This window comes from Columba livia, chromosome 4, assembly GCF_036013475.1.
Source record: "Columba livia isolate bColLiv1 breed racing homer chromosome 4, bColLiv1.pat.W.v2, whole genome shotgun sequence".
NCBI classification, from domain to species: Eukaryota; Metazoa; Chordata; class Aves; order Columbiformes; family Columbidae; genus Columba; species Columba livia.
This window is the reverse complement of record NC_088605.1, coordinates 62,959,586-63,224,685: the sequence shown is the minus strand read 5'-3', so window position 1 is coordinate 63,224,685 and position 265,100 is coordinate 62,959,586. Positions and strand designations below refer to the sequence as shown.

Below are 265,100 nucleotides of genomic sequence, written 5' to 3'. Positions count from 1 at the left end.
CAATACAAATATAAGTCATGCTTAGCAAAATACAGCCATGTCAATACACAGTTCAATGGCAATACCAAAGTGATCCCCATTACTGGTCTCTAATATGCTCACTGTCACCATTCTGGGTGTCTCCAGTTGCTGGGCTGAAGCAACTGAAACCTGTTGCTTTCTGTGAAGTTCTTGTGCTAAACTGTTCAGTTTTATACTCTGTGTGGGACTAAACCACATATGCTGGTCTGGCCAGCTCAGGGAGAGACATTCACATCCTTTTGATAAACTCAGGGAGAATAATTGACACCACCAGTTGATCCACTCAGCTCTTGATAGCTGTTTACCTAAAACAAAGGCCACCCTCTGGTCTCCTTCATACAGAGACGAAGTCAGCTTTCCTTGCAACAGCTGCTATAACTCACACTCTAAATTAGTTCCTGATCTTCACGGGCACAATGTCCTTGCCTTTCTCCTTTGAACTTTCTTCTGTTGTAGGGGCTTATTGATCAGACACAAAGTAAAATATGCTTGGAAGATCTTTTGGCCATTTCTTGCTCCAAGTCCAGACATACAGCAACTTCCAAAGGTGAAGATGTAAGACAGTGTCAAGTAGGATTTGCTTAATTTTTGCTTTCTTTTGACTGTAGGAGCAACTGCTTGTTTTACACTGATTATGTTTATCCTTAGACATCTGTGTGCTAAAAATTTCTGATTTCTGCCACTGTAAGTCATGTACACTCTGCATGTAGGATACGGGAGAAAGGAGGGATAGTCAGAGTTTTAGCTTTAGTCTTGCAATATTTGTTTATGGTCTGCCATTTTATGCTGTAGATTGAATGTACCCTTTGCTAGAACTAAGAGGCATGCAAACATATCTACCACAGCTGAACAGATTCATGCCTATACGAAGCATGGCATTTTGGCATAGTTATTCAATATTATATATGAGAAGGATTCTATAGCAAGTAAACACTTGGGAAAAAATGAATCTTGAATAAGTGGAAGAAATAATGAAAAGTGGTCTTTATAACCCTTTTGGTTAAAAGAGGACATTGACAAATGGCTTTCTCCATAATATGTTTCAAAAACAAGGTTACAATATGAATAACACTGATGACTGTTATTGACAGGTAATAAAAGTGACTCAATTTCTGTGATGTCAAATAAGAGGATGCCCTTTCTGCCCAGGCTGTTATTAAAATATGAAATTGATAAAAGTGAAACCTAAATAAAATGTTCACTGATTTTGATGTACTTATGCATAACAATTGTAGGAAAAGGTGCAAGTAGGTTAAAAGTTTTGCTTTTTTTTTTTTTTTTCTTAAAAAAAAAAAAAGAAGACAGGAAAATGTAGTCAGATTGTACAAGTCACACAATTTCATTAAATGAGTCCTGCAACAGAATAATAGCTCCGCATAGACTATGTGCTATTTCTTGGTTTAAACTCTTATAAATTAAGAATGTGCATGCTCTTTAGAAAATAACTCCAAGGGCTTCTTGCCTCCTTTGGTAAAAAAACCCAAGCTTTTGAATTTTAAACATCCAGTCCTTACATTTTGTTATGTTATGGAGTCTACTACTATTAAAACTTTTATCCCTATTTAGGTCCCTGCAGATCAGTAGCAATTAGTCTAGTATCCTTCTCTTTGTTAACCAAAATAATCACTCAGTTTAAAATGGATGTTCCAGATCTTGGATAATAGCTGTGACTCTTTTTCTGAACTCTTTCTAGTATGTGAACATTCTTTTTAAACAGGGGAAAAAGACTTCAAATTTGAGCAATGTAATGGTTCTCCAAAGGCAACACACTAAGGAATTAGTGCTAGTCCATTAATGAGGAAATGTTTATTTTAGGAATATCAAGCAGGTGACTTTCAGAGAGGAGGTTGCAATTAGGTACTGTCAGAGGAAAAAAAAAGAGAAATCCAGTGTAATCTGTGTTCTGGTGTCTCCAGAGAGAGTTTGGTATGTAACCCACAGCACCAAATGGGACTCTGAACTGACTTTGAACAGCTTTGGATCAGGTCTTAAATCGTTCAGGAGGTTTTATGTAAAGCTAGGGAAACAACTGAGGACTTCACTGGTCTCTGGTGAAACCAGCATTTTGCATGCTGTTTTTTGCTGCTCATGAAAGCTCTGAAAATGATGAAAGGATTAAAAGATAAAAGCTACACAGGGAACCTGAAAGATCTAGATGCATACAGTTTAAAAAGGAGAAGGCTTATGAGAGACAAGACTACTCTGTAAATTCCTTCAAGGGACTAATATATCTTCCTACAGTTTCTCTGGGAGTAACCTCTCCTCAACTTATTAAAATACAAGATATGCAGAAAGGAAGTACTGTGATGTGTGCTCTAATGCACAGCCACTGTCCTTTTTATGAGAAAATTCTTCCCCTTCTTATAATCTATTTCTCAGTTCAGTCTCAGCTCAGAGCTTTGCAGTCATGTTCAGTAGGAGAGAAGTATTTACATGTTATAAGGATTAGTTTCTTTAAACTTTGTGTACAACTATTCATATAGTACAGAAGAAAAAGAAAAATTTGTGTGAATTGGAGAATAACAAACCATTTTTACTGTTTCTGGTCTCTGTCCATGATAAAGAGTAGAGCTGAAATCTTTTGTCCCAATAAAGACTATGACAGAATTCCCATTGAATTCAGTAGTATCTATTATTGAATTTTTCATTAACATTTATCATTTTCTCCCCTCAGCAGTTCAACAATGGCAAAATTTTGCAATTCATTACACATACAAATATGCATATAGAGCTCTTGGCAGAACAAGCTCTTGCATAACATAAAAGCCACATAATTCATTTATATAATGCAGTAAGAGAGGGGCAGCATATGTGCATATATACATACTCACAAACACTCCTTGTGGGTATCCAAGTTTACAGGATGCTCTGTGGAGGAAAGAGCCTAAAGCTAGAAATTTAACAGCATGTGTTGATGCATTATTACTTATTCCATGACATATGTATATATCCTCAAAAGTTCAGTATTCAAATATGCCTTCTTATTTCCTCTATTGTTTTTTTGATCTTCCCAATAAGAGATCAGGTTGTGTAAATAACTATAAGTTCTATTAATCTAATATATAAAATTTATCCTCAGCTGTTCTCGGGGACAAGGTACATGTATATCTACCTATACATACAGAAACATAGACAGATATTAATGTAAAAGATATACCCCTCTTGAAGAATTACAAATATTTAACAATCTAGATATGCTGTGACTGCTCTGAATTCTCTGTATAAATACACAAGAAAAAGGCCCATGGATTGTAGGTTTTCTAAGTCTTAAATCTGGCACTTCAAACCTGGCGCTTCAATCTATTTGCAAAAACATTGTACATACCCATTTTTTTCAGGGAGGATAATTAGCCATAGCTCTTTGGGAATCTAGTGGATAACACATTCGAAATAATATTCTGTGGCGTTTTTCCCTACTTCGTTTTCTCTCAAGTGAATATGTAACAGTGTATGCATTCAAATCTCCTGCTAACCTTTCCTAGCCTTTTGTCTGTTATGCCTCTATAAGAATACAAATATTCACTTAATTGCAAAGATTAATATATTTATTTTTTGCTTTACTTCTCAGGATAGGAGTCATTAAATTCCTGATGATAACAGCCAAATCTCTGATGATAACATAGTTATGTTTCATAACTAAAATAAAAAAGACAGAGTCTCTAAATAATATTGAAAAAAAAAAAAAGTCCTTTCCTTATCTCTTATTACATTCATGATCTATAGCCAAACTGGTGTTTTACCATTCATTAATTATAATTCAATCATCTGTAGGAAAGACATTTTACATACTTAAGAACAAAGCTTAAAATAGGCAATTCAGCTGTTTGTTACTAGGCTTAAATTTGACATGAGTTCCTGAGAAGTTTTTAGGGCCTTTTATAAGTATTGTGAGTCACTCTGAGTATTCCTTAAAGTTTCAAAGATGCAACTTGTTGGTTAATTTCTATTTGCAATAATTTTCCTTAGGAGAAGTCATGTTAGTGCAGTGGGAGCTGCTATTCCATTTGTGCTTGCCCAAATTATTTTATGACTTTTGAACAAAATGCTGAGTTCTTAATAAATTTTCTCTTCTGCGAAGAAGGAGCAGCTCACACATGTCTTATCTTGGAAATAAACAGTGGCAAGTAGCCTTAAGGTCTGACTCTGGGAGTGTTCTGGAGCTTCCACGATTCAGGAAATCAGACTCCATCTAGGAAAGCACCACCGAGCAGTGTGTCTGAGACACCAAAGGTAAGCAGTGAGAATTACAAGGCTTTGATAGTAGGTTGACAACAAGACTTTTTCTGATGCTTGGATTAATCAGCATTAATGTTGACTTGGAGATCTTTACATCAATGGTGTGCCACGAAAAATAGATACTATTGTCTCCCCTGATCTTGCCTACTCTGCCTGAGGTATATAGTTTTCAGAAGGTGTTCCCAATGTCATGGCATTTCAGCATCTTTCATTTGAGTTCATGTATCCCAGGCCCAGTCACAGTCTGGACAGTACTACTCAGTACTGCAGAGAAAGATGAAAAGACCTCAGCAAAGAGTTATAGAAGATAATTGAATGAAATGAAGGATGGACATATTAATAATGCATAAAAGCATTGTTCCTCGAATGAAATTGCCAATAGCATCAGTTGATTCACATTTTAGTCTGTATTTCTTAGCTCTGCTCTGATTCTTCCTCTATATGACAGATCATCTCCTCCCAGAAGCTCTAAATAAAGGAAAAGGCATTACTGCAAGGTCAGCTGACACTGACAAACACAGCTTTGTTTTTCTTTATTGTCAGGAGCAAAAGTTATTCCCAGCCCCTCGTAGTTCTCTTTTTTCATCATCTTCACCTCTCTCCTACAAGAAATCAAAGCCTGTTGTCTTAATCCTCCATGGTACTGAGTAGAGTTACATTAGAAGAGTTTTACAGAAGAGAATAATGTGGCTACTTTTAAGGTAAAACGCTTCTGCTTCCAAAAAGTAGCACCAAATTTTTATAATTTTAAGTACTCCCAATATTAACTCCATCAGCAAGTATTTAGTTCAGTTCTCATTGCATATCCTCTCATTCACAGACCTTCACTTTTCAACAGTTCTTGATTGTCATTTCCATTCACCACAAATGTTTTAGAACTTCGTCTGGAAGGATACATTTTTTTAAAGAGTGCAAGAACAACTGAGTTTCTGTGGCCAAAACAGAATGCAGTTGAATTCTATAGATTTTGATTTGTACATGCTAGTTCTTTGACTGAAGAGCCTGAAGGTGAGATACAGTCCCTCTTAAAAAGATATATTTTGCAGGATTTTCTATAATAAACACCTCAAGATGTACTTGAGGAAGGCTGCTATTTTCTAACTAATTATTTTGTTTAGTCTGAAAATAGATAAGTGATATAATTTATAAAGCTTTAAAATAAGCTGGATACTTTAAACATATCCATATCTTGTGCTCAAGAATATATAATGATAAGCATTATAGAAAGCTAAGCAAAAGCTAAAACAATTCAGATAGTAGACACCTGATCATTAGGTAAATTCTGCAACAGCTAAACAAAATACAACAAAGCTGCAGACAGGCAAGGAGAAGGCCAGACAAATCATGGGGCTGGTGCCCTCAGCTTCACACAGAGCTGAGGGCCATGTCATATTAACTGGCTGCAGGTGGTGCTGCCGCTGGCTTAGCGTGGTGGCTCTTCACACCCCAGCTTATCCAAGTGCCCGGTCAACAGCTCCTTGCAGCCTTAAAGCAGGGTATCAGCGTTGGAGAAGACCTTGCATTGACCTTTAATTTCATCTTAAAGTTGCTGATAGATTGCTGATCTTTGCCATGTATTCATACATTTCTCTTTAGAATGTATTTAATGTTGTATTTCACAGGCACTGATCTTGAAGTACAAAATACACTGTATAAAAATCTGAGCTGGTATCTGTGTAGAAAAATGTATACACAGCAGGTATTACTCAACTACCTTCCATCTACCTGGAGTTATGAATGCAAAGAATACTTCAGACTACAGAATTTCTTGATGCTGTGTATTGGCCACATTCAACCAAGGAAGTCTGAAAGTAGTACAGAGGTGTCTGCAGATTGTTTCCCCTTTCATCTTTTCCCAGTACCATACACTGGTAACCATTACATATTTACTACTTCCCAAATAAACTGCTGGTTAAGACTGACATTCTTCATTCGTAGTGACTATTACTGAACTCTTCAAGTGACATCACTGAAGTCAATGAAGGCACTATGCAAAATGATAAAATTTTGAAGAACAGACTTGTATGCATATTTACTGAAGTAGCTGATCTATTGAAAGATGAACACTTACTCTGGAAAATAGAATGCCTAGATGAGCGTTAGACTCTTGAAATGCATTGCATTGAAATGCACCAGAGACATGTTTATGATCTTTCTAACAGGAAATTTACTAACAACAGGTGACAGTGGCATTTGAAGTTCTTGCTAATAAACATTATTTCCTGTCTTGAAATGTATCTTTAGAGCCACTTAGAACTGTTAAATCTCTATTAAAACTACTTCTAGAGTGAACTTCAGTATGATACCATCTTAAATTCAACAGTGTTTTATGTGACCTCTCCACCCCCAAAAAAGCAAGAAGCACACAAAATCAGTCATGTCAGGTACTACAATGCCTGATATATCTTAGAAGCTTGCCAAGAGCCATAAGCAGAATTCACTTATGATAATCAAGAATTACTTGGGAAGGTATATAGTACCACATCTTATGGTTTGTTGATCTCTAACAGCACTTTTAAAAAAATAACACAGCTTACATTGTAATTCTGTGTTTACATTTCTCTTCACAGAAAAAGTCTGCAGATGTTTTAAGCTTTCAGCTTGCCAGAGGGTGAACCAAGTCTGGCAGATAAGGTAATGGAATGATTGTGTCTCTGCCAACTACTTCTGCTGACAGTGTCTTGTGGGTTACCGTCCTCACTCACTGCCTTTCTGATCATACTACTTCACAGTTCAAGTGGCAGTGACTGTTAACAACTCAACCTATCTAAAGGTATGTTTGTGCTTCAGCAGAAAATTATATACCAGAGAGTATATCGCCAGTTGCTTTTATTTTCATAGTTTAAGGGACAGGTTTCACACAGTAAATGATAATGTCATTTTTGCATAGATTCTGCAAGGGATTTTGTATAGATCTGTTCTGGATAAGCAGAAAACTCACTTTCTGGACTCATAACAAGCAGGGTTGAATATTTTTCTTTCTGGTGAAAAAGAGAAAAAAGGTGGCATTAAGGAAGAGAAGGGACATAGAAATCACAAAGAAAAAGATATACAGGATATTTTACTGAACATGTTAAATTAGATATTGAGTATCCATAATGTGCCACAGTAGCTTCACAAGAAAGGAAATTCAGTTGGATGTATGAAACTCCACATCAGCACAAAACTTCCTCTAATGTGACTGTGATCTTCGTCTGATTGCAGTACTTTGCTGAAGTGATAATGTTACTTAAAACGTGAACAGACACAACTCTCAAGGTAACTTCAGAGGCAGTTTTATGCAACAGAACTTGTCTGTATTTTTTTGTGATTCTCTGGTACCTCTAAAATGCTATTACATTTTATTGAAAAACAAAATTCATGTCAAAATGTTAATTTCATTGTAAAACCAAGACAGTAAGAATTAGGAATTGCTGTCTGTATAATCATATGATAACACCATCACATTTCTTTGGAAATGGGGGGATACCTATTTGATTCAACTAGTCACATCAGCCCAAGATTCAGATGCTGTGTTAGTCCAAGTGAGCCAAGTTTTGAATGGAAGGACAGTTGAAATGGTTAATTGGAAGAAGAAATATGCACATACACAGAATGCAATGGAGAGGTACACCAGTGGCTGTCACAGTTCATGCAGCTCCTCAGGAGGGAACCTCATGTTTGCCGAGTCCTCCTGACAAAGTCATTGCTTATCTGTCACAGGTGTCGAAGAATACACAGGCATTCAACTGCATAATTCTACAGCATGGGTAGGTTGACTCAAAGTTACATTAACTTGTCTGAATTAAGATATCCTACTAAGTGCCCTCTAGTAGGAAACATTCCCAGTTCCAGCAGCTCCAAAGTGCAGGACAGGCTGCCCCCATGCCCTGCCCACACTGGCATAACCCAGTGAGGCTGCCCATATTGCCTGCCCACCAGCAGCATTGCCTTGGGAAAGAAGTGATTAAGTAGGTGAAGTTGCTGGATGAAATGAACAACAAAGCACTTTCACAGAGACCTACACCACAGCACATGTACCCTGCCCAGCCCTGTCCCAGCTGCAAGCTCATGTTCTCAGGAAAATATAATGGTTTAGGTGAGCAGCACATGTGGATTGGAATGAGCTCCATTGCACACAGAGCCAAGCAAGCAGAGAGCTCCTTGGGCAGCGCTGTGTCATCAGCTCTGGTGGCAAATGGAGCAAAAGCTGATTCGTGCAGAGGCAGGAGTTAGTGTTTTCACCATACTCCAGCCTCTGCAGCTCTTGTTCATGAAGGCAGCATTGTGTGCAAGGTGAGAACACTTCATATCAAGCACACGCATTGCTTCGGGCCTCTTAGCTTGTATGTATTACATTGCCTACGCATTTTATTTTCTTAAAAATTAATGCTCAGGTGAAACTAATCTTTTTACAGCTAGTAATAAAAATATGGACAGAAGTGCTATAAATATTCTTTTCATATGGCATGTAATTTTTGCTTTGCTTCTTATTTCTTTCCCTTCAGTTATCCTCCATAAAACTATCATAATAATAGTAATAATAAATAATATAAAGAAAAAATAATAAAAGAGTAAAATAAAATAATTTTAAAACAAGCAACCAAAACAACCCAAAACCTTTCTAGTGATGGAAATACTCTCAGACATGGGAAAATATGCAAATTTAATTTGCTTCATAGAAGGGGATGTTACTGGATGAATGCTTCAATAGCTGACCCACAGTGTATCTTGACTAAATAGCTGTTTGAAGACATGAGTAGGTAGATGGAAGCAGTTGTCCTCAAGATGGTCTAAATACCTCATACTGTGTTCATTAAGGACATCACTCAGAGTACTGTGTTAGGTTTCATGGGGTTTTCTGCTCAATTTGATCATCTTTAGAAGCTCACAAGATCACAGGCCAGATTCATCAAAGGAAGGAATAAAAGAGATTTTCCTTTGTACAGCTTGGTTGTGGAGCTATTTTAAATTAAACAATATTTTAGTCAAATTAGTTTTCATTTCATTAATAGTTTTGCAATTTCTAGTGGATGGGTGGATGACTGCTAAAGAAAATATGATAGGGAAAGCTAAATACATGTTTATATATAATTTTCAATTTTATACTGGAACTTTTGTGCAATTATCTGGTAGAAAATGCTGTTCATCTGTGACTATCTTAATAACAGCCTGTTAATACTGAATTTTTTCTATACATACTATAATTTGCAAAAGATGATAGATGGCTGTTTGGGCTTTTAAATAAGTAAATGGACAAGATTACTCTAATTAGAGCTGGATTTAGGATCCTGTCATCTCAGTTTATCTGGACCTATGATTGTGTAGACTGAGGGAACTAAAAATGTGAAGGAAAATAACAACTGTCAAAGTTTTAATGGTGATATGGTACAAATAATGAGATTTGGAGTTGGAGCATATTTGAAAATGTCAGGACCCAATGAAACCTGGGAGTGTCTGCTCTGAAGAACAATCACTCCCTTTTTTGAACTCATTATCTGGGTGACATCTAGAGTTTATTAGAAAAGATTATTTACTTGCATGAGAGACAGCTTTTCTGTGAAAGTAAATTACAGTGGTTGAAAATTTTTTATTCAGCATCAATAGGCTATTTTTATATATGGAATCACTGCAACAGTTTCTTTTGGGATTTGTAGTTCATGTGTGTCCTTATGGGTTTTTCTCCAGACACTGATTAGCCAGCTAAGTTGTTTTTCTCTGTACTTATTCTTCCTTGGACTACAGCATGTTTTGGGATCCCCTGGTAACAGAACATTATTAGAAACATTGACTTGGACAACACAGCCCATGAAGGAGATTTGGGACATAACAACAGATACATGCTTTATATTTAGGAAATCTGCTGATTTTTCCAATAGGAATAGGAAAACACTGAGTATTAGGCACAGAAAGAGGTATTATTACTCACCCTCCAAAAGTGAAGCTTTTTTTTAAAAAAAAAACTTATCAGAAAGGGCAAATACAGAGTCTTACATCCTGGCAGGAACAACCTCAGGTTCCAATATAGGTTGTGGAATGACCTGTTAGAGAGCAGAGTAGGGGAAAGCGACCTGAGAGTCCTGGTGGACAGTAGGATGACTATGAGCCAGCACTGTGCCCTTGTGGCCAGGAAGGACAATGGCATCCTGGGGTGTATTAGAAGGGAGGTGGTTAGTAGGTCAAAAGAGGTTCTTCTTCCCCTCTACTCTGCCCTGGTGACATCACACCTGGAATACTGTGTCCAGTTCTGGGCCCCTCAGTTCAAGAAGGACAGGGAACTGCAGAAGAGAATCCGGCGCAGGGCCATGAAGATGATTAGGGTAGTGGAGCATCTCCCTTTTGAGGAAAGGCTGAGGGAGCAGGGTCTCTTTAGCTTGGAGAAGAGGAGACTGAATGGTGACTTTATTAATGTTTACAAATATGTAAAGGGTGAGTGTCACGAGGATGGAGCCAGGCTCTTCTCGGTGACAACCAATGGTAAGACAAGGGGTAATGGGTACAAACTGGAACACAAGAGGTTCCACTTAAACTTGAGAAGAAACTTCCTCTCAGTAAGGGTAACAGAACAATGGAATAGGCTGCCCAGGGAGGTTGTGGAGTCTCCTGCTCTGGAGACATTCAAAACCTGCCTGGACACATTCCTGTGTAGCCTTATCTAGGTGTTCCTACTCTGGCAAGGGGATTGGACTAGATCATCTTTTGAGATCCCTTCCAATCTCTTACATTCTGTGATTCTGTGAAACAAGATAATTTTAAGATAATTTTGTGATTTTTTTTTTTTTTTTTTTTTCCTGACAGCCTAGAAGAGTGACATCAGGACTAATTTGTCTAAACTTGAGATCCAGAATCAAGTTAGAGTATTCCTGTTAGAGGTACATAAGATTAAAAAAGAAGAATAAGGGAGTAATTAAAAATTTCCTTCATACTGCTTCTTACCATTGTGTAATTAGACATATATTTACTAATGGTTGACTATTCCCAAGTTTACTGGTGCTTAAATTACTGTCCGGTATATCAGTAATGTTGATGCCACATTAAAATCCTGTCTGAATGCTCAGTTAGCAGACAACTAATCTAGAAACTTTCCAGGCAAGTGCAACAAGTATCAAGAAGAAGCAATTAATTGTAAATGCTCTCAGACAAATGGTTACTATTGAAGATACTTGTGTTATCAGTTGATGTGACCTTTGAGATGAATGCTCACCCACATGCATCACTACTTCTGAACACATGTAAATTATACTATTACAACCACCATTTAAGTACATTTGTACACAGAAGTGTCTCTAAGAATAAATGTCTTTCAGCATTTTAAAGAGAAAATGGCAAGTTTCCTGTCCATCAGATGAAAATGTTCCTGATTGTTTATCCAATTGAGTTAGAGTGGAAGTTATTGTGGAAGAAAGATGGGAGAGCAAGATACGCCTTTGCTTAAGACATCTCCGTACTGTCTGTGTCTACTTCTTTCCAGAAGTAAGACTTAATCCATCATGAGAGCTAGGCATGTAAATGACATTAGCACCTTTGTTCAATGCTTACACACTCATGAGAACCTGTGAAAGGTCATACTGGGGAAAAAGCAGTGAGCCACCTACTCTGAGAGCCTTCCTCTGACAGAGATCAGAGGTGGGTGCCTATGGAAGAGTATGTGAAACAATATATTTAAGTATCCAGGCACAAGTAATGAGTAGGGGAAAAAAATCACAAGAAAGAAAATGCACAATAAGTTCTGTGATCTCCATTGTCTTCTGATAAACTAAAAGCAGGTGGACGTTTTTATTCTCTGGCAAACATGACGGTTATAGTATATATCCTCTTTTCAACCTGCTTAGGCAACTGATGATCTCAAATCAAAACCTTGCTGTTCTCCTGCTACTTTAAAGCTTAAAAAGAGTGAAGTCATTAAAAAAAATACCGATTTTATAATGAGTGTCTTTATGTCTTTACTTGAGAGTCTCTTTCCCCAGTCAAGCTATTTTCCCCAGAGTCCCTAGCTGATGCTATTGGTACTGAACAGGTCTAGAAACAATAGGTCATGTCATAAAAACTGTGTTTTAGTACTCAAAAATCATTAATTCTGGCCTATCCTGAGAATTTTCTTGCTTTGTGTCTCTGAATCACACCTTAAGCATCAGTTTAACCAAAAAGTGTTTTGCTTAATATGTGTATACAAGGCATAGAGTTCACCACACTCTTAAAGTTCATCAGTCTTCTTCCAAATACATCTTATATCAATATTCAGCTTGCTGAACTTAGTATTTAGCTTCTTGAATTAAGCACTGGTTTTACGGCTGCAACCTTTTAAAGGGGTAAATGTGTACTCCTATTTGCTGCCTCACAATTTCTGTCATTTTTCTTACTTGCATTAAGCAGAATTGCCTTCTATAAAGAGTTTTGCTCACATAACTAACTTAGCATCTTCAGTATTGCATAAGGCCTCATTTACATAGATGAAGTAAATTTCCCTTCTTTATTTGCTTTCAAAGCCAGTGGGAGCTATGTCCATATACCTGATGACATTATTTAGTTATGAGACATTAAAACAAAGAGTTGTGGGAAAAGCAACAAACACGCTGTGAAATTATGAGGCTTCTCAGAGAATTCATAACAGACATTTTCACCAACTGAGAAATATTGGAGTGATTATTCTTCAGGGCCCATGGATGATTTAAAGCTGGAGAATAAAGGGAATGTGTGAAAACACTTCTGTTCATCTCAGCCTCTGTCTAGGTAGGATTTCTCATGTTTTCTTTGAATACCTATGTAGTTCATCCATACCCTTTTGCTGTTCACTCCATGCCAAAGCTAAGCAGAAGGAGGCAGTTTAATGGCAGGACTAATCAGCAAGAACTTGGAGCCTCAGTCTGTTTTTCTGTCAAGTCTAGGCAAAACACCAGGAGCTGAAAAGGAGTAAGAAAACAGATTCTTGGATATCAGTTTCAGAAGAGGATATGCAGAGCTGAATATGGAAGGAGTAAGGTGGGGTTATACCCATGTGTTGAGATCTGTGTAGTCTGTGTCTCAGTCACTATCAGTCTGCTGGCTGCAGCATCTTTTTCTCTAGAATCCATCATGTTTTCTGCTGACCCCTTTTCCCCCATCTGTTAAACACACATATGAAGAACACCTGAGTTCAAACAAATAAAACAAAGGTGTCTTGTGTGATTAGAAGGCATATGTTTTACTGCCATTTGCTAGTATTTTTGGCTGTTGTGTGGTTATTGTGTGGTACTACCTAATGTCTTCCCATGTGGTAGTCAAAAATGACACAGTGAAAACCAGGCATATATTATATTTCAGGATAAGTTCTGTTCTTGCTCTTCAGCTTAAAATGAATTTCAAGTCATAGGGGAGGCAAATTTATGCTTTAATTGTATATGAATTGTTTCCTACTTAGATGTGGAATACAGTAGCTGTCTTTGCCATGTGCTGTATTAAGCTGTATCAGTGGTTGAAACATTGGGTTGAAGCAAAACGAAATACAATATTCTTCTGAGAAAAGCAGTGTGTGAGTTCCAGTTTCTCACTACAGCTGAAATGTAATTCAGTTTTCTGCTACTCATACAGTACCATCAATTTAGATAGGGCATCATGGACACCATCTAATGTTTCAGCCAAGTTTTGAGTTTCTCCATTCCCAACTCACTCTTTGAGCTGTGCTGTTTCTCTAATCTCTCTCATAAAGATGGTAGTACAAAATGTTGACACAAAGAATGTCTTTCAAAGAAATTAATCAGGCAGGAAAAGGAATGAAGCAACAGTTATAGATGGATCCTTCTGTAGCTATTGCTGTTACATTAATTTTAATATATCTTCAGTGCCTTCAAAGATCCAAGCATTAGAAAGTCTAGATCTTAATTTATTTTTTTTTTTTTTACTGTTTTCCAAGTAAGCTATGAAAGAAGCCTGCGAGTTGTCAGTGTATAATGGAGGCTGCTAGTTGTTCCTCTGGGCAAGAAAGATCTTGTAACTTGAATGACAGGCAGCAAAGCATAAAAGCTAAAAAATGAATCACAGCATTCAAAGACAGGACAGAAGAGGAACCGTACACAGTGCACTACTTCAGCACTACAGGTAGAGTCTGTCTGGGGTGCAGAGAACTGAACAAAGTGATGACAGGCAAGTAAAGCCCCAGGGAGTATATTCTGCACATTGCTACCTGCAGAAAATGATGCTTCAGGAGTATAATTTCTACCATTATCTATGGTTCATCTTTCTAAGATACTGAAAGATGGGTTTTAAAGACTATATACAAAGGCAAAGGCCATAGGTGAAGTAGACTAAACATACAGTTCTGTGAGTAAGAACTATGTGTTTTCACCTTGTTGTTGACTGGGTTTGGTGTCTCAAGCCTGGTGATCTCCAGTTGAAATTTGTCTGTATTTGGGTCACTTTTATGTGTGCATCCTTGTATGGATCTCACGTAGTTAGTAAGGTGTAAGTAGAAGCTCAAACATGAGTTGGGGATCTTACCAAACTTTTCTTTTGCAGGCTAGCTATTTTCCTGGGCTTTGTAGGAGCTTATTTATCTTTATGACTTTAACCTTTATGTTAAATTGTGAGATGACAAACATACTGATGTGCATGTGAACAAAAATATATTGACAGCGCAACAGAAGATAAACTAACTTTCTGGAGGAAACAAAGATAGAATCAGTCTCATATGCTATGAATATGCTAAATATGCTGCAAATCCACTGACACCCGAACACCCATTTAATGGTCAATTAATTACCATATTTAATAACTTTTTTCCTATTCTTATTATGGAATCTTATGAATTAATATTCTAAAGGTCTCTTATTTATATTATTTATATATAACAACTCATTCTTTCTCACAGTTTGAATTATTTTGTTCTTTCTTTTGTTTTGCTTTCTGACCTACTTTCTGGTCTTCCTCCACAGTGGAAAACTTGAGGTTATTGGGCCATACTTAGTAGCTCTGGAAATTGCAATTGCTTTCACTCATGTCATGATGCTGCTTAAACAGTCCTGTCACTATGAGACGCTGTTTTTAGTGCCTAACAGGTCAAGTATTTAGAATGTTGTGGTTGTGAAATCACATTGTATAATGACTCAATGAGTAGCTTATATTTGCTCTGACTGGACTGTGACATGTGGAATGCCAAAGTACATTGTCCTCATCAAGAGCCTATTTATTTTGCTTCATAAAATATTGAAGAGCACAAAGGATGCTGCCAAAAGTAACTCTTCTGATCTCCTACTTGGATTTCTTACTAAGACTGTGGACAGACTTTGATTGAACTCAGTGGGTCCATCCCCAATGCACACCAGTTTGGCAGAGAAGTGAACACTTCTTTTTTCCGAAAACATCTTGAAAGAGGTATTTTTCAAGAGCAAAACACACAAGTTAAACACACAGTATTTAGTGTCTTGATTACCAAAGGCTTGTGATCAGAGGAAATATGGTTGCGCAAGCACAAATTGACAAAGCCACCTGAGAAAAAGCCCACACTAAAAAAGATCTATTGAAACAGCACTTAATGGACATTTGCTGTGTGCACTTATGGCACAATATAAATAAAATAATAACTTAAAAGGAGCTGTCTCCCATTTGCAAGAAATGTAGAGATGGTGTTCTAAAGAGACTCGTGTGTATAAAAAAAGATAATGTGTGATAGCACAAAATATGTTGAACAGAAAGGCTGAAAATAAATCCTGAGACCCTTATTTTACTTTTCAGCATTCATTTGCACATTTTTGAATATTATTAAATGGGGTATCATATTGTATTTATTTATCTGCAATCCAGTTGGACTAGTAACGAAATTATTTTCCCAATTGTTACTGCAAATGTAATGAGAAGCAGATGTGGTGATGTCTGATGTACTTTTCATAGAAGTATACTGAGCTTCAGCAGTCTCACTGGACTTCCTGGGTCTCTGGGAGGACATACATCATATAAACAGAAAAGTCCAGGAGATGCCCAGGAGTAGAGTTTCTTCTCTTTTGTCTTCCGTCAGCTTCAATGATGTGGCCTGCCAGTAAGGTACTGCTGATGGGGCTAGGACTCTTCTCTACAGCTAAATTTTCAGGGCAGAATTTGTGGATGAGGTTATGCATGCAGCTAAGTTTTCACTTGGTTTTATTATCTTGAGGTTAAAATTAACATCTGCCATTTCCATGTTGAGTAGGAACTACTGAAAACTCCTAGTCTGTGTCATGCATCAAGAGGGGCAGGCTTCCACTGCAGGGAAATCTGGAAGGCAGAATCATCTCATCCCAGGACCCTTCTAAGTTCTCAGTGAAACTGGTATTTTTACATTGCACACATTGTCAGGATCTCAGAGACATAATTATTTTCTGAAGTGTGAGGCCTTTTTATCATCTAAATATTTGTTTGGATATAGCAGTTGAGTGATCTAGAATAACATTGGCTTTACTGAAGTGAATATAGGCTTATAAAAATGAGCCTGGACTCTACCCTACCTTCCCATTCTAAAAAGCTTCCAGGCATCTATCCTGCACTTTTCAAGGGACATTTTTCTGACCCCTCCATGTGGCAGCTGCCCTTAAAAAAAAAAAAAAACAACAACCAAACAAACAAAAAAACCACACAAACAAGTAGAAACCGGGTTATGAAGAGGTACTGTGATTTAAAAAAAGGACATCCTGCAGATCAGGGACAGCGAGTACCCACAGCCATCTATGCTATCCAGTGAGCAGTTTTGCATTTCTTTGACTTGACTTTGCACAGTTTATAGCTTCTGACATAGTGAATTCACTGCTTCACTTGCAAAAATCATCTTTTGGTGTGGATTTCTGGCATGCTAGACAGAGGAGGCCAAGTAGTATATCAAATTCAGAAGTAAAAAACAAACAAAATGGAAATCATCCTGCTGCATATTGAATTAATGTGTTGTCAAGAACTGTATGTGTTGTTACATCAGAAACAGGAAATAGAAAAGCAGTTTTAAAAAATCAGTCTGTAGTATTTTCCTTTTTCTTACTTTACTGCAGAGTCTTCAGTCATGGAGAGCTGATCACTCTGCTTTTCCATATTTCCATTTCTGCTGCAAGATCAGTATGTGTAAACCTTCTTCCAGTGCAGGAAACCTGAAATGGACTTCAGCAAAGCATGATATTGTTCTTGCTTGACTGTGCAGGGTGTTGCTGATGGAAAAAAGAAAGCTACCCAGCCCTCTGAAGTGTTGCCACCATTTGTTACAACAGATTGGTCTGTGAACAAATTAAAAGCATGATACAGCTACAGAAAAACTCCACCAGTTTCTGGACGTGCAAGTCAAGTGCCCAGATATGCAGATACCATGATAGATCTAATTTTGAAATCTGAACTATACTGTGTCTCCGTCTGCTTGAATTTAATGGGAATGGCACAAGAAAGAGAGAAGCAAATTCCTCCTGTGAGGCATCCAGCTGTTTATAAGAAGGAGTCAAGAGCCCCTTCTCAAAGGGGACCAGGGGTGGAAATATCCCATAGTGCTGGGATGATGTCTGCTTGGTAAATCTCAAAAAACCTAAAAATATGCTAGCCCAAACTACATGTGTTTCTGGAAACATTATGCTGATCTGGTTCACCGGCTGTTTCTCATTCCTAAATTCTACAAATAAGGTTATGTTCAGCCCAGTTCTAAGGTCTCAGATTTCAGCCATTTTTTTGAAACTTGATTTGAAAATGGGATTGATATTTTCTTTTCAAGGACAGAGGTTACCTTTTTTTGCACACTTAACCTCAGAAAAGACTTTCCCTCCCCCAAAACAAACAAACAAACAAACAACCCAACACTAATAACAATAATTAACAACACATCTCTTCAGGCAGAAAAATCTTTATGATAAAGATTTAGAAGGTTATTAGCATGGTAAAACTATTGAGTACATCCTGCTACTGCATCTGCCTTTGTATTTGTTCATATCCTAAGGCTAATAAGACTGAACAGTTCTTTCGTCATGTAACTATGTATATACAACATATATATTTTGCACATATTTAATTTTAGATGTTACAAGCTCTTCAATGAGTTAATATACCTCACTGCATACCAAAATAACCCTCTTTTTATCATACTTTTTCACAAGTGCACAATTTTAAAGGTGAAGTATGTGGAAATATTAATGTTAAACAACCTTTCAAGAAATCTTTACCTGGTTTTACCATCAGCAAAGCACAGGATTTAAGCTTTACCCCACACTGGCACATAAACAAAATTATTTACAATAACACAAAAGAGAAGTAGCAGAGAAACCTCTACAATGCCTTTCAGTGATATGGTGTGTAGTTTAACAACAGAATAATAATCTGAAACTGGGAAGTTTATTAGTAGACATAAAACTGGTGATTCCCTAAGGCTGCTGTTAATGTATGTAAAGCATAACAAAAAGAGCACTTCTGAAAAAAATAAAAACAGATTCTTCAGCAAGCACCAAGGAATTACTTACAGTTACCTATGTCAGCAGATGTTGCCATTTCAAAATGAATTAGATTTTCTTCTACCTCTAGTAAATAATTATTGAATTTTACACTCACAAAATTTGTCTTTCAGTCTGTACCTTTTTTTTTTTTTTTTAATGTTGAAACTTAAAATAGTTTTGAATAATAGAAGTGAGAAAGAATCAAGCCTATGCCTTTCTTTTCTAATGCAGAGCTGCAGTGCTATACTTATCAGCAGTGACAATGAAATCAACAGGAAATTTGTGGAACAAGGAGATCAAGATCATTCCCTATCAGAAAACTAGTCTTAGCAAAGAAATTGTTTGGCAGAGAAGGAATACCTGTTTGACTGCAACTTTTTCAATTATCTTTATTCTTTCCTAACATATTTTTCTTTACCATCATCCACTTAACCTCCAGAGTGTTGCCTTCTGATTCTACTGTCACTTTTGACTTCAACTTATGCAGTTCAAATACTTTACTTTCCCTTACTGGAGATGTTGGTTCAGAATACTCATCATTTCCTCGAACCCCAGTGAAATGCCACACTAGATGCTGATGTACTTAACTACTGCCCTCATCAGGAATCAGAAATTAATCAGACACAGGTGTAGGAGCTAAACTGCTAGGTTTCAGTCTTTCCAATCTGCAAAACAGATATTCCTACATAAAATTCAGACCACCATATACCTTCCTGTTTAGTGAGAGGTGCAACTGTTCAGTCATTACTGAGATTTGTACATGCAGTACCTTGGTTGCAAGTTTAGAAATTACTTTTGAAAGTTAATCTTATGTAGCACAAAGAAATGCTGCATTTTACCACACATATTGCAGAGAGACAAACAGCTGATTTTGGAGGCATCCTTTTGAAAGTACAGTATTGGCAGTTATAAAAATTCTGTTTTGACTTGTAAAGTGAGAAACTTGCTATGGATGTTATTGAGAGAGAATAAATATCATTCATATATCATCCCTTCTCTGACTCTAGCCACACATTAAAAATGAGACTTCAGGATAAAGAACATCCAAAATATTACATGAAGTGAAACATCTACAAAAGATTACAAGGAAAAATTGACTCTGTTAGAAAGATATGTGCTTTGATCACTGTTAATGAGCTGTACATGAAAGGTATGGATTTCAAAGAAATGATGGAAACCACAATGCTGGAGGACTGTAATAATGTGTCAGGCTTTTGCCACACACACTCCTCGCTTAGTAGAAAATTAATGACTTGTATGGCTAGAAACTGTTACTTTAAGATTATTATTTTTGAAGTGCTATTAATTATTTCCAATAAAGTTATTTTATTGGGGACACAAGCAAACAGGCTGCTTCATTCTCTTCTTTGGTGTGTAGATTGCTCCCTGAGCTCCAAAACCTGCAATACAGCTAAAGAACAGTACCCACAGAGTGCCATGTTAAATGAGTCTTCCCATAAACTTGTATCAATAGATTAATCAGTGTTCTTAATAATCTTTTGCTTTAATTATGAGCACCACCTTAGAAAACAAGCAGTCTCTATATTTTACTCTCTAAGGGCACTAAAGTGATACTTTATATTGCTGAGAAAGCATTTGCTCTGCAGAAAACATGGAAACAGATATTGCTTCCTTATATGTTTTCTAGGAATAGGCAAACTTTAAATATATCTATAGCTCCCTGTCAAGACGACACATAAAAGAATATTAATGCACCTCAAAAAAAGCTACCTCCATTTTCAGTTCATGCATTGTGCACACCAACTAATATTTACCCCAATTTTATTCAAAACCCTTGACCCATTTCCTTCAAATTTCTTGGCCTCTTCTCCAGTACTTCTCAAATACACCTTTCCTCAAACTAACTGCAAGGCTATCTATAACGTTTGTACCATCACTGACTCATTCTGAAGGGTTCATGTGAGTCTCAGGTCTTCTCATCGTTGTCCTGTTGGCCACCAAGTAATTTACCTGTGTAAATTAAACACAGTCTCTGTTTTCAGATGGTACACAGTGTTACCGACCTCAAGACGTGCCTCCTTAGCTCTGCAGAACAGCAGCAGGAACATTCCCTTATTCCAGAGTTCAGCATATCTGGTGGGAGCAAAGTAAAAGCTGTTGGTGAATTCATTGCTAAGATGTTTCTTAACTCCTGGTAAACCATATGGCAAAAAGGGGTTTTAACACTGAAAATTTAAGAAAGCAGCTATTGTCTCTGATGATAAAGGCTGACAAATTATTCAGTAAAACAAATTATAGTTATCTTCCATTTGGTTTCAGGGTGAGTTCTTCATGCCTTTAAGTTAATAAATTTTCTCAATTTTAATCTGACAAGAAAGCTGATCTGATGTAACAGAGCACTTCCAGTAACTGGGAAAATTCTATTGTCACCCTTCCTGTACTTCACTTTTCTTGCTTTCATGCTTTTTGGCTCTGTCACTTAGTCTTTTTCCCTCAAATTGGCTAGACCTCTGAGTAAGCTCACCAAACTCTCAGAAAACTGAGTGGTAGCAGTGAATCGTTTCCATGTGAAACTGGTAAGGAAAACAAGGCACTTTGCTATTATCAGTGCAGGAGATTTACTTTAATTCTTCACACTTTTGTATATTTTCATATATCTATGTATATATAATATTAAAGCAGTTTCTCTCATATTTACTTGTCACTGATTGGCCATCTCAGGTCATGATTTCTCCATTGCTTCCAGGAATAATCACAACTGCTTCATATCTGACAAACCTTTTGGCTCCTCTACAGAAAGGTAACAGCTGCAGGATTCAGTCGAAATAGGCAACTAGAGGCTCAGGCTTTCTGAGAAGATTTGAAGGTGGATAGCTTAATCACTGAAGAAGAGCTTATTGCAACAACGAAGTTATCTTCCTTTTGTTCTTCTCTTTTGCCTTATGGAGATCTCTGTAGCTATCAGATAATCCAGCTGAATTTCAGTCTCCCTGCTATGAAGTATATAATATAAAAGGCCTTTAATTCATCCTACCATTTTCAGTGGTACAGTGACTGAAACAAAGCTGTTTAGCTGCCCCAGTAGCCTGGTTTTGCAGGAAAAGGGCACTTCATCACACAGCTTTTGAATGGTGGTTCGTGATAACAAAAATGAATACTGACAGACAGATGAAGTAGAGGAACAGCCTTTTATATGAATAAACGCAGAAGGATGAGTTCCTGCTGATCATGTTTACTGCTTGTGTGCTACTTATTTGCATAAGTGATTTTCATGGCAGGCATCAGAATACTGGAAATTCAGGCTCAAATTGCCAAACTTTTAATTTTTTTTTTTTTTCCTGTAACGTGCAGTATACATATACATATGGCTGTCACTTTTAATTGCTTGGTGCTGGCCACTCAGACACATGGTAAGCAATAAGAAAAAAACCCTATCGACACAATTTGCCAGGAATGTTACTTTGGTAGAAAAGCGCATATTTCTTATGTTTCCCTCCAATTTACTTATATGTTTGTTTGCTTGTTTAACTATTGCTTTTATCAGTTAATTATTATGAGAAATCTTTAGACATAAAGGAGAAGGAAAACCTACAGGCTCATTTAATGGCTGATTACTGTTACTGTACAGAAAACTCTTAAAAAAACTACTTCATCTCTACTTTTTTCCTCATAAACCCTTATATATCAGAGAGAGGAGAAAATGAACCAAAACACTTCATAGGGCTCAGCTAGCAGGAAGAAGTTTAAAATGCCGTTAATCACCTTTGAAAGAGCATGCTGCAATATAGCCACAGTTATTCAAGGCTACTTAAAGAAAACCTTTTTATTATTGTTCTGTGGCCATCAAGTCCATACCACATTTTTTTTTTTTTTTTCCCCAGGACTCTCAGTGGGGGACACTTGACCATTTACTCTCCAATCCCTGTACAGAAAAAGAATACAGGAAGTGCTCAGAGCAGAGACCTGGAACTTGTGGGACAACAGGGCATGAGCCAGACCATGGATGGTGCTTCCAGGCAAGAATACCTACAGCTACTAGGTGAACTGAAGAGCTGCAAAAGAATTAAAAAAAAAAAAGGTCACATCTCATCCACAAACATTTTACTTATTTGTTGCTGAAAAAACAAGAGGTGTACCATGGTCTCAAAGTAATTGACAACAAGTAAGAACAAAGTTAGAAAGTGATTATTAATGATGTGCTTTTTTTTTCCCCTTGGCTGACAAGTTTGTTGAAAAATAGTATTTTCAAGTAGGAGGCAAGTAGGCTGTAAGTCACTGTTTCAGCTCACTTCAGTGTTTAAGGAATAAATCTGCACATCAAAATTGTTGAAAACACTGGTTCAGAGTCCTGTAATTTAGCAGCAATGATTGGATCTTTATTATTTTTTACAGGGACATTTTACACAGTGAGATACTCCTCTTCCCTCCTCTCTGTTAAACCATGTCACCAGGCATCAGTGACGTAGCCTCTGTGTCCTCCTCTGTCATTACAATATAACAAGTGGGTAAACTACTAGGGCTGTAGCAGAATGGGGAAAGTGGGGAAAACACCAAATCCTGAGAAAAATCAAAACCAGAGGAACACTGAAGATTTGCACTGGGATAAAATGCCCTAAAAATACTATTCACAGGAGGAAATTCAAACTGATTGTTGAACAATTTCAAAAAATTCCTATGCCAAAATAATAAGGGAAGTTACATGTTATGCATTCTGCATAGGAAGAAGTTCCTCCTTTGTCCCTCCACCCCTAGACAGATAGTAATGGGAACTGGTGGTTGTTCACATCATGTTACTTTGCTGTTCACAGTTTAGGCATCTAATGAGAGCAAATCATCTAGGTTCCCTCTGCAGTCAGAGAAAGGGGAGCAGGATCTTTCCTGCACAATTTATCCCATCTTGAAATGTAAATCTAGAATGGTTAGAGGAATAACAGAGGCAAAAAATACTCACTGCCCTATGGCTACAGCTCAGAAAGAGATCCCCCTATGTGGTTGTCTTCCTACCTGGCTGACCCAATACAGGTTTCGAGCTTAAACTTGACAGCATCTTATACAGGTTTTTGGCTTTAATGTTTCTGCATCCCTCAGAATTATTATTTATTTACTTAACAGGAAGTGCAACAGAAGGATAAGCAGTTCAGTCTGGTATTTTTACTTTTGGAATGGGATGTGACTGGTGGTGGATGGACTGCTGTAGCAGAAACAAAGAGCATATTACATAAAATGGGTGTAAAGTTCAGAACACTATCACATGTGCTCCCTTTACATCTCAGGCAAATCACTGGAGACTGGTTTTCCTGCTAGGAATTAGCTGTAAACCATTCAGACATGAACAGTAATTTGAATGTAACTGTCCCTTGATTGCTGGTGTTCCAACCATTTTTTTGTTATTGTTTTCCAGTGGTTCAAAATGAGGATATTTGCATTTTCTATTTTATCTGTTTTTAAATAAAATCAATTTGTTAAGTATAACTGCATTTAGAAAACTCAAAATTTACAAGAAGCCAGATTTAAGATTGCCTTTGCCCAATTTGAATGATCTACGTGCAGATTTTCATAGGCTATTGCTTTATTTTTTTCACAGCTCAACTCATATTAGTCTCACTTGAAGCTGTGAATGTGCAACATTTTTGTTAATGAAAACTTTGCTGTGACAAGATAAGCACTTAGAAAATGAGGAACATCTTTCCTCTCAAAAGTCTGGTTTAAGTGACTTGCTTTGAATCATAAGATAAGCTTGTGACAGATGATGGTATAAGATACATTTTTTAAGTTGCCATTATATCGCCTTAACTGTAGGAATAAAGCCCATTGAAACAGATTGCCATTTCAATCTTGGTATGAAACTGAAATTATAAACTTTCATGATGAATTGCTGAGCAGCTCAGAACAAAAAATTTCAACCACATCAGAAGGAAGTATTCTCTGAATTTATTATCCAAGTCCTCCATAAAGTTAACGACCTTACAGGAAACACATTTTGTCAAGTAAACAATTTTTGTGCAAAGCAATTCTACCCAATCATTTTAACTTGTTTGGCCTTTTAGCTCTCTCAGATTCCAGATTTATTAATTTTATAGCTTTCACTGTCTGAAAATGTAAGATGAAGGTCTTGAAGATAATATGACTAAGTCAACATTGACAGCTATTTTCTGAGCATCAGCCATCTTGTTCACAGTCTGAAATTAAAATCTATTGACACAACAATGGATGTTAGAATCCTATAATTAAAGACTTTATTATGATGTCTACAGAAAAAAAAGTCTGAGTTAAGATTAAACAGTTTAATTTATGGACTTTCTCAATTTTATGTTGTGTTTTTTCAATGTTAGTGGCATCATGTTGTTTTTGTTTACTATGAACAAGTAAAATAAATGACCATCTGTTTGAAGCTTCGACTTCTACTTAAATGTAGTCATTAACACCTTGAAAATAAGGACTTGCTTTCTCCCTTATCTATGAAAGTAAAAACCTTACGCATTAATGAGGAATTATTGGTAATACGCATAACTCTGTAATACAAAGAAATTATAGGCTTTTATAATGATGCTTTTAATTTTGTACTATTGATCATAATTAATAATAAACATTTGTTCAACAAGATAAACTTAATAAGCTCACTGACATACACTAATCTCTTTAAAATATATTAGAATTAACATATGGCTACTGCATTGTTTGTTATTGATATATTAATGTATCATCACAAATGTTCCCCGCAGTTTTCATTTGAATTAGATAATGAGCAATGTGGCAGACAGCAAGAAATTTTAATTAGATAGACTGTGTAGAGAGCAATTGACTGCCTTGGATTGAGTGGCTAACATTTACCTTCAGTCACTGCTATACTTGTACAAACTGGAAAGTAAGGATTACGTAGAAGACTGGAAATACTTCTGGTGCTAGCAATATATATAAGAGCAGCTCAAGGTAAAATTTAAGTTTGAAGTTGAAATGAAAGTCATTACTTGAGCAGTACTCTTACTGATTTAAATAGATTTGCCTGAGTAATTTATTTCTTGTTAATGTAGATAGGTCAACTCCAGTTTTATCTGCAGATCTCTATGGATCACAAACAGTAAAGGACAATGGGTATAATCTGGACCACTCATATTATCAGTCTTGTTTATGGCAGCTACATACTGTCATAAAAAATGCAGATATAGAAACAGGATAATTATTCAGGGTACGAGGAGACATGGCTAAAGCTAAAATATTGCACAAATTAATTGTGAAGGAATAATTAATAGGAAAATACAGGAACATGAGTGTTGCTGCTTGTTTCTCAAGACTTTGGGATAACCCTAAAAAGTTCAATAGTGTTAACCATGTGCAAAGGCCAGCATGCTTATTTCTTTATTTGTAACTTGTGTCAAATTAAGTTCTTCAAAAAGAGTTCTAAAAGGAAACGCCTAACAGAGCTTCTTTGGCCTCCTGACCTACAGGAAGCCTTTTCAAAGTCTTATTATTTTTAATTCTGTAATTTGCTCACGTATCGTACCAATTTTGGGGAAAGACGTACACAGGGCAAAGCACTTTCTTTGCTGCTTTAGGTACAGAGCTGCTTCAGCTGTGTATTTCCTACCCATATGGTTCCTAAATCTTACAGTTAAGATTTTGATTTAAACTTCAGAACATTACAGCTTCCAAAAGAAAGGGACTATGGCTACCAACTGACTTTAATGGGGCTTAAGCCTGTTTGAAAGCCTATCTTGAGTAAGCTCAAGGACTTAGACTTCTTGCTACTTGAAAGCTCAGCAGGGCTTAATTCTCCTAGCCTTTCATTGTCACCTTATTTCTGTTAGAAATCCTAGCACTTCAGTGTAATTAATTGTGGAAATGAATGCTATCAATGTAAAGATAGCAGTATTGGGCCAAAAGCAATGACTGTATTTAATGCGCTCCCCAGAAGTGACTATCCACTACCACCACAAGAACAAAGAGAATGAGGTCAGTGAAAATCCCTCATTTCCACTTCAAATGAGAGCTAGCTATAAAGAACAATTTTAGCCTGCAGTTTCATTCCTACTTTTAAAATTGATCAAGGAGAGCTCTGTTCAACACTGTACAATGATATTAGCAATATTAATGGGAAATAATTAAGAAGAGAAATAATACCTCTTTTTAAAACAGGTCCTGATATAAGGTACCTATACTGCTAATGTAAAAGCTTAGCCCTTTTGGTATTCAATGCTACATTAAAAGAATTTTTATTAACTAATTCAAGAAAGAAATATGATGAATGTCTCCTTCCAAATTCTATCCCCATTCTTCATTACAGTAGTATCAAGTAATAGAAAGTCCTTCTGGCAATACCTATCTGCATATAATGCATAAAACTTTAAAGATATAAAATGGTCTGTATAGAGGACAGCTACTTGATCCATACTAAGAATATAATAACATTTGCTGCTTCAATTTAAAACTAAACCTAATAGTACTTCTACTTCTTTTGATCATATAATCAGGAACTTTTAATATATGTGACAAATTCTCAGCAGAGTGAATTGTCATAGGTCCATTGACTTCAAGAACAATTTATGTCATCTGCCAATCTGACCCTGCATCTTTAATCCATTGTTACAGTCTCAGAAATTTGCCTCTCAGAATTATTTTTATCACCTTTGACTTTTTTTTTTTTACAATTAAATTTAAAGTAAACAATTTTTTTTTTTTACTTTATTTATGTAACCGAAATCCCCAAGCTTGTCGAGTTCCCAAGTGTTCTTATTATTTCTTGATGAAAAGGTTGTTGACACACATATCATAATAGCACGCTAGTAGTTCATATGTCTTTTTTTTCCTATTACTATTTACTTTTCAGTCTGTAGGAGTTTCCTCCAGCCCCAATCAGGATCAAAGCTCTCTTGGCTTAGGTAACAATCGTGTATTCCTGATATTCCTGATCTAGAGAGCATACAGTTCAAGAAATGCAATGGGTGGAATGTTGCTTGTATGAATTACAAATTGAAGCATTAGCCATCTGCAGCCTGGTAACAAATAACTCCAGAAAACAAGTCTTGGCACAGACTTAAATCTCCTATGTTAAACAGAAAATTTGGGAACTAGACAGGGCTGAGGCAGCATCAAAGAACAGATGCTCTCTGATAGATGGCTATGGCTCTGATTCAGGAACATATTTAAACACAGAGATATGCTTAAAGGCTTTGCTGCATGGGGATGCATGTAAAGCTGTGCTTAGAGCTAAACATTGGCTAAATCATCCTGCTAAATTGTGTGTCTAAGAGCAGGACCTCTGCCATAGTCAAGTTCTGTAGGACTGTTCTGGTGAATGGCGTTGGAGTATATTCTGATTATCTGTCCATTGTCTGTCGGGATGGGAAGCTCCATCAGATACAAAATTAAATTATTTTGATTTTGTAAGACTGTAATTGTGTTAGTATGCTTAAGGCAGACCAATTCTGATTCTGTCAGTAAACTAAGATAGAATTCACCTGAGACATTAGACTAGGTAGGTGATTTGTTTCTCCTTTCAAACTACCCTTTACCTGGTATGCAACTGTGCCATTGTACAGGCATACCAGCTTCAGCAAATTCAAAATTGAGCTGCACATTGGCATGTCTGAAAACCAGACTTTATTAAAGTATTTTATATTCTTCATCATGTGCCAAGAGCAGTCAGGTTGGAATTACAATTATTAGTCAATATTAAGAAAAATTTTAAATGATTTAGTGTGTAATCATTCTCTTGAACACTGACCTGTAGTGCAGCCTGTAGCAATCACAGGTACCTTTGCTAACCCTTTCAGACTTCTGGTCTGAGGGTACGTGAAGGTAAATATCTGCTACTACAGCAGTTTTAACTGAAATTCATCCAAGTTTCATGAATTCAAACTGCACATGTAGGTCATTTTTTTCTGCTTTTTTTTCTCTTTTTTTTTTTTCTTTCTCATCAGTACCAGGTTGCTGTTATACATTTCAGTGAAGTTATATTTCATTATTTCATTATTTGAGGTTCTTTGCTTATATTCTTTTGGAGTAATAATCTAATATCACCCAGAGCCAGCAAAATAGTAGAATACATGCAAAACCACAGGAACGTTAAAAACCAGAAAACGTTGAGGAGCATATACTCTTTTGAGAATTTTTTGGTATCTGCTTAAGTGATGTTGTCATGAATTCTCTGTCATTCAAAGTGTATTTTTAAATGGATGAGAGAAAGATTCTTAGAGAAGCATTTGAGAACATATACTTGAAGAGATGAGATTTTTATATATGCCTGAAAATCCTAGGCATCTGCATTTCAGCCTCTTCCTCTAATCATGACTTGGCTGATAAATGTGATTTCATGTAACCTTTGCAAACAGCTCACCTCCATGCCTGAGAATTTCTATTATCATGAGCTCTAGCAACTGACTAAAAAGTCTAAGTTCTCCTTTGTGATGGGAAGCAAAACTTTTCTTTCTAAAACGTTTGAACATAGGACTAGGGCAGCCTAAAGACACTAAATTTAAAATGCCCTCCACTTCTAGGGGTCATGGCAAATTTAAGATGCCTGGTAGATGAAAGTTGTTAAAGCCATAATGATAACTGAAACTCATCAAGCAGTCAGATCCAGATGCTTCCTGTACAAGGAAGAAAAAGGAGTTAGTGAGTAGTGGAGGGAAGAAGCTGTCTTTATCTCAGGGGACGCAGCTGTCATGTAAACACCAAGTGTGCAGAGCCATCTGCTAAATGCCTGAAGTTGCTTTGTATCACAGAATGGAAGAAGCTTAATTTGAGGACTGTGTTTGCTCTCTAAAGAAAATGCAAAGGAGGAGCAGTCCTTATTCTTGTAGTCTGCACACTATGTTGCACCATTTTTAAGCTCCAAAGGAAGGGAAATAACTAAGAAAGATATATGGATTCTGCGTAAAAGATGGAGACTCAGAAGAACAGCGTAGTAAAGATGAAAATCAACCTGGCGGAGGAAGAGTAGTGGTAGTTCCCTGTGCCCAGGAGTGCTTTCCAAAGCTGCATAGAAAACTTCCAGAAAGACTCAGTCTGACTGTCCAAGATGAGCAGAGGTTCAAGTGTGAAAGGGAAAGGCAGTGTTGTGGGCTCTTCTTACTGCAGGAGCTGTATTTGAATACAAACTACCTTTGCTTCCTTGCCAAAAGTCAGTTCCAGCCACGTTCTAACCCCCACACTGGAATATGACCAGCTGCACGCCTTATTCCACACGCTATGGAAGCTTTCTCCCTCTGTGGGAAGAGCTAATGTGTCATTTCTTGGGTTAGTGCAGTCAGCTGTGGTACAAATTCAAAATTCACCACCTGTTCTAAACTAGCCTGGTGTGTTTTTACTTTGCCTTAAGAATGTCCATGCAGACAGTTAAAAAAAGCAGTGGGCGCCCTGTAAAGCCCCACTCCAGCAGCACACATACCAGCTTTCTGGAATAGAAAAGCCTGGAGAAGTGATTGTTCTTATCAAATGCTGGAGAATTCAATATTTTTTAGGGCCATACTAGGGAGAATGATAAATCAGCCTTGAAAAAAATATAGAAGCAAATATGTTTACTGCTATATATTAAAGAATAGTAACATTTTAATGTTGTGTTGGAACACAATGCAAAAAAATGCGGTCTCCTCATTTTGCCTCTGATACCTGAGAAAGCTTCAGTGTATTTATTATCTATAAAGATCTATTTGAAAGCAAGTTTAATAAAGATTGCAAATGCTGCATTAAATCTTTATTGATAAAAATTGTATGGTATTGTCTCTGAAACTCGCTGGGAAATGTTACTAATCCCTGTGTTCAACATATTGCATATGACAGCCCTGAAATTTAAAGCTGGACAGTAATTTTTGAAAAGATAATACTTGATCTTGTGCCCTAGTGAAGAATTGAGAGGAGGTGAAGCGGAAGGTTATAATAGAGTTATACAGTTATAACATTCCAAATGGGAACTGCCAGTAGCTAAAATGTGACGTTAAAATGCTTTTCATTGGAAGAAGTAGTTTAGGGAGCCTTTGTTGAGAGCCATTAGGCATTTCTGTAGTATGAAAGTGGTTTTTTTTCTAGAAGTGGCACAATAGAAGTAGGTATGTACTAAAAATGCAAGTTTAAAGTAAACATGCTGCAAACATGCATAATAAAAGTAAAAGGTATTCAAGAACCACTTTGCTGTTAAGACTGGTTCTTCAAAACTTATAGCATTTTAGAAAACTTGTGTTAAATGGATGTAGTTTGATCTAAAAGCAAATGCTTTGGCATAGTTCTGGACTACATTCTATGATATTCTCACACTCATCTTATTGAAGGTCTCTTTCTCTAATTCTTATTTATAATTTTTTTGTGGATCAACGCTAGCATGCTTACCTCAGTTAAGGTGGAAGTGTGAAGACTGCTATTAATTGTGTGTCCTGTAGCTAATCTAAAACATCACTCTAATTTGCTTTGCTATACTCTAGTCCCAAGCATCCCCCTCAGAATCTAAGGATTAAAAAGGAGAATGGCAACACCTCATCTTCCTCCTTCCTTTCTGCTTCCTTCTCAAAATATGTGTAAGTACCTCAGTAAAAGTTCTTCACACTCTAATGCAACACTCATTGTGATTTCTGAGTTCAGGAATGTTTATGACAGTTCCTGACACGGCTGTGATTGGACTAACCATATTCTTTACCCTCATTTGGTAAGCCTTACCCAAAGCTAATAATTATGGTTCTTTTAACACACATACACACCCACACAGCCTTAAATTAGCTGGTGTAGATGCTCACTGAATTTTATTGTTACAGTTGAAAAGTCCCTTATATTCATCTGAAAGAGAAGAAATATTTCATGCAGAATGTTATAAAATTAGGGTCATGGGGCTCTATGTTAGTCTTTTTCTGTTGTAGGCAATGATGCTACATCCCTCCACAAAGCAAATGAACCAGCTCCATCTTAAAGCCAGGAATGTTTTCTGCTCCTGCTATTTGTGATAGAATGGCTTGCACAGAAACTCAGTGCCCTCATATTTGAAAAGTATCTAATTTTCAGCCTAAATGTATTAACGTCTATTATATAACTGTTCATTCATCTGCTAACGTTGTCTTTCATGCCTTTCAATACAATGTGCTGTCATCCCTCTCTTGTGGAACCTTACTCAGTTAACAGTTGTTTCACTTCTTTCATCTCTCCAGTTAGACTTATGAATAGTTAATCATCTCCCATGTGTCATATCACAAGATTTAGTGAAGCACAGATGTATCTAATGCACTGATATTGTTCTTAAGCCTAACAAAGTACATATTTTAGTACAAAAATCTCTCTGTTGACAGAAAATTGAGACCAGAGAGATAAATAGGTCTGCAGTTACAAGATACATGTAAGGATGACTTTAATAACCAGATAAAATAATCTGGTGCTTTCTTGGTTTTGTTGTGGTTTGTTGGTTGTTCCCTCCTCTCCTAATTGACTAAAATTATCTACTTTCACAGGCAGAAACACCTGCTAGAAACTTTACTCTGCAATTAGTTTTTCTGAGTGGGGCCTAATTAAGAAGTAGTCTGATCTGCCAGTCTGTATCCAGTCTCCTAGCAAACACAGAGAGCGGCCAAAGTCAAGTAACTTTAAACAACAAAATGAAAGATGGTTGTTAAAGAGAGAAGGAAGTACAATAGTGAGAATGAATAACATACAGACTGCTGTGTCATGTCTATTTTGTAGCTTCTTATTTCTTGTTTGCTATATGTGCAGGTAAATCTACTTGCAAGATGTTTAGCTTTTTAAAGTATGTAACTCCAGAGTAATTTGCAATTTTTCTATAGTTATACTCCAGTTTCAACTGCTATTCCATAACTTATATGTGAAAGCAACTCTTGTTGTAAAGAAACTTGTGATTTTTCTCAGTTATGGTTGGAATTTTGGTATCACTGACCCTAAGTGTTTGATTTTTTATAAGGCAGCCTAATGATTTTCCTTTGAAGGCTTGTGATCCCTTATTTTAAAGTAACTAGATTTATATTTTATTACAGAACTTGGTTTGTTGGCAGATTTAGTCAAATGTTCTGAGCATACCTTTGATGGGTTGAACAGGATAAAAGAGTTTCACAGCTGTCTTTGTAGAGGATAAAGGGCAGAGGCTCAGATTCATTTTTATTCATAAGGTTTCAGTGATGAGAAATGAGGTTCTAATCCTGCAACAGGAGTGAGCAGAGGGAACCATTTTGCTTGTGGAGTTTCTCACTGAAATCTGTGACCAGCTCAGAGCAATGACAAAAAATGAGCTGCCTTTTTTTTTTTCTCCTGGCTTCCCACTTTTCATTCTTTTGATGTTATAGGCAAACACTTAATGTTTCTCATAATATAGTATCTGCTGACTTTAACTTATGAATGAAGTATTATTAAAATATAAAATGTATATGGCTGAATACTAAAACCTGAAAAATCTACAGAATGTGCAGAGATCTCAATAAAAGATCTGTCTGACTTAGGCCTGTGTATTTAGAATCTGTATCTCAAAGTTTTTGTCCAACGAAGGTTAAGCAAAGACACGTAATTCAGTTGCACAGCACACAACCTATCACTGGAGTAAGGACTACTCTGAGCTTGAAATCTGTTAAATGTCAACATGTTAGGAAAAGCTTTCACCTTGTATCCTTGAATCAGGATTTCCCACCAGAAGTAGGGAATTGGGTTGATTACCTGTGGGTTTTCTAGGCAGAGTATGAATGTTGTGTATTGGGTCTGAGCTGAAAAAATATCTCTGGTAGCTTTCATCATTTAGGAGTTAGTCTCTGCATTATTTTACACTCTGTGGCCCAGGGGAAATATTCTCACACGTGGTGAGTATTTTCCAAGGATTTTCGATTCTAAAGTCCTGCGGATTTCCTTAACTCCACATTTCCTAAACTTACACTAGTTGGCACTATTTGCATCAAACTTTCATCTTTTTTCTAGAAAAATCCTGCTAAAATAGTAGCTTTATTAAGGAACAGTAGTATCTGAATTGGGTTTATGTGGCAAGGCTTTGGTGGGGGAGGTGGGGCAAAAAGACTTCAGGGTTGGCCTTGGTGAGAAGTCAGGGCTGCCCATACTGAACACAGCTGGTTCCAGCCAACTCTAAAGCGCCTCCACCTGAGGACAGAGCTGAGCTCATTAGAGAAACTGGTGGTGCCTCTGAAAACACATTTAAGAAAGGTCAGAAAACACCAGACAGGGAGAAATTGAAGTCATGGTTGGGTGATGTGTGCTGGATGCTTCAATCTGGAGGGGTGGCAGGTGGTGGATAAGCTCATTCCAGAGTAGGTATTTCCTTAAAGGGGCTGCAGCTTCTGGATGAGCCCACACTGGAACAGGTACTCTCCTGGGATGAAGCTGAGTTTGGTAAAGGGTGGGGAAAGGTGTTTTCCTGAATCATATGAAAGTTTCTTTTTTTGTTGTTGTTTCTAACTGCTCAAACCAGTAATTAAACATATATTGTAATTTGCAATGAATTGGTTTCCCCGAGTCAGTTTGTTTAGCCCCCGACAGTAACTGGTAAGTGATTTCTCTGTGTTTACGTCAACCCACGAGTTTTCTTGCTGCTGTTCCTGTTTTATTCTCCTGTCCCACCAAAGAAAGAAGTGGAGCAACCCAATATAAAATTGATGTTTGCTCTAGTTGTTATTGAGGCCAGTTTGATTCTAGGTCCTGCTGGGCAAAAGTGGAGGCATGCTTCTCATCATCTATTTCTGTTAGTGTAACAACTGAGTAGCAGTCTCTTACTAGCTCAGAATGCTTTCTTTAAGTTAGTTTACAAAGATAATTTGAGTTTCTCTGAAGTCATTAAAAATATATGTATCCTAGAAAGGAAAACCTATTTCCTATCAGTAAGAGAATCAATATACACAAGGGAAACCACTGAGAAGACTGTTTTCAGTAGCTCTGAATGATTGCTTACTTCCAATTAACTTGGAAATTATTTCAAAATGAAGCCACAAGCCATTACAACTCTGATAATAATAAAGTTGCTGTTGTGACTGGGTGGCATACAACCTATGTATTAACTACTTAATCAAGGTTTCCCTTTGCAACAAAGATGATGACTTGCTTTGGAACATGCAGCTTTTTCTTTGGCTTCTGATGTAGTCCTGTTGTTCTGTTGTACTTCGCTGAGATGAGTTTGTGGTCTGTATTTTATTACTTGAGAAAACATTTAATTAGAAGGAGTTAATAAACTGAAGATTAATTCAGTAGTCAGTTCATTAAATAGCATGAACGCTTCAACTTGCTGGGGACTTCAGTATTGCTGGAGATACTCATGCAGCATTTGTACAACGACTATTTCTCTGAGCTTGAGTAAACTTTTATCAAAAGAAAGCCTGAACAAGAAAAATGTCAGTGTGCTGCTATTAGCTTGAGGTGGGCTTAGTATGTTGCCTCTCTATGCAGTCATGAAGTATCGACACGAGGTAGAGAGGTGAGTCACAGAATAGAAAGAAGCATGGCCTATCCTGATCCTTTCTTGCGTTATGATATCTTCTGGTCAAAAATATGCTATTTTTGATGTGCTTTTAAGAACTAGAAGATGCTTAGATGCTGAATGTTCATGGTTTTCTAGCTGTAGTTTGTGGTTTGTTTTTTTTTTTGTTTTTTTTTTTTTTTTTTTTTTTTTTTTTTTTGTTGTTGTTGTTGTTTTTTTTTTTTCCTGTGGTGATCAGAGAATTTTATCTACCATCCAGAATGCTGGCGATGAGCTAGTGAAACTCTAGTTGCTTAGCAATTGCAATTGCTTTGTCAGTGTTAACTGTCTTACTGTGACAAGTTTTGTCTCAGATGCCCTATTCAGTCTGATCTTACCTGAGAATATACTCTTTTCTTCTTATCCCCCATCTCCCCCAAAATGCAACTGGTTCAGTATTCATTTATCTATTTCTATGCTCCTTTTTAACTTAGCATTTGGGAATATATTCATGTGTTTCATTTTGCACAGAGTACTGTATTCTATTTTCTGTAGTAATTTCATAATTATCTTCTTCTGCCTGAGCTATTAAACATCTCAAGTGTTGCAGATCTAGAAACTGTCCAAAATAATTCTTCTGGCTTTCATGAAAAAATAATCAAGGAAAGCCTTTAGCTCTTTCTGTTTTCCAAAGAGTTCATGATTTGAATGCATTTTCTACTTAAGGCTTTTTTGTTTATTATATTCTTGGCACCATATGCTGTTCAGATTGGTCAGTGGCATGTGCCTAATAGAGAATGTTTCATTCATTGCCTCGTCCTGACAGATAAAAGAGATGTTACCTGATACCTTTGTGGAGCCAACCACTTCCAACCTGGTTTGGATTTTGTAGGAACACTGCATAATTGTTAAGCACCTCTTTAAGACAAAATACTTTTAACACTCCAAAGTGTAAGAACTCTTCTCCAAACCTGAATGCTTTTGCTACTTTACTGAGTTTCCTCAAAGTGACTATAGCAGGATGGATAAGATATTATTATAGATAGGAAAATATTTGTCTGACTCTCTTTAGTTTGAGAGGGAAATTGACCAAAACATTAACTCAGCTTTTGGGAGGCCCAGGTTCAAAGACCTTACTTCTGTCCCCCTGTCTTTAGAGAACCTGGAAGACAGACTGAAGGGTTTTGTTTTGGTTTTGAGATGAAGAGGGGAAGTGTGTGAGTACAAGTAAATTAGTTTGAGCACAGAATTGAAAAAGCTTTCTTCGACTGCCTGTTGTCCCACCCCCTGCTTTTATCTTTCAGCTAGCATCATTCCCTAATTGACCATTTGCCCTTACTGCTTGTATGGGACCAGTTGGGAGGAAGAAATATTTAAGAAATCACAGTATCAGTGGTCTGAGATAAGAAAAAAAAAAAAAATTGGGAATCTGACACTTGTGTTGTAGAGAGTCTAAGCACTTAATATAGGGTTGCTGAGACTGAAAGTCAGGGATTATAATATTACTTCTGCTCTTAAAATTCTTCAGGTTCTTTCTGAAATACAGGGGACAGCAAGAAATAGGATTTTTTTTCCTCATGGTGATTAATCCCTTAGCTACTAGACACTGGATTTGATTTTTTTTTATATATTTTTTTTTTTCCCAGCTCATTATTTGTACTCGATTTCTTCTCATCCCAAAAGCCAGAATTTCCTTTTTGTCCTGTAAAGTACTAAGAGCAGCTGGAAGAATGTGGTAAGTACTTCACATAGTAAAGGGTGATGAGAGCATGATGATGCTGTTAAACACTTATTTGAGCACATAGGTATTAAGAATCTCACAGGAGAAGGTTAGTCCAACTCCAAACCAGTCTCATAAATCAGGAGTAGCATCTTGTATATTCTTACTGCTATAGTCATATGACAGTTGCATCTGAACTGGATACCCAAGGGAAAGAGCTTAGCTTTGTGAAACCTGAAGGATCCTCAAACTGAGTTCCCCTTTCTGAAAATTTCTGAAATTCTTCTGAATTATTGTTTCTGCGGGTGGGGCATACTGCCATGGGTCTCCTGTTGGGTAAGCAAAGCTAAGAATTCTTCAATCACAGGACATAGTGTGGCATTACTATTTGGCCAGAAGCAGAGGATTCTTTCAAAATACTTTTTTTTGTTTGTTTGTTTGTTTCTTTTTTTTTTTTTTTTTAAAGAAAAAGGTAAAATACTCTGAGTTGGAGAAAAACTAATTGCCTGTACAAAATTACATTTGGAAATCAGATTTGTTGGGAACTTCTTAGTTCTTAAGAAGGACGTGCCAATTAATTTTCTTTTAAGAAGAAAATACTTGCTCTTTCTTGGAATTAAGCAAATCCTTCCTGCAGCTTTTTGTCAAGTAAAACCTCTTTGATTTGACCTCCTATCTCACCATAAATAAGACAAGAGGGTTCAGTGAGTCAGAGAACAACTTTATGAATGCGAGTTTCTGTTTGATCGTCCTGTTTTATCAGACTGCCATTAAAAACAAAACAATAAAAAAGCCTGTCAGCCTGGCTGTCTCCACAGCTGTCTATATGCCTTTCCCAGCAGTGCTGGCTGTCAAGCTCATTATTCTTCCTCGGAGTTGGTTTGACCCATTCTCGTGCACTTTTTTGCTAGATTGATGAAGTTTTTGGATCTTGTCTCTTGGGAAATATATTTAGAAGGATAAGTTAATTTTGCTTCTCTCCAGTAAGCAGTTCTGCCTGACTTCTCCAGGGCCAGTATGTCTGAGTAGTCTAAATTGCTTATCCTGTAAGCAATAGGGTTTGTAAAACCACAACCGAAATCCTCCCCTTCCCTTACTTATCCTACTCTGTACTGCAGCGGTGTCACCGTTTTTTGCTGTGAGTGGTGAGTACTTAGGAATCACTGAGAACAGCTAAATCAAGAAAAGAAGGCTCTAAGACTTACTATTGTCCTTAGTTTAAAATTAATAATAATAATAAAAAAAAGCTCCATAGCTATTCATACAGTATGTAGGTTTGAGGAGAAGGATTTGCTGTCTCAGCTTGCTTGCTAACACAAGTTGGTGTGGAAGTGACATTTAATATGTATATAATTACAACACGTGAGAATAGCAATTGGAGAAGGTTAGCACTACCTCACACGCTGTGTGATTAGGCATCAGTGCTAAACACCTACGATGAAGTAATGAAGGTCAGATTCTTGGAGCTGCTTGAGTCAAACGCTGTTCATTGTAGCCAAACTTACATGAGTTACTGGGCTGCAGTTTTAATTTCTGATTTGTTGGCTGAATTAAACTGAGAAAATAAATGCTTTCTTCTAGTCACTGGTAGAGGAATGCACTTACAGAACACACATCTCTAGGTCAGGAGAAAGAAATGAGGGTTTGTACTTCCATGTTTTTAAGAAAAGCCATAAAATAAAGACTGGCATGCTGGAAGCTCTCTTCTGAAAGTGTGCCCAGGAAAAATTTCAGTAAGCAGCATGCAATTAACACATTAATAGCAGGCGGCTTTTCCAAGGCTAGCTTATCAAGGAACAATGTGGGTACAAGGCATCTCATGCATATCATTTCCATCGCATGTGATTTGACCATGAGCTAACCACTTTAATTCCATAAATGCGACAGCGCAAGTGAGCAGCCTTTGAGCTTTCCCTGCTGAGCAGCATGGCTGCAGGGCAATGATTTCCCTTCTCAAGGTTGCTTCTTGAGGCAGAGAGGCCTTTTACCAAGGGCAGATCTTTGAGTTACTGATGGTGTGCTGAATTAGTACTAATTAAACATTACTAATCTATGTAGCTACTCAATACTAATTTTTGTGAACTTAGTATAGATAATTCCATTAAGCATAAACCTTTGTCCATGTCTGAGTCTAAGGTTGGACCTGTCTGCACCTAGGTTCCATAAGGAGTTGAGAAAGCAAGGGAATCCACTCTGAACCTTGTGACTCAACAGGAGGAGGGTCATCCTTACTGTTGGCATCTCTGGTCTCTGTGAGAGTCATTCTAACTTGATTCTAACTTAATTTTTTTTTGTATGTGCCTTCCATGCAATAATTAATAAGGTGAACCTTGCCATCAAACTTATTGAACCTTGGTAAACCACTGTTAAACTCTGTTAAGTAGCATCCAATTCATTGAATTCTGGCAAATTATTATTTACCTCAATAAAACCTATTGCTGCTTCTCTCTCTTTGGAATGAGGTGCATTCCACTCATCCGTGACAATGTGAAGTTAAAATAAATTGTAAAGTGGAGGTTAAAAAATACTTAACTTTGGATTGAAGAAAGTCTTTACTCATTAGCTATAAAGTTATTACTGGTCAAAGTGGGATCTTTTTTACCTGTTTTAGAGTTTGAGGTGTCCATTGACTTCAACTTTGGACCCGAGGATCCTTGTGGGTTCCTTCCAACTCAGGACATTCTCTAATTCAACTGTCAGATAAATTCCTGTTTATTAATCATTATAGCTTCTGTTTTTTAACTATTTCTAGGAGTTTATCACTGCTCGGGGATATGGTTTAGCTGTTTGAGAGAACTTCTTTATTATAAAACCTGGATGTCTTGATTTGTCGTTTATTCTTAAAGTGTGTGGTCTGTGTTTGACTAGGTAAGGGAAATCCTTGTCTGGCAAGCAGAACTGAAAATTAATTGCCATATCAATAAATGGTTCTTCCTTGTATATTAAAACAAAAAAATTGCAATCATTCAGCCCCTGAAATTAACAAAAATAAAAGGCCAATTCATTGAGCTTCAATGTTTAAATAGTTTTTCCATAAACTTTTAAAAGATGTAATATCCATCTGGAAAAAAAAAAATATATGTTATGTTTTCACGAGGAGTGACATGTTAATTGCCTGCAGACATCTTGTTGGACTAATGAGTAAAATTACCTAATAACTAATTGAGACTCCACTGGAATAAAGTCATTAGGAAAGTAGTGTAATATCTAAGTAAATTAACTCCAATTTCTATCCTGAATTATCTAGCTGTTGTGCTTTGATCACAGCTGAATGAAATCATTAACTAATTAAAAGGGAAGGCAATTAATAATTGCAAACTCTTGTTTAAAGATACTATTTTCTGTTTTTACAAGGCATTTCAATAAGGAGTGTTGGCTCTTTGAAAATTTTCTTTAAATATTTAGGAGTATGAGAATGATGTCACTAATGTCACTTTGGTCAGGAACAGATCCTTTAGAGTGTAACTAGGTAATGAATTTCCCAGCAAAACAAGATTTTTTTTTGTTGTGAAATACCTTTTAAAATTTCTTTTAGTGCAAGTGCCTTGCAAAACCATACCCCCCCTTTCTTCTTTTTTTCTGACGAAAAGAATCCTAATGGCTTTCTAACCATTGTCATATTTGTTCTGCTGGAAAATATAGGCTTTCAAAGCTTTAAGGCAGTCTTTGCAGGAGGTTGGGATCATTTGGCTGCAGTGTGTGCTCTATGGCTCAAGTTCCCCATCACAGTAACGCTTTTGAGTCAAAAGCTGGGGATTGCTGCGCATCCCATGTCCCTGTAACGGGACTGTGATCTTGGGTATCTAGTATGGGTCAGGTTTCTTAGCTATTCTTTAGGCATCTTGAAGTCTCCGTATTTCTGGATCCCCTGACACAGAACTGGTAGCTCACATCTTGGAGCTTTAATTTTTGTCTTTTAAGCCTCCTGAGGAGCAGCTGAAGCCCTACAAATCTTGTGAGGGGAAAAAAGGAAGTATTATAGGTGAGTGAGAGATAATGTGAATTTCAAATCTGTTATGCTGGAAGATTTTCTATGAAAGAGGCATTGTATTTCTTTGTCCCACAAGGGGAAGGGAAGCATTGGAATATAAGTTTCCTGCAGGAAAATTCCCTCCTGACCAGTTTTCATACATGTTGGTGTCACTGTCCTGTAGCTAGAGCTTGTTCTGATGATGTGTGTGGTTAAAGGACAGCAGAAGGTTGTCTTGTCATGATGGTGGAAGCACTAGTTCCCTTCCTGAGCTCCTATGGGAGATCTCTCTAGCTCTGTTTCACGTTCCTGTGTCAAGTTTCTGAATTCATAAGAAAAAGGATCAGCATATTTGGTTGTTAAATGGAAAAGTTAAACAGAAGAACCAGAAATTTGTACATTTCCTGGCATAGAAGATCATCTTTGTATAAACTCTAGTGACAGATTTGCCCAATTCAGTATGTCAAACTGGATTATATTGTCCCATTGCCTTTTTCTCTTTCAGATTATTGGGTGAAAGGCAGCCATTAAAGGCTACATTATTTGGACCAAAAAAAAAAAAAAAAAAAAAAAAAAAAAATTAAGACTTTGACCAGTAAAGATTTTTAAATATCTAAGCAATCTCTAATTTGGTAAATCCAAAATTTAAAAATATTAAACATTTAAAAATTCACTCTGCCTTATAAAAATTTTGGCTCTTCATGGAATGCACTGTTTTTTAGGGAGTTTCAGGTGGTTATAATTGTTTGGAGTTGGCTGCTGAAGACTGAACTGCACAAAAGTCTGCATGCTGAGGTAGGACCTACCTAGGCTCCATAAAAGAAAATTCTGTGAGAAAAGATATGTTAGACTCTGACTCTGTACTTGTAGGCTACAAGGAGATCTGTCCTTCCACTGAAGACTCACAGTTGAGATTCCTGTCTGAAAGCTGCATGCCTAAGCCAGCTATTACTCGTGATAGACAGAATCCTTTCAGCACTCTTAGGATGTAGGATTCAGGGCAATAGAAACTTGACTGTCATCTAACCCAATGTTGTCATTTTCCACAGGAAAAAGCTAATGATTTGATATAGAGTACTGGAGTCTTTCTGTAGTGTGTTAAAGCAGCTGCATTTAACATGGGCTAAATACCATTTGGTCAGAGAACATGATTCTGTGCTTGAGGTTACAGAATTTTCCTTTTTAATAAACACTGTAGTGAAGACCTTACATAAATATTTCAGTAACTGAAAGACCAGTTCAAGATACAAGATTACTAGCTCTGTCCCCTATCTTTGTCAAATGATAAACTAGAAAGTTCAGATTTTACAAGTATTTTATCTAAATGAAGATGGAGTAGTCTTTAGAAGACCAAAAAAACCAAAACCAAAACAAACAAACAAAAACAACAACCAAAAAACCAAAACCAAACCTATCAGTTAAAAGTCTCGATGTTTATCTTTCTTCGGTTTATCAACATTTCTCTTCTCTTACAACCAAAGCCCAACATTTTTAGTCAACTGATCCATTCATACCCTCCTAAGGTACAGGAAAGGAAACACTTAAGGAAATGAAGGAAATTAACCCCTAATGGAAGCCTTCTGATAGCACTGTGTCTCAGTCTTTCTCTTCATTGAATAAATATCTTCAGGGCGCCTAAAATTGAAGCTACCCTAGCAAAGATATAAACATGTCTGAGATGTGGACTGTGGAAACTTTTAATTAAAAAGCTTATTTTGCTCGAAAGTTTTTTGCTTTAAAAGTTTCAAACGTTTCAGCTTTTCTTCCATGGTAGTACAACTTCAGTAGTAAACCAAAGAATAATTCATCTTCTGCCTCTGTAAAACTTGCTTGCTGTTTGCTCCCAATCCAACCCTCAAGTAAGCACCTGTCCTATTTACAGTGAGTTGGTATCATACACAGTGGTAGATCTCTTGCCATGGTTAGTGATGGAGATCAGCCAGATTTGGAAAAAAAAAAAAAAAAAACACGTTCTGACCCTAAACTTAGTGCCAAAATAGAGAACTACATGAAACAAGATGTTATGAAAAGCATGTTGCTGAAGGATAAAACATTGATCTTCTTGTGAAACGAAAACATTCATTAAGGTTTATTTTGTGCAGTGTCAGACATACCTTTCACTTAGCTGCCACCTAGTCTCCAAACGGGTCATAAATGGCACTTAAGTGGTACCTGAGATTTGTGCTGGCCCCCTGCCCAGAGGTAGATTTTCATTTAATTGACAACATTGCCTAATTGGTAAGTCAACAAACATGAGTCTGATTCTATTATATTTACTGTTAAAATGCTAGAAGCAGATGACTTGATGGTGAGGTATGGGGAAAATTAAATAAATTACTCAAAACAAACACTTGTCCTATGAAATTCCTTCCTACTGAAAATTTTTCTCTGCAAGTTTTTCTATTATTTTCAATTTCTTTGAAGTGTTCCTTTAAAATAAATAGATCTGACATTATCACCTCTGTGAAAAATGCTGGTTTTAAATAGAGCTGTTATGTAGTAAGTAAGCAGTTAGAATTTAACATATGTAAGAGTAACCCTCACTTGGCAGAAAAAAAAAAAAGTAAATTAATAAGAAAACACTCTTGTATGCCCAGTAAAACTTCTTAAATATAAAATGCTTTACAAGAACAAACTACGACTTAAGCTGGCACATATTTCTTCCATAACTCCAAAATAATTTCCCAAGGCAGTAATTTATGTTGCTTGTTTAAAATGCAGCATGAATGATTATGAGGTGACAAAGACTAACGAGACTTCATTGTTACTCAATTGGGACTTATAAGATTGCACATTATGTGAAAGACTATTTAAAGGAAGTACTATTCAAGAAAATTGGAAAAAATTCAACACAGTAAAGCTCATTAATTTTAAATGTGAATTAGCTATTAATTCACATGGTTCTGCTTTCAAAATTGTAAGAACAAAATACAGTTATCTTGTTAATAAAACTGTTGGAATGATAAAATGTAAAGTTGAATTTATTTTGGCAAGAAATAATTATTTTTATTTCCACTTACTGCTGAGTAGCACTGTTTCCACAACAGAACTTAACACAATTGCATATATTTGTTTTGTGCCTGTCACTTCTTTCTTTAAAATACTCCATGATTCTGAAAGGCCAGAAAATATTTTTTCCATCCACAAATACTCTATAGAGTATATATATTTCTGTGGTTTTGTTCTCAATTTATGAAGTATAATTTTACTAATGTTATGCAACAACTCAAATTGTTAGCATTTTAAGAGACTTTTGGGGATGTTTCCTGTGAGGTGTTTTTTTAATTGTTATTATTTTAAGCTTCATTATTTCTCACAACTTTCTTGGAAATCTGATGCTGCATTTTTTTTTCCAACAGATTTATTTTGTCTTAACCATAGAATGGTGATACATTAATGTTAGGCTACTCAAAAGTGTGAGCGTGCTGACACAAATTAAAAAGCTGAACTTAGCGTGTCTCCAGATAATTATTGCCAATTACTTCTTTTACTTCATCTAATATTCTAAAGTATAGGTACATTTTCCTCACTCTGTCATCTAATTCTATTAAATAATTTTAATTTACAGTTGGAACCAGATCTAAGTTTAAATTCTTCTGCTACCTGATGTTTCATCAGAAAACTTTTTGTTTGGTTGGTTTTGTTTGGTTATTTTAGGTTTTTGTTTGTTTTTGTTGGGGTTTGGTTGGTTGCTTTTTCCCAACAAGTAACCCTACTGGTGATTGTGGTACAGAATGCTAGTCCTAATCAAAACTAGAAAATCCAAGAGAATATTATCCCTTAATAGCTAGTAACCTGGGTTTCTTGAAACATAAACCTTACTTGAAGTATAAATAAACACTGGGCAAGAGAAAATGGGGATGGAGGGGAAAGGCACTGTTACACTGAAAATATTGCTGGTAAAAGGCAAGCACACCTTATTTCTCTGGTGTTTTCCTGCCTCACCCATTGTAATGTCCTTTCCTAAGGGTGATAGGGCTAATCTTTCAAGGAGGACTATTGGCTGTTGGGGTGCTGGGTGGTCACTTCCTCATCACTCTGGGTTTGCTTGGGCTTATTGAAGTGTATCCTTCTCCCTGGTGCCTGGGAGGCTCAACAAGTTGCCCCAGCACCTCCCTGGGCACTCATGGAGCTGCTGGTGGTTCCTCAGGGATGGTCTGGATGGCAATGTTCAAGTCTTTCCCACCCCTGGTTCTGTCAGAGCCAGTGCCTGCAGAGGTGGTGTGATGCCTTGCCTATTTAGCAGTGATTATCTCAGCTAAACCCAGCTGGGGCCATGGCAAGACCATCCCGGCTCTGAGATCTGGTATTGTTGGTTCTGTGCAATGTCTATGGTCTTATATTAGCAATGCCAAAAAACTTCCTTTATTGGACTACAGCTGATTCTGAAGTCCAACTTGGATGGTGGTTCCATGAGATGTGAGAGATCTTTGTTCAGACTACAGCTTTGAATTAAAGGCTCTGAGCCATAAGTGTTTTGCAATCTGTTTTCTCTGTGTGTGCTTTATTCCATTGCAGGCTGAGGGGTAGTTTTAGGGGGTTTGTTTTAAATATCAATGGTATTTTAAGAATGGTAAAAGTATATGCTGGTGCTAGTGGCTTCTCATATGAATTATCTCAGTAACAGGGTTATGATCAAAACTCCATCAAAATCACAGCTCCAAAAATGTTGATATTGACTGTGACACTACTGGGATGGGAAAAAAGAAGTGTTGTATTTAATGAAACATTATCTCCAAATATAATTTTGAACAAAAACCCTAGAGAGGAGAGAGGAAAAGGGGAAGTTCAATACCACAGAATGTTCAATTTTTCACATTAGGTTTTCAGAACAAGACATTTTGACTTTATTCTAACTGCTATTCATTTTAAATGATTCATTTTTCCTGCTTGTGTTCCAAAATTACTACATTGAAGAGACAAGTTCAAATTGTCTCCAATGGACTCTTTTTAAAGGAAATTTTGAATCATGAAAATCCTTTTCAATTTGGAAAGACCATTTTTATTTATCCCTTTGCAAAACAATTTTTGTCCTTATACAGTGCTAATTATGTCTTTAACTGGAAAATACATAGTGTAAATTTCTCAGAGAAGAAACAATCCTAGAATATAATTTTTAAAAAATTGTGTATAAGTACAGATCTAAGAAAAACAGTTTTCAAAGATTGTTATGTCTGAACAGCCCTTGAAGTGTAGTTGGAATCTTGTCTTCTGGCAATTTGCAATCACTTCCAGTGTACTACACTTGTCACATAAGGCAATTTTAACCTTGAAGAGCCCCGAGTGAGGAAACAAACGTTATGTGTGTTGTGCATTTAGAAGTAGCTTGTATTGGTCAGATCTGAATGTTGTCTGGAAACAGAATTCTTTAGCTCTAACACAGATAGATTGGCATTGCCAGTTGTGCTCTGGCATGCTGTGTTCTAGTTAGCTCAGTTTTACAGTTATTCTGTATTCTGTTGCTACAAAAAGGAACGTATAAAACCTAATCAAAGAACACAAAATCCAGGCCTGTAGACAAGCACATTGGTATACTATCTCCTACACTTTCTTACTCCTATTGGCTGGATGATGTTTTGCTATTTTCTGCAATTAAGATGAAAAAAGTTATAGGAAGCATTGGCTGCTGTAGCCAAGTGTGCCAATAATTACTTATGAGAAGCTACCTTCCACTCTACAGGAATCAACCTTTCTGAAGAGCCTCTTTTATGGATCTTGTTGTTGTTGTTCTTTTAATCCTTTATTAAAAAGTGAACTGTTGGAAATATTGCTCCTAGAAGTTATCTGCTTTGCACTGGATGTCTGAAATTTTTGTAAGCCCATAGTGCTCACAAATATCCTCTTTGCCGTTCTTATGACCTGTCTCCGACATCCCTCATAAATCATGAACAAAGGCAAGGAAACCTCCTTGTTTGACAGATATTTTATTTTATCGTTCTGCCTCTGTGGGTAGATTTGGAGTAGGCTCTCTCCTCCTTTCCTGGGACAAAAAAAAGCTTGGTGAGAGAAAAGGCCCAGTGTCCTGACTTGACTTGGAGTTCCCACTGTCAATTAATTTCATCCACCCCTGTGGCAGGATGCAAACCTCCCTCTCTCCCCCTCCCTTCTTCAGTATGGAAGGAGCAGGCACATCTCCATCTCTCTTTGCCACTTGAGGCTAACAGCTTCTTTTGTTTGGCCCCAGAGCACCCTGGCCAGGGCCATAAGGAGAAGGGAGTGCTGAGGCACCAGTGAGCCGCTGGATGCCTGTGGCCAGTGTGTGGGATGTTTGGAGGCTTCAGAGGTACCCCACAGCCAGGGTGGAGGTGCAGAGAAACTTCTAGAATGCCTACAGTCGGATCTGATCAGCCAATATAAAAAACGGACTTTTGTCGAGACTTTGCCAGTTGTCGCGGGTCTCTCGGAGCACGAGCAAGATGCTGCAGCCGAGAGTCCCCCTCCCCGGGATGGAGACTCCGCTTGCGTTGCCACCATGGGTGTGAGTAAAACTTCTCACAGGATTGGGAGTATATTTATACTTTCCATGCACATATGCATGTGTAACTTTCTGTGCTCAATATGAGCACGTGTAAAATTAACCCTCGCATAATTGCGGGTGTATTTTCCTCCCGTGCTTCCACATAAGCACGTGTAACTTTCTGTGCTTAATACAAGCTCATGTACTTTCCATGCACATTTGCACGCGTAACTTTCCATGCTCAATACGAGCATGTGTATAAATTATTTCCTCGCACAATCGCGAGTGTATTTTCCTCCCGTGCTTCCATGTAAGCACGTGTAATATTCCATGCACATTTGCACGTGTAAGTAAATTAACCCTCACAGGATTGCGAGTGTACATCTTCCGTACTCATTACGAGTACGTGTATCTCTTTAAAACAATCCCACACCGTGTTTAGGCAAGTGTGTACTTCTCCGGGACTCAAGGATGGCTCCAGCATTCTTTTGGGTGAAGCCATGTGCATGTACTCTGTGGATCGCCTGTTGTATTAGTTGCTGCTCCTTAATAATTTTCCTCAACTGATATCCGAACCTGTATTTAAGTCACTTTTGGAGTGCTAAAACCCTGTTTCTCACTGGTTTAATAAAAGTTGGTTTGGACCCTGTTGTCCCTTAAACTAACCTCGGGGTGCCTCCGTGACACTCCCCGTCTTGGAAGTTTTTCACAGGGAAGGAGAAAGCAATGGTGAGATTACTGAATTTTGTAGATGCTGAAGGAGGTAGAAAGTAGTGACTCAATTAACTTCTCAGTTTGATGAAGCAAGATTTGTATCTCTTTTTTTCAGTAGAGTATATTAGCTGGCAACTGTAGATGGGCTTGAGTGGGGGAAATGTCTCTTCTGTTTGATCTGCCTATGTACAGCAAGTAATTAATCTATGATACATCCTCATGTCATTTTCATGTGGGATGCTTGTCATGTTTTAAGTGAACACTTGATCTCTTCATGGAGTGGGAAGTGAATTTTGCTGAAAGAAGAGTATTTGTCTAAAGTTACTTTTGGTTTTATGACTTTAGCAGACTTATACAAGACACCGGTCCTTTCAGAGAACTTGTCTAAAAATGCTACAGGTTTGCTGTTTGTCACTTTTAAATCTGAGTTTCAGAGACTTCAGAACTACCTTCCACTCAGCAAAGGAGAAAAGGGTCCATGCTTGCTTGTGTGGTATTTTTTTAAAAGGCTGTTTTTAAAGAAAAACGACAGAACAAAAAATTATTTACATGAAGAAGAAAATAAGGTACAGTATTTGTTAAAATAATTATGGAAGTAAAAGCAGCAAGAAAGTAATCTTGTAAACAACAGTTTAGTTATCAGAGCAGAGAACAAGAAAACTTTGTTCTAAAATGATTGTCATCAGGTGGCCGTTGAGGAGCGGAAATTTATATATTTCTTTATCAGAGCACTTGGAATATTTATACTGACTAGAGCTGCAACCAAGAAACAAAAGACACTAAATAGCTAATATTAGTAGTAGTCAGCTGCAGCATTGTCACTGATTTTAGGAAAAAAATATTATTTCTAAGATACCCACATAGATATTGAATTGTAACTGTTGTACAGACATATTTATTTATATTATGTGTATATCCTAAATATGCACTGTTAACTTTGCAGTCAGACAGCAATTATGATACTTATATTTACACAGTTCAAAATCAGATAGGAAACTAAATGTTTAATACTAGTGAGTTCCTTGAGAAACACAGATCTTTAAAAATACAGTATGAGTTGGGCTATCTTCTCTGTCTGTATCATTCTCACGATCCTGCTTCAGCTGTTAACTATAGATGTGCTATGTTTAAAATTTGTGAATAAGTTGTGTGTGTGTGTGTGTGTTTAAGTAAAACCTTTTGCATTAGGAAAAGACTTTGAAATATTCAGACGGAACAGATTCATGTAACTTCATGTTTCTCCCCAAGATGAACCTCTGTTTATTGATAGCGTATATTCATATAAATACTTCATTATGCTTTTGATCTGTCATTTAGGGATCTAAAATGGTGATGGAATTCAGTATTTTGAGTACAATAATAACCACTGTCCTGGTGGACAACAGGTTGACCATGAGCCAGCAATGTGCCCTTATGGCCAAGAAGGCAAACAGTATCCTGGGGTGCATTAGGAAGAGTGTAACCAGGAGGTTGAGGGAGGTTTTCCTCCCCCTCTACTCTGCCCTGGTGAGGCTGCATCTAGAGTACTGTGTCCAGTTCTGGGCTCCTCAGTTTAAGAAGGACAAGGAATTAATGGAGAAAGTCCAGTGGAGGGCTACAAAGATGATTAGTGGACAGGAGCATATTTGTTATGAAGAAAGGTTAAGAGGGCTGGGTCAGTTCAGCCTGGAGAAGGGAAGGCTGAGAGGGGATCTCATCAATGTTTATAAATATATCAAGGGTGAATGTCATGAGGATGGGACCAGACTCCTTTCAGTGGTGCTTAATGATAAGAGCAGGGGTAATGGGCACAAGCTGAAACACAGGAGGTTCCATCTGAACATGAGGAGAAACTAATTTGAGGGTGACAGAGTATTGGGACATGCTGCCTGGAGAGGTTGTAGAGTTTCCTTTGTTGGAGACATTGAAAACCCAACTGGACACATTCATGTGCGATCTGCTCTGGTGGATCTGCTTTAGCAGGTGGGCTGGACTAGGTAATCTCCAAAGGTCCCTTCAAACCCCAGACATTCTGTGATTCTGTGAAAATTTTCTAAGCAAAAATATTATGTTCATAATAAGTCTGGATTTTTTTTTTTTTGTGGGGAAAAAAACAAAACAAACCTATCACACACACAAGCAATCAAATGATTTTATGCAATTATTTTTATTTTCCTGTTGTGCTGATACAAACCAGCTACTAAAGGTAGTTTCATGCTACTTAAGTAACCTTTAGGTATTCTAATATGTTTTACACACTGTACTATGTTAATTCATTTTAAAAGGGTAATTAACATTATCATCAATGTCATAATTTTGCTTTAGACACATTGTTATGTTTAGTTGTTACAGAAAAAATCTTTTATCTCTGATGGATATTAAACACTAGTTTCATAAAACTGCAATCGCAGTTGTTTGGCATATTAGTAACACTTTATTTTAATCATTTTAATAGCACTGATTGTAATAAACTCATTTGGGATTCATGTAGAACTAACATTTATTTCCATAAAGTGTATCACAGTAATTGAACATTAGTTCAGTTATGAATGCTGGATTGCTGCCAGAATATTTCTTTCTTTTTTCTTCTGTATCCTCATAGTTGATTTCGTAAGCCCATCTTTCTGCTTCATTGCCAATGAGATTATTAAATCTAAGTCCAGATTCTTAGCTAGTATAAATTGGACATCAATGGAACTATCCTGATTACCACTGATTGAAGATCTGGAGATTAGTTTTTGCTGTATTTTAGTAAATCATGATCTTTTCAATACCAGTCTTTTGTGACTAAGTCATTTTTTTAATTATTATTTTTTGTGGGCATGCAAATAGAGTATCTTTCAACATACAAATCAGAAAAAGGAAATAAAAAAATGTGTTTATGTACTGTCTGTAGGATCTGTTTCAGGTTATATTTGATTTTACTGAAAATATCTCCAAGTAAAATAATCTATAGTCATTTGTTAGACTGCTTTCACACACAAATTGCCTTTCATGATGGGAATTATTTCAGTAATAGTGTTACTGTTCTACAGTAATTAATTAAACAGTTCTTGAGACCTCCTTTGTCCTTTTGATCAGAAGAAAAATGGGTTATTCACAAAGTATCAGTACATTCTTACTTCAATTTAATAGTAATATGAAAATTTAAATAGTCAGAGTTTGAAGTGGAGGAAGGAACTGGTTGTACATTGTCTGACAGACAAAATATTCACATTCTGCACAAGATGTTTATGAAACTGGGTAATATCTTTTGCAAATAGCTTTCAGGGGACCTCAGACATTTTCAGTAACGTCTTATGCAATTGTGATATATGTAGACTGGCAAGAGCACATGAATTGAAAAATCGGTCCCGCTTTAACAATGCTAGTTATTGCACATGCAAATAATCTGCATTTGTTATATACAGTGAGTGTATCCGTGATTGTTATACAGAGTCCATTAAAAAAGGATGATTTTGTTTTATCAAAGCAGTTATTCACAGGTATGTGAGCTTTTTTTTTCCTCAGAAAGACTCCTCTTATACCTGAGGTATAAAATGAAATGCAGTTTTTTTTGAACAGATTTTACAATAACAATTTCTATAACAATTAAGTTTCTATTCCACATTTCTAAAAAAGATTAAAATGAGAGAGGGAAATGAAAGCAGTGGTTATCTGCATAAACCATGTAATAAACCACATGCATTTTGAGAATTGCTATGAAAATACCCCAGCAATGAAATTAGAAGACAAGAGAAGAGTGTGGCAGTTTCTGACATGAGCAGAGAGTTGGAGTTTACAATGTGTTGTGGTAAATCATAAATAATGATCATAATCATAAAAGGACCAGCAAGAAAGGGCATTTTCCAGTTCTGAAAACATCTTTGACTGACTGAACTAGAAGAAAAATCATATGTGGAGATTAGAAAATAAGGGTTGTTGCCTCAAGTTAACCTTCCAAACCAGAAATTCACATTGAAATCCTGATTTGTTAGTAGTAGTGCATCTATCTATTTGTTATGGTTGTGGTATTTATAATCTGGAAGGTTTTTGTTCGTGTTTTTTGTTTGTTTGTGGTTTCTTTTTTCAGTTGTGTATGGTGGATGTGTGTTTGTGTGTTGTTTTTTTTTTTTTTTTGGGGGGGGTGGGGGTTGGTTGGTTGGTGTGGTGTTTTGTTTTTGTGGTGTGGTTTTTTTTGTTGGTTTTTGTTGGTTTTTGAGTATTTGCCTGTACTTTTGTTAGTACTTCAGTTTGGAGAAGCAGTGTGTTTTGAAGAATCATTCCCTGGCAGGCTTTGATTTTTACAGTGCAAACACACCAAATCTTTTTCAGTGAATGTCAGACTGGCAGCCCACCTAATGCTCTCTGATCCACAATGGAAATGTGAGGGTCCAAACCCATTGCTCCTTCAGAGAGCCTTGAACTAATTTTGTCTTTGGGATGCTTGGTCCAGAAGATGTGTAGTCTACTGATCTCCTGTTCTGCTGAATTGCTGATGTCAGCCCAGCCTTTGTTAGTAAAAAGGTAGAAAGTAAATTGGCACAAGTGCTTTGTGCTGCTGGAGTAAAAGGCCTCGTGGAGCCTTTATTAAGACTGAATAATAGGACCTCACTGAGTACTAATGGAGGGGAGAGCCCACAAATAAATGAGGTAAACACTGCAAAGGGAAGAAAAAAAATATTGTCAAGTATATGCACAGGCAACTTATAAAAAGTCATTTAATATGGACATGAAGAAAACAGTCTGCTTGACAATTAGTTTTGCTAGTATGTGTAATAAATCCCTAGAGCTGTCCCAGCTGACTAATGTTACAGCTAGTCTGGTCTAAATAGTAATAATGTATAGAACAAATACTTACTGTAAAAGGGAAAAATATGAGTTGTCATGTTTCTGTGTACTCTAATAGTCATGGAAAGGGTTAAAAATATCTGACTGACTGAACTGATGCATTGGGAAGACCTTATGTGTCTTCAAATGAGTTAGACTCATTTAATCTGACCACAGTTCTTAGCCCTTTACTAACAAGTTCTAGAAAAAATTAAAATGTTTTAGAGGTTTAAGATCATAAAACTCCTTTGCCATAAAGATGACAACAGAAAAAGCAATTAGAAAACTGTCAAGTGAATATATGTCTTCTAAAGCTTTGATGCACTTAAAAGAACTAATTACAAAGAAAACTCCACTGCTAAATGTAATGATTAGCAATATGCAAATCACTAAGAAGTTCAGGCAGACAAAGGTCTGCAGAGACCAGAAGTTTGCCAAATGACTTGTAAATGTAGACTCTGATGGTTTAATATGGTATGTGACTGTGTTTTCCTGGAGCTAATCTAGATAGTGGTCATTATGAAAAGGGCAATGGGAAACACTAATGTTCACTGCATCAGAATGAAGGCTACCCTCTTGCTCCAGCCATTCTATACTCAGCAGTGTGTAACAGCTGCTTGCTAGTAAGACGGCATTTCTACCAACAGCTAAGCAACTGGGGTTTACAAAAATATTACAACTTCTTTTTAATTTATTATATGCCTGTGCCTTTAATAAATCATCATAATAATAAAAACTGCAAAGAAAAGCTACATAGAAATTGTGGCAGAAGTTTTGAAACCTTCTGCTGCAACTGGGCACCATTAAATGTACCTTTAGATAGTGTTACACTGTACTCAAACATTTCGGAGTTCAGGCAGAACCCAATAGTTTCATTTCTTTTGGTGAAAAGGTAAATGCAGAATAGAATGTGTTTTGGGCATAAAGGTTAGTGGGAAGTTATTTTGATGTGAAGAGTTCTGCTGAGAAGCACTAGCTTAATTTATCTAGATAGGAGGCAGCGATTATTCTTAGTAAACTAATGTCTACTAACTATGTTATACAGAGAAACAAAACTTTATTTTTGAGCCAGTATATGCTGGTCTGCTCTCAAAATGGCCTGTGTGCCTTCCAGCTCAGCAAGCTCTACAACCAGCAAGCTTGATTAAATTCAAGAAACTTCACAATTCAGAAACTTTACTATACAGCTAAGACCAAAATATAAACTCTGGAAAAATACTTGGTGTTTTGGTTCAGTGAGTAAAGTGTACCTGATACATTGTTGTTTTGAAGTAGACATTTTGTAAAAATAAGGATACCTCTTAGTGATATAAGTCTTGCTTTTAATGCTTTAAGGTAAGTGCAAAGCTAAATTACTGTGAATGCAGGAGGGGTAGTTTATTCCCCTTTCTTGTTATTTGAGACAAATAAGCTCATGTCAATGGCAAAGGAATAAAGTCCACGTGCAGAAATAGCTGGCACATCCTTTTTAGGTGACAAGTAGTCATTTTTCTGTTTTTAATATTTGCATTAGAAGAGAGGCAGGTCTCTGCTTTCTAATTGCAGCTTTAACCAGGCAAATGCAGACACTCTATTTAGTTCAGATGTTCTTAGGCATACTGGTTTCTACATGCAGTGCAGAGCTTTCCTGTGTTTGGTAAGAACAGTCTTTCCCACAACCTGTAATCAGCTGACGGTTCCTCTGTAAAATTGATATATTGTCATTTGCTTTCCAGCATGTGAACATAGGCTTGATTTTTGCCTATGGTTTTGAGGTGTGTGTTGAAATGAGAGGACCAGAGAGGACAGAAGAGTATTCCCCTGAAGTTTTGCTTTATGAAGAAGAGAAAACGAAGTGGAGGACTTTTATCTCAAAAATGATACTTAATTTTTTACTATTTAAATTAGATGTGTATTATTCTCTTTCTGTATCTTTAACTCTGCATCAGTGAAGAAGTGATACTAAAGTTCATAAATTCTCATCAGTCATTAAAGCAAAAGATGAAAAGTATGGGTCACTTGTTATCTTAATTAACACCTACCTGGTGTTTTCTAAATGAAGTGTCAAGAAGTAAAGGGCAAATTTGTGTCAATTAATGCATTCACAATATTTCTCCCATAACACCTTCTAATCCCCTTTAGAAATTCTGTGTTCATCTAGGGAAGAAATAATTTTCCCTGATAAATATGCGATGAGATTTTTGCATACCGTACTGATTTAGGATCCTTTTCGGTATCCCTTGTGAAGTCTAAACATTCTCAATTTAGCATGAAAAAGGTCACCCTACATAGGAGAGAGGGAAACATGTTTTTACTTCCTGAATAATATTTATGCAGGTCAAATATATTCTGCAAAATGTATTGTATTATTTTTCTGAATCAAAATCATCACTGTTAACCAAACTGTAGAACATATCTTTCTAGAGAATGTTTTATGCAATTAATAGAACAAGATCCATAATGAACAAACCATAGTTCAGCATAACTATTACACAGGGCTTTTGTTTGCAAAATAAAAACACAGTGCTGACATGATTATTTTTAAATATGCTTTAATGATTAAATTGGATCTTAGTGATTGGGTGGCTTTTCTTTGTAAATTACTTGCTTTGTTGGCTGCATACTCATACAAATCTAGCATATCAAACTTCTCTGCTTAAAATCTTTGGTGGACTACAATCAGCAATACAATAAAACAGTTTTTGAGGGGTAATCTGAAGGATTTTTATAATTTAGATGGATATAAGCAAAAACTTAGCAGATGGTCTCAGTTTTTGCACGTCTCTCAGAAGAACTGTAGCAGCCTGCAACTGGCTGTTTGGACAGTAAATTACTATGGGTAAATTTTCATTGAAAAGGGTGATTAGATGGTTTTGCTGTGGATTCAGCAAGACACAAATAGTATTTTTTTTTATTACTGATTCAAGATTATTGTTCTAACCAAATAAAACTGTTGCATTCACAACCTTTCTCACTTGGCAAGATTAAGACACATGACTGTAAAGATCCTATTGTGTAAAAATGGTTTCAGAAACAGCTTGTGAAAACAGTTTTGCAGCTTTCTGATAAAACTAGCAGACATCTACTTTATTTATGGAGTTGTAAACTGCACCAGTTGGTTACTAGGTATGTAAGGAGCCATTGAAGAAGGAATGTTGGTTTTGCAATTGGAATTGAAGGAAGAATACTGTTTTGCAATTGGGATTCTGAGACTTGACCACAGTGGGTGGGGACTGAGGGCAATCTAGCTGTCAGATCTACATGGTGAAACATTGAGACATGAAGTCTCTTTGCACTAATCTTGTAATGCAAACTGATTCCTGTGGTTAAAATTTAAGATAGTGGGAAGGAAATGGAAATAAATAAATAAGGGGAGGGGGTTTTTAAGATGAGATTAGTGAGATAGGTAAATCGAGGCAGGGCATCCGGGAACTGTTGGTTAGCCTGTAAACCCAGCAGCACCCAGCCAATGGGGATCAGGGGAGGGGATCTGCAGCTGGGATTAGGGTAATATAAGCAGGGGCTTTTTTCCCTGTTCTGTGTGTTTAGCATTAGGTAGGACACCTGGTTTTGCCAATAGTTAATAAACTATGCTTTGCTGAAGAATCCTGCCTGAGCCTATTATATTGGCAAGATGATAATTTCTTACATGTATGCCATGTAATGAGATATTTACATTAGCTATTTGTTAATGCGCTGCTTGTGGTTGTTCTACTGCAATATCAGCCAGGGTTGTAGTATTGCCATACACTAGCTTATAAAGTGTCTTAAAATGGTATTGTATCAATACAACCTGATTTCTCTCATGTCTTAGTTCATGCTCAAACATCCCTTCAAACTGTGAAACTAATTTACTACAAATTCAATCATTTCTTTCAATTAGCGAAGACTCTGTTATCTCGTAGAACACTATCTGCCTAAAATTCAGCTGTTATTTGTATTGCAACAAATGCTCCTACACACTAAAATAACTTCCAGCTAGATCTTTAACAGACTTGTATTTGTATGTATCTATAGTCACTGTTAAAAGGCATGAACAACATACTTGAAAAGAGAAAAAACAAAACAAGCAAAACCCAAACAAACCTACATATGATTTTTCTAAAGCCTACAGGAAACCTGCATTTCCCAAAAGGAAATCTACTTCCAATCAGAAAAGATTACTTGTGTTAGTAACAAACCGTAAGTATATATACACCATTTTCAGTTTTAAAACCCCAGTCTAATATTGCAGAGCTAGGCATGGACATGACTGCTACTCTGTTTAGAGGATAACATGTCTCATGTGCAAGTGTTTGGCTCGTAGTTAAATCAGGTGCGAACACCCCTGGCAGCTGCTGTCGGGGGCGGAGACGGCTGCGGGAATCCCGGGCGGTGCCGTGACCCCCAGAGGCTGGAGGGAGCTGCTGGCGGGTTCCTCTTCAATCGCTCTGTGCCTCTCGGTTGTGTCCGAGCTGTGCACGAGTTGAGAAAGGGGTTTGCAAAGAAAAGATGTATGCAAGTACTGCGCCATGAGCAAGTAAAGGGGCTGTGGTACGCGGCCTGAGGAGGGTGGCGCACAAAAGCTTTGACGGAGAGCTTGCGGTGCAAAGGTGAGGTATCTCTTAGGCGCGGCGGAGTCGACACGGGGGGGTGATGTCCCCTGTGGCGGCCGGTGACCCACAGCCCTGGGGGGACCGAGGCTCCATTGCAACAGCCGCTCGCCTCGCACTGCCGGCGTTCCGGGCGCGAGCGCCACCCGTCCCCCCCCTTGCGCGCCTGCCGGTGCTGCGGGTGCGGTGAGCTCGAGGGTGAAGGCCCGGGGATGTACAGTCAGCAAAAGCCACCGAGCCGGAAAAATAGAGCGGTAGGTGGATTAGAACAACCCACTAGGGGAGAGGGAGGGCTGGTAGAAGTAACTGCTGTTGGCAGGGCTCTCACAGGGGCATTTTTACCTCAGCAAGGTTTAGCAAAAAAGTAGCCCGTCAGCGCTTGCATCTCCTTCTGATAAAGGGGACTTGCGTGGTTGCAAACCCAGGCCCTCGGCTGCCTTGTGTCTTCTCCATGTCACACCAGTGCTGTGGAATGACAGCAATGGGATGCTGCAGTACCTGGTCTGAGGTGGCACAAAATACCCTCCCAAAACAGGCAGTGACGGAGGTAGGTGCTGAGAGTGGAGAAGAGTTATACAGTTGGAGTGAGGCAGATATGATTTCTAGGGATTTATTACAAGGGTTTCGTTACCAAGTTCCAAAAAACACCTAGAAATTCAGTTTTCAGTGTTGGGAGAGAATAAAACACTATTCTGTGTGTAGTAAATAAACCAGAATGGATTTGCCCTTTCCCCTGCCCCCAATAAAGTGTTCAAAGTTTTTGGGACCAATGTTTTTGTTACTTGGAGATGTTACTGTTTAGAAGAGAAGAAAGTTTCTTTCTCATGTTTTCCAACTACAGTGAGAAGCAAATCCCTCCTCATAAGAAGTGGAGAGTATGTTTGTGTAGTATGAATCTTGTATCCTTATTTAATGCTGTAAAAAGCATCCTTTTTGTGGTCCTTATGCATTTAAATTTCATGAAATATAAACAAATGAGAGTCTGAGAATGTTCTGATCCTTCTTATTATTTTACATTTAATGAAAATAATGAACTGTTTATAGTAATGAGCTAAAAAAATAAATTAGGTTTTTATTATTTAAATGTCCTGGAATAAGTGATTGAAAAGTAATTGAACAGACCTAAATTGAAGCTTCTTAGTGACAACAGTTCTTCTTGAAAGATGGTAGCAAGAACATGCCACTTTGGGTTTTGTCAGGTTTTACCCAAGATGATAATTTCAAGTAGTTTGTAAAGTGCTGGCTATTAAAATTGACCTGAGCATTACTGTTTTACAGGAGATCACTTTTGTTAGGAGTAATGCAGATAGATGGTCCTAGAAAACTAAATGACTGGACTATGGTAGATTAAGGAACTGATCAGTCTTGTTCTAAACAGTTTATTGGTCTTTAACATGCTGAAATATGACATTCTCCAAAAAAAATACATCTGCAACAACTGCTGTGAGAAAATGAGTAGTACTTTTGCTTTTGATACACTTTTAATTCAGTAATATAATTTACCCTTTATTTTGAGTAATGTGTGCTCAAATGTTCATTTTTACTAAGTGCTTATGTAACATAGGCTAACTAAGTAACTTAAACCTTAGCTTTTCCTGGGACATGTGTAAGAACCAGCTGTTGTCTTACTAAGCTCTTGGTAAATCTGGGTCATACCTACATCAGAGGAAAAAAGCATAAATAGGAAGGACATGGCTACACCTAGTTGTATGCCTCCATTATAGTCACCTAAGAAAATGGATGTGATTTTTTTTTTTCTAAGATTCTAGCCTGTACATCAGTAGTCAATGGAAAAGACTGTTTTTATCGAGCTGTTTATGTAACTGACTTGCAGTTGATGAAGTAGAAAGCATAGAGCAGCACTGCTTTGTTTCTAGTTCATGCTGATCCTTTTCCTCTCTGCAGTTTGAATGTGAGCGAGACAAGCTAAAGACTGGGTTTATGGGTGCAGTTTATACTTATGCTTTTAACAAGTTGCTTCTAATATCTACATGCAAGGCTGAGGTGCTGTTGCTACAGGAATTATGGTGCTGAAGACAGGAGGTCTGAGATACTAAATCTTGACCTGTGGTATGGTCAAAATGGCTGGTGGTGTGTAGGTAGCAAGGATTTGTACTTGGTTATCTTGTGGTGGTTGAAATGGTTTTGGTAAATGTGACTATTGTTCTCTGTTGTGAAGGCTGTCATGAGAATTCAGGAGGACAATGTGCAATACTCCAGTATTGTTTAAGGTAGCTTGGCTAGTTGGTACATTTTTGTATTTAAAAATGATTGCTTCTGTTTTGAGAGAAGTCTTAAAGAAAGGTGTTCTCCCCCCATTCCAGTGTATAGTTAGTTGTCCCTGACTATATGACCTGTTGAGAGGCTTTCTTGCATAGTGCAGGTCTCCCATTATCCGAATTAAATCAAACTGATGAGCTTCAGCATCATTCTTTTCTTAGGCTTGAATCTGAGTGCATTTAAGTAACTCATTACTGTCACTCCCTTGTTTTGTTTTGATTTGCATCTGATACATTTTTGAATGCATAAAAGGAGAATGAACTCCATGGTGTCATAGCAGTTTAACATTCACATACAATCCCCTCTCCAATTAAATTGACCCTTTAATTGGGATTTAACTAACGTGTCTGCTCATAACAAGCAAGTTAGGAAAGTTGGGTTGTTTTTGTTTGTTTGGTTGGCTTTTTTGTGTTTTTTTTTGTTTTGTTTTGTTTTGTTTTGTTTTTGGTTGGTTTGTTTTCTATCCCTCCTTTGCCTGCATAGCTATGTATTGGAGTTTGTAAATAAAATTAAGCAGATTTTGTGTAAGTCTGGATGTAGGAGATATTTTTCAATTATCACTTATCCAAGTAGGGTACTGAAAAGCATAGAAGAGCTTTGGGAGAAAAAGCTGAAATGCAAAAGTAAGGGAAACTGCCAACATAATAGTTTAAAGCTTTAAGTCACTATAGGCAAATGATTAGAAGCAATCAGTATTGACTTTTCATTTTTTTTAATAGCTAGTAATGCTTATAATTTCCAAGGTAGGCTTACAGTGTAAGGGCTAGAAATTAGGACTTTCCTGCACTGATCACTGTATTTTACATGAGAATTACTTCTGGTTTATATAGTAAAAATTTCCACAGTGCACACCATTTGTTGGCCTGGAAGATGATGTTTTAATGTCACCTTTACAGTGATTTTGGAAATACGTTACAAGAAGTGGGAATTATCATGTTAGTATTAATAGACTGCTTTTTTATTGTAATTGTTTGCTTACCTGGAATGCAGCTAAGAAATACTGGAGATACACACTGTGAAAAGATTCTATTGCAAATTTGAAGTTTCTGTCCTTGAATCAAGGAGCCCAGAAAATTAATGAAGGCACAGCTGCTTTTTAGCACCATATTAATAGGACCTAGAATATTAATCTTAATTTTTTTCCATTTATATGTCAAGAAAATACCAGTAAATGAAACAAAATAGTCAGAGAGTGATAAATAAAGGCATCTTCACTTGTATGCATAGGAGGTATGAAAGATACTTTAGTCCAGTAAGTAAAGAATATGCAGGAAAGTGACAAAGTAATGACAGGTCTAACTTGTTTAATTTGATTTTAAATAAAACAGTTTTTAAAAAGTTCTTCTGCTCTTTATTTCACCTTTTGTTTCTTACCAAGGTATGTATCTTTTTAGGCCAAGTGTCAGTGAGGTTTCTTTAGTAATTGCTTCTTTTTTTCTTTTTGTCATTGAATAATAGCTTAATTACCATAGTAACTCTCCATCCTAAGTGCTCTGTAAACAAATTAGATCTCTCCCTGGGTAGTTTTTTCTCTTCTAGTTTCATCTCTTTTGTCCAGATTCCTTAATTTTTGAATAATATAATTCTTTGCTATGAACAGGTCAGTCCCCTTTTAATTTGACATTACCCCTTTGTGTTCTGCCTCATTTCTCCTGTGCATAATCGAGTGTTTGTCACTTATGCACAGGGGAGAGGGCTTTAATGAATTGCACAGGGTGTGCTCTAATTGACAGTAATGCATTCTGTACATTTTTTAATTAAGTCTGTAGAACTCCCTCATCTAAGGTGGATAATTGTTTGCTGAATTATGTCCTTCTATTTTTATCAGTTTGCCCAATCTTTAAATTTAAAGTCATTGATACTTGTTTGACAATGTGTATTTTTAATCAGCGTATAATATTCAATATCATCTACTGCTTCAGAAATAACTGACTGATGGAAAAAAAATAAAAATAAAAAAAGACTATATAGGGAATAATATAGAACTGGAAAAGATTTCAGAGAAATGTAAAAATGATCAAAACACATATGCCATTTTTCATTGGATTTCAAATTCAAAAAAGCCATTAAAAATATATCCGTGGCCTATTTAATATATAATTTCAAGGCAGGTTAAATTCTTCACTGTGCGGTGGGTCAGTAAAAGTCTGGGAATAAATTAAACCACATTTAAGCCCTTTGGGCCTGATTCAAAACTCTTTGAAGTCACTGAGATATTTTTATTTTTAGTCCAGCACAAATAATAGTAAATAATAATCTCGCTCTGGGTACTTCCTGAGTGAAACAAATAATGAGATATGATTTTAAAACTTCAAGCTGGCTTGAATATTTGAATGATAGAACAGTACTAGCAAAAAGCTGAGGTCAGTAATTTCTATTTTGTTGTGGTGTAGAACAGGACAGGTTTGGTGCAGCAGTTTTTTGAAGAGCTGATTGTCTGTTGTGCACACAGAAACAACAGCACAGGCTCGCTAACATGGTTCCTGGTAGAAGACGAATCATCAGCTCTGATTTTGGCTGTTTGAAATGCTTCTGTCACCTGTAAAAACTGTCATAAGCATAGAAGGCTAGAGGAACATTCTAAGAACCTTCTTTTTTCTGTGTGTGTTTGTAACAATTGTAGTAATTTGTTGTTAAAGTAGAGCTAGCTAAGATGTCACTGAATGCAATTCCTATGTGAACCAGCTATATAGTATCTTAGAGAAGCTAATTAGTTGTGAATTTTTATAGTTCTGAAAGACAAGGAATAATTTACAAACAGATGAGAATTCCTTCATATGTATGTGTATATGTATTGTTTATACATATCAACAAATGTAATGTATTTGTACAAAATTAGAAAAGCAAATCTAATATATTAACTGTGAAGGAACTAGTGAAAAATCAATCACAGCCTGTTCTTGCTTTAATTTATGTAAAGCACTGAAAGAAAGATGTAGACATCTTAATGTTGGTAACTTAAGACCAAATGCATTCCTTTTTATCAACACAAAACAATTTCTTTTAGTAAATTGATCCGGTAGTTTTAAATTAATACAAATTACTGTATTGATGAATCACCCAGAGTTTTGCAGTGAAATTAATCTTTACATTTACATCTTCTCATTTGAAGAGAAGTTCAATAAAATACACAATTCAGTGATACTATTAGGTGGGATTATACGCATTTAAAACATTTCACTATTTGTGCCTCATATTGATTCTAGCCAAGGCAGGAATTTTAGACAACACGTGAATTCTTAGATTTCAGTATTCCACTAGTTATGCATTTCAAACTATTCAGTCAAATGGTGTTTTTTAAATTCTGTGTTAGTGGATTCAACTCAGGTTTGCATATACAACTGTTCCTATAGTAACATGCCTTCAAAGGAGGAAACAACAGTTTAAATTAAAAAGAACAAAATAGGTGGCATAACAAAATATGGACTAGTGTGAGAAGTTATAAAATGTTACCAACAATAATTTCAGAATGCGTGGCATTTGTAAAGAATGCGTGGATGACACAAATGCCTTCAGAGAATACTTGTATTATGTAGAACAGTGACCAGTTTGGAGGGAAAACAGAGACAAAGTGTAAATACAGTAGTTTGAGTTTCTCAACTTTCCTTTTGTCAGTGAGGAAGAACAAAATAGAATACTTTCAGTTGGAAGGGATCTACAATGATCATCTAGTCCAATCGCCTGACCGCTTCAGGGCTGAAAAAAAGTTAAATCATGTTACTAAGGGCATTGTCCAAGCACCTCTTAAACACTGACAGGCTCCAGACATTGACCACCTCTCTAGGAAGCCTGTTCCAGCATTTAATCACCTTCTTGGTAAAGAAATACTTCCTAACACCTAGTCTGAACCTTCCCTGGTGCAGCTTTGAACTGTTCCCATGTGTCTTGTTGCTGGTGGAAGTGATGAAGGCTGACCTTTGGCAGTGAAGTTGCTGCTTGTTACATCAGATAACAAAATGTACTCAAATAGGTTAAAAAAAAATAACTAAGGCTTCTAGATTGCAGGTTGGTTTTGATAATGAATTTTAAATATGAATCATGCTGACAGTACTGAAGAAATGCTATTTATGCTACATGTTAATGGCATGACGCCCTGCTCTACGTATATCTTTATGGACAACATATAGTGATCTGAACAGAATTTAATGAATATAGCCTATGAGAAGCAGAAAGAAGGCTAGATAAATAATACTCTTGACTTAATATTTACTGCTACAAAGCAGAACATTCTTCAAATATATTAGAAAACGTATATATCTGTGCGAATTTTGTTTTAATTTTGTCAGTGTTTAAAGGGTTAATTGATGCATCCACATCAGGAAAAGACATTTTATTTACCAAACAGAGCAGGTAGATACTCCATTGGTGTACCTGTTAAAAGCACTGAAAAGATACAGAGTGCCTCTTGCTTTAGGATCAGACCTTGTAACATAACCATAGTCATAAACCTTAAAAAAACCCAGTCACATGAATGAGTCTCGTGTAACGATTCAAGTATCTTTTTAGATTGAAATGCCCATATAAACCAGCAATCCCTCCTCTTTATATTTCTGGTAATGTTTGCATCTCCAAGAAAAAAGTAAAAAGTACATACTGATTTTGAAAAATCTTGGTCTATGTGTTGTTTTTAAAATAAACTTAGTTAATTTTAACAAGATATATTTGATTTTTCTACTTGCATTTTATTCTAACTTGGTACACTGTAACTTCTTCCAATTGCCTTAGTCTATCCTAGGCCAGTCTTTTTGGCTTTTCCCCAGGGGTGAAGCCCTTCATGAAGTACTTTTTCCTAGAAGAACTAAAGAAAACTTGAAATATTACTTTCCCACAGGAATTATGTTTGTTTTTCAATTAGAAACCTGTTTGGGGATTTTAAAATCAAAACTGACAGGAATACCCCTTGGTGAGGATTTGGGAGTTGCAACCCTTGCTGTACATACAGGCTGGGTGATGAGATGCTGCCAAGCAACTCCATGGAGTGGGATCTGGGGGTTCTGGTTGATGGTAAGTTGAACATGAGCCAACAGTGTGTCCTGGCAGCCAAGACGGCTAACCGTGTCCTGGGGTTCATCAAGCACAGCATTGCCAGCAGGGCGAGGGAGGTGATTGTCCTGTTCTGCTCTGCATTGCACTGGTGCAGCCTCACCTGGAGCACTGTGTGCAGTTCTGGGTGCCACAGGATTAAAAAGATATAAAGCTGCTAGAGAGTGTCCTGAAGAGGACTACAAAGTTGGTGAAGGGTTTGGAGAGGAAGCTGTATGAGAAGCAGGTGAAGTCACTTGGTTTGTTCAGCCTGGAGAAGAGGAGACTAAGGGGAGACCTCATCACAGTCTACAGCTTCCTCACAAGGGGAGGAGAAGGGGCAGGTGCTGATCTCTTCTCTTTGGCAACCAAAAACAAAACCTGAGGGAATGAATGGCAGGAAGATGTGCCAGGGGAGGTTTAGTTGGACATTAGGAAAAGGTTCTTCACCCAGAGGGTGGTGGAGCCCTGGGACAGGCTCTCCAGGAAGGTAGACAAGGCTCCAAGCTTGACAATATTCAAGAACAGATTGGACAACCCTCTCAGATACATGGTGTGGGGTTGCCATATTCAAGGGTAGCGGTTGGACTCAATCATCCTGTGGGTCCCTTCCAGCTCAGGACATTCTACGAAATGGGATTTATTTTCTGACCTTTTTCCAGGGATACTATTGCACTCTTCTACTTTGAAGTAACCATGGCTATAATTGCTGGAATGGGTGAGTGAAGCTTTAGTAGTGATATTCTTCCTTCTGCTCATAAGGTCTTGTCAAGATAATTTTGAAAAATTACATTGAGGTTTTTGTTTTCATGTTGTTGTTGTTGTTGTTGTTTTTGTTTTTGTTGTTGTTGTATTCTTTCTATTCCGATCTTAAAACAGAACACTTATGTGATACTCTGTAATACATTGGTGAACATTTATCAGGATCTAAGAGAATGAAAAAAGGCACTGAGTACCACCTGCCATGAATGTTTAATATCTCTTAACCTGTTGTGTTTACCTCATGAACACATCGTCCAAAATCTGTAAGATGTGACTTGTTTGTCTCTTATGAAACCTCAAGAATCCTTTATTTCTTTGGATACTCTATTGAATGCCCGCAGATTCTTTTGTATTCATGGGGCAATCTCCTCATATTGAACCGGTCCTATGTAGAAAAAGAAAGCTTTCCAGTAATTCGCACATCATTTATCATACTTGTCTTTGTAAGTCATTATTTTCACAAGTGTATCATTACCCCAGTATTTATTTTCTCGACTTTTTATTTCAGCAAACTGAAAAATAATTTGTAATAAATATCTTTCACTTAAAGCTATTTCAAACTTTACCCAATCTGTTTCCATTTCTGCCTCATTAATTTTTTGTGTACATTTTAAAATCCATTGTCAAAAATATATTAGACCCTAGGGGGCTATTACCAGTTTTCTTCCACTTCCCTAATGGTAGCAGGCTCTCATAAAAATTTCATTTTTGAGTAGCTGATTGAACAATGATATTTAAAACCAATAGATAAATAATAGACAAATTGTCCATTAATAGCATACAACTTGCTGTATTACTTTTCTTTTTTTTTTATGTTGAATGCAGAGCTTGCCATTTTAAATTTAATATTCATAACTTGCATCATTCAGGTATCTTGGTTATTTCATAGTAATTGACTATAAGATTGTCTTTAGCGAAGACATGTTTATTAGTAACTGTTGTATGCTTTCTACTCAGACCTCATTGAAATTATATAGGGTTGTTATTTGAATCAATGAAAAAGTATGATGATAAAGAGATAATTCTGACTTAAACAGTGATGATTTCTGCATACGTACACAGACTTTGAGCTTCTTTGTAATGCTGCTTTGGATTTTTCAACATTTGAAAATGCAACAAATTAACTTCATCATGCTTTAAAATGCTACAAAATCATTTAACATTGCCTAAAGTAAAAAATATCTTTAGAACAGCACTTCCTCTGTTTGTACACACTCTCAGTTAAGTTAGGTCTTTCTGTTTTGCTTTAAATATTGGATGAAAAATTATAGGTCAAATATTCTTGAGTGCCAGAAAAAAAAGAAAAATTATGTTCTGCTGCTTAAGTATCTAGAACTGCAGGGAGGCAATTTGGGAGGTTTGTACAACCTAGACTAACTTGCCATAATGATGCAAAGGCTATTACAACACTGATTCCTGTTGGGTTGTTTGTGCCTACCATTTCTGCTTCTTTTCCCACTGCACCCTACTTTCTTCTTTATCCAACAAATTAAAGATGTTATAGATAAGATTGACTGCAGCTGGCTATGGTGTGCCACAGGAGGAATTGTAAGAGGATCATTCAAAACAGCTTTATGGTTTTACCATACTAACCAGTGCATATTCAGAATATACAGAGAATCTCTGTTTACACTGTAGTCTTCTGAGGTGGTTGTCTGGTAACCCTGATGTTTGCGTTGTGCTGGAATCCTGTGGGTTCTCACTGGTCATCAAAATGCTGGACTTCTGCTGCTGGATTTCTGCTGGACATTACCGACAGATTCAAACCTTTTGTTTTTATAATTAATCTTGAACAAGCATTAGTTTAGCTGTCTAATTGTATACCTTTAATTCTACAACAACAGTCCAGCATTGTGTGCTCAAAACAGTTTTGAAAGTCTTTGGTGGTTTTGGAGAGGGAAAGAATGTGAACTAGATGAATTTAGAAAAATAAATTTGTTGAAAGGAATTATACTTTGCTCTGCGAATAGTTGAACACTTAAAATTAATGCTTCAGGAAATCTAACTTGATGACTAACTTAATATAAGGGATTTTAGGGAGTTGTACTGAAATGTTTTTGTGGTGCAGGGAAGAAATTCTGTCAGAATGAACTATAATTTGTGTATAGGTGTGTGCATGTGTACACAGAGCTTTAATAGTGAACAGTTAATTTGTTCCAGTGTATTTCAGTGTGAGGGTCCTGCTTTTGCCTCTTTCAGATGAGAGGTATGTACTTAGTTGTTTCAAAACCCAGATGGACTGTGGTGACCACCTGCAATGGGAGGCCTCTTTTTCCGCTTCTCTTGCTAGAGATTCATCGCAAATAGATTGTAGCCTTATAGCAAGCCTCATGTCCTTCAGATGGAGCAGAATAATTAAGCAAGAATTTTAGTGATATGTGTATGCTGTATAGTGGCAGCTGGTTGTTGGTGTTACTGTTATTATACGGTATTAATTATTTCTCTTAGACAACAGTTTGGGAAAGCCTTCCACCAATCTCAGATTTTAGAGTTTTGCAGTGTTATTTCTTACTTATATATGGCACAAAGTATAGTAACCTTTTCTTCAAAACAAATTACCATGTCACTTCTGGCAAATGAGGAAGACTAGTTGTTACATTCTGCTTGCAGCTATTTCTGGGTTTAGTACTAGCTTGCTAGATTTACAAGAACTTTTCCTAATGTGATATGAAACGAGGGCACTAAGTCTGTTTTTTTCAGTGTACAAGAATGCTGTGATCTTTGAAAGAAATGGATCACTCTGGACATCTTCTTGCACTCATCGGAATAGTACTTCTATCTTTAAATGGTGTGACCCATGACCCTAGTTACAGAGTCTCACTCTTTCTTCTAAGAACTTTTTATTTTGGTCACTTTTAGCTCTTCATTTCTTGTATTTCAGTAGATGGGCATAGCTGATTGATTTGGTGTAATACATGACCTCCTGCCCTCTGGGAAGTAAGTGAATTCTTCGCTGTTGAAGCTTTTCTAAAAGATAGTTCCAGGGCTCATTTTAAATCTAAGTTTGAATCTGTTAGCAGTCATCTCTGTGTGACAGTTTCATTTACTTCACATGCTAATCTGTCAGATAACATGGCATCTCTGCCCCCAAATTCACAGCATTCATTTATTAGCTTTACATTGCAACAAATGCAAAAATAGATTGACCTTAATGCTGAACTTTGTCATTACATTTCAACATCAGTGCAAATACTGACAGTCCTCTTTTAGGAGGTCTGTAATGTCTGGTAGTAATTATCATTTAGTGATTCAGGAACAATTTGGTTAAATGTTCTCAAACATTTAAAATTATCTTTTTGCCATGCATAATATGATTTGCATGAAAACAATGCCTGCACGTCTTTCTGAACACTTTTTCAGAGTTTACATATCATTCTTCACATGCTGCATTGAAAACAACAATCAGTGATTTCGCAGCAGTCATGAGAATAGCAGATTTGATGTCTGCTATTCCTCAAGCTCCTCATTGAAGCACTAATTATGATTCTCATCAATAGATAGGAAAGTATTTTATAAAGGAATCAAATACCAAAATTGATCAGACCTTTCGTATTGACCTATTATCTGCTGATGGGTGAGGGGATGTTGATGTGTGTGGGTTTATTTTCTTTTTAGTGAGAATGAACAATATGCTTCTTTTTCTTTTAGGCTCATGTAATTTTTTTTTTTTTTTTTTTCTTTCTGAGTCATACAAACAGGTTCTGCTTCTGCAACACAGAATTGCTTTAAGTGGGCTGTGCAGATTGGTTACCTGGTTGTTGTACATGACTGCAATGTTTTGCAAATTGAAATGGACGGTATTTGGTGGAAGATGTGCTACATCTCGAGAGATCAGCCTCTCTACTAGGTTGGATGGGAATGTGAGGTGATTTAAACTCTGCTTCAGTGAGCAGTTTAATGGATCGTGTAAATATTTTTCCTTTCCAAAGACAGGAGACCAAATCACAGGAGAGGCAAATTTCCTGCTGTCACGCATTAAACCATTAGTTGACCTAGGACAAAATTCAAACCTCTTTAATCCCAACTGAGTGTCCTACTGACTATTCCACTGTCATTTTGTAGCATCAGGCAGAAGAATAATACTGTAGATTCCCAATAGGAACACAAGTTGGCTAAATAAACAGTCATAAATTTTAGAAAACTATGTCCTTCATTTCTCTCAGAACTTGACTAGGGGGATCTACAAGTCATTGGAAAACAGTGATAGAGAAATAATTAATATTGATAACTATCTGGCTGCTGATGCCTCTTAGAAATGCAGATTTTGGAAACTGTTTTGAAATTAATATTGCTATAATTTAATTACATTTGTTTATTCCTTGCCAACATTGTGTGTGGTTCCAAACAAAATATAATTTAATGATGCATCTGTAGCATTTTTGCTTTTACAAACTCTTAAAATAACATAGTTGCACACAGTAATGAAATGCAACTGCTTCTGTCATTATCTTCATTCTGCCAAACCTGCTGAATATTTGACACTGTTGTTCTTGACTTGTTGCTATTTGTTTAGAGTTAGGAGGGGTTTTGGAATTACTTCTGGCATTTGAAAGGATGACAAAAGTCATTTTGAGAAAGATACTCACAACTGTGTCTTCACCAGGGGCACGTCATCTTCTGTGGTCACTATGATAAGTTAATAATTAAGACTTTTTGTTTGCTTTTTGTGCATGTTTGTGTGCATGGCTTAATGCTGGTAGTTGGTCCAGAATGAATTTCTCTGCTAACTCATGCTGTGCGAAAGCATTTCTGGTACATATTTTAGACACACCTATGTTGATGATGAACGTGTTACATGTAAGTCAATGCAGAGTCAGGTCCCTGTCATGGTCTTTAGCCTATCTGTCTAGTACTAGTTCTTAATTCACAGAGCTAAAGAGTAGAGGTGTAGGGGAGAATGTGAACACCTAGCTAATGTACTATAGAGCTGACTGCCAGTATATACATTCTCCATGTTATGTACTCTGTTCCTCAGCTGCTATGTTAGCATTGTATGAGAGGTAAAACATCAGCAAGTGCTATAACCATCACACTGTGCAGTAAGAGACGCTTACTGTATATTGTTGTTTTGCATGGACCATGTTTCTCTTGAAATGTATAAATTGTAAAACAACGAAGGAGAAAGCTAAGGCAGGGAACAGGACGTCAGTCATTGACCTCAGTAGGGCAAAATCTGATAGCAGGAGGCTTTATGAAAAACAAAGTCACATAGTAACTTTCAAAATATGAGAGAACACTTTATGACCTGTGATATTGGACAGATACAACCAAATAAATAGCACAGACCTACAGCTTTTGCAATCATCAGGATTTCACAAAGAAATGAAAATTTCCTCAGATCTGGTAGCTACAAATTACTAGATAATAGTGATGTGCATGACCTTGTGACCCAATGAAAATTATGACCCTCTTCACAAGCAGTAGTTCTCAGTAGCAGGTGGACAAGGAGTACTACTGGAACCTGTCCAAAATATTTCTAAGAGTTAGCTTACAGAGTATGAAGGCAACATGCTTTAAAAGTGTTTTGGGCAAATATTTGGATAGTCTACATGAGAAGACTACATTTGAGACTGGATCCATCTTACACATTGCACCTATTTTTCATGCAAAGTAAAATTAGACCCTGTTGCATAGTCTGATCCTAAAAACACTAATTTAAAAATGTAATAATATTTAAAAATGTGTAGTAGAGTTCTAGAAGTGTAGAAAGTTCAAATAGTAAAATGTCTTTCATGTATGCTGTATCTTACATAGGCATACTGCTTTCTTCTTTATATGCAGACTACTTTCTAATGAGTTGCAAGTAGAAGTCTTGATTTAGAATTTAGACCTGAGAATGTGACCAACTCCATGCCATTTCTATCTTTAATTTCTGAGTAAGTACTATTTCTGTAACAGCAATAGCTGTCTTCTTTATATGAAAAGTAGTTTCAATGTTGGAGGCTCAAGTATTTGAGTCACCTTCATGTAGGCTGATTTGGAGACCTGAGTTGCTTAAAAATTACCTACCTTTTCTTTCGTCTGTTTTTAAGCTGGATCTCTTAATAGATACATAGGCATATAAAAGGGCTTGTATGGAGTATGAGAGAATAGGAAGACAAGGATTGTATTGCTTTGACTGCCAGTGCCTAACTGCACTTACGGAGGATATAATGTGCAATCAGTTGTCTGCAGTGCTTTTAAGACACAACCGAATGCTGGTAGATGTATTTTTCTATGGTGACAAACCATTGAGAGGTTTTACTTTCCATAGAGCTTTGCTTCTCCCCCACTTTATTTTTATTAAATCTAAAGCTAAAATCTAAGTTCTCCTATTACTAGCATGATTATTATGGCATTTAAGAGCTTAGAAATGTGAACATTCCCCTTGTGCTTACAGCCATTTTTGGAAAATGGAAATACTAAATGCTAATATAATCTGAAAATTTTGCTCTGTTGGCAAAAAGTCTCATGCTGTACTATTTTCATACTTCATACATTAATGTGATAAAAACCTAATTTAATATCATAAAAATGTTGTAATTTCAAGGTATTATTCTTGTGTTGCTTTAGGCTACATTCATGAATATAGTGGTATAAGTGGAAAATGTAGTATGAGCTGTTTGCTCTCTATGAGGAAGTCATTAAAGCCACATAGATAGGAAAAACATGTATTTCTAGTTTCCTACTGTTTTTACATTTGTGTGACTTAAGTGTCTTATTTCCCTATATTAGGAGGAATTGTGAGTAAGATGCAAATTAGGCCTGTTTTGTATGTGTGTTAGTTGAATCTGGAATGCTTGTCACATGTTAGTCATGTTAGTTATGAAATAGAACTGTTAGCTGATCCTGATAATATGCTTTTAAGTATTTTGTGATGTCTGTAAGTATCCTGTTAGAAAGGAAGGTTTAGAAGATTTCCGAAGTTACCAAATGCTTCAGCTGCTAAAGTAGAAATACTGTTTAGCTCGCCAGCTGTCCCCTCTAGCTTATGTCTCTAACAAGAACAATAGATTTGTATGCGTTGTTGAACTCTAGTAGAATGGGAAAGTGATTAAAGTGATGAAGCATGGCACAGTGTCTCTCTTGTAACATATATTAAATATGAAATGGAAATATAAATTGAAATATGATGGATCTTTGTGCTGTTTACCTTAGAGAAAGCTAATTTGTATCTCCATGGAAATTAATTTGAATATTAAAAACATATATAAACATTGAACTTGCTCTCAGCAACTAGTCCAAGTCCAGCTGCCCTGTGCCAGGTTTCCTAGTACTTTGGGTTACATACATTCTCCTGTTCATCCTGCTGGGTTTCCATTAGTGTCTTTGAAGAATTCAATGGCAAATTCTATGGACAGTAGGAATGTATTTTTAGTATCTTCCTGTGAGAGTCAGTCTGAAGATGGAGCAGTATTTGCCTGAACATCACCGTCAGGAACTGAGAGAACTGAGGCCCTGACAGAAAGAATGCATGGACAATGACTTGGAGAGAGGCCCGAGGAGAAGCATTGTGTTGCAATGGTTTCTCCGACAAGGGGGGTCTGCTGCTTACAATGGCTGCTGTATGGACTTCACCTGCTGCTTCAGCCAAACCAGCCCCCACCTCGTGAAAGTGATTGTTAGGAGGGTCTCTTTAACCTAGGGACAATAGCTGCCATCCAGAAGATGTGTTCTCACCTGCAGCCTCAGTCACACTTGTCCCCCACCTACTCCCCCAAACAATGGCCAGTGAAAAGAAGCATGCCCAGAAACTCGCCAAGGGTCCTGAGGTCGCCCAATGGACCAGAGAAAGACCCCTGAAAGCTGGCCACATAAGCGTTGGCAAAAGAAAGCGTGAATCTTTCGAGCCTGCGCAGTACAAGCCTGGGTTGCAAAATCAAGGCAGAGACTGGCCTCAAACAATGGGAGCGAGGGGGGATGTTAGAAGCATAAGAGATGACATCCGAATGGATGCTGTGGAGATCTTTCCACCAGAGGATCCCGAACCATGACGGAGGACCGGCAGGACTCTATGGGACCGAAGACCAGATGGACGCCTCTGAAGCTCTACTGGTGGTAACGCATCCTTATTTCCCATCTTTAATTTATTTTCCCTATTTCATTTCCCTTTTCCTTTTTTCTTACTCTCTCTCTCGCTACTGTATGCTGCTTTACAGGCAAATTAATAAAGTAACAGTGTTTGATTGAATCATAACCGCTTGGCTTTTAGGTTGCCTTAATTTTGCACTCTGAAATCAAGGTGAGCGAACCATCACGAGTCCATCACCGAGTGGAACATGACACTTCCAAAATGTCTGGTAGCCAGTACACAATATTCTGGTCTGACAAAAGACTGTCTGATTTCCTGCTGTTTCAGTGGATCCTAGTTTTGTTTGCCATTAGGACTATGCAGTACAATTATTTTGCTAGCCACTTGTTTTACTTTGCATTGTAAGGAAAATTTGCAATGAAGGAAAGTAAAGGAAGTCCCAAGTGTTTTTGTTTTTCCTTTTCAAATAACAAAAGCACTTGTATTCATTTAAATGGAGTTTACATTATAGTAGTAGTTACTTGTATTTGACTTGTTTATATCCTCTTGGGAGGATTGATAACGCTAGTGAAAACTACGTAGTTTTGTAATGCACAAATCAGCTGACAGGAGGAGGGTGGTGCTAATTGAACATAAAGATGTATCCAAACTAAAAATTGATTTGAATAAAGTATAAAAATTGGAATCTGCCTATCTCTAGAAGTGAGATAAGCCTGTCTATTTACTGTAAGTAGCTGAGCGTTGTTTAACAACATCTGTTTGCAGCTTTATTAAGTGTCAGATCTGATCTGATTAAGTCTTACCATTTAGGAAACACCTACTACTTTTTCAGCTTCAGTTTGCTTTTAGAGTTGTGCATTGTTTTTACACTACATATTTCAGTGGGTTTTTGTTTTGTAGTAAAAATCACTCCTAAAATCATGCCCTGTTATGTGAAAGAGCACTCTAAGAAAAGCAGTTTACATAGGGCATGAAGCAGAAGGTAATGCCCTTAAACTGCACCAAACAAGACGTTCTTTTTTTTCAAACAGACAAGCAGTAGGATAAATGGGCAATGAAGTTTCTGTAATTTCTGGCATTAGTGCTAGGTTGGTACTTGCTGCTGCCAGGTAAGCAGAAGGGCACAAAGCAAGGGGAGCCCCAAGGGTATCCTGAGGAAGCTCTGGGAGCTTCTAACGAGCTCAGTCAGCTGCCCTTGACCCAAGAGTGGCAGCAACCTTTGTTCCAGTTGCCCTTCAATTATGGAGTGTCAAGCACTCTTTCAGATGGTGCTAGGGAGAAGACTGTATAAAAGTCAGGTAAAGAGCAGAGCTCCCAGAGTGCAACCAACAGATGGAACTGTTTGTGCAGCAGTTCATGCAGAATGGTGCAGAGAAGGGACCCTCATCTGAGTTCAGACCAACCTAAACATTCTCGGTTATGATGGTGACACACTGCAGGCCATGTTGCCCAGAAGGTGTTTGAGCAGCTATCCCTGTCAGGGCAGAGGCTTTGACTCATACACAGCTTCAGATGATGGATGCATTTCCCCCCATGTCACAGGCTGCAGGCAGTGCCTGAGGCCTCCCCCTGGGGCCAGGAGAGATGGTTCTCTGTCATGCAGGTGGTGTGCTGGCTTTGGAAATCTGTGTTGCCAGGTTGTGGAGTTAAAGGAGGAAGTCAGCAGGCTTTGTAGCATCAGAGAGAATTGGAGAGAGAGACATGATCTTCTCAGAGATGCAACAACTTCAGGACCCCTAGAAAAGCTCAACTGCAGTGAAGTCTGCTGAGTCTTCCCTTAGAATAGTAAGTGCAAACTCTGGGAAAAGTGAAGGGTGGAAGCTGGTGACTCCAGCTCCACATGAAGGCTTGCAATTATGTGACAGGTTTACTGTCCTCAAAGTTGAGGAGAAGCTGGGTATGCTCTCAAGCAAAGCATCTGGACCTGCTGACCCTGAGCCACGCAACACCATCGGGAGGCAGCAGTGAGTGATAGTAGTGGAGAATGGGCATACTCATCTGCCGACATAACTGCAAATCTAGAGAAGGCATCCTGGTGGACAGCAAATCGAACATGAGCCAACAGTGTGCCCCTGCTGCAAAGCACACTCACGGTATCCTGGGCTGCATCAGGAGAATTGTTTCCAACAGGGTGAGTGAGGTGATCTAGTACAAGAGAGCGATGGAGTTACTTGGGAGAGAGCAGCAAAGAGCCACTACAATGATTAGCAGATTGGAACATCTCTTCTGTGAGGAAAGGCTGGAAGAGCTGGAATTCTTTAGTTTGGAGAAGACTTGGAGGGGGATGGATCTCATTAATGTGAACAAACACCTTAAAGGAGGCTGTAAAGACAATGGGTGTAAAGAATTTGTCTTCTTGCACATGTGAAGAATGAAGTGTAATAAGATGATACAAACTTGTTTGTAAGAATACATTGACATATGAAACTTAAATCTTAATTATATCTTGTTATTTACTTGCTTCAACAGCAATAATCAGAGAAAATAAAAAGCTAGCTTCAGCTTTAGACCTCTTCTATATTTCTTCATACCTGGTAAAATAGAATACTGTCCCTTGCAAGACTTTCTTTACAACTTATTCCTCAAACGCAAAACAGTGTTTTGTGGTTATTTATACACAGTCTCCTGCCTCAAGCTATGCAGAATTTCTGTAAACATTTTTATCTGGATATCTGTTAATATAATATTTAGGAACTGAGTTTTAAAGTATAGCAGAAAAACATACCAAATCATTTCTAGGCAGATGTTGTGAAGTGTGTAAAGAAAAGAATTCATCAGAGTTTTGTAACCTGAGAATTAGTTCTCAGGGCAAGTATAAATGGTGACAAACTTCTAGTTAATACGCAGTCCTCTAGTAATGGTATTTTTTTTCTCCCAGTAATCTATAGTGATAAAATAATAGAATCCCTCAGGCATGGTATTGTCTAACTGGTTTATATTGAATGCATGCAGGTATGTCTTACTCAAATGCTGCTCCTGGAATGGTGTGTGAGTTCTGAGTTTTGGTTTGTGGTGTTGGATTTTTTGTTTGTTTGTGTTGTGTGTGTTTTTTGTTTTGTTTTGTTGAGGTCTTGTAATTCAGTGGAGATGTATATACATGACAGGATTGAGCAGAGTTATTGACTACTGCTGACTGAATGAAGAGGAATATAGTGACAGAATTATGACTGAAAATGTTGAAAAAAGCATTATTTATTGGTTGGTGTAACTTGGAGAAGTCCACCTGTACAATCCACAGCTGGCCTGTTCTCTGTACTCTTTGAAAACCTCTGAATTTTTAAAATAGATCAAATTGAATTAATATAACTAGTAAGACAATGTGTTTGAATGCTAGACGTCCTCAGCTGTGGGTTGAGAAATCACTGCCTTGAAAGCTTTAACTCTCTTCCATAGTGTTTTTTGTGTTGTTTTGTTTGTTTTTTGTGTTTTTTTTTTCCTTGTGTTTTTTGGTTGGTTGTTTGGTTGGTTGTTTAAGTTGTCTCTGCGTTTGTTCAGAACACCACCATGGATCATAAAAGATAGTTGGTTTAGCATGAGGACCATAGGATTTTTAAAATTTCGAAGATTTGACAATGCTGTAGCATTAGGAGTTCCAAAAATGCAGCTCAGAATTTCTTCTTTGACATCAGAGTGAGAGAATGGCTTTTGTGAATGTCTGTCTCCCTTTATTTCCTCCATCTGCTACTAATAAAAGATGACTTCCTTTGAAGTTTTGAGTATGTGATATTATTTGTAATTACGTATTATCTCATCCTAAGCTTACGAGGATGCCAAGCTCTCTTAAAACATTGGCCTGCCTGTTGTCATTCAGGCACCAGAATTACTTGTTGATTATTCACAAGTGTGAGGAAGCTCATATAAAGGGAATTTTTAATATTTTTCTATTAAAAATTGGATCAAAGTCCTGATGTTCTGAGTTGTATGAAGGGCAAGTAGTTTGAAGAATGAGTGTCAGGCAGTTTGGTGAAGAAATACTTCATCTATTCAACTTTCAGTTGCAAACTTTACACATGGGATTTGGAGATAGATAAGCAACTGGGAGCAGATGTGTTGGGTCACAGCTGCCAGAGATTTTGACAAACCTTTTAAAAATTTTTCTAACCTATTACATAGATATAATGAATATTGATAATAGGAACCGAGGTTGAAAATGCTACAGAGCAATGTAAAGAGCAGCATATGAAAAGTGTGCTTCAGGATTTTACGTTGCATTTAAAGTTTTCAGTGCTGTGTAAGAGTTTTACCACTTCCTAAAATAATTGTTTAATCCTGAGAGGCATTAGGCTAATAGCAAGAGAAATTCTTGCCCTATCTGCATAAGTAAAAAACAGCCTGACATATAAATAGGCTTATTCTCTGCTCTGTGGTTTTAGTCACAGGGCTGTGTTCTCATTCTTCTGGAAGCTACAGAAATCACTGCATGGGTGTGTGGCACAAGCTGTTGAAAAGTCATAGCGGATTACTGGAAGTCTAGAGAAATCTTCACAAATTCAACATTAGTATAAGTAACCTCTTGCTCAGCAGAAGAAAGCTACCTGTTGGTCACCGAAGACATCTAGAAATATCTGCCAGTATTTCTGAACATTTGATACTCAAACAAAAGTAGGAAAATGGGAACTACTCTCTTAAGTGAAAGCTTCTGAGGCAGGAGGAAAGTGGTGGTGATGAATGTTTGCCATATGAGGTAGTATCATAACTCTGATTTGCCCACAGTAAAAAAAGACAGCAATATTAAAGTTTATTTTTTGCCACCAAAGGCACTCAAAATAGAACTCCTAGAGATTCCCATAGTTCACTGTATTCACTAACTTGATGCCATACAGTAGTGTTGCCAGAAAGTCAAGAAAGGCTACGCTAACATTACACAGCTCTTAAAATCTGGATTTACTTGGTGTGTCTAAACTTTGAAAGCAAAATTTATTTTCCTCTGGAATTTTTCTTTTTGGAAACTAATTTTTAAAGACCTTATTTTGATTCCTATATAACCTCTTAGGCTTCAGTTTTTCTGAAAAATTGTGTATCTCCCACACCTGTGTGAAGAAAGGTTTTGAATTGATGGTATGTTCGATCATTGGTTATTCAGGTATCTTTTATATTTTCTTTAATTATAATTGTTTTTTGTTTTGTTTTGTTTGGTTTGGTTTTGTTTTTTTTTTTTTTGAAAAAAGGCAACTGCAATAACATCTTGTTTTTAATCTCAGCAGTTGTCACAGGTGTGGGATAACAATAAAAATATTGCAACTTACATCACTATGCACTCTCCTAGTGCTCTACTGAGACTTAATCTGCATGCAACACCTCTGCAGCATGTAAAGACTTTAATAAGAGAAAGTCAATGAGCCTCATGTACCTTTGATAAAACATGACATAAGGCAATATAATTAAAACTAAACTTATTTCCTGTGGTGAAATTAACTTACAGAAATGAAGGTGTTTATTTATTAAATAGGATCTCTGGAGCTCTCGCCTTATTCTTACCCCTCCTGGGAAGGTTTTGATTGTTTGCTTCCTTTCTCTTGCCTGCTTGCTGTGTAATTTAAAACTGATATCTTCCTTTGGGAAACAAAATTTGATCGGAGAACAGCCTGCATCACTAGCTAAACAAATTACCAATGTTTTACTTGCTTTTCTTTCCTTGTTCTTCCCCCCGCAGCTGTAAGGGGAAGGAAAAAAAAGAGTGTGCAGAGGTTTTAGAAACATAATAGTTCAGAACAAATTGTTTTTTTCAGTAAGAAGAAGGGCCTTGTCTTTCAGGGTAGATAAACAATTCTTAGTAGCAAAAGAAGATAGCAGGTGGTTGCTTTTTGTTTGTTTGTTTCCCATTATCAAGTCTTTTGGTGTTCATTTTTGGTCTCCTAGAAAGTGAACTGAGTGCAGTTGCCTTATGTTATATAACATAATATACGGAAGGATTAAATAGATATATGAACAACTTAGTGTTGATAGCTACTTCACACAAAATTGCCAGCAGTGCCTTTACAGTGCTGTGCTAACATACAAGGCAATGCAGCAGAGTTTTTTTTGCTTTAGTAAGGAAAACACATTTCAGTGAGTGGTTGAAAGGATGAGTATGGCCAAAATCAAGAAAGGCCAATTGTTTCTTTATGTGCTATAGTATAGTTCTATTGCAACTAGAAGTTCTGTTTTAATGTGAAAAATATCTTAAGATATGAGCACAATCAAATCTTCACACTTATCAGTTGAATGAGTTTGAACCTGGATCCTATACAGGTCTGGATTTCTACAGTAATATGGAGAGAAGAATAGTTATTATTATCATAGTGATTTAGTGAAGCATATTTTCATGATCCTTTCTGCACAGACAAAACTTTGAATGATTTATATAATGTAATCCTTACATAGTAGTAGCAACTTTTGATTGACTTGGAAGGTTTTTTTTATATTTTGGACTCCTATACACAGTCTACATGGAAATATTAATGGTTATATTATTTTCTCACCCCCCCCCCCTTTTTTTTTGGCAAAATCGTCATGCTTTTTCTTTATATTTTGAAACTGAGGATGGTTTAAAGTATTCATTGGAAACAGTGAGCCGCTGAACTTTCATGTTCTAACAAGATACATATATATATATTTTTTTTTTTTCCCAGCAATGATTATTGAAATTGTGCTAGAGAATTCACAAAATAAAAATTAGCAACCAGCACTTCATCATGCAGTGGGAGAGGGTTTTTATAACTCAACTATTTAGAAATAGACTGACACAGGACTGTGTCTTTTGTTTTGAGTGAAGAAGTTCTTTATCATAGTGACATGTCATAGCATTTTGACAGTTGCAGTGATTTTTGGGAGGCAGGATTGTGTTTGTTACCTTCTTATCTGCATTAGTGTTACCTGTGATTTAGGTTCAGTTCTAGTATTGTGTGAAACATTTGCTAACATGTCCTTTTTGATTAGATAGGAAAATAAAAACACAATCCAAGTTTTGATTTTTTTAGACTTCTGGATCTCTAACTCTGATTTTTCAGACTTGCCAAATTTTTGTATAGTATTGGTATAGACTGAATAACTCTCTGAAGAACTGGAGTTAGAGAAATATGAAAACACTGACTTGCTCTGCAGATTTTGGTGGGTTAGAGAGGTGATCTGGAAGACTTCTTTAATGCGCTATCTCAGACTTACTGAAGAAATTGAGAGTTCAGATGTGAGAGGGAGATACAGGTTTGGTTTACTACCCAGGAAGAAAGTTAGGAGGAAGATGGATTTTCACCTTACAGAAATGGGCAGGGCAACTTCTTTGTTATTCATTGCCCTATGTGCTCCTTGTACATAAGGAACAGATAACTCTTGGTGAGCATAGTAAAGTGGAACTCTTTGGCCATTCTTTGTAATACAACTGCCTAATGTCTTGAGCTGCTGGTATTTTCTGCCTCTTAACAAGTATAAATTGGTGGCTTCAAATTAGGAGTAGGTATTTGATTTCTTCAGATTATGAGTATGAAAATTAGGTTTAATTTTATATTATTCCTACTCTTGCATTGCATATTGTAGGAACAAAATGGAAACTAAGAATACAAAAAAGTTGCCTCTTTTTTGATCAAATAAGTTAAACCAGTATATGACAAATGATCTGAAAGGTTTGGGTTTACTAACATTCCTGAAATTAAACAATGTATGATTCTGAAATACTGACATAAATACATACTTTCTTCCATAAAGTAGTACATCAGAGGAATCACTAAGTGGGAGCCTATGTAACTGCTACCCAGAATAAATAAGTCTTTTATACAAAGATGATTTGGTTTTGTTGTGGTTGTGAGTTGATCAAGAAGCACTTTGGCTTGACCTTTATAGGAACCATCAAGAGGAACGAAAGTGACACTAAAAGTTATCCCAGTGGAAGTCAAAAAGCTTTCTTAACCTTTAAAAAGCATACAAAATACTGCATTTTTGCACATGGCCCCTGCACTTTTTTATGTTACTGCTTGTTAAGTTTTGGTGGTGTGGTGTTTTTTTTTGTTGTTGTTTGTTTGTTTTTTGCCCTAACTTTGCAGAGTGGCAAGGGAAATAAGCTTTAAAAGGATTTTTAAACTGAGTGAAAGGCCTTCTGGAAAAGTATTACTTGTATGTCAGAGTGCAGAAGAATAAACGTATTTTTTTCATAAGAACTCTTTTTTGTTCCAGTATGCTTCTAAAGCTACTCATCTTATACCCTCTAATATCTTCATTTTGGAATTATTACTCACATCCTGGAGTACTGCTACTTTTCCATGGGCTTACAACTGCCTTACTGTGCACTTTTTGAACTTCTGTGAATATTTAATTGCTAGAGAAGATAATTTTTCTCCTTATGGAATGTGCCATTGATGATTTTATAAAGTGTGTCCTCTCATTTTAAAACAATTAGTCCTAAGAAATGTAATTAAATGAAATTAAATTCATGAGGGATGTAAACTCCAGGGATGGAGAAGAGCTATTTCAACTAAAGAACAATATCAGCACAAGAACTGATGGGTGTAAGCTGGCTGTGAATAAATCCAAGCTGAGAATTGAAAGAAGGTTGCTAATTGTCAGAGCACTGAGGTTCTGCAATAGTTTTTCAATCAAAGCAAAATCATAAGCACTTTTAAGAAGGAGTTTGATTGCCTCCTGAAAAGCATTAAATTATGCAGTGCTTGTCATGGCTGGGGACTGGATTGAAATTTGGTGGTCCTATGCTGCCTTCATACCCATTCATTTTGTTCATGTTGATTTTAATCACAAGATCAGACCTTGGCACATTCAGTTTGATGTGCTAATTCTCAGGGGTCAACATGGAGTCTCAGTTCAAGTTGCAGAGTTTCTCAGTTACCTATATAACAGGAAGTTACTGAGATGGATAGTTAGAAGCTGAAGGTTTCTTGCATTTCACTTCTTTGAATTTATATAAGGAAAAGTTTATAATCTTTTTACCTGCCAGTGTATGTGGAATTAAAAGAACTGTTTTTTTCATATCACCACTCATTTTTAATACAAATCAAAATAGCTCTATAAAAAGTCCACCAGAACAGTCTAGTTGAGTAATTTAAATGTTCCTTACTGTAACCCAACATAAAATTGAATGTGGTCTGCTTCTCTGTTTAGCCTGTTTGTGTGGTCGTGTTTGTTTTTTTTTTTGTTTGTTCGTTTTTTTCTCCCCTCTTATACCTACCTGAAGTGTTTAAGTAAAGGGAGATACTCTTCATTGCCTTAGTACGGTATGTAGTATATTTCCTGTTAGAAGTGTGTGTAGCTTTACAGGTAGTGTTACCCATTGCAATGACTTGTACTGCCACTAGTGCTGACTGTGGTAAACAGGATTGCCCTCAGAGTGTATTTATAAACTATCATGCACTAGAACTTCATTTCTGTTTCTGCTTTTTTGTTTTCCTTGCTGAAAACAAACCAGCTCCTGAGTTGCTGTCAAGTAGTAGACTTCAAGGAAGTTATGCTGGCTCACAGATGCTTGAGAAATGCCTATCTTTTTACAGTCTTTTCTGTCTCCTCATGAAATCCTGACATCTTATTCCATTGTTTATTTTCTTTTTTACCTTTCATGGTAACACCAAAATGTCAAGTTATTTCATTAATTAGACAAAAAGACACTACTTGTAGGGGTTTTTTTCAGTTCTTCTTCTGATTTTCTGTATCGTCCTTGCACTTTTTCATTTTGATGCTTAGTGCTGCACAGATTGATCCAATCGTTTCTGAAAGTCATACCGGAAACTAACTTGGTATCTATTTAATTTAAAAGTTTATCTCATCACTACTAATTGTAAAGAACAATCCATCTGATAATTTAGTAATAGACCTTGGAAGTTTAGTTGTACCTGTTTATACTGATTGTGTGTACTCACCTGTGTCAGCTGAGCATTTGATGTAATGAATTTAACCAGTAAGTTTTTCTTGTGGCTTATCCATAATATTGAGCATCTTCTTGCAGATGTTGCTGTCAGGGAATGACAGAAGGCCTGTTATTATGTTAAAAAGAGCACCCTCCTTAGAGAAAATGTATTTTTATTTTGTTAGTATATGTTAAGATGTGCCTGTGTATTAAGGGTGCACTCCATTAACCTTTCACTTGCGAAGTTGGATTAGAATATGGAATGGAGCATCAGAGGGCCTTTCAAGGCAAGGTTGAAAGAATCCCTTGTGTAGCGTATGAAAGGCTGGCCTTATGCCATCTGACAATTGCTTTGATCATATTACTCTTCTGGGAAGGTGGTTTTTAGAATACTAGACTCTTACAGGTATTTTTGATAAGCTTTTATGAGCGAAGCAGATAAGCACAGTAACAGTCTTTGATGTTGATTTCATTTGCCAATGATTATAATAGGGTTTCATTCTGAAGTAATTTTGTTTACCAAAACCAGTGTCTAATTAAATTAACTAACTAAATATAATCTAACAAAAAATCCCCCAAAATACCAAAAAAATAACAAACAACAACCCACAAACAAACAAAACCAAAAAAAACCCCAAAAAATCCCACCACAACAACAAACCAACCAACAACAACAAAAAGGCTTATTTACTTTCTGGAAAACCTGGGTTTAGGAATAGGTTCCATATTCATGTTTTATTTACAATTGTAAATGCACATTTTTCATCGATATTTCCTGACAGCTTTGTATTGGATTTAGGCCCAGAAGGTTTTCTGCAGGTGCAATGTTTCCAAAAGCTATTGTTTTAGTGATTTTTCAGAGCATATTATAAGCAGCTTGTTTTCTTTGCTGATTTCTCTTCGTTCTTATCTGAAGACACACTCTGCAGATTAATGTATTCATGCTGAATCCAGGCCCTGTTAGTTTAGCCCTTTGTGAGCTCTTCTTGTTTTTGATGTGGTTGGGAACTATGGCTTTGAGCACTTCATATTTGGAACTACAGATTTATAACCTGTGCAGCCATCATTCGCCAGTCTGACCTGAACACACGGCATGCTTTCTCCTCTCCTGGTGATAAATAACCTTCAGAATATAGCATTCACTTTCAAGCAAGTCTTAGTTTATAGTCTTTAATAGATACACTTGAAGATGGGGTTTTGTAACTTTTGAGACATATTTGATTTCATTTTTGAACAGTGAGTGATAATGATTCACATAATTACACAGTAGAATGATTTAAAAAAATCTCAAGTAAAAAAGGAATAGAGGAAAACTTTGTTTTTGTGGTGTGCTCTTTTTTTTAGTGTTTTTTTTTCTTACCCAGGTGAAATGTATTAATGCCACAGACATATCACAAATGTTATAAACCAGAATTGAAATTAAATAAATGGAAAATTAGAACAAAGGGGTGGAAGCAAAGAAAGAAGGGACTTTTGGAAATGTACATGACTTAGCTTTGTTGCTGCTGCTGCTGGTAAAACTCCTTATGGGAATAATAGGAATGTTATGGTGAGTGAGTGAAAAAGATTAACCTAAAGTTTTACCTCAGCTTAAATGCTATGATGCATCCCATGTTTTGTGAATATCAGTCAGGTTTGGAGTCACCCTGCAGACAAGCTAGCTTCAGGAAGATAGAACATACGCTCTTTATCAGTGTCTAGCCTTCTGAGACACAATAGGTAACAGTTTTAATATCTGTGCTTCTACAGGTTGTTTGGGTTTTTTTTCATCAGAGATACACAATATTTTAATATTCATCTTAGAATACATGTCATTTTCAATTCTACCATTTGTCTGCTCTGTAAGCTCCTTGTGGTTCTTTTATTTAAATCTTCTAGTGGGATCCTGATCTCATTTGAGAATCAGCTGGCTAACGTTAGATAAATATGAGTTAGTGAGAAATTACTTAGCCTGATGTTATAAATCCTACGTAGTTTCTGTGCTGCTGTTCACTGGAGTGCATTATTTCTTATACAAATTTACTTTCAACTGTTAAATGGAGGGCCAAACATTTTTGATACAGAAAGTTTGTGAAGACTCTTTGTACTGTCTTCTGTCTTCCCAGAGACCATACATATCAGGATAAGTGTTATATCCATTGTACATATGGGGGTGGGGAGGGAGTAGTTTACAAGGTATTTATAAACAACAGGAGAATAAGTGCTAAGAGCAGGAAGTCATTCCTAACTGATATTGGAGGAAATAATTTGTTCCTTAGATGGTGTGTAGAGAAAATTTTTTTTGTACCTGTTTTCCTTTGAAATGCGTCTAGTGCTGGTGGTAGCTTTGATTACTAGTAATATAACTGTTTACTCGTAACAGGCAGGCATATAAGGGCTGTCTGAGGTACTATTTAGGATTAAACTTTTGTAGGAAACTTTTTTCTGCAAAGGAGCCCCAAAACCCAAGGAATCATCTTGCTCCATTTAGTAATTTGTAATCAGACCTCTATGTGTTGTTATGTTAACCGCTAAGTTTTCTGTTTTCTTACAAAAGTTATTTCATAACTAGGATTGATTGCTGTTGGACTGTTTATCAATGGAGCTAAAGATGATTTGATGATGAGCATTGAAAACATTGACTTTGGGAAAAAAGAGGTTATGGAAGAGAAGAGAAGAGAAATGTTGTGCATAATGGTTTAGTATTTAAAATTCATCAAGCACATTAACATATTTTTTAAAAGTTTTGTTAGAAAAGTGTTCAGACAGAGTATTTTAACTGCAGTCTAAGTGGTTCTGGCCCTGATTTTCTGAAATTAGATATTTTAAATATGTATGTGTGGTAATACATTATTGTGCAATATGAGGGCAAATTGGATGTGGAAGGATGGATGCAGTGCTTCTGAGTGTTTCTTTTCTCTCTGGGAATAAAATGGTATGTTTAGTAGACTCAGATTGAATGAAAGGTAGAGTTGAACTCTTTGTTTGCGAAGCAGAGCGAAATCAAATAATATTTCATTGACATTGTCTTTATTTAAAAGAACCTGCTGTTGTTTTAATGTAAACTGTCAAGGTGACCTGTTAAGATTGAATTTTTATTGTGAAGAATTTCAAGTTGTTGCAGCCCTTTGTCATTAACAGAACAGTTTCTTTTAACAAAACAGAAGTGACAAGGATGATAACCAAAGTTTTCTCTTTTCACTGTAAGTAATGCTTATTACATATTATTGACTTTAAATACATGGATTGAAGATATTTGCATATATTTTACTAAATGTCCGAATAGGTCAAATTCTAAGAATAAAATGCATCCATACAACAGACTGTTTTGCATGGATAATTCTTGTTCCAAGCACAAAGGAGTGGCACAGATCTTCTGGGTCATTAAATGCATTCCTATCCTATCACAAACAAAAACATTTATATAATACTTTTGCACATTGATCAAGCTTTAAATTGTGTTTTCAGTTTTGTACATGGGTCTCAGAGCCTACCTTAGTGACAATCTGTACTGTATAGTCCAGTCATGCATATTTTCATGTGTAAGTACTGGGAAAACAAGTGAAAAATGAGCATTGATGCTATATTTTAAAAAGAAGTGGTCTCTCTTGCGCTTTTTCTTCTTTTGGCTGTATCCTTAATCTCATTCTTCTCCCTGAGCAAAGCTTTTACTGGCAAAATATGTTTGCTGAATAATAAAGATCCTATGTAAACTTAAGAGTTCTTTTAAGAACTCGAAGGTCAAAGGCCTACTTCTCCATGGACTCATTCAAATAATGTGTCATGTGCCGCTCTTTTTTCTTAGGGAGACACCGTGTAGTTCATTTCAGACATTTGCTCTGTTCCATTTTGCTCAGCAGTTGTTGGATGCTTTGCCTGTGACAAACATTGCCATTTATCTACTTTTGACTGAGAGAAAGGTTTTCTCTAGACAAGAAAAGTTCATGTAAATAATAAATTTTGATGAAGCAACACTGTTAAAATTACTTCTCTGATACTGTTAAGAGCAGATTTGTTTTAATTTCTAATAAGAAATGTGGCACTGCAATAAACATGGACTGTTTCAGAAAACTCTCTAAACTGCTATATTCACATTGACAGTAACGTGGCAGGGCTTTTTTGGGGATGTGGTGATTAGCTAGTTGTTGTTAAAATTCAACCTTCCCATATTAGTCTGCTGAATTTCTGCTGTTAAAGAAAAGTGGAAATGTATGCTTTTCTCACTACCAAGCATTTTAACTGTCTCTTGGATACATGAAACCACAACCAACTCCGATGTGTCTCTCCCAGGTGCTAAAATCCTCAGCTGTCCCTTTCTCAGCTGTCACAACTTCCAGCTTTCTTTTGACAACTTATACAATGATGTATCATATTCAGTGTGAGAGGGGAAAAAAAAAGGTCTGAAAACTGATCTTTAGCATCGCATAGATGCCATAAAGAGTACAGGATAAGAAAAAAGGGGTTGGAGGATGGTGGTGCTGCCTAATTTTGTCTCTGCCAAAGGAGGGTGAAGGTGCAGGAGAGAGGGGGGTAGCTTTTTTAATGTGTCATTATTTACTTATTTTAGGTTTTCTCTTGACCATTTAAGAAGACAGTAGAATATAGCTTTGTGCAAACTGAAATTAACAGTTCTGATAGTGGCTGGTTTCTGTGAAAACATTCTTGTGGTTCTCCTGTGGCGTAGTTTCAGTAGCCTGCCTTCCTAACTGTTCTTAACAGCATGAAACCTGATTTTACCATGTGGAAGCAGACTTTGTCACAGCAAGAACGAGGAAATGTGCATGTGTAGTTGCAAAAAAAGCTGAAGGAATCCCAAATCACTGCAGTCTCTGCAGGGTCCACCTTTATGCTTCATTAATTTTTCTATCAGTTAAGATAATTGCATCATCGTAATGGAGTTCTTATGTACTGCTTTGTAAAGGGAAGTCTAAGATTAGGAGGGAAAAATGAACAGTGTGATGAAGAAGTGAAAAGGAAGGAGTTAGGATGCATAAAATTGAGTTCATATCTACATGAATGGCGTGATGTGTATGTTGTAATTACACACTGTTACTCAAAATATGATACATAGGTTGTGTTATTACAGGTGACTGCAGAAAAGCAAGGCTCCACAGGTTTTGCTCAGCTGCATTTTGGGCTTAGGTTAATTTACGTCAATACCAGATAATAAAAACAGTGTGTGAAGTCTGAAAATGTTGTGAAAAGGATTTTATTCCTCTGTAGTTCTAATTAGGATTTTTCTGGAAAAGCCTTAGTTGATAGCAACATTATACTATTTTTGTTTTAAAATATGTAATCAGGTTTTATTAATAGCTCATAATTTCTTTGAGAGACACTACTAATAGAGCTGTTCAATGGACAAATACTTGCATTTAACTAAATGCAAAAACTAAAGGGAAGCAGCACAAGCTACTGTACTTTCTGCCACTATCATAATAAAATACTTTACTGGAAGTAATAGGAGACAACAGCAAGCAGGAATGTGGTGTGGGTTTTTGTTGGTTGGTTGTTGGTGGTGTTGTTGTGGTGGTTTTTTTGTTTGTGGGTTGGTTGGTTGGTTTGTTTTCCTTCTTCCTCCATTTACTACTTTATTAGTCTCCACGAATAGAACAGTATGTTTGGCAGAACAAGTGGAGTTGTAGGGGTGAATGTTTTGTATAGTAGTGGAAAAGTCCATGTGTTGAAATAATTTAAACATATTATCTCAAAGAACGAGTCTGAACTATTAATAGGCTAGTTTGATGCATGAATGTGTTTTCTACCCCCACCCCTCCCTTTAAATTTGTTGCCAAGGTAAAACCTTTCATTAGGTTTCCTACCAAATTTTCTAGGTTTTGACTATTATGAGTCTGTTGAATATATTTTTTCAGGTTTTGATTAATATCTAGACATTTGGTGCTCATCTGTAGTACAAAGGGATCTTTTTGAAGTAGCTAAGTAAATTCAGTTAATATTTTTTTCTTCTATATGTCTACACTAAATTTATAAAATACTGGCACAATGTTATACTTCTGAATGCATTTCTCTTGAGTGCTTTAAGCTGAAGAAAGCATAAGGCAGCTGTTTGTTTTCCAAGTGTAATAACATCCCAAGAAATGGTCATACAAAGCTTTCTACTTGGTTCTGTGTTGAAAGGGGCAATACAGCAAAACACTGGAAGTGTCACTATTTGCAGTACTCCAGTGGCATCACAGCAATTTTCATGTGTTTGCAGTTTTTTTAAGAGAAATTCACAATGCAGCAAGCAACTTCTAATATGTTTGAAAATACAATAGTGTGAGTGGAAATGAAACTGTTGAAGTAAAACCATGACTTGAAATGGGAAATGCTATTTAAAGGTAGTAGAATGTTTACTTGCAACAAAAGCTGCTGCCATAATGGGAGGAAAAGGTTTTTCAAGGTCAATGTGTTTGTAGGGAGTGGGAGGAAGCTTTTAAATAGAGTAGACAGCCTTAGACATCAGTATTTACTGTTGTTGCTTTTGAAACGTTACATCAGTTCTTTAATCTAAAACAGATGAGCTTTTTACCTGCTACTGTGTGGCAACTATGGATTTTTGAACGCTTCACTTGAACTTGTAGAGCTGCACTATGCAGTGAACTTGGTAGGAGTGATGAGCAACAGGAAATAAGGCTAGAATTGGGTAGATGTATGGCAGGGAAAAGTTATGTTCTGAATGGTTGTATTATAATATTTCAAGGAATTTATGTAATTTAAGTGTGTGAATTTGTTAGAGTTATGTTAGAGGCTAATTGTAGCTATTAACCATTGTATGGTGTAGATGCTTTTAGAGATGTTCTGTGTTCTACTAGAATAGATTATGTTGGTTTTATTTATTTATCTTTAACATTTCTTTAGGGGGCACATCCTTTCTGTGTTTGTAATTGGCACCATTTTGTCATTGTACAGTTACGACTGGATCTTGGTATACTGCTTTCTCTTGTCCTCTCTCTGTTTGCATTCTTTTTTTTTACCTTTGGGGAACACAGGATCTCAAGATGTGCCTCCTTCCCCATCAGAAACATAGCCCACATTTAAGGACAAGTCAGTAGTGGAGAGAGGGAAAAAGTGCTTAGGAAAGTTGTTGACTGAAAAAACAGAACCAAAGCCTAAAATTCCCAGGGGTCACAGCAATGTGGGAATATCCAGCTGTGGTCTTTGTACACTATCACATTCCTACCAGTATTACAGTAGAACATAGTGCTGTTGTTAACAGTGATTAGATGGACATAGGATAGAAACTAGTGAATCTGAGTGAGTAGATGTAACTGCAGTAAAAGGTGAGGATCAGGTGGTTTTAATTAAATACAAAGCCTCAAAATCAATCCTTGACTGAAAAAAAAAAAACATAGTGTTTATGTCAACTGATCAAAATGACTGTTTTAGAACAGAACGTGCAGTTTAAAACTCCACTGTAAGTCTGGGTAATTTCTTACTGCAAGTCTTGCTTATTCAAAGTTCTTTAGTGAAACATTGTCCTGAATAGAGTCTGCAGAATGGTACCTTCTGTACACGTGGTAGAAAGGTTCAGGGAGTTTGATGAATAAAAAGTTCAGTTTGTGCATGAGTTGCTTGTCAAAATAGAATGCATAGTGAATTATTTCCTCAACACAGAAGCCTGGAAGTTTGTTTCCTGTTTCTGTTAGTGGAGAAACACCTTAATGGGATGTTCTGATCTGTTTATTTCATCAGCTAGCCCTTTGGTTGACCTTGTTTACTTACTTTTTTTTTTTTTTTTTTTCTCTAAAAAAAAGGAAACAAAATAATAATTAAAAACAACCACCACAACAACAATTTTATTTCTCATTGCATGCCAGGGAACATAAGGAGAATTGCATAGAGCACATGTTATGCCACTGCACCAGGAAGCATTGTACCCAAGAGGTAGCAGTTCAGTATTATTCATTTGCTTAAATGAAGGCAATGAACATTAAGAAAACCAAGAAACACCAAGGTGAAACAAATAGCATTTTGTAATGCCTAAGACAGGTTTCTGAAGTATAAAAGCACATGATAAAATAAGTCTAAATTGAATCTGAACACGTCACATTTCAGAGTCTTAAGAAATAGAGACAGTTGTCATACTTGCTAAAACAAATGTTCTACTGAAGTGTTAATCACTTTAAGTGGTCAGTTTGATTAATGAGTTACCTTAGGGTTCTTACTAATTTTTCCTAGATAGACAAGTAGTAGTGACCAAGATGGCCTTAACAGTGTTTTGTTTTAACAGGCCATGTAGAGGCCTGATTCTACACTCACTGCCCATTTCAAACTCGTCTATAATTTGCAATCACACATGCTTTGTGGATTCACCTTAATAAGATACAGTTTCTGTATTTAAAATAGAACTACTGAGGCTCTGCAAGGGTAACTCATGTTCTCATGGTTTGTGGATGATTGGTTTCTGAACATTACATGCACATTATGCACGTTTACTTAAGTTATATGTACTTCACACACATTATCCTGTACTGTTTTTGATGTCATCTATCTGGCTAAATATTATCACACTTTTTAAAGTCCATGAAAAAATGCAAGCCTTTCTTATCTCTGTCCTTTCTCGTATTCCTAGCTGAGAATCTTCTGTCTGTTAACCACAAGTAAAACTGGAACTGGTATTTTATTCTGCCTTCTATTTCATTGGCTAATAACTCATGACTGTTGGTACAGGGGATTTGACAAGATTAATGATACAACTAACCTCTTTCTGCTATTCTCGTTACCAATATTTATCTTAAAATCCACTTCCATGAAGGTAGTATGGGCTCCTGAATGTGAAAGTTACTAAATATCTTCTTAACCACTAAGCTGAAAGCCGCACTTAAGTATGGGAAGAATGCAGCCTTAATTAAATACACCGCTCTGGGTCAATCTAGTAAATATTGCATATTGTGACATTCAGGAAGGCTGTAAAAACAGTACATAATGTCTGAGTAATCTTTCTCTCTGTACTTAAGCTAATAATTCATTGACCTATGATTTTTTTATAAATGTTCTTTTTTCAGTGAGGAGAATGTTCTTCACTGGAATAACACTATTTATGTGTTATAGAAAATGTAGTCAGCATAATTACTGTTTATACTGTTCGTTATTTAATAGTTTGTGGGTTTGGATGTGTTTTCTTTTCTCTGTTTTTCCTCAGAACTATAATGTTATCGTAAGTATGGCTGAATGCAGAGGGGAGAGAGTTTTTACTGTTTATTGTGGAAACACAAATCTAATGATGCTGTCCAGGCTGATGGATGTCTTGTATAAACCTTTAAACAGTTAGATGGGATTTTACAGTGTTTTATGGTGGAGCCACACCTTCTAGGTACTTGCCCTGTCCTAGGAGCTGACACTCTGCATAGATACTCACCCACAGAGATATGGGAAAAGGAGTTCAAGTCAAAAAGAAAAGAGCAGTAAATGCCCTTTGTCAGTTTATTCCTTTCATTTTGAGGAGCGTTATTTTCTACCAGTTTCAAATAGCCTGCTATTTTCCATTGCATAATCAACAAATTTTTGTAGGTTAGTGCATTGTTTTCTAAGTTGTGGGGGTTTATTTGTTTGTTTGTGGTTTTGGTGCTTGTTGTTTTGTTTAGCCCAGAAATCTTAGTTCTAGCACTGGCCGTGACAGGAAGAGTTCTATTTAATAGCTTATAGATCTTCGATTTCTGATGCTTCAGAAGTCATGGCAACTGTGCAACTTAAATAACTTCCGATTAATTCTTTTCCTCACTTATGGAGAGACCTCAGTTGCACAGAAACTTAGACAAGTGAGGGAGACAGATAAATCCCTTTTCTTCAAGACACGTAATCCAGAAGTATCTTAAAGTCTTTACTGAGGTTGATGTGTTCTATGCTGAGGAACATACATAACCAGTGGATAGAGCAATTTGTCTTAAAAACCTAAAGGTTCAAGACTACCTTTTTCTTATATGAGTTACGAGAGATCTCAGTTCCTACAGAACTCAGGATTTAGCAGGAGCAGAGCACTGAGGGACTCACTTGCTGTTCAGCGGCATCTTCCTTCTTCAGAGGTGGTGGCTTCCTTTCAAGGAGTTCTGCCAGCCTCTCTGAATATAACTATTCATAACACACATGTATGCCCATACATGTGCACACAAAGGTTTTCATATGCTACTGAGTGAAGTGGAAAATGGTGATACTTGCCCATCTAATTTGAGTGCTGGATGCCAGATCACAATAATCTGAGGTGAGGAAACTGTCTTTAGCCATGAATAAGGCATTCTAGTAAGGAAGCTGGAGGCATCTGTTTTCCCAATGTGCTATTTTTAGCTAGGGAGTTTAGCTCTTATTCTGAACAGAGCACTCAGACTGGACTACAGTGATACTTGATGTTGTTACTTTGTTTCCTATCCCTTTAGTCCTTAAACTCAGGAATTAAGATAGCATGAGAATACTGTAGAAGAGCATCAGCCCTTAGGCAAAGCAAGAGTAGCTTTTCATAATGGAGCTACAGTAGTTAGCGGTGAAGAACAGTTAAATAAAACTCTTGAAAGAGTTTTGAGTTGTTAGGTGACTGCTAGCCTTCTTTCTAATCTAACTTCAAATTTCAGGCCTTTTGAACTGATCTTACAGTCTGTGAGTTAACTGATGTAAATATTATGTAAGCTGTTCATTATCTCTAATAAAAACATTTTGTCTAATATCTGATCAGCAGTGAGTGAATTTGATGCTTTTATAAAAGATTTACCGCACATGCATGCTATAAACTGGAGATAGCATATTGACCCAAGTCTTGTGGCACTCACCAAAGTATTCATGTTTTTAAATAATCTGGAAACACAAGTGCAAATTATGAGAGGCAGATGATTTTGTTTCCTGTTGGGGAATATCAGGCATGGGCATTGTTCCCTGGGATAAGAAAAACTACTTCATATGATGAAGAAATGTATTTGTGCAGACATGAATAAAAATCAATCAACAAACAAGTTTTTTCCTCAATAGAGACATGAAAGACTAGAAATTTACTTAAGGGTGACAATAAAGCATTTTAAGCTATAATAAATAAAACCCATTAATCTTGAAAATTTAATTTTTTTTAGAGTCAGTAGCCTAATGTGATTACTTGGTGAAATGCTCTGTGCAAAATAGATGTCTGGAATATTGAAGTTTCAAGAAAATGTAAAAATATGCTTTAGTAAAAAGTAGGATATTAAAGCATAGAGGAAAGTGTATTGAATGAACAGATCACATTTCTGTCACAGCCAGTAAACAACATTAAAATTAAACACTAGGGAAAAGCAAACAGACTATTTTAATCATATATAGAATTAACAGTATACTTTAATATTATATATATTATATATACACAAATACAAGAATGTGTTAAAAATATAGCAAAGCTAAATTGCTACAAATATTTCTTACACTAGCAGTCATTTGTGTGGAAGCTAGAGGGTTGCACTTAATTTGATTTCTGGTGTGTGTTTTGTTGAGCATTCTTGTTAAAGGCAGATTACAAAAAAAAAAGAAAAGAAAGGGGTTGGTGTTCTACCTGTTGGATAGATCCTTTTTATTAAGTAATCTCTCTGATTCCTTCACTTCATTCTTAGGAATAGATTTTAAGCTTTACTGTATTCTCCCTGGTCTGTGCTCTTTGTAGCCACCCTATCCTATGTCATTCATAGTGTGGTGGAAACTCAAATATCTCCTTTGTACATGTAAATTTATACAAGTAGTGTGGAAGCTCAGTGCCTAACTTCTTACTTTCATTTCCATACTGGCTGATAATAAATTTGAACCTCAGAACCCTGCCTTTTCCTTAGCTACTAGCAAAAGGGGGCAACATGCGGTTTCGGTCATAAGCTACCATGGCTATAGAGACATTTATTTGTTTCTGAAGTAACTTTAGTTCAAAAATTTGATTTAGGGAAAGAATGTGAAGGTTTATTTATGTAGTTTGTCCTCTATCTATTTCTTTAAACAGTGATTATAGTGAACATTATTAGTGATTTAATTAGTGCAAAAGCTAAAACTTTAACCTGAATTAACTGTAGTTGTATGCATCAAATTATTATCAAACTCTTGTGTCAAACTCCTGTATTTATACAGTCCTAAAACTACATTTGGCCCTTAGAAGGCAACAATGGGGCTGATGTGGCAACCAGTGAAAATGGGTTTGACACCCCTGCTGTAGTTTTATATGCTTGTTATATTTTGTGAAGTTTACTTGTGTTTTACTAGTTTTGGTGCCCAAATGTAAGGGAAATACATTGTTGTGTGGTTGTGGTGGTGTTTTTTTGTTGTTGAGTTTTCGTTGTTGTTTTTTGTTGTTGTTTGTTTGTTTTCTTCCCAGAAAGACAGGCAGAAAATGTTGAAATTTGCATAAAATTAATCTTCAGTATAATATAAATCTATTAATGGTGGAATCTGTATTTTTAAGGGTTTTGTGGCCTGTTTGTTCGTTTTAATTAAGTAGTGCACATGTGATACTTAGCATGTTGGGTATTGCTGCCAGGGAGAAGGGGAGCAGAATTCTGTGATTACAACTGGCTGTTAGAACTAAACCCTATATCTTCCTTTTAGAAGGAGGTTGTCTTTAATCACAAGCATGTTACAAAGTTCACCTTACAGTGAGCACCAAAATACTACTGTAGGTATTTAGAAAGCATTAAAGGTTTCCACTGTAGGAGCTTTGGGCAGCTTTCAGTAACATTCAGAATATCTTGCAAAACATATGCATGCAAATGTGGAATAATATATTAAAAAATGTGTTTAACTGTGCTTCTTCATAATTTCTGAAGATAAGCTGGCCCATTTATCCTGAAACTCTAGTTTAGACCTTTTGTTTATGAGTGCTAACAAATTGTGAATACATTAAAATGCAATTTACAAGTGAGTGGATACATCAGTTTTCAGACTATATTAATCTAACACAATATGGACAAATACCCAGAAATAATTAAACTTATCAACATGTTCGTATTGTATGCAACCTCCTGCAATGTTATTTTGCATAAAAAGGGCAAGTAAGGGGAAAATGTCCATACATTATGGATTTAATTGGCAGTTTCTGGTTATTAGAATAGAGAGTTATTTTCATTTCTAATGCACTTAATGTGAATTTAGTATTTGAGAAAGGCTAATAGGTGAAAGATTAGGTTAAGGGTTGATTTGTGAAAGGTTTAGTTCTTCTGGATTGACAGCTGTAGGAATCTGACAATAGTTGTACAAAGATCCAAAACAGCAGAGGCAGAGCTGCTGACATCTTACTGCTCCATACCTTGCCAGTGATGCATCACCCTTTATCCACAGTTCTTGTATAGCTCTGAGATGTATTCCTTCAAATGCTGATTTTTTTTTTTTTTCCTAAATTTACTTGCAAGAGGACTAAACACAAGAATACAATTATAGCAATGGCTCTCTTCAAGATCCCAGCCTACTAAAAATTGGGTTATGAGATCATGTGTGTCATTATATTGCACCCAGTTGATGATTACTTTTTCAGAGAAACCTTCTGAGACATGTCTGAAAGAACTAAACCTTCAGCAAACTGATAATTTTTCTCTGAAGTGGTAAAAGCTTGTTATAAATGTCAAGGTGAGCATTCAAATTCAGACTCCAATAAAGTTATTTCCTTAAAACTGGTAAGAAAAAACAGGCTGCTCTTGAAATTTTTTGCTATCCAGTACCCCATTTGTTTCTTCCTCTCTTATTTTAAGCATGGGTTGATTGAAAATTTCTGAAGAAGCTAACAAACAGGAGCTGCAAGGTAACTGATCAGGACTGTACCTCTTATTCATACAGGTTTCCTTTCTAGTGATGCTCTTAAAAAAAAAAAAAAAAAATAATCTTTGAACCTATTTATGATAATTTTGCTCTTAATAACATGACATTTAAATAGTGTTTCCTGAAGCTCATATTCATGCTATGTGCAAGTATAATGTAGTAGCTAAAGCCTGCAGTATTTATTTCTCAAGACAGTTAGATCTCCATAAATAAGAAGTTTCTCCGTGAACTTTAATGAAAAGAAAAAAGTAGTTGTTTTTTTTTTTTTTTTCAACTTGAAATGGAATACTCCAATATTATAAACATTTATGGAGTTATGTAATTTTATAATTAAGTTAGTCTTTGCTTTCCATTTTAAGATCCCACTTTGTCTCTAGCAGATGATAATATTTCAAATGAAGATGTGAGTGCACTTTAAAAAAGTGATAGAATGAACTTTATGAGATTTTTTTTTTTTTTAAATATTCAAGGCTTTTAATTTCAAGTGGTATTTACTAACTTGTTGTGACATGGTAATGCTAGATTTTTCTCTCTATTGAATTCATCATCCACTATACCACTGTGGATATTTGGATATTTAATATGGATATAGTTGGATATTTAATGATAAGAAACTTTAACATATTCAACTATTCCTATAATTTTGCCCATTAAAATGCAGCTTTGCCCAGATCTGAGTGAAGCTGCAAATATTTTTGCTATTTAAGGTAATTTTCCTCCTAAAATTTCATGATTCTCTTGGCTTTACTACCTCATGTGAATGACAAAGAGTGGTAAACTTTAATGATATGAAAGTATTGTGGTTATATGGGAAAGGAGGTTTATTTGGAAAGTCCTGTAGCATAGGCTTCCAGAAAAATTCTGAGTATTTTAGTGTTCCTTTAGAAACTTTAGAAGATACCAATATAAGAAATGGATAACAACTTGGGAAAAATAGGTTAAATTAGCAAGACATAACAATGTGAGTTTATAATCAACATGATCTTTGAAGTAAAGCATGTTTCAAGGAGAAACTAGCCTTGGAAACCAGTTTGGATCAGGGCATAGGTTAAAGCCCTTACATATAAACATTTGGGAAGTGGGCTGTACAAAAAAGGGATTTGGGTGCAGTACCAGTATGCTGAAGATGTAAGGCGAGATCGTTATTGGGGTGTTCCATGTTGTGTTCTGGTAATTCTGCTAAGACTGCAAGTTTAAACAAACAGTCTGTAAGGTCTTTCTTGGTGTCACTATATTTGATCTACTGAATTTGACTCACTTGTTTAGTAATTCCCAAATGTTATTCAAGTAATGTACATTAACAGGATATTGACTTCTCTTGAGGCAAACGTCAATGTTTATTGGAAGGAGAAATAAATATTGATTGAAGTAAAGTTGAAGTAATTTTTTTTGGCAGAACTATAAACCTTAACATTCACTGAAACACCAAGTAAATACACAATGTTCACCATTTAAATATTGATAATTCCGATGAGGTGTATGTAGCACTGCTCTTGCTGCTTACATGTAAAATATGACTGTTGTAATAAATATGTTAAAAGAATTTGCAAAGATTTAGGTTTCTCACTAATAGAAGAACAGCTATGAAAATATAATTTGATAATTTTGGCAATTATGGTCAATTATTAATACCATATTAATACAATATTAATATTAATACAATATTAAATATTAATCATGGTCTTTGGCATAGAATGTTTTATTTGCATTCTAAGTTAGTGGTTTTCTTTCTGTGATAGATGTTATTATTATGATTATTATTCCCAAGAGAGTAACATCTGTAATGTGCTTACTACAAATATGAACTTATATTAATTAAAAGAAATGTCATTGATTTGTAAACTAACTAAGCATTTGTGCATGATAAACATAATTTGCTTTTAGAGTATCATGCCTGAAAAAAATATTAAATATATTAATATATTTAATAAATAACTATTTTAATTATTTATTAAAATATTTATATATGCAAAAATATGATCAATAAGCTTGTTCTGAGTAATTATTTATTAGAAAAGCATTGCAGGGAAGTTTTTTGCTGTATTGTGATTGCTCAAGAAAGTGGTTCTAAGGGTGCACTCACATCCAGGTTGAGTACTTGACTAGACAGAGATACCTGTTTGGAAATAAAAATAGTGAATGGTGTAAATGGAGATGCAGTTCTTCCAGCTCAGTTTGGTGAAGACAATAACAAGCTGGACTCATTAAAAAGTCTGATTTCAAACTCCCAGAGTTTATATATTACTGGAAGATCCAGACTTGTCAAGTCATTTGGGCAGGAATGACTCTTGTCGTGAATAAATGCACATTGGGCAATTAGGGTCGAAGTACAAATTACCTATGAGGGTGTCAGGTGGTGACGTATGTTCCATCCAGCTCTCTCGTGAGTATATTAATTGATTTTATGAACCACCATATCTGAGTAAAACTATTACTATTATCAGTGCTGTTGGCAAAAAACTTCAGTAGACTGACAAAGTAGAAGCAGATATTGCACTCCTAATCTGGTTTTCATTATATGTCTGCTTTCCAAGCCAAGTGGAATAAGATCTACATGGTCTTCATCCTTGTAGTGGTAGATCTAAAGTTTTTCATAATCTTGTTAGTTTTACAAGTCATCTTCATTATTTGTTTTTATGCAATACCTCCCATTTAAAGGAAGCATAATTTTAGCTGTGGTTAAGGGTTTTTCATGCTCTCATGCTCACTATGGTGATTCATGCACAGAAAAGTCACTCTGAATAATATCTTCCACTTTGATTGAAGTGACAATGACTTATTGTCTTTGTGATATTAGCCATGATGTCCACAGAGGGGACACTTGCCTCACCACTTGTGTTCTCAGTGTCCACAGTGCTGAATGCAACATATGCAGTCTGTATGCAGAATTTTAAACTGTCTTTTTGGACCACAAATCATAGTCAGACATTGGAATTGTCTTCTCAGTTTACAGATCAGACCACATGTTCTGATGCAGCAGGTGAACTTCACATTTTTAAATACTAGTGTGTGCTATTTTTATGGGGGTAACCTGCAAGTAGCACTACCTGTTTCAGAAAACCACTACTTGGGAATGAAATTGAGGTGTTTTAGGCAAAACACAAGAGGATATGAAGATGATGGAACTTCCAAAGCAAAGGAGATGCTAGAATGAAATTATGGAACTATCTGATTATCACCAACACTTCTGTGGAATAAGGTTATTTTCAGGTTAGTTGCAGGTTGGATATATGGAAGTACTGCAGTGTTTAAGTTTCAATTCTAGTTTAAAAACTGCTGGAACAGAAAATATGATGTTTCCCTCCCCCATTCTCAAATCAGTTATATTACTTCTTCATAGAGGATGTTGTCATTGAACAACAGTCTTCTGCCAGGAAAATGCTGAAGCAAGATGTCTTTTTTCCAAAGCAGGCACTGCTGCCTTTGAAATAATCTTGTAGATGTTACATGATGGAATACTAAATAGAAGACCAATTGCAGATCTTTTGACAATGTTCTGTTGTAATGACTTTACTCCTGTTATATCAAATGATTGATGTAGATGTAATCATTGTGGTTGATGGATGTTAGTGTGGCAGGCTGACATTTGATTTCTGTTCTGTTTGAATTCTGATTAGCTTAAAGAATGAATCTGTGCAGCGTGGTTAAAAAAAGTTTACTGTACCTGTGTGACTAAACTGGTGTCTGACTGACATTTATTTATTTTTATCAGTGTAGAAGGGTCAGGAATCCTGATTATTCAGACTTTAAAGTGAATTTTAATGCTTGCGAAAGGAACCAGATTGACAGCCAGAGGAAGTGAAGTCCTTTCCTCATCTGCCAAACAGACAGCATAGGGAAGAAGGATGCTCCTGTTCTGCCTAGGGACACTTTATTCTTATTTATGGTAGAGTAATGTACATGGTCCCAGATGTGATGAACAGTGGTACCCTGTATTTTGGCCATGTAGGTTGATATCATAACCTGCCATATGAGGCCACACAGAAGTCTGAGAGAAAGTAAAATTTCACGGTCTGTTTCATGTGGGAGAAAGCCAGGGGTTGCTGATAGAGTGGCTGTGTGTAGAGATGACAGTGATGAAAAATGTCTGGAATTTCAGTTACTTTCATCTTCTCTTCTGCACCTTCTTTCATCTCAAAGCTGTTGCAGAGCAAAAGCAGTGACTGATTTGTTACTGGGAAGGTCAAGAAAAATATTTTCTTCTGGAGATGTAACTAATTCCTGTCATTATTTTACTTTATAACTGTTCTGGCCTATTTCTTGTTTTCAGCTAAATTCAGCTGAGTCTCTTGGTGAGACCTTAAGAGCTGTAGTGGTGATTTCCAGCTCGTCTGCTAAAGCCTAAATACACCTGTGTACTGAGATGGGTTTAATTTTCTTCATAGCAGCCCACATGGTGCTATGTTAGTGTTTTGGCTGTTGCTGAGCAGTACTTGCATGGCACTGAGGCTTTGTCCTTTTCTCATTCTGCCCACCCTCTTCAGCAAGTAGTCTGGGATGGGCAAGAAGTTGGGCAAGAACACAAGCTGGGCAGCCAACTCAGATTGACCAGAAGATATTTCATGCCATATAACATCACAATAAAAGTGAGGGGAGTTTTTTCAAGGGGACATAGCCCTTGCTTGGATAATGGCAACGCATGGGTCTGATGGTAGGAGGTAATCAATTGGGGTGATTACATACTGTCTGGGGTCAACCCACAACCTGCCTTTTTTAGAAAGCTGAATCTGAAATGGTAGGCTCAGAAGCAATTTGAAGAAGTGAGTTAGACTTCAAGCTGCTGCCTGATTTCAATATTAGGATAAGACCTCATCCTGTATACTTAAGCCTTTATGAGAAGAAAACTTAGTTGTATGAAATGTACAGGCCAGGAGGGAGCTGAAATACTTTCCGGGAAGATATCTTATCTGGGCAGTCAGGGTTCCATGACATAAAACAACAGTGGCATGAACCCACTGCTCAATGTGGAAACAGCCATGAGGTAACAAACAGTCAGCACAGCTGAAAATAAATGACAGTTCTGAGGTTTAAAAACCTTCCTGTCATATCTTATCTCAAGGTATTAGCAGGAAATGGTATGTACACAGATTTGTCATAAATGGTGAATGATCATATTCATTTGGTTACAGGATAGGCATGAAAATTAGTCTGGATTAGTTTCAGGCATACCTGTGATGCTTGTTTTGCTAATAATGTAGGGTTCATTATGACAGCTTTATGTATACAGATGTGTCTTAGTCTTGTAGGATGCCAGGAAATACAAACAGAGGTTGGTTTGTAGCCTGAGTCCTCAATCTTTTGTCTGACAGAGAAAGCAGTCAATTAGGAATGGGAGGTTCCTACATCATCATCTTTTCATTTAGAAAAGAAACTGCAATCCTGGGAGTTGGCATTTTACTGAATCCTTAAAAAACTGATCGTCATAGGGTATTGGCAACTAAGTGGTTCATTTGTTTACCTTTGGATTGTTAAATCTAATGACGGCTGAAAACCTCATAGAACCCCTATTTTAATGGGTCTTGGCAGTAACATATTGCTACTCTATTTTTCCAGCCTTTATTGACATTCTTATACATATTTTAAAAGAGGTTCTGCTGCCTTATGCAACAATGGTGACCATGCAGATATGTACATACCCGCACGTGACTCTCTTTGCTGCTACTGTGGTGGTTTGACAAGTCATGTGGAGTAGAAATAAGTAATCACGTGTGAATCTACTTTGCTCAAATCAGTTCCTTTTAATATTATAAAAAGGACTTACAGTACAGTAAAAGTTTCTTACAAGTCATGCTCTAGTTCTTGGTGTTGTTGACATTTGTTGGAAAATGTGTTTTAGAACAGTGTTGTTAATTCCAGAATGTGGAAATGTGCATTTCAAGAAGTTTTTTAACTGCCAAGGGGGCACATTTGCATTTCCCTCAGCACCTTTGTTGCCTAACCCTATGTACATTCAAAGGAATTTCATGAAGGTGAGTTGACCCTCATGCTGGCATGAACTGTTGAGTTGCCTTGTTGTGTAAGTAATGTCTCTTTTACGTTTTGTTTGAATGAATGTGTTTAGGTGCCCATATGTGCTGTTCCAGCTAGTGCACAGAGGGTTTCATAGAGTCCTCTGGCAGAAGCAGGAAATTACACTGTATTTTTGAGAGAAATTAATATGTTCCACTGGAAGAGAACTTCTTCCTACTTCATTTCTGCGTTCACAGGAGTAGCTGTTGAGAAAGCAGTATTAACACCTATAGGGAGCTCTTAGGATGAAGGCCAATATGTTTTATAGATTTTAAGGCAAGAAGGTTCAGTTTGAGCCCTCTTATTCCATAGCCTGTAAGATTTCACCCAGATACGCTCACTTGGAGACAAGGGACTTGTCTGACAAAAGTATATTTTTAAAACAGCACCCAGGTTTAATTTGAAACTACTGAGAGAAGGGCAATGGCTTCAGTAATACCAGTGGTTAATCACCATCACTGTTAAATATTTATGACTTATTCTTAATTTGAATTTGTCTGGATTTAATGTCAAGCTCTTTCTTAATGCTAGACCTTTCTCTGCTACATTTGAAGAGCACTTTAGTACCCGATGCTTTCTCTCTGTGAATGTTCTTACATACTCTAATCAAGTTACTGCTCAGCCTTCTTTTTGATAAGCTAAACAGATTGAGCTATTTCACTCTCTCACTTCAGGATGTTTTGTCCAATCCTTGAATAATATTTGAGGCTCCTTATTTCTTCTTTTTCTTAATGCTGCCTCCAATTTTTCAATATTATTTTCAAAGTGTGAGAAGGATATATCATATTTCAGCATTTAACCCAGTGATACCATATTTAGAGATAAAATGACCTTTCTGTTCCTTTGATTGTATTATACTTGACTATCTTTGCTATAGTATAGCCTGCATTTTTTTTACCCTAGATGTATGACTTTGACTATATTAAAATGTGTTTGATTTAGAGGACCTGCTTCCATAAAATACAATATTTAGAAGGAAATACGAGTTACTTATGGTTTGTTACAATATACCTTCCACATGGTGAGAGGATTCTGTAACTGTATTTTTGAAAATATTCATGGTAATGAAATGAGCTTCAGAACTTATTTATAAATATTTGTATTATATTTAACATAATGTTTTAGATGCAACTATATAAACAGATGACAGTAGTTTGCATGTTAACCAAATATTGTTTGTCATTTGTGAAGATGTATTGAATGTACTCTTAATATTTGATTCGTAGTCAAGTATTTGTCTATAATCCTCCTCTATTAATATGAATTAAACTGATGCTGTAGAAATAGCTTCTGATCTCATGCAGTGTTTGGGTGATTTTTGTTGGTGTGCCTTTTTGTTTGTTTGTTTGTTTTAATTCTTCGTATCCCATGGCATGTCAGCTCCCAAGTCTGGTCTATGTATTTGTGAACTGACAATGATTTGTAAACTTTCCCAATGGGAAGTAAGTAATGTATTTTTTACATGAGTAATTCACTCAAAAACATTGAGTGAAACAAGCATTTACTTTTCAGGTTCATATGCAAAGTAACTTTTTGTTCCTCTCTCCTGAAAGTTTAAATATTCTGAGCTATTTCAGATGATACATGACATTATTTTTAGGCTGAAGGAAGTTTTCTTTGAAAAGTTTACAACTTCAAAAATATTTAAGTCAGCTTAATGTTGAAATTACTTTTCTGTTGTTCAGTTCCCTAAGAAGATCAAATGAAGTTTTTGACTTGATCAAGCACCAATTTTAAGAATGAATTATTTACACAACTTTAATCTAGATGTCAGCTAACCTGTTTGCTTGTCTCTCTGTATCTGTCTGATGCATTATGATTGGGAAAATATGCATTGTTCTAAATATGTAGAAATTTTTAAGTATGTGGAAATTAAAATGTGATTTGCAAGTGAATTCAACCTGTAATAAAATTGAAGCTACTATTTTATGGAACCTGCTTCCTTGCCAGCCTTGTTTTAAAGTAGTTTAAATTACCAGAGCATTACTTACATGTCATCACTCTGGTGATACAGCATAACACCATCTTAAGGACCTCAAGAAAGGGAGAACTAAGTAAAAAAATCAATTGTTCTAAAAAAAGACAGGAGGCCTAGAGTCAGCTAAACAAGGGGATTTATGCTGTGTTTGTGCTATCTACAGATGGATAAAACCTATCAGTTCAGGTCTTTGGCATTATACCAAAAGGAATTGTTGCTGAATCTTAATTGGAAGAGATTGGTGGTTATAGCAGAAATTGCTCTGTGTTCTCGGTCCAGTGCCATACCAATTGTAGGACATTTCAAAAGTGTTTTTGCATCAAACTACTATATAAAACTGCCTATTTGTGGATAGCAAACATACTGCAATATTTGAATGGGATGTTCACCAAAGGTTTATGCAGTCCCAATTTTTCACTGGAACTAATTTGATTAAAAGGCTTTTGCATTATGGATTGGTGCTTGATTTAAATCCTCACTCCTCCTCTTTGCTTGTCTTTTCACTTGGCTTTCTGCTGGGAGGAAATGTAATTTTTTGAAGAGCAGAGAGAGTAATCATCTCTCCCAAAATGTACAGGAAAAGAAGCAGCTTCCTGAACTGAGGTACCACGGTCTAGGACTTTCATTGTGTTTGCTCATTAAGACTGATAGTAAACCCTAGACAAGGGAAAAAAAAAAAAAGGTAGCTTAGATCAACATTTTACATGAGATGTATGGATAAAAAGGGAAACTAAAATGAACAGCATGAGGCAGCCAACTAAGCTGAAAGATTACTAGTGTTGGTAATTTACACTGCTTGCTTTATAGAGTTGCCAAAATATCATTGAGATGTATTATTTTTACCACAGTTGGAAACAATACTGTTGTATTCCATTGTTGTAGTGGTGTTCAGAGTCCACACTAGCAACTTGCACTGTGACAGCCAGCTGAAGACACCGTGCAGAGTTTATGGAACTCACTAGAGAGAAACTAGTTTTGAAATATTTGACTTTCTTAGGGCAATTTCCTTTTGGCTCCAGCTGCTGGACCCTCCTGTTTTAAACATTAATCTGGAAGTACTTTTAAATGCTGAATAACACAGATGATTTGGGAAGTACAGCATAGCTGCCAATAGGGTAGATTAAACACAGATAAAAGAGTCAACAGGGAGATGAGTAACTCCAAATCACTGGAAGGGAGAAATGTAAAGGAAGAGAATCAAGATAAAGAAGGGGCTGGGACGACAGGGAGAAGAAAGACTCAGACCTGGGAAAGAAGAAAATGAAATACAATGTATCAGGAATAGAATCTGTGAGTTAGGAACATTTTCAAAGCTCCATGGCCTCCCTTAATCCTCCACATATATTGCTTTGAAAATATGTCCATCTGATCTGCTCTCTTAAAAGTTTTTTTTTTTGGAAATAAAACATTGCTTGACCTCCTTGAAAAAGAAGCATGCAGACATCAGTAACAGTGACCAGCATTTCATCTTCCATGGGTTGGAACCTGTGTCTTGGCCCTCTGACCTCTTCTTATTTTGGTGATTGGTGTGTTACATCTATCTTTCTTGTTTCTGTTGCCAACATTTGCCTTTATGTTTTAATTGCAGGCAAATCTTTGTCTTAAAATTAAATAGTATCGACGGAGGATTAATAGTGCTTTCTAGAATGAGATGCAATATAGAAAATACTTGTTTATATTTCTCAGACACTACTACACAGTTCAGTTCTACTCTGCAGTAACTTACATCAGTTGTCTTTCAAGATGAGCTTTCTTGAAAAAATTATGTAATGCCGTGGCAAATACTGTTGTGGTATCAATTATTGTTTTGTAAAATAAAAGTATAAGAATAGAAAGCTCATTGAAGAAAGTACTTAAATGGGATTAGAAAGTCAGTATGAAAACAAAGAGACCAGTTTGATTTAAGCAAAGATCACCCTTTTGTTAATAACAAAGGATTTAATATCATAAATGTGTTTAAAAATATCAAGATTTTTACCATGTATATTAAAAAAGTATCCATGCTTCTTGGGCTTAGTTTTGGCAAAGGTCTTAAATCATTGTACAGTTTTGCATATTATGCGTGCAGTAATTTCTAGACATTGGAGTCAAGGGTGGTTTTGCATGAGTAAAAACTGGTGGTTTGGTCCCCTGTGATTCAGTGATAAGGGTATTGCTTCTGACATTTGATTCAGCTAAGGGTAACAGACAATAACATGGCTGATTACTAAAGTAGAAGATGTAAATTCTTTCACATTTCTATGCATTAAAAAGACTTAGAATTCCTGAATTTTAATATAAAATACAATGAAGTGTATCAAATAAGATTCCCCTATCTTGCTTTGTAATAATAAATTGCAGTGTGCACATTCAGAGGGTGAAAAATGGCTTTAAAGAACCTTTGCCTCCTAAGGTTGAGAAAATACATTGCCAAAATCTCATTAAACACTCTTACATTTTGTGTGTGGCATTTCATGTTCCTTTTTCTGCTTTAAGGGAGTATATCCAGACTTGCATGGTTTTACTAAAACCAGTTGGGCACACAGCAGCTTATTGGATCTACATCAGTGAGATAACTGTTATGTGTATGGTTACTAGCTATAATGACAGCAGAAGCAAATCTAGGTTATCTGCTTACTTGGGGATCCTGGCATGCAATTTCTACTAGATTTCTTATTTTGGTGTAGACTTTATCACCTTTTTGCCCTCCAGGATTTCCCAGCACCCCTTTCTGGGCTGCACTGACAACTCAGCATTTCAGATCCTGGAATACTTTTGGTTGGAATTTGAGTTTGAGGAATTTCTCCTTTATACACAGGCTTCAAATAATTTGCAATCAACACGTGAGTAAAAGAGATGCTGTTTTGTTTTTTTTTTTTTTTTTTCAAAATCTCACTACACTGTTTAGAATCCATGTATGGGAGGGAAAAGAGACTACATATTAGTGAAGGTTAAGGGAAGAAGAGCAGATGTAGCCAGGGTTGGTTCTCATTGTGGGAATAGTGAAGTCCATCCTCACCAGAACTTCACAACCCCAAATAAAATCTTCTGAGTTATTTTTCCTCATAGGCTGACCATGGCAGTGACAGATGTGTTAGTGCCAGAATACCCTGCAACACAAAGTACAATGTGCTTGGGCAGTGGTGGGTCTTAGCAAAGGAGGATCACCATCAGCTAAAAAGCATTACAACCTCCACTCTATCCAGTGTAAACTTCTAACAGTGTATGTCACATGGGAGACAAGAAAATAAAGACTCAATTTTTGTTCCAATTGGAAAAGTTACTAAAATAGAATAACACAGATTTTTGAAGTCGAGTTTGAAATTCGAAGTCTAATTATCCTGAAAGGTGTGTAGTGTTTTTGGTCAGGTCCCAACAAATGACATTACTAAAACCAAAGCAAAACCTTTCACATTGGAGGTATTTTCTAAATGTCTTCTTTAGCAAAGGTGACTGCAAGTAATTAGGCTTTTCAGTTGCTCAGAAATAATGCATGATGTTTATTTTATCTCCCAAAATAAGATTTTAAGAACCTGTTGGTGTTAGAAAAGAATTGGTACTTTGAGCATGTAGCTTCCATAATTTGTAAGTGTTCTGGGATCTCTGCTGCCAGCTGCTGTTCTTGTTCCCCGAAAGTGCATGTGGTCTGGTAATATTTAATTATTTATTTAAAAATACAACAGCAAGCCAAACCAAAAAGACACAACAAACAGCAGTTGTTATACAAATAATAAAAGAAATAACACTTTTATTTTATTTTTGAAGCTGTTATTGATTTAGAATAATTTACTCCATTTTTATCCATCAGATAATCTCTTAGCATGAAGAATATGGCAGCCAGTATCAGGAATTCACAAAAGTTCACAGAATTTGTAGGTGGTGATTGATGCTCAAACACTGTAGGGTTATCATGCAAGGGTAAATTAGGAGCTCCCTAACTACATAATTTTCTTGGTAAGCAGATAACAGCCCATTGAAGTAATTGATGTTGATGCCTCCTTTCTATTAAATGTTTACTCTTATATGCATATATTTGTTTGGCTGATTGGTGCAATTATTCACTTGTTCCACAATGACCTTTTTGTTGTACCTTCAGTGCTGAATCTATGTGGACATGATCACATCTATAATAAAAAATACAGCTTGATTGTATGTATGTAAATGCACATGAGTGATCTTCACTCAGGTGTTAAATCCTCTGAAACTTTCACTGCTGATATATTGTACAAATGATTTCATCTAGATTCCTTAATCCGTTGTGTATTTAGCAGTAAAGGGGAAGGAGAGGAGAGTTATTGTCTTAAGTGATCTATAAACGCAGGGAAGTTGTTTTTAATAGAATATTAGCTTTCCTAAGCTCTCAAATACAGTCTGAAGTATATTTTCGTTACCAATAGATGGCAGCATAGCTCTTCAGCAGACGGAGACTCGGTGTTAAAGTAAATTTCTTTAGCAGAAAATTATTATTTGAGTAAGTGTTGTCCTGCTGTATTTTTCCCATTTTTGCTTTAAAATAGAAAGAAAGAATCTAGGGATGAGGTAGAAGTTAACACTATATTTTGTGACTAAATATATACTAGAACAAAAGATGTTTTTAAAATAAAATGTGTTTCGTATTCATATGCATATTTCTCAATCTCAGTATATTAATTTAATCTAAAAATCGTATATACGTCATTTTTTGACAGAACCTACGTTCTGTTTATAGAACATCAAGAACAAATATCAAACACTTTGATTGTGAGAGTAGCAGAACTTGGGTCATGCAAATCTGAAAATAAAGCTGTTTGAGTATTTTCTGTTGTAAACCCTAAAAGTTATTGTGGACATGTTACAGTATTTAGAACAGCAGGTTTTTCTATAACTTACTCTAAGAAAACTGCATACATACAAACTGTATAATTTGCCTCTTAATTTTAATCTAAGAAGTAAGGATCTGATAGTGTAGTATCCTATGTAGTCTTGTTGAAGGATAAATTACTTTGAAATTCTGGTGCTCAGGTACCCACCAATAAACTGTTAAATGTATGCCTGCTCAACCCTGTGATTAATTTTAGCAAATGGGGAAGTGGGGAGAGCAGGGTGATGGGGACAGGAACAAAAAACAGAAAGCTGTTTATAGTGCTATTCCTGGGCTTAAAGTTTTCGGATTCACCTCTCACAGTGAGGAAGCACATGTGAGAGAGAAATCTTGCAGGAGAGGGAAAGAAGGATGCAAGAAGGGCACTTGAGGTTGGCAGTAGCTGGAAGCTCTCTGCTGAGGTGCAGACTGTGTTAGACAAGAAGGCAATCAGATCAGGGGAAGCACAGCTCCCAGTGAGCAAAACAAGTTCTTCCACTCTTGATTTTCAGTGCTTTGGGGTATAGAGTAGCACATTCTTAGTTTGGAAAGAAGATCTGCTTCTCAAAATACTGTTCTGCCTTGTGGCTTAGTTCACAATTTCTACCATACATACAATTCTAATTTTGTCTGAGGCTTGTTTTGGTTTTATTAATGCTTTTTAGTTTGAGGAGGGGCAAGTTGTCAAACTCCTATTATTTGAATTATCTGGATAGGCAAAGTAGAGCAAATCTCTCTACTACACATCTCACCACTTCTCTGCTCTCCTTTTTTTGTTTGCCATACAAGGAATCTGTTTGCAACACCAATGCATTTTCTTTATTACTTTTAATTGAGGTATTTGAATATTATTGTATGACTGGCTATTTCAAGCAAAAAACTATTGCCTAGCTGTAAACTCACTGCAAAGGCTAATATATGGCATAGTAAATTGGACAGAAAATCTTCTCACTCAACCTTACAGCATCTGGATTTCTCAGTCTTTCCATTCAGTAAGGAGGTGCATGTACTTTGCCCTTCTCCTGTTGCCTTTGATGAGAAATTCATCTTGACTACAAATTAAATTTTTCTTGGTGAATGTTTTGTTGAAATCAGCGTATACATGAGAGGCTTGTCTGGACTGACAGCAACATTTTTCAATGAGGTTTTTCTACATCAGTAAAAGATCAGACTCAGAATGTATAATCCTTTAATTTTTTTGAAAGGAAAACATCGATTACCTTTTTTCCTTTATTGTAGTTTATCAGATTACATGGCTTTTTCTTTATATTAAAGTTATTTATTCAAAAGATTATTATTTTTTTTTAATATTGAAATGTTTTCTGCAGTAACTGTGGGAAGCTGTGTAGTCTGTGCCATGTTTTGTCCTTTTACCGTAGCAGTCTCATAAAAGGTGGTTCATCCATTAATACAATTGGTATTTCTGAGGAGGAAGATTGATATTTCTGAGAGCTACTGGAAGAGAGGGATTAAAATAGCAGGAAGATTAATTTTTTGTATTGCATTTATCCCTGTATTATTGAAGTATTTCTCATTTGTGCATCAGTTTATGAAATCATCTGTTGCATCTTTTCTTCCATACCAAAGGACCAAGTGTTTGCAACATATTATTTTAGCAAGTAGGGGTTTGCTTCTTGTTTTGCTTGCATGGTTGTTTTAGTTTATTAGTATGTTTGAGGTAACTATCAGTGAGAAGTGCGTTAAGTTTGAAACAGTGATTTGTGGTACTTACAATATTTCTGACCAGCCCACTTGGCATTTGCCTGAGGATGTTGAAAATCACCAGGACAGACTGTTCCTCATAGTCCTTCGGAAATGAGAAAGCTAGTGATGAAGAGTTTCCCATCAATATTTGCTTGTTAGGGGGGGCCACCAATAAAAAGCTTACCCTTTTCTGATGAATACCTCAAGTATCACCACTCCTCAGATAAAACACATCTTCTGTCTTATAGAAAGTAGTATCAGATTCTATCAGCAGGTATTGAAAGATGAAGCTGGGTTTACTCAGTATTAGCTGACATTGGGCCAAGAGTTTGTACCAGTTGCTTATAATTATCCACTGCAAGCAAAACGAAGATTTGAAAGTCTTGCAACCACTTTGGAAACACTTTTAGTGTTTGACTTATCCTCTGCTAAGCTTCTAATTGAAAGCAAGGAAGAATGCCATGTTGTCTACAGGAGGCCTCCTTCTTTTTGTTAGTTATGAGAACAAAATTTTAGTTGATGTTGCACCCTTTTCCCAGGTGGCTTAAGTTGAGATGGACCTTTATGTTCTTACACAGGTAGTATGCACTCACTTTAAAAAAAAAAATAGTTTCAGATTTCTGTTGCTTCACGTTGATAAACATGATCCAGTGAAAGCCAAAATTGTGACTAATCTCTTAATTTTTGGTATGTTACAATTGCTTTTGTTTTCTAGCATGTGCATCTGAATATTTCCTCCTTTCCAGCTAATGCAGGGTGTCGAGGGTTAAGATTGCGGGGTGACAATAAAACCCTGGCAGATGTATTGTTAACCCCCTCTCCCCCCCCCACTTCCCCCTCCTTCTCCCCCCTTTCCACTAAGGAGAGGCGATCAGGAGGAAAAGAAGGACAGAGTGAAGAGAGTTCGAAAAAATTAAAGATGTTTTACTAATGCTAATAATAAGAATAGAGAAAATAATACAAAATATACAAAACCAATCTTGAAAGTCTCAGCAACTGCAGAGCCAGCAACCAAAGTCCTGGATTAGACTCTGCAGCCAATCGGAGCTGGATTCAGTCTCTCACTAGGCCTCAGTTCGCAGGGACGACTAGCAAGGTCCTCTCCTAATGTCGGCCGTAAGCAGAAGGGAAAAGGGCAAAAAGATGAGATCCTCGTGATCTCCCACTTTTTATATGAAGTATTCACGTGAATGGGATGTTATACACAGTTGGTCAGTTTCTTGCTCACTTGTTTCTCGTCACCCCTCTCACGAGATGTCCATCCATGCTTATCAATAAGTTTGCATTCCATTGCTAGGTTTACCAAAACATGTGTCTGGTGCTCCAGGAAAATGCAGTTAATATGAAGGCTTTAGCTGACAGGCAAAATTCACTAAAAGAGAAACTTGTTTTTAACAAAACCAGGACACAGGGTCTTGGAGATTTGGGTAACCAATGGCAGCAGTTACAGCATTGTATGTTGATGATTCAGTAGAACTTTATATGTGGTTTGTTGAGATGCTGTTCTTTAGGCATGGGATTTTTTTTGTTTTCTTTTTGTTTCAAATCTATAAATCTTTAAGGATCACATCAGAATCATTGCTCTTGTTTCATGTACTTTAGGGAAAGATGCGTGTTTACCAGCATGAGAAGGTGGATTGTTTTGTAATGTTCTTGACAGATAGGTGAAATGTTGCAATTCAATGTGCTTAGCTTTGGTGGTCCAGACTTCACAAAAAAACATAGGGAAACAAATACGAAAACGAGTTACAAAACTGAGGTATTTCACCCTTCTCCTCAATAAGTTATCAGTGAAGCCGTTCTTGTTGTGGTGATCTATAAATTGCTATCAAACTGTTATTGAAGACTGAAAGAATTTTCTTTCATTCTGATATCTGTTGTGTTTTTCATGGTGAGCCAAAAAGGCCACTGTGTGTTTCTCTGTGAGTTTGGGATGTACTCAATCTCCTGAGAAGTAACATGGGGCTGTGTCTTGGTGATGAGGGTGAGTGGTTTGTTGCTAAGGAGGCTGTATACTGTTTGTCAGAAAAATCCTGAACTGAGAAGCATTAACTGCAGTTTATGCTGACTTCTGACACTTTCTGTAACTTCTATTTGGTTGGAAGCTTTGTACAGTATTTGCGGGTTGAATCGATTTAGGCTTTTAATAGTTAACTATGTTGAATGGGTAGCAGTGGATGAATGGTTGTTTTATGTTACCATATGTCCTGAGGAATGTTGTCCTTTTTAGAATGTAACCCTACCTTTCTTAGCAAAACCCATTCAGAGAATGAGCTTTTCAAAAAAAGTGCTCATATAGACAATTTTTTTAGGATTATGCATTTAATGAGTGTCTTCCCAAAAGTGTTAGTAAGAACTATTGTTCCAAACAACAACAAAAAAAACCCCACAAGAACACCTCTCGTGTCAGTTTAAATTGAGTTTATGACTGGAATTTAAAGTGCCACTGTATTTATCCCACACATGTAGTTACTGTTATATTATTTTGAATCTGGAAGTCCCTGAAGAGTCATAGTCATATCTGTGAAACACAATAGATGGCCTTCTAGGCTAATTAATCTGAATTTTCTACCTTCTAAATATAAGTTTAAATGTAGATTCAAGAATGTGAAAAATTCTCAATCTTTTCCCACCCATAGCTTCATAAAGTGATTCCTGATGGATAATAATCACAGGGAGTAAGGAGAGTCATGGAACTGAAAGAATATAATCAGAATATGTATCAGAACATATACTGAGATAACTTAGAGCTGTCTTACAATGTGAAGAAAACCTTTGTGATGGTGTCTTATGTTAGTCTGAATGATCCCTATAGAGGAAGTTCTTGGAAACTGAACAGTTGATACCTAGGATCTAAGCTAGACAACATACTGATAAATGATACACTGCACAGACACTTTAATGGACACTGGATTAATTAATAGGTCCTTTATGTAGGTCTTTTTCTTTTGCAAAGTATTTCCATTTTGAATGCATCCAGTTAGACAAGCAGGAATCATAAATCATTATTCTAGTTTGCTATTAAACTGATTTTATTAGGGTGTGCAAGAACTGTATGCACTTAAAACTCAATTTATGTACTATTTAATATCCTGTTAATCTCAGCTGTCTTAAACTGTGTTATCCAAAATACTTCAGGCAGACTGAAAACATAGCTAAATGTCAAACTGAAAAATGAATGCTCTGAATTATGTCTTCCAAAGCACATTCTTCTCCTGCCCAGCCCTGCCTTCCATAAACAGCTTCAGCACACCCCAGACCTAACCTACAGTAGATCTTACATGGATTTTAATCTCACAAGTAAGTATCTTGAACAAAATTCACCATAAACAGTAAAATCCTATGCTCTGTGGCAATTTTTCTAGTGTGTTCTGTTTTCCTTTGTGCTGGCATGCATGTTCTAGAGAGTAATGATCTACCTTTTCTTTCTTAATATAAAAACTAAACTATTTTAGTGAAGTGCCTAAAAATAGACCCATGCTTTTAAGCCACTTAGGTTTTAGTATTAGGTATCCAATTTGGAAACTGTTGACTCTGTAACAACCAGAGTAAAATAAAATACATTTTGACAGCAGATGATTAACTGATATTGAAGCCATTTTGTTCTATCAGTTGTAACAAAATCCAACCTAGACTGCTAGCTGCAACTGTTAGAAAAGCCAGCAGAATTTAATACCTACTAGAGGGGAACAAGCTATAATGATTCTTGAGTGAACATGAACTGGCAGTTCTACCACAGTTTGGGTTCCTGGATTGATGATACTACTGTCTAGATCATCTTATCATCCTCATGCTGAAAAATACCTTGGCTAGACCAGGACAGAACCATATCCAAAGCTAAGTAAAGGTAACAAAGGCCTGAACAACAGTTAAATTTGAGAATTCTGTTTTTGTTACTGCTTTTCTTATCTCCATCAGCCTGATGCACTTTAAGGGGAAAATATCTCTTTCTTATTTAGAGTTCTGTGAAAGAAAACCAAAACCTAAATGCAATCTGGTTCTAGACTGGAAATCCAGATGCTGTAGTAATGTAAGCAATCAACAGTAAATACAGTTTTTAACAGATAACTTTGTAGGTCTGCAGAGCATGATTCCTAGTTGTTCTTCCATATTTATGTAACTAATGGATCATCCTCTTTTGTTTTCACCTTTTGGAAGTGTGAATATGTTTGCTCACAGCTGTTCTTAGACAGCTCAAGTACACTAGAAAGATGCTGCAGAAGTCTTGAAATGGTTACTTAGTGTTTTTATCTTGGTTGCCTAAATCAATTGTACGTGTGTGTGTGTGTGTGTTTTTTAAAAAGATTGTTGCCTTGCAAAATCCATGAACTGTGGATTTAGTGATATCAGATAGCAGAGTGCTTCCAAATTTGAACAAGAAATCACACTCCAGGTTTGGTGCCTTTTAAGACTATTGGCTCTCATACTGGTTAAGACTTTTCCTCTATCTGAGATATTTATGGAGCAGAGATAATAAGCTTTTTAAATGTGCTTTCGCATGCTGTGCCACTTGGCAGATGTTCTTTCAAGCATTTAATAGTAACCACTTACCAAAAGTAAGAGAGTAAGTAATTAGTTATCAAAAGTAAGGAAGGACTTTCTTCTACTCAAAGATAAGCATAGGGAGAAAATTGGTGGTAATTCCTTGCCACTCGTCTGTCATATGTTGTTGGAGTAGGGAAGGCAAAATCCTTGTTATCTTCCTCCCATATGCTTCTATGAAACCTTAATGGACCATTGACTTAATGATATTAATAGGTTTTAAAAACAGATAGGGATGCTTTATTCTGGTCTCATGCCTATCAGAGATCAGGAATCTCTGCATCAGAATTCATTGAGATATCTTACCAGTTCATGTCTCCATTGGCATTTTTTCTTTTATTCCATGTTCAGTTCATGCCTTTTTCCTCTTACTGCAAAATGTGCTCTCAGTAGTAAAATAACTTAATTATTTTATTTTATTTTATTTTATCTTATTTTATTTTATTTATTATTTTAATGGTGCCTTTACCATTGCTTCAACAGATGAACAGGAAAAACTGTGTTTTTCCTGTTCGTGTGGAAATAATAGTATTGTGTCCAAAAAAGTATCTCTCAGACAGTGCCCAACACCATATGCTTTTGAAAGATTAAAGATTCTTTGTACATATGAAAGAAACACGAATTAAGTTGCTGTTGTAATTCTGGGTTCCTTTATTATATATATGCATTTGCGTTAGTATTTTTAATCCTTTTAAGCTCTTGGCCTCAGTTATACCTTGTGAAAAAGATTTCCAAATGCCACTTGTATTCTTGTTGATAAGCACTATCTTTTTATATTATTCTCTTTCAGTTTCACTGGATGTACCCTGCTGGTGTTCTGAGGTTTTGAATTGGTTTATTTAGAGCAGTTTGCTATTTTTTTTCTCTTTCGCTTGTCTTCTCCTGTACATGAACAGCCACACATATCCTATCTCTTACAGTGTAGTTATTTTCCTGATTGGCTCTTTCTAAAGTTCTCAGTATTCATTAGGAATCTTCTCTACTTTTGTTATGTCCAGATCTGGTTAGTTTATCCATCCTAAATATTCTCAGGCAGTCATACCCACGACATTTCTTGGAACTGTTTTTTCAAAATTGTGTTCTGCTCCGTTCTTCATTCTGAAATACAGTTTTCAAGTATTATGGGCTATTGCAGAAAAGTCACCATTAATTCCCCTGAAGTGATGAGCAGATACTATATTATTTAAATTGAGTAAAATAATGACATGGTTAAAAAAGTCTTTTTGGTGCATATGTTATTCTTCAATAACATCTTTTAAATACATAATTTTCATTCTTTTTCAGTATTACCAAATACCATTCTATGAGAATTAAAATATTTTTCCTCTCTGGTAACTTGTCATGGCAAAAACGAACATAGTGCACTTTGCTGTGTGCTCTGAAATCATGTATGTATCTCATCATGAAGACTCATCATGTATCTCATCATTTGTGATTTGTTACAGTACTAGAAGTCACATGTTACATATATATATATATATACAAATTTTACTTTCTTTTTTTTTTTCTAAATTGATAACATTATTTATATTCAGTGTCACAAATGTGTTTGCTGCTATTCATTTCTCACAGATGAAATTCTAGCATGTAAGATACTAACTGAAAAAAAAAAAGAAATCTTTGAAACCTGCAGTCAGACTTGAACTACATATGATGAGTTAAACAGACAGTAAAGCTCTGTGTTTGCTAGGCTGCTTCTGTCACCTTTGTTTTGTATATGCTTGTCTTTAAGCTAGTATAATTCCTAGATGATGTTTATTCACTATCAAACTTGTGATCATTTCTAATATTATTCAGAAATTCTTGGCATATTGAAGTGTGCAATTAACTAACCAGTCTAATTTGGAAAATTAGTCTGCTATTCTAGGCTTTGAGAGCTACCATTATATTTTAATATGTAAAGTCTAGTAATTTTCATTCCTTTACAATTTTCTTTCCTCTTGATCATTTTCTACTTTTAGCAGGGTTATTGCTTTTCTGAATACACTGACAATTAATGTTATTCACTGGTCATGGCAAACTTTCAATTAACAGACTTTGCTGTACCATGTGTCATTATCCCATTATCAAGTCACAGAACGATTTGGGTTGGAAGGAACCTTGAAGATCATCTAGTTCCAATCCACATTGTTGTGGGCAGGAACACCTTCCAATAGATCAGGTTGCTAAAAGCCCCATCCAACGCGGCTCTGAACATTTTGAGGGATGGGGCATTCACAGCTTTTCTGGGCAACCCTAAATCTACCTTCTTTCAGTTTAAAACCATTACCCCTTGTCCTGTCACTTCATGCCCCTGTAAAAAGCTCCTCTCCAGCTTTATTGTAGGCCCCCTTTTAGGTCCTGGAAGGCTGCTATGAGGTCTCCCTGGAGCCTTCTCTTTTCCGGGCTGAATAGTGCTTAGTCTCTCAGCCTGTCTTCACAGGAGAAGTGCTCTAGCCCTCTGATTATCTTTGTGGCCCTCCTCTGGACTTGCTCCAACAGGTCCATGTCCTCCTTATGTTGGGGGACCCAGAGCTTCTCCTCAACCAACACCTCCAAGTCTTTATCCCCAGGGCTGCTCTCAATCTGTTCTCTGCTCAGCTTGTATTTGTTCTTGGGATGGCCCCAACCTATGTGCAGAACCACTTGGCCTTGTTGAGCTTCATGAGGTTTGCATGAGCTCACCTTTCTGGCCTGTCAAGGTCCCTCTGGATGGTATCCCTTCCCTCCAGTGTGTCCGCCTCACCACACAACTTGGTGTCATCAGGAGACTTGTTGAGGGTATACTTGGTCCCACTGTCCATGTTGCCAACAAAGATGTTAAACAATGCTGGTTCCAATACTAACCCCTGAGGAACACCACTCATCACTGGTCTCCACTTGGGCATCAAGCTGTTGATTGTAACTCTTTGTGACCATCCAGCTAGTTTCTTATCCACCAAGTGATTCATCCATCAAATTAATGTCTCTTCAATTTAGAGATAAGGATGTTGTGCGGAACAATGTCAAATGCTTTGCATGAGTTCAGGTAGATGATGCCAGTTGCTCTTCCCTTACCCACCAACACTGTAGCCCTGTTATAGAAGACCACAAAATTAATCAGGCATGATTTATCCATAGTGAAGCCATGCTGGATGTCACCAGTCACATCCTTTTTTCGCAATGTGCCTTCCCACAGTTTCCACGAGGATCTGCTCCATGATCTTGCTGGGCACAGAGGTGAGACTTACTGGCCTGTAGTTCCCCAGGTCTGCCTTTTATCCCTTTTTAAAAAGGGGGATTATGTTTCCACTTCTCCAGTCACTGAGACCTTCACTGGACTGCCACAACTTCTCAAATACAATGGATAGTGGCTTAGCAACTTCATCTACCAGTTCCCTCAGGATCCTTTTCTTCATTGTTTTTTTCTAGTTAGTTAGTTATTGTTGAGAAATGTTATTTTCTCAATTAGTACTCCTTACGGTGTCCTTTCAGTGTCTCCAGTTACACAATACTATCCTGCACAGTGACTGTCATATTTCAGAAGTATACAAGGTTCTGTCAAATAAAACCCTAAACATATTTAAACTGAGAAAACAGCTCAAGCCAGCCTAAAAGAACTACTCTAAAAACTTGTCTCCTTTCTAATCTCTTAATAAAATTTTCATACAATGAGCACTTCAAAAGATACAAAATCAACCATGACAACGCTAGGTGCTGAACAGTGTTGCAGAGATGTTATAAAAAATACTTTTTCTTGTTTACAAGAATTAAGCTCTTGTATTTAATAGGAAAATAGTTTTATTTAGAAATGACATAGCATTTTACAGTCTGCTTTGCCACTCTTCCAAATAGGCAGCCCATCTTTCTTTGTAGACAAACTTAATCTTTAAAAATAATGATGTTTTCCTCATAACTGTCCCAGGGAGCTTGCAGTCACCTTTGAAGGTGAATTACAGTGAATGCATTACAGGCTGATGGATCAAAGGAAGAGTAACAGACAGGTTTTATGAGTGGGTATTTGCCCACCCTGTAAAGTGATGATTATGAAGGTAACCTGTCACAGCTTAATCTATCTGTTTTCAGCATTGCTAATTAAACAATCATGACATTTATCAGTTGTCAGAAATTAGCTTAGTACAATTGCAGTTTTTGGATCTCAAATGTCTTCCTCAAGAATTTCTTTTCATTTCTGTTCACATATCCTTGTGACACAACTGTTTGCTAAAATGGCTCTTATATATAGCCCCCCCCTTTTTTTTTTTTTTTTTTTTTTTCTCCCCCAACATTATAATCATGGTGTTACTCAGAAAGTCCAAACAATCCAGGATAGAAAAATTAATTTTGAAAGAAGAAGATGTTGGCAAAGACTATGGTAGTATTAATCTTTGTGCCCTAGAGATTTAGTAGTGTGTTTCTGTTTGGTCCTAATAAACTTGTATGCTAGTTAATTCTTCTTTTCTCAAAAGGATGTTATGCTTTTCCTCCCTTTGTTTCCTGTAGGATGCATTCTTTTCCACTTGAGGAGTTGTTGGCAGAGGAAATACCATTGAAGTTAAAAGGGAAGGAAGTATGTGGGATGAGTCCATAAATACATTGAAAGTAACCCTGCATTGTAATACTTTTTATTTATAAATAATGTAATTATAGCTGTTAAAATTGAGAGCCAATTTTCAGGCAAAATTTTGCCTCCCAAGAAAAACCAAGTGGGAAAGCAAAATACTTGACAATATTTTTCAAGTGCTTGGTCACGTGATAGTGCCTTCTTTCTCAATCTGATAGTTTGATTTTTCTTAATAACCTGCTCTGTAAGTTACCAGAGGTTAAAAGAAATAGCAATGATAAACCTAGCAAAATGTCCCACTTAAAAATATCAACAATAGTTTATTTTGAATTTTGCATCTACTTACAAAGACACAACTTGATATAAATTGCAGAGCCCTGAAAGTTCCTCAAGTTTTATGGTATAATTGATGAAAACTTTTTCAGTTTTAAAAAAGCAAGTTAAAACCAGCAGCAATATCCCTATGTGGAAATTTCAATAAAAACCAGCAGGAACATATTTATGAAAGTAAGTACTTATATGTATTATTTTTATTGTGGCCTAATAGGCACTTTCTTCCTCACTAAATGGTCTCAGTTTAAACAATTACAGAATCAAATAGATAAATATTAATATAGCATTTAAATTGATATCTTATTATACACAAGTCAAGAAATTCACATTTATTTTTTCTCACTGCAACCTTATCTTCATCCCCCCAGTTGTATGCACTACAGTGAAGGATTTCATTTTACAATTACACCACATGAATACATAAATATTTATTAAAAAGAAAATGTTCAATTTAAACAATTACAGAGCTACTCTGCTGGTTTCCTCAACTGAAAAACAGGAGTCACAGTGGTACAAATAAGCAAAAAAATTAACTGTTAAACACCTAATAGAGTATGAACGTTTCTGTGTCAATAGGACGCTGAGTTTCTGTTGCCTGTTGTGGTCACTGTAATATGGGAGAGAATAATCGGTTCTTGCTTGTGCTGAAAAATATGCATGGTAACAAGTATTCATGTTCAGGAGTCCATGAGCCAGTGGAATTCTTGCAAACTACAGAGGAGTTACATTGTGGTGATGTTTAAAAACCATGGCTATGACCACATACGCATAATTAGAAGCTATTAATTTTATCCTTGTATGGCAAGTAAGTAGATGACATTGCCATTTTAACTTACAAGTAAGTTAAATGGGTTAGCTGAAGTCACAAAGTGAAGCTACATAAAATTGTTGTGGTTGGAAGCTGAGAATTCATTACTTTCAGTGATTGATTTGCATTGATGTATAATTTCTAAAACTGGATTTGAAATAAATTGCGATCATGAATTATTATAAACCTTTGTACCTAGTACAATGCTTTCTAAAATTTGGGAGAGATTCCCAGATGATCTTCAATTTTTATCGCATTTACCTCATCAGGTTTATCAGTTGTGTGGTGTTATGGTGATTTGCTAAAACTATTTCCCATTTCATCTACTTACCTACCTGAGTGTAGGTTGCTGCAGGCTTCATAGTGTTTATGCAATAGTCAATGGCAGAGCTTTCATTGATTTCACTAGTACATAACTCTCCTACGAGAGGAATCAGTACTTGTGTGCTGCATCATATACATCTAAGACAGCTCTGACCTTATCTAGATGCTTGGTATCAGGCCAGCTGAGAATCCTTTGAGACACGTGATGTGTTTGTATCCTGCATATTCAGTTCAGGAGCGCAGATCTCTCTCTGGAATGCTATGACTCTGTTCATCTGCTTGCTCTGGACAGCTCTATACTGAATGTGAATTTAGGATTTGGGAAAGTCTCACAAGGCTGATAAGCCAGATGAGAGCAGACTAAGGAACCAGCACAATGTCACGTTATATACTACTTAACAGCAGAAGACAATTTCCAATTTTGAGATTAAAAGTCTAAATTCTGCTCAGTGGAGCACAGTAGGGTTAAGAATGATGGCAGAATGTGGCCCACAATGAATTTTCCGTTATCTAGGCTTAAAAAGTCTGGGAATATGAGTTTTAAGAATAAGAGCTGTATGTGCAACTTACTGTTTTCTTTTTCCTTTTCATCCTCCTGCTCCTTCAAATGCTCTCTTTTCCTTCAAACACATGACCAGAAATGTACAAATGCAAACATCTCCAGTGAGATCAAGCGTAAGAAGTTTCAGCCTAAAGTGTTGTTTTCTGACAAAGGGGCAACAAAAATGGAAGCACTATCTCAGCCCTAACCTGAGTGTTTGCATAGTTGCAACACTGTAATTACCAGCTTTTAAGCTTACTTTTGTCTTGCGAAACAGTTTCAAAACTGCAACATGGTAGGCTTAAAGCTTTTCTAAATGAGGCAGAGGGTTTCTTCCTGTCTAGCTTACTGATGACCACTTGCAGTTTTGGTAACTCAGTGGCTATGGAAGTCCAGAGGAAAAAAGTCAGCTTTAGATCAAAAAGTGTGTGTCTGTACTTTGTGTGTGTGTGTACTACTCACATATATGTGTGTACGTATGTTAGATAAGTGTATGTATATCCGACCATTTGAAATCATTAGCTTCTTTTATTTGGTGGGGCGCTGTTAAAACTTTCCATACCTTACAACTGAATACGCTTACGGTGACCGAAGTATAACCCTGACTTTATATATATACACACATTTTTGTCCATCAAATGCCTTGATAGGTGTTCAATTACATTATAATACTTATCTCAAGATAGGTCTATTTTATGCACTTCAAAAAAAAATTCTATTCTTCTGAGTCCTGCTTTAAATATTTCCCTTTAATTGTGTGTGGTATCAGGTTAGAGCTAAGCTGAATTCTGCCTTTCCATTTAGAGATGTACTACAGTGAAAATAGAACATTGTGGCAGTATAAAATGTTACCCCTGAGACCAAGGCTTCTATACTTTGGTGTGTCCATGCATCTCTAAATTTAAAACGAGTTAATTTAATGCATGCTTAGGGCTGTAGTCCTTGCCCTCCAGTCCCTACTGTAATGTGTGTCTGTGTGCAAAGGGGAATGAGATTAGAAAGGGTAGAAAAAGAGCCTGCAGGAAGGCTCTTCTGAATGCGAGAGCTGAGGGATGAAGGGTGCTGGCTGATATAACTTTACTTAGTCAAACTGCTGGGTTATAAAATGGGAAGCATGTCCACTCTCCATTCCTGCAAAATAATATCACATGAATGCTTTCAGGAAGGTACAGTACTGTCTTTACAAGCAACGGAAAGGGAGGTGTAACTTATGTGAACTAAATAGGTATTTGACAATCTCTCATTTTTTCCCTTCATTGTCACCACTTACTTTTGAAATGTGGGATAAGAAACTCTGTCCAGGGTATTGAATGAGGACATAAATGTACTCAGTCAAGAAGTGGTGTGTTTTTAGAGTGAAAGAATACAAATAAGTTGTTGGGTTTTTTTTATGTGTGTGGTGGTTTGGTATTGTTATTTATTTATTTATTTATTTATTTATTTTATTTTCTTTATATAAAGAGAAATGTCAAAGTAGAGTGAATGTCTTTATGTAATTGTCCCCCTGGACTACTTTACGCAGAAAGGCTGCTGAATTATAAGGAAGTTTTTGTTTTTAATGCGAATGATTTGTCAATATTAAGGAATCAGTGCTTTCTTCAAGGCTGCTATACGAAGGCGTTAGAGAGAGTGAATGTCACCAACCCAATCTTTTGGGTTTAGTCACTTAACAGTTGAGCTACTCACTCTTTTCTTCATTTGTTTTTTCTTTGGGGGGGTGGGGGTGTTTCTTTGTTTTTCACTGTGTTCCTGGTGGCTGCAGGCTTGAAAAACTCATGTTATTGGAGCAGCTCTACAAAAAAAAAAAAAAAAAAAACAGTAAAGCATGTTATATGTTAAGTTAGCAAATTCCCATATATCTGCAGTGGATATTTTAGAGTTCTGCATTTAAAAAATTTGCATGGCTTCAAACATGAAATTTTGCGATTAAAGAAGGATTTTTGAGGAAGCAAGAAATATGTAATGTATTGTGGCAGGCAGACCCCAGTCCCTTTATACAACTTTGACAGCACAGAAGTGTTCTGAGTAAGCAACTGATGATGATGTCATCGTGCCTGGATAGATGAAGCTCAGGAACTGTGATCGGTGGTCTCTAGTAAATATTAAGATACACCTACTCCCTGGCCTAGGGTAATGACTTGGGAGTATGAAGTAGAAAATTTCCCCCCTGGCTGTCAAAATGGCCCGCTTAAGAGGCAAACATGAAGTAGGCACTGTGCTAACCTCTTTTTCTTTGTGAAGGAATTAAATGTGAAACATAGTTGGAGAGATGATACAATTTCATATATGTGAATACAGAGGTAAAGAGTGCCAAAAACATGCTAAGCCTTGTTATAGGAACATATTGTAAGTATATGAGTGTGTTATTTATGGAATATTTTTCTCTTTTATGTTAACGGCAATAACAGCAATACCAGTGGCTGTGTAGTTGCATCCAGCCTTTGTCTTACTACCTTGTTAGTCAGGATGATTCCATGAAAGAATTTTAATTGTTTTTTATTCCTGTTACAGAGTCCATTTTCTATTTATTTATTTATTTATTTATTTAAATTAGGTGATATTCAAGCTCATCTGGGTGCTCCTGCTCTGGCAGGGGGATTGGGCTAGATGATCTTTTGAGGTCCCTTCCAATCACTAACATTCTGTGATTCTGTGTGTGTTGATACAGCTAAGTCGTGCTTGCATTGTCCATTCTATAATAAGGTAGAAGTAGTAGGCAGCTTAAAAGTATCCCTTTCAGCTTTCAACTCTGCTAAATTCACCTTTGCTTTTTACTTTTCTTTGCTGTGTTGATTCCTTATATTTTTTTCCCAAATCCACTGCTCCTTCCCGCCCTGCCAAGAGGCTGTATGAGATACAGAGTTGTCTATAGATGATCTCTCTCAGCAATACAGGCATCGGCACTAGGTGGATTAGATGACTGTAAATGAGATTCCACTGACTGCATATGCAGTATGCTGTTACATTATATAGCCAAAGTCCCGATTTCAAAGACAACAGACCTGAATCAATTAATGCTGTTTGATTATGTCATCTAACATTTAAACCTGTTTTTTTTTTTTTTTTAACTGGAAGCAATGCTATATATTGTTCCTTCTCTTTCCTTTCTCAAAGCTGAATTCTGCTTTTGCCTTACAAGCTGAACAACTTGCTGTTCTTTATTACTCCGTACTTGTGTCTTATGGCTCTAAATAGTTATTGTGCTCTTAAAGAACTAAGTGATTTCCACACCCCCCCCCTCCATTAGTTAGTCTCTCCTGGGACTTGCATGTACTAATGAAATGATATATTGAGTTGTTTAGGATGCATAAAAAACTGATGGTAAATTATTAAGTTTGGATATGTCATTAATAATGCATTTCCATTTCTAATGCAATATTTTCATAGTCATAGAAATTAGAATTGGAAAATTCTAAATATGTGTTATGCCGTTCAGTTCAATCTCATCCACTGCGAGATTGTCTTGGTATATTTAGAATGTATATTTCCCAGTGCTTTGTTTTAACTAACCAAGCGATGAAGCTTTCAGCATTTTTCTAGGGAAACTAATCTGGAGCACAGTGGGCCCCAATATTAAGATGTTTTTATTTTCTGCCAAAATTTCTCTCCATTCTCTCTATTTAATTTTTTTTTTTTTTAAATTTAAAGTCTCCTGTAAACAGCCTTTACAGCATGCTCTCAAAATCCATAAACTGCATAATGTTACAGCCCTTATTTTATTTTATTATTTTATGTTATTTTATTTTATTCGGTCTTGAATTTTTTAATAATAAGATAATGGAAAAATATCATCACACCTGGGGGATGGATGCATAAAGATTGCTCAGGAGTTTGCAATGCAGCCTACTCATGTAGTAGGTAACTTAGATGTACACGCCTTGCTATCTTGACCTAAAGTTTGATTTGGGCTTATATTGTTCCTGTTTGTTTGTATTTTGTGGGGCTGGTTTTTGTTTGTTGGTTTGGTTGTGTTTTGTTTGTTTTTTGGGGTTTATTTAACATAGCCTTTTTAACATGGCTTAATTATTACATTTGCTGTAGAAATAAGCCCTTAATGAAGACTATTGATATGTTTCTGATTCCTACTTTGGAATACTTTCTATCCTTTACGTGTCTGATGTTTTTCACACCTATAGTGTTAAATACATGTATAAATAGACTATTGTTATTTTTATATATTACCTAAATACTCAGTTCTGTATTCAGATATAATTATCTCTACTTATTCTAAAAAAGGCTGTGTGATGTAGTAGAAATATTTCACGTATTTTGGAGGTGTTATCAGATTGTTGGGAAAAATAAACCATTTAATTGTGTCCCATAAATAGCACTTACTGGAGATGTGTTGTGCATAGACATAAAATGTAAAATGTAAATATGATATACTCATTCAATAATCAGCTGATTTTTGTGAAAATATTTTGGGTGATTGTAGGTAAGTCTTTACAAGACATATTTCCAAATGTTTTTCTGACTATTTAACAATACATTTAATTATAACAATCAATGTGTTCCTTCTGCAGCAGGGCTCTTTCTAGGAGCAGATGCACCTGTTTTCATTCATTTTATTTTATTTACTGGGCTCTGGTAAAGGTAATACTTCTAAAAGGATTTTGCTGCCAAGAAAGCAAAGGTGCCATCTGTTCTGGATTAATATAACTTCATATGTTTTCCTTTCCTCAAAACATTCAGGGTATGAATTTACTGAAAGATGGGCAGTGTCAAAATTAGGCTGCATTTTCTTCTGTAGGTTGGTCTCAGATTTCCTGTAGAGTCAGTTGTCTTTCTTGAATGTTGTAAAGCAAGCATGTATAATTCAAAATGATGAAGTTATTACTCTGTTGTTGAAAAGTTATTTGCTAAAGTCCACCAGCAGTAAAGTGGTTATGCAGCCAAAAAGGAGTCAGGTATTGGATGAAGCAGAATAGATAAAGAACTGCTCCTGGGATCTCTTGACAGCCAGCTCTGTACCTGGGCTGAGGTTTGGCACTGGGCTTGCCCTTTATTGGAACGATTCTAAACTGTATAAAGCTGTTCCTGTGGTGCACAGGCAGTGACTCTCTGTATGCTTTGCAGCACTAGTTAATCTCAAAAATGTATGCTGAAATCCTAGACACATTTTGAAACTCCTGAAAGAAGTTTTGATTTGAGGATGAAAGTCTACATTGTTAGTGTTACAATTGTGCTTATGAGACGAAATAAACTACTTAATAATAAATTATCACATATAACTGTTTTATTGAAAAAAAAATGATAAAAATAGACATAGAGTGATCATGAAGAAATGTTTGAGTTTCTTTTGTTCCTCTCTTTTTCTTGTCTTATCTGTCTTCTGCTTAAAATTCTTTATGCAACAATATAGACTTGATTACAGCAGTGTAGATTATGATTTTCTGTTTGAAAGAATATTTATGTTCATTATGCAGAGATCTTTGAGAGCTTCTGATTGTCTCCAGTGGTTAGGCATTTGAACCTCCTGGATAGCTGCTAGTATAATCCAGCTCTAATAAAAATGTGGTTTATGCATATCTCAGGAAGGTTTAAGGCAGCTATGAGCTATTCATACTGTCTCCTCAGGAGAGGTGTAAAATTTTCTTTTTTAAATAAAGTGCCTTCTTCTAGTCAACTTTAACTGGAGAGAGAGGGCAAAAAACAAAAACCAAAAAAAGCCCCAAACAAACAAAACCAACCAACCAACAACAAAAAAAGGAGAACCAGCCAAACAAAAACAAACACACAAACATCACAGCAAACCACCACACACAGACAATGAAAACAAAACAAACCAAAACACAAACAACAAAACTCCAACATCTCTGCCTTCTCTCCTTCCCTCAGACGTTGAATTGACTCTGGCCCACTGACTGGACTATCCCTTTTTTAGTGCGGTATTCCAGTTCTCCTTTTGTTGGGCAGATACTCAGAATGGAGGGGATTTTCTTTGGAAAAGTCTGTGGGATATAACCAGTGCCTTAATTTGCTTTTGTTCCAAAGGTTCCAGCTATGCTGGATTTCTTTTTTTCCCCCCACTGGTTACTGTTCTTTGTATACATTTTAATACAGGTACTGACATAGTCGTTTGTGCCTTTTTGTATTGTTAAATTTTAAAAAGAGAGATGTTACAGATACATATAGGTAGAGTTCATGGGAGACACTATGCCTGAGTTAGTAAATCCAGCTTGATGTATTTATAGCGGTGTACCACTTCTAGGACCAAGCTGGTAACTTTGCATGGCACTGGACTGCACTGCATCATGTGAGCCTGATAACATGAGTGTTCACTGCTTCGGGGGTCTCTGCACCTGGAAAATATTCCCATACTTTCCATTTTTGCACTGATTTCACTACCCCCTCTCTCTCCCTGCTCCCCCCCCCCAAGACAGACAACAGAAGTGATTCTGTGACTGTCTTCTACTGTAAAAACTGATGTTGTGCTCAACAACATGTATTATGTATCCTCATGATACTGCCATCAGATAAAACTAACTCAGGGCCATTGTGGCCATGATTAGGTATTGAAACCACAGCCTGTAAATAAAAGGCCCTTTAGGCATTATCAATCCCTTGCACTATTCTGTGTCTTTAAAACTAAGCAAGGTAATTTGGCATGTTGGGGGATTTGTTATGCTTAGATGTCACAATACATGAAAATGCAAACTAGAGAGCTGTGAGGGAGCAAAATAAACCAGGGATGGAAGTGGGTTATACATCTTGTTGTGTGAATTGTTTGTGTGCATGTGGGGGGAAGGGGAGATGAGAGAGAGAATAGGAGACCAGAGGGCCATCAGCTCTTTAAGGAAATACTGCTGCTGTCTCAGTCAGAGAGCAAGGGGGAAAAGGGCATTGAAACAGTGATCACAGCAACTAGGGAAGCAGGAAAGATACGAGCAGCAAAAGCTGTGATATTTTTGATAAGCAGCTTAATGTTGAGCTTATCATCTGAAGTTAAGTTCTGAAGGTTCTCTGATCACTGTTATAAATCCTGCAAGTCTTAAAAGGGTGCAAATACACTGTGGAGAAGCTTCAGTAGTGCTTCTATAGCTATGCACAAAAGGAGACAAATCATTTTGCCAATATATATTTTTTCAACCAAGAATCTGCAGCTTCCCACCTCATATGTGAATCAGTATCTTGTGCAGAGATCTGTCTGTCACCCTTTTGCTTTTTTTAGCCCACCTTTTCAAAGAGAATTGTGAAATCTTTCAGAGCTTGCTACCTTTTTTTTTTTTTTTTTCCAGGTAGAAAGAAGCAGAAAACCACTGTTGCTTGCAGTTATACAGAGAATGCTGGAAAGATCAGATTGGTAGCCTTTCTGCATAATCCAGGATCTAAGTAGAACAAGGGTCAAAATTTTGCATATGAAGTACAAATCAGGGCTCATATACTAATTAACTTAGGCGTTACGTTTCTGCAATCTAAGTCTTCGACTCTTTGATAAACTAACTGGCTTATTCTGATGGCTTTTGTTTTTCTAGAGAAATGTGTTTATAAGCTATATATCTTGAAAAGTAGGAAATAATCTCACAGGTATTTGAATCTATGCTTTCTTCTAGACTAGACAGAAATTCTCTATGTGCATGTGAGAAGTTTCTGTGCATCTGCATATAACCCAGATAATTATTTAGTGGCTGCATGACACTAGTACATCAGAGACCAGCTTGTAAGAGAAACCCCGCTATGTTAAGAACCATGTATATATAGACACATTTCCTAAATATTTACAAAACAGTGTTTTAATGCCATTTTGCAGTCAAGGAATGGAAAGGAAGGTTATGCGATCTGCTTACTCTAAAGCTTTGTATCAAAAATGGAAATTGCAGACCTCCAGTTTTTGCAGACTTTACTTGGAAATCAGTGAAGAGAAAGCAGACTTTGTTAAGAAAGTGTATTTGGATAAACTCAGGCAGATCCTAAGACATTAAGCAGGAGGTTTTTGTCTTTGTGTCCCATAATTCCTCCCACAATGTTTCTATGATATCCTCCCCCTGCCTTCTGAAGAAGTTTGACAGCACCAGCCTTAGGACCCAGGAGAACATCATGGGGTGAAACAGATAAACCCTATAGAAAACTAGGTGGGTCCCAGTAAGTGTTTCTCTACAAAGCTTTTATTTCTGAATTACTCTTAAAACTTTTATGTGTTCAGTAGTTAAGGTAGATTCTGAGTGTGTGCATTATGGTAACTGAACAAGTATAGCTATTTGTCACTGTATTTTGATTAGATTATTAAAACTTTATTTAGAGCAATAAATTATTTGCTCAATATATAACGTATGTTCCCTTTTGACATTTATGAGTATTTTGGTGAGAAAAAGTATTTAATTACTAGGAAGTGCAAGAAACATTGAATTTAAATCACAGCTAAATCATAAGTGATCTTCTGTGGGTAGAGAGTGCCAAGTATTTTGTCTTGTCTTAGAAATGAATATGATACAAAAGGAAGAAAAAGCCAAGCCAAAGCTGCTGATATTTTCATACTAGTAATTAACACTGGTTTAATCTGAGGTTTGTGTGAGCACAGAAGGAACACTGTAACTGAATTCATGGTTTGGAATTCTATGAACAGCCAGAAGTAGTATCCTAGTCGTTAAGTCACATGGCAAGTAAAGGCGTATGCACTTTTCTGAGAAGAATGGTTATACTGGCTGAGATAGGTCTTCCTGACTCAACTTTGTGTTTCTAGCAGTGGTCAAAGGGATGATTGGGAAAATAATTGAGAAAGAAGGCAAATATAGAGTGATCTGTCCTCTAAAAGAGCCTCATCTTTCTATAAGCAGCAGTGTAGAGATTTAAGTCACCTCTTTTATGTAAGACATTGTAGTTAATAAATGTTTTTCACAGATCTTTAGTCCATTTATTTATGTAATTACTATTTGAACTTTCTAAAGAGTTTCCAGTAAAAATATCTTGCCAGTGCTTCCACAAACAATAGTGGAGTATGGGGAAAATATACTGTCTTTTTCCTAACTTGGGCTGATTTCATTGAGTGCCAGCTAATTACAATAAGAGATTTGCTCTCTCCTTTCTATACATTTTAAACATTTTCAAACATCTTCTGCAGTAATTCTTTTGCTGGATCTGAAGCCTTCTTGGCTGTACACTCTTTGCAGTTTACAACCTGTTTCTCATACCTCACTTTCTGAAGTGTGTGCACAAGGAGAGAAGGCTCCCTGAGATAATGGAGATAGCAATGGCAAGAAGTCACTGAATAGCTACTCTAATTAGTTTATGACATTAATTAGACTACAAAGGGATTTCTCTGTAGGTCAGAGAAAGAACAACAAAGTGAAGTAAAATATTTCCAAGGGGAAAAGAGAGATGACAGCAATAAAATGTCTTCATTTTTTCTTGTTTTGAGTGTTTTTTTGCTGAACTTTCTAATCAGTTACACATTTTTAAGTTTTGTTAATGCTGTTCTATTCTATAATACTGTGATTTGCAGTGAAACTTTATAGTAAGAGCCGATTTTCATAGAATCATAGAATAGTTTGGGTTGGAAGGGACCTTCCAGGTCATCTAGTCCCAATCCCCCTGCCATAAGCAGGGACATCTTCAACTAGATCAGGTTGCTCAGAGCCCCGTCCCACCTGGCCTCAAATGTTTCTAGGGATGGGACATCTACCTGCTTAGAAAATGTCTGAAAAAGGGCACTCAAGTTTACTGAATTAATTATGCATTAATTATGGGTCAGTCCTGATTTTTCTGATTGATACCAGTCCAGGAAAGACAAGGTGTTTTTCAACTTTGAGTTTTGATAACAGTAGGGATTCCTAAATTAAAATTTACATGACATCCCCATGTCACAGGATGGAAAACCCAACTAAACATTCCTCCTGCATTGGTATTGGTTTTTAAATTGTGTATTAAGCTGATGGAATTTACAAGATTTGCAGGTGCTACTTCAAATCATGATGAAATAGATGAGGATGTTTCTTTTGTGTTTCTGTGGTTTCTATAGTCTATGTAGAATATAGAATTATAGCACAAAAAAAAAGCATTTTTACAGTCATGTCTGCTTATAACCACGTTTTAAGATGTGGTTCTTGAGTGGAAACCAAAATCCTCACATACTGTATTCATTCTTTTGACTAAAACTCCTGAGGCACAACATAGTGTAAGTGGTGCAGCAGCGGCTTTTAGAAGTGTGAAAAAATATTTCATACTGTTGATGGGAATTTCCTGAGCAATATGTCTAGAAGCAATATTAGATTTTTAGGTATAGTGACACTGCTTGAATAATGTCCTTTTGCTATCATTATTACTTTGATTGTATAGCATTTTAATGGTATAAAGCTTATCCGGCTTCTCTTTTAGCATTTTACGCATGTATGTGTGGGAATCTAGTCTGTGATTTATTTGTAACTGTCACAGAGAGACTAGGGGAGAAGAATTTGCTAACAAAGGCAGCTCTGGAGTGTTGGAGAGGTCAGGAGCTTTTCAGTTCCTTCTGTCACAATCAGGTGAATATGCTTACATAAAATTTGCTGTAATGCTGGTGAATTAATTCCATACAGGGTTAAAGTTTTGTTGTTTAACTTAAGATTCAGGTTATGGATGATTCCTAGAAGCCTAGTCATTGAATCATTATATGAAAAGTAATTCCAACTTTTTTTTTTTTTTTTAAACCAGGAAATGATTTTGATGTGTAAGACAGCTCACAGAAAAATATGCAGCTAAAACACTGAAAGAGCAAGGGTGGTAAGTGACAAAATATGTTTTCCCCATCCTTTAAGTGCGATATAATTATCTTTTATTGTCTTAAATGGATTCTAGTTTTCTTCACCATCCTTTCTTTAGACCATTTCCTTCTGGACAAGTTTAGAATTACTCATTTCATGGTAAACAGGCTTCAGACTTTGTATGGGTGAACACGGTTTCCATTTTGTAAAGGGACACAATACTTAACCTGAATAAGGTTTTTAAAGTTCATCTTTGATTCTTACCAGGGAAGGAATTTTGTTTGTTGTTGGTTTCAGTTAGAGTGGGCATGGAGAGTCATGGGCAACGCTGTGAAGCTTTTTGCACCTCTTCTCTAAGAATTCAAATTCTGGCTTACATAGGAAAGAGTGATGGAAAAGACCCATGGGCTTTTACTATCCTGGTGGTCAAAATGATTGCAAAATTCACAACTATCTTTTCTGTATTAACGTTGTGCAAAAGTTTTATTGTTAAAAGTCATATAATCTTCTGTTCCAAAGGGATTTTGCTTGGGTCGAGTGTGTTTTTGTGCTTTCCTATGTCTAGCATAAGCATAAATTGAATCTTTTACTTGGGTGGTGTTTTAGCATTTATAGCAATAACAATCCATTGAAATGATGAAGCTGAGATAAAATTAAAATCCTCCATAACTATTCTAAACTGAATAAAATTTTGGGCAGAAGTTGTGGAAGCAAAGCAAATATTTGTGGCTGATCTCTTATTCTTGCAATTAAAGCTGGACAGTAAATTGACCATGTGGAGAACATACTGTCTGTATGTTGGGATGCAGTATTTCAATATTGAGTAGTAAGGATCTGCCACTGGTGAAAGTATTTATATGTAACTATCTTTTACATTCCGTGATGGTAGAAAATCAAGGGTCTTTAGTGTGTGTGTGTAGTTTTGTTTGGTACGTTGGTTTCTTACTCTCAAAAATATGATTGGGTAGAGGCAGAAGCAAAATTGGGCTCCATATTTATATTTTTTTGTGACATACTCATATAAATGTTTAAAACCCCACATTCTTTTGGGATGCTATTCTTCGTTAGTAGCCCTTGCTCTGACATGTCACTGAGTTTGGTAGAGTTCTGCATACACAGCAACTACCAAATTTCTACCCAGTAAAAGTGACAAGCTGCTAACCAAGGGCTCCCTAGGAAGCTTCAGAAAAACAGATATATGAGGGCTGGTTTTGCTAGGAAGAGCAAAATGACAAAAGAGGAGATGGATGCCTCTCAAGAAACCAGATTTCAACTTATTTTAAAAGAGCATAAGGAAACAAAATAAGCTAACAGACTTTGTAGTCTGATGGAAATGTGAGCAGCTTTACTGTTTAAAAAAAAATAAATCTATCACAAAGCTTTCCACTTTGAGACAGATGATGGAATTGAGCACATAGAACTTGATGTGTTTGTTTCTATTATGCATATTATCAACAGATCTATCTGTAGATAATATTGATGATATGAACAGTTTTGCAAGAGTGTGGGCACAACAGCAGTTCAAAAATAGGGAAAATGAAATGCCCAGGGGAGATGAAAATGTCACTGAAATTGGAGGTCCAGTTTTTCCATAAGTGTTTGCAATTAAGTCTGGTATGTGTGTACACCTGTATTGAAAGAAAAACAGATTCTGATGAAATTACATATTTTATTAAATGTATAAAATAAACAAATTATTTTCATTGACAAAACTTAAAAAATTCAGTTTGATTGTAGAGCTTCCCTTCCAGTGTAGGGGTTTGGCTGCTGAACCAACAAGCAGACTCTCAAAATCTTGCCTATGCCTTCCTAAGTGATAATATGTCTGTGTTCTTCTCAGAATCAATCAATTTTGTATTGCTTTTAAGCTCTTTGGACCACTTGTGGCTTTTAAAGCACTCAAAATGTCTTTTTGAGGCAGAAGCTCAAAAATATCCATTTAGACATCTAGAAGTGGGTATCAGTATCTCAAAGTACCTAAGCTCAGGAGCTCTTAATGAAAGTGATGTGAGAGCTTGGAGAATCCCTCCAGCCTTTGAACATGCAAAAGGAATAATTGGAAAATATACTACTTGTGTATGTATATGTGTATATATATATATATATATCTTAGTTTTTTGTTTTTTTGTTTTTTTTTTTTTTATAATGGTGATATGTATCCTTAACCACATACTTATAAAGAGAAATAAAAATATTCCTATCCTTTACTGAAGGATAGGAATGTAATTCTTCCAGAGGTAACGTACAAACAAACTAGGTTTTTTTACTAGGTATACTTGAAAAGGTTGGAAGAGAGATTGGGAGAACAGAGAGCATATGTTATTGTTCAGTAAGCCATGCAGCAGATAGCAGAAATTAATGAGGCCAAGAAAGCAAAGGTGGCAAGCAATGCAGTCAGAAGCTACAAAATTTGGGAAGAACTTGAATGTTCTGGTAGACAGGAATGCAAGCATTCTCTCACATTGCTATATGGCAAACCTGAAAATGTGGAGACTTGAATAAAAGTGTTGATGTAATTCTGCACGGAGGTAGCCATTGAACTTCAAAACAAAGCTGTAAGTTGCAAGTGCTATATACCAAGACTAAAATGAGCAAGGGAAGAAATACAAGACAAGTGGATCTGTAAATAATATAGCTTCATAAAACAAATTTTCTCAATGGGATAAATAACATGGTGTTTCCCAGAGAAGCATTAGAATGCCCATTGCTGTCTTCATTCTGAAACTGTAAGCAGTTTTAAAAGGTGTCATCTTTGCTGTTCTACAGAAATGTTTGTGTCTTCCACCAAATGGAAGCACATCTTAATTATTTTTATGGGGTCATGGGATATAATTAATTTATTGATACTTGGTCACAGAGAACAGAAAGATACTTTCAGGCCTGTTTCATGGGAGGAGTAAGAGACGACCTCTAACGGCTGAGTGGTACCCTGGGTGTCAATGCTGAAAAGTATGATAGTAATGAATGTTAATATTCTGAGATACATAGTGTGCACGGGTAGAGTTATTCAAAGTAAATGGTCGTAGATGTTCTATTATTTATTTTTTTTTTCACTGAATTTTGAGGAAAAAAGTACAAACCTTTGACTGCCTGTGTTACACAAAAAAACACATTATATTTGCAAAATAATAATAGATTTTCTGAAGTGGTTTGAGGTTTGTCTCTTCAAATACAAGGTAAAATAAATGAGGTATATGGTTTTATTGGTGTTTAAGTGGGCTTTTTTTTTTTTTTGCACAGGAATAATGTGAAGTTCCTCAATTGCAGTATGGAAACCATTCTACTACTTTGTGCTTTTCATATTTATAATTTCAAAGTGAACCAATTTTAGGTACAGCTCTACATAGCTTGAAAAATTTTCAACTTACATATAATAATTTTGGGCACCTGCATTTCTTTGCAGAATCATTTGATTAATTTAAGAAAATGTCTACCAAACTCTCCTTGCCTTGAACTGCTTGGTAGATCCCAGAGTTACGCAGTAGTTGACAAAATTCTAACTAAGCTCCATTACTGCGTAATAAAACAGCTCAACTTCAAAATTGGTCAGTTTATTGATTTTTAGTGGCAAGGGATTTGAATGCATTCACTTTGTAGACTGTTATTTTCTCACTTTCAGAAACCAAGCTGCTGTTGTGAATAGTGAATTAAGCATGCACATATTTTGATAATAGGAGAAAATGAAATGTTCACATTAGGGATGTATCTCTGAAATATTGTGTGGAATATCTTTTCTGAAAGCTTGGTTGCTGACAAAAGATTTTGGCCTGGATTGTACTGCAGCTTTGCTCATCTTTTTCCTGTTCAACTTTTGGAATAATTATGAGGAAAATGTAAATGTTTTAATTAGTGTTTCTTTATTTTTCATATGTATGGCATTTATATTTAAGTGGTCATTCCATGGCCATTCCACCCTCTCCTCTATTTTTTCCTGATTAAATATCTTTTAATATATTCTGCTTATAATAATGCAGAGAGAAGGAAACATTCCCACAACACATATGTTAATTTTGTGCTGTCACTGAGTCAGGCTATGGTACTGGCTATATCTTGCCTGAGAACTAAAAGGGATAGGACATCTCCTCCTTGTTGTGTCTGTGCCATCTGAATCCTATATAGTATCCCAGTCATAGTTAAAAGAGTGTCTCTGTGAGTTTGTTTATAGAGAGTTGACTGCCTTTCTCATGGAGGAATTTTGTTTTAATTGGTTGAAGGTAAAGGAATAGGAATAGGCAAACAAGAACCAAACTTGCTGTGAGTCTGAGCTCAGCCCTTGCTGTGCTCTGGCCCCCGTGCTGCTCTGCACTGCCCAGGAAATGCACAAGTGGAATGGAACTATTTAGATAATTGCTTTTCTCAGAACAGTTTTGTTCTGATTATCTTGAACTTTTTCATGTTTAATTTTGTTGTGGGTGCTGGTTTTGGAGATAATTTTCCATAAAATTAAATTACAGAAGTTGAAGAAATAAAATCGTATTAGACTATCTAGCCTAAACAAACACTACTTTGAAATTATTGTGCAACATTAAGGGATGCATTCATTAAAGGCTGCACCTGATTTTTTGTGTTTAGATGTCTTTTATATTTGCATACTGTTTCAAGCTTTCAGAATTGTGCTGTAAATGTGACTAAATAATTTTCTTTGATATTATCTACTTAGAATCCATAACACCATGCTATGAATATTGATTTTTAAAGATACAAGTTTTGAAGTCATGTTGGTAATTTGAATTGGCATGGGTCCAACTGGATGCAGTCTTGATATTTGATGTCTACCTGTGCTGTAAGAGATAAGTGTGAAGGAATAGCATAAGCATATAGGGTAAAATCCAGACCTATCAATGTATGAGAAGGAAGTTTCTGATTAAATACAGAAAACCTAAATTCCGTCTGGGTATTCCAGGTGAGATTTCCTATTCTGTAGTATTAGGTTTTGGGGTTTTCTCTTCTGAAACCTCCAATGAATCCTCCTGTAGGAGCTGCTCCAAGGCCTCCCTTTCCAGGTAGAAATTTCTCTTAGCCAGCTTAGATTAAAGAATAAAAATAATTATTCTTTTCTATTTCCATTAGCAAATTGTCTTCTCTCCCCCAACAAATCAACCAGCAAACAAACAAAAACGGCTGATGATCACTTGTTTCTAACAATGTTATTGCAGAGCTGGTATCCCAACACCCCCCTTCAGATTTTATCTAGTTGTTGTGGTTCAACCTGAGAATGCCCCACAGAGAGAGACACACTGGAAGATCCCAACTCTCCTTAAATATGAATCATGATGCTAATGGGATGGAATAGTCTTATTGATCAGTCGGGGTGTCAGTCAAGGTCTGCCCCATCCATACCCCTGTTCCTCAATGCCTCACAACTGTGGGCAGAGCACTCAGAATGTCCTTGGCTCTCAGACCAGGGCAATTAAAAACATTAGCTCTGTGCCAGAGTGTTGTCCCTTGTTCTCAAACTAAGTCCAAATAACAAGCATGCTAGCTATGAAAAAGAAAGATTTCTTACTGCATGAAGAAAATTAACTCATTTTCAGCCAAACCAGCACACTAGTGAAAATTCTTCCAGCATTTTTTATTCCTTTTCAGAACCATCATTTTTACAGGTATCTCTGAGCTCTTCAATTTCTACAGCTGAGGCCTGACCAACACCAAATAGAGAGAAATAATAACCATAATTCCTATACAGTAATCATGCTAATACATTCCAGAATGGCCTCTGGCTCTTCTAGAACAGCAACATATTGCTGACTTAGATTGTGGTGCACTGTTATCCTTTTTAGCAGTGCTGCTGCATAGCTAATTATTCCCCATTTTCTTACTTTAACCAAGGGGGCTCAAATAAACAAAACAAGAGTCAACCCGTAATGATTGTCCTTCCTCGCAATGAAAAACTAAGACATTTTCATCTCAATGTCTTCTGCATTTAGCTCTGAGCAATTTGTTTCTGACATACATAAAGATCAGTGTCAGGAACCTCTCTTGAAGTCAAGATGTATCAGAGCTATTGCTTCCCACTTACCCAACAGTCCATGAAAAAAATTTATCAATTTGATGTGGTTTGTTCTTGAAAATCCATGTTGGTTGTTTCTTAAATCCTTGTTAATCCCCATGTTAAATGGGTACCAGAATTACTAAACATTTGTAAAAGCATTTATGTCAATTACACAGCTATAGTCCACTTCTTATTGTGACAAATGAAACAAAGATTTTTGTCAGCAAATATTTGGTCTCCTTTCCCATTTTGCAGCTTGCCTGTACCTTCTTTGACCCTTCTTTTCTAAGAGAAATTTAAGAAACTTAATAGGATATACTTGCAACATGAGAGTTTTAAAGTATGTTGTCTAATCATCAAACGGCATTAATCACAGCAAAGTGCAGATTTATTGTCTTTTATATGCAGTGGTTCACCTTGCAAGGACTTGTCAAATTGCCTCAGGAGAATAAGAAAAAATAATCTCTTTCTTTGGCTTCTTATCTACATTCACCCTAAATAATACTTAAAACAAAATTTTGGAACGGGTGTCTGAAATCTAAAGAAAACAGTAGTTATTATGACGAAACTGGCTGTGGCCTTTAAGAGTTTTTTCTTTAAAAAAAATAAAAATCTTTTCTGACTGCTCTGTTCCCTGCAGTGTATCTGTGAAGTGCAGAAAAAGTTCACAGCAGATGATTATACTAAGGTACCAAAGCTAGTGAAGTGTGAGATAATCTTTTGAGACGAGAATTAGTGTCTCAAGCAACCAAGCGAGAAACCAAGGGGGAGTTATTTCTTTAGTAAAGTTTAACATCTAAGACACACCTGAAGCTGTGGCTCTTTATTATTGTTCAAATCAATACTTTTGGCTATCTATGTACATGTTAATAAAGTTTTTTTGAAGGGAGGAGGTTGATTTGATAGGATACAGGGTCTTTTCTCCAAAATCCTATTTTGGTTTTGAAATCCAAATTTCTAAATTTCAAACAGGATAGGAATTACTAACACAGCTAATATAACCTTTGCATACTTGTTTTTATACACTATCTAAAAATGTGTATGCAACGTAAACATTCCCTTATTTTTATTGTAGAAATCAAAAAAAAAATCAGAAAAGGGGAAGAGGGAAGTGTGGGGATTTCAATGAATTCTGGATTTTGTTCCTAAATTACGTTTCTACTTCCCTGCACTTCCCACACTTCCCCACTTCCTGCCCGCCTTCCCCTCCACCCCCGCCCCGAATCACTTAACCTTCTTATCAAATCAGTTTATCACCAAGACTGGACACGACACCTTTAGTACTGTATAGTGGAACCGTGTGAAATCATAAGTTATATATTATCATAAGACTGTGATGATATAAACAAACCTTGGTTCAGTAGAAAGTATGAAAATGTATTATGGAACACTTAAGGTAATACTGATATCTAGCTTATGTTCATTTACTGTTTTTATGAGCCAGGATGTGGTCTCTTCTAGGATAAGTTTCATGTTTCTCTTTCAAATCAGTGATATGAGACTAACAAGTTGAGAGTTGAGAAGGAAGATATATCCACCGCACATAGGAAGGACTTGAAAAACTTCAAAAAAGCTGGAGGGAGGGGGCGATGACACATAGAACTGATGTCTCTGCACGAAGTAGAAAATACTCAGGTATGATGATGAGTTCAAATGCAAGATGTGCAGTTTCTAACACCAACGTAGTTTCAGAACATTATTGCTTTGGCTCATGATGTTCCGGTCACCTGTATTTGCCAAAACATAAAAAGTTGGTAATAAAAGTTCTCTCTACCTACTTTTTATGTTTCCCCAGGCTTTCATCTTAAAACATTCAGAAATTATTCTGTGTGTTTTTTAAATACTCTTTCAACCTGCTTCCTTGACATTTTAATAACAAGACTAGACATTAAATGTTCTCTCAAATTTTAACACATCAGGCCAAGGATGGTTAGAGTTGTTAGGTGCTAATAAAACATCTGCCATTGCAAATAGTCTTTAAATAAAACATATAAACATACTTTGTATGTTTAACTGACCTACTAATTATGCATTAGTGTGTTTGTGTATGATGCTATGTGAATAAAGTACTCGCCACTCACTGACTTTTGAAAGACTATAAACAGGGTAATAAGCAGTGATTTAAGAAACTCTTTGAAATTAAGATCCAGCTGTACATAGTGTTTGATTAACTGTTTAAAATGTGTGATTGATGCATGCTGTCAGCAAATGCTCTACCTAATCTTCCAAGTCAGATGAAGCAGTTGGATTTTATTAGTGATTAAAAATGTGTATGTTTGTATATTGTCAGTGCTATTTCAGAAAAAAGCTTTTCTTCAGTATTGCCTTACAGTCATATGTTTTCACCCATAAGCCAATTTCTCTGATATTGTGAGATGTATGTGTGAATTGCATGATTGACATCGAATCACAGAATCATACAATGATTGAAGTTGGAAGAGACCTTTAGAAGTCATCTAGTCCAACTCCCCCAGTCAAGCAGGGTTATCCAAAGCAGGTTGTCCAAGTCCATGTCTAGATGGCTTTTGAGTATATCCAGAGATAGAGGCTACATGATGTCTCCAGGAAACTTGTGCAAATGCTTGGTGACCTTCACAGTCAAAAAGTGCTTCCTGATGTTGGGAGGTAATCCTCTTGTTTGTGCCCATCGCCTCATTCTGCCACTGGGCACCACTGGAACATGCTTGGCTCTGTCTTCCATGCTCTCTCCCTTCAGGTGTTTCTATACATTAAGGAGATCCCTCCATATGCGAGATACCATATGTATTATCTGTTTTTCATGTTTTTTACTTGCATGTCTGGCAAGAAAGACTTGCTTATGACAATGTCGCCTCCTGCCCTTGTTTCCTTTTTTTTTTTTTTTTTTGGACTGGATTGATTGTGTAGAAAAAATTTAGTGGTCAAGTGAGTGAGTTGTATAATTCCATTTTTTCTTTCAGAGGATTTCAAACATTTTGAAATTTATAGCTAACGACAAAAATGCAGAAAGTATTTTGGAACAATGATGACAACTCTGACTCTTCATAATCACAAGGAAGTTTTTCTGGTCATGAGGCCTATTCATGAGAATCTGGCCCCATGATTTCTGCATTCATGTGAGTACTAAAACTTCAGTATGATAGAATGAGAAAATACATGCCTCGATGTTGGAAGAACTTGACAGAAAAGAAAAAATCTGTTCACCATGAAACAATCTTTTACGTAAGGAGACATCTCCATAGTAGTTAACAGTGGCTGGAAACATTTTCTGTGAAAGAATCCTCGTTCAGGTTTATCTCTGAAAAATCTGCATAGACAGAGTGAGAAGGAGAGAAGGAAATATAACTGTGTATGTGTGTGTATGCATCTATGCGAGTGTGTCTAAAATCCACATAGACTTAAGGGGGAAACTTGCATTTCCTCCTAATGAATACTGTAATTCAGTCACCTTAACTGTGTTAACAGAATGGAAACCAGTATCTTTAATTGCCTTCTGCAGTTTACTGCTTTTTCCATTCCTTTTGTGCACTTTAATCTATCTTTGCTGAGGCATTAAGTTTTTCCTTGGGTGTGCTAATTTTTGGAAATCAGAAGATTCCTTCCTTATAGCTTCATGTGAAATTTTTGGTTGGCTGCTCAATATACGTATAAGGCTCTTGTGCCAGCTGTTCTTCTGCATGACTGTGTACCGGTGCGGAGTGCTGACAGTGTTGGCTGAGGAGGGCTGAGCATCCCATGTCAGTCATCCACAGAGGACTTGTGAAAGTCATGAATGAGGGAGCTGGAAAACGCACTTTGATCTTGATTTGATTGCAGCAGGCTCTCTTTGTTCTGACTCAGTTTGTTGCTCTTCTAAGTCTTAGTTTCACTGCTTCTTTTGACATGTCCGGTCTCCCATTTGCAAGAAGATTTTGTTTGCTATGGTCTTACCACTTCCTTACTGTAGTGAGGAGTGGTATAACATCTTGCCAGACATTACAGCCAGGCAAATGTCTTCTGACATTTACACAGTTTCATTGCTCAGAAGAATTCATGTTATCTTACATTTCATTAAAGAGCTCCATGCATTCCTCAGGTTAGTGGCATTGAGTGCTTTTAACACTTCTGCTGGGATTCCTGGAGAAAATTATTCCTTTGTAGTAAGAAGAAGCAGGTTTTCTGAAAGCAGGAAAATTCTCAGCCTGAGGCTTAAACTTATGGCTAAGTGACAATGCCAGAGTCAACGGTGTGGCCAGTCTATGTGAGCACCAGACCTATTTAAGTGAAAGAACCAGGACTTCGTCTAAGAAGTGGCAAAAGAAGGATTATGCTGTTGATGGAAAGGCACATTAACTTCAGGGAGGCTGAAGGGAAAGAATCAGATGGGGAATATGCTTATACAAAAGAATATCTGCTCTTACCAGCTTGTAAAAAGTTCATTTACTCTCCAATGTGACTTAGAATAAAGTTAGTGTACTTTTAGGATGCAACTGTTAAAAGTATGAATGAAATGTAAATATACATGGAAAATTTTGTTGTTAAGTTCCTTTTTTTTCGTAATGTCTTTGCTCCCACAGATTAATAAAACATTTTAAGGTAATCAGGTGCATGATAAGGAGGATAAATCAGGTGTCCGAACTGATATAGCCTCACTGTGACATGCCAGTCATTATAATGTATACTGTGGATACAATTGTCTATGATTACATCTTGTAAAATGATGACAACTGACAAATGAATTCAGAAAAAAGGTTCCACTCTTTTGATTTGGATTTTAGGGACAAAATCTTGTCATGTTTAGTGTTTTAAATGTGGTGTGGGTGTTTGTGGTGTGGGTTTTTTGGTTTGCTTATGTTTTGGGTTTTTTTATTTGTTTGTTTGTTTTGTTTTTTCATTCATGATTCTTAAGAAAATATGTTTAATGTTCAGCTTTTTCCCCTGCCCTGTCCCTAGTTCTTCAGAAAATGGAGTATTTGCCATTCAACTGATTTGGCTGCTCTATTTATTTGCTCTATTTATTTGTTGATCCCTTTGGATCAACAGCTGCTTAGCAGCTCTTAGTGTGGCTGCTTGCCATGTGGTGGAGAATGAGCAGTTCTCTTTCCTCCAAAACATCTCTTGAAGTTACATTTGTTTGCCTCACTGGGGGAAATCCCAAGGAGAAAAGATGGGAGCCTTGTTTCTTCTCCCTTAATTCTTTTTTTTAAAGTGGAGCTTTGCAAAGGTTGTTCCATTATTGCCCGCTCTCCCATCACAGAGAAGCAGCAGCAGCCACTGTGTGTGCTCTCTGATCCCATGGCTATGGTGGGGGACGCAGACAGCCTGGGTGACAGGGACCCCGTGGTGCCCCCATGTGCTGCTGCGATAGCGCCCTATGCCAGTGCTGAGCCTGCGGGGTTGGTACCTTTGTGTTTGATGGCAGTCAGAAGAGATGTTTTTCAGATTGCTGAATCCAAGTGGTCACAGAGTTGTGTAATATTTTGCACTAGGTGTTTCTCACTACCTTTTTTGCACAGGAGCCTTATTCTGGCCTGTGAACAACTTGCTTTCTATTTCTTAGGTATACTGTTGACTGGCAGGCAAACAGAAATTTGTTTTTCTGTGACGCAGTAAATACAGTGTATTTATTTTCCATGTAGGGCTGATCAGATACTTTTACATGAGAAGTTTTCCTGCAGTCTGGGTGAATTAAAGAAGTTAGAAACAGTTGAAATAATGATTTGACAGAACAGCTGTTTAACTGGGCAGCCTTTGAGGCTGGTGTTTGAGGGTGCTGAGTGTTTTCAGCAAACATTTCAATGGGCTCTGAAGGGACTCATGAAGATTGATCTGTTATTGAGCGCCCCAGAAAACTGTTATGCATTTCTCTTGTGTGTGAATTTATAAAAAAATGTGTATATGCTTTTGTTGATTTGTGTAAATAGTGTAAATTTAAAGAAATACATGCAGTGAGAAGAAACAAGAAAATTTTTACAGTGAATACAAGGATTTTTTAATCAAGTTTATCAAGAGCAACTGATTCCACAGTGTTTTACCTAAATTGCAGAGAAGGAAATATCACAGGGCTCAGTTGCCTCATCTGAAATGATGAAATACTTCTCATAGTAAAAAGCTTTTGTAAGCTTATTTTTTTGAAAGATACTGTTCTTTCAGGATCTCAGGTTTATTATATTAAACAATATTAGCATCTGAAAATAAAACTACTAAACTGTTCCTGCTCATCACCCAGGCCTCTATGTAAGTCATTCTTTAGTGCATTACTTTTCTGTTTACCTTTGTGTAAGGCGTGCCTCTTCTGCTCTAAGCCTATAGTAGTTACAAAGCAGAATGAAACTTTAAAAATTAAACAAAAGCTCCCACTTGTTTAAATTAATACTCATTGAAGTATACAGTGTTAGTTTACACAGCATAAAGTTTTACTTTATATTCAAGACCACTACTGCAAAATAAAACCAAACAAATACAAATAGTGAAACACTTGAAAACTTAAACTTGCAGAGTATGTGAAACACTTATGGCCATTACGCAGATTATGAAAGGGATAGGTTTTTTTTACTTTAAGTGGATTACTTTCTGGCCTGTGCTTCACCTCTGGTTAGTTATTGGACACATCGCTAGGCTTATTGGCTGTAGAATGGCTCCATGATGGCTTCTGAAATCCAAAGATGGAGCCTTTCTCACCACTACTATAGCTTGTTTATGACAGCACAAAAACAGGTTGGCTAAAGGAAAGCCTCAGAGCTGTGACTTATTTATGTAACACTGAGTGTTTTCTGAGACAACAGAACAAAGATTTCTGTTGACCGAGGCACAGAATGGATGTAAAAATTACCCCATACACCTTCCTTACTTGTATTTTCAGTCTGGTACTGAAATGGAATAAACTAAGTTGCTGGACATGCCTACTAAGTGCTTGACACAGAATTAATTGATTTCTATGGAATAACTGAGATTCTGCTAGAAATAAGTATTCCTTTAAATTGCTAAATAATTTATTTTGTTCTAATTGAATTAATTGTGTGACTGTTATTTTCTTAATTAAAGATTTCTTCTAGCGATTTAGTTTTAGTCATTTGAAGCCATCATTACCTTTGATTATCTTATTGGAAATTACAGACCACAATTTGAGACAAACTGGACTAGTGACTACACTAGTGGTTTTGGATCTTTGAAATATGCTTTAATAAAAATTTAACTTATTCATACTGGCAAATATAATTTTGTTTTTAAAGCCTTCATCAATTTGATTTAAGTACTTATAAACTTCCATATAACGGAAATTATTTGTCTTGGTGAAATAAAGGTAAATAAAATGAAAAGTTAATATTAGGAAACTGAGTTTTACATAGGTGGGAAGGATTGAGGTGAGTTTCCTATGCAGTCGAAAGATTTCAAGTGAGGTGGTGAAGGAAGCAGGGAATTTGCTTGGCTTTTAATCCTGGATTTTGTGCGGGGAACCAGGTGTTGGGTTAATTATAAGTGAAGCTGTGTTGGAAGATATGAGACTAAGTTGAATGCTTATGAGGGGAATGTACACTGACCGCCTAAAGGTTTGTCAGAGAAAAATAATGTGTGATGTTGCAGCCGAAACAACATGTTTAATGAGGCTTCATATATTGCTGTTGAGTTTATATTCTTTGATAATATAGTAAGTAAAACTTCTATGTATATGGTTCATCTGCTGTGTGCTAAGTGTAAAAAATGTAGAAATCTGACATGTTGTGTTTGTTCTCTGTAGTTTTAACTGATGTTTCTGTGATATAATCACAGTATCACAGGCACATCATCCAGACAATAAAGTCATACGTATCTAGACGAGCTCATTTACACTGTCTAGTTCCATAGACATTTGGCTGTCCATTAAGCTCTGCTAATTACTTATAAGACTAGAAGATAGGCAAAAGAAGTTGATTAATTTGATCCAAAATGTCTTTGTTGATTATTAATCTGCTAAGGTAGGCTCAGAACCCTATTTCACTGCGTACAACTAAGATCAGAAGAATGCAGATAATCTGCTCAGGATCCCATCAAGATCCCATTTGCAGCCTTGTAAAGCTGTGTTGTGGCCTCTTTAACCACACCAGAAAATAATACTATGAAATATTATAAAATGGGTCTGGACAAGAGTATCAGGTCCAGGAAACTGAGCTTGTAGATGTTATGTGGACTGTGACTGGAATTCTAAAAGCTCTACTGTGTTTTTATTCTAGCTTATGTCAATAAAAATATTGGTAAATTTATGTAAAGTTGCGTGCTCCTAGTGTTTCTAAATCAATTCTTGTTCATTTTCCTCAGATTTTTTTTTTAATTTATTTTATGTTGTTGTTTGGGGTTTTTTTGTTTGTTTGTTTATACAGAAAAGTTTATAAAAATAGATTATGCAGAAAATAAGTTTGAGGAAGGATTTCCTGTTGTTGCTGTGGTTTAAATTTTCAGAAATGTTATAAATAGGTTTTTGAGAAAATAGTGTATTGTATTTCATAATGGTTTGGGTTTTAATTTTGGGTAGTGCCCAAAAGAACACTTACATAATGGACAAGTATCAAAATTGATTTTTATAACATTGCATGTGTGAGGGAGAAACATCAAATAATATTTTAATAGTTAACAGACATTAACTAACAAGACTTTAAAGACAAGTGGAATTGTTCAAATCAGGCTTTGAAATTTCCTTTAAATTTTCCTATTTCAATTTTTATCACTATCATGGGCTGCTTATATTAGAGAATTTTCTCTAATATGGTCAGATACTTTTCCTTAGGAGTTGCATATGAATGTTTTAATATTGTTTGCTAAACCCACAAAGCATCATTGGAACACAAACTAGAAAAGAGGAAAAAACAAACAAACAAACAAACCAAAACCATCAAACCCCAAAAGACACCACCAGAAAACCAAACCAAAACAAAACCAAAACCAACACCACCAAAAAACCCCACCACCTCGAACCAAAAAAACCACCAAACTGAAAACAACATCAAAAACAGTAACCTGAGAGTTGGGAAACACTGAGGTTTGGAAATACATCAGGGTTTTTTCTTTTTTTTTCCTAACCTGTATTTGTGGTATCCAGAATTGTCAATCTCCAGTTGATGAGGATAATGTCTTCAGGGTAGCTAGTTCATTTTTAGTATGCTGTATTTGGATCATTACTCTGCTAGCTGATGTAGAAGAAAATGTTTTTCTCAAAAACTTGAGTTTAAAAGTTCATATGTTATTATATAAAGAGAAAGCAATGTTGTTTTTTTTCTTTTTATCTTTTAAGGTGAGGGTTATGATGAATCACATGTTTCATCTGGAAATCTTGCCATGCATTGGCCTTTTGGGTATTCAGCTCTAACTCAGATATATCTGTGAAGAATGTGCCTTTTCTTTTGGAAGGAGAAATTGCTAAGTATAGCATATATAGCACATTAGTGTACTATATGCAAAATTCTAAATGTTTTCATAAGACATCTGCTCTTCTTTATCCTACCTTTTATTTTATTTATAAATATGATAACACTTTGTTGTGGTTTAACCCAAGCTAGCAATACAAACATGATAGCTGCTTGCTCACCTCCATCTCCACCCTTGCCCCCCACTCCTCCCCCAACAGGGGAGAAATTCGAAAGGGAAGGGAGAGGCTTGGATTGAGATAAACACAGTTTAATAAAATAACAAAATACTGATATACTACTAGTAAATATATATATAATAAAAATAAAAGATACTCAAGGCAATTCCTCATGAACTCTGTCCACAACTGAGCAGCCAGTTCCAGCAAGCCACGTCTGTTCCCCAACAGTGGAGAAAAAGGCAGAAAAATCCCAGAGGCCTCTGCAAACTGGCAAAAGGCCAGACTAAACTTCTGACCAAAAACTCCCCCAGCTGCACCCTAGAGCAAGAGCAGAGGAGAAGACAGTGAGAAACCAGAAGGCCCCACTCTTAAATCTGGAGCATGATACTAATGGGATGGAATATTCTCATTGATCAGTCTGGATGTCAGTCAAGTTCTGCCCCATCTGTGTCCCCCTTCCTTGATGCCTCACACCTGTGGGCAGGGTGCTCAGAATGTCCTTGGCTCTCAGACCTGAGCAATTGAAAACATGAGCTCTGTGCTGGGGTGTTATCTGCTTGTTGTCAAATTAAGTCCAAATAATGAGCATGCTAGTTAAGAAAAAGAAAGGTCTCTAAGTGCATGAAGAAAATTAAGCCATTTTCAGTCAAACCAGCATACATTTTAATAATTTCTAATTTGTCATTAATTGTCATATGTATCTTAACAACACATTTGAGCTCTCTCATTTCTCCTTTGCCCTCTGCAGCTGAAGAGGGGGGAAAAGGCATTCTTTGTTATCTTAAACACATTAGAGCAGAAGAGCAAATTCTAAAAGTTGTTTCACTGAATATAAAAGAAAGAAACTTTGGAAATAAGCTGTATACAACTAGCAACAAGAAACTTGTTGAAAAAAGTATAGAGGGAGAAAATCCTGGATATTTGGCATAATAAAAGGTTGGACTATGAATGTGTGTGTATGTTTTTCTCACTTTGAAACTAATGGGAATTTGGTTAACTAAATGCCTTTTGAAGGCTGACCCAAAAATACTAGGTGAAAATTTGTCAAAACCTCAAGAAACAGAACTTGTTTTCCCCCTGCACTGCTGTGACTTGAGAGTAGCTTCACTGAGGTCAAGAGTTAAAGTGCTTTAAGTTGCATGTGAAGGGGCAAGTTTGTCTTGAATAATCAAAATATTTGCATTGTAAAGGCAAATATTGCTCTCTCTTTATTTTCATAGTTCCCATCATCAAAGAATCTCAATGATTCACAAACTCTAAGAGGCTTATTGCTCAGAATTGCCGCTGTTATGGACAGAAGTATTTGCATTTCAAAATCTTAAGCAGGGAGTATTTTAAGTTACATATATGCATCCTATTCACAGTCCTTAAAGTTGCAACAAAGTTCATGATACTGCCTTCTGTATGCAAATTTATTCCTTTCTGCTGTTGAACACAGTAAGTCGCAAGTGGAGGAAATATCTGCAAAATGAATTCTGCAGTTTCTCATGAGAATACTACAGTATTCTGGAGTACTATGTTATGGTTAAAAGTAATGTTTTTTTTTTTTCCTCTGATTATACACGATAAAACTACTTGAAGGTGGCATTTGTCTCAAAGAATATCCCTTCTTTGTGTAAGTAATGATTTTTGCCCATGCAGGAAGAACCTAAATAATATTATCCAAACCCTTCTTAGAAGAGACTTATTCAGTATTTCAAAGTATATTTCTCAGCCAGTAAAAACCAATACCCCAACACTTTTTTATTTATATATATATATAGATATGCTTTCCTGTTTATCCCTTTATGATAGGAAATCTTTGGACCTCGGAGAAAAACTGCTTTTCAGTACTGAATAAAGAAGTAATTTTATAAAGAAGTGAACTGGTGTTTCAGTTTCATACTGTGTCTAAAATTCACATCCACTACATTTTCTTGCACTGACTGCATGACTAATTGGTGGATTTGGTTATTACTTTCATTACTTCACAATTTTTGTCTTTTTGTTAGATTCTTCATCAGCTTTGGCAGTTGTTAGATGTGCCCTGAACCACGTAGGTGAGCTGAACTCTATGTCAGTATAGGCTGTTCTGTTATTTGAATAGCCATCTTACTTTTATGAAATCTTCATTCTTTCCTTTTCATGTTCTGAATTATCTTGTCCATGTGACCACTTATGGCCATTACTTCAGGTTGCATACCACTTGGATTAGATGGAGGGACTTCATTGTATCATTTTCTGTCTGCTAACTATAAATTTCTGAGTGCCTTGGCTTGTCATTTGTTTCACATGCCAGAATCACCTGGTCTATTTAAACAAACTTCCTCTGGAATTACTTCTTCACATTTGACATAACGTCACTGGAGATTGTCAGATTCTATGTTAAAGCCAACACCTGAGGTGTCAAGTGCCTCTTAGAAGCTCTGCATGTCTATTTTATGTTGCCTTTTTTTTGCGCCTGTGATAGCAGCAGTTCCAATATGTTTCTCAAATGGCTCTCATCCATATGAACATCCGTGTGATTGTATTCAACCCCCTTTGAATGAGAACTGTTGGTATAGCACACAAGAAAATAAGGACCACAAGGTGATTGACCAAGCTGATGAAACAAGGAGATTAAGAAAATCACAATATTTATATATATTAAAAAAAAAAAAAAAAAATCCCCAGCCCACCCTCACCTATGGTGTTATTGATGTTGCTTAGCAAAATCATATACTACAGGTTCCCATCTATACTACTGCACTATATACTTGATCTTTTGGAGACAACAACTCAGTTTGCTTTTAGGGGATGACAGAAGCAAAATGGGAAGTTTTAGCATCACTACATGTTTCTTTCAAATAGTGAATGTTCCCACAAGTTCTTTCCTACACCTGTTGTTTGCATTTGTGTCTTACATTGTTAGTATTGTTGCTGAAGTTGTCAGCCTTTTATTAATATTTCCTGTAATACTGTCCTGGATTGTTTTGTCTGTCTCCAGGGCCTTACATGAAGGGAGAGGCTAACAAACTGCATAGCAGACTTGTTTGTGGTTGATGGTATTGGAAGGTTTAAAAAGCATTTGTCCAAATTTTGATTGATTTTGGCTGTTGTTATACCATATTTTATGTGGTATATGGACTCCTCAGCATCCACAAGTGTCTCTATTCTGTCTGAAAGCCCAACATGCACAAGTTATGTAAAAATATGAAAGTCACGCACATTTCACCTTCTATTGGTTGAAATAATCTGGTCTAATTAAATCAACTGTAAGCTCAATAAGAGATACATCTGTATATAATAAAAAATGGTTTTAGAGAGGGAGAAAAACATTTTGCATAGTTCCAAAGCACAAGAAACTTTCAAAAGCACAAGCTTCACAATCTTCTGCTTGACTGTTAGGAGCTAGAAGTGAATAGCAAGTCATAACATAGTCACACATTTTAATCCACAGTAAAAATCTGAACTTCAAACTCCTCAAAGCCATCATCCTCCTCATGAAATCCTGACTGAAACAGGCAACCCTATATAATTTGTTTGTAGTTAACTTTTCTCTTGAATTTCTCTGGTAGACTTTTTCTCAGATGTAGAGATAAGTTTCTTTCCAGCAGTAAGTGAGCTGACGCACTTAAGCCTGTTAAAATATAGATGTGAGCAATCTCACTCCATTAACATTTAAGTAGTGTGTTGGAAGTACAGTTGTACCTTACAGAATAGTATACCTCCCGCTATCAGAGAATAGATGAATTATAAAATAAGCTTGGTGGCAAATGGTCCCTGAAAGGTATTTATTGGATCACATCTTCTTTACATGATTCCTACACTGCTTAGCAAAGCCAGTGAAGTTATTTTTTGTGTAGCCATCAGAGAACAGCAAAGAGAGAAGTCCACTAATGGGCTTCTGTTATGCAACATGCCAGTTAACAAACTAGCTGTTCAGGAGGGAAGCAGATCTTCTCCACTTCATTATAAGACAAATAAGTGCGTGGAGATGATGGAGGTGGGAAAAGCTGGTGAGAGTCTTTAAAATTTGGGAACAGAAAAGAGGAAACAAGGCATTCTGCTGTATCCGAGCTGTACATCAGCATTTATCACTAATAAAAAAATGTTTCAATTAAGCCATAAGATTTTTGGTTGGGAAACTCGGTACTGCGTTGTGGATGCTTTTAAAAAAATAAGAAATAATTTAAAAGTGTTTCCGTAGAAAGAGAATTGTCTTTGAGAAGGATGGCCAGAGCCACAACTCATTTAATCTAGCTTTTTATAATCAAGAAAAGGAAAGGAGGACCAAAGGCTATGTAAAATCCCAGAAAATCTTATCTGAAAGGAGCTTAAGGTACTATACTGATGAGTACTATAGAAAATTATTGAGTTTAAATTTGCTTTTTTTTTTTTTTTTTGTCACTATCTTCATAAAGCCAAATGAAGTGAGAACAGTTTACCATCCATCAGAGTTTCCTTTTCCTTCTCTAGTGCAAGTCAGTGTTGAAAGAGTCAATATCAAACTGAAAATACCACCTTTCTTTTCTCTAAGTGGATTTATTCATTATTTGCAAAAACTGTACTTATTTGAAAAATCAGTGTGTATTCCTGACAAAATGCTGTTTACATCTAAACATTAATAAGAGAATAGAAGAGCAGCCATCAAGAGTGCATGAGCCAGAAAGGCGTGAAATAATGAATAACTTAGATTTTCTTTTTCTCTGATAAGAAATTGAGATTACTTTCTCCCAGTAGGGAATGTAGAACACACAAGATCTGGCCCTTTTTCAGGAGAACAGCTTATTAAATCTTAATGTATCGAAGTATTTTTTTGCCTCTCTTCATATCATGCTTCTAAAGAGTTTGAATGGCGTATTTTTATATCTGTGAAATTGTGAACTAGATGGTAAAGTAATCAAAGGTTGAAGTGTACTCTTGAATATACACATATCAGCCCTGCAGGGGTAGGTAGAAGTTTCATATATAAATACAGCAACTGAATTTAGTTCACAGTGTGTAAATGGACTGTTGAGAAGATTTTTGTGTTGTACTCTGATGCCCTATAATGTATGCATGCTCTGATGCTCATGTGTTGTGCTACAGTCCTGTTGTATCCCAGAGGATTTTTCAGTGGCCTTCATCTTCAGATGAAGAAAAGCAGGATATGCAAAATAAATGGAGTGGGAGGTTTTCAAAATAACCAAGAAATAAATTAAGTAATCAGCATTTCACCTGCTGTACTAAATGGAAGCTGTTAGTAAACACTAGAGGGTAGGTTTTCAGCATATAAAGACTGACAAGTTAGCAGCAATCTTTGATAATTATGGGAATTGAATGTTTAATTCCCTGCATACCTTTATGAGAATTAGCTAGCAGCTATATGGGACTTAAGATCAGCTAAAGCTGTCTGCAACTCCAAGTTTCATCTCCCAAAGTTGTGAATGCTTTTTCCTTCAGCTTATAAATCTGTAGACGCCCTGCTCTGATATTATACATGCAAATTGACTCTAACTGGATCACTTTGCGTCAGTCTGAGCTGATGAGAAAAGCCCCACGCTAACCATATGTTATACTATCTCTGTACAGGGAGCAATGGGATATTCTGTACTTTTTGTAGCTGTCACTGGAACTGTAGCTTTTCCCCTAAACTGTATATTTAGACACACAAGGAGAACTGGATTTACAGTCCTCTGTTTCCTGAGATACAATGATCGTGATCTGAGAACAGAAGAGAAGAATTTGAAAAGGAAAACAAAATAATCTATACAACTGTAAAGGGACAAAAAAGTCCCAATAGCTTGAAATTCATAATAAAATTAGTTATTCCAGATTTTATGAAACTGAAACATTTTAATTTGTTTTCTTTATAATTTTCCTTGCCCTGCTTAAATGAAGGATAAGATTATGTACAGGGATTTTCTTCTTTTATCAACATTAATGCTAAAGATCAATGTAGGTAGCTTCAAATAGCTTCAATAGTCTTTACTTGCTACTCCTGTTTATGAGAAAACATTCCCTATAGTTTTCTCTCATGAAACTGTATCATTCCCTTGCAGTTTTGCTGTGTATGTTTGTATGTTTTTCTACCACATGTTGTTTTTCTTGGCTTTCTGATAGTTATTTTGAAACACACTATGACTATTATCAGGTAAATAGAGATCTGCTCCTTTTATTTTTCCAAAACTTTTGCATGTCGTTCACTTTTTTTTTTTTTTTTTTTTTTTTTTATTACCAAGACAGCTGTTTGGGCTTGAAAATTAGGAAAAAGTTGCCAGTCAGGCTTTATCAAGCTGTAAGATTATGCAGATTGTACATAAGGATAGTACCTTTTTGTCTTTTATGTCTTGCTTTGCAGATCATGCTTTATGTTGTTGTAACAGATCTAAGACTTCTTAAAGATTTTAACATACGTTTATTTCTGAAAAGGTTGAACATACTACCTAAGGTTTTCATAGAGATTTAAAAAACTGTTTAAGAACTGAATGGAATTGTATTTGCCTTTTTTTCACTATGGACTGCACCTCAAATCCTGGGTTCAATTTTAAGCCCTTCACTACAAGACAGACATTGAGGTGCAGGACCAAAGAAGGGCAACAAAGCTGGTGAAGGGTCTGGAGTACAAGTCTTATAAGGAGTGGCTGAGGGAATTGGTGCTGTTTAGCCTGGAGAAAAGGAGGCTGAGGGGAGACCTTGCTTTCTACAACTACCTGAAAGGAGGTTGCAACGAGGTGAGTGTCGATCTCTCTTCACAGGTAGCAAGTGATAGGATGAGAGGAAATGGCCTCAGGTTGCACCAGTGGAGGTTTGGATTGGATATTAGGAAAACTTTCCTTAAGGAAAGTGTTGTTCTGTTTTGGAACAGGTAGTTGAGGGAAAGTGTTGGAGTCACTGTCCCTGGAGGTGTTTAAAAGCTGCATAGATAAGGTTCTTAGGGGACATGATTTAGAGGTGGACCTGGTAGTGTTAGATTAATGGTTGGGCTCAATTATTTTAAAGGTCTTTTTAAAACTAAATGATTCTATGAGTCTATGAGTTCAATATCATAGCTAAAATATTATACATTGAAAAGGAATGTTAAAAAGAATGTCCATAATTCATAAAAATGTTAAAAATGATAGCAATTGAACAAGAATCAGCATCTTTTGCACAAATTTAAACTAGGGTCTGTGGTGTAGTTGAAAAGCCTCATTATATGAATTTTTAGAGTTAATATTATGTGAAATATTTAATGGAGTAAATGTGGAGAAAAGTTGTGAGAACCAGAAAGAACCCAAGATGACCTTGCTGCTGAAGATACACTTAATCCATTTTATATGTAGAAATAATGTTAATCTGGCAATTGTAATCTTTTTCCCAGAGAAACAAGATTTTTGGAGTCACATAGTATTTGTGTCGAATAACTTTTACATGTATTTTCGCCACATGAATCTATTTTGACCACGTTTGACAGTGTGATAAAGGTTTCAAAGATGAATCGACATTAAAATAAGCAGATGGACATTGCATTTACTACTTTGTGTACAACAGAGATTTATTCTCCTAAAATATGGCCTATTTCCCTGATTTCCGGGGGAAGAGGAAGGTGAGGGGCTGGGTGTTATGTTTCAGTCTTTTTTGGATGGCTTGTGTGTGTGTGAGTGTGTTCTCATTTGCTTGTCCAAGAAGAAATAGTTTGTTCGCAACCATCAGGAAAAGTCAAGCTCTTGGGAACAGGTTTGGAGCTGGGATGGGGGGAGGTGAAAGGGGAGGGTTTACTCTTCAGAATTTCAGTGCTGATGCTCTTGAGGATGATAGTCCCTAAACTCCTTAAATGTTAATGTGAGGACTTCAGTAAAATGCACTTGAGGAATGACTGGATTCAGTGTTAATGCCAATAATTTGGCCTCTGCTAACAAGTGAAGTGTTTGCTGATCAATACTGGAAGGGAAAGAATACTAAATTGTTCAAGAAATGTGAAGCAGACTCCATTTTTAAGAGGATGCTTGTGAGGTTTCCACCCTCAGTTTGAAAGCAAAATTTTGCCCAAATGGGAATATTTTGTAAAATCTGTGTAAGAGTGAGCTATATAAACAACAAAAGCGGTTGATGATAGGAAGAGTAATAAGGTTATAATCTGTGTATGTGATCAGGAGTTTACTTGATGAGGGATCTCAGAGTCAAATCATCACACGAACTAGATCATCATCAGAACCTGAAGATCGGTCTGTCCATATTACAGATAAATTTGCTAACTGCCAGGACAGTCTTCTTGTTCATAATTGATGTTGTTGAAGCAATTTTTCTTTATGTAAATTAATATTCACTAGTTTACTAATATTCACTCACAGGTGAATATTATGTTTAGGGGGCTGGTCTGGTATAAAATAAAAGTAATCATTTTATAGATAAACTGGTCAAAACTTATAAATTCATTTATGTTTAATAATACTAATAAAATTCGGACTCCCAGAGTCCCACCAAACAAAGACTTTTATGAATATGACATTTTTTCTGATTAAATAATTTTACAAGAAATTTTCTTACCAGCCGTAATGATGAGTGATAGGCTTCTTCACTGTTCTTTTAATTTCTGATTTTCTAATAACAAAATTAGAGGAAAAAATATGAAGATGGTTTAAAATAATGAAAAACATATTTGCAGAAAAGGTTTGGGTTTTTTTTTTTTCTATCTACAGTGGTGTGGCTAACTGTATTAAAACCCAAGGGAGATGAAACTGAACAAAGAAAGAAAATGTCATCTGGGAAGCATCATTTGCATTTTCAAGATTGCTTAATAAGCATTTTGCTTTAATGAGCACACTTTAGTCATTCCATAGGAGTTTGAGAGTTATTAATAGTGGTGTCATTCCCAGAGCAGTCAGAAGTATTTAGATTTCTGTACTGAGTTTAATCAGTTAAAATATACATTCTTCCAAGTTTGCTGCCCCCCAAACACATTTTTCAGCTCTCAGGCAAACTCTTCTTCAGTGTGGTTCAGCTCAGAATAGTTAACTCCTAATTATTTAATTAACTTTTTTATTATAGAATATGGCATTAATTTAAGTCCTAATCTAAGTTAGTTAAATAACCTTTTAGACCTAATTAGGTGAATTACACTGAATATCTGCTGTTCAAATAAATAACACAAGCCTCTGCCTAAATGGCATCTAATTCCTGTAATTATGTTTTGTTAGGATTCCCTATGAAATATTAAATATGGATTTTTTTAATGTTCACATGACATTTACTTAAATACTCTCCAGTGGAACGCCTTCTAGAAAAAAGCTGACACTTTGACACTGACTGTTAAGTGTGGATGTTCTTGGTGCCTTGAGCCTGATACTCACCCATGAATAGTTTGAGATCAGTGCTGGGCTCTAGAAAACACTGGATTAATGCTTTAAGAACTGATTTAGCAAAATATTTGAAAATGTTTGTAAGTTTGAAACATGAGTATACCTATATACTTGAGTTGTGAATGCTTTATGTACTTTTACATGTATGATACCTGTATGACAGTACCTTTGAGAGTGCAAGGTGTATACAATCAATGTCTTTATGATAAAAAGTAAACATATTTTAAGATAAAAAAAAGTCAGAGCTTTCAGTGCCTACATTTCTTTTTGCTGAATTACCAAATTCATTAAAAGAAAAAGCCCTAAGGATTAAACCAAAGCTCTTCATTCCCAGTGATGGCAATATGAGGCATTGACAAGTCGCAGTGCATTGGCTACTTTCAATTTCTACTCAGTTTTGTCATTGTAATAATGCTAGCCGAGTTTGAAAAGTTACCTTCCTTAATGTCCAATATTTTCCTTCCCACTATATGTAAACAGAAATCGTAACTATTCTGTTTTTTGGAAACGTAGTATGTCCCTGTTTCATAAACAAAAAGAGGATGTTACTGGGGCTATAGAACACCCATTCCCATAGTTGTTGTTTTAACCTACTGAACACCATATTTTGTCCTTTCCCTTCCTGTAACGCTAAAGATGTTTTTCAGTTGGTTTGCGGGCAGTGTTTTGTGTTAGGGAAAGAAAAATGGAGCTTGGGAGTTGTCTGTGGGGTACAGAGGGGATCACTTAACATGGCAGAACGTGAAAAGAAATGGGAGGAATGCCAAACCTGGCATTGGGCAATTTGTGTCATCACAGGTATGTCAACTGCTTGGTCCCCTCCTAGTCTTTTAAAATCTTTGACTATTTGAGCTTCTGTTTCAAGGTAGACTTCATAGACTGTTGCAGTAGCTGTTTGCTATTCCAGATTACCTTTGAAGCAAGCACATCTTGACCTTGGACTGACAAAGATATTCTTATTAGTAAGAGCAGCATGTTCCTTGCTCTGTTTCTGCATAGTGATTGTGTGAATTGTGAAAACCCTTGGGAAGCTGAGTGGACAAGTCTGTGTACTTCTGCAGTTTACCTTTCTAATCATGAAGTTGATCAGTGAGCTGTAACAGAGAGAGAGAAAAAGGACGGGAGCATAAGAGGGAGAAAATCCACTTACACAGATTAGCCTCGATACGCATTGATTTAACACAACAATAAGAGCTTTTAAGAGAGGCTGTACAGCAAAACAATAGATTTTCCATTTTATTACAATATGAAGAGAAAAAGAACTCATAAATATAGTTATGTAAATTAAATTAGATAGCCAGGAGAGAAAATTATATATAATAATAAGAAAAAAATATTGCTTTGTTTGTTTTTGAGAGAAGCAGAAGTAAATTTATGGAAATTGCTTCTATTTTCCAGTTCCACTAGCTTTCACAGAAAATTCCATTAAAGAAAGATGAAAACTAAATACATGTTTTGTATAAATGCGTGACTTTTCCAAAGATGAAGAAATTATTGGATGAACCTGAAGTTAGATATTGTGTTTTGTGTTTGGTGGTGTTTGGGGTTTGTTTTTTTGTTTGTTTGTTTTGCTTTGTTAGTTTTTGGTTTGGTTTTGGTTGGTTGGTTTGAGGGGTGTGTGGGTTTTCTTTGTTTCTTTTTTTTTTTCCGCCCCCGTCTCTCCTTGAGGAAGCTGGAAATTATTTAATTTGAATGTCTGCAACTATGGTGGATGAAATATTAGTTTCATTTACCCATTTTTATTTAGAATAGTCTCTTAAGTAGTATACACTGCTTCTTTTTTTGGTTACAGTATTTTGGTAAATACCTTTTTCATTCCTTTGAGCCTTTTTTTCACAGCACCTTGGGCAAAGACCTTGTTCCACCTTTTGTTTCCTCTCTAGTTTCACTTAATCAGCTACCTACATAAAGCTCCAGAAGATGGGTTTACATGAATACATGCAGAATCAAGTAAAAAAGCAAACTGTGCAATTAATCTGCCTGGATTCCTATACTGACTGATTGCCCTCTGGCTTGTACATGGCATTGCTGCCTATTAACCAGATCTTTGTGGCTGGAAAGTACTGACGGTCTAACGCTCTGTAGATGAGTGAAGAAACGAGCCAGCCAGTGCTGTGCACTCTGTGGGTCTCACAGAATGAAGTCCACAAATCCTTCCTGCATCATGAGGTTTGCAATATTCGTTGTGCTGCAACACTGACCTGTTATTCACAAAATGCTTATGCAGTAGTTGCAGTTGGGTGGGGAATGCAAACACAGTGTTGATGCCATAAGACATGATAACACTACTGCTATGGTAATACTTGCAAGTCTGCAGAATTAATCCAGGCATCAGTTGCATTATATTTGTAATATAAGGTCTGTCAGGGTAGCACAAGGGCTACAAGCCATGGGATGCTTTGGATTGGGGCCTTCATGTGTAAGGTACATTGACATTAAAGGGTTCAGGTTTAAAAATAATAAGATTAGAGCTCTGTGAAAGTACATGGCTGTCAAAGATCTAGAGAGCTTTTAATAACATGTCAACTAGCTTCCAAGATTTTATCCTAAACACATTTGTTCTCTATGTAGATTTGTGTTTATCTTGGTTTTGCATGCTCTACATAAGCAGGAGTTGAAAATACATGTTAGGGCTTGACTGTCCACAGTTTCATATTTTTAATGCTATTTCTGGAAGCCACAAAGCTAATGGATTAGCACACAGGTAATGTAATGTGTGGATTAACTTGCTGTAGAGAATGTTATCTGGTACTTTTGGATATGCGGTAAATTGTTTTATTAATATTTAGAATATTCTAAGCCCAAAAGAACCTTTGCAATTTTTAGTCAAAGTTTCTTGGAGTGCTAACTGGAAAGAATGGGTTTACTTGTATTAAGCTAATGATACAGTGTAGATTTTAGTATCAGTAAAAATCTGATGAACATGGAACAGACCTAATTACATGAACTTACATTTAGTAATTACATTATTAATACAAGAGAAAAGGCAAAGTAGGCATCACCTTTGTGTCAACTGCTTTGCCATTCTTGTATGAAGTACATTTAATTAATGTGTCAGTATCACTTAGCCCTTTAAAAGAATCTCCATGTCTTCACTTTAGTTAATGACTGTCAAAAAGATAATTGAAATGGACTCAGTTTCTTTATACCAGTGTGCTTTGTTATGCTTCAATTATTTTATTTCTCCTTTCCCTGAGATTACTTGTATATACTTAAGCAATTTGAGTATAAAGGAAACAACAGAAATAGGCCAATACATATTCAATTTTGACCTATAGCCTCCTTCATGGAATTTAAATCTCTTATGCTTTCAAATTAATGGTAATTTATCTGAATAAAGAATCATGTTAGATATGCCAGCAATGCAGCTATGACTAATCAAAGGAAAGCAGTAATTTTACAAAACCGAGATTCCTGATTTTGCACCTTTGTTTATATGAGGGTGAAGATGTTTGTGCTCAGACACTTACACAGGCTTCTCCTTACATAATGTAGATCTAAATGGATATGCATTGAAAGCAGTAGGGTGACCAGTGTTTCTCATCCCAATTTTAACTCATCGTTGCTTTTTTTTCTTTTAAAGGAGAGAGACTCCACAAATAATTTATTCTGAAACAGACCCAATGATAAGTTTCACAGATTTAAAGCTTTGATGATAAATCAAGCTTTAAAGACACATTCATTAAAACAGAATGGCAGGTTTACAATAATAAAAAGCAAGTGTCTCAAGTGTCGAGACTGGAAATATCTGTGGAACCTCTATTCATTTTTAGAGCACCCTTGATTGTTTTACCAACCTTCTTTTCTAAGGTTGCTACATAGGTTGAACGATAAGGGCTGCAATGTTTTGTTTCATTATAGTTTGCTAGTTTATAGTGCCTTGGCCTGAACTGAGGTTTGAAGTCTCTGAGGCAAGGGCTATCTTTTTGTTCCAGGAATGCCCATGAGCAGAGTTCCTGATGATGATTAAATATTAGTAACAAAGCATTGACATGCTGTCCTGCTGCAATTTAGAGTAGTTTTGTGATTTAACTCACTTATTTTAAGATTTTGATTACAAACTAATGGCATATTCCTCTTGCCTAATCAGCTAGTCAATAATAAATTCTGAAAGGTAGTTTATTTTCTAATAGAGAAAATTTTTCTTGGAAGTAAGATTTTTCTTCAGCAGATGGGCAGTCTACTGATGGCTGCAAAGTTTAGCCTGAAATTTGAGATGTGTGGAAGTTTTGCTGAAGTGGAGAGGTAGGTACTATGATGGCTTCACATCAATTGAGAATTGTATCTTAATCTGAAACTCTAACAGTACTCTAGAAAACACAGCACTGTCACTACAAGACTGCAAATGTAAAATAATCATAGCATTTTTTTTCCTCTGCGTAGTGCATTAAGCACCCTTTTCAGTTGGTATTTTATTCTTTTTCTAGTGCAAAATGATAGATTAATATGATTTCTTGTGTATTGTTTATGCAGCTGATTCTTGTAAACACTATGGTGTAAAATCATTATTTCATTCAGTTAAAGAACTACAGAGTTAAGTGTCTAGCAGCAATACAAATGATTTAATTTGATTTGGAATGCTATTCTGTTCTGATTAAAATACTGCAACTTTATTAATGATCTGAATTTAGAATAAGGAGTTCGAAGTTGCTTATTCTATTAAGTAGACAAAGTGCTTCCGATAGGCAAGACACTAGTACTTCTTACTGGTAATGTAACATTATGGCAGCTTTTGAGGGTATTATTATAAGATGAATTTGCCTCAACCGTCCTTCAGATGTCACTTGATTCAAACTATTATCTAGAGACATGCTATTTTTCTGTGAAGTTAAGAAAATGTATTTCATTTTGGTTTGCTTAGAGGTATATAGCCATGTAGTTTTGAGCTTTAAAAATCATATTTTCTTCAAAAAACGACAGGTAAAACACCCATCTTTTACCAACATTAAGGAATAAGGATGAATTCATGTGCTTCAGTGAGTTTCTTATCAGGCCTGCATAAGCTTCCTCCGCAGAAACAAATGCACATCCAGAGAGGCCAGGTCACCCGTATGATTGTGTGTTGGCTGGAACTGTGGGAGATGGATTGGAAATGAAATTACACAAAGGGAAAATGAATTATTAGGAAGAAAGAACGAGTACTTTGGAGACAGCTTTAGGAGGATTCATGTTTGCAGGGACAGTAATCTGGTGTGTTCTTTAGTTCTGGTGGGTATAGTCTTAGTAAGAACATACTGATATGAAATCAGGATGTGTTTTTTTTTAATTGTTTTTATTTGTTTGGGGTTTTTTGTTGTTTGTTTGCTTTTTGAGGACTTATGTCTCTCGATTTTTTTTCCTTTTTTTATCCTACTTTGTTGACCTTTACAGTATGACTTTTAGATTATCCAATGACTTGAACTAATAAGGGTACCAGGCAATATATTTGTGTAAATATATGAAACTTCTTTATATTTCCTTGCTGTTTATCAACAAAATGTTGTATATTTATATTGAAGAAATTATGCATTGTTGTTGCCCAGAGTTAGAAAATTGATTCATATGGAAATTGCTGATAGGAATTTGAAAAATAAATGGTCTGACAGCATCCATATTCTCCCCAGCATTGTCAAGAATTTGGCTGGCATTTTGGTGCCAGAGAAATACAACATTTTTTATTGATGTGATGTTTTCAGTTCAGTGTTGAAATAAGAGATTCTTTTCTGCAAGTGACAAAATTTCACTTTGTGTTCCATAGAAATAGCCTGCGTAATCCTTCTTAAAACTAACGCAATCCATGCAAAAGAAGATTTTTTTCTTCTTTACAGCCTATATAAGTGTTGCAAAAACTTTCATGTAACTAGTTCTTAAATTTTAGGTCATTAATTTATTTTGACTGTCATGAAACCTCTTGCACTCCTGTTTATTTTCCAGTGACTGAGCATTACTGAAACTGACAGGTAGCATAAAGTGAACTCTAGGGGTAAATAATCAAATTTTGAATTAGCAGTAAATTACCTAAACATTTAATATTGGTGTTTATATTTAAGTAGTATTAACTTGCACATTGAGTAAATTAAGGCCAGAATACTGGAACAAGAGGAGCACAGTTCTGGTGACGAATAACAATTTAGCTTTACAATTGGTTTGTCACTTATTTTCCTGATGTTCATTGGAAGAGAGGAAAAAAAGATTGCATCACTTTAACTACCTCAGTTTCCCCTTTCTTTCAACGGGGATGATGGAATTAGAAGGGAAATACACAGTCCTTCAATATTTTACTGGCTGGAATAACAGGATATTTTTGCTAGCAATGTCAGACAATTTCTGGTTTTGAGGAGAACACTGAAAAAAAACAAAAGGTGGGAAATTGATGAGAGAGAGTATCTAAAAAGTTCTGAGAGAAAACTTTCTTCTTTCTCTAGTGAAAGAGAAGGTGTTTGGCTTCTTTTAACCTTTTGACATCATGAAGACAGGGAATGAAGTTCATCTGTCTTTCAATTCTGGTTGAATTGAATCGATTTATGTTAGTGGTTATTGAAGAAATCTTCTAACCGGGTCTTGCTGTATCTTTAGTCATTCTTATCAGTATGCAGAGGATGATCAAAAACTGCTTGTGCTTTCCAAAACTACCTTTTCACTAGGGCTTGATGGAAATATAAGTAAGTCAGTGCTCAAGTTGGGTAGAATCTAGGCAGCCCCTAGAATACGAGTCCAGAAGCAGCATAATGTAATGACCAGGACTGGTAACTCTGGGTTGGTTTGTCTGTTTGATTTTTTTTTTTTTTTAATCTAGATTTGTATTAAAAAAAAAAAAAAAAAAAGTGCCAGAAATGGTGACTCTGTATCCCTATTAAGCAAATCTGTATTATATTCTTGTGAAACAAGGACAGCCTGATTCTCAGAGGAAATAAGGACATGCAGATCCTTCTCTAAGGTCATTTAATTTCTGGGTTCAACTTCCATGCAGCAAAGGGATTCACAAATTAACAGGCCTATGGCTTCAACACATTAATACTTTGTATCTTAAAAACTCTAGACTGTGTTTGTGAGTTTGATATTGCATTGTCTCAGCAAGATAATGGTTTCATTTTCCTGGAGGATAAATTCCAGCAAACAGAAGTAGCTTAGAAAAAGTATTGGAAGGGCCAGTGACAAATTCTGGATCTCCTGGTTCTTAGCACTAATACCTGATTTGAGTGTGCACATATAAAAATGAGAAAAAATTCTTGCAAATAGGTCTTGTGTATTTAACCATAGCTTTTATGCTTATGCAGAATGATCTTTTACATGTACACTTTCATGAAATCACCAAGTTGCAAATAATATCATAAGAGCTTAGGGTTTTACTTTACCTTGCATATGGATATCTGAAAGTATTTTATAAATGTTAGTGAATTGCTCTTCTGTATTCTGTGGACACCAGCATTATGCAGGTGGACAAATCAAGGCACACACAGTGTTGATGAAATGCTGTAATTCTCAAAGGAGAAGTAGAGCAAAGGCGAGGAGGAAAAGACATCTGACGCTGTGCTGAGCCATAATCACAGAACTTTTCTTCCTTTCTGCAGAAGATGAGAAGCAAAAAAAGTCTGTAGTGTTTTGAGACTTGGTAGATGTGTTGAAAGTAATGAATGAGGAAATCCCTAGCTGGCAACCTAAGCCCAATCATTAGTCTGAAGATATTACACAGACACATTTGATAAGTCTGTTGTGCTAGAAGAAGTTAGAGTATAAAATGACAGTCATTTGTATCCCTTGTGAGAATGCAACCCCTTCTGCAGCTTTCAGATGATAGTTCATTTTTTAATTAATTTTTCTTACCGCTCTGTTTTTTGTTTTTGTTTTAAAATTTCCTATTAACTTTAATTAACTTTGCCAGCCTTGCAAAGGTATTTGTAAATCAGCAACAGGCATGCTGGTTCAGAGAGCAGACTGCCTTCAGCTTGGATATGTACAGATCAGTAGTTCTGACACATATTATTACTAAGAGCTGTCTCTATAAAATATGAATATCCTAGACCTGCACTAGGGGAAAAAATCCCCAAATAAACCAGTGTTTTTTCCAGCCAGCACAAGAAGAAAGCCTGTAGATATCTACATAGCTCCATGGTTAGTGTTAGTGGTGGTCCTGTGCCACTGCTTTAACGCTTGTTTAGATCAAAGCATTGCACTTTGGGGAGTGGAAGAAGTACATGGAGACAGGAGGAAGTCATACCCTAAGAAGTCAATCTGCCTATTTAGTTTCACACAAGAGTAGGGGGAGTATTTTTTTTTACCGGGTGGTAAAAATCCATGGACATCTCAAGCATGCTGTGTTTGTGAATAAGAACAGGACATCAGTATCACTGAGATACTCCTGCAGAGAAGACCACTCACTAGCAATTGCAATGAGAGTTGAGATGGGCTACATGTTGGAGCCTCATTGCTATTCTGGGAGCCATGGGCAGGGCTCTCCACAAGTGCTGAGTAATTCTATATTGGGTTTACCAAGACTGGATTCACAGCACACGCAGTGCAGAAGTTCAGATAAGTTGTCTGTGAGAAATCCTTCTTCTTTCCTGGGTATTATGGCCTGGAATCCTGCCCCAGTCATTTCTGTGGCAAAAGGTATCCTCTGGCTGTTGTCCATGTGCTCTATAGGCATACATTTTGTATTTCTACCAGCTGAAGCGGCTTGGAGTTGGGGGATGTTCACTTTATGCAGAGCCAGCAGTACCCAGGCTTCCTCCCAGCATGCACAGAAATGTAAATTGGGCAAACGTGACTGAAGTGTGAGATCTTTGGAGCAAGACTGTGATGTGCAGATTCTGGCACAATTAGGACTTTGCCTGGTTGGAGCCTAGACACAAACATAACTAAAACCGTGTACTAAAAACTGAAGTTTTCAAGAGTTGGTCACTGTCACTGGAGCTTCATGTTGATGAGGCAAAGACCTGTGTGCACATTGATTTCCAGTAGTAAAACCAAAGTGCTTTATTGAAACTTTTGCTGGTCATTTCTGTTTTCCTGAGACGAATCATGAAGAACTGCTGAAATTATCACTTTGTTACATGTGCGGTGAATACTTCCCCACCAAACCAAGCAGCATGATGCAGCATTCCCTTGACAAACTTATGACTGCATAGTTTGGCTGAACTCTGTTGACATTAATGTAATTTTCCATAAGTTTACTATCTTCGGGCTGATGGTGTCAGGGCAGATCACACTCCAGAAAAAAATCCCTAGTGAGGGCAATTTAAGCAGCCATTTAAAAATCTAAACAGCAGTAAATAAAGTAGAAACTGCACTAACTTTTCAGGAACAAGTTTGTTTGTTTGTTTGTTTTTGTTGCTTTTTGTTTCTTGGGGTTTTTTTGTGTTTGTTTTTTTTTTTTTTTCTTTTTAAGTCTTTGCCTGCTTTGAGATAAAGGTTGAGTCTTGCAGACGAATAGCAAGATGTTAATATGGATCTGTAGGAGAAAACTGAATAATTCGTACAGTGTTAAAATATATGACTTGCAAAACCAGTTACTCTATAGGTTGTGTGTTTCATAAAAAGCTGTGTAGCTGTGTACGGCACATGAAAGGGTAATAATATGCCTTACAATACTTAGTGGCAGAAAAGAAAACTAAAATATGTATTTCTTCTGTAATCCTAATGGAGCACTTCTTTTTACAAAGCATCAGGGAGCACATATTCACAATGTGTATTACAGAAGCTACATTTCCCATTAATTATTTTGTAACTGAGGTTTCTTTCAACATCAGACATAAAAGTGAAGGGCTTTTTGTTTTTGCATTAATTGGTGTCTTTGTGATAAAGCACGTTTTGCTCCTGTGGCTCATAAAATAATCAGCATTAGGGTACGTATGCGAATATTCCCTCAGGGTTCACTTCAAAGACTATAAAGGAGGCAGATTTTCATACGCATGAAGAATTGTTTAGAACTGTATGACATATTGTTTGATAAACACTTCTGAGGCATACCTTATAGTTTCAGTGTACAAATAAAGCATTATGTCCTTTTAAATTATTTAAACTATTTTTTTTTTTTTAATCAGAAACACATTTTTTTTCATCAGCACATCACAATACAGTATTATTACAGCATAGACATTTTAGAGCTTCTGCAGGTTGGTATATTCTCTTTATTTTCAGAATGCAAAGATGTGATTTTTTTTTTTTTCCTGAGCTCACAGAGGTTTGGATTGGAAATGACATTTTTATACTCTGGCTTTACACACAGGGGACCTTCATAGTGGATTGAGATCAGAAAGAAGCCGAATCTGACACCCTCAGTGAAAGCTCCCTATGATATATAGTCTCAGATATACTTATCTGGCAGCATTGATTTGAAAATGAGTATTCATTCGCTTATAAAATGTGCTTCTGTGTTTAAGATTTTGGTAATCAGCCTGAATTTTGCATACAGAAGACCATTAATAAAAATATGCGGGCCTTCAATATGTAGCCAAATGTGACTTGTGGTATTTGGATATAGATAAAAACCTTCACTGATGCTCTTAATCACATAATACAAAGTAAACATTGATAGATGTTGCAGGTACACTAGCATGTAGCAATTGTAGTTACATTGAAACAAAAATCACATGGGATTATGTTAATCAGAAAAAGGATTAACTATCAGCCATCCTTTGCCCTGATAGCATTTGCAGAACTCCTGGTAAGATCATTAGGGAATTTGTAGAAAAAACCCAACTGAACTTATCTACTGCATCTAAATCCTTACACTTTGCCCCTTAAAAACCTATTTTATTATGAAACTAATGCAGAGCTCGTGAAGTGGAAAGGAGTGTAAAAAGTCACTAAGAAAAGCTGTGCGCTTGCAAGTGTTGCTGCTTTATCTGCTAAATAGTGACAAGAATTTGCTGGGTTTGAGATACACTTTTGTGTATATATATATATACATACAAACACACATGTATGTATATACACATATGTATAAGGAAAGAAAACAACATGAAATGATGAAGCTATTCCTGAGAACACCTGTGGAACATACAACTACTTCTAGGTTAGCATAGCACTTTTATTTATGTACAACTTTGCATATACAAGCTCCTCCTCGCTCTCTATAGCAAAGGGATTTTTGATGGTAGGATTACTGCCTTCTGACTATCTGTGTAATTCAATCTTGTTGAATTCCTGTGTATAATATGTGTTGATTCCTGGTCTCAATTTGAGAATGGCAAGAAGGAAGAAAACAATTCCTGAGTATGTCACCAAAACTTGGGTTCTCATTTGTGCTCTTCTGCATTCTTTCTTTATAATCTTGATCAAATAATTTATTTACTTTGCATCTCACTTTAAATTGGGAGTGTGCACTGGAGTGAAAGTTCAGCTTGGGATTTTTGTTTCTGCACTAGCTAGAGAGATGGTAGATCAGTTAGTGTACTTCATTATGGTGTCTGTAGGATCAGTTGTTGTGCTTCTGTCTTCCTCACAAGAATGCTCTGATTTCTGCAGATCTTGGTATAGTGTTTGTAACTGATATATATATATATATTTTTTTTTCAGTTGAACTTGATGTCTCCTCTTTTGAAGATATGACCCAAATAACTTGTTTGGTATATCCTGATTGACATTTTGCATGAGAATTTGTAGACTGTATTTTTGTTTCATTAGGCTTTTGTAATTTTCATCTCTGCTCCTGCCATGTACTGTAATGTCATTGAGGATGAGTTTGAGTCCTGTCGCTTCTATTAATACTACATGTACTGATTTCTGAAACAGTTATCTAACAGTATCTAACCTTGAAAGAATGGTTTTGTTTTGTTTTGATTTTTTTTTTTTTTTTTCAAATAATGCTAGAGTAATTAGTGTTTTGTTGGTATTTATAATGAATTGCAAGTATGCAAGTGCACTGGTGACAGAGAGCCTACTGATGACAGAATTCAGGGCTAAATTTTCATGTTCCAGTACTGTTTCTTTGTTTGAAACTAGGGTTCTGTGAGTATGTGAAGTATCTAGATATTTTCTTTTACAGTCTAATTGCTGAGTTAATCCATCCTGATAATCCTTCCATCTTTTTAACACTACTGAACTGTGCCATACTATGGAGTTCTTTATCTGCCTTAGACCTTCTTGTTAATCTTGAGAGTATGATCCCCAGTACATCTCAATTATATGGTATTTGCACTCTATATAATATTGCAGAAGACATGCTATGCATTCAAACATGTCAGAGCAGACTATTCTAGTCTTTCCCTCTCTAGTTTTCTCTACTGTGGCATATCCAGTAATAAACTCCACCAATATTATGACTTTATCAATTTAGCAAGCTTTTAATTCCTGATTTTTTTTAAGTATTTTACTACTTAGAAAAAGATAAATATATATATAAGTTTTTTAGCTTTGTGCCATAATTTTGCATTTAATTCCTCTCCTTTTATAAAGAACATAGGAGGAAGACACCCAGTGAGCCTTCTGATGTGTTTTTTTTTCCTCACAGTTCTTTCTACAAGGTTGCGTGGCTGTACCTTATCAGCACCCATCTTGAGAACAGACAGCTAAACTCTTAGTAGGACACCTGACAGTGAGGGTGCAATTTACCTCATCTCCAGCTCACTGATAAAGCCATCACACAGAATAGATCCCAAGATGGACCCCTGAGGAACCTGACTCATAGGTACAGTATGATGCATTAATCATAACTCTTTGTTGATTTCTGTGGGAATCCTTTGTGAATGACTTCACATTTAGCAAGGAGAAAACTTCGAAGTCTGGACAAAATAAATTTCCCTTACATTTGAAGAAATTTTTGTGGCAAAATGTATTGTATAAAAAGGAAGAGGTTTTTTATCATCTTTGCCTGGAATTACTTTCACTCTGCTTTTTACATTATATTGCAGTCCTTTCAGTAAATACTCTTCAATTACACTCTTAACATTTCCACCCAGTGTTCTGCATGCATCTTATAGAAAAAGGGATCATCTAAATGAAAAGGCAATTTAAGGCAGAATTAGGGTACTGTGGAGTATTTCGGGCTTAGCTGACATGTCTTAAGCTACCTTGGGCAGCCTCTAGCTATCGCAGCACATGTAAGAAAAAAATATGCTATCCCAGTGCTTTATGATGAACAATTTAGCCTACAAGACTATGACTGTCCATCTATGAAGGTGTTTTTTTTTCTGTTTCAAATGGTTGACATGATAATTTACATAAATTTGTATTTTTATGTGTTGATGTATTCAGAATTTCATTCTCAAGTACTGTGTTTATTATTTCTTCTTTGTTACATTCGACTTAGGTGTCTGATGCTAGTGATGGAGTAGTTGGTCTGGAGAAACAGTAGTATATGGCATGAGTGGGCAGTAATCTTTGTTTGTAAGAATGGGGACTGGTGAACACACCTGCAAACAGTGCTTTACTAGCATTAGTGAATGGAACAGAGCCAGTGTACCTGGTTTCCCTAACTGGAGCATGTTATCTTGCAGCTTCTAAGTTCCTTTCATGCAATAGGGCTGATTACATTATTGCATTGGAGGGGCAGAAAACAGACAAAATTTCTTGATCTCTCTGGTTTTGAGTCTCAAATGTAGATGGAAATTGACACTATTTCAGAAATGGTTACTATTGCTGATGCAGTTTAAGAAAATCAAACAGTGTTGGAGTCAGTGAGAAGATAACGTGAATTATGCTGATGTTCTTGGACTATGTTCATTTTTACACTACACTGTTGTTTGTCCACAAGATCCAACCCAAACATTACTCCTGCAGGACTGCCTGATAGCCCTAGACCTCGTACAGTTCTGGAACTGGAACAAGCACACAGGTCATCTCAGCACTTTCCACTTTATGTTCACCACTACTACTGTCATCCCCTGCCTTTTCTTAACCTGGGCACTTCTGTTTTCTTCTCTAGTCTCTTTTTTATAGATGAGAGCTCCACCAAAAAAATGTGCCTCTCATTCCATCTTTCCTGTTCCAGATAAACAAAACTAAACCTTTGAGAGAGGTCCATCACATTCAGTCTATTACAGTGAAAGGTACTCATTCTGGTTGAGGTCATTGGATGCCTGAAAAAAGATGTGTAAACAATAGGGATGTTAAGAGAGGCAATATTCCTTGTGGTGTAGAAAAATGGCAAAGCATCTGTCCTGGAGCACTGGGAAAGAAATTATGCCAGTTTTCTCTTTAAGGACTGCATAATACAACTCTCCACAGGGAAAGGTTTTACCTAAAAAGAACTCTCAAATGCTTCCTTGTATAATCTATTCTGTAGTTAAGGTGCTGTTGTTAATTTTATTTGCTGGCAGTCCTTTTTGTAGCCATTACTATTACTATAGCAGACTTCTGTATATCACTTTTATCTATTCTTGATAATGCAGCTTTGAGAATGAGTGCCAGTAACGTTACATACAAAATCTTACATGAGCTTCCTCTTTCTCAGAGCTCCAGTCTCGTTCTTGGTAACTACAGGTACCAAAGTTTTTTGTATATTCTCCTTCATTCCATCACTTTCCTTCAGTAATCTAAATTTCACTCATGCTCCTTGTGATAATTTTTCCCTTTAATTTTGCTCTCTTTGGCTCTTTTTTACTGTAAAAGTCTCCTTTGCTCACTGTAAAAGTGTTTGTTTACTGTAAAAGTCTCCATGTTTCACACACAAAGAAGCAAACAGCAGCCTTTAAAAACAATAGCACTTACCTTTATTCCAGTTAACACTCCAGCATCCCACATTTCTCACTTTTGTAGTTAAGCTTGCTCTTTTCACAGATGTATTCAGACTTTAACCTTGGTCCTCTCCATTCAATGGTTTCATTTCTTGAAGTATTGTTAAAATCATCTTTAACTCCTTCCTGGCCATAAGGTCTGGTCCTCCGTAACCTGTCAGTCATTTTCAGCACAACTGACTGTTCTTTCTTTCTTTTCAAAAATCTTTTTCTCCTGGTTCTCTACTTCACCTATACCCAGTTTTGACAGATCCTTTGGAGATCAATGAAATTTCCTTTAATGTCCTTTCCAGCTTTCTGTCACACTCTCATTCATGCATCCATGTTTTCCCTCTTCATCTCTCCACTATTTTTTCCTGTTGGGGTAATCTTATTCACAAACACTGTTTTGTGTTTTTTTGTTTGTTTGTTTGTGTTTGTTTGCTTGCCTTTTTTTGTTTGTTTTTTGTTTTTACTATCCAAATGCTGACAGCATGTCCCTGACATCTCTGGCTAGAGATCTCTTGTCCTTGAGCTTACTGTGTTTCAGGGAGGGATTGTACTTGTATTTGCCTCATGACTCTTCTTTGCTGTTTCTGATACTAATTATGTGGACATCAGCAACACTTCTGTGAATCTAATTTCCTTGTTGACTGAGACATGTCTCAGGAGTTTTGGATTTCCCAGATTACAATGAAGTTTTGCAGGCAGTTCCCACAAAATGTGTGCAAAGTAGAGCAATGCTTACTCCTTGACACTAAAGTCCAGTCTTTTCTAACAACTTCATTATTATCATATTCACTTACTTGAATTTGACAATTTGACTTCACTGTGATCTCCCTAGGATGTTGCTTCAAAGAGCATTGATTGTTTTGATCATCTGCTTATATATACATATATATATATATATAAAAATATATCTCTGCTGATTATCTTCTTCCATCTTTGATTAGCAGTTTGATACACTTTCAGCGCCCTTCAGGGACCATGCCCAGCCCACTGTATCTCAATGATCACTCTCTCTCTCTCCTCCTTTCATCCATAAAAACACTTTTCATACCTCTTATTATTTTCAGTTGTGAATATTCATGTTCCTCCTTTAATTTAGGAAGACCCCTTCACGAATTTTCAGAACAAACCTGGTTTAGTCCTTCAAATCCTACCCAAAAAATCCTATTTTTATTGATAAAATACGTTGTCTGTCTTCTATGAATGTGGATGAGTGTTCTTCATAATTTGTTTAGAGATATCAGAACTACCAGAATTCTTGTGTGTAGGAGATGGCTTTTTGTTGTAGTGTTCTTAGAGCGCCTGGAAGTCTGAGGTAATGGTTTCTACTCGAGGTTTGTTGCTATGAGATGTAGAAGTCGGAAGACCAGCATGGCAGGGTGTGTGAAGGGACAGAAATAGCTGCATATCATAGACTTTCCTCCCTCTCCCCATACAATTTGCCAATTTGCCTCTCGACTTGTGAACTGGCTCATTGTTCTTCAACAATTGTAATGAAGAGAATAATTGTGTTTTCCTTGGGTGGTTTATAGAATCGTAGAATCATTTAGGATGGAAAAGGCTCTTAAGATCATTGAGCCCAACTGTATACTTAACACTGCCAAGTCCACCACTAAATCATGTCCCTAAGCACCATATCTACACATCTTTCAAATAGGTATTGGGATGGTGACTCAATCACTTCCCTGGGCAGCCTGATCCAATGCCTGACAACCTTTTCAGTGAAGAAATTATTCCTAATATCCAATCCAGACCTCTCCACGTGTGCAACTTGACGTTGTTTCCTCTTCTCCTATTGCTTGGTACCTTGGAGAAGAGACCAACACCCTCCTCATTACAAACACCTCTTCAGGTAGTTGTAGAGATTGAGAAGGTCTCCCCTCAGCCTCCTTTTCTCCAGGCCAAACAGCCCCAGGTCCTTCAGCTGGTCTTCTTAATACTTATGCTCTAGACCCTTTACAAGATTCATTGCTCTTCTTAAGAGGCACTCAAGCACCTCAGTGTCTTTTTTGATCCATACAATCTTGTGCAGAGAACAACACATTTCAAAACTCATTGTAGTCCTGTCAGCAAAACCACTCTGTTCTCAGCCTTTAGTATTCCTATGGCTTATACTTTTCAGTTTTGTTATACGCAGTATGAGTTCTTGTATTCTTTTTCAAGGTAACACCACACTTTTTGGCATAATTTTGAAGTGCTTCATACAATGGTTACTATTAAAACTTGTACAATCCACTTATAAACTGAAGAACGTGGTTATGTTTTTTCACAACATATCAAGCACATCACATAATTAATTTATAAAGGCAATTTCTGTTAAACATTTATTATTATTATTGATAATAATAATAAGCTCTTTAAAATTGCTACTTTATTTTAAAATATTATTCATTACTCTCTGTCGTGTTAGTCTGCTGTACTATTTCAGATAAGAAAAGCTGTTACAAAAAATTCAGCAGCTCTTCTTACTAAAGCCATATATTTCGCCTTCAGTTTTCAACAAACACAATTTTAAAACATTCAACACCATTTTAACACCTGCTCACTTTACGCGAGAATTGTAACTCAACATATGGAAACAAGTAAAACATGTTCAAACACCCTCAGTTTATTTATTTGTGTTTATACCTTTGCATGTACTTCCTCAATGTCGCATTCTTAACTCTACAAAATTCAGTAGAAGGACCACTTGATGTGACTACATAACACATACCCATTGGTAAAAGGTTAAGGTTATCTTGCTTTGCTTAGCTTTGATAGTATGCACATATTCAGTAACAGTAGGGACTTTTTAGTACAAAGTTTGCAAATACACCTTTGATGTTCTGAAGTTTTATGTGTTCTTGTTTGTATCACAGTTAATCCTCCTTGTTCTCTTGCTCTTCAAGTTGTCTGTTAGTGACTTCTGAAGTTTTATTGCATAGTACTTGATAAAAAGGGGAGAGAAGAAGAAAAAGATGTTATTTCTTACTTCTTGAGTTGATTTATTTAGTACTTTTGAATCTTTATTTTACAGTTACTAACAAGTGGATTTTTTTGTTACCTCTGAGAGAGACAAGTATCCATTCCTCGTAGTTTGTTGCTTGATCAGAATCTTCCCAAAGCCAGCACATTTATGCTGAACCTATATACGCAAAAGTGTATCAACTGATCTGTTTGAATACTGCAAGTATAGTGTCAGCAATCTGCTTTTGGCTATGAAGTCTGCTATCACGGTAACTGAAAATAAGATTCACAGAGTAAATCTGTTGTTTTTTGGAGGGGAATGGTGTATGGCTTGGAAAGGGATTTGGATGATGGAAATAATTCATTTGAGGCATAAAGGGCTAAAAAGGATCAGAGAATGACATGTTGTATTAACCTCTGAATAATTCCACTTTTTGTTTAACAGTGTCTTATCTAGCTATTACAATATGTCAGTCCACAGAATGTTTTCTAGCGTTGGTTTAGGAAAGAACATTAGTGATGGTCAGAGGGCATTCTCCAATCTTATTCAAACCCTAGCACTGTCTGTGGAAGCTGTTGTTTTCTCATAGATGCACTCACATATACCTGCCTCTGTGGGAAGGATTGATGATTCAGTCTTATTTCATATGTCATAGATCATCAGCATCCACTAAATGTTGGCTGCAGAAGGAGCAGAATTCAAGTATTTGAGTGTTGAATGTTCACAGTCACCTGGTTCTCAAGGTCATAGCTGCATGCGGTAGCCTTCAAATAATTCATAGTGGCTACTTGCTCATTCGCTGTATATGGATTATTTTTTTTTCACCAAAGCAAGCTCTTTTGAGAGAATTTTTATCAGCAAACTAGGAAATTATCTGGTGAATATTAATAAGCATGCCTAGTGCCTGATGCTTGAAAGTAAAGCTTTAAATGTTTGATCCTTAGCTGCACTGCAGTCAACTTGAGCCATTCAAGCAGACATCATGTGTAAAACAGAGAAAGAGAAGGACAAACAAGAAAGAGGTTATTAGGGACCATTATTTGAAACAAGTGGCTTGATATGCTGGAAGTGAAATATATAGTTTTCTCTTCTTGAAAAGTGACAATCCAACCTGTTTATTCCTTAGGGCACAACATGTCTGCTACAAGATGCGATGCTACCCAGATATGAGGGCCTTGACTCCTGTCTTTTCATGCCAAACTGGCTATATGGCTGAGAGTTATCCTGAGAGGAGGAGGGAAAGGCCTCCATTTCCATGATTATGAAGATCCTGTGTTTCTGACCACATAGAGGGAAGGAAAAAAAAATCAGCTTTTTCTACTAGCTTATGAATAGAATCAGAATGAGAGAGACTTTGCAGTAACTCTTTGTCATGTGCACAACTGGGGCAGGTGGCTCCCGTTCCCACAATGCCTACTCAGGGCTCTGCAGTCAATCCTCAGCATGGTGCAGGGATGGGTGAATTTCACCTTGAAAGCTTTAAGGTTAGTGTCTGGTGTCTGTGATTACATTTGCAATTCAAGTTAGTCTATTTTCTGCTTTTTAGCTTTTATTCAACTGAATTTAGTGCTTGTGAAAGATGTTGGATTGTTATTTCTGGAGACTGAAATCTTTAATTTATCAATCTAACAGAGACACTTTTAAGTAACGGCAATATAATCCTCCCCCTGTCCAACACTACCCCTTCCCGTGTTCCTGATGCTGGAAAAATATCTCTTTGGAGTGAGAATAATATTCAGTTTTCATCTAGCTGTAGCAGTATTAATGAGCAGCTTCTAACTTAAGAGAAATCTGGACCTATCTGTATTATGGAGTACTAGGGAGTAAACGATGGTGAGCACCACATGTTGGAATGAATATTGATTTAAAATATTGTAAATTAAGATTGCGATAATACAAATTGGTGGGGTACAGAGTATCTGTGTCTAAACTTGATTTTATGAATGTCTCAGAAAAAAAGTAGCATTTCTCAAAGTACTGGAAAAAACATATCAGCAGGGGCACTTCTTTTGGGTTTTCACAGACACATATTCCATCTTGTGCTGTCATCAATGAACTGGAAGAATTTAGTAAATCCAAATTAAAAACAAAAAACAAAAACAAAACCACACCAAACCAACCAACCAAAGAAACATCACCATCACCAAAAACCAAAACAAAAAAAAGTCCCACAACTGGAACAATAAATAATCACTTGAAGATCGTTATTTTATTATAATGAAGTCGTATGTTCAGAAATGGAAAGTCTGTTTGTAATAGGAGGATAACAGAATATGATGACATTGTCTAAGAAAGGGGATTTACTTGCAGAGCTGAAGTATGGGAGGGTCAGTGTTGTGATAACTCAGTTAAGCATCAGCCAACTTGAAACTGAATTTCATAATTCCCTTTAGAAGTTATGCTAAAAACAGGAAGACAGTTGAATGCAAACTATACACAACTCTAGTGCAAAAATTCTCCTTAGACCCCAATCTGAGGTACAAAGTGCTGTGGATATTTTAAGTCATTCCAGCTGCTTGGGGTTTAGATGAATTGTTCAGTGATATCAGGAGAATATTCTCTTTTCTCAAGTTTTTAGGATGGAACATGGTATAATGGCAGATTAATTGGGCTAGAGAGAAAGTCAACACAGCCATGCAGCTCTAAATTAGGAAACACAGCTGAAAGCTGAGTCTTGGGTATCTCTTTCTAATTCAAGAAATCATGAACAAGGTAGTCTATAAAGTATCCCAGAGTCCTTGGGGTAGGAATAAGGTAAAAATAATGTTCAGCCTCTGATCCTGAAGAAATAAAAACATCAGATAAAAAATGGAACATTTCCTAGAGTATTCCTTCGTCTCTCATTATAGTTTATATACATATATACATATACATATATACACACACACTGAAGGTTAACCTATGCACTAAAAGCAAGTACACTTTCCTGGGTGGTTCTACAGGTGTATTAGAATTGTTTCTTCAAAGAGAGAGGATTGAGTCTAAGTGTCTCACATCTTTCATGGATTAATTGATCGATTAACTAAAAAGGGGATACCATATCCTCCAGATGTATTTGTAAGGAAACATAATTCTGCTGTATTTTAGCTATACTGGTTGTGCTGGATGCGCAGAGGACTTAGTTTTTTGACCTTGTGGGGAGATAAGCATGAAATTAATGTCCAGTTTCTCCACTGTGTCAAGACTCAAGGCACTTTAAGTCTTCTCCAGCAGAATTTAGGGAAATATAAGGAACCTGAGTTTTGAAAGTTGATAGACCTATGAAGTTAAGATCTTTCCAGGCTAAAGTAACAGTATGAAGATCATAATTTTAAAGTCGTGAGCCATCTGTAAATGTCACTTTCAAGCTTAATGTATGGATTTGGACTTTAAAGTGCCTGCCTTAGTCAAATGAATGTGAACTTAACCAAAACCTGGAAGATGAAAGTGTGAAATATGATATAAGCTAGGAATAGGAAGGCTGAGTTAATTTGCTATTTGATATTACTGAGCATAGTGCTAGACTTCTGTCTTCAGATTCTCTTTTGAGCCCAGAATTCTGAAAGACTTGTAAAAAACTTGAGTAAGATTTCAGGAAAAAAGCTACAAGAATGAATCTTTCTAGAAAGAAAAAGTTTCATGTAGTAAGAAAAATTTAAAGCTAAGTTACTAAAATTAAGGTATAGAGATGATTTGAGTCCTGTTTACAAGCTGGTTTATGGGAACAGCAACAAGTAATTCTTCAGGGCACAGGCAAAATAACACAAGATCCAGTTGTTTGAAACTAGGTAAATTAAAATTAGAATTAAATGCATGTTTTTAACTTAAATTGTTTAAGCTTATAACTTAAATTGCTTAAGCTATAGGAAGGCTCTTTTTAGCATGTGGTGAAATCTCTAATATTAAATTATTATTTAAAGTCTGTAAATTTAAGACTGGATTTCTTTCTAAATATAAGTTGTAGATCAAGCAGAATTTTATGGACTGGATTTAAAGGTTGCCATAGGCTTTTTGGTTTGTCATGCAGGAAATAATTCTAAATGCAGCTAACTACTAGCTATTGTAGGCAAAACTATCGGTAAACTACTATTTGAAACTTTACATATAGTGAGCTACAAAAGATGATGCTGGAAAGTGCTAATTCCCTTTCTTCCAACATCACAACTCTCCTGAGGTGCATGTGAGACACTAATTGCTCTCTCATGGGAACCTACTTCCCTCTTATTTTTAATTCCCTAGCATGGCGTTTTACTCATGGAAGCGATAAGCTCTCAAACTCTGGTGAGATGAGAAGTGAGCCCTTACTAACCCAATAATTATACACAGCAGGAAAGAGAAAAAGAAAAAAATAAAAGGTCACTTAGTCATCTCTGGCTTTTGCATTGTATACACTTCCCGGATGTCTCTGAACACTGAAATTATTTCAGCTAAACTATTCAGGCAGCTATGAGAGTTGAAAGAGTCTTTTCCACATTCCACAAATACAGCATAGGGGCTTCCACTTAAAAGCTGTTGGTTGGCATTGTTTTGGTAGAACTGTAGTTTATTAGTTATGTGTTTATTTTTACATAAATATTTTCTCCTCTAGCTATTAATACTGTATTACCAGTTTAACGTTTTATAATGTTTTTTGTTTTGTAGCAGAACAAAGCAATTCCATGAGATTTAAGCAATCCAGAAATAGTCATGAGCAGTAACTGCTCATTTCAACACACAGACAGAAAATTGCTGAGTTGTGTTATGAGAGTAATAGATACATTCAACTGAAATCAAGATTACTCTGTGAACAAATACCAGAAAGAATAAATTTGCATTGATTACAATTAGTGTCAAACTGATATCCTAGAAAATGTTATCTTAATTACAGTGCCAATTTAGGATCTACTTAAGCACATGCTTAAGTATAATTAAGCATATGCTTAGTCCTTCATTGATTTGGAGCCTCTTCACTGAAATATATATATATATAGGGCTGGCAGCTTTATTGGTAAGTTCTGCACAGTACATAAAGTGCTGGGCTCAGATTCTGATTTGTTTCGATGTTAGAAGAGAAACTGTAGGTCATTATGCAGTTACTTACTCAAGGGTTGCAGTTCCTACTACGTGTGACTATATCTAAAACACATTAGGTATTACCTTAAGTTTAAAAAAAAAAAAAATCTGGCTATTTAATTAGGTCAACACTAATATTCTTCTGTAGACGGCAAGGTCCTAATTCAAGAGAGGGAAAAATATCCAGGAGGACTTCTCTTTGCAATTGTCATGATTTATGCAGTGCTGTGTTGTTCAGTGTTAGGATTTCTGTGTGAATGATCATAGTGGTAGGCACATGGAGTGTTCCTGTAGTGTTGGAATCTGAACTTGGTTTACAGATGGTGGGCAGTTATTTTTAAATCCAGATACAATACTTTTTTACTGTTTTTTTAAAAATCTTGCACATTTCCCTCTTTTATATCCTTCTTTCATATTTCTAATGTGCATGATAAGAATACTGAATTAATGTATATTTATTTTAAAGGCATTCTTCATAAAGTCTGGGATAGTATGGATACATATGTTACAAGAAAGAAAATAATCATCTTCTGTTTAAAAAAATATAAATAAAAAACCAAAACAAACATTGAGAACATTGAGATCTTATTTCAAATGGTCACTTTATATTGCAACTTTTACTGAGTTTCTTCATTGGACTTCTTAAAGCAAAATGTTAATTTAAATGCATACTTTCATTTATTTACATCTCTGAAATTGGATTTTCAAGGCAATTTTTTTTTCAACATATAACTGAAAAGTCTCTGAATTAAGTTGAGATTAGAGGCCATCTGTCAGAGACTGAAAGGATAATATCTCAAATGTTTTGGCAAAAGAAGTTCTACAACATCCATTCACAGGACATGGGACAATTTGTGGTAAGGTGAATTGTGATTTACATATCAATGACAAGCTAACAGACACAGACAAAGGCTGGCTGGCTGATACAGGAGGTGGGAGACTGTTGAAGGGCATGTAGCTCCATGTCCTGATGGGCCCAGCATGACACCAAAGGAGAAGGACCGAGATTGCCCAGAGACCTCTTTTCCAATCAAGGGGACTGACGAACTTGAGTCACCTCTCTCCGCACCCATACCTATGGGTAGGATGTGACACCATCTCAATATATTTCATTTTCTATTGGTGCCCTGTAGTTTTTGTTACTGTATGTCTTGGAGTTTCTTTAACATTCTCTGTCATGATACATTTCCTTATAAGAATCTTTCATCCTCAACAAATGACTTCTGTTGATGACCTTGGCCTCTTGTTAATATGGAATTAATGAGTGCATTTACTTTCGTTCATACCTCTGCTGTCAGCACGTTATTTTTGCCATCTCTCTAAATCTGATCTGTTTTCTTCACAATGTTTTTAATGCACTAGGGGAGAAATCTTATCTCGACTTCTTGTACAGTTGTGTCCATTTTCTATATTTGAATTATCTCTCCTTTCGTCATTTCAGCTTCTACCTGGTTTATATTATATCTGATATATAATACCTTCTTATTCTTGATTACATTATGCAGGTCTGATTTCATTCAGGCTGAGATCCCGTTTCCCAGATATTCAGCTAAATCAAATGCAGAAAGACCGAGCATATTATGCAGAAATGCTCTATGAACAAACATTTTTTCTTTGATTTCACTAACTCTTCCACCTTTTTCAAACTTGTTATTTTAAACTATTTTGTCCTTTGGTTTGTTGTTTTTTGGTTTGATGTGTGTTTGTTTGTGGTGTTTTTGTTGTTGTTTATTTTTGTTTGGTTTGGATTTTTTCTAAATTTATTTTCTGTTTTACAAGTTTGAGTTTAACAAAACTCAGCTCCTTTTGATGCTTAATCTCTTTTAAGTCAGTAATTTGATTCCCACCCCATTTTATTAGGAAATTGCTTTCTATCTTCTCTTCAGTCTAGGAAAAGTGTGATTTCTAATATTCCTTTATTGTGCATTGATTTATATCATGGTAACTGAAAACCAGCTAATGACATAAAGGACGTTTCTCCTTTCATAAATCTGAATGACTGACTGAGCAGGCTGTATGTGGCATGTAAGTGCTTGTTTTGTTATTTAATGTATAACAGATGTTAATCAGTATTTGGGGAAAATTGCTTCAATTGATATGATCAACTTTTATCTGTTTTACTTTTGTGCTGCTGTAACACCACTTACTTCTAAAGTATAATTCGATGCATACATTGATCTAAGTCTGATGGAAGTGTCCAGGCAAGACCCAGAGGTTTACAGGTATCTGGGAAAATACACTGGGGAGTCACATGAGATTGAAAAGCAGCATTTTGGCTGGGTGAAGGGAATGAAAGAATCTCATAATTAAGAGCAGAGTTTTGCTTAGCTTGTCTATGAGTATCCTTTTGTATACTCTAGGATTTGATTATGCTTCAGATGAGCAATGTGATAGTCTGTTGCTGATGAGAACACACGTGGAGTTGGTTCAGTGTAGCTACATGTGTAGTCAGTAATGTTTTGTCTGCAACTGGATCTTCGACTCCAAAACCAGCAATACATAACACTCATTGGAATTCATGCAGATTTTGCTTTTGTTCAGTGTCTGCATTTTGGCTACATATCTGATAGCACCTGAATTTCTCTGGGAATCTGAAAGGAGGTGCTCTTATCTGTAGAGAATAAACTGATCCTGCTTTGTATATCAGTAATGTGTTCAGACTGCACAGAAGAAAAAGACAGATTGAAAAAAACACTCCCATGCCTGAATCAGTACTCTGTATCTAGACAGTAGCTTTCTGGCTTTAACATTGCAATCTAATCAAGAAAGTCCAAGTTTTAAAATCTCATCAGCATCAGCTGAGTCAGCATCATTAAAGATCAACCTCATGCGTAAACTGTACATGATTATAATGGCTGATATTTATATTTATAAGCTCCGAGTGAGGAGAAAAAACAGAACAGTGGAATTTGTTAATCTGCTAAATCTAAACCATAAATCATTCATTTTTCCTCTTGAGTACGCTGCATTTTATCATTTACAAATTAGCATCTTTCTAGCTCTTTTTCAAAATCTCAGTGCAAGCAAATTAGGCCTCTAATATAACTGTTAGGAATGCATAACCAAAGAAAGTATTGCTGATGCAGGCACGTAGATGTGTTTCCTGATAATTTGGGGTTGGGGCAAAACAAGACAGTGTTTTGGCTTTCTCCAAATCCGTAGTTCAATTTTATTTAGAGTTTAACTTGAAATGACTGAGAAACTTCTAAAGCATTTCTATTTAGTTGTGCCCAGTGAGTGTGTATTTGAAGTTGTAAATCTCCTGTGATGCTGTGTTTCCTCAGTTGCATTGTAGCATGAGAGAAAAATTGCAAATTAACATTTGGCTGATACCTGAAAACTCTTGAAGAGGTGGAAAATTGGCTTTAAAGTACAGTTATCAGTTATGCTAATTTCAGGAGAGTGTGATTTGATACATTTCACTTGCAGATTAGTGAATTAATGGTGTCCTGTCTTCTGTTCATTTTAATATATTTTGCAAGTGACTTGTTTCTAACTGAAATGATGGATGACAATTTTCTCCTTGTATGTTTGTATCTAGCTAAACAGGTGGCTTTTACTTTTGTGAAGTCAACTAGTAAATATGTCCATTTTGCTGTCCTCCAACTCTTCTTTTTAAAACTAGAAGTCAAGATGTTCACTCTAAGTTTTGGAGAATTTTCTCATTTCTCTTATTGGAGTGTACATGGTGGTATATCTGAGCTTAAACAAAGCTAGTCAAACATTAGGGAGAAAGATGGCAAATATGTGCGTGGATTATGTCCCAGCATTTGGTCTGCCAGGACTCAGAGGATCAAGTATGTAATTTATCTTATGTTTATTAATTTTCACGTTTAGTTATGTATATGTGTTCATATGTGAATGCTTGTTAAAATTTGTATGATTTCTTTTAAATGAAAAAAGAATATTTATGTACATTTTGAAAGAAGTGTATATTTTAGGGTAAGTCTTCTGTTCTTCGAGTAGTAGTTATAAGTTATCTAGAGAAATACAGAAATAAATCTCACCTGCATGAGTACAAAAAAAGAACAACAAATGACCAATGATCCATCCATAAACTTACAGCAAGTCTCACTGACCTCTCTGGCAAGTCCGGTGGCTGTTTGCCTGTGTGCCCCTTTAGAGGTGAAGCATCTAAGTTTGTCATGAACAGTATTTCATGATAGTCCAGATACTTTTGTTACTATGAAGGAAGATAGATTTAACCTTTGCAGATATTTAGAGGATTAAGCAATCTGTAGCTATTGAAAAGCATGAAAACATGCAATGAAACTATGGCCCTACTAGAGATGTTTCTGAGCTTTCGTATCAGCTTCACAGGAGCTAATATGTTTGATTAATAGATTTGATAAAAATCACTGAACAGCAGGAGAGAATTGGCACTAAAGTGTACTTTTTTCCTCCTTTACTTTCTAGTATATCTGTTTAAAAAAATACAACAGGTATCTAGTTAGATATTTTCTTCATAATTTCTATTAAACTAGTAAATAATTCATCTTGTTTACCTTTATTGTCTGGCATTTAACTACAATAAACTACAAAGAGAAGAAAGGAATATATAACATTGATGAAGTCTAGCAACATTTTTTCATAAAAAGGAGGTAGTTGAGAAAGAAGTTGAACAAGAAAGCATTTCTGGTGTAAGGAATGATTTAACACTGTTATTTAGCTTTCTGAATTTCATGTAAATGAAGTTCTTTTGTGTAGCTCTTACTTGTGATTAAAATCACGGCTGTTTTGTCTTTGGATGGCAAATTCCAATAAAGTATCATCTTGCGTGTATAAATTTCACACCCAAGTTGAAAAAAATTATTTCATAGCTATTAGCTGTTGCAGAAGAGGTTGTTTTTTTTGAGTAGTGGGGTGTGTATGTTTTGGTTTTGTGGGGTTTTTTGTGTTTTTTGTTTGTTTGTTTTGTTTTTAATATTTTTGTTTTGTTGGTTTCTTGTTTTGTTTTGGTGTTTTGTTTGTTTGTTTTTTTGTTTTTTTAACCACGGTGTATAATTGCTAGTGAAGCTATAATTTGGGGGATAAAATAATATTTTGTTACAATGTTTATAAAATAACACCTTCTACCTTGATGAACATCTTATTTTCATGAGAAAGTGTGGGCTATTATGTCATTACGTGGCCATACTTACAGTGCAGCCTTCTCTGGTCTTCACTGCCTGAAGAGAGTCTAAGTTCCTCTCTTGTGTATTTTTACTTTCTTGCATGGCATATTTCTCCATCTGGTTCTTCATTCCTGATTTTGATCCTCACCTTCATTTCTGTGAGTTCTCTTTGTGTCTGAAAACAAGATTTAAACCCTTTTGAATCAGTTTATATGGCAAAGGTAATCAACCTAGACAGTGTATCCAGGTTCTTTAAAGAACAAGTATCTTCAAAATCAGAAAAGTTATGTTCCAAACATTTTATGACATTGAAGACACATGAAAATTTAAGATGTGGCACTTTTGCTTTTGGTTTGAAAGAGTTAAGAAACCATCTGACAAAGGCTAGGCAAAAATGATGCTATATAAAGTGTCAGTTTGCTCTCATACACTACTTTGAATCTGAGTATAATATTTAATGTTAACCTACTGATCTGTCTTTGGTCTTGTTTTAAGCATTTGAGAAGAACCAGTAACTGTTAATCTGCCTTAAGCTGTCTATATTTCTCATCTCCACTAGTGCAAAAAGTGGTTCCCACTCTTATAAATACATAGTTTTTGACACATCATAATTATTATGAGACATGTTGCAAAAACATGCACTGACAAAAAATACCATCCTTTAGTACATGTGTAAAAAGGCTTCTCAAAAGTGCATGTTACTTTAGGTTTTTTTTAAAACAGAGTATATGGACTCAACTGTAAGTCTTCCTTCCAAGAGCACACTTCGGGAAGGATCTTCACTTGTGAAAGATGATATTTAGGAATATTTTTATAATTCTGTTACCCCTGATGCCATAGTCTTGACCACAGAAAATAACAAACCAACTGTATTAGATCTTGCTTAATAATGTGTTTGTTAGGGGTTGTTGCAAACACTTGCAAAATTCTCAAGGCAGGCATCTAAAATATCACAAACTGGAATCTATACTGTAAAATAATGGTTCAAAATTTTAAAGTAACAAAAAAGAATCTGAATATTTGTAAGAAGTTTTGCTGGCTGCAATTGAAAAGTGAGAATACTCCTCTAAAAATTACTATTTGATACAGCTGCATTTTTCCTGTTTTCAAAGGGACTTGGGTAAGATTATCTGCTACAATCAAAACCAAGATTATGTGTTAAAAACTGAAATGAAATATCAGGTAAAGAAAAAATATGCCTTGACACACAAAAATAAAATGCAAATGATTAAACTCCTGCTGAAAAAGCCTACAATGTAAAATGTTTGCTTGCTTCAGTTTCATTTCACATCAGTTGAAGCTGCAAGGTTCACAGTTTTTAAGATCATTTTATGCTGATGTTTTGTAAAGTGCTGTATTCCAGTGGGTAGAGGAAATATTGTGCTCAGTCAAAGCTAATAATTGTTCATTCTGCATCCTTACATGACATTAATGAAACAGATTCTGTTCCAATTACAAATCTATTTGAAAAATAGTGTGGCACTAAAGGTCTCAAAATGAAAAAGGTGGGGTGAATTTTGCATAGTGGTTGACGTTTTACAACACAGGTTTATTTTGCTTATTGGATTGACCAACTTTATTGTCTGTAAACTAAATACACTTCAGTCAATTCATTACTGAAGTGATAGCTGTTAAATAGGTTACATGATCTTTGAGTAGTGCTTTTAGGTGATAGCAATATATGCTAGCTCTGATCACTTTTCTTTTGTTTTGTTTTGCTTTTTTTTTTGTTTGTTTGTTTGTTTTTCTTTTTTTTTTTTTCTGACTGATTTGCTATTGAGGAAAATAGGAAAAGAGCACAATTTGATTGAGAAATTAGTTTTTCTTGTCTTTGTTGCTCTTCCAATTTCTTATAATAAGCATGTCCCATAGGTTTTGCTGCACATGGAGTTGATTCTTAGGAACATTGTATGAGCTGATCTGAAGTCTGGGACAATAAGGCCAGTCCTTTCCATCACAAGCACTGAACACGGGTACAGTTCCACAAGGGTCTGTGTGGCTAACAAGTCTTCAAGCTACGGGGCACAAATTTCCTCCCTTCCTTTGCCCTTTCTACTATGCTGATTTGCAGTCTATAACTAATCTAGATCTTACAACTGTAGGTCAAATTTGTAGCAAAAACTGTAGCTGCCAAAGAAAGTGAGCTTGATCCCTGTGAATATTAATACTCATATAAGCATGAGAATGTTTGTAACACCATCCAAGTGGCATGAACAACGTCTCATGAGGCCAGTGCCTTAAGGATAAAAATACAAGGATTACTTAGCATTACTGGTATGTAATTAAACTTTGTTTCAGTGGTGGCCAACAAAAGATATAAAATCTTGGATAGAATGTTCAACTGATATCTCCTATCTTCTCCTTTATGCTTCAGGGCTGACCGGATTTCCCATTTAATGAGGGGATATGACAGGCAGGATCAGTCGCAGAGCTGATGTCTTTGCAAAGGAAGGTATCTCTCTAGCCTTGGCTCATCTTTAGTATATACTTACTTCTGATAGCGGCTTCTGCTTCATGTCCTTTTTGATGCTAATATTCCTAATTTGGTCAAGTCTGCAGCCCACAGATTTCAGACTGAGAGTGGACAAACAAGGATGACACAGTTCTTTTGAAGCAGCTCTAATTCATTAGGCTAGTCTACCCCAATTGCAGCCACTTTTCTCCAGTTTCTCCAGTTCCTTGCTTCCTGTGTCTGTGCCAGCTGAAACTTTGTAGAACTGCTGAAGTGGCAGCCCAGGTCATCTCTTCTTCCTTCAAGCTGATTGCAGCCTTAGAATTTCCCTTGAATGAAAAAAATAAAATTCCTTTGCATCTTTCAGAAAGTTAGTCATTCAGATACTGCATGTTTCTTCATCATTTCGGCGATGTGCAGGATATTACTCGATATTAATGTTCTTCTCAAAAGATTATAGAAGCAATAAGTCTATTCAATTAGTAAAGCCAAAGAAAATCAGCAGGCAAGATTTCTCTCTAGTTTAATCTCCCTTCTAAAATGTGGAAGGTGACAATTTGTAATCCACCTACTAAAATAAAAATCAGCTTAGCAATATTTAAGATAAAGTCCTGTTACTGGGTCATAAATATACTTGGATTTGGACTTTCCAAACTGAATATTCTGTCTGCCTGTGACTGAAAGAGAATTTTGCTTCGGAGCAAGAAATGCTTGAAGACAGTAAAAGATCACTGAAATGAATGGGAATCATTTTAATCAAGGTCAGAGTGCAGAATGGCTGGTGGAGCTGTGCTCTGTAGGTTTGATAGCTGTAGATTGTTTTAGCTGAAAGAGGTTGCCAAGGCATGTACCAGCTAGTAGCGGCAGAGGAGAACAGAGGGTGTAACTACTGGATTACAGATTGCCACAATGCCTCATATAAGCAAAACTGAACCAGTCTCCTCTGTGGGTCCAGAAAAAAACAAAAACAAACAAACAAACAAACAAAACAGCCACATGACAAAAATCAGGGCAGTCACACATAGGCACCATTTGTCAGATGTTGTATACAGTATAACAAAACACAACATTGTTGGGGAAAAGAGAAAGATACTTGACCTTGTAGAACTATAAAGGGATGTGTATAATGACAGTTTATACTTTTTAGTGCCTAGTTTATCACCATAAGAAACATTTTTTTCCAAGTAAAGAAATGTCAGGTTTATGATGAATTTAATTTCAACAATTTTCAGGGCTCTGATCACATGATAACGACTTATAAAAGCTTAAGAGTGCAATTTCAATTAAAAATATGCAGGTGGTAAGAAATCTGCATATTAAAATAGCAACAGATTCTTAATATATTATTTTGAACTTTTTTATACAGTATTTTCTGTTTTTCTCATTATGATGAAATGTTTGTCCTTTTTACTTCTTTCCTGAATGGTTTTGTAGCTTTATATGCAAAGTGTTTTATTGTACATTATTTTATATAAGGGAAATTGATGTGCAGAACCTGTTTCTAAACAGGTGAATAAGAATACTTAGGTTAAATTCATCTGACTTGTTTTCTATTCTGCTTGCTAATAGCCTCTGTGGTATTGCAGAGATAAAGCAGCATAAGTGCTTTGTTTTGAAGCAATACAATAACTGGCCAGCAAATTACATAAGAAAAATAATACAGAAAATTTTCTAGTTGTGAAGAAAGTCTTAAAATTTCTTTAGACATCAAGCTGTCCTTTTCTGGGAGGAATGGTATTATCAGAGGATTTGTCATAGCTGAAGGGAACCTGTTTGTTCTATTTGTTGAGCAGAAAGCTCATTTTCCACAAGGAAAAAAGATTGCATGATACAACAATGGGTTTTTTCCAAAAAGAAGAGACGCAGGCAGAGCTGGTAACATATTCCTCTAGTGACTGGAAATTTTCTCACAATGCAAAAGCCACTGGGGCAGTGTAATTAACTATGGAGGTCCCAGTTGTCAAGTCAAAAATAGCATGTAGATATAAACTTTTCTTTCTCTGTCTGACTGGGATTCAGATAGGCACCTGCAATGAAGCTGGCTGTAGTCACTTCCAAATGTGGGCACTGGGACTGTTGCCAGACAGAAAAGCTGAAGACTGAATCTAGAATGGAAGACAAGATCTTAAAAGTTATCTTAGTTAAAAGTTAACTTAACTTAGTTAACTTAAAAAAAAGTTAACTTAAAAAGTTAACTTAAAGTTAACTTAAGTTAACTTAAAAAGTTAACTTAACTTAGTTAAAAGTTATCTTAAAAGTTATTTTATTTTCTCTCTTCTAATGTTTTAAAAGGATTAATGAGCATATACCCAAACCTCCTAGTAAGAGAAATGCTTGTGAAATCAGCATCAAAATAGAAGAAAGTGTAGCGTTATAACTAAAATAAACAGTAAAGTTGAATTCAGAATTTATTATTTAATTTCAAAATAAACCCTTTACTCTTCTGTAGCCACCTTTGTATGGATTGTGTGTGATAGACATTTGCTTCTACTGTCAAAGCTTTAATAGGTTCCAGAAAAGCATGCATGTTTATGTTGCATTTTAAACCCAAAATAGGGTGTGAAGACTACATGGTTTTGGACATTAAACCACTTCAATTACAGGTATAGGTGTTTTTTTGAATTACTTGTTTCCATATCTGCAGAAAAGACTGTATTCTCCAGAAGAGAGATCAGGTGGGTTAGTACAGCCTTTTGAACTGTGCCATACCCCTGCCTTTGGTTGTGAGCATCCTCTTCCTCTCAGGCATCTCCAGAAGTGGAAGAAATGGTCTGATGTCCTGGTACATGGTTATGCAGTCCCCCATTTTTTCTCTCCAATTGACCTGGACACATGGTTGAGAAGAACTAATTCTTGATTGACTTGTTCAAAGTCGGGTGGTGCCTAGCAACGGATTGGTTCTGGCACTCGTAGTCTACTTGTCTCAAAGGTTCTCCGGAGTTTTGCAACTTTAACAGTAATTAAGAGGTGGTTTAGGCTTAAGTTACTTCTCTGTTCTTATAACTAGGTTATAAGAGTTAATCCTTATCCTGCAGGGTTAATTCAAGTTCATCTACATATGTTAATACTAATCATCAACTAAGTTGAATTCTATCGTTGAAAATCTATGGTACCTGAATTGCAAACACAGCTCAGGTTGGAAGGAATCTCTGGAGGTGTTTTGGTCGGCCTTCCTACTCAAACACTGTAGAACTTGCTTTTTGATAGGCTGAGCAGGACTTGAGAGAGAATCCTGATCTTATTTCTAGTTCAGTCATGTTCTGTTTACAGAATTATAAGTGTTTCCATCTGGACAGTGTGGGCTTTCCATTTTTTGTTGGCTTTCATATTTTGATTTTTTTTATCTTTGTTTTTAAAGTAGGAAAAACATCTTCTTTAGAGGAAAATGATCACAGCACTGAAGGTAAGTCCTGATTAAATAGGTCTTTAGATTTTCCTATAGACTTAACTTTTACACAACTTAGGTGATACAAGAGGACAGGTGATTCTCAATATTTGGGAAGTAACATGTTTGTTCTTCCTATTTATAAACTAATTTTAAATCAGGTTGTTCTAGACATTACTCATTTTCACATATTTCTGTATGCAAATTGTAGAGCCACTGTGCAATATTTGCTATGCAGTGGAACTCAACAGATGACATTCTCTAAGGTCAAAAAGGAGAAGACTGACCTGATCTGATTTACCTTGCCAAGTCCAAGCTTTGCATGACAGAGGTGAATAAAATACTTCAGAATTAATTAGCTCTGTTAATGCTGTATTAGAAGAAACTATGAAAAGACCAGGGCAAGACCAGAAAGAAAACTTCTCAAGCTCCACAAAGGAAAACAAGTATTCAGCAGGCAAGCAGAGCAAAGACCAGCAGTACTCAATCCTGGAGAAGTTTTGTGATAAATAGAAGGGAGTACAGACAGAAATTCTAAAATATCAGTTTCCAGACCCTGCATGGTCTGGAGCAGGTTCAGGATCAAAAGCTGAACTGAACAATATGTAGATGCAATGGGCAGTTCTGTAATGTGATGTAGCATGTGCTAGGGATAGATGAAGTGACAAAGATGTCTCTTAAACAACCTTTCTAACTTTGCTGAGGAATTCTTCATTCCTTCTTGGGGATCAGAACTCTACCAACTTTTAAACTTAACTTTTTCATTCTGTGCCTTTTCTCTACTTCAGTAGTAAAAGTTTAGAGCGTTCTCCTAGAAAGATACTAGCATACATGAAAGGTTGCAAATGAATAAGAGTAATTGTCCTTTCATCTTTCACACACTTATGCTAACAGAAATCCATTGGAATTTTAGCAAGTCTTGTTTTGCAAAGATATTGTCAGGCTCTTAGAGAAAATCAGGATCTTAAAATTGCTAGATTGCACATCTAATCACAGCTGTCTTTCTCTTTCTGAAAATTTTAACATACTGAATTCAAAATGTTATGTATACCTTAGTATACTTTCTATATAAAATAAAGTTTAACATAGTCAGGGATGTAGTGTAGGCATTAATTCAAGTTGCATGTTATCCAATATACTTTGGTTTTCATGGATATGGTCACCAAAACCTAAGTGTATAGGGAACAAATCAGGTGGTTAAGTTTACCCAGCATGTAGTGGTGTTCCTGTAGACTATGGGTTGCATGGAGGAAAAAACACACAACAACAAGATCAAAAGCCATCTCAAAACCAAACTACAACATTGAACCAAGTAGTTAAATAGTAATGCAGGGCATTTATTTCTTACAGCTATACAAAAAATAGAAAGAAAACTATAGATTAAGCACGTGAAAAATATTTCAAGAGCTAGAAAGATCAGTCTAGCTTTAGATCAGACTTGTTTCAGGTAACCAGTTATGAGATTTCTCCTGGATAGATCTGAGGAAATGTGACTAGGCTTGCTTTGCCCAGTACCTTCTCTCTCTCTTTCCTTACGCTTGATTGTTTGCTAGATAAATGGGAATTAATATTCAGGTACAGGGTTTCAGTTTACACCATCCCCATCAGAGAAAAATAGGCAGCAAGCAACTAGAAGTGTCCAAAGGTATTTCTGTAAAAAAATTCCAATGGCAGACAGAAAGAAACTCTGAAAGACAGTTGTAGAATTGGTTTTATATGTAAAATCTGATAAGTAGGATAGAAAACAATTTCCTTTAGTTATGGAAATACTTCTGCAAAATATTCAGTAAGGAGGAATCTGCCTTCTCTCTCTAGCACTGTGTGAACTAACCTACTCCACTATGTAGTACACTTCAAACTATGTCATGCTCTGCTAACATTTCCTTTAGGTTATGCCAGCTTTTGATAAATACATGACACTGTAGAATTTGTATGAAAATCTCCTTTTACAAGGATTGTTTTTGTATCCTGCTGATAACTTTTCTGAAAGCTGTTTTTTAGTTAACTGCAAAAATTAGTCTGAAGAGAAAGTGCTGCCATTCATAACTGGTGGCAAATGAGATATTTACAAGGAGTAGATAATTTAGCCCAGTGCATATGTACAGCAAGAAAATTAGTTCCTTACGACATTTTGTATCTATTTTTTCTTTGAAGTCCAGGCTATATGCTGGTAATACCCCGATACCTAGGATGGCTTCATTTTGCCATTGCCCACTTTAATTCTTACCTTGAACTTAAGCTATTGTGGCATTAGGTTATTTTGATTGAAATAAAGCTGACATGATTGTGATCTATGTATAAAATACTATCATATGATATCTCTGCAATATTTTTTTTTTAGCCTGCAGTTTATGAGCACTGATTTCAACTACCATCGCTAAAAGACAGCCTGTTAGGAAAGATTTGAAACTACATTTTGTCTTAAATCTGTTCATAATGGTCATGAAGTCCTGACTTGAATGTTTGGGCTCCCTGAAGGTTGTTGGAGGTGGTACCCTGTTGGACAGCCATATCCTTTTTCTGGTTCCCCTAATATAACAGGCTATTCATAGGCTTTTCATTTCTTTTTAGGCAGCAGAAACATAATTCACAAAACTATAATGTAAACATGCTGTTTAGTTAGTATGGAAATCCTAGTTTTTAGCTTAATGCAATCTGAGTATAAAATGTGACCCACACATCGTTGCAATTTACAGTCCAATTTCTTCAGATTACTACAGCAAAGAAAATATATATAGTGTTTAAATGGAAGGTACATAGACCTACTGGGGCAGGTTAAGATGATAAAGTGAAATCTACAGAAGGGGTTTCTACTGAGATTGAGAAACAGGTTATATTTGCAAATCTCTATTATTCCAGTGTTTACATATTAAACAAAATATTTATGTTCTCAATTCTCTTATTCTTGTGTCTTAAAGGCATAGTAGCTCTTGCTACAATGAAAGCGTGTTTCTGAGGCAAATGCAACACAGTTCTTCTCTGGTGAGGACAATATGACCTCTTGACAAGGTAAGTCCACTCATTAATTTGCATCTACCATCATTGTCAGAAGCGAGGTGCTTGGAAATTTTGTTCCCTCTTCCTTGTTTTGTCTTAGCTCTGATACTTAGCATGATGAAACTGCAGGTGCATTGCTCCTGTTTCACCAACACCTGGGAGTGGGAATGATTCAGGTGTTCAGGGCTTTCCTTCCCTGAATGCAAATTGACATGACACACTTCCACACCCAGTCTAACCACTGTCTTTAGACTGGCTCACGTAATAATTTTCATTATATTGCAAATAATAATTTTTCTGTTTCAGTCTTAACTGCTCCATGCTTCATCCCTGTAATATCACTGTGGAAAAGCAGTTGCAAGATTTCTCGTATTTAGCTCTGTTGTGAAGGGCTACAGTATCCACAAGAGGAAATATTGTTTTGATTGAAAACAATTGCACACACCAGGAAAGCTGTAATAAACACTAAGGAAACTGTAAACATTTTACAGTATAATCACATGATGCTTCAAAAGACTCTGTCCTTAGGCACAACTGCTGTTGGTATCATGAGAACAGAGCAGCTGCTGACTACCAAGCTCAGTAAGGACTTCAGAATTAACCTGAATAACAGTAATGCATCTGACTTGCTCTCTTGAAAATAGCTGGTGCCTGTATTTTGCAAACATGCACATGAATGCTTGAATACATTAACAAGTTCAGGTTTATGCCCATCTTATAAAATACATCTAATTTTCATTCCAGTAAAAGGTAATACAGTTCTTTCTGGCATATCTATTCTGACCTGGCTTCAACAAAGAATGTGCTTATTTTTACAATCATATTACATTTTATTTAAATATATTTGCATTAAAGTTTCTGTCAAAAGTATGAGCTTAGATATTGTCACTTTGGCTCATCTTAATGTTGAAGAGTCGTAGAATGCCTTTCTCCTTCCTTCTATGTGGAATTTCTGGAAAAGAAGTATAAAGTTGTGCTATTGACTTGTTGCCCAGGAATTTTTTAAGGAAGTATATTCCATAGTTTTAGAACTTTCTTGAGATGATTTTGTGCTGTTCATTTTTGAAGTTGTAAGCAGAGTAAGTATGGTGGTAACTGCAGCTTATACTGGCTTGGGAACTGAAATGTAGACACTTTGCACACTTCAGTGATCTTTCCCTTCCCATCTTAAAAAAAAGAGTGTTAGCTGTCATTACGCTGTTCATTAAAATGTGCATAAACAGGAGTTAAGATGTGAAGCAGTGAATTGTTTGCCCAGTGGAACAGCATTGAGTGTGAGAGAACATGCATTTTATTTTTTTTTTTTTTTCCCACCATGATTAAAGGATGTAGCTTTCTTAAATATGTTTTGTTAGCACAGTCTGATTAGTATATTGCTTTTTTCATCATCTGCAAATGAACTTTGCAGGGCCCATCTTAATCCCTAATTGGATATTTTTTAACATTAAACAGATACAGTCTGGTACTATTCAATATGATGATTATTAATACATAAATTTATAAGATGTTATCATTGTAATATTTAAGTGCTGCATAGATAATGAAAATGTTTATTTTGGAGTAGGAAAGTGGTTTATATTTCAGATCACATTGTTACATTGAGCCACTAGGAAAAAAATAATGCTAGTGTTCACAGAATATTTGGACTACAAGCAATGTCTCTGAATAGTATATCTGCACAAAATACTCTGTTAAATCTCCACACTATCTTCTGTCCAGAGACTGCAAAGTTTCTGCATCAAACAGCTTCAGCTCCTCCAGGTTTTTGAAAGCTGGAGAAAATGATCATAGAAAAACAGAGCTGGAGATCTGAAGAAGTTGCCTGGTCTATATGTCGTCCCAGCATAAATTCAATCACATGCAAATTTCTTTTAAGAAATTTTATTCTTGGAGACCTCTACAGATTTTGTTCTAGTTTTTAACTAGTAGCTTTCAATAATTAAGTTCTAATGACTAAACAAAATTTTCCTCCTTTCAATTTGTTTGTTCCTTTCTTCCCCATTAGATAGGTTAGATGGATTTATTGGGTCAGTATTCATTCTCTTTCCTGCAAATCTATATGTTTGAAGACCGTTACCCATACCATTTTACAGGATATTTTTAGATGCCTGATGCATCCTTTCTAGATATATATCTGGAAGATGTGATAAGTATTTTTTTTTTTTTAAGTTAATACTGTAAACACATACCACCTTTTTAGATACGCTAAGTGTATAATTTCGTATTAATTTTAAACATATATAACCCTTGATTCCCACTTCTTTTTTTTCAATTTCCTTTGTGAAATCAATAAAGATGTTATTATAATCAGACTTATTGAAAGAGAATCCAATATAAAATGAATGTTACAATGTTTATAGTATGCAGGCTGATCTTTCTTTTAGACTAGCTACACTAGATGTGACAGAGTCATGGTTGTGTCTTATCCCTCTCAAGACCTCCTTTTTGTGGATGTTTGTGATCCTCCCTTTGTATTTACCAGCCATACCTGTTGAGATATTGCTTTGACAATGAGTGACAGTCTATGTGGCAAGCTAAGGATCATAATCCTTGTTGGAATGATCTTTTACATAAGACTTGCTGTCTTGGAATATAATGTATAAAAGAGCTCAATGAGTCAAGTAATTGTTTACAACTGGAAGAGTGAAAAAAAGAGGATACTTTGCAGGAGCTCTAAGTTCAGTTACATAAGAGAGAAAGAGGAGAGAGATTTTCCACTTCATACTGTTGGGAAGGGCAACAAAGATGATTAAGGGAGTGGAACATCTCCCTTATGAGGAAAGGCTGAGGGAGCTGGGGCTCTTTAGCTTGGAGGAGACTGAGGGGTGACCTCATTAACATTTACAAATATATAAAGGGTGAGTGTCACGAGGATGGAGCCAGGCTCTTCTTGGTGACAACCAATGGCAGGACAAGGGGTAATGGGTTCAAACAGGAACACAAGAGGTTCCACTTAAACTTGAGAAGAAACTTCTTCTCAGTGAGGGTGACAGACACTGGAAGAGGCTGCCCAGGGAGGTTGTGGAGTCTCCTACTCTGGAGACATTCAAAACCCACCTGGATGCCTTCCTGTGTAACCTCATCTAGGTGTTCCTGCTCCAGCAGGGGGACTGGACTGGATGATCTTTTAAGGTCCCTTCCAATCCCTAACATTCTGTGATTCCGTGAAGGTCAAAAGGTAAACTTCTCCCTTGGTCTCAGGCTCTGCTCTGTGCTGCAGCTGAAGATTTGTTACAGTCATGTGGCAAGATTTCTCCAGCCCAGCTTTGATTTACCTTTTTGAGGATTTTACAGGCTTATGAGGAGTCTGGTAGCTGGTTATGTGGCATTTTAACTTATTTTTGACATTTATACTGCTTTCCCAATTACAGGTCTCAAGGTCTACAAGCTTTGTAAGGTTTTCTAGTCCTTCCTCACCTTTGTCATGTTTCTTGATATTTAGAGGGCGTCGGAGTTCACTGCTGTTCCGTACAGTCCCAGTTTTCCTTTCCTGAAAAACTTGGTCAAAAACATTTGTAAATTCTCTTAAATACCTGATATTAGTTCTATTATATATATATATATATAGTCTAAACAGAACAGAAGCAGTTTCTGTTCTGCTTAGAATCCTCATACACCTCACTTGTCTTGAGAAGACTGAAAAGAGGTCTAGAATACAGCTTTTTTTTTTTTTTTTTGTCTCCCAGGATTGTTCACCTTAACTAATACATTTTCATGGAATGGTCTTGCAAAAAAAGTGTACACTATTTAGAAAATATATAGAGCCTTTGAAAAACAAATGAAGTATAAAATTCCCTCTAGAGTCCTATCCCCCTGCCCAAAAAGAATTTGTCATTTACATGTTTTCTTTTACTTATAATTATGATCCTATTAAATTGCTATTTTAAGTTATTAGCTTTGCTGACTTCAGATATTAGCCATTGGATTGAGTTATGCAAATGTGTCCTAGACTACAGAAATATTTTATCTTGTATGTTTTATGTTGTATGTTTTATATACATGTTGGGGGCCTATCTATAGAAAATGTTTGTGTTATCTGGTGAGGAGGATTAGGTCTGGAGCATTGGTTTTAACTGAACTACTGCCCTAGGGAAAAGTGAATTCAAATAAAAGACATTTATGTGCTTTCATGTGCATGTGTTAGCCTTGTTCTGGAATGACGTTCTCAAGTTTAAACAAGATGACTCTAGAGAAAAGAGCATAAAGAGGTGCATTTTGAGCATAATACCTTGTGTCTGGGGGCTGTCATGATTTTTTTCCTTTGTAAACTGACACAACAGGGAGATCCTGTAACACACATTCATCAGTGAGTTGCCTGTTATGGTAGAGATTTGTATGGTTTGGCAGCATTGGAAGGCAAGAGTTACAGGTTGTTATTATAAAATGATTATGTAAGTAATCGCACAGAAAGGAGAAGAACATGGATAGGGCTTATGGTGAGGGGAGAAAGAGGAAGCCTAGTATGTGATTTGAGTCCTGCTGTTTTTAAGAAAAGCCCCACACTCATGTAGTTGTTTTTGTTTTGTTATCTTTTAATTTAAGAGCAGAGATCAGAGTTTTGATCTGTAAAGATCTGTTTTCTTTACTGTCAAATTTAATGCATCATCAGATCACAATATGTTTATCCATTCTGAGGAACAAGAGTTTAAATTCTATCACACAAGAATTCTCAAATTGTGACTGTGACCTCTCTGGGGAGGCTCTCATCTCTGCCAAGTGAGATCCCAGTAGATTCAAGGAATGTCAACAGTATGTCTCCTTTGTTGATTTTCTTTAGGCTTAGTGTGAGCATAACCTTGTAATGAGGATTCGGTCATGAATAGAAAATGGGAATCCTGAAAAGTTCAAGCTTGTATAACTTTACATATCTGAAAAACTTGGTCTTGAGCAGCTATTCATTTTTTATGTCCCTAAGTATCTGCCTGATTCCCTACCTCAGGTCACTGTTCTCCCCCTGTTTCTTCCCAATGTTTACTGTGCTTTAAGTCTTTTGTAGTGTTCTGATTAGTTGTTCCATGTCCCCACCACTTTCTTGAACTCTTCTATTACATTACTTCTATTACATTACAACCTTTCTCATGTAACTGGGAAATGAATTTGAGAAACACTTGAAAAAATTTAAGGAGCAGATTCATCAAATCCCTGGTTTCTTGCTTATTTGGGGAGCCTGGAAATGTATGCACTAGCTTAGCTTGTTCAGTGTGCAACAATTGTGTATAGGAGATGGGTGTAAAATTCCCTGATGTGCTCATGGAGAGGTTCTTGACAAAGTGACAGGAAAAGTTAAGTGCACATTGGTACCAAAATTGTGTTAGTGTCTCTTAAGTGCGAAGATAATTCATGGGAATGGATGCAGGTAGACAGGCATGCAACATGCATAATAGACAGGATATGAAGAAACCTTTTAATGAAGAAAATATTTAATGCTATTAAATTACATTTACAAAAAGCAATACAGGATCACTCTGTCTTCTACAAAGGTATCTAGGGATGTGATTGTTATTACATATTTAAGTTGACAAACTGACAGTGCTCCCCAAACTGTATCATGTTCAATAGGCTTGGCTACATTACAGCATTTCCACTTTTTTTTTTTCCTTTCTTTTTGTTGTTGTGTTTCTTTTTTCCCACAGTATAATTAAGCATAAATGTACTTTTGTATTAGTGCTTGTGTATCTTCACTTACAGGACCTAATAAAGCACTCAAACTATGAAGGAGATTTTAGTGTTAGAGCAATATACTGCTGATTAGTATATTGTAGTCTCCGAGTAGATGATTGCTTTCAGTTTGGGCTCTTGATAATAGTTAAGTGACATGCAGCTATGGCTTCTGATTAATGCCAGTCAGTTTTTCAAAGATACCACTAAAAGCCTGAGTGAATTTATATTTACATGTGAATTATTACTACCATTTCAAGACATATATTTCAAGTATTAGAAAGCATTTTGAATGAGACAGTAGATAACATTTTGGGTAGATTTCATCAGTGAGAGGCATTGAAGACTGATGTTTCTTTGAAAAAAGTTTTACTTGAATGTAAGTAGTAAAAAGCCTAGTTTTCCTCAACACCAGAACAATGCCATGCTTCCAGGTCTCGACTCCTTTATAGAGACAGGGTTTGTGTCAACTGCATTTCTAACTTGGGTGTTTGTTATGCTACTACCTGGAAAGCTGCTGTTCTCATTTATGTGCTGCCCAGGCTTGTTGGGATAGTCCCTCTTTTTGTACGGACTTTCAACTGCTTTCCTATTTAACTTGAACAGAAGAATTGCCGAGGTGGTACTCAGTTTCCATGATCTAATCCAGACCATGAAAAGAAGTTTTTTTACTACTATTTTCCAATTATAAATGTAATTAAATATTCAATAACAGGATTGAAATATTACCAAATCCTGTTTTATTTCTGGTTTGCCTTTTATTTCGTGTCAGCTGTCAAGGCAAACCTTTGCAACTGCTGTGTTCAGTGCAATGTTTTGCCTTGAGAGCTGGAATGAATGACAAAAAGATATGCATTGTTACATCAGCAATGTAGGTAAAGTACCCATGGTTTGTATCAGCTTTGTGTGTACTGTTTCCTATAGATTACTGCTAAACTACCTACTGTGGAGAGAAAAATGTAATCAGTGCTCTGTGAGGTATCTTAGAGAAAAGTTCAAACTGTTTATTTAAAGCATTTCAACATAGTTTGCAGGGAACCTTCAAGAGGTCTTCAGTTTCATCTTCCAGCTGTTCATACTTCAGCAAAATGTTACATTTTTTTTTTCCCATTGCAAAAGTTAAAAAAAGAGATTATGTTAATTAACCAGGCTATAGCTTGTGTTACCCATTTCTTGTCTTCTCTAAAATAGAGCTGCAGAAGTAGTCAGAAATTTTTGCTTGTCTTTTAGACAAACCCTCTTAATAAAAAAAGTCATTCTAGGTCTAGGGATGATTGCAGGTAATCAGAGAAATAGTTCTTATAAGTACATATGTGTATGTGCATACATATATATAAACATTCACATATTCTAAGTGCATGGTGCTCCAATTAAAAGGGGGTTAGGGGTGAAAAAAAGACAATAATAATGACAGAATGTAGTGGATCTGCATTTAGAAGTGGAACAAAACAAGGAATGTCTTACAAAATCTAGCAACTCCCACTAACCAGTGTTGTCAGTTATTAAATATCCCAATAACCTAAAAAATAATAGCAGTTTAGTATTTCTTTTATTCATTCTTGTCAAATAAATATTTATCTTCTATACCTTTTTGGAAAGGTAATTAGATGTAATAACCTGTCATTCAAGAGCGTATTTGTTGTCTTCTGTCAAGAAACATGGTGTTCTGCCACTCCCTCCTGCAAATCTAAGAGCAATATTGGACTTCTAACAGTCTTAATATTTGTTACATGAGGTATAGTCCATATTCTTCCTTCAGTATTGGAATGCAAGGAAGATTCTTGTACAGTGATGAGGTGAACTGTTTTTAACACACAGATTGTATTGCTACTTCAAGTGATTTTGGTTGACAGTGCTGAAGAGATCTGCAGATAGTTTTCCACTGGCTCTCTTATTTTCCATTGGATCCTTATTGCTGGAGTTAAAAGACTTTATTTTGTAGGCTCACTTTTTAATTCTATATTTTACAGGCAGTAAAACTTATAAAAGCCTTTTGTGGTCTAGCCACAAGAGGACAAAAAACCACAGTGGTATCTGTGTGGGTTACAGAGGAATTGAGGTTTAGTTAGAAGACTTGTGATTATGGTTTTTGAAGAGTAATTACTTGAACTAGCCTATTTGATTATGCCGATGAATTTGTGCTTTGATATTATGGATGCTAATATACTTTAGCTCTCTGTGGAAGTGACCTAAAATAATTCTGGTCCCTTTTAATGACTATGGCTTCATCAAGCTATTGTGTTCCCTAGAAATTACAACTATGAACCTCAAAGGGGCAGCTTTGAAAGAGTGCTTTTTTTTCCTGCAACCAGTCACTGGTTTTAGTGCTGAGGAGATGAGAATAAGCATAGCCATCACTGCTTTTAGACAGAAGTGCAAAGTGCCTGATATGATTCATCTTTCCTGCGGTTACAAAGGATAGGAGAGAAAAGGGAAAGGAAAATAGAGAAACAAAAACTAAACTGTAATCTGTGCATAGAGAAAGTTATTTGCTTTCTTTTCAAAGCATTATCACAGCCACAGGCTCTACTATTTGAACTGAGATAAAATGACAGAATGCAGAACCTATTTAACTTCAAAGGATTTTAATTTTCATATCCGATCTCAGTAGTAGAGACCAACATTTTATCAAATATTTCTTATAAGAAGATTAATCCTACATTCTAATTCCAACTAATGTACTGAGATTTTAAAATCTCATCATTCTACTCTGGGCAAAGCAATGTCTACTACCTACCATTTAAATGTCTGTTTATTTGGTAAAAAGTTCATCTCAGATTACTCAGTGCTGAACTTTTGTCCTCCCCACAATAGTGGATATGCTGTTAATACGTAAATATTGTTTCAAGGTATCAATGTAGATAACGCAAGTGCACTCCAGCAGGTCATGAAGACTTACCTCTCTGAGTTATGAAAGCCTGATGCAGAGTAGCTTGCATAGACTATATAGAGGGTGTTAGAACTGCAGGAGGATATTATTATAAGGTTGCAAAAATTCAAAGGTACCACTGTACCAAAAGTTGTCTGGCTTCTAAATCCCCTTAGCACCTGATGAATTGGAAGAAGAGTATTTATGCAATTGATAACTTAATAACATTGTAAATCTGGGAGGAAAAAAAAAAAAAAAAAAAAAAAGAAGAACAAGAAAAACAGAAGAACAAGAAAAACAGCTTTGTGCTGTGGCTGGCAATTTGTCTCCTAATTTTGTTTGGTGTCCGGTTTCTCCTAAAGCTTCTCTTGTGTTTTGGTAAAAAACAAAGTATACAGATTTCACTCTGAAAATCTGAGCTGACTCACTCAATATGTTTTTTTCCCAGCTTCAGTTATGATTAAATTTGTATGTACAATGAGTATGAGGAGAAGAGTTTGCTCTGCAATTGAGGGTGGAGTGTTTGTTCTTGTGTCTTTGTCAGGTTGGTAGGGCTCAGTTTGACTGGGATACAGGCAAGGGGAGGAGAACAGGTACCTTTTTTATAGACAACGTCCACTCTCAGCTGGATTTGCTGTTCCATCTAGTCATGTCTCTTATTTTTTCAGTGTTGTAATGATGTCAGTATATTTGTACTTATTTATTGTACTTTAAATAGCTGTAAATACAAACTTGATGATTTTACATCGTACTGTGGGGTTGACTGAGGTTGACCCCAAGATGTCTATTATCCTACTAATTTCATTGGCTATTTCTATCTTTTACCTTCTTAATCTTCTTTCATTGGAAAGACAAGCCAGGAGTGGGTATTAAGCAAGCTTGGAAATGATAGAAAGGTCCTAAACTTCTTCCAGAAAGAAAGGTAAAAGTAAGAAGTGTTTTGAAGGCTGGATGTCAGCAAGGGCAAATTCAGTCATAAAAGGATGAAAAGAGGTGGAAGTTTCATTGAAATCAATAGACATGTATTTCTGTTGTATGTTGCAAGAGATGTCAGAAAGTGTTTTAATTGCAGATTGGTACGTGTGTGATACAGAGATTGGATATTGGTGACGAATAACTTCTTTTCATTAATAGAATTTCTGACTATGTTGGTTGAGAGGGTAGGTCCTGTCTGTTCTCAGATACAAGAGCGATATTCATAGGGCAGACTTTAATATATCCCAGTTTCCTGGGACTCTGTATTCAAAAATTAGAACTTGTGGTTCATGAGTAATTGTGACACTCTCTGATATTTGCTTCATTTTCACTTTTAATATTTTGAACAATATTTCAATATTAATATTTTAAAATATTTTCAGTGGTGTTTATTTTGTTCATGTTTGCTGTTGAGATAATGTAAAATTTTAACCATGAAAATGAAAATATTTTAAACTAAACTATTTTAATTGTCCTAAGTAGAAATTCTGAAGGGGAAAAAGAAATAAATTCTGGAGTAATTACTGTAATTTGAAGATAAATAAGGTAAATGGATATTTTAGTTTTATAATTATGCTATATAATCTTCTATCATATCTTTTGGTGGTTGCTTGACTAATGTATGGGAGGGGAGCAGTTTTCACATTATCAGTTATGCACAAGTATTTTTCAGTCACAAGCTCATGTGAGTGGTTGTAGCATCTGGCCTCAAGGAAGGTTTCCTTCATATTGCAGTTGAGAGTAGATGTTGGAACGATAAAGGACTCAGCACTTTGATTCAATGTGAATCGTGCAAAGCCATTTATTACAGAAACAAGCCTCCTTATACATGCACTATTCTCTTATCACGCGTCCATTCTCCAAGCATGCATTCACTAATTGGGTATCATCTATGTTCACAAGCTGTCCACATGCTGGAATCTCACTTCTGATAGGTCCATTGATTTATGTCTTGTTGAGGCCCTGTTATTGTAGAAATGCCTCACTCCCACAGCAGGTCTGGTTTTCAGCTTTTCGAAGTGGCCTTGAGACTCCTTTGGGCCTGGATAGTTCCATAACAAATCTCCATCTAATAGAAACCCATCCACAAGTCAATGTGCATGTTTGTATGCATCTGAAAAAAATAAATATGTAGTGTGAAAGTGGCAGGATTTACAGACCAGAGCCTGCACAGTAGACAATGCAATATTGCTTTGTATTCCCTACACATCTATTCTGCAAAGTGTTCAACTTTTTCTTAAGTTAGTAAACGTTTGCTTGCTCTAATAGACAGCAAAACAACTGCTTTCTTCTTAATTTAGTTTCAAACACTTCTGTATGAAAATAAGAGCTTGAAAACTGTCTTAATCAGATTCTCTGAGTAGCTTGGTTTTCATTATGTCATTTGAAGAATCCTTTTCAAAAACAACAGACAAGGCAACAAGGATGTCAGAGCTGTGACACAGATGATATATAAGGAAAAACTAAACAGTTTAGGATTTCTGAGTTTGGAAAGGAAATGTTTAGGAAGAAATGTGACAGAGGTATTTTAGTCTACAAATGCCACAGAGATGATGAATAGGAAAACACAGTTTGCTATTTTTTAACAATGTCGAAATGAACTGGTTTACCTAGTGAAATTGTGCACGATGTTTGCTTGATAGTCACTCAATATTTAAGCAAAAACTGTTGTATTCTGTATCTAGTTCAACACTGGTGCTGCAGGCAACAAACATAGACTCTCTTCGGCAAACTGGAAAACTTGGAGGTACAGTACCCTATACCATCCTTACTGTTTTTGTATGTATATGCAGCTGTGTTAAGGAATATTTATCAAAATTCTAGCTGATGCTGTTACAAAACAAAGTAACAGGAAAAGCATTCTGCATCACGATCACTGCTTGTTCTGGGGACTTCTTCCTATTTGTAGGTTGGTTTAATCCTGCAATAACAATCTGCTCATGCTTTGTGGCTACCTCCCTTCACCCCCAGTTTCTGACTTCAGAGATTTTTTTTTCCATTGGTAATTCAAGCTGTAGCATAGCATAAGTTTCAAAATGGAATTAACTCAATTAGGAAAAAATATTCATAATTTACCAAATAATGAATGTTCCTTTTTGCCTTAAATTTCCACTGCAAAGTCTCCCTGGCCTTGTATGGTTTACATGGGTGAGACTTGAAGGCATCATTTGGCACTTAATTGGACTGTGTGTTTGGGAACACATTTCCTGTAATGCACTTAACATGCTTTAAATCTAGTTTCATTGAGACACCTTTGGGACTTTATGAAGAATAACAGGGATGTCTGAAAGCAGATTTGTTAATTTCTGTGTGCAACTGAGGTGGAATTAAATGGCAAAGCAATTTAAAAGTGCTTCCTATTGTAAAAAGTAGAGTTTTTCTTTTCAGTTTTAAATATTTTGGTATGTGCATGTTTGTTCTCAGCAGTGCAGTAGAGCTTTAATGACTTCAAATAAAAATACCTGCAATCAAAGTTTAGTTTCAGTGTAGCTGAGTTTGAACACAGTGAAAATAGTATGTTTATAAATCTATACCTGATTCCATATAAGCTTTATTATTTTTTAATGCCAGGTTTTCCTGACGCTTTCATGCATGAAAATCTCTGTGAGTTTTTTTTATTGGTGTTGTCTTGTGTAACAGTGATGTACCCTTATCTTGCAATAGGGTTTCTCAGTGAATTGAACTGTGTAGTATGAAATACAACAGTCCTGTGATAATTATTTAACATCTCTATTGCACTATTGATTAAGAGTTAACTAGGTCAAGACCTATTGTACTAGGCACTGTAGAAGCATACAAAACGTGACAGCCCTTGCTTCAAAGAGCTTATGGTCTAAAAGGTGACACATAGCAATTGGATAATGGAGATAAGGAATAAAAGAGGCTGGATAAAACACAAAATAAATGACTGTGAAATTCTTAGCTCCTTAAAGATTTTTTTAATTAAAAAAAAAAAAAAAATAAAAAATGAAGGTGTTTTATCCACATGTCCTAAGGATGGAGAAGACCATTTTGCTATCTAGTCTGACCTCATATCTAAAACACCTCATAGAATTTTCCTTCATAATTCCTACATCAAGCCCATGAGATCTGGCCCTGCAAGAATGTTTCTTTACTACATATATATATGTATATATATATAAACAAACAAACAAACAAAATAACTCAAATTATCCCATAACTCAAATTGTCCCAGGGGCAGAACTGCTTATCATGGCTGCTTCTCTGACTAGGCTTTTTTATCTCTAATGTTCATTCTTTTTGTAACAGTAAGTCAAGCAGAGATGCAATGTACACAAGGGTACTAATGTATGATATGATAACTTGAAATTCTGTATACAATGAGTTATCAAATGTTAACACTTGTGTCTTCCATAAGGACTTTGTATTAAAGAAATTTCTTCACTGAAATAAATCAACTATAGAAGAAATCAAATGCTATTGAAGTTTTGTTTGTTTGTGAAATTATTTTGGTTTTGATATCTCATTTCAGTTCAAGTAACTTTCAACTGAGTTTTTGTGTGTTTGCTATGGAAAACAGATGCTGGGCAGATCTAAATAAACTGAGAATTATGTGCTGGTGGGGGGTGTGGGGAGGGAAGTAAATGTGTCATAACAGTGTAGTTAGACCTGATTTAGTCCAAATAGTACAAGAAGGGGAAATACCTATTCCATAGTGGTTGTTACAGGAGCAATAATCCTGCAACAGCGGATTTTGGGATAGGCTATCTGATCATTTTCTGTTCCCTCTGAAGCCAAAATAGTAACACCCTGATTAATGTTGTAGTCTGCAGTCCATATGCGATTCTGCTCCTTTGCCAACTTGTTTTCTGGTTTTACTGCCTATTTTTCCCTCTTCATAGTATTTTTGAATCTCTGCAAAGGATAAAGGAAAATTATAGATTTAAACAAAAAAAAAAAATCTACGTTTGCTATCAGAAAATGTCTGTTACAGAAAAATAACAGAAAAAAATTGGAGTGTTTTATCTCTATAAAGAGGATTTTGTTAGATAAGGTTGGGTAGTTTTATTTTGACTTTCATTTGCATTCTTGCTCTTTTATTCAGGACTAAGGGAAATTTCCAAACCATGGCTTTTATTTATTTCACTCTGTGATATTCAGTGCAAAACACATAATACATGGATTCTGTTTTGAAAATACTTTAGGAAGAAACACTCCTCTACATATACCGAAACACTGATACAATGAAGCTCTCTCTATATTTTTTTTTTTTTTCCTGTGAACTGAAATTTACCATAGATGAGAAAATTCTGTCAAAATATTATGAACACAGATGAGAAGAGAGTATAGGAGATGGGAGGAAATTCAAAAAGAATAAAACTGTAGGGTGGGTATCAGACTTAGGTAGAGACTTGAGTATTTCATAGAAGCAAACAAATTGTTGTTGTTCTTCCTTCTCCACCCCTAAAAAAAAAAACAAAAAACAAACCCCTACATTTATGAAGGACCTTACTTAGTTATTTAAAATGTTCTGCCAGTATATTTTTTTTAGTTAGCTCATCTGAATTTTGCAGTACTTTTGAGTTGATAAAGCTTGCATTATTTTAAATTTTTTTTGTATAGGCTCTCAGGTTTTGCTATTATAAATATTCACAGGTCTTTCTTATTATTGTGAAAACATACATTCCTGATAAAGAGGTTGATATAGCCACTTCAGTCTTTCTACTGCCTTTAGGAGACCATGTTACAGTGTGCTTTCTTAAAAGCAGGATACTTTCTTCAATCAATTTTAAATCAGCTGTTTATCCCCTTCACTTATTTCTAGTTTTTCCTTTGTTATACTATGGTCACACAGGGTTTAGCCTAAGTTAAATAATAATAGTGAAATTGCATGAAACTCCAGCAACCTCAGCCAACTCTGCCTCAGGTGATAGGAAGAGGCTTCATTCTCCAGTCTACTTCTCATTTCACCTCCAACAAGTACTCACCTGAATTAAGTAAATTTAAGGTAGAGTTACTGTTTTTAAATATCTTGTGAATTAAGTCCTGAAACAGTCAAAGAAGTAGTTAGTACTGGGCAAGGGTACACAATGGTTTATAAAATGAAAGCCTGTAAATTTACAACATGATTGCTCATGACACTGGCAATTGAAAGAGATGCCTTCCTCATACCCCTATAAAGAAAAAGCTTGAGTCAATCTCAAACTGGTGCTTAATTTTAACCCTATGAAACAGTCTCATTACATTTAGCTGGTGAGTGTGGGCCTGCGCAAGTGAGAGTTAGAAGTACTGTCAGTCTTTTTATTCCACAGACGTCTTTCAAGAGAAAATCCTATGAATGAAGGAATAAGAAAGCTAAAGGAAAGGAAAAAACTTGAAGGAGGGGAAAAAATAAATAAAGGAAATGTGAATGTTTTGGCAGAAAGACTCTGGAAATAAGAGACCTTTGAGAAAGGCTAGAGGTAGTAGGTAAATAGTCAAGCACTGCCTAGAAAATATGGTTGAGAAAATATTTTGTCCAGCTGTTCTTTTTATTGTTAGCTGATTTAAGGCAGGTCCATTCTGTTAATCCACATTGTATGCCAAATCTTTTAGTTATTATTTCTTTTAAAACAATGTAAATTGATTTGTGTTATATGCAGTGTTGCAGCTTAACACTAATGAAAATAATCTGATGTAAATAACAGCAGACACTTTTACTTCTTAACCTTTCAAGGAACCTTTATTCCCTGTTCTGCAATTCCTTTCATAAGCTCTCCAGTGAAGAAATTTAGATACTTAATACTCGGTTTCTTTCCCTGTTGCTACTTTTTGGCAACTGGTCATCTGAAGAGTATGTCCTGATTGAATTTATTAATGTTTCAACAGTTTTCTTCATTAGAACCATGCTTTTTAACAAATTCTTTCTTTTCTTTTTAAGGTATGCATTGTTTTCTCACCTTTCTACATATTTCAGGAATTTGACTCTATGAAGTTTCTTATATTTTTTGTACAATACAATCATAAACCAATTTGCAGCTATTTAGTTAATAAAATGTACATCTTCACCCAGACAATCAAGAACAGAACATTTCTAATGAGTGTCTAATAGTTTTATATCCCAGGCATGTCACTCACATTAAACTAAACTTTGATTCAGATAGTTTGCAGTAGTTGAATATGAAAATTAAGGTTTCTGAAGGGGCATCGGTGGGAAACATTTGCATTATCAATGTTATTACTATGCTAGTTTGGAAACTGGACAGATAAATTCAGTGTCTGGCACCTGGCAGCACAGTACTGAAGCAGATTCCCTACTGATTATTTAAATCTCATATGAAGTTCTGGTGGAGCCTTGCCCTAGTTAATTTAAAAATCTTATATATATATATATATATATATAACAAACCCAAATTCTTAATTCCCTTTTAATACCCTCTAATACAGCTGTGTGTTTTACTTGAATTACTCGTTTCCATCAGTTTTTCGCTCTTCTATTTTATGATGAAATTTGTGGAATAAATTTCCAAAATGCCACTTTCTAGATTATGCCTTGCAATAAGTTTCTTCTTTGAATCCTGTGCATTCAGCTGCTTTGGCTTGGTCCCATGGTTGCAGAGATCTAGGTCTTTAAAAGAAAAAAAGTTTTCTTAGGAAAAAAAAAAAAAATCAACTGGAAATACGTAAATATCAAAATGTCAGAGAAAAACGTTCTTAAAAGGAGTTCTTATTAGAAAAGGATCTTCACATCTCAAAGACTGATGTTTTACTTTGTTTGGGTTAGTATATTTTTTCCCTCAGAGTGTAAAAGAAAACATGGTTCATGAGTCATGCTCTTAATTATGTTGTTTTGTAAAATGGCTATTAAAAGCAAAATAAGATTTCTATGCACTCTAATATTCTTAATTGGAAAACTAGTTTTTCATTGTAACATACAAAGAATCCTGTTTTGTTGAAGTGTATGTACACATTTATTCAAAACCAGTCAGTGAGAAATGTCTTAAAGCAGACATTTCTGAATACTCTGCAGAATATAAGAGAAGGTTTCGACATTTACTTTTGACTTTCTACTGCTTAAAAAGGAAAAAAAAAGGTCAAATATTTTTGAAATTACATTGCCTCTGTTCTATTAAAAGAACTGACCAATATATTTTTGATTAAAAATATAAATAAAAATCAATTAAAATTTCATCTATTTGAAGTGGGGGATGAAAACCATTTTTTCTCAAGTTTCAGTATCGTTGCCACTTTTGCATTACGAAGAGCAAGTCTTTTAATTGTTTTTTAACTCAGGATTTTTTGAGCATTGTTGAAATATTAGCCATGTTGTAATATTCCTAATGCTATATCATCATTGTGCATGATGTTTAATATATCCTATGTGTATACATGCATCTGTACATTATATCTTTCTAAATAACTATCTTGAGTCAGGTTAACCAGAAGTCTGAATTTTGGTCTTTAACATGCTGACCATAAGTATTTACATTTCTTTTCATGTCCTTAACAATGTTCCAAGTATTTCAGGTGCTCTGCTTGAGGTCAAAAAACAGCCTCTGAAAGATAGATAGCATTATTTAGCTGCCTCAGCTAGTCCAAAGGTCTTCTATACATACTAGTGAAAACATGTGCTTTGAATATAGAAGTAACTTTTCTTTGAATATAGAAGTGACTTTTCAGGTAGTGCAAATGAAGTCTAGATTTGAATATCTACACTGGAACCAACTCACAGTATTCTAATCTGTGAAAGAAAACATACCATCTACATGTCCAAGCTAAACAGATGTTTCAGATATGCTTGATGACTGTTCTACAGACTTTAAGTATTTGCCAGTCTTGCTTGGAAGGCATTTCATTCAACATCAATGTAAATAAAATCAAGCTTTTAGAGATGCAGAATTTTATCTGTAAGTAGAATTATCATATGTTTTAGAGAAACAGATTCCTTATGAATGCCATTTAAGTTAACTAGAGAAAATAACTTGTTCATAGACAATTCATTAACTGAAATGGGATGAAAAGTGTTGATCACATTATTTACTGTGGATGATTTGCTGAGCTGTAGAAACAGGCTATATTTAAGAGTTATTATGATAATACCATTTATAACAATGTATTCTAGTTGTGAAGAATAACTGAAATAGTTTCTTCATGAAAATTTACCGATCTAGATCCGAGTCAGTCAGTTTAGATGTATGTGAATCTAAACACCCGATAACACTGATCTAACAATATTTTTCCTACTTACAACAGCATGAATTCAGATCTAATATGCACTACAAAATTTAATTTCTGTCTTTTTACAGCACTAAGAGCATGAAAGAGCCTAGTGGCTTCTTAACAAAAAGATCTTGTTGCTTAAGTGTCCTGATTTTGGCTGGGATAGAATCAATATTCTTCCTAGTAGCTGGTATAGAGCTGTGTTTTGGATTTAGTATGAGAAGAATGTTGATGACACACTCATGTTTTGGTTGTTGCCAAGGAATGTTTGTACAAAGTAAAGGGCTTTTCAGAGAGAAGGCTGCAGGTGCACAAGAAACTGGGAGGGGGCACAGCCAGGACAGCTGGGTATTTGATACCAAGTGACATCATGCTCTGTATATATTTGGAGGAAAGAAGGAAGGGAGGGACGCATGAAGTCATGATGTTTGTCTTCCCAAGTAACTGTTAGGCATGATGGATCCCTGCTTGTTTGGAGATGGCTGAACACCCACCTGCCGGTGGGACATGGTGAATGAATCCCTTGTTTTTCTTTGCTTGCATGTGCTGCTTTTGATTTACCTGTTAAACTGTCTTTATCTCAATCCATGAGCTTTCTTACTTTTATCCTTCTGATTCTCTTCCACATCCCACCAGTGGGGAGTGAGCGAGTGGCTGCACGGTGCTTTGTTGTCAGCTGGGGTTAAACCATGATGTTAAGTTTCCTTAAAATACTAAAAAAGTTTTAGAACTTCATTTAGCTGAAAACTTCCTCACCGCTGGGTGAAGAAGATCAGAATACAGAATTGTAATTCAGGAAATCCATTTCCTAGTTGCATAACATTTGGCTTTCTATGCATTCTTGTAAAACTTTCGTACCAGCTTGGATAAACTTTTTATATCCACAATCTGCACTTACACTGAGAATACTTTACATCAGAGTGCCAATATAAGAGGTCTGAAAGTGAGCATAAGTTATTTTACCATGACAGATTGATGTAAAGTACCATTATTATTTTTTTTTTAACAAGAATTAGATTCTTTTCTCCCCCTGCTAATATATTGATGTTATATTCACAGAAAGTAAAAACCCCAGAATACACACACATTCCTAGATGTAAAAAAAATTTCTAAAAGGTTTCATAAACCTTTCTATATGGATTTTGAGTGGATTTTTTTGGGTTATTTTTTGTTGTTGTAGGTTTTGGTTTTTTTGTTTGTTTGTTTGTTCTTGGTTTGTGGGGCTTTTTTATTGTTGTTGTTGTTGTTCTTTTTTTTTTTTTTTCCTTCTGTTACTGAATGATCAGTTAGTATTTTCTTAAAAAGCAGTGGGGCACAATTCTTACAAGGAAAAACGTAAGCAAGAGAATGTTTTGTCTTCTGTTAACTTATTCTGAACAGCTTTGAGTAACTGAGGAATAGCTATGTGGGAAGACATTTAAGGAAAAATAAGGTTTGAGCCATTCTTAGTCCAGTCTGATTGGAGAGCTGATATATTTCCAGTGACAATGGCTATGGGGATGATGATAATGACATCTGTAGCATCACCAAAGACTCTAAATCTTCACATTCAAAGTTCTGAAATAATTGTACAGATGTCTTTACCTCGTTACGTGGCTACTGGGGGATTATCTCATCTGGTGTACTTTGCAACTGGGTGTACCTTTAACAAGCAATCTGGTATTAGCCTTCTGTTTCTGCCACTGAAAAGCACAGAATTGTTATATATCACTGGTACTGTTAATTACACTGCTGTGCAAGGCATCATTAAAGCTCAGAATGCTGAAAGGCATATCAGGAGGATTCATTTTTACTTAAGTAAATCAGCATTTACCAGCTGAAGAAAACTGTTGCAAGTAATAACCAGTTTTCTTTTTTCCCTTCAACCCATGCTTCAAGATGAAAGGTGTTTACTTCAAACCTCCTGGTCTAAGTAAACTTAATTTTGGAAAAGCTTTTTGTTTTATTTTTTAAACTTGTTCTTACTTTCTTATGCTAAGAAGCTTCTAGAGATAATAACATGTTACAAAGTTCAAAAGCTTAGTAATTTCCTTTTGTTTCAACCCTGGAAGTCTAAGGTGATTGAAAGAGCTTGGGTATTAATACAATAGTGATTAGACACCTGTGATACATGTTTGAGTGCTCCATTTTTTTTACAACCATGAAACAATTTTAAAGAAAGCAAATAGTAACTCTACTTCTCCGCCAAAAAGAGGAACAGTATTTGTAACTTTTTTTCCACTCTTTCCAGGTCCTTGTTCCGATCACAGTTTTAGTGTTTTGCTTACCTGTCACACTCCTTTTGGGATGGTTCTGCATAGCTTTGCTTTTATACCAAAACGTGAATAATGAACCCAGGTTTTCAGGTATCCTTTACCTTGTGCTGCCTCTTCTTGGAAGAGGTTAAGGGGCTTTGCTGTGTTTTGATGAGTAGTGATATGAGGATTCTCTTTTATAAGCTGATTTATATTCTAGGAGGTGTCACTCCTATCACAAACTTGTGAGAAGAAAGATTGTGAGATGCCTTAATGTCCTTTCCCCTCTGCTTCTCCATCGTACATCAGAAAATGCTGGTACTGAATGAGCATTCAGTTTTGGACATTAACCTATGCCCCTTTCTCCTAACTTCTTTTCCTCTTCCCTTGCCTTCTCCAGTCAGAAATTACATTGAAGAAGGGACTGGGACTTTGCTGTCTTTAGGATCTTTTAAAACTCTAACTTCAGTGCAAATCTTACATATAGTCAGAGGTGGATTTGTAAGAGACTTCTCTTATGGAGTCAGAATATGTGGGTCCGTAATAGATCTCACACACTTAATAGGCAGAGATGGTTTTATAGCTTTGCTATGCCTCAGCAGTCTTCTGGATTAGAAAATCTGAAATTCCCTGTATGGTTAATGAATTGAAGTAGGACACTTGAGGGAGAACAACTTAGAAAACTTAAAACATAAAGATATATCTAAGAGTTAATTTGAAATATTTTTTTTTGTATTACACTGTGTACATTACATGCAGTGCACTTTGTTCTGATACATTGATTTGAAAAAATGTAGATTTTATATTGTTTTATTTAACTCTTTGCTAGAAAATATAGTAAGAAAGTAAACTTTTTGTTGCACAGCTTTTAAAAATTGTCTTTAGGTTATTCAGTACTTCGTATAATTGGTATGCCAGGCTATTGCCAACCACACTGAAAACATTTTGTTATATTGCAGTGAACAAGGCAAAATTCTCTCCTTTAACTGAGCCTGTGCTTTGAGAAGGAGAATTTTGCCCCCAATGCATATTAATTACATTAAATAGAATATTATAGGGAAAAAAGAACAGCATGAATCCAATTACAAGGCAAAGAAAGAGGTTTGGGGTGAGAATCTACCAGAATTTTTTTATTTCATGAGAATAAAACCAGGCTGTAAATAGAGTGGACAAAAGGAACTTTTCAGTTCTGTAAACTCGAGAGTTTACGTTAACAATCTGGAGCAGAAACTGTTTTGAACTAAATGTAACATTAGACATGCACTTAGTAAATTGAAATAGTAGTGTACAAGTCTGCTGTGTCTTCTTGTCACTCTGACTAGGATCTTTAACTAGCAAACCTGACCAAAATAAGTGATTTATGTAAGCATTATGTCACTGACAAGTTCTTCCAGTCCAAAGAAATAATCTACAGGAGAAATGAGGCTCATTAAAAAGGGTATTTTTTACACTTTATTTTGTGAAGAGGCATTACCAACCAAAAAATAGTACTCAGTTTTACTTGAAATTATTGGCCGGGGTGGAGCCCTCTTATTTTAGGGAATAAAGTACACAATGCCGTGTAAAATACCTCATATACCATTTATGCAAATATCTCATATGTGATTAAAGAAGATTTCTTGCATGTATGTTTGCATCAAATTTCAGGAGGGAAGGAAAATTTAAAACAAACAAACAAAAAAACCAACCAAACAACAACAACAAAAAAAACAACCCAGAGGCAGTAATTTCAAATCGACTACCCCTGTAATTTTAGCAGCAGCAAGATTCTCAGAAACAAGCATTTGTCCTTGCCTGAATGTATATTAGAGTTTCCTGGGACTGCATTTATTAGAGCATCTGGTACCTCCAGAATGCATTACAGAATTACATGAGAATTGGATAACTACTTCTCACATAGGTAGGCCCACAGATTTTTTTATAAATTTTCTATTTTTAATAGGAATTTTGTGTGTATTATATAATAAATGAAAGCTTGTCCTAAAAGTACATTAACTATTGAGATACTCCTATGAAAACACCATGAATTATATTGATATGGTTGGAAATTTTGTTGAAGTGCAGATCTTTCATTATTAAATCATTAAGATTAAATGGATGGCATCTGATGGTTCTGTAGCATCCATCCTTTAGGGCTATCTGTGATTAATGCTTAATTTAACATATTATATGTTGTCCTGACAGGAGAAATTTCTTATCCTTTTCTTTTGGCTAGGAAAGAGTATATATTGATGCGTGTGAGCAAGTTGTACACGCATTCTGTTAACAAGCAGCATTTGTGTGAAAACCTCTTCCTTTGAGAAAACTTCCCTAAGAAACCAAACATTTGATATCTGAAAAAAGTGTGTCACATATATTATAGAGAACTCTATGGAGCAAATTACAGAAATTGATGTTCTCTCCTTCTGCTTCTTAATAAACTAGACACAGTTCCAAAGTTCCATAAACCTACATAATGGTTTATAGCATAAGGTCCTCCTTAATCCATATGGATCTTGATCTGAAGGCTAGTATTTTTTTATCATGGGATATAAATGTGGAGTGGCAACATGAAAAGAAAGTCAGAAGTTCTGTGTCTTTAAGAAGCTATAATTTTCAAAATATTGTACTGAAATATTATCACATAGAAAGTATTTAAGAATGAATGCCAAGGTCAATAATTCTTGATATTTACATGACATTTGAAGTTATTGCATAGTTCACTTGGCTTGTGTATTAAGTTGTTCCCTCTGCCTAAATATGACTTTTAATTTAGATTATGTACCCTTAGATTATACACTTGAAGAGCATGACTTTCACAAATTCCTTATGAATAAACAGCTAGAATAACAGAGCTGCTTATAGTCTAAACACTGTGATTGTAAACAAATTCCTGCAGTAACAGTGCAAAAGACCTGGTCCAGTCATCAATTCGGTGGACTTTATTAAATATTAATTGAAGTCATAATTAATTGCAATTACTACTCTCTAATAGATTATTACTTGTTTAAATTACTTATTTTCTTCTAACGAAACACCAGCTTTTGAAATTTCCAAATATTAGAAGAGAGCCATCCTATTCTCTCCAATGAAGAAACACCTGAGTTTATTGATCACCTTATTACCTTCAAATTTTTATACTCTCTGTTTTTGCAAAAAGTTATATGTCAAAGTGGGGAGTGAAATGAGTTCTGGAATCTTGAATTGTATGTTTTTAAAGAGCATAAAGTTGAAAGAGCTGACATATTAAAGTCTAGTGTGATAAGTAGCTATTTTTCAAGTTTAAGTAGTTAGAAAATAAACAGAGATAATACATGTATTGCTTTTGCAGTTTCTTGTGATTACAACTCTGAGTTTGAGAGGTCAACATTATCAGAAATCAGCTAATTATTTTTTACCCTGTCTTAATTACACAAGGTGCAATCCTAGCACCTTGTTGGATTCTGGTGAAACTACTGTTGCCTTCTGCTTGGAGAGAATTTTCATGTACCTACATAGTGTTAACTTCAGGTTAGTCTACTTGAGACAATGCTCAGAACACAGAGGTAAAGAATTGGAGTTCTTAGTTTTATTTCTAGATCTGGTAAAATATCTTAAGGATTTTCACTGAAGTAAGATTTTATTAGTTCTTTAAAGGATTTTCAGACTCGATGATGCAAACTCTATGACAAAGAGAAGGCTGAGAGGGGACCTCATCAATGTTTATAAATATCTCAAGGGTGGGTGTCAAGAGGACAGGACCAGACTCCTTTCAGTGGTGCCTAACAAAAGAATGAAGGCCAGTGGGCACAGACTAAAGCACAGGAGATTCCATTTGAATATGAGGAAAAACTCCTTTTCTTTGAGTGTGGCAGAACACTGGAACAGGCTGCCCGGAGAGGTTGTGGAGTCTCTTTCTCTGGAGACATTCAAAACCCACCTGGACACATTCCTGTGTGATTTGCTCTAGGTAAACTTGCTTTAGGAGGTGGGTTAGACTAGATGATCTCCAGAGGTTCCTTCCAACCCCAACCATTCTGTGATTCTGTGAAAACAATGGTGTAAGGAAAACCTGCTACAATTGTACTTTTCTGATTAATTATGCAGAACAGGGTGATTTGTATCAAAATTTTGTTCACACTGATTGCAAATTACAATGAAAGTTTCTTCTTTGCTAACCATTGAAAATATTAGGACCCTCATTATACCAATACTCCAGCCTGTATTAATAAGTCTTTTCCATTATGAGACTGGGCCAGGAAACAAAAAACAAAACAACCATGGAGCATGTATTTAGCCAAGCAGCTACACTAGTTGCAAGTCAAAGAACAGTTCTAGCATTATATAAAATAATTCAGACTAAATAAGAGATCAGAAGTTATCAAGAATATGTTCAACAATCTGGGTCATTGTAACATCTTGGGAACTGCTAGGTAAAGCTCTGAGATTGACCCAACTCAGAGTTTAGAGAGGAAAAACAAAAAGCCCTAACTATTTCTGTCTTATCTTCCTGCCCTTAGTTCACCTCAAATAATATAATCTAGTTACTGATTCAGCCTTAGCATGGAAGGAAGGTAAACCAGTGAGATACTTTAATGTCTTTAGATGCTAAAGATTTTATTATGTCTCCATAGAAATGTCTGTCTGCACACACCATGTCCCAACTCTGGTCACAGCTGTTTTTCTGGAACTAGTAGAAAGTGAAGTAAAATAATATATAACATATACAGCAACTATATTATGCATCAAAAGGAAGAAGATGCTCTTTCTGAATCCCATGCTTGCCAGTAGTCAATGCAAGCCTTGAATGAGTCTGAAATTTCTTTCTTTTCTTCTGTCAATTCTCTGGTAATAATTTCACTACTAATCAAATAGTATCTTGTTAATAGCAGAACAGCCAATGTAACAATTCGTAAAAGCAGAAGGGTGATTATATGACAATGTAACTTCAAAAACTTTTATTCTCTTTAATTCCATTTTAGCTATACTTTAGTGAGAAAAATTAATATACAGAGGCTAACCTATTATTGGTATATGTTATATGTGGTGTGGCTTAAAATCTTTAATGGCATACTATTCTCAACTCCAAACATTTGCAACAGTAACTAATTACGAATCAAATCTCCCTAATTATGTCCTCTATGAAAAATGAAAATATATAAATAGCTTCAAAAAAACCCTCTGCTTTTCAAAATAATAGCTTCATTTTTATTTTTTTTTCTCATTTTTGAATTGGATAGATGGACTCAATCTTTTCAAGTCTGTGACGGAAATCATGAAGCAATGGAAACTCTATCATAAGAAATTTCCACTTCAAAAATTATTCTCAGAGTCAAATTTGAATAAATTTAGGGAAATCCTATGCAGGAGTCATAAAAGATCACAGCAGTCTCTTCTGGTCTTATGGTCTATGAATCTTGAGATCTGAAAACATAGCTTAAAAATAAAAGCTGAGAGCCTTGCAAATCATGTAACTCCTACAGCTGATGCTTTAGTAAAGCCTGCAAATGTAGCAACACTGACATGAAATTGTCAGAGTGATGATATTATTGGAAGATGGCTGATAAGAGTTGTAGCTGAGTGTTAGTCATGCAGGCTTTTCCAGACGAGTACTCTGATGTGAGATCATCACTAAGACAGAAGCTGTGTAACTAGTTCCAGTTGGATCAGGTTATGATTTCTCAAGATAAAAGATCTTCCATATTCCGTGATGCAATATTTTCAGTGTTTACCCAGGTTATGGGAGAATATGCTGGTAAAGGATTAAGTGGCGTCCATTCTTTTCGTGTTATACAGAATGGAGTTTCCATGTTTGAGGGAGGGAAAAAAGGTTCCTTTTTCCTAATATATTTTTTGTTTCCTTTCTTTATCTGTTACTTGGAATGACAGTTAAAACTGCCCAATGATTTGGTTTATCAGAAAAATCTTGGTTATAGGCAGACTACACATGAAGTAGAAATGCAGTGTGAGTATGCAAAGTTCCACATAGGTAAAATGACATACAATGTTGTGTGATACAATAGAAGATACTTTATATTTCAGGACATGGGAAAGAGTAGGCCAGACTGAAGATATAGGGGCACGATTCTTTCCAGTAGAATTACAGTGTTCAAAGAAACTGACCCCATAATGCAGATCTACTCTTTTACAGAGTTCACAGAAGTCTCTTAGTTACTTTCAAGACGCCACTGTTATCATAACTGCATGCCAAATAGGAATACAGAAATAATCAGAGTAAGAAAGATAGCTAGAAGTCTTGCACTGTGAGGTGAGTTTTGCAATGGTGCTGTAAGAACTGCTGTTTGTCTCCTATACTTCATTTATATGACTGTAAGATTTAAGTGATCCATCAGTACTGCTGATATTTCCATGAGTTGAAGTTTTTTTTAGTTATCTTTCTTTACACTATTCAGAGTACTGTGTTGCCTCTCACCTTGTTGTATTTTTGTTGTGTTTTCTGGCCAGTGCATTCTTACCCTCAATGTCTTGCCATTATAGAGCTCTTATTCCAATCATACTCAAAAATGTTACATGAAAAAATAAGATAAAAGACGCTCTCAACCAGTGCTTGAGACCAAGGGCAAACTCTTTAATGAAGGACAGGTAAAAGACTTGATCGATATAAAATTCTGTTACTGTCTTTGACTTTGATGTCCAGTTATGAGACAAAATCTTCGCAAGGGATTAGACACACCCTTCTGGAGGTCTGAGGCTAAATTTCATCTCACAGGGATCAGGTGATTGCTGATGGAGACTTATTAATAGGATCATTGCCAAAGACCCATTTGAGTTGACTTTCAGTTTGAAGATACAAAAGGGAAAACCCTTTGCCATAAGGAGAGTCACAGACTGATTGTTCTTTTTAAAAGCAGTTTAATCATATTGCCATATTTTAAAAAAGCAGTTCTCATGGGGAAAATATTTCTGCTTCAAGGAAATAAAATCGGTTCCTCTAGCCAAGCTTCTATAGGGGGAAAATAGGATGAGTAATAAAATCTGGGAGTTTTATTGGATGATCATTAAAATTCAACTACTAATTCAGTAAATGGTTTGCAACCAGTGGAAATTTATGCAAAAATGTAATTATATGCTAATTATAAAAATATAATTTGATTATGTATATGATTCATATGGCCATTATAAAAATATGCTAACCTTACATTGTGATCATAATGTGATCTGTATTTTAATTGTAAATATAAAAGCTGTTTAAAAAACCTGAAAAACCTAAGCTGTGAGAATACAGCCCATGTTGTTACATGTTAGTAAACTTTTTACATCTGTGAAACAGACAATGAGATCTTGGTAACTGCATGCCTGTTAGTCTGATCTCAGTATTATTCAAGCCTAAAAAATTAGTTCTAATGAAAAGAATAATTAATAACATGCAGGAAGATCAGATAACAATCCTACAGCTTGACTGAATGCAGCAAGTATCTTAGAAAAAGAAAGGAGTGGATCAAGATGACTCTGAGTTACCAGTGTGACATGATCACAAAAAAGTCAAATGCTAACTTAAGAAATTTTATTGGGAAGTTGTAATACCAAATTCACCATTTGGCATCCACTAAAATGTTAGCATAATTAGAAAATGTCTATTTGCAATTTCAGAGTACTTACTGTAGATCCATCTGTGCCTTAAAAATGAAAGGAAAAACAATCAATCAAACAACAACAACAACAACAAAACCAAAACCCAAACAAAAACAAAAACAAAAACAAACAAACAAACAAAAACGAAAATACTAAACCCAACCTCCCCCCCCCACCAAACTGTGTGCTTAATTATTCAATTTTCAATCCAGTAAGAGAGGATAATGAAAACCACTTGCTTGAGGTAAATGCCACTCATAAAGCAGGACGTAAAGACTGGTCTGAGGAGACGTGCAAAATAGGATTAAATTGGGCAAAGGAAAATTTAGATGGAATATAAGGACACAACTCTTAATAAAGTTTCAATAGAAGTTTTTTTTCTTTAGCAGTAGATTGGTAGCACCTCTTATTCTTTCGTCATTTGGAACAAAGTACTCAGATATTTGCTGTAGAGAGCAATTTCATATTACCAAGGAGATGTACAATATGATCTAATGAGCTTTTTCTCATCACTAATTTATTTTTGTGGTACTTTAATCAGGTGATTTGGAAAACTGAAAACAGAATTGTGAGCAAGCTTAATACTTGGTTTGAATTTGATTCATATTTTTGCTGTTACTGATTATGGCACATCTATAATTGTGTTCTTGCACATTTCCAAGATTGTACTTTGTCAAGTACATTATTAAGGCATTGGCTTGTATCATTTACAAAATGTTCAGTCAGTTGTTTAAAGTAGAAGCTGAAGTGCCTTAAAGGAAGAAGTCTCTAACCACTGTCAAGGAATTCTGCAGTCAGGTGGCAAAATGCTTTCTAAGATAAGAGTATCAATCAACACATCTTTTCAAGGAGACTAGCTTATCTGTGCTCATATGCCTGGGTATATCTACCTAAGAGAGAAGTAAAAGTGATAGTAATAGTAGTGTTATTGTATTTAACACTACTATTACTACTACTGTTGCATGTAGAGAAGGCTTCTTGTGCCATGTTTCATTTATCTTTATACCTGTTTTTCATACATAGAGTGATTCAGCTGAAGTGGTAAAGGATCTCCTGCCTTCTGGGTTTATTCAGCCTGCTACTGGTCTTAGGAAAGTAGAGTCTCAGCACTCCTTTTGTGCATTATTTCTATCACTGATCTTTGCCAGGATACAAAGCTTTAATGGAAGACTGTCCAAATGAAAAAGGCTTGAAGGAACTTCCAAAGCACTTTTAAGAAAGGAGCTTAGCTGCTTCTCCAGTTTTGTGTGTTTTGTAGATTGAAGCATGCTTCTTTGCAAATCACATGTACGAGTGTGGTCTCCAGGCCTGTTTTCTTCTTTTGAGCACAGAGCTGAGCTTCTGGAGCCTCAGTGCTGTTTTAGCTCCAGCAACCTGACCTGATCTGTGAAACTCCTATTTTCCAGTGAAACTTGAACTCACAGGGTAGTACCTATTGTCAGCTTCAAAAGGAGACCTTTTCTTCCCTGTGTTCATTTCTTGTCCAAAGTTCTGAAGCAACGTTGATCTTCCCAACCCTGTTACTGTTGAATACAGAATGGGAGCAGGTTCTACAGACTCTACTTTGAATCTCCAGATAGTTCCTATATTATTTAATTACTAGTAGTTAGAATTTATACAAAGAAAACACACAAGTATTGGTTAAAAATGTAAAATGTTCTAGTTTGTGTTAGTCCTGAAGTGTCTTAAAAAGTCTTAATTTCAAGAAGGAAGCTGCTTAATGCTTTTTGTCACTGAAGGATATTGAAGAATCCTCAAATTAGCGTCCCATAAAGCAAAACAGCCCTAATCAGTTGTCACTTTAGAAAATCCTTGTGTATGTGTTATTTTAAGATCTGGGTAATAAAGAATGCATTTAAAAGTGCTGAGCTTTTAGGACTGGCAGAGTAATTGTTTTCATGCAGAGACTGTGAAAACATTCTGAGAATATAGATGGCACTATATGCTTAGAAACAGAAAGCTGCAAAGAGATTTTATTTTGATCGGGGATGAGAGCAGAAAACAACGTTAGGTTGGTGCTTTTTTTCTGCAGAGCAAAAAAAAATGAGGCTCAGGGATGAATGCAGTAGCAACATCAAGAGCAACAGCTAGAGGAATAAGCACCTCAATCAGTTTGTTTGTGAGAGTTATAAAAATGCATTATTCTTCAGAAGTAAGAAAAAGTTCTGTGCTTTTTGTCATGGGCAGACAACTTGTTTTTGTTCACAAGGTCTTACATTTCATTTATTCACTTGTATATATGACTCAATCCAATTCTGTGCTCATCTTTCTGTCTTTTTATACTCCATAAATCAAAATACTTTGTCACTGTTTCTGAGAAATACACTTGTTGGTTCTTTTATGGTGACCATTATTCCTCAAGAATCTTTGTGAACTGTCTTGCTTATTCAACCATCGCATGGCTTCCATCAGAACTTAAAAACTGAGAAATTATTATTAATGAAGAGCTTACCCTTACTCAAAGCATTCCTTACTAACCATCTGTCAGTTCTGATTACTCTGAAGAGATGGTATTTCATAGACCTAAGACCTGACAGCCACCATGCTTTGGGAGAAACTTCCTTTCCTCATTCCAGTTTAAAGCAGTATAAACCATTTAGTGGCTTGAAACAGGGCATGTGCCTTACTCATATTCAGAACTATCGTGGTTCTTAATGGTGTATCTTTCTTTTGGGCCTCTTATTCCTTTCGACAATTGAGTACCTTTTTTTTGCAAGTTCTTCTGGGAAAAAAAGATGCCTTCAACTGTGGGTATCTTTTCCTAGGTAACAAGTGGCAGGACAAGAGGAAACAGCCTCAAGTTTTGCCAGGGGAGGTTCATATTGGATATTAGGGAAAAAAATCTTCAGAGAAAGGGTTTTCAGGCATTGGAACAGGCTGCCCAGGAACTGGTGGAGTCACCATCCCTGGAGGTGTTAAAAAGATGTGTAGATGAGGATCTTAGTGACATGGTTTAGAGGTGGACTTGACAGTGCTAAGTTAATGGTTGGATTCAATGATCTCAAAGGTCTTTTCCAACCAGAATGATTTTGTGCTTCTATTTGTTAGAATCGTGATTCATGTCTCATCTCACAGGCCCACTTTCATGAGGTAATCTGCCTTATTTTTCTAAATGTTCAGTTATATTCTTTGTAGGAGTATTTCATATATATGTATGAGGGCCTGGGATAGACAGAGACTATATGAATAGGTTATGAATAAAATTGAACAATTTCCTAATTATATCTAGATTTTTTTTCTTTTTAAAAGTATTAGCTTTTTCATTTTAAGCTACAGAAAGTTATTCTAGTTCTAGAAGTAATTAGGATCCAATTATCCTGTCAATAGCTTCAGTGATTGGAGTATCTGCAGGTTGCTGATGGTTCTTGATTGTCCCAGTTGGCATTTGGAGATGGCTCTTTTTGTCTCTCTGGTGAAAGTCCATGCTTAGAATACAAATGGCATTTTAACATGTGTTAGCCAAATACAGATCCTGAAGTTCTTTCACCAAGGCAGCTTGATAGTTTTGCAAAGTTGGTGAAGTAATAAAATTCCTGGTATTGTGATATGGATTTACTTCAGCTACCTAGAGTTAAAAATTGTAACTGCGGTGTATTTTTAGTCCTGTTTATATATATCTCAGAAAAATTATATAAATGCAGTAGATGCAAATGTTTTAAGCTTAATTATGGTAGTATGACTGGTAAGCAAAATCTATGGGGAGGCTAGACAAATTCTCTAGCTTCTTATGGTTGAAGTCCATGCTATTAATCTCTCGAGCTGTTACTACCATGCTGTGTGGAAAAGAGATTGCACAGACACACACAGTGTTCTAGCCCCACATCTTGGTATGCCCTCTAACATGATTTTAACGTATTTTTTTCTTTTTAATGCCATTACTGATGGTGAAGATGAGCTATTTGCCCCTCTTGAAAATGTAAAATACATGAAACATGAAACAAAAAGCCTACACACTGCATTTTCATTAAACTTGCAGTGATTAATGCAGGCACTCAGATTATTATATATTGTAGTTGCACCTGCTGATTCATAATATTAAACTTTAATTAATGTGTCTGTTACTAACTGTCACAGATGTGAAGAGAACCATAAAAGAGAGATCCAGTTGTAAATGGGGAGTGGTATGTTCCTGCATTTACAAACAGAAGAAAATAAGCTGCTAAAATTCTCTTGCATTTGGATATTTTTTGTATTGGATTCTCAAAGTTAGATTTTATGAATTCCACAATTTCTGTGGACAGAGGCCACTGCTGTATTCTAACCATGCAAAAGGAAATATTTTGTGTACATGTTAAAAGAAGCAAACCACATAAGTATTAGAATTGCAAAGTCAAATGAGTAGAATAATCAACATGTCTTGTCATTTAATTTCAATAGCAGGACTAAATATTTCTGGTGCTATTTCCCATATTTTCAAATGTCAGTAAAACATGAAACTTCACTGTACGCTTTGTCAGGTGGGTGAGGTAATGGATGATAAATAATTGGCAAGTGGGATGGCAAAAGAGGCAGTTTATGATTCTAGTGTGTATATTTTCACCTTGTTGAGCTTGGTAAGTGAAGGAATTGATATTTAATGTCTTTTTGTTAACTTTCATAGTAAACAGTTTTTCTTCATACTCAGAGATTGGGGATAGTGGTGAAGTTACAATTCATGGAAGGAAAAACTGTCAAAGATGAGTAGAATAAATTAGGTAGCTTGTACATTTGGGCAAACAGATTTAGTGGATTTATGCTGCTTTTTGGATGCATGGAGGGAAGCATAAGGATTTGGTCTGGTGCATTGTGGTTGATAAAGGTTCTACAAGTGCCTTCAGAAAGGTCTTCAATAAAGCCACTAGGTAGAAAAGATGTTTAAGAGCAACACTTGGCTGTGGTTTATTGCATCTTTGCTAAACAGATGATACATTAACTGCCTAGGTCATTTAACTGATGTGTGTCTCCATTGTAAATGGGAATAATAATACTGTTTGCTTGCCACAGTGTTCTCTCTGTATGTCTTGCGAGTTTTTTGATGGAGATGTATTAATATAATAAAGATCAGTTCCTAGGTTAATATACCCACATATTTCTTTCTATGTAAATGTTTGGCATGTAAAATCACGTCTCATTTATCACCCTTACAAGTGCCAAGAGGATGGAGTCAGACTCTTCTTGGTGGTGTCCAGTGAAATGCCAAGGGGCAAAGGCTACAAACTGAAATATAAAACCATTTAAACATAAGAAAAGAACTTCTCCTGTGAAGGTGGTCAAACACTGGAGCCAGTTTCCCAGGGAGGTTGTAGAGTCTCCATCCTGGGGGATTCAAAACTTAACTGGACACGATCCTGAGCCACCTACTGTAGTTGACCCTCATTTAAGCAAGGAGGGTGGACCAGGTCCCTTCCAACTTCAGCCCATCTGTGATTCTGCGTTATCCTTTCTTAGTACTGTTTTATTTTATTGCAGCTGATATTTTAATGGTGTAACAGAAAATTGTAGCGAAAGAACTTGTGTTTTATTTCACAGAGATGTGTTTCTTTGCATGCCTCGTTTACTGTATAGGAGTCAATGCCATTGCATATTTGGATGACTGTGCCAGTAATCTTTAATGAAGTTGACAGCTGATTTTATTTTCAGGTGATTTCCCTTAAATTGCATGTGAACCTTTCTCTGGTTATTATGTCTGAATGTTCAGAATCTGAACATTATATGGCTTTTCAGTCTGAAATAATCTTGCACCAAACATGTACAGTGTATTGCCCAGTGGTCTTGAAAAACTTCACAAAAAATTTGTAATAATGGGAGTTTAATATTTTTTCAAGGGGAGGAGAGATATTTTCTCAATGTGTGCAGATAGGTTACAAAAAATATTTATTAAAAAATTATTAACAGCTGTATTAAAAGAAATATGGGTAACACATACACTTATCACATTTTAAAGGCATCATTAATGTGCTAATAAATACAGATAAGCATAAGAAGATTATTTTTTTTTTAATGTGAATAATGGTTACCATAGCAAGCTATACCCTGTCCTTGATAGCCAGACTCCAGACTCCATGATCTAACAATATATATAATTTGGTGCAATGGAAAACCAGAAGACCATTTCAAAAGAATTTTGTCATCTTTTACAGATTTCAGAGCAATTTTACCTATTTTCCTTCTTCTCTTGCAGGTGGAAAATGCACCATGTTTTATGTTCTGTGTGTTACTTCTTTTTTTTTTTTTTTGGTTAAGCTTTGTCACAATCATACAAACCATGGCAGTAGATGGCAAGAACACCCATCATCCCACTCTGCAAAATTATTAATCATAAATTATTCATAATTTATTTCTAACCATAACCCTAACCTTACCAAATGTGTGTCCAGTCTGTTCTTCGCACCTTTAAATAAGGATCACTTGCTTTAATGCCTAACTCAATTACAGTCAGAATATATTCTTAATCATAGAATTATAGAATAGTTTGGGTTAGAAAGGACCTTAAAGATCATCTAGACCAACCCCCAACCAAGCAAGACTAATGCTAATGGCAGACTAAGGATTTTTTTTTTTCTTTTTTAATTGTACCTAGAAAGCACTTTTTATTTTCTTCCAGCTGCCATAGAGAACAACTTAATGGTGGAAAATTGTTGCAGGTTCTCCTTTGATGCTCTGTTTTTCTAGACCAAACAAACAAAAATTCTTCAGTGGTTCTTCATAAGTGATTAAAAAACATACAGCTTTTATCATTTTGCTTATATTCCTGAAAAAAAATCTAGTTTGTTAATTTATTTTCTGAAGTACAGTACTCATATAACCTGTGATATTCTTACTAATACATACTATTATGACAACTCATTTCCTGCAGGAGCAGTTTATTGCTCACTCATAATCCATTTATTTTCCAGCTGTAAAATGCAGACTGTTATGTTATTACTAATCTTATATTTGTGCATTTGATTTTTTTTGTCAGCTCACTAGTTTTTCTTTTGGGCTACGATTAAGCAAAATGGGAAGCTTGAAAAGAAAGATCAACAAAGTGCAGTTAAAAGCAGCATCTGAGTACATTAAGGTACTTGAATATGTTCAGAGTAGGGCAACAAAGCTGGTGAAAGGGCTGGAAGAAATGGTGTGTGAGGAGTGGCTGAGGACTTGGGTTTGTCTAATTTAGAGAAAAGGAGGCTGAAGGGTGACCTCATTGGTCTCCACAGCTTCCTGAGGAGGGGAGGTAGAAAGAGAGGTGCCGATCTCCCTTAACTTTTGGTCAGCCCTGAAGTGATCGGGCAGTGGGAGTAGATTATCATTGTAGGTCCCTTCCAACTGAAACTGCTTTCTATGTAATGAATGTTCTCTAAAAATATTAAAACATGGGTAACTCTTTTGCATGTAAAATTAGGATAAGCTTGTGTAAATTTATTGACTTTTTAAAAAAAATATTTTTCCTAAAAATCACTTTTCATAATGGCAAGAGCAACAGCAGTTTTTAATCCTGTCACACTGATTCCAAATGTTTAGCATAATGGTTGCAACCATACACAAATAATAATTTAAACATAACGGTGAAGCAAATAATGATTAAAGTCATGACTGAATTTGAGGTTTATTCTAAAATTATTTTAAAATAGATTGAAAAATTAAAAGAAATTATTACAACACATTAAAACCTGGAAGTTTATTGTTGATGACTAAATTACATTAATGGAGCTTCTCAGACACAGAATTCTTAGGTTATGATGAACAAATGTCAGCTGGGGAATTTCGATTGGTAGGACATTTCTGCTACTTCAAGCAAATGATTAAGAGAAGTCATAGCAGTCAAGCATGACTGCAGGAATTAGTATAAATATTAATCAAGGATAATATCTTATATTCAGATTTCTTGATACGTTTAAAATCATTGGAGAGATTTAATTTCTCAGTGATGGTTTACTCCCCTTATTGCTTTTCTTTCAGTAAAGTCTGTACAGTGAATGGAGGCAGCTAACTTACTTTGGAAAGATTATCTTCACTGACTCAGGTAAGGACCAAGTGTTTCAGAAACTATTTCTTCTAGGCAATTTTAGGATTTTATGTGGTCTTTTGTTCACCCTGCTACTTTCTGTCCTCCTTTCCTATGTTGTTGTTGTTTTTTTTTAACCCTGTGAGGGTGAGAGTCTCTGTCTGTCCATGCTGGGAGTGCAAGGGGTCTATTTAGTTTCCTTAGATCTGTATGAGAGTCCAGGAGTATGGAATGAGGAGCTTTTTTAGTTGATCAATTCTTTTTGCACATGGCATGAGATGTGTTAAATTCAAACAAGAATATGTGTGTGTGCCTAGCTTCACTGTGTAACACAGTACCAGCTCAGCAGAAGCTACTGCAACATTTTGATAATATATTTTAGATTGTTTTAACTAAATATATTTTAAATTAGAAATGTTAGTATAATAAGCTCATTAAGAAATCTCAGTATGTTTCATTTTGTATTATAATTACATCTGAATAGAGAGTCTGACCATGATCAGAACTCACTCTCTGGTGTCTTCAGTAGACTTGTTCATGATTTGTGTTTCTAGATTAAAGATCATGCAAGTTACCATCTTGTGTGATCACTGAGGAGCAGTGGCCACAGTACTGAAGTTGGACACATGTATTAGACAGCAGTGCTCGTTTCTTCTGTTTTCTGTAAACTACAATTAAAAGATAAGCATTTTCCTCCCTATAGCATTAGTTTTATGTCTAGTGAATAATATCATTGCTGAAAGTTTTGATATATTTCTAATAGAAAGTTTCCAGCTCTGTAAATGTCCAAAGCAAGATAATGCAAGACACAGATGCATATGAACAGAGATGATAACAAGCAAACATACCGATGTGTGTTATTATCTAAAATGTATAGCATTTCTCTGGAAAACAAAAAAGGGTTTGGAAAATGGTTTTCTGGTTAAATCTAGACATGAATCTGACCCTGACCACATACAAACTTTACACTGGCTTCCATAATGTATTAACTTCAGAACTCTCAACTTTTCACAGAATCACAGAATCACAGAATCACAGAATCGACTGGGTTGGAAGAGACCTCAGAGATCATCGAGTCCAACCCTTGGTCCAACTCTAGTCCGTTTACTAGATCATGGCACTAAGTGCCATGTCCAATCTCAGTTTAAAAACCTCCAGGGACGGCGAGTCCACTACCTCCCTGGGCAGGCCATTCCAATGCCTGATCACTCTCTCTGTAAAGAATTTCTTCCTAATATCCAGCCTAAATTTCCCCTGGTAGAGTTTAAGCCCATGCCCCCTTGTCCTATTGCTAACTGCCTGGGAGAAGAGACCAATCCCCACCTGGCTATAACTTCCCTTCAGGTAGTTATAGAGAGTGATGAGGTCACCTCTAAGCCTCCTCTTCTCTAGACTAAACAACCCCAGCTCCCTCAGCCTCTCCTCATAGGTCTTATGTTCAAGTCCCTTCACCAGTCGTGTTGCTCTTCTCTGGACCCGCTCCAGCACTTCAATGTCTTTCCTGAACTGAGGGGCCCAGAACTGAACACAATACTCCAGGTGTGGCCTCACCAATGCAGAGTACAGGGGAAGGATCACTTCCCTTGTCCTGCTGACCACGCTGTTTTTGATACAGGACAGGATACCGTTGGCCTTCTTGGCCACCTGGGCACACTGTTGGCTCATGTTGAGCTTCCTGTCAATTAGCACCCCCAGGTCCCTTTCTGTCTGACTGCTCTCCAGCCACTCTGCGCCCAGCCTGTAGCGCTGCAGGGGGTTGTTGTGACCAAAGTGCAGCACCCGGCATTTGGCCTTATTGAACTTCATCCCATTGGAATCAGACCATTTTTCCAGTCTATCCAGATCCCTCTGCAGAGCCCTCCTGCCTTCCAGCAGGTCGACACTCCCTCCCAACTTGGTGTCATCAGCAAATTTGCTGATGATGGTCTCAATCCCCTCGTCTAAATCATCAATAAAGATGTTAAACAGGACTGGACCCAACACTGACCCCTGGGGAACACCACTAGTGACTGGCCGCCAGCTGGATGCAGCCCCATTCACCAGCACTCTCTGGGCCCGGCCCTCCAGCCAGTTCTTAACCCAGCGTAGAGTACACTTGTCCAAGCCATGGGCTACCAGCTTTTGCAAGAGTATATTATGGGAGACAGTGTCAAAGGCCTTGCTGAAGTCCAGATAGACCACATCCACAGCTTTCCCCTCATCCACCAGGTGAGTCACCTGACCATAGAAGGAGATCAGGTTGGTCAGACAGGACCTGCCCCTCCTAAACCCATGCTGGCTGGGTCTGATCGCTTGTCCATCCTGAAGGTGCTGTGTGATTCCATTCAGGATGATCTGCTCCATAACCCTGCCAGGCACCGAGGTCAGGCTGACAGGCCTGTAGTTGCCAGGGTCAGCTCTGCAGCCCTTTTTGTGGACTGGGGTAACGTTGGCCAATTTCCAATCATATGGGACCTCCCCAGTGAGCCAGGACTGTTGGAAGATGATGGAGAGCGGCTTGGCAAGTTCTTCTGCTAGCTCCCTCATCACCCTAGGATGGATCCCATCTGGTCCCATAGACTTGTGAGGATCCAGATGGCTCAGTAAATCACCAACTATGTCCTCCTGGAATACAAGGGGCCTATTTGGCTTCCTATCTCTGCCAACCACCTCCAGAGATGAGTTGTCCTGAGGGCCACCTGTATTACTGGTAAAAACTGAGGCAAAGTAGGTATTAAGTACCTCAGCTTTCTCCTCATCTTTGTTAACTATATTTCCTTCATAGTCCAACAGAGAATGGAGGTTTTCCTTGCCCTTCCTTTTGTTATTAACATATTTGAAGAAGGACTTTTTATTATCCCTGACAGAATTGGCCAAGTTAACTTCAAATTGCACTTTTGTTTCCCTGATCTTTTTTCTGCATGATCTAGCTATTTCCATAAATTCTTCATAAGTAGCCAGCCCTTTTTTCCACAGTCGGTAAAGTCTCTTTTTATTTCTGATTTCATTCAAAATCTCCCTGTTTAGCCAAGCCGGTTGTCTTCCCCGCCGGCTAGCCTTTCGGCACACTGGTATAGCCTGTTCCTGTGCACTCAAAACCACCTGCTTGAAGAATGTCCAACCCTCCTGGGCCCCCTTGTTTTTAAGCATTGTTTCCCAGGGTATGCTCTGAACTAGACTTCTGAATAGGCAAAAATCTGCCCTCCGGAAGTCCAGCGTAGAGGTTTTGTTAATGGTTCTCCCTGCATCTCTGAGTATTGAAAATTCTATTATTTCATGGTCGCTATGCCCCAGGCGGCCTCCAACCACCACATCTCCCACCAGCCCTTCTCTGTTTGTAAACAGTAGGTCTAGCGGGGTCTTGCCCCTGGTGGGCTCATTTACCAGCTGATGAAGGAAATTGTCCTCTATACACTCTAGGAACTTCCTAGACTGCCTCTTCTGTGCAGTATTGAGCTCCCAGCAGATATCTGGCAGGTTAAAGTCACCCACAAGAACAAGGGCCGTCGATTTTGAGACATCTGCCAGCTGCTTGTAGAATAATTCATCTCCTTCATCGTCCTGGTTGGGTGGTCTGTAACAGACACCCACGAGGATGTCAGCCTTGTTGGACTTCCCCCTGACTCTGGTCCACAGGCACTCAACCTTGTCACTGCTGACCTCAAGTTTAACAGAGTCGAGTGACTCTCTAACATATAAAGCCACCCCTCCACCTCTCCTACCCTGCCTATCTTTTCTGAAGAGCTTGTAGCCACACATAGCAGCACTCCAGTCATATGAGTCATCCCACCATGTTTCTGTGATGGCAACTATGTCATAGCTTTCCTGCTGCACGATGGCTTCCAGCTCCTCTTGTTTGTTGCCCATACTGCGTGCATTAGTGTACATGCACTTCAAGTGGGCTGCTGATTTCCCTCTTAATTTGGGCTTTCCATCCGTAGGCTGATTTTTGGAGAGCCCAGTTTCAATCCCTTCCCCCTTCAAACCTAGTTTAAAGCCCTCCTGATCAGCCCTGCCAACTTATGGGCTATAGTCCTCTTGCTCCCCCTAGAAGGATGAAGCCCATCTGATTTGAGGAGACTGGGTACCACGAAGCTTGGCCCATGGTCAAAAAACCCAAAATTTTGACGGTGACACCAATCCTTAAGCCACCTGTTGATGAGATGGGCTTTTCTGCTCCTCTCTTTATTTAGTTCCTCATCCATCCCAGCTAGCACAGGAACTGAGGCAAATATCACTTGTGCTCCCGTCCCATGAACTGACTGACCCAGTGCTTTAAAGTCCTTTTTAATTATCTTGATACTTCTTCTGTTGATGTCCTCGCTGCCAGCTTGGACTACTAACAGGGGATAGTAGTCTGAGGGCTGAATTAGCTCCGGAAGTCTTCTATTAATGTCCCTCACCCTGGCCCCAGGAAGGCAGCAGACCTCCCTGTGGGATGGGTCTGGGCGACATATAGGGCCCTCTGTTCCCCTCAGAAGAGAGTCGCCGACTACTACCACTCTTCTTTTTTTTTTTCCTCTTACAGCTGCAGTTACGATTCTTTTTGTTGATGAGGTCCATCCAGAGGGCTCTCCAGGTGGATCTTCTTGGCTATCCTCTGCCTGATTTTCAGGGTCCAGGGCCTCATATCTATTTGTTAGGGGCACCAAGGGTGGTGATGGGGTTCGAGAGAGGGTTCTTTTACCTCTCCGATCAGGGACCTGTTTCCATTCCCCCTCATTAATTAGATCTGCTGTATCCGCCTTATGGCAGGAGGGACAAGGCTTTGCCATCTCCTGTTGCACACCCTTAGGAGTCAAAAGAGCCTGACCCCACCAGTCTATTTCTTTTTCACTCTCCCTAATGCTCCTTAGTCTCTCCACCTCTTCCTTAAGCTCTGCCACTAGGCACAGTAAGTCATTCACCTGGTCACATCGTACACAGGTGTCTCCCATACCATTCTCGGATACTAATGCCAGGCACAGACACTCTGCGCAGCCAGAAGCCTGGGTGGCTGCATCCTTCTTGGCAGGTAGTGTCTGTGTAGACACACTCTTTGTATTAACGGCAGCAACAGCTTTCCTTTTTCTAGAAACCATTGCTACCCTTAGCTAAATTGGGGACAAGAAAACAAATGTAACCCCGGACAAACTCACCTACAAGAGCTAGTTGTGTCCAGTCTACTTGCCCTGCCACACCCCAGTCTGTGTCACCAGCAGCAAGCGAGAGGTCTAACAGCGAGGAGTGACAGAACCTCTGAGCCCCACTGCACAAGCAGCCCCAGTCGCTGCTGCAGCACCGTGTGGGTGGTGCTCACCTGCCTCACAAGCACTTCACCTTCCAGCGCCTGGTGGAGAGGCTTTTTCAAAGCAAGGGGGAGGGGTGTGACTTCCGTCACCGTGGTAACGGTCGCGCCACGTCAGCCGGTTCCGCAAGGGCTGCCGGGGACTCCCGGGTAGCGGAATCGAAAACGCGACCAGAAACCCCTCTCTTTACCCTCTCTTACCTCTGTAGCTTCGAGATTTCGCTCCCGGCTCCGGCAGAGCTGGCTTCAGTCAGCTGATCCGAGGAACTGACTAATTTTTTGAACTAATTCATGCAAATTCTGTAGCTAGAACTACACCCATTTCTGGAAGTGTGAAAAGGCTCCAACCTTCTGATGACATTGCATCCCTGTTACACAAGAAAAACTGTAATTCATTGAAATTAATCTTTAAAATGCCATAAAGATAGGAAAAAAAGAGGATTTCAAACAACCTGAAAGGTGGTATGTAAATAGCAATTATTTCTTTACTGTACAGTTCTTAATCATCTGCAGAAGTGCTCAAGGCATGGGAGAAAGAGATTAAGAAATGAAGTTTTTAAAAATCTTTGCAGAAAGGTTCAGACCTGGAAGACCGTCTGCCCTTCTGGAGCAGACATAAGAGAGTGAATGGTTATGATCTAGTTGCTACCTGAGGTGTTCATCTATATTCCTGCCCATTCAGCTTTTTATAATCTGCTTCCATTTTTTTTTTTGACACTCTAATGCATCTTAAAAAAGAATAGAATTAAAAAAAAATCGTAATGATGCTTTCACAACTTGTAAGAGGAAGAAAAACATTAAAAAAAACCCCTCTCTTTGAACTCAGTTTTTACTGAATTGATCAAATCAATTCATAAACAAAACTGAAGGAAAAATCACTGTGAGATGTGCATGTCTCTAAACCTGCCAGTTGTTTTCAAATTCATTCTTAAATCTATTGACAGTCATGTACAATTTGCAAATTTCAATATGGAAGACCAAGTATATGGGGATTTCTGAATACTTAATATTTTAACTAGTACCAAGGGAATTGAATGAAGTTTCTGTTTATTCTTGCAGAAGTGAAATGACTAAGTTGTGATATTTTTTCCTTTGTTCCTTCTTCTTCAGTCAAGATGTTTAAACAGACCAGTGTCTAAATGTGTCTGTTACTTTGTGTCTGCATGTGTTGCAGAATAGATCTTAAAAAGAACCACAATGAGTTAAGACCAAACTTTCTTTCAGACTAAATGGATTTGTTTGATGATGTACTTAGGTCTTTTGCAACCAAGGTAAGTAATTAAGTATTGAAATGACAGCATTTACACATCAGCAAAAGACAGATTGATGTTAATTTACATAATCAGCAAAGACCAGCCCCTACAATGTAAAAGAAAACATACCTCATAATAAAAAACAATAAGTTTTAATTTAAGGAGAGGAATTACTTTGAGTACTAAAAAGGCAAAACAGGTTAAGGCACATGAACATGTTTTAATTTTTAATTGTGTGGATTGCTAGTTAAGAAAATCAAAATGAACTTATTACTGCCATTTACATCAAAGTGGTTGATAAACTCTTTAAGATCAGTATGTGGTTTGGTGGTGGTTTGTTTGTTTTCCTCTTCACAATCATTTTTGCTTACCATGTTCCCAGGAGCTGGGAAATCTCCATGTTGCCAAAACTGTGAGAAGGACAAGTGCTCCTTCCTTTCTATTTTCTTTTCCTTCTTGAGGACATTACCTGAAGAAAGTTTATTGACATTGTTTCAATTTATCTGTAGGGATACTTGCTGGCATGGATGTTTTCTCAGCAGAATTCCTTATTAGCTTTTAGAGCTAAGCTTTTTTTTTCTCTATTGACTATTTAGAGATCACAACCAACCACAACAGGAAGGAAAGTTCCATCAAACACTTTACCAGGTTCCCTGGCTTGGAAGAAAACCAGTAGATAAACTAGGGAAAGTGCAATATGAATTTGCAGATAGCAGAAGTTGAAGAAGCATGGTGCTGCAGGGCAAAGCGTATTATCAATTGTTTGAAGCTTAGAAGCAACAAGAGATCAATTGATTGAGGAAGCTGGATGGATGCCAGATGATCAATAGAAGGGGGGATGATAATTTTTTAGTTGGTTTTGGTTAGGAAAATGTTGAACAATGTGGTTGCCAAGAGGCAGGGGTTGACTTGTACTGAAGCGTGAAGAGGGGGAAAAAGTCCTTAAAGGTATTAGGAAGATATGAGGTAATTTTTATATCTAGACAAAATATATTTGTACATATATATATATATCAGCAAATGTCCATACTAAAAGAACAGGTTAAGGTACGTAAGATACCAAACAAAATAATTCAGCCTTTATCCTATGACATCAACAAAGTTAAGCAGCATGCATTTGGATTTGAAGATTGCAGTAACAACAAGGATAGGCTGACGTCTCAGAAAATCTGCATTATTTGGGACTTGATTCAGGAAAAAAAGGTTCATCCTTTTGTTGTCAGGGTAAAAAGCATTAAAACTTACCAAGGTGGTGATAACGTATTGTAGTGTTGGATATTAGATGAATGGTAAATTTTGGTAAGATGTTTGAAAGTTCGGACTATTTTGATGTGAATTTAGTGAAGATTTTTGTAAAATCACTGTTTTATTGATGGTGCTGTGAATGTGCAAGTGATGCAAATGAATCATTATTTCATCATTGGAATAAGACATCTCAGATAAATTATGGCTTAACTGTAACTTAATTTTCCAATGTTTTCAAGGTGGTTGTTTTGAGAAGGACTTTTCAGAGTTCATACTTTTAACATACGTTGTTAACCTTGTTCTGTCAACCTAGGAGGGCTTTGACCATGAAATGGATGATGAAGTGCTAAGAAAAATTTACTCAGTACGAATGCTTCTCTGTTTTAGAAATAAGTATTCTTAAATTTTTCAGATGCTGCTTAAGTGAGCCTAGAAATTCCTATCCTTAACTTTTCTAAAAAAGTTGGTGCAACTGGTCAATCAAAACTTAATATTGTCAAATGCACCTTTTCGGATATGTAGCTCACCCGATGACAAAATACTGCAAACACATTAATAGATAAAAATGTATAAAAGATAGGTAACAGTACTGACAAAAGCATACTGTATGTAATCAGATATCAGCTATCTTCAGAACACAAATACTTCACTCAGTAAAATGAGCAAATTTAATGCTGAGCCTGAGTAATCTTAAATATGTGTATCTCTCCTGATTAGACACTTCTGTACACTTGAATTGATGATGATTAGCCTCCATTTTTCTTTGCGGTCTTTGTGTACCTTTTTGATATATTGATTTGCTATTTAATTGTTAAATGTCTATTGTATTTACTAGAAAACTAATCAGATTTTCACTTTAGACATTATAAGAAAAGAATAATGAGTTGCAGAAGATGGAAAAATAATTAGTGAAGAAGCTACTATGCTGTGACAGAATATACATACATAATACATAAGCACAATACAAAATTACATCTTGGCATCTGACCAACTTTCTAAATTCAGCTAAACTTGTCATGCCATGCAATCTCACGTCAACGTAATACAAAAACAAACTTGCATCATCCCTTGATCCAAAGAGCAGAAATGAGACAAAAGAGACAGTATGTCCTTCAGCTCTGGTAAGTGGTAATTGGATAAATAGAAAAAAAAATGTAGGTGGCTCTTTCTTGACTTTCTGCCTGCTCTATTGTGTCATCATATAGTGTTGAGAATGCTACTTTAAAGCAACTGTGATGATATATGATTGATTGCTCTTTTTAAAGCTCTAGTTGAAGAAAATTTAAAGTCATAGTAACTTTATGTAAATGGAAGTATCTTGTATTTTGAAAGTTGCTGACATTATATGTTATGCTGCAGAATACCTTGTGCTGGTGTAGTGTGTGTACATTCTCCTTTGCTCCCAGAGGACAGTGTTAGGCACAGTAGATGTGAACCCATCTCCTGGTGGTGTAAGAAATGTTCTGACTGTTGTGGCGTTAGTTCTTCTAGTACAGTATTACCTGGTGGTCACCAAACAAAATCACCTGAAGACATGAACAGTTACTTTGGTAGTATGTGTGTATGCCTGTATGAATAACTCTATTGATCTTAAACTGGAGGGAGATGGATGAAGGCAAGTCACAATTTACAATGTTGGTTTGTGATGGGATTACACTAAAGTAATAATACTAATGAATAACAGTGCACTCAGTGTGCAGCCCAAGGAAGTACCTGATCCAGCAAATTTGTTTTGAAACTTGTACAGCTTCAGTGATCCACTTAATGATCTCTATGGGAGATCCTCCTCCTCCACCTACCTTTTTTATTAAGCTTGTCTTCACTTAAAAACTGAGTCTACTGTTCAGAAAATGCAAACACAGGTTATGCATATCCAATACAGCATTTCCTATCAGCTGCTTCACAGAGGTGTTCAGAAGCTGATAGTACAGAATTTATGGCAAAAGCCAGGTTTTTGCTTCCTCCCACTTTGCCTCCAGCTGTGTCACAGCTAATTTGAGTGAAACACCTAATTATCTATTAGTCAAGGTTATAAAATAAAATTAGTCGCAGCTCTCTATGAAAAATGGCTAACAACTTTCTGCTCATTAAAAATCAAAGCATATACTTACCTGTTTTTGAAACAAAATGACCTGAGTAAAATCTATTTGATTGAATATATTATTCTGAAAAAAAAAAAACAAACAAACAAAAAAAAACATGAATGCTTCACACTTCATTTCTAGCCTTGAATTTCTGAATACATTGGTGGAGTAATTCTTCCCTTCTTACTAGCCATCAAGGAGTTCATTAAAACACATTTTGATCTTCAATTGTAGAATAAAATACCATTTTCAAAAGTGGGATTACTGTGGGAGATACATGTTTAGCTTTATTATCAGTAAACTTTTAAACAGGAGAGGAATCACCAGGTTCAAAAGAGTTAAAAGTTTATAATTTCATCGGCAACTGATACTGAGGGAAATAGATGCATACAGACCCTCTAACATCCCAAATCCAACAGCTGTGGACATTGGGGGAATACGAGGTAAACTCACCACAGAAAGTTGCTGAAATTTTGTGAAATTCCTAAAAAGCAACTTGTATTGCTTCTGTGAGAACTGTGGTCTTGACAAGCCACTGATCATAGTGGAACATTTCTTATGGTTTAGTGGTTGTTTAGTTTTGTGTTTGTTTGGTTAGTTTGTTGGGGTTTTTTTGTTTGGTTTGGTTTTGTTTGTTTGTTTGTTCTTTCCTCTTCAAATATAAAATAGGAAGGTTTTATTGTGTATCTGCTTTCTGCAGTTATCCTTTGGTTAGTGCAAATAATCCTTCAGAACTACAAAGTAAGAACAATAAGAAGAAGGAGGAAAAAAAAAGAAACACTTTGAAGGTATAATGCCAATGCATATATTTTTTTCATATATATCAGTATTTATGTGTTTCTTGTGTTAGGAAATCTCTATTATTCTATAAGGTACAGGGCATCACAGTGAAAAGCAAGTCTTGAAATCCAAAATAGGTTGCTAAATTCAGCACCCCAGGGTTTCTTGAAATGTCTTAACTTCAGTTGATACTTGGTGGCATCATTTAGTGAGAGCTTTTTTCAGGGTCACTTATCACTGTGGGCCTAGAAGACGTTTTCAGTCAAGCAGAGAAGGAACCCACTGAGTGAATGACAGGAGCATTACCTTGCAAACCTAGAATAATTTGTTTGGTGTAACTTGACTCTCTGACCAACAGCTGACAAACTCTGATGTGTACAAGCTGTTCACTGAACCCAGATTATGTATGGTTTGTTTAACATGCTTCCACTTTCTGCTTTCAAGTAACAATAACCCATTTTGTAGTCCAAAATGCAGTAATATGGCTTGACCAAAAAACCATGGTTGCAATGCTCATGTTTCTTTCTCCAAATTATGTTTTTGGTTTCTAATTATTCAGAAAATCTGCCAAGATTCCCATACCTGCAGGACAACACAGATGTCTGCATGCCATTTAACAGCTTTTGGGTGAGATAATGTGGCAGGTAAATACTGTAATTGAAATCCAGCGCATGAGTGAAAAATCTTGGCCCTCATCATTGAGTAAATACAATAGAAGACTTACTGCCTGATTTAAGTAAGCTAAGCTTGTGTGCTGTTGGGTCAGGAAAATTTTATTTTCTTCTCTGCTGTTAGTTTGTATTCTTCCTTTATATATATATATATATATATATATATATATATGTATATATATATTTGCTATTATTATTATTTTTTCCTTTTCTTTCTTGATGTAAAAATCTCTGCTTTATTGACATTAATTTATTACACTGACTTCCTCAAAGATTTTATCTCTTATGTGAGTAGTACTTGTTTTCTCTCAAAAAATCTTGTTTTTGCCTGTGTATTTTATACAACCCAGCAGCAACTAAAAGCACATTATTGGTGATTGCATTTAAAAAGACAGCACATTCATTTCACTTCTCTTAGCATGTGTGAAGTGCCCATGTACCAGGTGGTTGTAATTAGTCTGGAATGCAGTTTGTCTGTCAAATTCCTTCCTTTTCATGGGATAATTTTCACTGCTCCAGTCCCAAAACAGAGGCGGGTAATGGGGAGAGAAGTCTTATAACTGTAGGTGCTCTGGTGTAAATCTTAAAGAATTTCCTATAAGCATTGTTAATGTAAGTTGATACTCTGAGAATTAAAATCACCCAGCTTTTGGGATCTCTGGCACTCACGCGTCCTAGTATTAAAAAGGAAGATTTCAGTAAAAAAAAATGCACAAAATGCAAAGTACTGAGTTGTTTTTTAGCTGACCAGTATCATGAAAAGGAACATGTAAAAAAGTCTGACGTGTCTAGCTTCTAAGTGGGAACAATGTAAGCCAAACTTCTGTTGTTATTTTTGAGGCATGTTCCATTAATGATCAATATAGATGAATGACATAAAAAACACAGATATTTAGCATTGACTGAAATAGTAACAGAAGCCATTTTGAAAACCCTTGTGGAGGCAACTGTCCATGTGCTACTATGTAGAAAGGTGTTACACATGCACAAATCTGCATCGGTGCTTAAGTCTTGCAAAATGATTAAAGGTGGACTTTCCTCAATTACTAGTATTTTTGAGGGTTTCCCAGGCTCATTGGCCTTGTTGAAAAATTATGATAAAATCATAGAAATGCTAATGTGTTGAAACAGAAGAGCTTTTCTGAAAACTGAAGTATTGGGAGTGGCACAGTCAGTGTTCTACATAAGCAGTCTGGTTTATTTATCAAATAGCTAAACATTGCCAAACTCTGCAGTTACAGCATACACTCATAGCCTGTATTTTCAAGTAAAAATTAAATGGTTTCTTTTAAAACAATCAGTGACGTGATTGAGAAGTTCAGGCTAGTTATGCTTTTGTTAGGTGGCTACATGTCTGCTATGAAAAACATATCAAATAGCAACATTAATTAAATTGGTGAACCACAGAAATGAATACTTTTTTCCCTTCATTCCTAGCCTTTCTATTTAGAACAAGGATATTTAAACACACATCAGCATAACAGTAATTCTAAAAAATTTTCTACCAGGTGCCAGTAGAGTTAAGTAGAAATCCTCAAATTTCTCATTTGATGAAAATGCTGCTCTGTTACGACTTTGAAACTTTTTGTAGGAAACATCCTGCTCTTGCTAAAGCTGGCCGTGCAAGTCCCTGGAAACCTGGTGTACCTGTGCACCAAGCTGGTCATGTTGTTTATCATGACAGTTGTATAAATGACTGCTTAAGTGAGGGGCAAGGGAAAACTGAGTGTAAGTACTTCAAAATCACGTTACAGTGCAGACAAATTTCATTGGCTCTAAATGACTGAATAACTTGAATGACTGATTCAAATACCGTGACTATCAAAAAAACTACATCTGAAACTGTAGCATTATTTCCCACATGTACAAATATTCTCCTGTAGCTCAGGCTGTGTACATGGATTGAAATTAATCTGTGTTGTGCTGTGTGAGGTATTTTTTTTCTTCCTTTCTCCTGCACTTTGTGTAGTCATGCATCTAAGTTATTTTTGTTGTGTTGCTATTCAATAATTTATTCTCATTGGTAGAAAAAATGGAAAATCCTAGAAAAAAAAATTAGCAATTCTGAAACCATGTTTTGTAAGCTGAAGTGTGCTTTCAAAAATGAGATCATGAGTTACTTCAATAATAATTGCCAATGATATTCATATTTGTGATATTTAACTAGAGAAAAAAAACAGCCAAATACCTTAGGGAAAATTATTCTTTTCCTTACTTTCCTCCTAATTGGACAATTTTATGTGAGCTAATATTTGCTGTCTCATAAGGCTTTCAAGGGAGCCAATTACATATTTCCCTGCATCAGTATTGCAGCGTTGCAGCCTTTTTCTGAGACCTTTTGTAGCTTACTTGTAAATATTGATTTAGAGGTTGCTCTTTGGGAGATAGAATTTATAGTCTAGCCATAGTTATGGCAGTTATTTCTGCTGATAGAGTCTGTCAGAAGAAACAGTTTAAATAAAGCTTCAAGTAAATGTACTCTAAATAAGATTAGTATCCAAGAAATTAATCTAGTAGAATAGCCATGATGTAAGACACATCTCTCTAAGAATTATCCCTCTTTGACAAATTAACTAGATTAGACTGTTTCTGTAAGAAATCAAATATGTTAAATATGAAATTTGCTAAATCTGTCTGTTGGTGACTCACAGCATTTGGAAGGTCAAGTTGTTGTATGCAGGTCTGGTGAAATCCAGGGATGGGCATGTTTACATGTGTGTTTTACAGGTTACTGAAAAGAAACATACTGTTTTGCACAGGATTTTTATTCTGAACCCTTCACCTTGATATTTGAGCACTTTTCCTCAGTACAGTGAATCACAACACAATAAACAGGTTTTGTATGCAGGTTTCTGTCCTTCCATCTTCCCTTTCTCTCCCCCTTCCATAGGAAAACAATTGCATACTGGTTTGGCTCTGTGTGTGTTGTGTACAATGTGCTGTAGAGCTTTGAGAAAGAAAGGTTGAAAAGTGTTCCTTGAGCTTGGAACAGAAAGTGGTGAAGCTTCTCGTAGTTCTTAGATGTTCTGTGAGTTTTTTACACCAGCCCTGTGGTCACTTTGCCTCTTACCCACTGAGCTTTAATCTTGTGATGGAAAGTTGCATTTTTCTAATACGTAGAATTGTTGATATTAATTCTCAGTTTGGTTCTTCACAATTCAAATTATTCTCGGCCTAAATCCTGAAGTCCCTTGAAAATATAGGCAGAAATGCCAAAGAATGTCTGGTTCTTTTTCCTGTCTCCATCACAGATGAAAACCAGGACTTTTCTCCACTCTTTTTGAACAGGGAAAAAAAAAAGGTATGTGAATAAAGTCAGTCAGTTTCACCAAAACACTTCTTATTAATTAGTAAAACATTCTAGGAGAGCTTTGCTTTCTTTTTCTCTTTCTCTGTCCCCTTCCCACTTTCCTCCTTCCCATTTTTCCAAGAGATGGCATGAATTACATATCTGCAACCTTTCCAAAATGAAAAAAAAAAAAAAAAATTGTATCTTAATTAAAATATAGACAAAAGAGGATAATAGTTACTTTTATTTGTATAAAACAATTTCAAGCTGTAAGGATGTGGATTATTTCTGACTTCTGTGGATTATTATTCACTTCAAATGTGTAGCCATCTATGTAAAGGAACATAAAAGCTCAATAACCAATACCATTTCTTTTTGGATCAGCTCTTTTCCAGCTCATTTTGCTAATGAGATTTGAGACCATTATTTTCTTCATTTATTTTAATTTTTAAGCTGTTTTCCATTATTTTTAATGTATTTGGTACATTATTTTTTCAATACCATTTACCGTACCACTAAATTAATTTCAGGACTGTATAGAAATTCAGCTCAAGATGGAACTCTCTAGAGCACCGGTCTAGGGTAGCAGAAAATGTTGGTCCTCTTTGAACTGCAAATGAAATACAGTGAATAACTGAAAAAATAAAAGAATATGCTACTGCTTTCATTTAAGATTATATATTAATTATTTTTCTTCTCAAAAAAAAAAAAATCCTCATTCCCCTATTATGCTGACAAAGAGCAGAATAAATTATAGATTCTTATTTATTTATTTTTAATCTAGTATGGTAGGAGACAGATGTTTTCATTTGAGAATAAGAAAGATGAATTAGCAAAAAAAAAAATTAAAAAAAAAATCTGAAATTCCTTCCTATTACTCATGGGAATAAATACTCTAGTTTCAGAGGAAGATCAGCCTGGCAGGTAGGGAGTCAGTGCAACCTGTGAACTGTTGTCTTTTATACCAGTTTTGCATCTACCCAGCACAAGTGAAATACAAAATAACCAGGGAATAACTAAATATACTGCAGTATGTAATAACATACTGTAGCTATGTTTTGTTAGATGCAGATGGTAATGTAAAAAAGTTCACAGTTTTATTTTCAATTTTATTTCACTAGAATGTATTTGTCATGAATAACTCAACATCCTTTAGTTTAACTAAGTGAGGCTTTGCCAGCATAACCTATTCTAATGAACCTGTCCAAATACACTGTGGACAGCCAGAGAAAATATGAGAGGCTAAGAGGGAAAAAATGAGAGTGCTTTGAAAAATGACTTATGAACTCAAATCAAGCAGACAACTCTTTCCTTGCTGATATCATTCAAATGTGAAGGAAGACAGACTAGATTTGCTATTCGAGTGGAAGAACTCCTGCAGCACAAGATACGACTGCTAAAGCTTAGCACATTCATCATGGAGTTAAGGTCATTGAATTAGTTACCTTATGCCTTATGAATCAGTCTGAGAGAATATTCAAAGAATATGAATTTGGTGAACTGGCTTTAAGTTCATTTTAAATATTAAAGGATGCACATTTAAATAAAACTTTGGAAGGGGAAAAGGCCAGCTGTCTCCCCCAATTTTGTTCAGTCTTTTTTTTTTAAGAGAGATATTCTGCTAAGTATCATTTCCAGAAAGTCAGTGTCACGCAGCATTCAGAGAACACGACAGAAAGGAAAATTGGTACTTACCTAGCTTTGCTGATAACTTCACCTGTTAGCCAGGCTTTGCAGTTCATATTTCTGTACTTAAATGTACCCATCTGTAAAACTGTCATAATCTCCTTTTCACAGGAAAGTTGTGAAAAGCAGATTCATAAAAGTGCTTTTACACCTTCTCATGAACTCTATATTCAAGGAAATATTCCTGTTTGTTTTCCATTTGTGAAAAATTTACCGGTTGGTTAGTTGCAATTCTTGGATAAAACATTTAAGTAACAAATATTTCATGTGCAGGTCATTGCTTAAAGGTCACAATCCATAGTTCCTCTTTTAGTGAAAGTATAGGAATGCTTTGTAGTTTCCCTGTTCAGATGATGTGGTCATTCTGTGATGACTCTTTCTTGCTGTTTACAAATGATCTACAAACAGCTGGTAAATCCTTAAGAAATGTTAGCCCTTCTGGGAAAGAATTCATTTTAGTGAATATAGATTTCAGTATAGACACTGATACCTGGCATGATAATGCTGTGTTTTTCTTGCAGTTCATGGAAAGATGCAGGCACTTCTGGGGCACAACTTACCTGAGACATCTGCTAGAATGAGTAGAATTTTTCCCTGGCAGTGTCTGTCTGTTTCTAGTGACTACGAAAGAAGCTGGGGTTGCAGTGTAGGCATCTGTACTGCCATGTCTAAGGTTAGGTGAGACTAACCCTGTCCTGAGCATGTGGTAAGCCAGCATAACAACAGTTATGAGAAAACTCTTAATGTGATTTTTATTGCAAGCATTTATTTGCTTTGGTGTTCATGAAACCTATGAAATACCTGCAAATACAAGTCTTGTATCTTGACAAGTAATAGTATTGTGGTTATTGGAGAACAAGCATATTTTAATGGCAAAAATGTCTACACATTCACTCATACTTTTAAAATGTGTGGGTTTGTTTTTGCACTACTTAGTTCATTTCTTATTCCCTTGAACTTCAGTATACTTATTGCAATAGCAGCTGAGGGTCTATGGTCAGGAATTAGGAGCCTGCTGTGCCCATAACTTTGGGAGTGATAAAATAGAAAGAATCCCTGTCCCAGCAATCATTATCTCTTAGTTACGGAGAAAAAGTTGCAGTAAGTGAAAACAGGCAAGGGAAAAGGTGATTAAAGAGACAGATGTCTGTGAGCAAGCACATACTTGGAATGATGTTGTTGACTTCTGTGCAGTTTATTTATAACCTCTGTGCTTGTACTTTAGAGTTTTGGGTGGTTGTTTGTTTTTGTTTGGGGTTTTTTGTTTGTTTTGTTGTTGTGTTTGTGTTAGGGTTTTTTTTGTTCTCGTTTTTTGTGTTTAAGCAAACAATTCCACTTCTTATTTCTAATCTTATCTTTCTCTTTCTGGGAGATGAGATGCTTTCTTTTCTCCTTTTAAAAAAATTCATTTAAGTATAATAAAGTTTGCTGTTCCTATGAAGTCCTTTGGGGGGCATTGGCACCTTGACCATATAACTGTAACTGTAAAAGTAGCAATTTTGCACCCCACCTCTCTCAAAGAGTTCTAGTAATTTGTAGCTCAGTATATTGCACAGTTGTGTTAAGTTTTTAGCTTTGTTTTGTAATTTATCTCAAATGACTAGGTAGTAAATAGGTGGATAGACACACAGGTAAAGTAATTGCCAAATAAAATGCTGTCATGACTATTATAAAGTTAAAGATTTGGAGAAGTACTTGAAATATAGCTAGTACAGTCTTTTGTTTTGGATTTAGTAGGAGAATAATGTGATAATACTGCCTTTTTCCCTGAGATAAAGTTAATGCTTTCTTTCAGTAGCTAGCTGTGTTTTGGAGTTGGTATGAAAAGAACAGAGTAACTCACTGATATTTTGGCTGTTGCCAAGGAGACCAAGGAATTTTTAAACTTTACAGCTTCAGGTGTGTATAACAGCTGGGAGGGAGAATAGCAGGACAACACCTTGATTGAACACCTTGATTGACATCCAGGCTGGTCAATGAAATATTCGCTAGCATTAGGGTCACACTCAGTATATAGCTGGAGTCAATTTCTATGGCTCATTAATTCCATTTGAGAGTTCAGTTCCATTGGAATTTAGCTGTTTGTTGTTTTGCATTTTGGTTGGATCAGCTGTTTGGGACCAGGGGTGCTCTCCTTTCTGGGTCTGTCTCTTTGGCATGACTGGAGTTTGTGAGCAATTGCCTTATGCACCACTCATTTAAAATATATATTTTGTTGTTGTTGTTTTAATTAGAATTATTTTTTGTTATCTTTATTAACCTCTTCTTATCTCAACCCATGAGTTTCACCCTTCCCTTTCGATTCTCTCCTTTATCCCACTTGAGGGGTGTGGGAGGGTGAGCAAGCAGCTGTTGTGGTCTTAGTTCCTAGCTGGGGTTAAACCATGACACCCTTTTAATGGCAGTTTTGAAGTAATACTGTATGAAGTGTGTTCTGTTAGTAGTGCAGGCTTAAGGGGAGAAGATTACTGAGATTTTTCCTGTAACAATACTCTGTAATGTAGACAGATACGTAAGGAAAATAGGAAACAAAGTTATAGTATGTTATAATATTGCATTACTTCATTCACCTATATTAAAAATTGTGTGTGTAGAATTTGAGTATGTCTTTATGGCACGGAAGACAGACATTTCGGATCTGTTAATTGCTGTATTCCTTTTCTTCAGAGACAAGGCAAACACACTGTTGTTATGTTTAACTGCTGGAAATAGGAAGAACATGTGATTTTTATGTGCATACTTTGGATATTTAGTATCAGTCTCTAGTCTTCGTGATTCAGGGAATGTAACATAAAGAGGAAAAACAAGTTACATGAAGAAAGAGCTGGGAAAGAAAGGAAAGATCATGGCTTAAACCCATTTAGAACCAATAGTGCGTTTCATTTATTTTAAGAAGTGAGTAGGAAAAAGAAGAATGAGTAGAAAGATGATAGAGAAGAATTATTGTGTTTTGGTGTCCTTTGCCTCACTGCCCCCTTCCCCCCTCCCCACCTCAAAAAAAAAAAAAAAAAAAAAAAAAGAAAAAGAACAAGACAGCAAAGGTACAGAGAAAAACAATTTCATTCCACTCAGGATAGTGGTATTGAATGAAGACTTCATTTTGTGAATGTCTTCTCCCTTCATTAAGGAACTAGCACTATTGTGTACATATTTAAAAAAAAATGCAACGCAGTTTTAAACTGTGGACAGGATAAAATCTCAGGAACTGTGCCTGAAGTCAAAGCCTGCTTAAAAAAGAAAGGTTATTTTCAGTAGGCTTAAAATTCATTATGATTGGATGTCCTTACTTCCACTGGAAAACATTGAGAATTTTTTTAGAAGATTGAAAATTTTGCTACTAGAATAATTTATCTAAAGCAAAGCCCCAATCAGACACTAAGTGAGTTACCGTGATACCTACATGCAGGCAGTGTCTGACGGTCACATTCTGCTTGACAGAACCAGGATAAGTACTTGCTGAAAAGAAATGTCCTGTGATGTGTTTCTAGTTCTCAAGAATCACAGTAATCAGATGTCTTTCTCCCTTGTTTAGAAAAAGAGTCACAAACACCCATCTTTCTGAGGTAGTTTCTAATTAAAACAAAACAACCAAACAAACAAACAAAACAACAACAAACAAACAAACAAAAAGATGAAGCAAAAACTTCATGAACACCCAAAGTCAAATATAGATAAAATGCTAAGATTGTTTTCTGTTTTCATGATCTTTCATCATCTAAGAAGAAAATATTTTAATGAATTAAGCAATTGCCTTACTGTTACTGCTGAAAACATCATTAGCTTTTTTTTCAATTAACAGCTCTGCATTAACAAATCTATAGTATTTCTGGCATGTAGTCATCAAATCTCCCTTCCAATAATTCCTAGATACATGAAGTTAAAAGTAAATTTGAAACTTCTCCTTCAGTAAAAATAAGTGATTTATGCATCCAAAACAGATATGGAATAATTTAAAAAACAAGCAAAGGATTTTTCGTTTTGTAAGTTATATTTGTAGACCTCTTTTTTGTTGTTGTTGTTCAACTGCATAACTTAGCAATAGAGGAAATATGTTTACTTATTTGACAGCTGCCTCAGCAGCCCAAGGAATTCAATGGGGAAAACAGGTAGGTAATACAGATTTCAACCAGGAATCTAGGATCACACTCATCAAATATTTTGAACAGTTTAAAAGCAGAAGGTGGCTAGTGTTTTTCTTAAATTGGATACCTGAAATGCCAGTCTTTTGAGAAGACTCTATTGAGCAAGCCTGTCTCTCAACTGTGTCATGACTCCCTTGTCTCTCCCTGATACAGGTGATAGATACATCATTGATTGTAGTTTCCTGTCTGTAGTTTGCCCTTCCCCAAACATCCATTTAGTACTGTGGAGGCTAATGCCTTCTCCTCCCAGCCTTGCTAGGGGCAAAGCTTTCAATACTGCCTCGGTGGACAGTTATCTGGTTCCCAGTTTGCATCCATGCACTTTTGTGTCTTGCATAAGACTCTGGAAGTAGATGGTCTTATTTCTGATGTCTGTTTGTATATCTTCTTGCTGACTTGTTCTGTGCCTTCAGGATGAAGAGTAGGTAAAATGTCTCGTTCCTGTGTCAACAAACTGAAGGGAAATAGATCTTCTGATTAGTGAATGGAAACTTCTGCTAAAAAGGAATATTGGTTATTGTTTCTGTTGCTGAAATACTTGTTTTCATAAAATATGAGTAGAGATTAATTTTGGATTCATTCTTCCAATAGCTGATTAAATTGTTTTCACTAAGTGGTGGGAGCTTGCTGTGAATGAAAGTGTATCCCTGCTGTAGAGCTTTATTGCTATGACCCATGTGCTAAACAGTGGAATGGGTACTTTGAAAACACACAAATATGGACTTCAGTGGTCTGAGTATCTGAATTTTTATTATCAGCTGACTGAAAGGAGACCCTCTTCACACTGATAGTGTTCATTAAGGTTTCATTTGTTTTTCTCTTCTAATTACTTCATATTGTCTCAGTCAGCAAAGGATCCCTCCTTATAGTCACACTCCTTTACAAACTGTTGAGGTCTTTCTTTCCAGTTCCAATTATTTAATAGACTGTATACAGTACTTACACAGAAACAGAAAACTGATCAGCTGAAGTAGGTTTATGAAGAGGTATCTGTCATTTTATCTTCTACAAAAAGAGCTTGCCCAGTGTCACTTGACAAGTAGTCTTTAACAAAAACATAACCACAGGGTATCTCCAGTATGCGTTCTTTAGATAAAGTCCTCATTAGGTTAATGTAAGATTACTGGCTTTAGCCTGCGTTTTATTTTATATAATGAGTTTGGTTTTATACAATAAAGCTTATGAAAGAAGTTGTTGTTGGCTCATAGGGAAGAGATGGATGAATATAATAAGGCTTCTGTTGGAGGGATTTATGACATATATTTAGCATTGCAGACAACATAGTAAATCACTGCCACAGCCAAAGTGAAAGATACATTAGTTGCCGTTTGTTTTTTTTACCAGCCTAAGTCCTTTTCAGATGTCATTCTAGAGATTTATAAATCAGTCTCATTTCATGTTATTAAAAAGTCTATTACACATTATAGTGTAGCTCTAAAACATGGCAAATTATTTCTCTTTTGTTGTTTTTGGTACTATTCATATCTCCTCCCTATACTGTTATATTTCACCTAGAGAGAAGAAGCACTGGTGCCAGTATTGTGGAAACAACACAGTGATTGGAAATGCAGAAAAACTGTCTCTGAGAAATGTACGAGTCATAAGTTTTCCCCAATTTCCTGAAGTTTCTCTGTAAGGAGATGTTATGTTCTCTAGTCAGATGCTGCTGTTAATCATAAAAAACTGAAAATAAATTATTAATTTAGAAATAGATTAGAGGAGCAGGTTCTGTATTATATGAACTATGTCCTTAATATTACTACTGCAATATCCAAATCAGAGAAGCTCAGGCAATTGGACTTCTCTGTTGAATCCTCATAGGAGCATCTGTGAACACACTAGTTGAAACCAGTGTTCACTCACAGGTAAACATGTCACAGACACCTGATGCTGTTTTCACATTGCCCAGTATGATCAGATCCAAAGAATTGATTAGCACTTCTAAACAACAGAAAGGGTAGAAAGAGAGTTAAAAACTCAAAGAAAAAGAAAATATTACATTTGAGTGAATATTCATAACTCACATTTTTCAGTTTCCATGGCCTCTAGTAACTAAATGTGGTACTTCAAAATATTCCTTTGATCAGGAGCAAATGTACCCATCATAGGCAATTTTTTTATCTTGGAAAAAACGATTTGAAAATTAATCAGAAGTGTTTTATTTGGTTTTGTTGTAATGTACAGTAAGATCTTCCAGATATTTCAGAGGACGTAATAACAGCAATAGTTTCAATCAACTGTTATTTGTATGTGCTGTCTTCAGTTCTTTTCCAGTCTGTTTGAATATGTTATGCCTTATTTTCTTTGTAATATTAATCAGTGGTCAACCTGATTATTTTACCCCCTGCCTACTTTACTATTCATTTTTCAAAAATCTTCAATCATTTTGATCCCACATTATCTAATTATCTTGTGTGATGCCTGTATATGTTGAACTATGGGAAATTTTGCCTGAATAAGGACAACACAATTGCTTTGTTAATAAACTTAGCAGTGTGAGGACTGTTTTCCTAGCCATGAAATATTTTGAAGTATAGCAGTTTTAGGACAAAAAAATGTATTTCATTTACTTGCTGTTTACTTTACATATAACTTAGTATCCTGGTATTTAACCTAAAAGTATTAAAAAAAAAGAAAATACATGACTATTACTCTGTAGATAACCCCAACAAACCTGAATGGTGAGCCAATTTGTATTTTTTGCTTCATTATGTACAGTAATATTTATAAATTTTTAGCTAAGTATGATGTCTTTATTCTTTTAAGTTCTGTTTGAAAATATCTTCTTTGTGTTATAAAACTTGAGGAACTAAGCTTAGACTATGTATTTATAGTTTCATAATCTATATGATCTTTACACATTTATGTACATGTATGTACCTGTGTGTATTTACCAAATTCTGGCTTCTCATGAAATTTTAAATTCTGCTGGGCAACTGTCAGTACAAAGCATGCTTGAACATCCCTTGATCTTCTTTTTAATACCACTCTTTTTTTCCATAGCTCACCTTTGTAGAAAAAAAAAAAAAAATCTTTACGAAATTTCAGTAGCTGCTGTTTTGAACTCAGCAGCATCCTGTCCTCAGTTTCACAGCCTACAAATCTCACAGATTTCAAATGTGGAAAAACAGCGCATACTTACAATTGAGATCAGACAACCTGGGTTTAAAAGGTCCTATTACCTGTGATCAGAAAACAATACTATTCTGACAGAAGTCATAGGAGCCCTGGTAAGATGGTTCTACTTATTCCTTTGGGAATAAGGTACAAGAGCTGTCTCATGTGAAACATGCATATTTGTTCTTCTTATCCCTCTTATTTAAAGCTCTCTCAAACCTTCTATGACTCTACTGAAAGAGTTCAAGTAATAATACATTTTTGTTCATATTGTGAGTTGTTACCTCCTGTGCTTCCTTCCCATCTATTACCTACCTGACCCAGTTCCTGTGTGGCTAAATACAAGTATTAAGTCGGATCTTCTAAGAGAAGAGTGTATTGTCCTGGGTCTTTCTATAGGTAGACAGGCTTCTTTAGGAATTACTGAGCACCTCCAAAGATATAATTGATTGGTCAAACTTATCCATTCCAAAGTGGTTTCTAGATATTTGTTTCGGTTGCTATTTTTTTCTGTTTTGAATTAACCTTATATAAAATAGAAGCTGTGCTCATTGCCAAAGAGAAACACAGGTTGTTTCAAAAAGGTGGACCCCATTTCAAAGCAGTACAGGGTTTTTCAGAAAGATGAACCCAATTTGAAAACACTACATCTCTCCAACTGTGAACCGGCCATGAATTAGTCTCTTACCACTTGAAAGGGTGGAGCATAGAGTTTCACATGATTGCTGCCAGATGCCTCTCCAAGCATGCAAGCAGCCCCTGGCCTCAGTCAGTCACAAAATGGCAACCCTGGAACACAAGGCCTTTGGGGTCTATCTTTTTGAAACACCCTGTATTTGAAATGGCTGGCAGAGTTCTATACTGCTCAAGAAACTTGTCACAGTGGTGAATAAACTTGAGGGCAACAGCTGTTGTAAAAACAGATTAATTTGTTTTTTACTGTCACTTAGTAAAGAAAAAAAAAAAAAAAGCACTTCTGACACTTGAATTGTTCCACAGTTGCTGATGCTTTTCTTAGCCAGTAGCAATCTGTACAATAGTATCACTGTGGGCTTAAACATGTAGGGTAGTCCAAAGCTTATTGGAAATGCATAAAAGTTACTAGTCTTCTGACTGTTAACAGGTGGATATGGCAAGCACCTTTTTTTTTATTGGAGTTCTTCCTACACTGAGTGTTGCTCAAAACTCAGAATACAATCTATCATGAAAGGCCCTGAGTAGCTCGACAAATGTGTCTCCATTTGTCGTCTGTTGGACTGTTTGTGTTCATATGGAATACTGATGATAATTATCCCAGTGTAATGACAGAGCTGAAGAAGAAAGCCTCATAGTCAGTCTTCAAATATGGAAACAGGTTTTTTGCATTTATTTTAAAGTTTTAAAAAATATACACACATTACAATGATAGATGCTGTGTGCATGTTTAAAATATCATCATCATTGCTAGCTTCCTTTTTACAGGAACAATGCCCTCTGAGGACCAAAATACTTCTTTATCTTGATTGCCTGAGGACAGAAACCTCCAGGAGAAGCAAGATAATAGGAACTAAAATAACTCCAAGTCCCATTAACTCTAGCCATCATAAAGCGCAAGTAATGCACATTCAAACCAATCATTATTTATAATGAATTCTGAAAATATTATATGAAGCCTGAAGCCAAACTCAGATTAAAATCATTATGATGTCACAACCGTAGTGATGTGTCTTTTGGAAAAGCCATGTGAAACAGAAGATTATTACGAAAGAATGTAATAATTGTAATCTTTGTATTTAAAAAAAAAATACTGATTTGTAATTGTTATGCAAAGAACATCAGTGTTTATGGTCTGGTGATAAACCCTTTGAGCTCTTCTCCTCTTGTGATACAACCAGGACCCACTGAAAAAAAAAATCTTGAATGTCATTACTCCTTTTCAATCTATGAGCATTTTTGATAACTTTCAGACTATATTAACACTGCGAATGAAATAATTGCTTGTAAAATTGATTGCAGTAAATATTTCACAAATAAGATAGATATGATTTGCTTCATATAGGAGGGTGATGACATTGCCATGTGTACAATCTCAACAGTGAAATAACTGTCGGTCATTGAACTGCAAACAGAAAAAAAAAAAAAAAAAAAAGACTTTCAGGGACTGGAAATAAAATTGAAAATGTTAGCTTTTGGAAAAATAATTTTAACTAGGGAGCATAAAAATCTATGTACTGTTGTGAACTGTAGGAATCTTAACTAGATGGTAATCTGAGATTTTAACAAAAATTTAAAATTTACCAATACCTTTTTAAATTCTCACAGTATTTTTAGAATAACTCCAGGTGAACTGGAGCAGATATTCATTAGCTAAGGGACAAAACAATGGTACTGTTATCCTGTTCGTTTCAGTCAAGACCGAAAGACTGAAAGAGGAAGAATCATCTTCCTTGCAGCCTCCCTTCTTTGTAAGTGTCTTGAGCCTTTCTTCCTCTCAGTGTACTCTTGCTGTCATTGACCTCTGTTTGAATGAGGAGTAGCTGGGTGCAAGAGTTCCTGTTCACCAGCATGCTGTGTATCAATATATGATCTAAATATCAGAATCCAGATCAATATCTCCAGGTTTTCTTTATATCTATTCCTTTGTCTATGGCTGTTATTTCAATCCATTCATGTATTCCTATTAAGCACCACTTACTTTAAGTCTCCACAGTAAAAACTTGAAGGATTATTTGCTTACGCTTTTCATGTCTTGCCTTCCTTGAGCATCTGTAGGTTCCTGCAAATAGTAAAAGAAAACCAAAGGAAAATGTGTGTCTTTTACAGTAGCAGTATTCAGAAAACCCAGAGAAGTGACAGTTTTCTATCCAAGACCTAATAAATATCTAATCTTCCCCATTTACTGTACGCATAATCTTCAAGATGCTGAAGTAAGGCTCAGATACGAAATGCAACTGAGTGGGATGTTGCTACTAGAATGACACTGTGTGTACAAGAATTGTTTTCTTTACTTATTAGCTGTTGCAGACATGCATGAAAATGAAAATATATTAATTACTTATGAAGAACAAGCCATTAATGTAGCCATAACTTACAAATGGCATTGTCAAATACACATAAAAAGCATTATCTCATTTGAAAACTATTAGTTTGTATATTCTTTGATTAAAATACCATGAAGTTGTGATTTTAAAACACTATTCATTTTATGTTTTTGTATGTGGATATACAGAATACTTGTGACACTGTAACCTTTTGTATAAACAAGACATATAGAGAAAGAAATATTTATGAGCAGATACACAGAAGAGTGTATAAATCAGAGAGATCATCAGTGATATGCTGATTCTGAAAGTTTTCTAGATGACTTTTCAGGCCACTCTAAGTTTGACATGTGATATATAATGCAAAAATGGACTAGATGCATTAATATGACATGTGTATCCATGCAATATTCTCTTCTATCTGATATAAAAATAACAGAAAAAATAATTCACAAGAAAATTCCATTGAGAGTAGAGGGAAGCTTGTTACTGACCTCAATGGGGCTACAAATGCTACAGTTTTCTGCTTTTCTGTGCTAGCTGCATCCACTGAAAACCCAGTCTATTAAAGCTGCTTATTGCCATCCAGTGATAATATTTCAAGTACTGTAAATTATGCCTTACACTATTTCAGTCATTGCCTTTCTTGGCTAAGCTATATTTGGTGTACATCCATTTTTCTGGCCTACAGCTCTTCAGACAGACACAAAAAACACAGTAAACCAACACTACCCATGACAAGTATTCTACTGGCATTAAAAATGGGAATTATTCTCATTTGGGCTGAAAAAATGATTTGGCTTCTTTATAGTCAGATTCTGTTTGGCATAAATAAGGGTTATTTACAGTGAAACATAAATTCTTTTTTCTCTTCTCAATAAATAATCATTCTGAACAAATTAAATATAGAAAATTTGGTTTATAAGTCTAGTTTAGAATACAAAAATACAATACAGTTTGAGTATTTAAGTATTTAAGAGGATATAGATTGTTACTTGTGGTTTGTTTCTGACAGCTGTTGTGGCTTGTTTCTGTTGACTGACAGCTGCTGGTTCTCTCAGGTAATCAGTGATATTTTATATTCCAGCTTCTAAGATTCCACTAAGCCATATGTGGGCATTTTCTTTGTAAGATGGCTCCGCTAGGGGCCAGTTTTCGTAGTATGGTATCAATGAAATAATCTTGTCTCTATCTTTGAGAAATACAGTGCATATACATTGATAAAGCACAATGCATAGCAGTAACCTACCTGTTACTTAGAAAAAGAGAAGAAGAATGTAGCAGTATTTAATTTGATGCATTTATTTATTTGTCTTATTTATTTATTACGTTTATCTTCGGCAAATTTTATTGTGTTTTCCTTTTAATTTAGAGTTTAACCGCACTGGAATGCATTTTACTGATACCTTTTTCAAGAATGTTGACTTTTACAAATTTGTTCTGAAAATCAGAGGTTGCACAACGGCTAATTTAAAAGAAACATGTTTTAGACCCATACATACAGAAATATTTAATTTTTTTTTTACCAGTCATTCTGGAAAACACATAGAATTGATTTTACATCAAATATACTGTTTTGATATTTCAGAAAAATGAAAAGACACAAGAGGAGGAAAAAAAATCATGCTTTATGCCTAAACTCGGTAGTGAATTTACAGGAGCAGCAGGATTGTGTATTTCAGGGTCATGGATCTTCCAAATTGCCATTGAATTTCACCTACAGTTTTTTTTAATAAGCACAGCAAAAGTCGCACTGGTAGTAAAGTTAATATACGCACTGAATAAAACTCTTATGCTGATACCTAATACGAATCTGTGATCAGATAGTCAAAATGCAAAAAAAAAAAAAAAAATTCCATCTCAATAGCTGAATTTTGCATGTAACTTTTGTATGTGACTGAAGTCTTCACTACACAGCATTTCATGAAGGCACACATTGCAGTTTGCTGTTGAAATACTGAAACATGGTGAAACACAAAAGAAAGTTCACGAAAACATGGGACAATATATGAGGTAATTTTTTTCTAAGCCAGTTGTTTGTGGTTATTATGACTATTATTGCTTTGAAATATTTATATTCTTGTCTTCAGTTTTAGACTCCTAAGAGTGAATGGAGTTGTATAGTAAGGAAAATAAGTGCATGCATGTGATGCACTGGTTTTCTACACCATCTTTGGGGAAAATAATTGCATTTGTCTTAAGTGTTATTAGAAGCTTGAGACTATACATCCATCATAATGGCCAAGGAGCATGCAGTCTACTTAAAACTTTTTGTGAGTGAATGATATGTATATACGTGCAAGCCTATCTCTGACTTTGGGGAAATATGTTGCATTGTTAGTCACCAGTGTCTTCAGACGAGTCTCAGCGCAGGTGTGCCTTGGCAGCTGGGGCAGCTGCAGCCCCGAGGGACAGTTCTAGCTCTGCCACAGGCACCCATGGAAGAGCTACTCTATGGCTCTGAGTAGAGAGTGGGAGAGCCAGGATTTAGGGCGTATTCAGAACACCAAGGTCCAGCCACCACTGATGTCCACTTCTGGGTTTTGTTTCCTCAGTGGGGAAAATTAAGAGCATCAACTGGGTCATTCAAAATGATCTTAAATTAGGAATAAGAACAAAAAAAAAAGCCTAAATTAGGTAATACTGGTCATTCCTCTGTACATCCCCCTTTAGCCTATAAGGATGCTCACTTGTGCTGCAGAGTAAAATGCATGGGCCTTGTTAATGTTGTGATGTGTCTTTTTCCAATTCTTAATAATTTGGACATATGGTTTTGTACTGTGTTGCTATCGATCAAGTTTTCACTTCTCACAAATGTGGATATTTATTAATGTATAGCAGCTTATTTTCAAAAAAATATTAGCTTATTTGTCTCACTTTATTTGAAAAATGTTATTACAGCTCTGTTTGTATGTATATAGACATTATGCATACGTACAAAGAGAGTGTCTCTGATCACGACTACAGTTTTAGCATTTGTATATGTAGAGAAAATTAAAGGATTTTACAAATGAATGTCATTTTCTTAAGTTCCCATTGATTAAGCATCCTATTTTTGCTTCTGAAAAGAGAGTGCATTCTTTTTCTGCTCTGCATGTCTACACAAATGCGGCAAGAAAAGTTCAAACATGTTTCCAGGGCTGTGACTGTGGCAAGTTAAACATTTAATTTAGCGGTTAAGCATAACATCCTTTGGATGTTACTCCCCTAAGTTTTAGATTTTCTATTATACTGGTACTTGATAGTCTCTATGCCTTAATTCAGGATTCAAAAGTTTGCATATATCTTATTTTGTCCTTACTGGGAAAAAAAAAATATATATATATATATTATATATATATATTTTTCCCCTTTTGGGATGTGGCTTTTTTTTCTTCTGTACAAAGGGCTGAGATTAAAAGACTAGTGCCTGCATTCCCTTTGGGAGTTAGGAATTCTGGTCGTTCACTTTGGCTGATCAAAAAGCTGTAGTTGAAGAGAGGATTAATTGCTTCTCTTCAGATTTCACCGTGACCTGAAAGGCTATCCCTTTCTGTTATCTATAAACAGAGAAAGCTGATATTCTCTTCTCAAATAATTAAAGTCCATTGTAGGCACTTGAGGGATTTCCTAGTTTGTGAAAATTTTTCTTTCTCTTGTTATTTTACATAAATAACATCCAATGTTAGAAACAGCCTAGTCAAAAAGAACATGAGTGTTGGGAGTGTAGTTCTTCCTCCTCCTTTAGTGTTTACAAACATTTTGTGTCTTCTAGAAGTGATCTTGTGTGCATTCATTGGCCCAGGTCTTCAGGCTGTTGATGTAGACATCCAGCTGCTTGCTCTACACTCTGCTAAATCATGCACTAGAGCAAGTTCTGGCAGGGCTGAGATTGTTTGCTCAAAGTACACACATTAGACAAAACATTACAGCTATGCTTTAGCCTGCTCGCTCCTCTAAGCTCTCCTTGCCCTCTGTCTGCGGTAAACTTTGTCCCTTCCACCCTAAGGTAAATTTTAGTTTTTGTGGCATAATTGCTTTTTTATCATAATCAAAAAAATTGTTTAATACACCAAAGTATGCATGGATTGTAATGTAAAGAAGATTGTCTCATGATTTTTGTGTGAACTGGTTTTATTTTACAAATGCACAAATTTGAAAAAATGGTTTTACATTAACTTTTTTTTTTTTTAACTAGTGTTTTATCTTTTTTTTTTTATTTATTATTTTTGTTTTTGATTTTCAGTTCTTTACAAATAGTACTTCCTGATAAGGAGTCCATTCTTCTGTTTTTACTCAATGGAGGTAGCCCAGTATTGTAGGAATTTGAACTGAAAAAACCAACAACAACAACAAAAAAAACCCTAAGATAAATAAAAATGATTGGGTTTTCCAGATATGTAAAATAGGTTCTGAGAAAACATAAATGTTTAAAATGTGTACTATTATTGTTGCTTTGATGAAGAGCATTCATGTTCTGTTGCCTGTGACAGACAGTGGCTGCACCCTGCACTACTACTTGTGTGCTGAACTTTGGCAAACTGGCAACGCAAAAGATTTTGTTCATGCAAATGCCCCTAGCCAAGATATCAATGGAGAAAGGTGGTCTTGTGGTTAATGCAGTAGACTAGGGCTTAGGACTACTGGACTCTAGTTGAATGGAGGAGTTATTTGTTGATTATCCTCTATCATACCTGCAGGTGTGTTTGGGAATGGGTATAGGAACATGGGGTTTATGTACATTCATATATGCATGTCTTCTTAATGAGGACACAAATGTAAACAAACCAATGAATCTGCAAAACTTTTAAGGATCATTAGTTAGTGGTATTTTCAGAGAAAATAAAAATAAAATCTATTATAAGGATTTAGGGTATTTTAAAGAATTAAGAAGTGACAGGTGTTGCTTGCCCCATTGCCGGGGGAATCACAGGTGCATGACGGTAAGTAATATTTATGTTCATCTGCTGTTTGAGTGTGTAATGTTCAATAGATCTGAAGATGTTTTACATTGCTTTTCAGAGGTGTGGTAACCTATAGAACATGCAGAGACATGTGTCCAAATAGTTACCTTTTACAATGGGAGTATCTGTGCTTCCTTCACAGGAGAGAGAAGGCAACTTTACATATGTGTAGAAAATATTAATAATTTAAGTGTTCTCAAAATGTCTATTTCCAAAATATGAAGGCACTCAGAAAATTTCACATGATAAATGGTAGATTTTAGTGCTGAACATCTTTCGCATATACATGGTTGACACAGTAGAAACATTCTTTGAAATGTGTGGTAGTCTTGAGTATATGATACTTCTGTGACAGGGTTCTTCTATCTGTTTAGCAAGTTTAGAATATCCTTTTTATTGAGGATTAATACATTCTTGCATTTTTTATTTGCCTTTTTGTAAATTGAAAAGATTATAAAAGGCCGTTTGGGTGTGAAATGGCTTGATTGAAGCACTGAAGATTTCTCAGTGTTGTCCAAATGAAGACCAATATTTTTTCTCTGATTTAAACTTCTGTCCTCATCACCACTGGAAGACACTTTTCTGCAAATGGTCCTGTTTTAATTTTGTATAGTTTCTAGTTCACCATCCAGTCAGGCAGCCAGGCTTTAGAAATAATGGCAGTCAGGATGTCACCCTTCTTCTCCTTTTGTTAGTTATATTATGTACAAACAGTGCTCTGTATGAGACTATCACATTTTATCTTGTCTGCAGCTTTTTTTCATCACTGATTAAATAATAAGTTTTATTTCAAATATAAATCCCCAAAATTAGAAAAGGGAAACAAACTCCTTGCCCTATAAAGAATTATAAATAAATACTAAGATGAATGGTTTGGCAACTGAAAAGTTCATTTTAAAATTCACACTTCAAAGCAATAAAAACAGGAAGACATTAGTGCCATCCTATTCTGTAAGCATTTCTACATCTGTATGTCCAAATCCATAAGGAATTTGTGATCCACTTTTGGAAATATGTCGAGGTATAAGTCTGTGACATCTATTATGGATGATGTTGGAGAATGGTATGATACAAAGATGCACTTCTCCATGTTTTAGCTTTGTGTATTTTTTTTTTTTTTTTATTTTGTTTTCTGGCATACTCATGACCACTATCATGTCATTTACAGTTCCCACTACAGAATACCCCCAGTCTTTGAATCCCCCTGCACTTTGAAGACATTTCTGAGGACCCCATTATTTGGGGGAATATCCATTTTGCCCTTCTTTAGACCTATGACTGAGGCTTAAGTCTTCTGTCTGTAGTCACCTAACATAGAGAATCTTCTCATGAGGAAAATGCAAAACACTTAAGTTAGTCTTATGCTCAGAATTGCTTCCTGGAGAAGCCTATTTCTTTATTCTTAGTCAGGCATGCATAAGATTGGTATGTGCTGAGGCTTTGCAGTATGTTGCATTTGTCATTAAAAAAAAAAAAAATCTTTTGCCCATGAGCACTTTATTTTAGCTTACTGTTAAATGTGACTTCAGACAACTGAAGTTGTGTGAAAGTTGTTGCATGTGTTTGAGCACCCAAACACTTTTTAAAGAAAAGGAGTCGAACAATATAGAAATTATAGTGTGTTGCAAAACTATGAGTAGAGGAGACAAAGTTTACCCATTTTCATAAAAATCATTCAGTCTGAGCATGACAGAAGTGCAGGGAATGGATTAAAAAAATAAGGAAGAATAGGAAAGAAGGGAAAAAGAGAGTTGCAGAGTAGTCAGATATGATTTTTCATCTGTGCACTTGCACTATGCTTTGCTTCAGCACAATTGAAAATAGTTCAGTGAGTGAAACTGCTAAGAATGAAGTGGATGTTTCCAAGTGCCAGTCAACAGAAAAATGATAAAAATGTTGCACAAGTGAAATCTAGTGTGCAGGTCTAGAAAGTGAAATGAAGTGGTAGTGTACTTTGTATCCACCTCAGCTAAGTATCCTAAAGTATTTTAAAAACTTATATATTTTTAAGAAGTTCAGTGAGAATAAAATGTTGACATGCAGGATAGATCAGTTTTGTTCTACCAAACCATGTAACTCCAAGATAATAGTGAATTATCTTTTCGTACAGACATCAGTGCAAGCATCTTACTGTGTATCTGATATCTTAGCAGTATAACCTGTTCTTCTGTCAGTTTTTTTATAAACTTACATACTTCTAAAGTCTCAATTCTTATTTGACCAAATAGACCTAAATGTAATGTAAAAAACTGAAGTATAAGCCACATTGTTGTTATTGGGGGTGAGATCATTAAACAAGTAAACATTATGGCACCTACATCATTAAGGTATGTTAAGTGGTCAAAATAAATTAATCTCTTTTAATATTGGAAAAGAGAAGGGATGTTTTCTGACTTTCTACAGACTTACTGAGTAGTAGTTTCATGGCTTTTGATGTTTCTTTTACCCACTCTGCTGAAGCTCTCCTCTGAAGGACTGCTTCTGCACTGGTACAGGTCAGAAATGGCCACAAAAAGCTGGTTGTCATCCTCTTGGGCCATCAGAAAGGTCCAGCATTTGGGGAGGAGAATAATATAATTCCATGTGATCAGCTCAGTTTTGTTTATCCTTTTTGTTAGTTATCTTCATTCAGGGGTAGCCATGGTAGCACATCTATCCCTTTTACTAGCAGCACTGTTTGAAAATTGGTAAAAATTCCTAAGTTGGTACCAGTTTATCTTGCTACATAGATTTCAAACTCTTTGTGACTCTAAAAGCTCTTATAAACACCCGAGAAGATGTGAGAAGTGAGACATCAAAGGGTAGTAAGTTTTCCCAAGCTTGACCTCTCAAGACACCCATTAGTTCCCATATTTGCAGCTCCAGGGTACAATTACACTGCTGCAAAGGGTAGGTGAAGTGATGATTACCTGGATAAAATGTTAAAGTCTTCAAATTTCACCTCAAATAAATTAGAGTATTGGTTAGGCTGACTGAAATACAGTTGTATTTGAGGTGCTCCAAATTTTTAAGTACATACATAAACATTAAAAAAAAAAAAAAAAAAAGTGAAAGAACATAGAGAATTCTGATGCTAAAGTAGTGAGTTTCTTTACAACTTTCTCAAAAAAACCTTGATCCAGCTAGGGCTAATTGGTATCAAACTGTGGTATATTAATTAAGGGAAATTTCCAACTCATCCATATAAACCAGACAATCTTGAATAATAGAAAATGCTCATTTTAGCATCTTTTTTGCCTGTTGGTAGCAACACCTTATCTGTCGGCATTATTGTCCAATTATTGACAACAGCTGAAATCTGGTATTCTTTTACAAGAAGGAAAAATTATATTTTCTTATTCTAAAAACACTTTCTCTCTTCTTTTTTAATTTTAAATGAGTGAGAATGTATTGCATTAACAACATGTGGGTGAATAGGTAGCTTAAACTGTATTTAGGAATGTAGGCATAAAATTTTAATTTGAGTACCCTTCATATTGAAAAGACTTGGATTAAGTGGCTTAGCTGTGGGAAATTTTGTTCAATATTTTAAAATATTTTAACTATTGTGTTTAATGTTCAAAAAAAATCACATTTCTTGCTTTTTCAGTCACTTTATATGGCTTTTGTGATTTGAAATTTGAAAACGCTGAAGTTGGAGCATTGTTTCTGAAAATAAGCAGGACAAAAATCTTCATGTTATGTGTGTGGTTTTGATGTGGAAGCATTTTGTTTGTAGGCAGAAAGCAAATGCTTTCTCTTTGAGGCTTTATACTGTTCCCTGTGTTTCCCTATATGT

At 36.1% G+C, this 265,100-nt stretch overlaps 1 long non-coding RNA gene across 1 annotated transcript; it reads left to right on the top strand.

The window, feature by feature from the left end:
• Nucleotides 1–56,999: 56,999 nt before the first annotated feature.
• On the top strand, nt 57,000–230,272 carry LOC110357105 (uncharacterized). Its single transcript, XR_010472625.1, has 6 exons — nt 57,000–57,182; nt 133,003–133,071; nt 170,276–170,452; nt 191,390–191,434; nt 194,335–194,425; nt 229,781–230,272. It is a non-coding gene; the product is annotated as an uncharacterized LOC110357105 (long non-coding RNA).
• The last annotated feature ends 34,828 nt before the right edge of the window (nt 230,273–265,100 follow it).